This window comes from Danio rerio, chromosome 11, assembly GCF_049306965.1.
Source record: "Danio rerio strain Tuebingen ecotype United States chromosome 11, GRCz12tu, whole genome shotgun sequence".
Classification (NCBI taxonomy): Eukaryota; Metazoa; Chordata; class Actinopteri; order Cypriniformes; family Danionidae; genus Danio; species Danio rerio.
In genome coordinates, this window is record NC_133186.1 from 12,404,310 (window position 1) to 12,686,063 (window position 281,754).

Genomic DNA, 281,754 nt, shown 5'->3' on the forward strand with positions numbered 1-281,754 from the left:
AGATTTAAGGTTTACTGAACTGACTGACTGAAAGGCATGATAAAAAACAAAACAAATGTTTAACATATTAGAAACTATGTCAAATAAACCATGTTCTTGTTTATATACATTTTCATGTTTACTGTATTTAGATAACATCTGCTGAACATTCATTTTGATTGAGCAAAACATGATCAGCATATGTGAAATTGGGCATGACTGTTTTATTAGAACAAGGCAAAAGCTGTATGTTCCTTAACAGTAACACAACACAGTAACTTAACACAACAATGGACAATACAGACGAAGAACTGAAGACCCATCAAGAACTCAATTCAGTCCTGTTGAACTCTTTTTTTGAATTACTGTGTGACGTCACATGTAGTTGGAGTCACGGACGAGCCCAAAGTCATGTTCGGTCCTCAGTGCTGTAATGAGACAGACTGTAGTTTGTTGATGTGTGTGCGTTTTTGAGAATGGAAGTTCATACTACTATTTAGTGTTGGCATAAAGAGTGTACATGTATACTTTTTAATGTATACTGTTTTGTTCTACCTCAATGTTTGGAGATTCCATAGCTAAAAGAGTTTGCTTCATATATCTATATAAATAGACTGTTAAAATCAATGTTTACTGTATATACTTATATTAATAATGCTAATTGAAACTTTACGATGTTTATACCTTTATAATTAGTATTCAAAGATACTGAAAATGGTTTATGTGATGTATAGCAAGTTGTATTGATAGATTATACAATACGTATCAAGAGTTTTACATGGCTTTTTGTTATTACTGGTGCAAGAGCTCCGCCTAGTGGCCATTTGCGGATGTACCTTTGGATTACTATTCGCCATTCAAAAATGTTTATTTGTTGTCATTTAAGGAGATTTGTTTTAGAACTTTGTTTAATCTATTGTTATTGCTTTATTTCAGAAGCCACACACACACACACACACACACACACTACGCAAATCTAAATGCACAGCTAAATGTGTAAACTGCTTGAAGATGAGATTGAATAAATCAATGTGCAGAATATAAAACTGTCGTCAATGTTGCCTGTTCACCTCTGACCGGGTTTAAGGAGTAGATGTTGACCACACAGTACATACGCACATGCATCTAACACAAATCACACATGAAAGGTAAATCGCCTCATAATAAAGTACCTCAAGACATGGCCAATTTATAATTGCAGCAAACTGTTTGGAAGCATTAAAAGTGTCCAAGAAGATGTCCAAAATCTTTACACACATTAACCCAGAGACTGTTTAGATCATATGCATGTCACTGATGAAAAGATGACTGATGTTTACTGTATGATGACCGAAATGGCCTCAAAACCCAGCAGGCACAACAATGTGACATCAGATTGACATTATACCCGAATGTTGTGGGGACGTTGCATTTTGTTTGGAAAAAAAATCTCGTTGATGTCAGAAGTCAGTGTCAGGCTAACATCAATGTCCACCTTTCAACCTAAAATCAACCAAATATTAACGTCTAATTAGGGCTGGGGGATCATTCGATATCGATAATTATTATGATAAATGATTTTTCGATAAAACCATAATGACAGTTGGATAATTTCTCGATAATATTTACGCACTATTTGTAACGCTGCACAGGCATTTTGCAACCTGCCCTTCCGAGTGCCGCACACAGAATACAAGTTTACAGTCATACAGTGTCTGTTGCACTTGGAGTAAGATAAAAATAAGATAAAAAAGGTCAGAGTCACAGACATTGTTGACAGGAAACGTCACTAGACTTAAGTAGTCTTGAGCTACTTAGGGCTCTATTTTGACGATCCATGCGCAGAGCGCAAAACGCAGGGCGCAAATGCTTTCAGGGCGTGTCAGAACGCATTTTTGCTAATTTAAGGACGGGAAATCTGCTTTGCGGCTTGGCGCATGGTCTAAAAGGGTTGAGTTTATTTTCTTAATGAGTTAAAGGTGTGTTTTGAGAATAAACCAATTAGAGTCTCATCTCCCATCACATTTAAGAGCCAGCTGCATCGCGCCAAGCCAAGAGTGCATTCGCTATTTACAGGACGTAAAGTAAGTCTAAGGGCTCTATTTTGACGGTCCATGCGCAGAGCGCAAAACGCAGGGCGCAAACGCTTTCAGGGCGTGTCAGGATGCATTTTTACTAATTTAAGGACGGGAAATCTGCCTTGCGCCGTGGCGCATGGTCTAAAAGGGTTGAGTTTATTTTCTTAATGAGTTATAGGTGTGTTTTGAGAATAAACCAATTAGAGTCTCATCTCCCATTACCTTTAAGAGTCAGGTGCGTCGCGCCAAGAGCGCATTCGCTATTTACAGGACGCAAAGTAAGTCTAAGTGGAAAAAATGAGCATTTCACAAGCAAACAGTTAACAGTTTTTTAACAGAAAACTGTTAAGCAGAGCATCTACTGCGTGAGAATGAGAGATAAAGGATCACTTTCACATTCGCTCTTGGATAGGGAAACCTTTACACACAGACATCAATTAGCCTGTAAATAATTAATTGTGTTTGTTAAGCGCAAATATTCGTTTCAAAACTATTTCTAAATTCAGTTCTAATTTCAAGCAAATGAATTTCAATTCAATTCAGCTTTATTTGTATAGCGCTTTTACAATGTAGATTGTGTCAAAGCAGCTTCACATAAATGGTCATAGTAACTGGAACAGTGTGGTTCAGTAACTGGAACAGTGTGGTTCAGGTTTTAGTGTTTAAGTTCAGTTCAGTTCAGTTTAGCTCAGTTCAGTGTAATTTAATCATTACTGAGAGTTCAAACACTGAAGAGCCAATTCATCGATGCGTAGCTCTACCAATCCTGAACCATGCGAGGCAGTGGCAACAGCGGAGAGGGAAAAAAAACTTCACCTGATGGGAGTGAAGAAAAAAAACCTTGAGAGAACCAGACTCAGTTGGGCACGACCATTTTAATTTCTCCGCTGGCCAAAAGTCTTGTACAGAACTTCATTTGCCGTGGTTTATGCTGGAAGATGGCCTCAATGAAGACTCGTCTGTCCCTGGAGCGTCGCTGGAATCAGACTCATGTTCTCCAGTCCCCACGACCATCAGCGCAGCAGCAGCTCAGGATATGGCCTGGTCCCAGATATGGAATCCTTGGGATCATCACGTCGCTGGTCTTGGATCCAATCAGTGACTCCGCCTAATCTGAGGACCTCGGGATGAGTATCCCCAGGTGAAAATAGAGAATAAAGAGAATAATTAGCGTAGCTGCTGTTCATAGTGTATATAAGCAAGATGCAGAAGCCAGTGTGGAACCCGCTAGGTGATGCATTGAGTGTATGCTTTACTAAACAGATAGGTCTTTAATCTAGTTTTGAACTGGGAGAGTGTGTCTGAGCCTCAGACGTTATCAGGAAGGCTATTCCAGAGTGTAGGAGCCATGAAAGAGAAGGCTCGATCTCCTTTACTTGATTTTGCTATTCTAGGTACTACCAGAAGCCCTGAATTTTGAGATCTTAAAGAGCGAGTTGGTTCGTAGCGAGACAGAAGGTTGGTTAGATAAACAGGAGCTAGATTATTAAGAGCTTTATAGGTGAGAAGTAATATTTTAAATTCAATACGAAACTTAACAGGCAGCCAGTGTAAGGAGGATTAAAATTGATAAAATAAATGAATAATAATAACAAAATGTGCTCAAAAACCTGAGTTATATCCTAAAACACATGCTGTGCCCCATATGGTGTAAAACCTGACAGGTGGGCAAATCTAAGCTTGTTTTTAATAAAACAAATATAAATATGGATATAATAAATAATACTGCTAATAATATTACCATTATACAAAAGCAAATTGTTATGAATGAACTGAAAAAGCCTCCCGAGATGAAGAAGACATAAAAGCAGTGATTTTTCATATTTATGTAGGCTAGAAAATAATATGTTTTGTAATATTTTAATTCTTTATATTTATATCCTATATATATTCTTATTATATCCTATATATATCCTTAAAATTTACATTTTTTCATATGTAAAGATATTTGTCTATTGCTCTCTTTTGTGTATTAAGCAGTGCGTAAGCGAGGCGCAACTCTGCGCCGGAGTTTAGACCGGGTTTGTTTTGGTCTAATGAAAAATCTATTTTAGTTTCTCAAAATAGCAACGCGCCAGCGGTCCGCCTCAGAACGCCTTCCTTTTTAGACCAGAACGCATATGGGCACACAAATGAGCGCTAATGCATTTGCTATTTAAACAGCGTAGCTCAACGCCTCAAAACGACTCTTGCGCCAAGCTAAAACTACCAAAAGACTATTGCGCCGCGTCTTGCGCCACACTGCGCCGGGTGTATGATAGGGCCCTTAGTCTTTTGCAATTCAACACAAAACTGCGCAGACGACTCGTGTCATCAAAAGCAGGCAACACCACAAACCTGTTTCATCATTTAAAACAATGCCACCCTTATGAAGATGCAACGAAATTACAAACCCAAAAAAGTGTTGGTAAACCAGCGCAACTACCCAGCAGAGTCTCGTGTCATCATTTTCGAATGCCGTGCCAGTGCCTTACAAGAAAAAACCCCCAGAAAAGACAGACAAAATATATGACAGACAACACAATCTCAAACACATCTCAATGAACTCTTGATGCTTGCTGTAAACTACAGGCTGCATTAAGGTTGTTTGTTACGACATCAATAGGATTTTTTTGTTGTCAAGCTTATGTTTCCTTTCTAATATCATGATATTTTCTTTAAAATCTGTTTTACCACTGTTGTCTCTCACCGATGGTAAATCAACCAGCCTTTATAAATTTAAAGGACATAATCACCAAGGAGAAATCAGATGCTCAAGACATAATCTTTAAAATAATGACATATTAAAAATGCAGCAAATATATGACAGACGTTTACAACAGCAGTGGATCATTAATTAAATCCTTATTTTCCACGGAGCGAAGCATCATACATATTTGAAACAAATTTCATTTTGTGTAATGTGTAACTTAATTTTGATGTATGGTTTGTTGGTTAGTTATCTACAGCATAAACAAGAACGAATAACATCAATCAATAGATCATCAAGTAATCGTTAGCATCCCTAAATAAAATGTATTAACGGATATTTCACCCTAAATTTACCATACTCACCATTAAAAGAAGAGTTCATCCAAAACAAAAAAATATGTGACCATTAACTCACCTTTTACTTGTTCCAAACTTGTTTTATTATTTTCTGATGTTGAACAATAATATCCAATAACTTGTATTGTCTTATTATTTTATTTATATTGTCAGACAGCTAAGACATTTCACAAAATGTGTTAAATCAGCTGCACAAAGGGATTGGTATGCTGAAAATCCTATAAAATTGATGGATATAAAGATTTTACATTTATTGTGGTAAATATCGATATTGACCGATATAAAAAAAGATTATCATGATAGTTATTTTTTGCCATATCACCCAGCTCTACATCTAATGATGTTACAGCTTGGCGTTGTGTGGACGTTACCACTATGACGTCTGTCAGATGTTGGATTTTGGTTACAACACCTGATAAATAATTGTCAATATTTGTCGTCAATATTCTGTTTGTTTAAGAGGTTGGCTTGACGTTGGATTTTGGTCACTTTCGAACACAAACTAAAATCAACCAAACATCAACATCTTTTGTCGTCATTGTTGGACATCAAAATAACTTTGTCCTTGGATGCTGGCTAGACATTGAATTTTGGTGACCTAACATTACAATCTTAATCTAACCTAATATTATTGTCTTATGACGTGTGCCTGCTGAACAATAACTAAATGCACTACAGAATGTTACGTTTACACACACGTGCACAATTTACATGTAAATGTATCAGCTTTTAACAGCGTAAAACTCACTACTCTTGAGCACTTCTGAAATGTCTACTTTTTACTCATACTTTGAACAATATTCACAACAGATACTTTTACTCTACTCACACTACATTTTTAGGTAAGTAATGGTACTTTTACTTGAGTATGATTTTGGAATATTTGGAATATTTCATATTTGGAACTATCTGTCACTTTAATTGTATGTATGGGTTGGGTTAAAAGATATAGAATCATGCTGTCATTAGCATAACACATTAATATGTGCATTTTAAAAACCAAAAAGGTAAAGCTATAATTTAAGTTGGCCCCTACTAAGATTTCCACTCTGTAAAAATAACATGATTAAAAATAGGAACAAGTGGTCTTGATTATTATTCATGTTTTAGCTAAATTTTTGTTAAACGCTATACAAGCAGTTTTATAATCAGTTCAATGTAATTAAAGTTAAAATGACTCAATTAATTTATAATTCATATAATTTATAGTCAATTTATAGAAATTTTAAAAATAATTTTTCAAGGCAACTATGTTATTTTTATAGTGCATGAACTAGGTATGTGTTTTTTAAAATGACATCTCTTGAAATATTAGTAGCTTAGTCATGGATTACAACATTAAATAAGGCAGACTGCAAAATAATAAATTATTATGCTTATAAAACATCTTTACTTAAGTGGTATGCAATACTTGTTTATTACTCTTGACTCATTAAGTGATAAACCTGTCCAATGAAAGTCTCTAAAATGTTGTCTTAGCATCAAAATAACTTAATTTTGATCTTATTAATGTGCTTAAATGCACAGATCACCAAATGTAACTTTCCTTACCATTTACTCACTCCCTAGTGCTTCTTACCTTTTATGACTTTCTAATGATAACACAAAGGAAGATATTCTGAAGATTGATTTTAAAAAGCAGCCATTGACATCTATAGTAGCATAAAAATACTATAGACCAGTGGTTCCCAAACTGTGGTACATGTACCAGTAGTGGAACGCAGGCTTCCTTCTAGTGGTACGCGGAGGAATCGCGAAAATGAAACACACTTTTAATCATTTGACGCAAAAGATAACATGTGACATACAGCAGTTTTCTTTTTACTTTGTAAGAACAGTGCCATTTTAATTTAAATGTTATATTTTTTTGTTTGTTTTTTGTTTTTATCTGTAAGCACAGGACTGTTAATGTACTGTTTTTTTTAATGGTTTACATGGATGATGACAATAATATTCTAATTAAGAATTAATCTGCCTTTTTTTGGCCTACTATGCTACAGTATTTCAATACTTAAATACTGGTTATTATGGTGGTACATGGAGAGACATTTATTTCTGAGGTGGTACTTGGTGAAAAAACTTTGAGAATCGAAACTTTGAGAAGCTTTTTGAGAACCGAAAACAGTGGTTGTTTTCCCCCAACCTTCTTCAGTATATTCAGCAGAAGAAGAAAAAAATCAGTTTTAGAATGAGTGGAAAATGAATAAATGATAAGTGAGTGAATTATCCCTTTGCTAAAAATGCTCTTGTCCTACAAAAGCTACTATCATGATATTTGATGTTTGTTTGAGCATATTCCAATGCTGTTTGATATTTAAAGCGTCAGTATCACTATAAAATGCATTTGATGTCCCACAAGATTGATTCAGTCCTATATGAACATAATGTGAAACAAGGAAATTCTGGTACATGCGGGTAGAATTATAATTGTTTTGAAATATGTTTGTGTCCATTTTTGCCATATCCTTTCATTGAGTGGATGTGATTTTGCCATGTCCCACACACTGCTCAGCCAACATCAGTGAAAAATAAGTAGGTAAATTAGATACAATTAAAATGATTTTTAAATATTCTCATTGTCTTTATCAAGTTATTTGATAAAATAAGTCATTTTGATCACTTTTATTTTGTTTTAATATTATTAATAATCGTTTTGCACGTGTCTTTGAAATTGCTGTCCACTCTCATGATGTGGTAAATCCCTCTGATGTACTCATGACATCTCCATGCCCATTTTGTCCTTCTTCAGAGTAGCTTAAAACACTAACAGGAACTATCTACACTTATGTTTGCTATTTTTCCTCATATTGTGTTTAAAACTGAATGTTCTCAAGCTTAACATGTCCTGACACAGTGAAATATTAATTAATATAAAAAAAATTCAGAAATTACAAATATAGCTTTTAAACAGTACACAAAGAGCTTAAATAGGGAAACACTTTGCCAGCTGCAGGTACGACCTGTGTTGAATAAATGCTAACTTTAGCCAAAAATGTCCTCCCTGTCATTGTCATTGTATAATGGAGCACATTGACTGTTTGAAATAAAAATACATGGCCACCCTGTCATCTTGTTTTTCACCTTCAGGTTTAACTTTTATGAAAATAAACAAATTGTTTATCACCTCAGCAAAACATTGTGTGTGATTTCCTAATTAATCAATAAGGGCCAGTTAATATTGTTTGGCAGTTTGACAAAAAAATGTAGATAGGTTTTATTTGGGAAAAAATGTGTAACGATTGCATATTTAATGCAAAATAAATGTTTTGTCCATTATTTTATTAATAATAGACTTTTTCTATAATCTAAAAAGTTTGGTTGGTAAACAGACACATCACCTTTCTGAAAATATATATTTTATTATCACACTGCAACAAGCACGTGCACACATAGGGCTCAACCTGTGCAGTGCACATGCCCTTTTTAGTCTTGGATAGAAAGTGCCCTTCCAAAATGGTCAAAAGTGCCCCCGCGACGCGGCACACCTTCGGTCCCGTATGGCAAGCCGAAGGTATCGTAAATACACTATTAATCAATCGCGTTTACAATTAAAACGCCGCATTAAACGGCGCTAATACCATTTCAAACGCCGCTAAAAACGCCGTTCTGATTGCAAACGCCGCAAATAACGCGCGTAAACCTGTAAAAAAACGCCGTTTTTAACGCCGTTTTAGTGTTAGTAAAAAGCGTGGCTTATGACGCGATCCGCTTGCCACAAAACGCCGTTTAAAACGCCGTTTTAACCCCACTGAAACGCGCGTTATAAACGGCGCTTTCCTGAAGTATAATGAGCCACGCCCGCTGATTTCCACAACCAGTAAGCTTGAGCTGCTCTCACCCAATCAACGATGAACACAACCAGACCAGACTAATTCACCACTGATCGTAGCGGAAGAAGGGACTCTGAACTGATAGCAAATGCTTATTTACAAAGTACCTTTTACCATAGATCGATTCCACGTCTTTGTGCTTGTAAATGTTCACTTTAGATAGATGGCATCAGCAGAAATGTATTTTTGGAAGTGCCTTGGCAAAAGTGAGCGGGCATGTTGTTGTAACCCTTATTTCTGGCTGTTTACAGACCAGTCTCTCCAACGTGGGCATCGTAAATAAACGCTGGATACCAGGGTGATAATTCGTTGCTTTTCTTTAATCTGGAGCATCGATATAACATTCACAAACAACATTACAACAGCATTGCATCTGCCGAATTCCTCCACTTCCTTTTTTCCCTTTCTCCTGCTTTCCGGTGCATCTCCCTTAAAGGAGCCAGAGCACAACAATAACTTTCTCAACTAACACATATTAAACCTTTTATCAGACATATTGAACGTAAAAATAATAAATAAAATATAAGGTTACATTGACAACGGACTCAATACTGTAACTCTATTAGGGCTGGATGGGCAACATCCGTTGGAGGGCTAGGGCAGATTTTAGCTCCAGCCCATCAAGCACCTGCCAGCTTTAGTGGTCTTGAATACGTTGAATACAGGCTCTGCGCCAGGGGCATTTTAATAGGGCACACCTTATGACTAATTTTGGACCCTCTTGTTCCTTTCATTTAGGCTATTTATTCAATTATTTGTTATCACTTTGCATTGCTGTCCAAGTTACTGACTTAGGCAGTAATATACTTTAATAGTAATAATAATACGCACAGTTTCATTGACTTTATCAATGAAGGCAGTGCAACGATACCGTTTATATAAATGCGACAGATCTTTCAGCGTCAAACAAGTGCTTTACATTATTTTCATTCATTCATTTTCTTGTCGGCTTAGTCTCTTTATTAATCCGGGGTCGCCACAGCGGAATGAACCGCCAACCTATCTAAGTTTTTACGCAGCGGATGCCCTTGCAGCCGCAACCCATCTCTGGGAAACTTTATTTTACTCTTCTTATTTATTTCCGTTTTATTTCAAATAATAAATGCTTAAAGTTTTATGTAAAGACGTCGAACTATGCCCACACATGCAAGGTACACACGGTTAGACTATTAGTAAAATCAGCAAAATCATCACAGTTCACGTAGCCGTATCCAACCAATATAAATGAGGAAAAGTTTAAAGTTGTAATCTAATGTCATTAAAAATAATAGTAGCTATTTGTGTTAGTTACATTTTAAGGCATTAGTATAGCCAGAAAAAATACCTTAAAAATATAGGCTACCTAAATTCACAGTTATTACCGTGAGAATTGGTTACATTTTGGCATGGATAAAACGCAACTTTTTTTCATAATTTTAAAGGTAAAAATAAAGATTTATGTTAGGCTATAACTAGTGGTTTCTTTTCTTGATATTGTCCGGTTGGTAAAAATGCCATCATAAACCATTCTGTTTTATTTATGATTTTATTTATTAAGCCTAATAGCTTGTTTTCAGGTTACATTTTCTTTATTTAGGGCCATGAGCTATCAAAACCATATCGATATGATAACTGTATTTTAGCTGTTAAAATAGGCCTAAAATATATTTTCGTATGTTTCATTTAAACGCAAAAGGCATTTTTAAGTGCCCTAACTTGACTGTTGCTGCATAATGGGATGTTTCTTTCACAACTGTTAAAATGCGCTTTATGTCAAAATGAAAGCAAACATTTAAAAGGGTTCTGCGTTATGTCAATTTAAGTTTAATTTTAATGTTAATAATAATGAATATAATAAATTAAAATATTAATTATAGTGTAGACTACTGTGAGAATGTGCAGTGTCCCACTAAACATTTTTATTAGGCTACATGAAAAAAACTCATCTACAAATGACTCGCAGTTGCGTCTCTGCTAATATTAATTTAACAGCTAATTTCCTCTGCATTTTTTCCTTTTAGAGCTCAAGAGAGTTGTATTAAAAGAATTATTTTACCAAATCATAACGAATTAGGCTGCTAGTCTTCATGTTAACTAGTACAGTTTTCTCCCGTGTGAGTTGAGTGCGCCTCTGCTGCTGGATGTGCGCACCTGACCTGACGTGGGTACCAGATCTCTCCAAATTCTTTCTGAAGAGGCAAGGGTCTTATAGGTTATTTAGTAAGAAATGTGTCTGTCACATGGGTCTGTATATGTGCAGTGGGGCCTGCAGTACTCACTGTACCTAACATGAGAGAGCAAATTAATGCTGGTATTTATTTATTTATTTATTTATTTATTTATTTATTTATTTATTCATTAATTTATTTATTTATTACATAATTTAAACTGATAACTGATTAAACAGAGTGTGATATATTCAAAGCAAGAAAGAATGACAACAAATAAAGGTGTGCGTTTGTGTGTTTTAAAGCGTTTTTCCGCATAAAAATTACCATTTAGATTACTATTGCTTAAAACAAGGTTAAAAAATGAGTAAATGCTCTTTAAAACAGATAAACTTAATTTAGACATTTGAGTCTAAATCTAATGAGACAAATATGATCCCCTGCACGGAGTGGAGACCGTCTCATTATTAGCACATGAGCCATGGAAATTGTCTCCTTTCATCAGACAGATTAGATCCAGCTGCTGCAAACTCGCATGGAACCGCTACCATTCAAGGTGTTTTAAACAATTTTATTTTACAGACTGGCTTTAATAAGCAGACATCTCCATTCTCACAAGGAGTTTGAGTTTTTTCACCTTTCAACTGAGTTTGGTAATGTGGGCATGTTCAGTGCTGTTGCGAATAGGCCTATACGAACTTGTAAACGCCTGTCCTGCTCATAAATTATTTGATTAAATTAATTAAATTGTAAATGACCGGTACAACATGGAAAACAGTTTAATACAGGCTTCTCTGATACTGAATATTTCACTTTACTGTTATAACATTAATATAATATTAATGTTATTTAGGCTAGAATAATCAATGTTTAATTAATTTTTATTTATTTTATTTATTTTGACAACTGAATTAGTGATTCGGCATTGTTGAAGCATATAGCGGATTTGAAGCATCTCAAATGTTATTCGTTCTTATATTTTCTCTAGAAAATAACTGAACATAAAAATTATTGAAACAAAGAGAAAAACTATACGAAATTTGTTTTAAAAAAATATATTTTTTAAGAAAAATATATTTTTTTGTTTGAGCCTGTCCACTCAGCTGTGCGGGTGGATGATTTTCAGTCAGTGGAAAGTGAGAATTTAATTTGCCTAATCCTTCACCAAATGTATTGTCTCACAATCTTTTGATATATATTTGCAATTTTAAAGATTATGTTTTGAGCGTCTGATTTTTCCTTGGTGTGTGTTTTATTACATTTAGATTTCAACGAAATATTAAAATTAAAAAGGAAACGAATTATGTCATAACGAAAAAATATTGTCTTTGACAGTAAGCATCTGTGTCTTGACATGATTGGGAAAGGAGCGGGCGGTGTTTGGATTTAGCGTACAAAAATAGTGTTATTCCATGCGTTCAAAATAATTACAAACATCAATGTCATCTAAAGTCTTAAAATAATTAAATGTTGTAATAATATATTAAATAATGCCTAACATCTGCGTTTAGGCTGTTTAAACTGTTTCTGTCTTTTAAAACAGCAAGTTCTGCGAAAAAATCGTGCTCTCCCGTTTGCGAAGTGAAAGTGAGGTGCAGCTTATAGCAGGTGGTTCAGTAGATGCTAACTCATACACATATGTATTAACAAAAATATCACAATTTTAGGTAATAACATCATAAAATATGTTGATATATATTCCTAATTGTAATATGCAATAGAAGCTTTGAATATAATTATGATGTTTTAATAGGCCATGAATGCCTGATATGGCCATTAGTTAGAATTCTGGTCAGTAAAAAAGAGTGTCAGTATATATTGACACTCTCTTTATATCACATTTCTAACATAATAGTTTTAATAACTATTTTAATACTAGATATTTTTAATATATCAGCTTAAAGTGCACTTTAAGAACTTAACTATAGGTTAATTATAGGGTAAAGTTATGGTAGGATTAATTAGGCAAGTCATTTTATAGTGATTTGTTACAATAAAAAAAAGCTCAAGGAGGCTATTATTGACCCTAAAATGTTTTTTTAAACATGATTTCGTTGTATTGTCGTTTATTTAAAATATTTTAGCAGTCAGTTATTTTAAAGAGAAATAAAAAAATTACAGTCATTGTAGCAGACTAAGACAACAATCTGATTATGCAGTAAGCAGCCCCGCCTTCACTCTTGAGGGTGAGCTCACGCAGTTTGCACTAAACACCTGTGTCTTTTAAAAAAGGTTTGCTTGCTGTTTCTGCTCTTCAGGATCGTTGCAGTTTTGCTGTTTTTTTGTGTTCCATTTTGATGCTCTTTGATGTAGGACAAAAAGGCAAATTTCTAAAACAAGTGGTTATTGTAGCTTTTTAAATAAAACATTTAGAATTGTTTTGTAATCTTTAATTAATGCATTGGATACAAAACTGCTATTTAAATTTAAACGTTTGACTGGAGCGTCGTTAATCTTAATTTTAAATTATTAAATAAAAATGGCCACTGGTAATTTTGCAAATAAATAAATAAATAGGCGTCACGGTGGCGCAGCACAATTCGGACAGCTAGATGGTCGCTGGTCGACAGATCAGAATTGGGTCAGTTGGCATTTCTATGTGGAGTATGCATGTTTTTTTCGTGTTGGCGTGGGTTTCCGGATGCTCCGTTTTCCCCTACAAGACATCCCACACAGAAAGAACGTTCATTCATTCATTCATTCATTCATGTATTCATTCATATTCTTGTCGGCTTAGTCCCTTTATTAACCCGGGGTCGACAGCGGAATGAACCGCCAACTTATCCAGCACGTTTTTACGCAGCGGATGCCCTTCCAGCCACAAACCATCACTGGGAAACATCCACACACACTCTTTCACACATACATACGGACAATTAAGCTTACCCAATTCACCTATAGCACATATCTTTGGACTGTGGGGGAAACGGGAACACCCGCAAGAAACCAATGTGGAGAACAGGCAAACTCCACACACAAATGCCAACTGACCCAGCCGAGGCTCAAACCAGCGACCTTCTTGCTGCGAGGCGAACGTGCTACCCACTGCGACACCTGAAAACCAACCCCGTGCCTCTCACATGTACATGCTATCACCTTAAATTACATAATAATTTTCAAAGGTTTTAAAAATATTATGTAAATACTAGGATTACCCATCTGTTTGGAAATACATAATTAATAACGACAGTAGGGTAATTTCTACCACAAAAACAAAACAAACAAACAAAAAACTTTGGGAAAATTGCTTTAAAATCCTGTCCACGCTACTGAATTTTTTATCAGGAACTACAAGATCCAATTTAAACTTTATTATTATCCTAGACTATTATTGTTAGACAAGCCTATTCGACACTGCTTAAACTACCTCTACTGTTCAAGTTACAACCACCAATTCCATCATGAATAATTAGTAAATTGTATAGGCTACACGCGCGCACACACACACAACACACACACACACACACACACACACACACACACACACACACACACACACACACAAAGACTTTGTAGTGCACATTGAAAAACTTAATGTCATTTTAAACACAGTCATGGCTCATAACAAAAGCTATAGGTGACCTATTATTTAAATTCAGGCTATGTTACGTCTGCAAAGCTTGTGAAAACAAAGTATAGGTTAATGGTTTTAATTTATAGGTTAATTATTAAGAAATATGTTTGTAGCCTACTGTATATAACATGGGCCTAGTGGTTAGAACATTTCTGCAGTGGTTTGAATGTCACAGTTGTAAAAGCAGACTTAATATATATATACCTAATAATTATAAAATAACAATAATGATAATTTATACTTAATACATAGTCAAGTGTAAATTACAACCATTAACAATTTATATGATTTATGAGATTAGATTGTTAGCCAAGTAGTATTATTTCAGCATAGGATATGGAATATTCTCAATGACACTTGTAAAGGAACATTGGCCCTATGTGCCATTTACATATCAGTTAATATAGAAAACGATTGCATGTTTTTACTAAAACTAATATTGCATTTTTTTGTAAGTGTGTGTGTACAATTTTATGCAGAACATTATGGTCATTTTCTCCAAAGAAGTTGTTAGCCTACTCAGCCCAGTGAGCATCATTATGGAGGTTTTACGTTAACTAACGTGGTTCAAACGATGGATCTGCAACAGAAAAACTAGTTTTAGGAAAATACTGGTCACTACATTATTTATTTCACAAACAATGCATCGTACTATGATAGTTATGTCTTTGTTTGGGAAAATTGCTGTGGCACTGTTTTTTCTGAACATCAAAAAACTCAAAACGTCCAAAATGTACATTTGAAATAATGTTTATGTTCTAAGTATTTTAAAAAAACTGTACATAAGAATGAATTTAAAATAATAAAAATAATATAAAAAAAACATTAGGATTGCAGAAGTGGGTCTCATCCAGCAAAATGTATGTATTTCTGCTTCTGCTGGACATACATTGTAATTGCACATTATGTTTAAAACTGACACCTACAGGTCTTTCTCTACCCAACAGATGGCAGAAATCTGCGTCTTACGCCTGAATTCATAAAAAAAAACTTTTCACATTTTGGGTAATTTTTAATAGTATAAATTTTATATTATTAATTATTTTATATAATTACACTTGTTATCACCCTTAACCCAAACATCTCAAGAACCTGCAGATAGAAAACTGCACAAGGGGTAATTACCAACACAAATCAAAAATGTTCCTTTAAGTGGGCGGGCCTTGATGCTGCATACCGCGCAATTTTGGTACGTCAATCAAGGCACAAGCGATCAAGAAACCGTTTAGGTTATGTAAGTATGGCGGATGGCAGATTCAGAAGAAGAATAAGTGAAATTAGAGACCAAATGAACGCCCAGTTTAATCGACTTCTTAATGAAGAGCCCCCAGAAGAGGAACAGACAAGTCTACTGGATAGGTAAGCCATTATATATAGTGTATATGTATATATGTAGTGTATTTTATTAAAATTCTTTGAATTAATTTACAAATTGATTAAGTTACAACTTTAACAGTAATCACGCATAACATCTTAAATATTAAAGGTGGATAGCCACGATGTAATTACTTTGTAACATTAATCGTAACAGTTAGGCCTAAGTTACCTTTTTAGAAATTTTTTTTTTGAGGTTCTTATGTTACCGGTTCAAATTCTAATTAAAATAAAGCCTGTGGTAATTATAACTTGACAATAAGTTAACGTTTTTGTACAAAATTAATAAATCCATAGCCAAAATACAACTGTAAACTAGAATGGACCAGATGTTCCTGCATATCACTTATTGGTTTTCTCGTTTTTGTTTTCAAAATGGTAAAACGTAATCGTTTATGCCAAATTTGAACCTTCTCAAGAATATAAAAAATTGCTTTTTTAGATATCTATTTTAAATACTCATTTTATTTTTTACAAACAAAAATAAAATGAGATAAGACCAAAATGAAAAACAGCTTTAAAATCTATTCTCTGTGTGGAAGGGAATTATATACGCCCCTTCTGTGCTGATTTGTGATCAAACTTCAAACTATGCCTCAGATTGTGCAGCAGCCATAACTATGCTGAATAACATTAGGCCTATATTTCAGTAATATTGAGCATGGCGATCTTATGTCATTCACACTGCTCAATTCAGTCCATTCAGTAACGACAATTACTAAACAAATTATTGATTCAAACAAATCGGTTGAATAAAGGACTACTTTAGTAATGCGATTTCTTGCTTCCACCTACTAGTATCTTCAGAATCCAACTTTCATTTTGTCAATTACCTTAGTGACCTCCGTGATGTTATGTTTGAATTAAATCCCAATAAATTTTGTCTCTTTAATTGTTATGCAAATGCATTCATTATCTAATTCAGATTCAGATTGCCACTTATGCAACACTATAACGCAATAGAAGTAACTTGTTAAATTAATATCAGCCTCTATTATTCTAAATGACTCAATTTAGCTTTAAAGATAACATTCTTGTTAGATTCAACAGAAAAAAATCTAAACCTAATCAAAATCAAACTCTCTGGAGTCTGGAGAGAACAAGAGCTTGAACAAGGAGTTCAAGGAGTGTATTAATAAATTGCATATTTACACTGCATTAGTCTTCACTGCCTGATTGATATTTGGCATAAAGTGGGTATCAGACAGGACAAAAAAAGCACTGCATTAAATATCTATTGTTCAGTGCTATGTCTTTAAAATGTGGAGATTTATTGAATTTTCAAATCGAGTTTCTGCACTCACCTGCTGCTACTTATGGCACTAGCGTTTAAACTGCTTTTCATTTATTTTACTCTTGACCAACTAAATGAATGCTTAAGTCAATTTAACTGATTATATTAACATTACATGATTACATCATGATTGATTACATTACAACATTGATGTTGTAAAAGGAACTGGTTGAAATTGAGAATAGTAAGTTAAAAATTTTCACAGGATGTTTATCGGTGGGTGAAACACAATAGCTGTGCATAGACCATTGTAACCCTCCTAAACACCGTAAGAAAATCCTGACAGAACCCACAATGAAATGCATTTCCGAAATCTGACATATTTCTTCCACTATTGCTGTAAAACATCTGCAAAGGTTTGAGGTGCTATTGATGTTCCTAACTGACAGAAAGAATAACTGACTTAAATTTAATATTAGTTTGCAGCTTATCAATAATACAGCAACATATACAAGTGGTATGGAATGTGATGACTTATTTCCTCAATAAAGTTTAAAATTACAGGTTTACAAAACAACGAACACAAACAATTTAATTAAAGTACAATAAAAATAAAAAATTACTTCCATGGAAGAATATAATGACAGAATAAGTAAACCATATGAAATATTTATTTGGATGCTCTAGCGTAGGAGGATCATTGATGGACTGTCCATTTATTCACTGTCTTTTTACAGGTGTGTTTTGTAGTAAAAACAATAATTACTTTTTTTAGGTTTGAAATGTTTCGTAATTCGAGAGGTGGTGGGTCGATACGACAAAGAAGGGCCACCAGAGTGAGACCACAAAGGCAACTCACATTTAAAGTCTCTATGCTAAAAAACCCAGCAATTCAACATTATAGATCCCATAGGGGTAAGTTCACATATACAAATACTATTAATTGATTTTTTTATTAATATTATGATGCTTTTGCTTCTCAACATAAAATCTGTGACTTTGTTTCTTAATACTTTCAGATGCCACTCCACCCTGCCGGATTGTTGTGAAACGAAATTTAAGTGAGGAAGAGTTCAAGCAAGCACTAAGGGATCATTTTGCTGATCTTTCAGAAGACTTTGAATTGTGTAAAGTGAATGGCCAAAGACAGATAATCCCTTTACCATTGGGTTGTTTAAGCCCTGATCAAATTTTCACAAACAATGTTTTGGGAAGATCAGCACTCTACATTCGTGTAAAGGTGAGTAAAGTATTCAGTTGAGTTTTAAAAAATTCATAACATTGTTGTGGTGTGTGGCTTTTCTTGTTTGGCATCTTTACAAAGTTCTTTATTTAGGCTAAAATTCTAAGATTTGTAAAAAAAAATTACATTTTCATACAGTAGTTTATTCATTCATTCATTTTCCTTTGGCTTAGTCCCTAATTTATCAGGGGTCACCACAGCGGAATGTACTACCAACTATTCCGGCATATGCTTTGCGCAAACATGGGGAGAACATGCTAACTCCACACAGAAATGCCAACCTTTTTGCTGTGAGGTGACAGTGCTAACCACTGAGCCACCTTGCAGCCCTCATCCAGTAGTTCTTCATTCAAACCAATTTGCTGAGATGTCACCCTTAAAATAATTATCGGTATTTTAATAGTATCAGGATGTCACTGAATTACTGTCATGTAAGTTTAATTTCCTTTAAAAATCCATTTGCAAGGTTGACCACACCACCACAACCATGGCCATGGAGGGCAGCAGCCGACCGGCCCACACCACTACAACCATGACCACGGAGGGCAGTGGCCGACTAGCCCACACAAGTACTACCATGACCACGGAGGACAGCAACCGACCAGCCCACACCGCCACAACCATAGCGACAGAGGGCAGCGGACGACCAGCCCACACACCCACAACCATGGCCACAGAGTTCAGCAGCCGACCAGCCCACACAACCACAACCATGGCCACAGAGTTCAGCAGCCGACCAGCCCACACAACCACAACCATGGCCACAGAGTTCAGCAGCCGACCAGCCCACACCACCACAACCATGGCCACAGAGGGCAGCAGCCGACCAGCCCACACCACCACAACCATGGCCACAGAGGGCAGCAGCCGACCAGCCCACACCACCACAACCATGGCCACAGAGTTCAGCAGCCGACCAGCCCACACCACCACAACCATGGCCACAGAGGGCAGCAGCCGACCAGCCCACACCACCACAACCATGGCAAGGGCAATCCAAGTGTAAGTTCACTTCAGCCATCATGATCTATAGACTAGGTTCACAATCATAAGTTTACATTTTTTTATGTGTTTTACATTTTGCTAAAATTCAGAAGATGCTTTTTATAATTTGTTAAAAATTGTTGTGTAATATATGTATATTTATATGTCAGTAATACATGTTTTTTAAATGTATTACATTTAAAACTTAGGGAGGACTTCTATATGGACTCGTCCGAATCTGACATTGAAGAAGTGGCCATGGTCCTCCCAGTCAGGAGTAATAGTCCAGATGTATGTATTTCATTCATCCACAGTACTTGTTGGCTTTTTTGTTTATTAGCAAATATATGTTTTTTTGAATCACCCAAATTATTATTTGCATACAGTACCTGACTAAAGTTTTGTCGCCTATTCAACAGGAACAACAAATAATAACTTGACTTCTAGTTGATAATTTAGTGTCAGAAGTGTCTCTATGAAAGGTAAAGGCCTCTAGATGACGCTTATTTTAGCACAAATAAAAATATGATCATGCCTTGATTTGATGAGGACAGTGCGGTCTGACTCTGCTCAGACTAAAGTCTCATCACTGAACCGTCAGTAATGTCCAGTATAGAATATAAAGTGCTGCTGCAGTGGAGACAGAATGAATATTGCGTCTGACTCCATCATGAGCTTGGAGGACTGCATCCATACATCTCTGACAAGACTCAAATCACTGATTAATAAAGTCATCTGGAAAGAAGAAAAAAGCATTCAGCAGGACTCCCAAAGTTCATCATTGATCACCAATACCTTCTCCTTTATCTTACACCAGACATGCTCAATGATTTTTATGTCTGGTGACTGGGCTGGCCAATTCTGGAGCAGCTTGACCTTCTTTGCTTTCAGGAGTTTTGATGTGGAGGCTGAAGTATGAGCAGGAGCGCTATCCTGCTGGAGAATTGTCCCTCTCCTGTGGTTTGTAATGTAATGGGCAGCACAGATGTCTTGATACCTCAGGCTGTTGATGTTGATCATTCACTCTGCAGATCTCTCGCACGCCCCCATACTGAATGTAACCCTAAACCATCATTTCTCCTTCACCAAACTTGACGAAATACTGTGAGAATCTTGAATTCAGGCAGGTTACTATAGGTCTTCTGCAGTATTTGTGATGATTGAGATGTAGATCAACAGATGATTCATTAGAAAAATCCACCTTCTGCCAGTTTTCCAAATGATCAGCTAGATGTCAAGTTATTATTTATTGCTTTTACAACTGAGATTGATGACAAGACTTTTGTCAGGTAGTGTTACATTTGCTTATATATTTTTTTCTTTCTACATTCAGCTTTACAGAGAACTACCAGACATTCTAAAGGAGTTCCGTGAAGACAATCTGGACTTACATACAAACATAACGGTGATAGCACGGCGCAAACACATTTTGAGGAGTGCGTGCATGGCCTTGTCAAGAGGCTATTTTGAGTGGCACAAAGTTCCAAATATAGAGTTTGTAGGTGAAATGGCGGAGGATTATGGAGGTCCAAGAAGAGAGTTTTTCAGGTAAAAGTGAAATGTGTGTAATATCTACAGCCCCCATAAGTTTGTAAATGCCATATTTTAGCAAGTCCTTTATGTTGTTACCTATAAATGCATTAAATGACATTGAAATGTTCATTACATGGCAGCAATTTTTTTTTATGACAATGTAAACATGGTATTAGGGATGTCCAATTAGAATTTTTGCACCTAATATTAAGTATAAGGTATAAAATATCTAAATATTACACTATCTGAATATTAACATGTATATATTATCAGCCTGTAACTAATGCAAAAAGTGACAACTGTTTTTTTTTTTTAAATTGTAGACTGAGAAAACTAGGCAATACTTAGTTCTTTAACTAGAGGTATAATCCCATAATGTGATTTACAACGGTAAATAAATGGAAAATATAAAATACGGAAAGTGTTTATTAACAGATATTTTTACAGTGTAGTCCAGAATATGGTGACATGATTAAAAAATATTTAGTAAAATGTCTTAACAGCATGCGAGTCAGAAAAAATTAAGTATTTTTATTCGAAAGGTTCATAATAACATTAACTGTTTACAACTGTTTACTTTTTTTGTTTTTTCTTAGACTCCTCATGATTGAGCTCCAAAGCACCCTTGGGGTTTTTGAGGGCAAACCTGGGGAGCTGCTTTTTAGTTACAATCTGAAGGCTCTTGAAGAAAATAAATTTTATACAGCAGGAAGACTGATGGCCTGGTCAATAATTCACAATGGACCAGGAATCAGATGCATTAACAAGGAGCTCTTCCTGATAATGTGTGGCCAAAAACCTAATCTTGCCATGTTTGATCTTGCAAATATCTTGGACAGTGACAATGCAGAAAAGCTGACAAAGGTAACTAAAGTAGACATAATTCAATCTAATCTATATATGTCCCTGTTTATAAACAATATTTTCTTCATATGTTTATTAATGTAGGTTGTCAGATGCAGCACTTCAGAGGAGCTGAGAGAGCTGAAGAACTCTCTAGGAGACTGGATATGTGACTGTGGGGTACCCAGCATCTTTACAGCCTCACTGGATGATCTGACCAAGATTTATGGACAGTTGGTTACACATCACATCTACCACAGGTAAGAAATTATACATTTACTTTGACTTTTAGCTTCATGTCCAATAGGTGTACTGTTTTCTCTGTTGTTTTATAGTGGTGTCCATATTCAATGAGCTCATGTTGTTAGGAATGCCATAACATCAATTCGTGGACTTAATATGTGATAAATACTTATTTTATCAAAGCTAGTATTTCATAGTATATACTGTCATTAAGTTTATTAAACAATAAGAATTTTTTCATTTTTTCAACAGTTTCAACATCCAGCATTAAATTTGTCATGAATAGTATTGTTTGCTCTTTAACTTCATTTCATCATTGAATAATCAGTCATATTATCAAATTGACTTGAAAAGCACTTAAGTAAAAGAACTGAACTATACTGAACTTAAAAATTATTCCAGCTCAAATTCTTTTCTGCAGCACAGCTTGTTACAGTTGTATTATTTTAGGATCAGGATCAAATTTTTAGTTTCTGTTTTATTGCAGTGTATAAGTTATGACAAACTCCTTTTACATTTCTCTTACAGAGTAGCAAGTATGATTCAGCAATTTACAGCAGGAATGAACTCCTGTGGCCGTTTGTGGGAAGTTGCATATAACAACTGGGAGGCATTCCTGCCCTTGTTCACGAACACCAGGGATAAACTGAGCAGGATGGAATTTAAAAACCTGTTCGAAATTTCATGGTCCACACCGGGGAGCAACAAGAGAGACCTGGAGGAGGAGACAATTTTCCAGTGGGAATGCTGGCTGATGTCAATTCAAGGTGTTTTTTTAATGTACACTGTTTTGTATTTTGATTTATATTTGCTTGTTGGTTTTAAGATTATTTGTTTTGCAAACATTTACAGAAGGAGATGTGGCCATATCGTTTGAGGATGTCTTGGCTTTTGTAACAGCCGCAGATTCTCTTCCTCCAATGGGATTTGACCAAAGCTGCAGAATAGAATTCTATGCTCAAGAACCACAATTGAGAAGAATTCCATATGCTTCCACCTGTGCCCTGACTTTGTACCTGCCAAGAGGGGTGGCAGAAGAAGACGAGTTCAAAGACCTGATGTTAACAGCAATACAGGGATCATTAGGTTTTGGAAAAGTTTGAGCATATAGGATCACTTTATAACTACACACTATGAATCATCTATTAAACATTAGCAAATAGTGAATTCATTATCTGTTAAGCATTAACTCTACATTAATAGACATTAGTTTGCGGCTTATAAATACAGCTACAGAAGCTATATTCTTGCATTAAAAGCAAATTTAAAATTGTTGTATTTTTATACTTTGTTACTTATTAATTGTACATTAATAAATTAAGTATTGCATTGTAAATAACCATTTGTATTTAAAAGTAGTTGGGTTTTTTTTTTTCAGATCATTCAGAATGAGTTAGTAAATGATTCAAATCACACTTTTATATCTTATTATTCAGGCATGTAGTAATGGTTACTATGTTAGTACTCAACTTCATGCAGTTTTGTGACAATCTACTGAAGACTATTTATGCTTTATAGGTCCCTTATAAATGACAATTAATGAACAAAAAATGTTTGCAATCTTTTCTAAAAAATAAAATTACTGTAAACTTTAAACATTGCTGAATAACAGGAGTGTTAAAATTCATTTAGAAATAAATGAAATAAAACAATATAAAATTTAACAATATATTATAATACATTTAAAAGTTATTTAGCAATGTTGAAACTGTAGAGTGATTTTATTGTAGATAGGACTGCAAAGATTATTATTTTATTTTAAACTATTTTATTTGTGTATCTTCAAATGAATAAAAAATAAGTAATGTCATTTATTTTCTTTTTTTCTGTTAAGAATTTAACTGGGCCTTTAATGGTCATTTATAAGGGATTTATAAAGCTTAACTTTAGATTAGGTCACAAAACTTCATGAAGTTGACTTAATAATGCATTTCTTAACATACATAGCAACTATTAACACATGTCTAAATAGTAAGATATATGAATGTTAATTTGAATAGTTTACTAATCATTTACTAACTCATTCTGAATGGTCTTAAAATGGCATCAATTACTCTTACATAACTAGTTTGTAAATGATGCAATAATTTAGGATTGAAAAAGTAAACAAAGTATAGAAATACAATTAAGCATATTATACATGTGTTTCTAAGTCAAGAAAACAGCATTTGTAACTGTATTTATAAACTGCTTACTTATGTTTATTAATGTAGAGTTAATGCTTAAAAGATAATGAATTCACTGTTTGCTAATGCTTAATAAATTATTCAAAAGTGTGTAGTTATTATAAAGAGTCACCAGAATTGGTAACACTTTATAATAACTACACACTATGAATCATTTATTAAGCATTAGCAAGTCATTAGTTCATAATATGTTAAGCATTAACTAATTACTATAACTGTACATTAGTACACGTTTATAAATACAGCTACAAATGCTAGCTATACTTGTTTATTCTATTAATGTAGTTAATGCTTATCAAATGATAAAATACCTATTTGCTAATGCTTAATAAATGATTCATACAATGTAGTTATTCTAAAATGTTACCGATTTGTTCAGTAATAAGAAAAAATCCTTTCAGTTCAAAATCGATATCAATTTGATTTTTGTTTATAATAAATAAAATTTTGAATGTTTTTGAAAACATTTAAATCGGTTGATTTTTTTAACAGTTCTGCTCAACATTCTACAGGCTCGATCTAAGTGAATTTAATTGTAAAAAATAAGTAAATAAGACAACACTTTTGCTGTTGGACCTTGGTCATTTTAATTTAACATCTCAACATTGCTCTTTATTTACATTGACGTTACATTTAATTTAGCCATATTGGCTAAATTGGCTTAAAGAGCATATTGTAGGTTAATAAACTGTTTAAACAAAAAGGTAGAATCGTTTGTGAAAATACTCTATAATACCATAAAATACCAAATTAAAATGTTTTACGAAGTGCAAGAGCACAAATTTTAAAGAAAATGTGTCTGTTTTCCCACTTCCGTTTTTTTTTTTCTAACCACCCCGGTGACGTCAGAAGAGTGAAGTTATCTGACAGACGCACGCTGTTTACAGTGGGGCAGAGGAGCTAATAGCAGAACTGGTTGTTAGTTTTGGCGTAATTTATCATCATCGTGGTATATTATTGCGTTTATGGGAACTGCACAAACTCCAGCCTGTCAACAGATCAAGTCCACAAGTTTCCTCTTGCTGTTTTGCTTCGTGAAATTGGATGAATCCGATAAGAGTGATAGCTGACGCGAACAGCGAGAAACACTCCTGGATCAGTCGGAGATGCAGCTCGATGAGCTGTACATGGTAAGACAACTCGTTTTTCGTTTATGTTTGTCAACTTTTAAGTCCGTAAGCATTATTCTTTGAGTAATTTGAAGCAACGTGATGTGTTTACTTGTATTGCTAGCTTGTATTGTTAAGCATATTAAATATACTTTTTTAAAGCGTGTACAAATGTACACATATGATAAGACGGCTAATAGCATCAGTTTGCTAATATAATAAATGTCTTGTATAGTTACAGCGTTGTGACTTTGTTTGCTTTGTGGTGTGTTTATTAGACTTTGGGAGACAGATGATGAATCAAATTACAACATTTCAAATAATACTCTTCTGAAATTATATTATTAGGGAGAAAGCCAGAATGTGTGAATATAAAACCAATTTTACCTCAGACATTCACCTTGTTCATCGGGTAAAATATTATGACCCCTATCGTGAATTATTTGTGCATGGTATTATTTGATAACAAAAACTAGAAGGGCAAAGAATTACTACAATATTTCTATATAATGCAGGCAGGTAAACTCACACTATCTTTGACTTCCTTTTTTTTTTTTTTTAAATATTGGAAACGTGTAACCATTGACTTCCATATCTGTTTTTCCCACTATAGAAGTCAATGGTTACAGATTTTTAGCTTTCTTCAAAATATCTTGGTTTGTGATCAACAGAAGAAAGTCAATAATGTTTGAAACCACTTGAGGGAGAGTAAAAATATTCTGTCCTGTCAATGAGGAAAGGCACTTTTTATTCACATATGAGGAATATTCATCTTGTAGAAGAAAAACAAATAACATTCAAAAAATTGAAGTTTGTTCTTACATGCTCAACTTATAATGGGTACAGTCTACTATATATGTGAGATGGTTAGCAGTTCACCATCCAGGGTTCTGCAAATGTGGTTGGGTTTTCTTTATTGTGTTATATTAAAAATCATATGGTGAATTTTAAAATATACATTATTAATAAACATGATTTAAACTTTTGCATTATTTCCCTTAGAATATATGCATCAGCCCTCACTGCGTGTCTGACGGTGGACTACTGGAGTTCATCACAGGCTCAACGAGAATGCAGAACTGGCCACTACATTTGCTCTCCTTTCTAGATCCTTCCAGCGGGTTAACAAGGATGAGGCTGTCGGCATCTTTTTACACAGCATTCACAATTTAACACATTAAAGACATGATAGTGTGGCACCCACATAAACGTTGGCCAACTTACTGAAAAATAATTTTAGGTTTACTTTTAAATGGGTGAGATTATATTTTTTCCTTTCAGTATATACACACACACACACACACACACACACACAGTTATACAGAGTAAAAATGCTGGGTATTAACACTGCTTATGATTTTGTGCTATATAAATAAAACTTAAACTTGAGTTGCATTTAGAATTTGAACTTGAATTAGGGTTGAAGTTTATTTAATCAGAAATGCAGATCAGATCTGTTAATCAAATCTTTCTAAATATTTTATACTGTAACAACTATACTTGTCTTTTTATGGATTGTTGCCTAAATGGGATTTGATACAGATAATCTTTTACCCAATGAAAAAATTACAAAAACACATATTAAAAACTTTTAATTGTTTTAATATTTTATGTAAAATAAAAAAAGATTTTACAGTACCTTGTTTACATGTTTCTGCATTATTCCAGACGTTCTGTGTTATTGGTGTTTTGTATTCACTTATCTACTATTAAAAATAGGGTCAATGTGGCATAACTGTGTTAAATGCTCATTCGTTTCTGTTACTGGTAAGTATTAATACTTATAGATGATCAATACTAGCTTTGCTGTTGCCAGATAAGATTTTCTTATCTTACATATCTGTCTGTAAGCCAACACTGGCCTCACCATAAACCTGCTCTGTTCTCCCTCACAAGAGTTAAATTACACTTCTCAGACTGCTGTTCTGTCTGCTGGTCTGTCCACAGGCTTATAATCGTATGGCTGTGGTCTGTCGTTTGTGTGAGTCTCTCAGAATATCTTACCTCGGCAACCTAACGCGCACCACGATCAGTTGTCTTCATAGTGTTTATATGCGCGAACTCCCTGATCCGTTGTCACTTCCGGTCTGGCGATTCAAATGCTGAAGTAAATTTCCATGACTTAAAACGACTCCAAACGGCTTAATAATAAACTTTAACGTATATTTTAAAGAAAATCTAATTCTTACTTTACTCTTACACACATTGTCTTACTGGGGTGTCTAACATACAATATGCTCTTTAAAGCTGCTAAGCATAGCCCCAGCAGATTGCATAGCTTCTTTACAATATGCAACCAAGACAATTTTGTTCTTTCCTATTGACGACGAGTCATCAAAAAAGACAAAACATTACAGAACATGTCCATTCCTAGTTGTCTTTGTTCCCCACCAAGTGGATCAAATTGTGCAGCAAGTTGCTCTAAGGTTTCATTGTCCACAGTGTAATTATTTTGTGGTACAGTAACCCTCTCTGGCCAGTCAACCATTGCTGCCCCTTGCACTTGGGATGTGGACTGTTCTTGTTCAGTGGGTGCATCAGTTCCATCAGCTGGCTGGGCTGCTCTGCTAAAAATGCCCTGCATTGCTGTGCTGCTTTGTCCTTGCCGCTCCAAGCAGCCCCTGACAAAAATCTGCATGGGTGTTTGGTGTCTTTCAGTTCTCAACCCATGGTTGTTCCATCGTCTGATAAAGGCAGTTAAGTCCCTGTTTATCCTTGGCAGGTAGACATAATGAAGAACCCATAGATGCATTTCATTATCTATGTCCACTATACCTTCACTTTCCAGGAAGTGGAAGAGGTTGTGGTAAACATTGGTCAGTCCCCGCCACATATCACCCCAGAGCCTCTCAATGCGCTGGTTGTGAGTACTTCTGCCTCGGATAGCACTGCCTCTATCTAGACCTCTAAAAATGTTCATCATCACACAGACAGCATTGTTTTCACCTCCATGGTCTGTTCTGACCCTTGAAGGTACTCCATACCTGGCCACAGCATTTAAAAAGCAATCCAACACAGTGCTGCTGCGGTTGTTGTTTGAGGCACGGAGGAATACTATGAGACGACTGTACCCATCTATACCACCATGAATGACAATTCTCCATCTAAAACATAAGAGAAAATTTTTTTAAGATCTAAAATATTAAAATCCCCCCAAAAATGTTTCTTTATGGCATACAATCTAAGAAATAGATAAGTGACAGCGGTTCACAAATCAGCACTAAGCTGTCAAATTTTATTTTACAAGGAATTATTAAAAATATGAAAATTACATTCAAACTTTTCTAAAGATAGTATTTTTCTTACAGCCACATTTTCAATGTCATGCACATGTTTTCTCAACAAATTGTAAAACCTTTGGATTTAAGTGGTTATTGTTTATATTATGATGTGACATCACAAATAATTAAATATATTTAAAAATACTATCTTTAAAAAAACACAAAATCTTTAAAAGTTTGCAAGTTCTTACCGTATCAATTTGTGGTTGCCATCAAGATGCCACAAGGAGTTTGGCCCAGCAACCCTGTACAATCGTCTCTGTGGTCTTTGAGACATTGCCCTTAGTGCAGCTGCCGTAGGATTGATTCGAGCCAAACTCCTTCTGATTCTGTGTCTCTGCACCCGAACTCCATCTGCCCTTAAGTGTGCTCTGACAGCCTCAGATCCAAGCTGGTCATTCCCAGCCACAATATCTCGGATCATGTCATCAAGGGCATCATCACTTGCCACAGAATAGGACAAAGAACGATTTAAATTGAACCTCCTAAAAAATAAAAAGAAATATATCAAATATGCAACAGTGAATCTATATCATTTCTAAAGGATTAATGTTGTAGCAGTTTAAAACCACAAACTAAAGGTTTGTAAAAATCAGAAATCAACATGCCTTGCATTGTGTAGTTAATTTAATGCAGTTGTGTATTTACATAATTCCATAAAGTGTAAGTTCTGAGAAATTAAAAATTTACAAAATGGCTCATCCCTTTGATAGTCACACATCAATAACTTTATTAACAATAAATATACACACAAGGCTGCATTAATTGAATAAAAAAAATACAGTACAAACTTTGAAATTATATTGCACTATAAAATAACTATTCAATAATAGTTTATAATTTAATTTTATCCAGTGATATAAAGAGGATTTTTCCGCTTTATTTTTCTAGTCTTTAGAGTCACATGGTCATATAGAAATCACAATAAAAATTATAATTATTATTAATATTATTGGTAAAAGTAATAAAAGCAATAATGACTGGACTAATAATATCTCAAATGATGTTTAGCGGAGCAAGGAAATCTTCACATTATGTCTGATAATATTTTTTCTTCTGGAGAAAGTCTTATTTGGTTTATTTTGGCAAAGCATCCTCTGCGTAAAAACTTGCTGGATAGGTTGGCAGTTCATTCCGCTGTGGCGACCCCGGATTAATAAAGGGACTAAGCCGACAAGATAATGAATGAATGAAAAGCATTTTAAGGTCAAAATTATTAGCCCTTATAAGCTATATTTTTTACAATCTTCAGAACAAACCATCCTTATACAATAACTTGCCTAATTACCCTAACCTGCCTAGTTACCCTATTTACCCTCGTTAAGCCTTTAAATGTCCCTTTAAGCTGTATAGAAGTGTCTTGAAGAATATCTAGTTTAATGTTATTTACTGTCATCATGACAAAGAGAAAATAAATCAGGTATAAAAGATGAATTAATAAAACTATTGTTTAGTTATGTTTGAATTTTCTCTCTGTTTAAAAGAAATTGGGAAAAATAAATAAAGCGAGGGCGAATAATTCAGGGGGGCTAACAATTCAACTGTGTGTTGTTTGTTCAAATGAACCAAAAACATATTACTTTTATTCACTGAAAAATGGATGACAACATTCATTTTTAAAAGAGGGTGTACTCATTTATGCTGCAAACTTGATGAATAAGCAGTTTGGGTCAAATGAAAAACACAACAAGGAAAAAAAAAAACACAATTCCCTGTTTTTGTTCGAAACAAACATTCAGAGACTTGGGCATTGTTTTGAAACAAACAATTGAACAAAATTGAACGTGTTGCCTTTAAAGGGATAGATCAACCAAAGAAAATTTTCATTTACTCATTATGTACTTGTTACAACCTTGTTTGAGTTTTTTTGTTCCGTTAAACATATTTTAAACAATGTTGGAAACCAGTAGCCATTAACTTCTATAGAATTTTTGTCCCTATGGATGTCTATGAAAAATTACCTCATAAAAGTTTGTATTCACTTGACTATATGCTTATTTCACGCGGCCGCCATTTTAAAGAACCAAAGCGAGGCTGCGGTGGAAAGAAACACGGAAGTATAGGACCAGCACTGTAAACATTGCAGTAACATGCTGTGTACTACAAACCTCCAGCTGTTGCCGAGATTTCAAAATGCAGAAATGGTGTAAACATCACTTTAATATCATTCAGTAAGTTTAATTTAAACAATTAAAAGCAATTTAGCATCAAAAAACATCACATTGTCTTTAAGAGTAATACGCTCAAGTGTCCTACTAGGCTTCAGTTCATGGCACCAGTTAAACACTGTGGGGACGCTTTCCTGCTTTAGCCTATGTAACCCGGTGAGCGCTATAACACTGCAGTCCTCTGTAGCACATGCTTGTGTTGTCTGTAATAGTGTTGTCCTGGCACTGAAGTTTTAAAAAAACATCCATTTCCGCAAACATTGAAGCACCGCTGAGCGGGGATGACTCTACTGATCTTCACAGTTGCTTCGCGCTCCAGTGCAAACACGGAGACTGGAGCAGCTGTGAAGATCATTAGAGTCATCATGCTCTAGACGGCAGAGATTTATGCTAAGCTGTTAGCATTGTGGAAGATCACCTACTGCACCTTTAACTTGTGTTTGATAAATGGCATCTAAAACGTGTGTTTGGGAAAGAGAACGTTAGCTAACTAGTGCCATTTGCCTTAACTTTATTTTCACTATTCATTCAGAATAGACCTTCGGGTCATTAGGAAGCCGATGAATTTATAAATTTGTGTCACTTTGTCTTTGCTGATAAGATATACAGCCAGCTACACAACGCTCCTATGTAACTCCCAACGATACTTCTGGGTTTCTTCCCACTTAGCCTCGATTTCGCTTTTAAAAATGGCTTGAAATCAGTCTATAGGCAAATGAACTATCCCTGCAAGTAGGAATTTATGACTCTAGCCATTTAAAGATAATAGATTTGATAAACGGGAACTACATGAATTGAGAGGAAAAAGACATGACTTGAATGCAAAAACATAAAAGTACATTCAGTTCATGTGCATAGTATTTTCGAACAAACGAGCCCTATATCAAGCAACTTACTTCATGCGTCGTTTCACTGTAGCAATGGACACTTGCAGAATCTCTGCCATTGAACGATAAGTAAAACCGCATGATTTCAAAAATGTGAGCTGCTCTCTAGTGATCCTGTAATGGGGAGCTCCTCTTCCTCCACTACAGGTCAGCGGGGCATGATAACTGGATCTTGCTGTAACAATAACAATAAACGTGACTTTATGAGAGAAATTATGGTGTTACAAGTGGTTTGTGCACAAAAATATAGTATTAACAATAACAATTTTTTTGTACTGTACAATATTGGAAAAATCTGACAATGTAAAATGTTGTTTTTTCACAATATATATTGCATTATAAATAAACCAAATAACTTGAATATCTCTAGTTGTAAAGAAAACAAACTGCTGGTTAACTCAACTGTAATAGAGTGGAGGAACTAAGACTTCAATTTGTATGCAAAAACCCGGAAGCGAGTTAGCATTTTAGCAGTTCCGGTTCCCTCGTCCCAAAGTCAATGGGTTTTTTCAATGGGGTTTCAGTAAAATCGCTTAAATAAGGTTTGTGGCTAACACAAACTCAAGATACTTTCACGTTTTGTTCTACGACATAAAACACATCAGTTACAGCACACTCTTGAATTTTTTAATCGGTTATTCTTCTTTTAAAAGACGGTTGCTATAAACTTGCTAAATGGGACACAGGCTGTGTCGGGGACATTATACGTCATCGAGCTGATCTGGTCTGGGCGCAGCTCGCTTGTGTTGGGTGTTTGGATTTGTGTGTTATTTAAGTATTTTCATGAATAGTATTTTATAGTTTGTAGTATCTTTCTAATTGGGAATTCAGATTGTGTGTAGATAATTCCTTCACTTATAAAGCCTGTCGAGACAGATTCAGTTGTTGATCATTTATTTTAATAAACAATATTATGAAGATACTGCTCACCAGTGCAGCCTGTCTCTCTCCTGCCCTCAATAATGCAAACATGTAAATAAATGTGTAAAAATACCTGCATGTTAACTGTCATTTTAACGTGATCAATTGATTATGCGTCTTTTTTTCTTACTTATCTGAACACATTTGACTCTGTCATAACTGGGGTATTTACACTCCTCCATAAAACGTATAGCAGATGTTTTTACTGTACTTTGTGACAAAAAAGGAAAATTGAATGTTGTTCTCGATCCATGATAGAACTAGCAGGCATTTGATAGACTTGTTCCTCCTCACGCCTCATTTCTGTCATCTGTTAAGGTAAGGTGGCTGTGTGCGCGCGATACATTTATTTAAATGTTTTATGATAATACCATGTAGGTTGATTTAGACAGTTTTAAAACTTTTACAACAACCGTAAAGCAAAAAAGAGGTATTTACCACGTAAAAACGATCCAAAAGGCAAATAGGTCTATCTGTTTTTGCATATTTACTTGTTTATAATATATACCGTGGATTATAATACAATAAACAGAGAGATTAACTCTGTCATAGACAATATTTCTAAATAAGCTTAATAAGGTGTCTAGCAGGGTGGTGCTGACGTCACAGACGAGCACCCAGAGGGATCTGTAGTCTGTTTATAGCCTAATGTTAGCTTTTTAGTTCTTGTGTTTGCATTTAAGAACCAAAAGTGTTCAAAGTTGTATCTTCGTGTGAGGATTATCCGGCTGGACAAAACGTGTAAGTGTAATGAACTGTGTTTAAACACAGAGCTTATTATTTGCAATATTCAAAAAGCCTATGGGAAAATCCTATAGGGATTTTCACGAGGGAACCAGTTTTACGTTAGCAGCCGATTAGAATACAAAGTGACGTCATAGTTCCTCCACTCTATCTGCTTGTTAAGTGGTGACGTGTTTGTGACGTATGTAAAACTGATTCCGGGTCCAAGCCACCATTAATTTGAGTTGAGAAATCATTCGTTTATGATCACTTTTTATTCATATCACACAATAAAGTTAGTTTTACATAGTCATAGTGTACACAACAATCGCTGGGCTTGCTGCATATCAAATACCAAAATTTTAACAATTTATAAAACAATGAATCACTTTCTGGCGATTGGATATTAGGCATTTACATATACATTGCGATCGTGACTTTCGAAAGTATTAAATCGCTTTGTAAACGTTTATTATTACCATTTCATGAGTCTCCCCATTCAGTTGAATAGAGCGCTTGGACCCAGAAGCCGCTCCGCGTGACGTCACACTTAACAAGCGGATATCAACATTGCAGATCCAGCGATATGATTGTTGCAGATACCCATATATATTAATGGAACATTTATTTAATGTTTGCTTACGTTGCTGTTCGTGTTGACTGTGTGTGTTAACATCTGCAATGTATTCTGCTAAATCACCGAGCAACTGATCTGCAGAAGTAACGTCGATTAGCCTCCCTCTAGCCCACTGAAGGCTTCTCTGCATTGTTTCCAATCTAAAAAGCAAAATAACACGAAAACGTTGTACAAAGTTATAGAAGTAAAGAAATGTTAAGCATTAGGGGTTTACCATAAAAAAAGCTATATTGATGAGTTATATTTTGGGACGCTAAAAGCTCACATGGACACTACAAGTAAGATATTTACTTGCAAATTAATTCTTAAAAAGGAATGAATAATAAAGCAATCCTTAACTTACCTCACTATGTTTAACTGGAACACATTTGGTCCAGAATCCTCGGTTAAATTTCGTGTGCACTCGTTTAATGTGCGTTTGCAACGCAAGATAAAGGTTCTTCTCGCCATCGTAAAGTTTTCGATGCTTCCGCTTAAACGAACTGTTGTATATAAGCCTATAAAGAGCTTAGATTCACAAAATGGCGAACTGGACCGGAAGTAGGAAAAACTTTGTTCCGGTAAAAACAAGGGGCAGGGGCGGAGACGAATAATCTATCCTGCAGCGTACCTTTTTTGTACTAATTCGTAGATAAAACAGCCGTCTTTGCCGTTTCATGGTTTTCCCAGCGAATAAACTAGTAAGAGGTGTTAGATTTTGGCTATTCAGAGAGATGAGGGGTGGAATTTACAGTGAGGAAAGGCAGCACTTGTGTATGTGCTATGCGCTTCACGGAGGATGAAGTTCGCGTCCATCCCATATTTTACAGTCTATGGTCCATCCACAGTCCGCCGGCCGTAAATTTCTTACACCACAGACTGTGCTCTCCAGGTTCTCATGGAAAAACTGGGGAGAGGTTAAATCACGCCAGACGAGGACGGCAAAAAGTACGGTCTGTTAGAATTCGATTTGATTCTATGCTCTTTGGGTCTGTTATGAGCAGGAGGAACCCGTTCAAATGGAGTGTTGATGTGGTGCTGCCAGGGCATAAACAGCGCCCTCTCCAGGTGAGTGTAGCACGTTAATGCAATTATTAAAAAAAGATCACTGTTAACAATATCACAGTAATTAATTGTTAGTTAAACAGAAAATATATTACATTATATTTTAGCTATATAAAATTACGAGCATTGTGTGTTATATTAGTTATATTAAATAATAGTAATGTGGGGTATAAATGTTACTTATTTTAGTAATCTGCCGCAAAATGCATACCATTAGTACATTTAAACCCACTTTTAACATTCAATTATTGTCGTTGGTTCAGCATTAAACTACCTGAACAACCAATTTCTGGCATTTTCTATAAACACTAACTCATTCTTTTATGATTTAACTAAGTTACCTGCATCATGTATTTTTCATGAAAGGGATAGTTCAGAGTTAAAATTGTCAATATTTACTCTCGCTATTTTTTCACAAAGGCATATTTGAAAGAATGTCAATAATTCATCAATAATAGTAGTAAATTGTGTTCAATGTCTATTTGTTTACTGTCATTCTTCAAAATACCCAACTCTTCTGTAGTGTTCAAACAAATAAATAAATAAATACAGGCTTGGAAAAACCTGAGGTGAGTTAATTATGACAGAATTGCCAAATTTGGGTGAACCGCTCATTCAAGGAGGCAAAATGTGCAATGTTAAGGAATATTCAGGTACACTGATAGGGGACAGCAAAGATAATTAAAGTTAAAAACAAATCTACATTTACATTTAGTCACAGCCATGTTGTATCTTTTATAATTGCACAAAACTGTAATGATAATCTACCAAGCTTGTGACTTAAATGAGAGATGTTTTCCAATACTATATTTTCACGTTTAATATTATATACACTTTTTTTTAAATTAGGTGATGTTGATAAGGCACTGGAGAATATTAAGGACCTGAAGGAACTGGTGGGTGGCAAGCCTTACTATCTCTCAAGCTCTGCTAGATAGATGGTGTGTGTCTGATGAAGACTACAAGTACTTCACGGCCACCAGCACCTCTAACACCTCCTCCTGCTCACCAGCCAGTAACATCGGCCACCAGCACCTCCAACAGCTCCTCGTACTCACCAGCCAGTGACATCGGTCACTAGCACCTCTAACACCTTCTCCTGCTCTTCAGCCAATAACTACCAGAAGCTTTAGGCTTGTGCACCACTAGTTCATCAACTGGTTCTGGAGATTTGGCTTGACAAAACATTTATAAACGTTTTTATAAAAATGGAAATTGATTTACACATTATGTACTTTGTATGTATGTATGTTTGTTTATTGTTTTGAAATTAAAATTTAAAAAGTCAAATTAAAACAGTTTGATGGATCAGTGGTTTACTTAATATTATCTGTTCATGCAAGTGCAGCTGGAACATTCTTGGTGCCGAGAGTACTAAATATGCTGTCTAGTAAAGAATTGCAAATAAATGGTTGCAAAAACCTGTTCCAGCAGTACAGAAGCAAGTGTGATCTAAAGAAATTGATATGCAAACTTACATGCGTACTTGCATGTGTGTGTGTATTTTAATGTATATTTATATATATATATAATTTTTTTATATTATATATACACTTGCTGTTAATATTGCAATAACGTTAGGTGCATTATAAAGAATTATTTGCTGAATTCTGAATGCATTTTCCCCAAGCTGACGTACTTATTAGAGACTTATAGCACCTGCCCCTAATTAAGTTACCACTTTCCCCAAAGCTCTGTTTGAGACTGAAGTGTCCAAACACAGTTATCAACAACCAGTTTTAAATTCGCCCATTATGCCAGCCTATCTTTATATAATTCGTACCTTGATGATCAAAAATGAATTGCTCAAAAAATTATTTATAACCCTTGTCACCTCACGTCTCACTGGAAACAGTCAACATAACAGACAACATCTGCCATTTGTAAAGTAGGTAAGTTTATTAATAACTGAGAAAAACGAGTTCACACTCCATTATCAGAATCAGAAAGAGCTTTGCCAGGTATGTTTTACACATACGAGGAATTTGTCTTTGTGACAGAGCTTCTACAGTGCAACAGAATTACAGAGACAGGTCAATAAACAGATAATAAATATATAAAAAAACAGAAAGTATGACAATGAATGAATGAGTTTTCCCTACTTCCGGTCTCGATCGATGGTTTGTGAAATAGGCCTATTAGTCTGGTCTGGTTGTGTTCATCGTTGATTGGGTGAGAGCAGCTCAAGCTTACTGGTTGTGGAAATCAGCGGGCGTGGCTCATTATACTTCAGGAAAGCGCCGTTTATAACGCGCGTTTCAGTGGGGTTAAAACGGCGTTTTAAACGGCGTTTTGTGGCAAGCGGATCGCGTCATAAGCCACGCTTTTTACTAACACTAAAACGGCGTTAAAAACGGCGTTTTTTTACAGGTTTACGCGCGTTATTTGCGGCGTTTGCAATCAGAACGGCGTTTTTAGCGGCGTTTGAAATGGTATTAGCGCCGTTTAATGCGGCGTTTTAATTGTAAACGCGATTGATTAATAGTGTATTTACGATACCTTCGGCTTGCCATAGTCCCGCCCTTCAATAGGCGCGCGACAACACCGCTCTTGAGTACGCGCGCGACAACACAGCTGATCAGTACGCGCGCGACAACACCGCTCTTCAGTACGCGCGCATCCACTCTGCAGACCCCCCCCCCAACCACTGGAATGGCATCTGCTGTGTAAAAAATATTTTGGTGGTGCATTCCGCTGTGGCGACCACTGATAAATAAAGGGACTAAGGCGAAAATGAATGAATAAATGATATACTGTTGAAGTTAGAATTATTAGCCCCCTGAATTATTAGGAATTTATTTTTTCCGCAATTTCTGTTTAACGGAGAGCAGATTTTTTCAACACATTTCTAAACATAATATTTTTAATAACTCATTTCTAATAACTGATTTATTTTATCTTTGCCATGATAATAGTTAAATTTGTTCTGTAGATCAAGAAAAAAAAATAGCTTAAAGGGGCTAAAATTTTTGTCCCTAAAATGGAGTTTAAAAAATTAATCGGCTGGTTTTGTTTTAGCCGAAAATCAAATAAGACTTCCACCAGAAGAAAAAATATTATCAGAAATACTGTGAAAATTTCCTTGCTCTGTTTAACATCATTTGGAAAATATTTAAAAATGAAAAAAAAAAAATTCATGGGGGACTAATAATTCTGACTTCAACTATATATACCCCAGGGATTTACGGGGTATTTTTTCTTTTTTATTAAGAACAAAACAAATACTGCCGTAGTGCAAAACAACAAAAAAAAAATACAGATAAAGAAAAAAAAAATACACAAAAAGGTATGCAAGTTTTAAGTATATACATGATTCAAGATTTTTCCACTCATATATAAAAAACAGAAGAATTTAAAAAGTAACATTTGTGAATGATTGAATTTCATTAAGAAATAAAAAAGCACATTGATTTGTTTGAAGAAGTATATGAAACAATGTTTTCCTACCATTGTAGTAGAAGGATCTAAATGAAGAAAAAGTTTTTTTTTTTTTTTTTTTTTTTTTGGCAGAATCAGAATTATTAGCCCTCTTTGAATTTGTTTCATTCATTCATTTTCTTGTCAGCTTAGTCCCTTTATTAATCTGGGGACTAGATTAATCCCTATTTTAAATAGATCCCTATTTAATCCAACTTATCCAGCAAGTTTTTACGCAGCGGATGCCCTTCCAGCCGCAACCCATCTCTGGGAAACATCCACACACACTCATACACCACGGACAATTTAGCTTACTCAATTCACCTGTACCGCATGTCTTTGGACTGTGGGGGAAACCGGAGCACCCAGAGTAAACCTACGCGAACGCAGGGAGAACATGCAAACTCCACACAGAAACACCAACTGAGCCAAGGTTCGAATGGGGTTTTAAACACCATTTTAGGGACAAAATTATTAGCCCCTTTAAGCTATATTTTTTCTTGATAATCTACAGAACAAACCACCCTTATACAATAACTTTCCTAATTACCCTAACCTAGTTAACCTATTTAAGCCTTTGAATGTCACTTTAAGCTGTATAGAAGTGTCTTGAACAATATCTAGTCAAATATTATTCACTGTCATCATGACAAAGATTAAATAAATCAGTTATAAGAAATGAGTTACTAAAACTATTATGTTTAGAAATGTCTTGAAGAAATCTCTCCGTTAAACAGAAATTGGGGAAAAAATATAAAAGCAGTCTAATTTATCAGCGGGGCTACTAATTCTGACTTTAACTGTATGTTAACAATACAGAATAAAACTTACAGTCAATGACAAAATATACAAGAGAGAGAAACAAAGAAGAATAAATAAATATAGAACATTATATATAAACTTGAGGGTATAAGACTTTCAAGAATCAACTAAAGTACATACATTAAAGTCATAGTCATGTTGGCTTTCTTAATTTTTTGATAATGAAATGAAATGTAAATAATGACTAAATTCAGAACGAAGTAATTAATTAAAAAACATATGTTGTTAAATAAATGACGGATTTGCAAACTGAGACTGCAAATCTCAGACATGCAATGTCAGACAATGAACTCAAAAAAAAGCTAGTGACGTCAGTGTGAGGGGTAGGGTTCGGTGAAAGCACTTCGTGTATCTCAGTTACTCAGCTAAGTCAGCTTGTGATGGGAATGCGTCGATTTAGAAACTCTTTCAAATTAAATAAATGTCAATTTGCATGAAATGACTGACTAATAAGCAGCTTGGTTTCAGTTTCAATCTCAGTCAGGCGATAAGAAGTTGGAAGCCTCGTTTCCCAAGGAGAGTAGCTGTCTTAAAGCCTTCAGAGCCTGTGTAATCATGAGTGAATGCACAAACTTCACAGAAGGAGAATTCTATCAGGCACATTTTGACCCGCGTGCTTATGTCAGGAATTTCTACTCCAGCCCTCGAGGACACTCCGACGAAAAGGATTTCCTTACTTTTGTTTTAGGGGTCTTCAGTAGATTATTTTCAACTGGTAAGCATTCCCAAACATTCTAACTGCGCATTGTGTAAAAGTTTTGTTTTCGCTAAATAGGTCTGATACAGATTTTGTTTGTTAAGGGAAACATAGAGGGCAAAGGTTGATAGACGTGGGCAGCGGACCATCAATCCACTGCGTCATTAGCGCCTGCACACACTATGACGAGATTCTTCTGTCTGATTTCTCTGACAACAATCGTAGAGAAATTGATAAATGGCTAAAAAACCAAGAAGGGTGTCTAGATTGGAGTCCCATCCTCCAGCACGTTAGTAAAACGGAGGGGAAAAGGTAAGTTTGATTGAGTTTGCAATCATATATATGTTTTATTTGTAACACTAAAAACTTTGCTGCAATTTTTATTTACTATATTACTAGTTATTTACTGCTAAAACGGCCAGGAAAATACCAATTAACTGCATTTTATAAACGTGTACAGTAACATACTGCATAGGAATTTCTGGTATAACTGTAATGAAAGTAATCAAGTACTGCTACTGTAATTGAAGACAAAAATGAGACAATAAAATGATGCATCACAAAATGTATTTAAATCAGATTAATGAATGAAAATGACTTTTGTAAACCATTTAAATGGATATAATAACAATGAATGCTTCAGGGTGCTTTTTTAGTTAATGCAATAGCCCAGGGGTCACCAAACTTGTTCCTGGAGGGCCGGTGTCCTGCAGATTTTAGCCCCAAGCCTAATCAAACACACCTGAACAAGCTAATCAAGGTGTTACCAGGCAGGGTGTTGAGGCAAGTTGGAGCTAAACCCTGCAGGGACACCGGCCCTCCAGGACCGAGATTAATGACCCCTGCATGAGCCTTTAACATGGCTATTCAATAAAACAGGACCTACAATAATTGCCTTTAACAGGGTAACAAAGTTCATATGCGTCTGGAAGTTCATTTCGACACTATGGTCACATCATGACTCAATTGAATAACTAAATAATACAGAAACTGATATATCGAGCACAAAGTCAACTCAACAGTCATTATTAACTCAGTAATGGAAGAGATAACAATCATGACAAGTATTATATTATACAACATATTTCTCAAAAAGTACTACATTAAATGTAAAGAAAAGGAAACCACAAAAATACACACATATAAACAATTACATACAAATACAAACATACATATACATACAAAAATATATACATTTACATGCATTTTCAACAATATGTAAGTAATAATCTGTGGAAAAAAGTATGAGAATAAAAATACTGTTGTACATAGTCACTTGTTTTAATGTATTAAATTCAACAGTTTAAAAAATGCTAAAAATAAAAAGATTTTAAACTGCTAGTGTAAAACATAAATTAATTATAGTAAAAAAAAAGTATAAAAGTTTTCATACTGTAAAATTAGAATGCGGTAAAGGGCATTTTACTCTAAAAAAGATGCAGAAGGGCTATTTTATTGTAAAATAAACTGCATGAAATACTACTGTAAAACACATTTATAGTTAAGTTACTGTAAAGGGACAGTTGCAGTAACTTTGTGGCAACAGTGCTGCCAGTAAGTTATAGCAATAAATATCTAACAGTGTAAGTAAAGCGGAAGAAACACTCACTTATGAATAGCAAGAAGATCTTAAAATACAATGTAAAATACACCCAAAATTGGGTCAAATGTGTCAAGCTCTTTAATTGGTTTAAAAATTTTCACCCAACAGCTTGATTGATTCATGTTTGGGATGAAGCAAACCATCGTTTTTTCAAAGGTCCTCTGTGCTTTGAAATATGCAGTTTTATTCGAAGTGAGACGTAACCTCAATGGAAACTAGATGAGAGGGTGGGACATAGAGTAGCTTAACCCCTTTTTAGGAAACAGCCAATAGTGTTTAGTTTTGTTTTATCACAGCTCTGCCTGTAAGAGTGTTTGAGCTCAAATGCATCAAATGAAAAGCAAATGAGAAGCACCTTGGGGCCTGTCTGAAACTAGAGAGAATTTGATTGGTTATGATGTGATGAGAAAATGTAATATGAGGTGACGTGAATAAAACCGTTGATCCATTTGGGCAGAAGTGACAAACTACAAGCGTTACATGTTTATATACGTTTTATTTTCTAAATGCGAACTTTTGTCACTGTTTTTGAGCTCACTGGCTTGTGGGTATCCTAAAAATACTGATACTACACTGTTGTTGACAAGTGTGCCGCAAGCCTGCGTTTGAGTGAAGGTCTCGGCCGTTAGATCGCCCCCTGGGGGCTGGCTGCAGTACAAGTCATAAAGCCCGCCTCCTCCGTGTTAATGAAGGAGACTTGAGCCCAAATAAAAAAATTATTACACTTGCAATAAAATGTCCCAAAAGATGGTTCTGGTCGATTAAGGCACTGGTTATTGTGCTGAAATAGGTGCAGATCTTCATTTTTGTAAACAGTTTGTTTTTAGCAGTAATTTAATGCTCGGCGTGTCATCGTGATTGACAGCTGTGATTGACAGTTTCTCAAAGCAGACTGTCTGAGCTTCGGCTGGAGACTGGAGTGTTATTATTCGATTTCTGTGTTATTTTACCATGACAAAATGAGTTCAGCTGTAAACTACAGTTTCTGACATACATGATCCTGGTGGAACACTGTTTATTCGCTAAGTTCAGGGCTTTTTTCGGGCTTTATTAGTTTGCTGATACACGCCTAACCACCCAGATAGCAAAACACAGTTCCGGCTAGATTCTCGCCTGCCGGAGACTTATCCCTTAGAGCTCAGACTGACTACCTTTGCTGGACCTACTCCGGATGCCTGGACTCACTGCCCAATTCCAGCCTGAGTCAATCGAGCCAGATGCGGCGGCCGAGCGAGCCGGCGCTGCCGCATGCGAGCCGGAATCAGCCCGCGACGCCGCGAGTAGGTTATGCGCTGCGGCCCGGAGCTGGCGCGATTGAATATATAAAACCCTCATATTTGTTAACGTTATTACATCCATCTGTGTTGATATGACAGCAAACGCATGCTGAGAAGTTTGGGGGGCGTGGTTGATTTTACATAAAGCGTTTGGTTGGAAGCTCGACTCCGCTCATTTTCGCGGCTCCTCCTCTGGCTCCATCAGACAGTCCTTCTGCGCATGTCAAGGCTCCAATTTCAGCAGTCTTTTGCGACAGTTTGTGCCCGTCAAGCAGGCGTTTTGCCCTCAAGGCGTTCAATGGGAAAAAGGGCTGTCGCGTCGTCCATATTTTTTACAGTCATTGGTTGTTGATTTCCTATAGAATCTACAGTAACTTACTGACAACAGTTTGTTAGTAACTGACTGTAAATGTATTACAGCAAAAATACTGTATTTACATTTACAGCACAATTTATCTAGCTCTATGTTTTTACAGTATTGTATATTTTTACTGTAAAATATACGGTAATTTGAACAATGCAACTTTAAAATACAGTAACATACTGCATAGCTGTGCTACAGTACAATACAGCGAGGTCAAAATACCCTTCAGATAAAAATACAGTGATTTTAACAATGTAACTTTAAAATACAGTAACATACTGCATAGCTGTCCTACAGTAAAACACAGTTTATATTACAGTTAAATACTGTGTAATTTACAAAAATCGGTAACAGCGAGGTCAAAATACCCTTCAGATAAAAATACAGTGATTTTAACAATGTAACTTTAAAATACAGTAACATACTGCATAGCTGTCCTACAGTAAAACACAGTTTATATTACAGTTAAATACTGTGTAACTTACAAAAATTGGTAACAGCGAGGTCAAAATACCCTTCAGATAAAAATACAGTGGTTTTAACAATGTAACTTTAAAATACAGTAACATACTGCATAGCTGTCCTAAAGTAAAACACAGTTCAGATTACAGTTGAATACTGTGTAATTTACAAAAATCGGTAACAGCGTGGTCAAAATACCCTTCAGATAAAAATACAGTGATTTTAACAATGGAACTTTAAAATACAGTAACATACTGCATAGCTGCCCTAAAGTAAAACACAGTTTATATTACAGTTAAATACTGTGTAATTTACAAAAATCGGTAACAACGTGGTCAAAATACCCTTCAGATAAAAATACAGTGATTTTAACAATGTAACTTTAAAATACAGTAACATACTGCATAGCTGTCCTACAGTAAAACACAGTTCAGATTACAGTTGAATACTGTGTAATTTACAAAAATCGGTAACAGCGTGGTCAAAATACCCTTCAGATGAAAATACAGTGATTTTAACAATGTAACTTTAAAGTACAGTAACATACTGCATAGCTGCCCTAAAGTAAAACACAGTTTATATTACAGTTAAATACTGTGTAATTTACAAAAATCGGTAACAGCGTGGTCAAAATACCCTTCAGATAAAAATACAGTGATTTTAACAATGTAACTTTAAAATACAGTAACATACTGCATAGCTGTCCTACAGTAAAACACATTTTATATTACAGTTAAATACTGTGTAATTTACAAAAATCGGTAACAGCGAGGTCAAAATACCCTTCAGATAAAAATACAGTGATTTTAACAATGTAACTTTAAAATACAGTAACATACTGCATAGCTGTCCTACAGTAAAACACAGTTTATATTACAGTTAAATACTGTGTAATTTACAAAAATCGGTAACAGCGTGGTCAAAATACCCTTCAGATAAAAATACAGTGATTTTAACAATGTAACTTTAAAATACAGTAACATACTGCATAGCTGTCCTACAGTAAAACACATTTTATATTACAGTTAAATACTGTGTAATTTACAAAAATCGGTAACAGCAAGGTCAAAATACCCTTCAGATAAAAATACAGTGATTTTAACAATGTAACTTTAAAATACAGTAACATACTGCATAGCTGTCCTACAGTAAAACACAGTTTATATTACAGTTAAATACTGTGTAATTTACAAAAATCGGTAACAGCGTGGTCAAAATACCCTTCAGATAAAAATACAGTGATTTTAACAATGTAACTTTAAAATACAGTAACATACTGCATAGCTGTCCTACAGTAAAACACAGTTCAGATTACAGTTAAATACTGTGTAATTTACAAAAATCGGTAACAGCGTGGTCAAAATACCCTTCAGATAAAAATACAGTGATTTTAACAATGTAACTTTAAAATACAGTAACATACTGCATAGCTGTCCTACAGTAAAACACAGTTCAGATTACAGTTGAATACTGTGTAATTTACAAAAATCGGTAACAGCGTGGTCAAAATACCCTTCAGATGAAAATACAGTGATTTTAACAATGTAACTTTAAAGTACAGTAACATACTGCATAGCTGCCCTAAAGTAAAACACAGTTTATATTACAGTTAAATACTGTGTAATTTACAAAAATCGGTAACAGCGTGGTCAAAATACCCTTCAGATAAAAATACAGTGATTTTAACAATGTAACTTTAAAATACAGTAACATACTGCATAGCTGTCCTACAGTAAAACACATTTTATATTACAGTTAAATACTGTGTAATTTACAAAAATCGGTAACAGCGAGGTCAAAATACCCTTCAGATAAAAATACAGTGATTTTAACAATGTAACTTTAAAATACAGTAACATACTGCATAGCTGTCCTACAGTAAAACACAGTTTATATTACAGTTAAATACTGTGTAATTTACAAAAATCGGTAACAGCGTGGTCAAAATACCCTTCAGATAAAAATACAGTGATTTTAACAATGTAACTTTAAAATACAGTAACATACTGCATAGCTGTCCTACAGTAAAACACATTTTATATTACAGTTAAATACTGTGTAATTTACAAAAATCGGTAACAGCAAGGTCAAAATACCTTTCAGATAAAAATACAATGATTTTAACAATGTAACTTTAAAATACAGTAACATACTGCATAGCTGTCCTACAGTAAAACACAGTTTATATTACAGTTAAATACTGTGTAATTTACAAAAATCGGTAACAGCGTGGTCAAAATACCCTTCAGATAAAAATACAGTGATTTTAACAATGTAACTTTAAAATACAGTAACATACTGCATAGCTGTCCTACAGTAAAACACAGTTCAGATTACAGTTAAATACTGTGTAATTTACAAAAATCGGTAACAGCGTGGTCAAAATACCCTTCAGATAAAAATACAGTGATTTTAACAATGTAACTTTAAAATACAGTAACATACTGCATAGCTGTCCTACAGTAAAACACATTTTATATTACAGTTAAATACTGTGTAATTTACAAAAATCGGTAACAGCGAGGTCAAAATACCCTTCAGATAAAAATACAGTGATTTTAACAATGTAACTTTAAAATACAGTAACATACTGCATAGCTGTCCTACAGTAAAACACAGTTTATATTACAGTTAAATACTGTGTAATTTACAAAAATCGGTAACAGCGTGGTCAAAATACCCTTCAGATAAAAATACAGTGATTTTAACAATGTAACTTTAAAATACAGTAACATACTGCATAGCTGTCCTACAGTAAAACACAGTTCAGATTACAGTTGAATACTGTGTAATTTACAAAAATCGGTAACAGTGAGGTCAAAATACCCTTCAGATAAAAATACAGTGATTTTAACAATGTAACTTTAAAATACAGTAACATACTGCATAGCTGCCCTAAAGTAAAACACAGTTTATATTACAGTTAAATACTGTGTAATTTACTAAAATCGGTAACAGTGTGGTCAAAATACCCTTCAGATAAAAATACAGTGATTTTAACAATGTAACTTTAAAATACAGTAACATACTGCATAGCTGTCCTACAGTAAAACACAGTTTATATTACAGTTAAATACTGTGTAATTTACAAAAATCGGTAACAGCGAGGTCAAAATACCCTTCAGATAAAAATACAGTGATTTTAACAATGTAACTTTAAAATACAGTAACATACTGCATAGCTGTCCTACAGTAAAACACAGTTCAGATTACAGTTAAATACTGTGTAATTTACAAAAATTGTTAACTGTGTAACATCTAAAAAGTTTAATTTCACGGGAAATTAAATGCATCATATTGGTATGTGCCTATTTTGTTGTAGTTTATTAATGTTGTTTCAATCTTTGAATTATGACAGACCGTCCGATTTAGAGGCTACGCTGAAGCAAAGAATCAAAAAGGTTTTAAAATGTGACGTCCGCCTGGAGAATCCGTTTGATCCGCTGACACTGGAACCAGCTGACTGTGTCATTACATCTCTGTGCTTGGAAGCAGCCTGTAAAGACATGCAGATATACCGCCAGGCTTTACATGGGTTGACCAAGCTCCTGTGTCCCGGTGGACTATTCGTCATGGTGGGTGTTCTGAGTGAAACCTTCTACAAGGTGGATGAACAGCTCTTTTCTTGTCTTAGCCTCAAACAGAATGATATCGAGGAAGCACTGAAAGGTTTTGGCTTCTCTATCCAAGAGTTTAATGTACTACCTGCAGAAGACCAAAACAATTCTGTGTCTGACTTTGAGGCCGTTTTTGTTCTTGCGGCGACCAAGAACATCTAATTACTTGCAAATAAAGAAATGCATATAATAATGACTTATCCGATGCATTTAAAACTAGTAGGTGCCTAATTTTTTATTCAATTTTAAATGGTATTTGAAAAGATAAATCATAGATAATTTTTTTATGCTAATGTGTTTCTTAAAATTTATTAAAACATTTGTATATATCCAGTGCTACAAGTGTGATAGTGATATTGATTCTGTTAGATTTTGATGTATTTGCTTAAACGTCCTTGGGTGGCTCGCCAATGTATTACTCTTTGTATGGCTCTAATACATAAAATAAATATGCTGACCAAAGTTTTTACTGAGAGAAGACTTTATTGAAGACAATAGCTTTTTTCCATCCTTCTATTTTTATGCACATTTTGGATGTACGCATAAACAACGATTGACGTAAACGCTAAGATGCGCATACATTTTGATAGGGCTGGACATTATGGCAAAAAATCATATCACGAAATATTTCTTAATTTCGGTTGATACGATATAATTCCGATATCGATATGGACAATATTAGCCAGGAAAAAACTGGCAAGACTGCACATAATGGATGTCTGTACCCACAAATGTCTGCAAACGGAATTTGCAAAGTCTATAATAAATCCAGGCTCTTATACATTTTTAAAACTTAAGTAAAAACAGTACAATAAATCATGTTTACTTTTTATTTGTGTAGCCTTTACAAACAAGAAATGTGAAATAAACTATCAAATAAATAAAACTCTAAGACTCAGCTCTCTATATAACACACACACACACACACACACACACACCTTTTCAGATGCAGATACTTGTTTGCATATGAAACAAGCCATACAATCTATCAATTCTGTATAGGGTCATAAAAACTCTTTATGTTTGAGGAACTACTTCCTCTACCGATTTAAATCCCAAGTTGACTGTTGAATGGCTGATCAATTGCAAAAACGATCGCCCTTCCACATGGCAGAATAAGGTCAATACATATTTTAAATCTAAAAAATTCATTACCTATTTTGATTTATATATGAGGTGGCGCAGTAGGTAGTGCTTTCACCTCACGGAAAGAAGGTCGCTGGTTCGAGCCTCGTCTGGGTCAGGTGGCGTTTCGGTGTGGAGTTTGCATGTTCTCTCTGCGTTTGCGTGGGTTTCCTCCGGGTGCTCCGGTTTTCCCCTACAGTCCACAGACATGCAGTACAGGTGAATTGGGTAGGCTCAAGTTATCCTTAGTGTATGAGTGTGAATGAGTGTGTGTGTGTTTCCCATAGATGGGTAGTGGGTGTAAGGGTGTCCGCTGCGTAAAAAACGTGCTGGACAAGTTGGCGGTTCATTCCGCTGGGGCAACCCCGGATTAAAAAAGGGACTAAGCCGAAAAGAAAATCAATTTACATATGAACAAAAACAAAACAAATCTATGTAAAACAGTGTGATCTATGTCATAAAAGGAAATGTTTAACAATAAATAATTAGGACATATTTGTATGTAATTTGATTTCTCTCTTAGTCTTGTTGTCATTTTCACTTCATTGCATGTTTGTGTGAATTTTGTGGTTTGTAATTTTGCAATGTATTCTATAAAATAAAAACAAGTCAGTCTAATAAAAGGTATCTAATTATACTGTTTGCCATTGTTGCTCATCTTTGTGTGGTTTCATCTGAGAAGTGACATGGAGGGGTTTGACACACTCGCACTTACAAACCTCCACATGTTCTAGAAAGTCTGAAAGGAACCTAGAGGGACTATACAAAGCCATTTTTAAATAAAATTCTGTATTCTAGGGATCTAGACATAGAACATTTCCTAGCAAAATTAAATAAATGCAATTGGTCATGTTCTTTGTAACTCAGAAGCAATTTGCTATTTATTTTATTTTAGAATTACAATCCTGAAACATTTCTGGCCGTGTAAGCTGCTTGACATATTTTTAACACTTACCTCAGCCTTTGTGCAAAGCTCTTGGTAATAAAAAATAGAACCAATTGAACAGACTGTGAACCCAAAACCAAACAGGAATTCAGAAAAACTTCATATTTAAGATATTATACTCTGCCTGACAAATGTCCAAGTTTTAGGAACAACAAATAACTTGACTTCTTGTTGACCATTTTGTATCAGAAGTAGCTTATATGAAAGGCAAATGCCTGTAGATTACACTTATTATACCAAAATTAAATATGAACATGCCTTGATTTTTAATGATTTAATTAGGACAGTAAGGTCTGACTTTGCTCAGACAAAAGTCTGGTCACTTAACAGAAATAATGTACAGTATAGGAAATAAAGTCATGCTGCAGTCACAGTGGGAAAAGAATTAATATTGTGTATGACTCAATCATGAGCTTGGAGGACTGCATCCATACTAATCTGCAATGACTTTAATAACTTATTAATAAAGTCATTTGGAATGACAAAGAAAGCGTTCTTGCAGGACTACCAGAGTTCATCAAGATTCTTTGGATACATCTTTAATGCCTCCTCCATCTTACCCTCAATAATGTTCATTTCTGGTGACTGGGTTGGCCAATCCCGGAGCACCAGTTTCAATAGGTCTACTGCAGTATTTGTGATAATTGGGATGTAGTTCAACAGATGATTCATTGGAAAAATCTACCTTCTGCCACTTTTCCAAATGATCAACCAGAAGTCAAGTTATTATTTGTTGCTCCCACAACTGGGATCGATGACAAGACTTTTGTCAGGTAGTGTAGTTGAACACAAACTATATAAACACAAACTAAATAGTATACAAGTATTGTTTAGAAAGATGCTTTAATTTATAAACATGTTTTGACTGATGTGTTTAGCTATAAAAGCGTCACCTACAGGCATTTCCTAAATTCCATAAAATGAATGCTTTGTAATTTTAAAGATGATAAATAATAATAAAAAATACAATTTGTACTAAATAACTTAGTTTCATCTAGTTTTTCATTGTGAATTTCTCATTTTATTTCAGCCAATGAAAAAAAAAAAGTTCTACTCTTCTACGTCTTCTGTTGCACGAGTATATTTTTGGCAAAGTCAAAATGAGTGATTTTTCTTTTACACCAAAACAATTACAAAATTAAGTAATTAATGAAATTCCTACAGTAAATAAATCAAACTTTTTATTAGAAATATGCAGAGCTAAGATCTTAACTTTAAACACTATTTAGATTTTTTACCCCTTAAATTTTTGAATTTCAAATAGTAATTTCTAGCCACATACACTCACTAGCCACTTTATTAGATACACCTTACTAGTAGCAGGTTGGACCCCTTTTTCCATCAGAACTGCCATAATCATTCATGGCATAGATTCAACAAGGTACTGAATGTAATCCTCAGAGATTTAGGTCCATATAGATATTATATTATCATGCAGTTGCTGCAGATTTGTCAGCTGCACATCCATGATGGGAATCTCCCCTTTCACCACATCCCAAATGTTCTCTATTGGATTGAGATGTGGTGACTGTGGAGGCCATTTGAGTACAGTGAACTCATTGTCATGTTCAAGAAACCAGTCTGAGATGATTCGCGCTATGACATGGCGCGTTATCCTGCTGGAAGTAGCCATCAGAAGATTGGTACACTGTGGTCATAAAGGGATGGACATCGTCAGCAACAATACTCAGGTAGAGTATGGTGCTGACACTATGCTCAATTGGTACTTCTGGACCCAAAGTGTGCCAAGAAAATATGCCGCACACCTTTACACCACCAGCCTGAACCGTTAATACTAGGAAAGATGGATCCATGCTTTCATGTTGTTGATGCCAAATTCTGACCCTACCATTCGAATGTTGCAGAAGAAATCGAGACTCATCAGACCAGGCAACGTTTTTCCAATCTATTTTGGTGAGCCTCTGGAAATTGTAGCCTCAATTACCTGTTCTTATCTGACAGGAGTGGCACCCGGTGTGGTCTTCTGCTGCTGTAGCCCATCTGCCTCAAGGTTTGACGTGTTGCGCATTCATAGCTGCTCTTCTGCAGACCTCAGTTGTAACAAGTGGTTATTTGAGTTACTGTTGGATTTCTATCAAGTTGAACCAGTCTGGCCATTCTCCTCTGACCTCTGGCATCAACAAGGCATTTGCACCCACAGAACTGCCGCTCACTGGATATTCTCTCTTTTTTTCAGATCATTCTCTGTAAACCCCAGAGATGGTTGTGTGTGAAAACCCCAGTAGATCAGCAGTTTCTGAAATACTCAGTCCAGCTCGTCTGGCACCAACAACCATGCCACATTCAAAGTCACTAAAATCACTTTCCGTCCCCATTCTGATGCTCGGTTTGAACTGCAGCAGAGTTGCAAGAGATTAGAAATTTGCGTAAATGAGCAGTTAGGCAAGTGTACCTAATAAAGTGGCCAGTAAGTGCTTTATCCAATGTTAATGAACCTCACAGCAGCTTCAGATTATGTATGAATTGCAAAAATGTACACTTATGATAAGGATCACATATAACTTTGTAGAGTAAATTTGAATAGCTAATTTTAACTAAGGCACACGTGTCATACTCAGTTCCTGGAAACCCACAGCTCTGCACAGTTGAGTTCCAACCCTAATTAAACGAACCTGATCATAATAATTGAGTGAGGCTTGTTTGAGTGTTAAAGCAGGGTTGGAACTAAACGGCCCTCTAGGATTGGAGTCTAAAATGAACCACAGATACTACTTCTCATGTCAGTCACAATATCAAAGTATGTGACGAACAGGTTGAAATATTTGAAACAAAGAAACAGTGCGTTTTGTGTTATGCTTTATTAGGCGAGTGGGAGAAGTGGTCTGACTGTAGAAAAAGATAGCAAGTTCTCTGGTCTAAGCTCCTCAACACAACTTATACAAACACAGGGTTTTTACCTATATATCGATTCTCAAAGCCAGGGCTCTTTAAATAGGGCTTTTATCAATGATAGATTTTTATTCTGTCAAATCAAACGCAGACACATAAACCAAATAATTTAATTATCCACTCAGCAAAAACCCTGAATTTGGTCAGTGCACATAAATTGGCATTTCTTAACACTTCATAAGTTAGACAAATAAAATAAAGCAGGTCTACAAACGCAGTTCCCTGGAAAAAAAAAAAGTCAATTCTCTTTAAATATGGGGTGCTGCAGACTAAGGCAACTTTTAGTCAATAAAAAGGGTCATCTATTAGTCTTACATACATATTATAGGAATGAAACTATACAAATGTTGTTGTTTTCTTCCTTCTCATTTACACTGTACACAGTCTGCATCTTTCATGTCTGGCAACAACAGCCAATACACATTTGTGTAACAATTATCCTACATTTTACATCCAAATACAACAAAATCAATATACAAACATACATAAGCACCCTTTCCTTTTTCCTCTTAAGGCCTCTTTAAGAGAGCTTGGACAAAAACTTGGATGAGAACTCAAGCGGAATGACTGACTGCAAAGAAGCATTAAATTCCTCATTTCCTTTACACGTACCTTGAATAAATCGAAAAAAACATGGTAAAACATCGCCAACAATCACATCGCATCCTTCTTTGTGAGATTTTCGTCCTTCTTTACATCAAAAAATAAACATGAGTACTTTTTTTGGGGATTTTGATGGACATAAGCAATCTTCATCAGACATACACACACACGCGCTCACACACACACACACACACACACCGCATACGTTACAACATCTTTTTTTAAATAAATTATTCCTTTAAACGTGTAGCAAGTCTGAAGATATTCACCCTCCTCTATATACAACATGATTGTCAAACCATCGACAAGCATGTCAAATCCAAAACCTCTAATATTATTAAAACCAAATTCAAGCGTCCATTTAAAATTCTAAATAAAATAAAAAGCAACAGAAAATAATAATTTAACTGGGTCAAAGAGTTTGTCCAAAGCATCGCTTTTGTATTCAAATTGTCCATAGTATGTACAAATGTATGTTTGTATGTATGAAAACAAACATTTACACAATAAAAGCTAAGAAACACTGCCCATAACTGCTACACTTCATGTGAGGGGGGATGGTAAAGCTAAAACAATGAGAAAAACTGTAAATAAAAGGGGGAAGTAACTTCTTTTCTTGCTTTTTTTTGGCTGGAGTGTCTGTTGGTGCTTTGTTCTGCTCTGTATATCAGAGGAAACCACCAAGACACAACCGGCATCCATGTTCTTCATGAGTTTTAAGTGCGGGTCACACTTTCCGGCCTGCCAGCCTTTCTCTGAAGATGAGGGCGAGGCCTTGGTATTAACAGGTGAATTTCCAGGGCTACGTCGTACACGCGAATGGGGATTTACTTCCATATCCACCCATCCCTCAAGCCCGGGGAACACTTGTTTTTCTTTTTTCATCCCCCCATGAAGTTCTTGAAATCTCACGAAAGACATTGTTCACAGGCTCTTTGTGTTGATGTGTGTTTTGTAATGCTTTGTGAGGTGGTCGCTCCGCATGAAACGTTTCTGACATTTGTTGCACTCAAAACGTTTGTCACCTAAAAGCAGAAGAAAAAGTGTGTTTAATGGCAATTCATTGCATTTGTGTTTTGCGCATGTGCATATTTCAGGGTTCCCTCTTTAAACCATAAAGCGAATTCTCCGACTTCCACCAACAACAAGCTTAATTTCCACAATCTACACTACATCTTGCTGCCTTCATTTTTTTAGTTATATCAAATTACCATCTTGAGTTGAGTCATCTCAACTTCAGTATCAATCAAACTGACAAAAAAAATTAAAAAACATAAAAAAGAAAAAATTAAGTTAAAAGTTGCATAATAGGGGGTCAAAATTAATCGTTTCTTCGGTGCACTGCGATGTAGACGCGGACAATTCGGTATCGGTTCAGTAATAATCATAACCGGTTATTACTGACGTCATTTACCTCATATGCACTTCGTCGCGAAGGAGGCGATCGCGAGTATTTACAGCGCTTTAACTACTTAAAACTCATAAACTGTGCACAATTTCACTGTGTGTGTTTGTTGGATCAGTCTTTCACTGACATATACAACAATAGCCCCTATTTCACTGAGATCGAGAGAATGAAAGTAGCCTACTCCATTTCTCTCTCTCTCTCTGTCTCTCTCTCTCTCTTCCTCACACACACACAGTGGCCCATTTGACCTGCTGGCGTGGCTTTTCTTCTCTTCTCGGCTGTTTTACAGCGTTACTTTTACATACAGAAACGAGCGCGTGTCTGCAGTTTTATCCACCATGTCTATCATACATCAGCTGTGTGATCGCCGCCTGCCGCTTATCAGTTTCATTCATCTGTGAAGAGCGCAGCGCGCAAGAGCCAATCGCAACCGTTTTTTTTTTTTTTTTGAGGGTGTGACCAATCAAAGGGGTGTAAGAGAACTAGACAAGGATCAGAAATTGAGCTGAATATTTATATTGGTTTATATTATTTGCTAAATGCTCGTTTTGTTTAAAGTTAGTTTATATTTCTGACTGTTTATATTAAATGACAAAATTGTATTACAAATAGTATATAAATATAAATATATTCATACATTTTAATACAAGAAATGCTGCTGTGAAGAAAATATAAAACTGTGTATGGAAAGCACCGTCAATGCACCGTGATGCACCGAAATATCGAATTGAACCGAATCGATGGCATGATAATCGTAACCGAACCGAACCGTGAGACTAGTGTAGGTTCACAGCTCTATTGCATAACCTAAAAATTGAAGCTGAAACCTAATAAACAGTAGCATAAAAACATCAGCAATAGTAGTTAATCAGGCTTCAACTAAAGTTTTTAAGTTATGCAAAGATTAACTGAACATTTTTAGTCAGTTTGATTGATGGTGAAGTTGAGATGACTAGAAAAGTCAATTTTATTAAACTAACAAGAATTTCTTAGTGTAATTTCCCCAATAGGGTATATGCCAAAGCATGCTAACAGGACTTTTAATTTGCCAGTAACCTGGCTTAAACGCTTCCGGTGAACTCTGTGTCAAAGCAAAATCGGTGCGTTTAAGGTCTGTTTTCTTTAAAAATCAGCGATCTCCACTGGTTGAGTGATATCCGATATAAAGTGGGTCTCAGATTGTACAAGAGGCACTGCATTAAATTACATTTCCCCCACCATGTCTTTATAATATGAGCATTTATTTTACCCCAGTATATTCAATAGAGCTTCTGCACTAGCCTGCCGATTCTGATGGGTGTGTGCGAGCAAACTTTTTATCTCTTTTACGCTTGAGCAACTAAATTAATGCCAAAGTCTGTTTAACTGTTTTTTTTTATTTTTTATTACAATACAACATCGATGCTGTAAAAGGAACCGTATAAGATGAAAAAAAAATGACAATAACAGGTCACCGGAAGTTTATCAGCATGGGAAGAACACTAGCTCGGCCTATACCCTATTTAAGGCCCGTGCACACTGGGATGCTTTTTGCTCGCATTTTCGGTCGGCGTTAAACGCCTCGTGACTAAATAAAGTAAACACTAGACGTAAAAGCTTCATTTTTTAAGAAATGCCTCGTGCTCATTTTTTCTCCACCAATCAGACTGGCACTTTTGTTCATGTGCACAGAGCTGCTGAAGTTACAGTAAACAGCACTTGGAGGCACTCAAGTGTCAATGCGAGCGCACATTGAAGATGCTCAAGGCGACATGAACGTAGAACTGCTCATTGCACTGATGAACAATAATCCTTTCTTTAACGCTAAAGCTGGAACTGCTACTTGAACCATCCATGCCTGTTCGAATCGCCAGTAACAACAAACGTGCCAACTTTCTCTTTTCTTCTTCTTCTGTGTTACAAGCGGGTGTCGGAAGCTTAAAGTTGTGTAGGAGTGATTTTGCATACTCTTCTGCTCAACGCCAGTAAATATTAATTGGGTTTGAATCCAGAAAAACATCGTGTTATGTGCCTTTATACTGTAAAAAAGTTATTGCTGCCTTAATTTTTTAAAGGGCACCTAGGTTACCCCTTTTTTTCAGATTTAATATAAGTCTTTTGCGTCTCTAGAATGTGTATATAAAGTTTCAGATCAAAATACCCATCAGATTTTTCATTATACCTTTTACAAGATGCTGTTTTATACTGATTTCCAGCAGGGGGTGGTTTTGTCGTACTGCGCCTTTAAGCCGAATTCTGCCCGCCTACTGTTTCTACATGCCTTCCCACGTGCTTTAATCTCCTCCCTCAGCTGCATCAGACAACAGACAGACTTAAAGGAAGAAGGTCTCACGTAGCGTTTGTGAGATACTACAGTAAGAACTAACCTTTACTAATCAGTATTGTGAAGTTGCATTGATGAGTCACACACAATATCGATTTAACTTCCACAAACCAGGATTGAAACGTCTTCTTTTATAATTGTTCTGACACGCGGCTGTGCTGATGAAGTAAAGCTAAAGTAAAACGCTGTAATTAATTACACACATACTCCGTTTTAAAACACTTTAAACATGTGAAACTTACTCTTAATCACATTTGATGATGATTGCTGATCCTAGCGAACAGAACAGACCTTTTATTCCCGGTTGCTTTGCGTATGTCTGTCTGGTCTTGTTGACATATACGCGTGACTACCGGAACATGTTAATGCGCGCAGCTGTAAATCAATTCGGTGGGCGGGGGGAATCGCACACCTACGTAATGGTGCGATTGATTTGAAAACAGCTCCAATTGGCCGACCCTTTTTTTTGTAGTTAAATTGAAAAAAAAGGACTGGGTGTGTTCATATCACCCCAGTATGACGGTCTATACACTATACCAACACACAGATCTGTCCAAACAGCTTGAAAAGTAGATTTACCATAGGTGCCCTTTAAGTTTTTTTAGTCATCTGAATGTACTTCAAGCAGACTAAAAATATTAAGTTAAACTTTGTATAACTTAAATTTAGTTGAAACCTGATGAACTTATTAAAATAAGTTAAAGTGACAAAAAAAGCAATAAAAGTCAACAACTATTTTATATGTAATGTACAATAAAATGTTTTTAGCTTGAAAATCATCATATTAGCCACTATACGGACAGCAATTGATAATTTACCTCAGTTTTTTGTCAAAATCTGAGGTACTTCATGTTTGCAAGGCTGTAAAGTATTCGAATCGGTCATTTTGAATTGAAAACTCCTAAAATAAACATGATCCTGACATGTTAGCCTTAATTAACACAGTCTGGTGACTACCAGTGAGTAAGCGTGACAGAAATTAAAATAGATCAACCATAACAGTGAAACATTCCGATAAAGATACATTTTGATAAATGAAAGCTAAAATCAAAGCGAAAAACAAATCCCCTGCCTTTCAATATCTGAAATACATTAATAATGTGTTTTTGCTGTTCATTCAAACTACTTATTTAAAACCTGTGGGAACCCTGATATTTGGAGATTTCTTACCCGTGTGTGTCCTGGCGTGTCGCTGGAGCTCGTCACTGCGCGTGAATCGTTTTCCACAGAACACCCAGTTGCAGACAAAAGGTCTCTCTCCTGTGTGCAGTCGGACATGCGCTCGCAGCAGGGAAGTCTTTCGAAAGGTCTTTTCACAGCCTGCTATGTGGCAGATGTGTTTTCTTTTCCCCACTTCTCCCGGCCTGTAGCATAGAAAACACAAACATGAGATATGTCTGGACTGCCAAAATGTTTTTTTTTATTAAAGTCCCTGTGAACTAGAAATTGCTTAGACTTAATTCAGTATGTTGACATACTTCTAAATGAAACTAAATATTGAATAGGGGGTGGGGCTTTGTTTTGCACATTGTTCCCCTATAGCAAACTAACGATAAAGGGGGTGTGGTTAAAAAAATATTGTGAACATTAAAAAATATTGTGGCTGAAGCCATCAAACTGACTTCGAGAGATGGACCACCACTCATAACGCGAAGCAAATGGTCCGATTTTGATCAAAGATTCATACCCGTCAACATTGGGATGTGAAAATAAAGGATATGCCCACCTTAATAAGGGATTCCCCAGACCCCCACTTGAAAAAAATCCCCAAATTACTAAATATGCTTATTTGAGGCGTTTTTTTTGTTGTTGTTTTGTTTGATTACATTAAATAAGAGGTGTCACTTTAAAAATGCCAACATCTAAGGTTATAATGAAAGCATTTGACTGCTTTCCTAACTGTTTATGCTCATTTAGGACGAAATTACTTGTGTTTGAAAAAAAAAAAAAAAAAAAAAAAAAAAACACCAAGATCGACATCTTTAGATATTATTATTAGTTATGTGTATATCTGTTTAAACATGCACTCAAAACCCAGACTTTTGCTCCGCTTTAAATTGCTAGTACAGAATTAGTTTGGGAAACAGCGCCTATTTATCATTATGGAGTGCGTCAGCTGACAGTCATGCAGCGCTATGACTGTATTTAGGATTGCATTAAGGGGCGACTTATTATTTTATTATTAAAAATAATAATAATAATCGTGCCATTTTTAAATTTATTTCAAAGTGTTTTCCTGTCTAAACAATGGGAAAGCACAGAACAGACTCGCATTTAAGAGCAAGAGGCGGCCCCTGGAGCTTCGGCGGTATGGGTTGCGTATAGGGAGGCTCAACTGTTTAAATATTTATTTGCCACCCTTCAGAAAAAGACTGAAAATACAGGAGAAATACATTTACGGGATGATAGCGGGATAGAACTGTAAAATACAGGAGAATCCTGGGAAAAATGGGAGGGTTGACAGGTATGAAGATTACCTAAACTACAATAACTACAATAACTTTGCGCTAACAAAATAAAGATTCTAAATATTGATTTCATGTGGACTTTTAACAGCAATTCATTACAAAATATCAATAAAAAAATAGTGAGAATTATTGTGAAATCTGCTAAATGATGGTACCGCTATGATGGTGCGCGCTAGAAACCTCCTTGAAATCCTGCTCAAAAGTGGCCTTTTTCATGGTTACTGGCTCATCTTGGTTATCAGACATCTCCTCGCACATTTTCACTGGGGATCATATTTACATACGCTGTGAAGTTTGTCATGATTTCTGCGCACTTCCTGGTTAATTCATAAAATATGTGGGACTACAATCAGGGTTTCTGCAGAAATCTTAAGTTTAAGACTTTAAGACATTAAGAACATTATGAATGAAATGTTTGACTTTTACAAGGCTAAATGCCAAGGATTTTTAAAAATATTCTAGTTAGAAAAGATTTTCACTTGCCCTTTCAAATTTTTTTTTATAAAAATTAATAAAATAATTTTTTATTTAATTTTAATTTTAATTAATTTAATACTACAATAATAATAATTGAGTTCTTTAATAATAATTTTTTTATTTGATTTTTATTCATTTTCAAATATATTCATTCACAAACCCTAAAACTGTTACCAAGAATAAAGCATAACATAGCTGTCAATTACCTCAGTCTACAAATAATAATAAAATTAAGAAAAAAAATAAAAAAAATAAAAAAAAACGGGAAAACTAAGACCTGTTAAAAAAAAAAAAGATTTAAGACCTAAGACACAACATTTCAGTAGATTTACGACTTTTTAAGGCCTAAAATTTAGCTTTAGAGATTTAAGACTTTAAGACCTCGTGGAAACCCAGTACAAAAGATCAATTTTGTGGAATGTAAACAAAAACAATGGTTCCAACGTATTTCCTGTTTTACATTTTTAATTTCTATAGCTTCCGACAATCCCAAAAGAGCCACATATTGATGAATATTCTTATAATGGCAGTTTTAGCATTAAGTTATAATTGACTCGCCTCTTGTTACAGTTTTAAAATAGTTTGATAACAAACAGGAAATGTTCATGGGCCAATGACAGGACTACATTGAAATGGCCTATATAGGAGTTATTATAATAGATTATAGATAGCGAAATTTAGCGTTTTTTTATTGATTTAAAAAAAACATTTTCATAAAACACGAATGCCGTTCTGAACATATTAAAACATAAGCTTGATGGTTGTAAAAATTCGGAATATTTACAAAAAAATACTAATTTGTGCATCTACCAACTTCCGTGTGCAGCCATGCTGCCGTTGTAGCTGGTGTTTTCTAGAACATTTTCGTTCCTTATGGTTTTGATTGCTGCCCTGAAAAATCTCATTTTTAAAAGCTATCTAGCCCTTCCCCATCAGCCCTACGCTTTCAAGCTAAAGAGAATTGGGACACCCTTTCCCTTTCATGTGAATGCACAAAACAAGGGCTAGAGGTAAGGGGAAGGGCTAAGGGGCAGAATTGGGATTTGGCCTCAGTGTTAAAAAGGGAATTTTATTTCTTTTCAATGCATACTGCATCAACCCGGACACTGTGACCACAGAACTGTGATACAAACCAAAAAATGATGGACATGTTATATAGTTTGCCCATATTCCCCAGGCCTATTTGACACAGATTTGGATCAGTTTATGTCTATATAAATAAAAGCTTTCCTACTTCTTTTCTGCGTCCTTGCAGTTAGGGCATGTGCAGGCCATGCGCCGTTTCTTCTCTCCTGGCTGAGTCTGCAGCTCCAGAGCGAGTGTCTGCGTCTGCTCTATCTGCATGGTCTGTGTCTGCGTCTGCACACTGCCCAGCTGCAGACCTGCGCTGGGAACAGTCTGCACTGTCAGATGCTGCTGGCCTAAAACACACCAAACAAACAAAAAAATACATTAATGCACGTCTTTAAACACCATGTAAGATCCACTAGCTAATAGGCCAACTTTATTAACTCTCTCATTGTCATCTGATTTAATCACAGTTGTTTCAGATGATTGCGACTGCTGAAATTACTTTAGAAGGGAGTAGGTATGGAGCCAGATCAGTCTCAAAAATAATGCATTTACAAAATAAAAGATCATATATGAACACATACAGACCCTTACAGTCTCCGATATGTTACTAACTACAGAAGAACTACTCAAAGCAGACATTACGTCGTTAATTAGGTTCAAAACAACACAAAGTATAGCCTACAGTCAGTGAAAACCTCTCATCTGTGTCTGTAATCTTCAGCAGCACATGAAGCCACTGTTAGAGAGTCATTCCATCATTCCCAGTTCATATTAGTCCAAAAAGTGATAATAAAGATTAAAACAAGGCAGTTTGTTCACGTTTGCTGAAGAAATAATGTGTTCCTTGGCTTAGCCTTTTTCCCCGCGCTCCACTCTCGAGTTTGTCCTTTTCTTTCAGAATGTGTCACTCGCGTTTGTCAGCTTCTCACAGGATCGGGTTTCCAAAGCTTGTCAATAATCAAGTGCATGTTATTATTATCAGATCAAGAAGTATGTTATCTCAGATAGAGACGCGCGGCGAGCGCAAGAAAGAAAGCGAAACCACTCGGGCTTCAGACTGGCTCGTTAAAAACTACGCTGCACAGGGTGAATCTGCTCTTCTCCATGGCTTTGTGGCTGTTTATCATGACGACGACAGGGTTTGTTTGCAGGATCGACCATGGCTGCATATGTATTTATAATTCCGCTGTAATCTCTCGCTGTGTATTTCAAATATGGCGGGTCCTTTGTTTACATTCTGGCTTGTTGAGTCTACGAATGACGTATCTTTGTAAACCAATAGCGTTCAGCTGCTGTGTGTAGCTCCACCTTTTGGGACCCTTTCTGCAGTTTGGGACCCTTTCGAAAGGGTCCCAAAAAAGTGGTACGGTACGGTTTTGACAGTGGAAACGGCCATAAAAGCGTACCAAACCAAACCGTACCGTACTGTACCACTCAGTGGAAACGGGCCATAACTGGATTTGTGTATTTTTAAATGGTGATTTGAATTCATGAATTGGATTAGTGTATTTTAAATCGTGCTTTGAGTTTACGAATTAATTTACGTTTTTTTGAATAGTGTTGAATTAGTGTATTTTTTAATTGTGTTTTGAATTCACAAATTGGATTTGTGAATTTTTGAATCGTGTTGTGTACATTTGAATTATGTTTTTAATTAACAAATTGGACTTGTTGGTATTTTTAAATCATGTTTTAGGTTTACGAATTGGATTTGTGTATTTTTGAATTTTGTTTTGAATTTATTAACTGAATGTGTGTATTTTTGAATCATGATTTGAATTTATGAATTGTATTTATGAATGCTGTTTTGAGTTTTTAAATTGATTTATATATTTTTGTTTTGAACTCATGAATTGGATTTGTGTATTTTTTAATTGTGTTTTGAATCTATGAACTGGATTTTCGAATCATTTAAAATTTCTGAATTGGATTTGTGTATTTTTAAATCATGTTTTGAGTTTACGAATTAGATTTATGTATTTTAGAATCCTGTTTTGAAATGACAAATTGCATTTTTGGATTTTAGAATGGCGTTTTGAATTTACGAACTGGATTTTTGTATTTTTGAACAATGTTATGTATTTATGAATTGGATTTGTGTATTTTTGAATGGTGTTTTGAATTTATGAACTGGATTTTTGTATTCTTGAATCATGTTAGGAATTTCCAAATTGGATTTTATGTATTTTTGAATTGTGTTTTAAATTTACAAACTAGATTTTTGTATTTTTGAATTGTGATTTAAATTTACGAATTGGACTTGTGTATTTTTAAATCATGTTTTGAATTCATAAATGTATTTTTAAATCGCGTTTTGAAATTGTATTTGTGTATTTTTGAATCGTGTTTTGCTTGTACGAATTGGATTTGTGTATTTTTGAATCGTGATTTTTGGATTTTTTAATCATTTTTTTGAATTTACAAAGTGGATATGTATTTTTGAATCATGTTTTAAATTTACAAACTGAAAGTGTATTTTTTTAATCGTGTTTTGAATTTATGAATTGGATTTGTGCATTTTTGGTTTGTGATTTGAATTTATGAATTGGATTTGTGTATTTATGAATCAAGTTTTGAATTTATGATTTGGAATTGAGTAGTTATGAATCGTGTTTTAAATTTATGAATTGGATTTTGTGAATTGAGTTGTGAATGTATGAATTATACTTTGTAAATGTATTATTTTTGAGACTGATCTGGCTCCATATACTAATCTAATATAAATAACATATTCCTTCATTTATTTGAATTAATTATATTTTGCTAAATATTTGATGGGTGTCTGAGATTAGTCTTTGATAATTTTGTCACACTTATTACAATAAGGTTTCATAAGTTACATTAGTTAATGTATTAACTAACATGAACTAATTATGAACAATACTTGTACAGCATTTATTAATCATAGTTTAACATTTAATAATGCCTTATTAAGATCCAAATACCTGCTTGTTAACATTAGTTAATCCACCAGGAGTTAACAAACCAATGAACAACTGTATACTCATGGTCGCTCGATATAAGGCGCTTTACCTTCCACAGCCTCGCAGATTTGCTGCTTTGAGCAATTTCAGATGCTTTTTTTCTCACAGCGCATTATGTTCTGCATTTGAACTTTGAGAGTGTTTAAAAAAAAGAGAGAAGTGTGTAGTTAGGGGTTTTACAGCCTTAAAACATCTATAATAATAGTAAAAAATAAAGCTGTCTACTTTACAGATTTTGCCTATTGCGGGTTATTTTTATAACTTAACTCCCACGAATAACCTCTGTACTAACTAATGTTAACTAACATGAACAAATACTGTAATCAATGAATTGTTCATTGTTTGTTCATGTTGGTAAATGCATTAACTAATACAACCTTATTGTAAAGTGTTACTGATTATTCATACTTCATGATTTCCACTCATCTGAACACCCTCGCACCGATTTGCCTCTGATTTTGAGTATTTGCCAGCAATTCACAGAACACTTCAACGAATGAAAATCAGGGATAAAGTCAGTGTCTACTCTGCATTAGATAAAACATACAACCCAACAAGTGTGTCACTCACCCCCAGCATTGGTGATGGTCACAGGAACCCCCTGTACCTGGACTCCGTTGATGTTGATGGTCTGCACAGCCTGAGCAGCAGATGCTAACTGAGCTGCGTTCAGTGTTATCAAACCCCCTCCAGCCGGGGCGATTTTAGGTAGAGTCCTTTCTTTCCGCGTTCCTGTTTGAACTTTTTTTGTGACCACCGCAGGTGTTGGTGTGCTGGTGGGTGTTGTTGGAGTCGTAACAGTAGTTTCCTGTATCTGTACAGCCTGCCATTCCCCCGAGGCTGTTTTAATCAGCACCTGGAAAAGCAGAGCACATGCATTAGATACTTAAAGATCTCTCTGGACTTTTTACCAATGGAAACATCGGTATATATATATATGTATATTAGGCTTGGGCGGTATCCAAATTTTGATACCCTCAGACCGCCTCTATATTTTACCCCGGTATTCGGTATTACCGGCGTAATAAAAAAAATTATGACGCAAGGCTCAGACAGCGTCACCAAACTGTTGGCTTAAGCCTAAACCATTCAGAAAATGAATACCTTCTATGCGACCTTAGGCTCGCGGTCAGAGAGAGAGAGGCTACGCAAAGCCTCTCTCTCTCTCTCTCACACACGCACGCACGCACGCACGCACGCACGCACGCACGCACGCACGCACGCACGCACGCACGCACGCACGCACGCACGCACGCACGCACGCACGCACGCACGCACGCACGCACGCACGCACGCACGCACGCACGCACGCACGCACGCACGCACGCACACACACACACACACACACACACACACACACACACACACACACACACACACACCTCCCGCAATTTATTCAGAAATTTATTAACACACCGTAAGAAATCTGGCCGGCTCCCGCGGTACTGCAGCGGGAATGCAGAGAGCTGTAATCGGGTCATAAAAATTATACCCGATAGGTCCCGAGTCCGACACGTACATTTTGATTGACAGCTTTATAAAGCCCGAACTCGTTTACAGCCCGACATTATTCAAATGTGCTTATGCACAGCTCTAATGCATTTTTTCAAGAATGAGTCATTTATATGTTTTAACATCATTTATTCGTAACAAACGTTAACTATATGCCACTTGAAAGAATAAACAAAGAAATAAAATAAGTCCTCTGTAACATTGTAACATCTCAGCACTCTATATAGGCCTGGGTACATACACTTAGCTTTTAAATTGGCCAACACACCAAAAGAAATCTTGCTTAACAAATCAAATTAAAATAAACTCTAAATGATGACGGGTATTTTGGCAATAACGAAATTAAGATAAAGGCTCTGCAAGGTTTGTTTCTTCTCTTCACAATCTGGCATTAGGGCGGCAGTGAAGCTGAATATTAAAAGAATAATGCCACCATTAGCCTGTCTACTCGGTCTACATTATGATTATATGGTTTGATTAATATTTATTTATAATTGAAAAACCCTTTACTCACCAAGATTAGGCTACGTGTGTTTGTGGAGGAACATTAGTAAATTCACTGGCTTTAGTGCAGTCCTGCGCTTACGGGGTCCAGCAGCTGAACACCCTTTCCTGCTGCTACAGGTCGAGATGCAGAGTTCTGATCTGGCTGATTTTGCAAGTTTTGGGTAGGATTGTTCATCTTCTACCAGTCAGGAACATCCATTTAATTTTCCATGACTGTAGTTTCATTGTAGCGAGAGGCCTCGTCTTTTTACCTGTCAGCTTGCGCTTTAAGGCTCTACCGTAATACGCAGTGTATGAGCGACCGCGAAATACCTGCGGCTGGAATAACCGCTCCCTCTGAACTAGTGACTGACTTGACCGCCAACAAAATTCGCTTTTTTTACTACTTCGTCATCATTTGCTTCACCTTTGCAGGGATGGATTTTAATACAGGAATTTGGATTTTTTCGGGTCTCGTCGGGTTCGGGCAAAGATCTTCAGCTCTAATGCAGACCTCTCGTTCATATTAACCACGTCTCCCTTCTGTTCAGTAGAAACCGTAAATACTGCCAAACTGCAGGACACTTTGAAGCGCGACTCGTCACGTCACCTCTCCCTCTCCCCCTCTCCCTCTCTCCTCCACACTGTCCCGTGATGACAACCACACATACGTTTTTGTAGGCATTAAATAAAGGATATTTAATATTTTATGACGGTATAACGGTATTGAAACTCACACCGTTGCTATTTTTAGATCCCGCGGTATACCATAATACCGTAATACCACCCAAGCCTAATATATATATATATATATATATATATATATATATATATATATATATATATATATATATATATATATATATATATATAATAAAGGGATAGTTCATCCCAAAATGAACATGAACAATACTCTACATTACAAGAAACTTTACATTCACAGCTTAACTTCAAAAGAAAAGATAAAGTAAATAGTACCTGTGTGGGTTCTGGAGGAGACACCTGGACACTGGGCGTGACTGTCTGTCTCTGTGGGACAGGGGGAAGTGTAGCAGATGCAGCCTGTACCACTTTTAGAGCCTGTGGGGGGATCTGAACGACCTGCTGGTCTGATTTCTGCTGAAGCAACTGCACTTGCTGCACCACAGCAGGCTGACTCCCCCCTGGATTCTGCACGATCAGGAGATTATTTCCTGCCTGGGACAGGAAGACATTATTAAAAACAGATGCAAACAGGAAAGAAAAACAGCTGCTTGGACTATTGGGCAAATTTTATATATAAAAAAAGGTTATTTACTTCCTTGCCACTTTCATTGTGATAAATATTACATCCCAAAGTGTGTGTGTGAAATATATGTACTGTATGTGTATATAACATGGTTTTCGCTACATTCATTCTTCCGTGGCGGGGCGCCACACCAAAATTCATCCCGCCACAGCTACATTACAGCATCTCATTCAAAACATTCTGTCGTTTTTTTAAATAGCGGGTTATAATCGCACCAAAAATGTATTAAACGGTAAGTGAATTATAACAGCGCAAACCCTTCTGTAATCGTAGTAGTGCTGTGCGTTCAGTTTAACCCTTTAAGGTGATGTGCTGACTGACTGACTGACATGTGCGTGATGCGAGAGGCCAGCAAACACAGCATAGCTTTCAGTTATGATGAACCCAGTTTCCATAATTATACTTTATTTATAGATAAATGTCTGTGTGGCTCTGCATCCAATGATTTTGTCTTGCTGGAGTTTATAGCCATTTCACTTTACTTCAGGACCCATTAATGCAGCTCTGTAAGTCTATTGGAGACATTCATTAATATTCCTAGTAAATCTAATAAATGTTGGAGACAAACTTGTTACAGAAACATACAAAATCGCATTTCAGCAGTGTTTTTTTGAGGGCGCACAAGAAAATCTGCACTTGAGCAGCGTATATGTGAGGGTGTGCAAGACGTTATGTGCATGAACAGAGGAAATTGGCGCTCGAGCAGAGATTGACATGCTCGTAGGCTATTATATGAACGTCATCTCGACTTAATTCTTATTTCATGACATTTGTCAATTAAATAATGGTATATGTAGTAGTAGATCTACGTAAAATGTCCAACAGAGTCTGCCGCCACAGCTGGAAAAAATCCAAGAGGAAACAGTGCATAGATATGTGTATGTGTGTTTGTGTGCGTGCGTGCGTGCGTGTATATATATATATATATATATATATATATATATATATATACACACACACAAACGTATATATATATACACATACATACATACATACATACAGTACACATACATTTATTTCACACACACACTTTGGGATGTAATATTCATCATAATGGAAGGGGCAAGGAAGTAAATAACCTTTCTTTGACACACGAGCCAAAACACCATTTACATAGACCATCCAAAACTGTGACAAATAAACAACTAAAATCTCAAGTAAACAATTATTCAATCTAAACATTTATCATAATTGCAATAAACTAAAATGTATTAACATAGTTGGAGTACGCTGATTTTAATCGGAGTGTACAGCCGACATGGTACATTCACACAGCTGGATGCTGATGTCTTTATCATCACAGCAGCATCATCCAATAAAATTAGCTACTATTGGCTGCCGTCTGAGCTGGGGTATTTGCATGAAGTAATCTGATTGGCTGACACTTTGGTTGGCGCTTGAAAAGTTGAGAAATTCACAACTTCTGCAGCAAGCCACAGTGCAGATGTGGAGCTGATGGATCCCCAACTTGCCAATAGTTCGGCAAACCTTGACGTCACCCATTTAAAGTGAATGGGAAGCACAGATGACGACATACCATGTCATGTTTGTGCCATTCCAAAGCGCACATGAGGGTGGCAGTACAGTGTGCCATCTGTGAAATACACTTTCAAAGGAGTTCATTGCTCAAGTAGTCACGTGCACAAATACTAATTTTCTGAGGACTCATTCAAAGACAAAGTAGTTCACACTGTACGAATGATATGTCACATTCTGACACTTTCACTCCACTCAATACTGTTGAACACAACTGACTGACACCTCTGCTCCCTCATCTACAAACAGCGCACAGAATGTGACTGAAGTGCAGACAAACCCAGCTGAACTGGATTAAAAAACACATTTCTATAGCACCAGAAATAGCACGGAATAGTAACAGATACTCAAAGTACATCATTTGTGCTGTGAAGTGAGACGTGAATAATGGCGGTGGTAAGAAGAACAACCACAATTCATAAGAAATAAAATAAATAATGAATATTGCATGTAAACAGGATTAAGAGCTTTGCTCCTGATGTGTAAACATTCTTTTGTAATTAAGCCCTTACTCTGATTGTTGGAAATAATTGCATCATTCGTGCGCATGTAAACATAGTCAGTTTCAACAATGTTTTTTTTAAACCTGCAATAAAAGAAAAGTTTTCTGAAATCTCAGTTGATGACGTACACTTTTGCACTGTATGTGGGACTGGCCGAAGAGGTGGCTATGCTTATTTTCCAGATAGTCTCTATAAACCTACCAGGTTAAACCCCCTTGTTTCCAAATATTTATTTAAATAAAACCCAGTTAGATAATAATCTGATGTATGCCTTTTACGAATATACATTTTCAACTATTTCTTCCTAATGTAGTATTATCTGGAATAAGCTGTTACTAATTAAAAACAACCTGCACAGAAACAACCCGTTACAGAATTACTGCATTAATTATTGTACAATTATGTCGAAGGTGTTGCAGGTTAATATAGACAAATGTCCTTGCTGTAGCCATTTATGGGGTACTGAATATTTGGTCCCAGTTTAATTCTAAACAGCTTAATATTTTAGCCTTTACCTCATTATTAACTAGGTGCCGTATTATACTTTACTGGAAATCAAAGAAGCCTTCAACAACATTACAATGGCTTGTAGATGCCATGGTTTTTTCAAAAGTTGTAAAAGGTAAAATCCTCTAGGAAAACGACTTTTTTTGAAAAAGTGGCAATGTTTTATAATTTACTTTAAGTCTCAACATCTTCCCTTATATTTAATAAATGCACTATCCTTCCTTTAAATGTATTTATTTCTTATCATTTCATTTGTATTTGTTTTAACTGTTATTGTTTAATACTGTTTAATTGTACATATTTACTTTTAACACTGACAATGTAAAATTAAATGTATCTGAACATGTGATTGTAGTTGTTGAATAACTGCATTCAGTTGGTTGTAAGTAATTTTCTGTACACTTTTATTACTCTTGTTTCCATTGTTCTCTTTCCCTAATTTTTTTTTTTAGTTTTCCTTTTAAAAAAACAACAACAAAGATACAGGCTGGTTTATACTTCTGCGTCGAGTGATCAGTGTGTCTAGGCATGTGCTGGTATAAGATTCTGTTGGAATGATATCCTTGGGTAAAATTATCATTGTATATGTTTCACGGTATTACGATTGCTGCTCTAAAATATATTCTTTTTAAATGTCTGGGTAAAAAAACTAAACTTTTTTTTTCATTTCATTCCTATTTTCTCTTGAGAAACATTTAAAATATTTTGGAGCAGTAAAGATGTGAGGCTGACTAATGAAAACAAATCATTGACCTCTGCTGTCTTCGTTAGTTTCAAAACAACAGATTTCTTCACAATTTAAAACAGCATTTTTTGATATATTTTCTGCTTGAGATACTACTGTCCAAAAAAAAAAAAAAGGAAAGAAAAAAATCTTTCAGTTTTAAAATCTTGACTTTTCTAAACCGCAATATACCTAGAAAACAGTTATTGTGTCATGGCATGACAAGGGCCAGACAGAATCTGCGGACATTTTTAAATATTTCTGCGCAGAATTTTGTTAAAAATCTGCGGATTTATGCAGAATCATTTTGGGAGTATCATAACTAAAACCTTAATATTTGAACTAGGGGTGTCACGATCCTCCAAATCCTCGATTCGATTACATTTTCGATTCTAAAGTCACAATTCGATTTTCGATTATGAATAATTAATTAATTAATAACGAATTAATTATTTGTAGCCTACCGTTTAAACTACCTGACTTGCATGGTCTTTGTTTTACCATTAAACAAATCATACAGTTAATGAATAAAGGTAAGTTACACACATAATTACCACCTGTCAATCACTTTTTTCTGCGGGACTTGTGAATAGGCAGTGATCTGTGTCGTTATAATGGCGTCGGTAAAAAAGGTGCACAACCAACAGGAACCAGCCAACAGTATCTGAGGTGTTCGCTAAAATGACTAAGTACTTGTGTAAAAGTAAAAGATGGAAGCAGTCTACTGACCCGCTGACTGCCTTGACTCACTGTCTCGAGCGCATGACAATGTGTGTGTGTCTGTGTCTGTGTGTGAATGAGTGCGTGTGGTCACGTGATGTGCGTTTTCAGCGGTAGTGAGGAAGGAGGGCTGCTCAGAAACGCTACACGCCAGTGTGGATGTGGATCGTTGTCGTTCTAAAATGCCATTTAAAAACAAAGACATATTAGTGTAAACAGGGCCTGGGTGTGTATTTTTCCCGAGCGGATTTGCAACGGGTGCGGGGCGGAGGATCGCGATGCGCCCATCGTCTATCATCCCAACCGTAATACGTACATAGCGGAGCTTGCAAACTGTGTTTTTTTTGTCGACAACACGAACGTTGTCAACATAACTAACTGGAAATCCAAAATACTTCCACACCGTTAGTCGCCTTCATTGAAAGAGGAGAGGATTTAAGCTCTGTCGACGGGTCTCCTGCGTTTGCAGTTTAACAAGCATGTTTTTTTCCCGCTTGGCAAGCCAAGCTAACGTGACATGGGGGCGTGGCAGCATCGACGATTCTATTTTTTGATTCGATAATCAAAGTTAAGCATAAACTTCGATCGATTTCGATTAAAAATCTAAATCGTGACACCCTTAATATGAACTTAAAAGTAATAGGTCAGACCATATGCATGCGATTGACGCAGAAGTATAAATCAGTCGTAAAGGTGCAGTAGGTAGTCTTCCAAAATGCTTTCCGCTTAGCGCATTATCTTTGAATGGCGGGGAGGGACTGTGTTTCGAAGCCACGTCTCCTAAAATCGCGAACGCGTGCACCGCAATATGACAGAAAACAGCCCACTAGTTCATGCCATTCGCCAGTTAGAAATGTAGTTAGTGTTTGGCCGGCGGCGTGCAGGAATTTCACTTATCACTAAGCCAAACTTACATGCTATTTCAGAGCGAATATTCAGAGTAGCATGGTAAACAATATAGGAAGGCTGTCATTGTTCAAAAATAATCCAAAGTTAATATAAAAGCAACTTCAGCTCAGTAAAGCAGCCCAGGCGGAATAGTGCTCTTAATTGACGTTCTGTTGTTAAACTAAATATAAATCTACATTATCGATGCTGTTAAAGGTCCCTTATAAAGCTGAAAATAGTCACATCAATCTATCGCCAGGAGATTTCAGTGGCTGAACAACAACACTTCTGTGCATATAACCCATTCATAACACAACCCAATCTACATCAGCTTTGGGGGACTAAAACAGTAAACAGAACATTACCCGTCTAACAGAAATACTTCAGACATGGTGTCGTCCTTCCTCCAGCATGCAAAAGTAACTTCAATATTGATTCAGGATTTCAAAAAGTTTTAATTCAGCATTTGATTTTACCGCGACTGTCTCGTGTGCATGTGTCATGAACGTTCAGCGCTCATGCAGGAGGGAATGCGCTAATAGCGAATATGCGTGAACAGAGATGTGCAAAAGCCCAAATCTACATTTGTTGACAGACAGTTGGAACAACTTATTGGAATTATGAGAGATGTCAGCCCAACAATATTTAATTGGATGAACAATTTTTTGTTTTATGCCTCAACCAGAACATAAAAATATATATAAAACCATTTAGATAATTTACTATAATCATTACTACTGGAATGTGAAAAGACTTTCAATCAGCACAACCAAAAATGTTTCTGATGACAATCACCTACTGCACTTTTAACGATATGTAACAATGTGTATTGTAATAGTGTTTGTTTGGGGTGCTTTTTCGCGATAATAATTTGAACATAAAAACAACCTGCACCTTTTTTTCCTCATCTCTTTTTTGTTTTGCATTGTTTTTCTTTTTAAACTAAAAACAAAGATGTAAATATGATTGTGTTTATAGTCGCATTTTTGTTTCAAACTGAATAAACACACTAGTGACAAAATGTTTCGCTTACTTACTGTATAAAAAACAAACAAAAACAAGCTTTTCAGACATCCAAAGCACAGAAAGGCTCATACCTGAATAATGTTGTCAGCTGTGGTCTCTATCAGCAAGGCCTCGACCTGCTCAGCTACAGGTGGAGGTGAAGCTGGTTGCGGGGCAGGTGCTGGCGCAGCCATAGCCACCTGTCTTTTCCTTCCCCTTTTGGGCTTCACTGGAGCTGCTGCAGTCTCCGTTAGAACCTGCGCTCCTCCGACATCACCAGTGGTCACATTGAGAGGAAGCGTGAGTCCGCTGGGGAGTCGCACAATGTTAGCATTCACGCTAGCATTATTCTGCCGCCGTTTTTGGGTGGACGGCTTGATCGCCACCGTTTTATGCTGGGGGGCCGGGGCCAGAGGTGGAGCGGTTGGTGTGGCAGCCTGAACTGTGACTGGTGAGGTGATTATGGCCTGGTTGGTTCCTGGGATGATTTGGATCTGTCCTCCCTGAGGCATCATCTGAATGGTCTGAGAGCCCTGGAACTGAGGAATCACTTGGTACTGGAAGTTAGCAGTGGATGTGCCTGCTGGACGTGAAGGGCTCTGAAAAGTGAAGACAATGGGACTGGCCCCTGATGAGCCAAGTCCTGCGGGCAGCTGGATTATATTCCCTTTGGCTGAGAGGAAGCCCAGGTTTTTGGGTGGAGCTGGAGCAATGGGGGCGGGTTTAATCGGGTGCAGACGGCGTGTGGTTGGCTGAGATGGTGGTGTGCTGACTGGAGCCTGGGCAGCAGGTGGCCCGATCTTACTGCAAGTAGCTGCCAAGAGCGCCAACGGGGAGGGCTGTGAGTCCTATATGAAAGTGTGTTGATACAGGATTACTTCTTTTAAATGACATGATACAGAATCAACATTCAAAATGCAAACATGGCATCAATGTTTTAAGGAAATTGCATGTTTTAAAGAACTTACACTGTGAAAACTGGTTTGCATTCTCAGTCCCCTAAACTGACGCTGTAGTGAAATCAAATCACCAAAACCAAAAGAAATTTTTCACTTTTGATAAACTTTCCTCCAAGATAACGCTCAAATATTATAATGCAAGTATGAAGAAAATACAGCAATATTTCATAAAGCACGAAAATAGAAATATCCTGAAGTACACATTACACTGGTACAGCTATGCAAGAGAAATTTGAGAGAGTTGTCAAATATACTGTTTATTAAGTTTCCTTCAGCTTAAGTCCTTTATTCATCGGGGGCCACAACCGTGTAATGAACCACCAACTATTCCAGCATATATTTTAGGCAGCGGAAGACCTTCCAGCTACAACTAGGAAACATCCATTCACATATACACACACACTATGGCCAATTTTGTTTACCTGATTCACTTATAGCACATGTCTTTAGATTGTGGTGCAAACCAGAGTTAAATATGCTGTTTGATTATACCAGGATATTAATACAACAGCAAATAACCAATTAGATTTTATTAATTTGTATAGTATTATTCTTCAGGAAAATGACAATTTTTGCTGTGCCCAAACAATCACTTCACTCTGTGACATTACAAACAGACATCTGTACATTGCAAACAGTTGTGATGATTACCATATTTAAAAACTGCTGAAACATTTTTTAGATCACAGAAAAGTAATTTTAGAAAACTATAACAATTTCCAACAAACACGGCATTGTTTCTGATAAATAACACACTGATTTCTGAGGTCATGAGATTCCAAATGTTGACAGGCACATTTTGTAACAATAGCTGGACATCTGTGTCTTTTTGATCAATAAAATACATTATTATTATTATTTATTTATTGTTCAAATAGCTTTTTATAGGTTTTGATTATAACCACTTTAAGGCTACCCTTCCCCATACATTTTTATTAAAAAAAAGAGAGTTAAAGTCAAAATTATCCTTTTTTTTTCCAAATATTTCCCAAATTATGTTTTACAGAGCTAGGGCTTTATCGCGGTATTTCCTATAATATTTCATCTTCTGGGAAAAAAGTCTTATTTATTTTATTTCGGCTAGAATAAAAGCTGTTTTAATTTTTTTAAACCATTTTAAGGTCAGCATTAGCCCCTTAAACAATATTTTTCTCATAGTCTACAGAACAAAGCATCATTTTGATTTGCCTAATTATCCTTGCCTTGTAACCTGATTAACCTTAATTAAGCCTTAAAATTACACTTGAAGCTGAATACTAATAATTAAAAAAATTAAATCAAAGAAATATTAGGCACTGTCATCATGGCAAAGACAAAAGAAATTAGTTATTAGAAATTATTAAATTAAAATTATTATTTTTAGAAATGTGTTCTTCTTACCGATAAACAAATTGGGGAAAAAAATAATTTATATATATATATATATATATATATATATATATATATATATATATATATCAGAATTTACCAGGAGAATATATTCTGTATATTTAAAATCATAATTTTGGCAGAAATATGAAATTTACTATTGTCCTCAAAAATAATTTAATATCAGTTCATCCTTAAAGCAAAATATAGAATCGTGGGATCTTACTTGAGAAGTGGTGGTGGAGGGCTGAAGATATTCACTGGGACTGACTGCGACAGTGGTGGCCATACTGTCCTTTTGATCTGTGAGAAGACAAAGGTAAATCTATTCATGCAATGAAAAGATCAAAACTCTCCAACTGTGAGAACAAAATAATCCAAGACATTTGAGATCATATTAATCTGTAGCTTGCACAATTTTTAAAGCACCACAACATTTCAATCAAAAGTGCGTGAACAGAACTGAAAAAAAAACAAATGCTCTGACTTTTTTGTTCAAAATAAAATAACCACTAACAGCATGCACTTTTTTTAGTTAGGACAAGTGTAGCTAAGGAGGCGTTACCTGAGATAATCTAAACCCCCGAGAGCAGTGATTCAGCGAGGCAGGGTTTAAAACTCAGTCCACTAATAGCACACAGTGGCACTTCACAGTGTAAAATATATTCAATCCTGGTCCTCAAGTGCTGGGCTATTCCAGAATTAGCACTGAGATGCACAGCTTTAGTATATACACATCTATGGTAAACATCCTGAACTGACCCCATATGTGGACAAATATCTCCGGTCACAACCAAAACAAACGCTTGCTGTTATGATGCTTTCTGACGGCTGTCAAAGCGAACAAAACAAACTCGACATGTTTATGTACTGGAAAGCGAACAAAAACTCAATGCGTGCATGTATTTCAATTACATCAATTTTATAGACAGTTTATAGGAAATATTTTGCAAGTTCGATACATTTAAAACTTGTTCTCATAACGTTTCATTCATTTCTGATTTATTTTCCTCAGTATGAAAATCCCGACGGTATCATTAACAGCCAACGTGTGTGTTTTTACACTACAATTTCAACAGCACTGAAGAAAAAAATGTTTTAATGACTATGTGGCTTGATAAAAGATGCAAGCTGCTAACGCTAACAAGCTAAAACGTCAGAAGCCTGCAAGTGGTTGAGCTATGCTAATTGAATGCTTTAAAATATCTCATCAGTTTGATTTTATATTTAGTTTTTAATCAGTCGATCACGTGTTTACGACTTTTTTACGAGCATGCAGACCGCTTTATAAGGGTTATCCTGACTGCGTGCAGACAGACTCAAGAGTGCGCTGATGGAGGAGGAAACTGCTGGCTTAGCATGCTAAAGTGCTAACTAGCCAGATAAACTCTTCGCTGCGGAAAAGAACAGTGATTCCGGAAGTGTGCATTTATTTGAATCGCAGTGCTACGTTTGATTAAAAAAACTCATGCGTGCGAGCTACGATATTTAACATATATCGGTCCGTTCGCTCGTGAAAATGTTTAAGAAAGTAACATTGTAATATAAACATCAACGTTATAATTCCTACCCACCGCTCATGACGACATTCACTCTCCGTGAAGCCTTGAAGAGCCCACAAAAGATACCGCCCCACCGGGGTCTACTGGCCAATCAGGTTACTTGTCAATCATCTAGAGCTAAAAGTGATAACCAATCAGAAAACAGCTTTTGCCTGATTGACATTTGTTCTGACTAATGAAAAGACGTCGTTTTTCTATGACAGTTGAAGGATATATGTTTGACCAATGGGTTGTCGAGTTTTTAGTAGAGAGGCGGGGGTTGTGAGGCTATCAAAATAATGAGGCGAACCAATGATACGCAGGTATGAATTTAACTGACTTTTCGTTTAGCCAGTCAGAAACGTAGAAAGGATATCAATCAAAAGTAATTGACAACAATCGCTATTAATCAACCTTCGCAAATTGTGTCGGTTTTGCCTTGCATTATGAACGCAGGTGGCCGGGCTACTGTGTCTTCTGAAAAGAGTTACAGAACCTAAAGGTGATGGACAAACACCAACATGTTTTAATTCTCCAAAATGAAATTGTTCTGTCTGTAAATGGAGACTTTTGTTTGTAATTGCAATATTAACTTTAGCCGGTACTAGTGTTTAGGCGTTCTTAACTCGTTTACTGTCTGTAACGTTAATGAGAATACAGTTGTGTGTGCTGCTGTCCCATGAAAATGTTTAGGATAACGTTAACCCCTCGGTAAATGTGTGATATTACCAATATATAGTGATTTGAGCAACAAGTTATAGTCATACGAAAAATTAATAAATAAACAAAAGACAATTCAAAAAGTCATGGAAACTATATTTACCTTCGATCGACCCACTAGCCTCAATCAAGTTTGGGTTTTGGCCGTTTGTAAGAAAAAGTTAGGGCACCGCTTGTTTTGGATAGCCCTTAGGTAAAGTAAAATGTGTGACATTACCGATATATAGTGATGCTAGCAACAAGAAATGCAGTTATATAAATTATTGGTGTTATTACAAAAGTATTACTAAAGAAACGCGTTATTTCAGATTCCTGGAATGATTGGATGTGTCCAACAAATAAAAGTATCCAAGTGACTAAAGAATGGGAAAAAAAAAAAAAACCAGCAATTCAAAAAGCAAGAAGTACTTTCTCTATTCATTTGCCAATAGAGATTTACAGAAACTGCTGTTATTTGGTTTGTTTGTAATCTATATCTCTTTTTGGCATAACATAACATTGGTGCCATCTTTTCAGACACTGTAATATTAATTTTTAGATACGAAAATGTATTTAATCCAGATGTTTTAAGAAATCGATATTTGGCAGAATGACCTCAATATTCAATCACAACAAACATTGAAAACATTTGTTATTCTTACTAATTGTATTTTCGGGAAAAGTAAAAATTCTATAAATGGCCATTTTTATACAAAAATTTAAAGAAATGTTATCTTGATGTTTACATAATGAATAGATTAGATATACTCAAAGTGGGGCTCGTGGCCAATTGTAACCTTTGATTTGGCAATCATCCTAACTTACTGGATAGTGAGAATGATGGAGAGGGTTGGGGTGAATGCCTTAAACAGACTGTCATTTCTAATTTGACGTAACATTTTTTGTTAGAGCAAAGTCCCATTCATCGCTGCTTGCAGCTTTACTTTGTTAGTTTTATTGCTGAGCTACAAATAAAGCAAACTAAAATTAAATGACTAAATCTTGTAAAAGAATCTTTGAATTTTTAAAAATGTAAATACTGTCATTTAACAGATAGAGGGCTATGCAGAAGATATTGGCGAGCAAGTTAAGCCAAAAACAAGTGTAATTCTGTTAGAAATGGGATTTTGCTTTTACTGTAATAAGTTCATTATAAAATGTAAAAAATGTATATATATATATATATATATATATATATATATATATATATATATATATATATATATATATATATATAAAATCACCATGATTGGATGTGTTAAAAAAAATAAAAGTGTCCAAGTAACTGGATGAATAAACTATTCAAAATGCAAATTGAGAGGTGTTCACTTTTTTCAGGCTGATTCCAGAAGTATTTTTTCCATTCATTTGTAAATCCAATAGAGATTTACAGAAACTATTGTTGTAATTTGGGTTGTTTTTAATTTAAATATCTTTTTTCGGCATAAAATAACAATGCTGACATCTTTTCAGACATGTTAATATCAATTATCAGGTACAAAAATTAATTTAATCCCTATGTTTTAAGACATTGATATTTGGCAAAATAAGCTTGATTTTTCAAACTACAACAAACTTTCTTACCTCTGTTATTCTTACCAAATGTCCTTTTGAGAAAAATGAAAATGCTATAAAATGGCCATATTTGTATACAAAATTTAGAAGAAATGTGACACTTTACAATATGTATTTACTAACATGAGTTAATTATGAACAATACTTGTCCCGGATTTATTATTCATAGTTCAACGTTTACTAATGAATTTTTAAAATCCATATTTATGCTTGTTACCATTAGTTAATGCACTGTGAGTTAACGTGACCTAACAATGAACAACTGAATATTCATCAACAAATACTGTAATAAATGTATTGTTAATGTTTTTTTCATGTTATTCAATGCATTAACTAATACAACCTTATTGTGAAGGGTTACCAGTGAGTATAAAAATTGTGCTCAAACCCATGACATGACCTTTTTTTTTTGTTAAACCCCTTGTGAGCTGTATAGACCATTTCAATGTGGTCATGTCATTGGCCCATAAACATTTTCTGCTTATCAAACTATTTCATAACTTCAACTAGAGATGATTCAATCATAACTTAATGTTAAAACGACTAGCATAACATTATTTATCTATATGTTTTGGATTCTCGGAAGCTACAGAAATAATAATTCGTTGGGGAATTTGAAATATGTGGGAGCCATTGGTTTTGTTCACATCCCTCAACATGGTCTATGCTGCATAATCTTGTCCAGGACAAGAGATCTTTTAACCTTAATGTGCTTTTTTCGTGGTAAAACAAGGTTATAATAATTATTATAATTAAGATTGCCTGTAAAATCATCAAGCAATCACTTTATTAAAAACATGTTTGACAGACTTTGCTGCAACTGTGCTTAATATATTTTTCTCTTCTGTAATATAGTTTTTCTTATATTTTTCTCAAAGTTCATGTAGCAGACAGGTTAAACAAAGTCATATTCAATCAAACCTTACAACAGGCCTGTCTTTAAATGTTTATCGGGTAGTGTTAAAAATCACTTTCCTCTATGGATCAAATGAATGGAGTTTTTTTTTCATCTCTAAAACCTTTTCTTTTAGAAAAACTGGATCCATCCAATGTAGATATCAGCGCGAATAATGACCAAAATTATATATAGCGTGGAATAAGTAATCAAATATACCAGCACTTATTTTCAAGTTTACTTTGTCTTTTACTCAAAATACAGTTCATGTGGCCTGATCAGACTGAAGTTACAATCAGGGAAAGAACAAATAAAGGGGTCACACACTCCACCCAGGGCAAGGGGGCCTGATGAGGAAAGAAAGAAGAACCAAACAGAGACGGATTCACAAACTGGCCAGTTTTTAAAAACTCCAGCGTAATATAACCTACAGATGAAGGCGTTTGCTAGTACCCCAAGTCAAATGTCCTCAGTCCGTATCTTATTTAATTTAATATTTGAAGTCCACTTTTAGCAGTCTTTCGAGTCCTTTGTCGATCAAGTCAAAGTCTCTGAATTTGATTTGCCTGCTCAACATAGACAGTATTCCAGCACTCCTCTGATCTCCCTCTGTCCGATATTGGTCAAAGAGGAGATGCCAGTCGGCTGATGTTCATTGGCGTCTGCTGGAAGACTGGCAGGGAGCTGTGCACCAGGAAGTGTCCATGCGCTGTTCCATCCAATATCCACACATAGAAATTCTGCAAAACAATCCATTTGTGTTTTGTTAATCGTTTTTTTTTTTGTCTGCAGGACATTGAGTAACGTGGAACTTCATAGCTGAAGGCGCTTACAGTGAAACGGACCGATCCGGCTGGCTATGTTTCAGACTCTGCTTCCTGTTCCACTCCTGCTGCCTGGCGCATGCCTTTGATTGACAGGTACATCTCTTCCTCTGGATCATAGTAATAGAACTTCCTCAAGTAGACAATGAGCGGTCTGAAACAAAATAATATGAGTTATTCTTTATTGACACTTTAGCTATATTTCCATACACCTATTTTTTGCACACTTTGAATATGCACATTAAAAACGGTTGATGGAATCACTACTGTAGATGTGCATCAGTTTTTAAAATACGCATAAAAAACGAATGTGCATAACTGAGTAGTTTGCTTTTTGTAATGATAGAACAGCATATACTGACAGGAAGTGAAATTGGAAATAGCTGGGGATGGGATTTGGAAAAAGTCAGGACTTGAACCCACAACATACCTGCGTTATATGCCAACTTGCATACATTTTTTGGTCCAGGTCTCAAATGAGCACCTGGAGATCTTGCTTGGCACAGCCACGCCATATAAACTCCCATTTAAATGAAATGTTGGAATATGCTATATATTGCACTTTTATATCTATTTTGTATATAAACATGAACTTGTATTTTATATATGTGATATGCATATACTGTCACATTTTAGTTATCTATATGCAGGATCAGTTGGTGCTTTCACATTTGGCTTGATTGCCTGGTTCGCACCAGAGTTCGATTGACGCCCACCAACCACTAACACACTCAAGTTTGAACTGTAGACTTTAAAAATGTACGTTTTACATAGTCTGTTTATCATGAATGTAAAAGTTCAAATGAACAAGATGACTTGTTTTTTAGCTGATGTTGTGCAAAATAGATAAACTTTCTCTCAGTTTAAAACACGTCAGTGATGCGTGCCAGACAAATTAGTGATTAAACGCCTAAATTCACTGTTTGTACTTTGTTTCTTTTTTCTCTGAATACAAAAGAATATATTTTGAAGAATGCTATGTGGCCCATCAAAAAAAAGTACTATGAAAGTCAATGAGTGCCAGCTACCAGCATTTTTTAAAATATCTTATATTTGTGTTCAACAGAAGAATGAAACTTAAATAGGTTTTGAACGAGTGAAGGGTAAATAAATGAAGACAGATTTTTTGGGTGAACAATCGCCTAATAGCAGCTCACTTCCATGATTTGGTGCGATATGAACCGTCCCAGAATTTGCATGATCTGCACACCAGGGGTCTCATGTATTAATGCAAATACAAACAAAAAATTAGTGTACGCCAGATTTCAGGCTCACTTTGGATTTACTAACGATGAAATGAACGTCAGAATGTGGGTTGGTCCACGCCAACTTCATGTCTGGCGTATGTACACACATTTCTTGTGTGTGTTTGTTATATTTCCATTGGCGACTCCTAGAGGCACTTGTGTTAAATTGCACACTACAAAGTGTCTTTGAACCGTGTAATGGCAGCTGTATGGGACAGGTTCATCCGCATGTCTAGCAGGTATATAAGGTTTCCATACTGTTGTAAACTTCTAAGGGCCCAAAAAACCAGGGAGAATCTTTCGGTTGTCTTCAAAGCAGAATCCTTTTTAATAAGAAGAACTCAGCGTGGCTGTGGCGTCATCGAAAGCAAACTCTAAACTGCACAGCAAAACACTATACATTTATACATTTTACAGCATGTAGGTGGGGTCAGATGCAAATGAAGTGTTGTGGTCAGCGGGGTAAACTGCTTTTTCAGGCCTGGTCTCATCATGTTATAGTGACAGAAACCGCCTAACCAGTTGACCGAAAAGAGAAAAACAGGTGTGCTGTGAAACTAACACTTTGCATTACTGTCGATAATAAATTTATCCTTCTACAGTTCCCCCTTTGAGAGTTATCAAAAAACTCTCACAATATATAAATTTATACACAAAAAAAAGTTCATTCTTGTAACATATTATGGTTACAGGCTCATAGTACTTGCTCTGTTTTTACTGTCTATATTTACAAACGACATGTTGACACAGAAACAAACATGCCGCTAAAGTCCATGGATTTCTTATAGATAATATTCTGTTCTGGTTGGAACTTTCATTTCTTCGTCATGGGCGTGGGTCAAATGTTGAGTAAAACATTTCATACTGTGGATGCATAGATAGTACAACAGTAGGAAAAGCAATTGAAGAATAGCTATTTCCTTGATCCACAGCCAGAGTTTACCTAACAGGTTTTCAAATCAAGCAGTTGACCAGCCAAATATTAAAGCGCAATTTGCAGAGGTCGCCGTTTTTCCCAATGTAATCAGAGTGATCTACTGCACGCACATTGCTAAAAAGGCACTATCTGAAGACGAATTTGTATAGGTGAATCAGAAACATTTCCGTTTAATAAATGTGCAAATAATATATGCTGCACAGACTTTTTGATAATTCCTACTTGTCTTCCTTGTGATGAAGAGTAGCCAAAATCTGATATGTAGCAGGGGGAAAAAAGAAGAACGTCTTCATCAGACGCTGAAATCAAACCGAGTTCATGTTTGAACGTGTCAACAGATGTTGCCATGCGTTTTACAAGCTACGCCACTCATGCTGTTAAAGATACTACAAAATTTTAAAATTTTACTTTTTGATAATTCCTACTTGTCTTCCTTGTGATGAAGAGTAGCCAAAATCTGATATGTAGCAGGGGGAAAAAAGAAGAACGTCTTCATCAGACGCTGAATTCAAACCGAGTTCATGTTTGAACGTGTCAACAGATGTTGCCATGCGTTTTACAAGCTACGCCACTCATGCTGTTAAAGATACTACAAAATTTTACACCTTTACATCGCAATGTTTCTTTTTTTAAATCCACTCAGTGCGATGTTTAATCCCAACTGTGTTAACCGCATCAGCTAAACTCTCCCACTCTATTTTTTTTCTTTTGTTATTAATTCCGGAGGACAAACTTGCAAATAACACAGTTTTTCTCCGGTCTACCTCTGAAAGCAGCACCTCCAAATCACATTCTGTTCAAAGTTTCTCTTTTTGCTTGCTTTTGGCATTGCTTTTTCGTTGGGTTTTGCCTAAGTATAGTAATTAGCATATTCATACGGGGGAGGAGGCAGGGTGGGGTTTTGTGCACGTGCGCTCAGTTTTATGTGCACTGCACATGCAGTGTTTCATACATCTGAATTTTTTACTGCGTACGCACATTTACAGCTTTGTGCGTACGCAATGTTTTAGTAAGATTTCAACGAAAGTCTTCGAACATGAGGCCCCAGAACACCCCTTTCAGACGGATTCAGTTACAGTTCGTGGGTGTGACCTCAACTCTGTCTATACACACAAAGACCAGCTTTATTTTGCAGTCTTCCTCCAAACTACAAGAATGGTAAAGTTGCATGAGCTATGTCCTGTGCCGTTCATTTGAATCGCATCTAAATGAATTAAATCTGGTACAAAAAAGCACTTCTAATACCCTATCTGGTCTGCATTCTTTATTTTAATCGTGCATGAGCACCTGCACAATAGTTATGTACATCCCTGTATATAAAACGTATCTTTTCTATATTCTGGATTATTATATACATATATAATTATATAAGTTCTTTGGTCTTGTAACACTAGCAATCCCTTTTATATTTTCTACTTTTAAAATGTCTCCATTTTAAGTTTAGCAATGAGTTGGAAGCTTTTTGAAGTATTTCAATTTGAGCTATTATTTGAGTAGCATTACTATATATATATATATATATATATATATATATATATATATATATATATATATATATATATATATATATATATATATATATATATATATATATATATATATATACACAAATTTACACATACAATCTCTCTCTCTCTCTCTCTCTCTCTCTGTGAATTCACGTATATTTTACATACAGTACTGTCACAAAAATGAACATGGTTTTTAAAAAAATTGTAACAGCTATGTACATATTACACATACATATATGGAGATTATAAAAATAAATATTCTGATTCGACAATTTTGACATTAAAGACTTGAATTAAACATGTGGATTTGATAAATTTTAGTTGCATAAAACTTGATGTTAAGATGGTTACTAGCAGGATCTCTCAAATCTTTTTACAAGACCATATAAAAGGCTTACCTTGTTCTGCTGATATCAGCTCTAATATTTTTTTAAATTAGTCAGCTCTAATTAGTTTAGTTAACTAATGTTGAATATTGACTCCCTGGCAAGATTTTTAATCTATTTAAACCAGGAGTGTCCAAACTCAGACCTGGAGGGCTGGTGTTCTGCTGAGTGTAGTTCCAACGTGCCTCAACACACCTGCCAGGAAGTTTCTAGTATATCCAGTAAGAGCTTGGTTAGCTGGTTTAGGTATGTTTGATTAGGGTTGGAGGCTTGGAGCTAAACTCTCAAGGACACCGGCCCTCCAGGACCAAGTTTGGACACCCCTGATTTAAAAAGGTGACAGTGGGAAAGTAAGAAAACCAAGACTGTCAGGAATTTTTGTTATTTTGTATTATTTACTACCATGTATTGTCTTGTGAAATACCAATAAATAAAAAATAATGTTAAAAAAAATTAAAGAGATGCTGATCTTTTAACCAATTTCTCCATTAAACAAATATTACAGTTTTCAACCATAACAAGAAATGTATTATGAACAGCAAATCATCATATTAGAAGGATTTCTTAAGGTTTAAATTCAGCTTTAGCAAGGATAAATTGTATTTTAAAATATATTACAAATGAAAACTGTTAATTTAAATCGAACTGATATTTCACTATATTGCAGTTTTAATACATTTTTGCTAAATTGTATCTTCAGTGAGAATTAAAAATGACTGAAAATAATATACACACACCAAACTTTTGAATGCTAGTGTATGATGAATCTAAATCAGCCAATTAATGTGAAGTGTGAGTGAGTCATACTTGGGCAGAGGCAGCTCCTGGATGTGGTCTATGCGGACGAGCTGTCGGATGCAGAAACGGCACAGATGCTGGAGGGATTTTACATTGCTGAAGCGTGAGACTGGATAAAGCAGCTGTACAGGGGTGGGGGGCAACCCTGAAACAGACACACATACACCATTTCAGTTCTGACCTTTCATTTCTTATATTTGGTCTTTACAAATAAAATAAACTCTACCACTTCTGTGCATAGTCCAGCCACAAGCACTTAAGTATAACCAACAGTTGTTATTATACTGTGTACTAAAATTGTTAAGGCATTTTCACATCAGATATTTACCTAAAAAATAAAATAAAGCAATGAAGAGAAAAACTCTGAAGTGATTCGGTTTGAGAAATCAATCCAAGCCAACGGACCAACAATCAAAGGGTATCATTATTCATTACAGAAAATGTCACATAAAGTGCAGCAGTGTCTTATACGTGCATGAGCACATTACAGATGATAACCAAAAGGCTTCCTCATTAAATGTTGTGTAAATGCTCTTTTATATCCATTGTAGTAATGATAGCTTAAAAATGCCTTGATTCCTGGCTTATATATACAGTATATAGCTATGAAAAAAATTATGAGAACTTTTGATTAATAGGTTTGTGTTTTAATTAAAATGTTAATTTTGGTTTTATTTTATAAAATACTGGCAACATATATTCCTTACAATATTACGTAGAGCATTTATTTGCAGAAAATTTCAAAAGGTCAGCATAAAACATTTAATGTTTTCTGACATTAAATAAGACATCATGATTAAGACATTTAACATATACTGTAAATATATTGTAAATGTACACTTCATGTATGTATATATTATATATATTGTCATTTTCTTTTTTCATTTTGTCATTTGTGTTTTATTAGATTTTTTTTTATTTAAAAACTTAGAAGAATATCACTTAGAACATTTATTTAACAGAAAATCTCAATTGCCAGTACAAAACACAATTTTCTGACATCAAATAATGAGAATACAGCCCTAGTTATAGACAGCTAAGTTATACTGTAAATGTTCATCTATTTTTGCAACAAGTCAGGTCTGATAAAGAGCATAATGTACATATTGTTATTTTCTTCAAGTAAATTCAAGATATTTTTTGACACAAAATCAGTTGTATAATAATAAAACCTAAACTAACAGTCTACTCAGAAGAACGCATGCTTATTAAAGGTAAAATCCAAAAAATGAATAGTAACTTTGGCTTTTAATTTTTTCCAAAGCTGTACATGTAAATGCTAAAATGTATCAGCCCCAGCAGGAATGATGGCTAAATACATGCACAACGGCTACAGATAAAGAACCTGCCAGTCCATCTTGTAGGATGACACAGAGAGAGGAACATAAACAGGTGCATAATGGCCAATAAGAGGGCAGTGTACTCACATGTTGCTTGAATAAAAACATGTTGTTGCACTTTGAAAAGTTGCGATGTGAAAGCAAATTCAATCAAGAAGAAAATGCTAAAATGTAGCAATTTAAGTCCTAATTTTTAGAAACGGGTCTGAAAATGCCCTGAATGAAGATACTATTAATTGAAATGAAACATCGCTTGAAACATTGCCTTGGCTGTACTTAATAAAAAATAAATTTAAGCAAAAACTTATTACATGACAAAAAGTGCACATCAAAATACAACAAATGAAAACTAAATATAAAAGAGAATTCAAAATGTTATATGCTAGTTCATAAATCAACCTAAAACAACAGTGGACTAAACACAAAAATTGCCCCCTGCTCCTTTCAGCAAACACTCAAATTACTGTTTGTTCAAACTACTTTTTAAAATTGAGTTGAAACTACACGATTCTTGAGTTTTACATTTTTGAGTAACTAGGTTACTTGATATCCTATTTTTGCATTCCATGCACTTTTCCTTTTCCTTTTGATTCAACAATAGTAGTTGAGAAACTTGTCTGCCAGTGTCCTATCAGATAAGCAGTATGTCTGTATTCATACCAGGTACACGTGAACGTAGGAAGTAGAGGAATTTCCCATTTTTTGAGTGCATAATGGCTCGCTCGATGAACTCCACCACAGAATGACAGCGATCCTCAAACTTAGGGTGGCACCATAAACTGAAGGTTCCTGAAAGGTTAAAGACCGGGAAAAGAAATGTAGTGAATAAATGGATCACTTGGAGACTTTTATATCGATTTTTTAATTATTACTTTTTTCTACATTGTTCAAATAGTTTTTTTTGCAAATGATATTGTTATAATATAAATTATATAATTACATATAATTTATTTAATTAATATATCATATATGCATTAATATTTCCACACCAACCCGGGGAGAACATGCAAACTTCATATATATATAATAATATAATATATATATATATACCGTATCAAAATATTTTAATGGATAAACTTAAATAATAGATAAAAATGACAGTAAGAAAAATTTGTTTTCTTACTCAAGACAACAACTAAGAAAAAAACCATTTGGTCAATCTTTACAGCCATTTATTTGCTTAAAATGGTAAAAGGCTGTAATTTTTTAATGTTTTTTATGTAAAAAATAATTTATTGACAAAAAAGAAACCAAAAATATGAATAAGACCACCAATAATATCTGCAGTTAGTCAGCCTAAAATGTATTCGACATGTTAACACTTGCTGTTTAATTATTTTTTCTTCTATTAATTGATTTTATTCTTTTATTTTTTTATCCTTTTTAAACAGGTTTTGCTTTTTTCAGAAATAGTTAAAAATAGGAGTATGAAAAGTTTTAATGACTCATTTTGATTCTCCAATCTGACTTTTAAGAATGTCTTTGCACATTGAAGTCAGAAATTTCCATATCCGCTTTTCGTATTTGTTAGAAACCTTGCACATTGAGTTTGGTGCGTATTTATGAGTCCGTTGCAAATACTTTTATTAAAGCGCAATCAAAACGAAATTTTCATGCAGAGATGCTTAAGAAAGAGGAAATATTGTGTCCATTGAATTAAACTGACCCTGAACAGAGACTAGCAGTATGTCAAATCTATGGACACACATACTGTACACATTGTGGGAAAGTTATGAGGCATGTGGAAGGCTACAGTAGTCTTTATATTACACACTTTGTTAGTCATAAAGTGCAATGTGCTTCGAGACGAAGTGGATTCATTTTTGTCAGGTGCCATTCTAGCTTTTGCCTGTTGTTTCTATGGCAGCTCTGAATGAAGAAAAAATGTAACCCAATCTGAATTTAGTCATGGCTGAATGTTTTGGAGCCATTGTGTATATATGATTGACAATCTGAGGTTGTGTGCAAAAATTCAGAATAAAGTTTGGATTATTGTGCAATGAACTTAAAGGAACGCTCTTTTTGGAAACAGGCTCATTTTACGAGTAAATAATTGAGTTTTAAAATTTTTTTGATTCCACTCAGCCAATCTCCAGATTTGGCAGGAGCACTTTTACCTTAGCTTAGCACAAATCATTGAATTAGATTAGACCATTAGCATTCATTCATTCATTTTCCCTTGGCCTAGTCTCTATTTCAGAAATCGTGGAATGAACAGTAGAATGAACCGCCAACTATTTCAGCATATGTTTTTCATAGCTTCCAGCCACAACTCGGTACTGAAAACCATTAGCATCTTGCTTTAAAAATTTAATAATTTCAATAATTCAGTAATTTTGAGAGAGTATAGTTCCTAGCAACTTTTAGTTTTGTGTTGCACTTAGAACACACAATGTTACTACAGAGGAGTCCAAACTACAAATAGGAAAATTGTTGATATTTAATTTTATTGTGTGCTAATGTACTAATCCGATTTAATGATTTATGCTAAGCTAAGCTAGAAATGCTCCCACCACCCAGAACACAGCTGAATGGATAAAAAAATGGTGAAACTCAGCTATTTAAATCTAAATGACTTGTAAAATAAGCCTATTTCCCCCAAAACTAAAGTGTTTCCTTAACTGTCACTCAAGTGATGAAGCAATATGCTTGTTAGGCAGTGTAGTCAACGCTGACCAATCAAACTCCAAACCACATGAGGATGTGGTTTGTAAACAGGATTTTGTGTGCTTTTGACTGCACATTAAAGTCTGATAAGCCAAAAGAAAAAAAAAAACAGTATGCACTTTTTATGGCTACGTATATGCATGTTTACCTCTGTAGTGCTCCATACGCGTGTGGTGTGTGACTCCCTGTGAGCGAAAGCTGAGGCTGAGGATGTATCGTGGGTCTGAACTGTCCCGCACCAAAAACGAGCCATCAGGCTTCCCTCTCAGCTTCATTTCAGCATCCTCCCAGTTCATCGGCCCCCAATACCAGCCACACTGCAAACACACACAATGACCGATAAACCAACAGTGCTGAAAAAAACTGCTTCTAGAGAAAAGATGCAAAACCCACAACCACAGGAAGCCACAGTTATGTTGCACAATCAAAGGGCTAGTTCACCCGAAAATGAAAAATCATTTACTCCCCTTCACTTGTACAAAATCTGTTTGGGTTTCTACAGTTGAACACAAAATAAGATATTTTGAAAAATGTTGAAAACCGGTAACTCTTAATTTCCATTTTTTCCTACTTAGAAAGTTAGTGGCTACCAGATTTCAACATTTTTTTTTCAACATGAAAAGAAACGCAAAGAGTTGAAACCACTTAGTAAATAGTGAGTTCATTTTCATTTTTGGGTGAACTGTCCCTTTAAAAGGGTCTATAGATATACATTCCCAGTGATGTTACACCATTTACAGTCATTTGTCTCTCACCCGCTCCAGCTCTCTCAGGCTGGCAGTGAAGCTACTGGAATCGGCCCCTCTTAGCGGGCACATGACTTGCGGCGGAGCTAGTCTGGCAGGGGCTGGATTCTCCATTGGTGATGCAGCTGAATGAGGAAGTGCCCGGAAGAAAGCATCTGAGACACAAAAAAATGACCATTTTTAGTTGAATGCACCAATAAATACTGAAACTAGGGCTGTAAGGGACAACTACAGTCCTGCTAGGGCTGATAGTCCATATAAAATTCTACCTAAAAGATTACTTAAAGCTACTTGAAGCTTTAAAACTTGGCAAAATACAAATTTAAAATTTTTTTATTTAAATTTTGATATAAACATTTAATCAGATATGCTGCAATGTTGCTCAAATGTTGTTGACATTTATATAAACCACCTTATTTAGCTATATATATGGAAATGGAACAACAGTGAGTGATATTATATATACAGTCATGTGAAAAAATTAGGACACCCTATGAAAGCCTGGGTATTTTGTAAGGTTAAGTAAATCGTTGCTCAGCATTTCAAATGAGGCTTGTCTTTTCTAAACCTCTAAATATTTATTTGCTGTTCTCCTGTTGATGTGAGAGTGAGCACCAAGGTGAGAGCAAAAGAGCTGTCTGAGCTGGGTAAGTGATTAAAAAAGATCTTAAAAGATTTTGAAATTAGCCATTCTACTGTCTGTAAAATAATCTACAAGCTAAGGGCTTTCAAAACAACTGTCCCTTTATTAATCAGGGATCGCCACAGCGGCATGAACCGACAACTTATCCAGCATTTGTTTTACACAGCGGATGCCCTTCCAGCCACAAACCCAACACTGGGAAACACCCATATGCTCTTGCATTCCCACACATACACTACGGTCAATTTAGCTTGTTCAATTCACCTATAGCGCATGTCTTTGGGCTGTGGGGTACACCGGAGCACCCGGAGGAAACCCATGTCAACACAGGGAGAACATGCAAATTCCACACAGAAATGCCAATTGATCGATGTGCTACCCACTGTGCCACCCTTTGTGCTAACTTTTTCCTTAGTTAGAATATGCATTTTTGTAGAATTTACATTTACAGAAGATCTTGAAGTTGTTGTTTTTTTCAGTTTAATTGTTACCGTAATCTTTCTGCATTGTTAAAATTGAGATTAAACAACCATATATTAAAAAACCTTACAAAATACCCAGGCTTTCATAGGGTGTCATAATTTTTTCACATGACTATTATTTTCATTTTACACCTTCATTTTGATAAGTCATATAGAGGAAAGAACAGAGGATCTGGGACACCACAATCAGTTAAGCCATATCTGTCAGTGCACTAATCACAAGCGACCACAAACAGTTAATTTTACTTGAACTAAACATGCTAAGTGTGAACATGCCCTTGACCATATATTTCTAATGAAATACCAAATAAACTGCCGATGTGTCACAGTTGATGCATACAAGTTACCCTATCTTTATGTTGCCATCATAACCCTTTATATCTTATACATACTGCAAAGGTGCCATAGAATAGAAAACCGTTTATACATGGAAGAGCTGAATATTTAGCCTCAAACAGTTTTTCCTCCTCATAGTAATCTTGTTTGAGCAAATGACAAATAAAATCAGAACACTATTTGTGATGTCAAAGTTTGTTATCATTAAAATATAGGCTAAGGGAATTCTTTAAGTTATATTGTCATTACAACCCACTACCGCAAGCAAAAAGTAGTTTTGTTTCAGCCATTTCTGTTTAAATGAAATGTTGAGATAATTTTATTGATCATTTTCCATGTGTTGTCGAGATTTGATTTGATTTATTTATTTCAAACAGAAAAATCATACATAGAATTGAGATTGATCACAATCTACTACTGTAGTAATGTTAACCTTAACTGGAAAACCTCTACTATCTAGTACAGATAATTAGATATTAGGATGACCTATTTTACGAGGAGTGTAAGTTTTTAAAAATGTTCTTCCATGTAGTGTGTAACAGAACTAAAAGTAAATGAAAACATCCAGCTGAGGTTTAAATATAAAAGTGCACAGTGTTTATAAGTATTGATTAAACGAAAGAGCCGAATAAATTATTTGTTTTCTGTTCAGATCATTTGTCTGCTCATCGACGTCGGTACGAGACATCACCAAATAATAAGTACCTGATCCGGTAAAACGCGAACGCGCCTGTCCCTTAGCCAAGTTTCGGGGGATCATGGGATTGATCATGACGCAAAGATTACTATCACTAAAAGATGGAGATTGGGCTGTAGGGAATAAAGGGTTAAAGTTCATTTTCACAACAATAGCATTGTGAAACAAACCGTGTGCTGTGTTTGTTCCTGTCATTTTTTTAATGATTAATACAATACCCTACCAAGCGAGACTCACCAGCCGTTTATTATTAAAGGATCAGCAAAGACTATTAATGTATGGAACTTTGTCAGTAACTGTTACGCTGTTTATATGAACCAGTTTCTTCTTCCTCCAGATCCTGTGTTTCTCCTTCCTACACTACCTGTATGTGTGATTAAAATAGTTGCCTTGTTTTTTGAAGTTTGTTTGAAATATGTACTTGTGTGTTGTAACTTGTAATTGCTCCACACGGCTTGTAATCACTTATCTAATATAGATCAGTGCTTGTAATGTATCCAATCACCGCAGACTGGGACATTGGACCAATCACAGCAGATTAGTGTCACACAAAGGAGGGGTTTGGAACAAATCACTGAACAAATCATGAGAGTCATTGGGATAATTTGGTAAAAATTTATAAATATTGTAAGGCAATGAACGTGTTTTTTGACCTTGCATGCATATCAGCCTGTTGTTGGCGATCCCAATAACTAAAATATGTCCTTTTATAATGCATAATGAGGGCTCTTTAATATTGGCTGTTTACAAATTGCAGGAACACATACAATTGAAACCAGAAGCTTACATACACTCTAAAAAAAGGAACATAACAATTTTTTTTTTTAAATGTCTGATGGTAAATCATACTAAACATTTACTATTTTAGGTCCAATAGGATTACCTAAATAATTTACATTTGCTAAATGCCAGAATAATGAGAGATTTTTTCTTTGACATTTTTTTTTTATTAATTTCTTGACAGTCAAAAGTTTACCTACATTTCCTTGGAATTTCTTTGCTTTGCTTTTATACTATAACTTTGGTCAAATGTTTTGGGTATCGTTCCACAAGCTTTTCGCAATAGTTTGAAGGAATTTTGGCCCATTCCTCCTGACAGAATTGGTGTAACTGAGTCAGATTTGTAGGCTTGCTCGCACAAGCTTTTTCAACACTGCCCACAAATTTTCTATAGGATTGAGTTCAGGGCTTTGTGATGGCCACTCCAAAACATACATTTTGTTTAGTATATTCAGCACACTAAGCACATTTTAACTAATTTGGCAGTATGCATAGGGTCATGGTCTGTTTGGAAGACCCATTTGTGGCCAAGTTTTAATTTTCTGGCTGATGTCAGCCAGACATAATGTCCTTTCTACATGATGCCATCTATGCTTTGAAGTGGACCAGTCCCTCCGGCAGCAAAACAGCTCCACAACATGATGATGCCGCCCCAATACTTTACAGTTGGGATGGTGTTCCTAGGCTTGTAACCTTTTCCATTTGTCCTCCAAATGTAACTCTGGTCATTATGGCCAAACAGTTCAATCTTAGTTCCATAAGACCACAGGACATGTCAAAAAATCCCAGTGTAATTCAGCAAATTGCAATATATCTTTTTTGTTGATTCTGGCTTGTAAGGAAGCAGTGTGTTTGAGGTTTTCCTTAAATACTATTCTACAGTTGTGCCTCCAGTTAACTCAAATGGTGTCAGTTAGCCAATCAGAAACTTCCAAGACCTTGACACCATCACCTGAGCTTTTCTAGGGGCATAATAATCTCATTGTATCTAAACTTGACTTTCAAGAAAAGTTACAATTTCTCAAAAAATATCTCTCATTATTCTGCTATTAAGTATAACAGAAACAAATTTGATAATCCTAACTTACCTAAAAGAGAAAAAGTTTAGTCACATTAACATTTGACTTTTTAAAAATGTTTATGTGCATTTTTATACTGTGTATGTAAACTTCTGGTTTCAACTGTAGATTGGACTTGTCCTCATTGAGACCGTTTTTGCAAACCAGGTCACCTTGGAAGAAAGGTCAAGAAAGATTGCTGTGATTTTAATATAATATGTGCAAAAGATTTACAAAGATACTTTGCAAAATACAATTAAAACTCATTTGAAAGATTTTCAGCCTAATAAAACTGAAGTTTTAAGGCTTCATTCCAACTTTCATGTGGATGTTTACTTTTACCATCCTTATTTTCACATACTTGCAGTGAGAAACCCCTAAACGAGTTCAATCTCTGACCTGTAATAGTCAATGGAAAAATGTTGTGCTTCCCTCATTATTAATTTAGCTGCAGTGACCTCTGGGACTTCAAACGAATAATGCACTCAAGTCTGCTTTCAATGCATCTTTGATATCAACTATTTACATTCTTTCTGTTCTTTTACGCATGCTCTGTGCGTGTTGGCATAACACAGATCGTGTCACCATAGATACAGTTTCACTTTCCACTGTGGGGCTTAGAATGGAGCTCTTTAGAATGTCGTTTTTTAAACACTTGTGTAATGTGAACAGCTATATGGATCACAAACAGAGTTCTGTTATCAGGGCCTACTTATTTATCTGACATTTACTTTCAATTACAGATAAAAAGAAATGGCCAGTTTTCGCTTAGCCTGTTGTTGTGAATCCTGTCACACATATGCACTCTACCAGTGTGGCACAGTGAACTCTGCCTAAAAGTCTGACCCGGGGTTGGTTTGTTGTTATGTCATGCTGTATAATACTTCCAAATACAACTGCAACTCCTCCACTCAAGTTGAAACTATTGTCATTTGACAAGGCATCTACGTAATCTGTTAAAGGAAACCTATTATGTCCCTTTTTAAAAGAGTGTCCCTTTTACAAAGAGTCTCATTTGCTCAGTTAGCGCAGTTCGTTTGGTATATGAATCCAGCAATGCTTGGATCACATCAAATCAATCAGTCCGAGATCACCTGAATTAAGTGGTCTCGGCTTGATTGAAACTAACTCTGGAGCGGATCAATTGTAGTGAGAAATCAAAACGATCCAACGAATTAACGAACCAGACTATATTACAGTGTATTTTGGCTATTTAATAGCCATATATACGGCTATAAAAAGAGAATTATGAGAAAGGTGGAATGCCATCATTACTACCTGTAAATGTGCATTTCATGTTGATTACAAAAGTGAAAGCATGCTGGAATATTACAGCTGTTTATTCGTTAGGAAAATTGATAACTGATAACTTTTTCATATTTTAATCTTGTATTAGGCCTATTGTTTCGTTCATTTCTGCACTGACACCTCGAAAGTAAGGTCAACGTAGATCTGACTGCAGTTTCGGTTCATCTGTTTTCTCTATAATTTAAGCCTACAATGCATAATTCTAGCCAGTTACGTTTTTTTATAGATCGATTCCATAGATAGATTGTTACAAAACTTGACAACTGAAATGAGGCTGTATAAGACAGTCTTACCTATTGGATTTATGTTTGGTGATGATGTCTGTATGTGTCAAAATTAAAGTGCACCTTTCCATTTATAATCTTTTATCATCATATATTAAAATAACAATGTTACAGCTGAGCAGAATCCGTGGGACTCTGAAGAATAAAACCTGAAACTCTGACCAATGTGAAGAAAGTTTACTTGCAAGTGACTTGTTTTAACTGTTTTGGTCCATTTAGAAACTTTGCCATTTAAAAACAATCTGCACCGAGAAAAAAATTAACATTGTAACAATGTTAATCCCTGTACATTGTAAGAATGTTAATCCCTGTTTCAGTACAAAACAATCAATCTAGTTGTGTTAAAGGCAGCCTAGGGCGTTTAATGTAGCAATTGCACTCGAGTGCCACAAAAAGCGGACCAAAAAAAGCATACCATAATGTCCTTGAAGAGGTGGTCTTGGTACGCTTTCAAACGAACCCTAGAGTGGTTCGTTTGTGGTGAGAACAGGATTCGAACTGAACAAACCCAATCGCAAGAGTACTCCGCCTTTTTGGACTAATCCAGCTGCTGTAGTCCGATGCTCTGTGCATTATGTGGAGGAAAATATTTGTTGACAGCGCTTTGCCAACAATTTTAAACTGAGAGAGAGGGAAAACATTATCTAATGGATCGTTGGTAGTATTTCTGGAAAGTAATCATGTCGCAGTTTGGCAAAATTAACTCACACCTCATCCAGAAGTGACTTGCGATACGCCTTTGCAACTTGCATTGCATCAACACATTGTTTTCCAGCCACAGCCGTGCTTCATTCTCGAAATATTTACTAGTAGTGTGAATCGGTTCTTGAATCTGATTGGCTGACAGCCATGCAATATTTCGCCAGTAACATTACACAAAGGCCTCTTTACCTTTCACCTCTGTGTATTACTACGCCCACACACAGAACTATGCAGTTTATTTGTAAGAATAGTGCCTATTTTAAAATATTCAATTTCTGAGAGAGCTTGTGGGCGGTGGTTGACGTTTTCTATCCACAAGATGGTGACAAAACCGCATAATAAGCCCTTATGCTTAGAAGATATAACAGTCAAATTTCTAACTATAGCAGATCATATCAAGATTAAACCGGTAGGCACACCTGCCAACACTTCCGTTTTTCATGGAAGTGTCCTGTATTTCAGACCTGTCTCCCGCAACCATCCCGTTTTTATTTCTTTCAAAAAACCTCCCATAATTTCACTCACCCCCCTCTTTGGTACAGTCTGTAAATTAAAACACCCCCGGGTTGCCAACTTTGGCACAGTACCCGATCGAAGCGGTCGCCCAAAACCCGCTGCAAACCTCCAAACACCCTCTCCCTCCCGGTCTCCCGGATTTTCAGAGACTTGTTGGCAGGTATATTTGTAGGTGATATTATAAGTCATTTTCTCTCTTTTGTATGTTGTAGTGCTGTATTTATACCAATTCGCTCGCATATCAGGAATGTGTGTTGTGTTGGCAGAAGGAAAGAAGCAAAGTCTGCATGTGTTTAGCGTTTTTCCTTATCGCAAACACAACAGCATGCTGGTAGTGAATTTGTTGTTATTTTCGGGGTTATTTATTGTGAAATCCTGATTGCAATAGAGAAATACTGTAGACTGTAACACTAAGAAGATATCTCTGTAGATGGATGGCATTTCATGTCATGTTCAGCCTTATAATCTTAAAGAGATCACTTTAGACATAGTCAAACACTAGCTCTAAAGTACTGGCTTCTGCTGTTCTGACATCAGCTGCAGATGTGAATGAATGGCGGAAGAAAGTAGTTCCTAATAAAAAAGGGTTTGTAGACTCTCTTTGTTTGATTTTATTATTTATATGCACAATTGTGCCATTGAACTGTTGTATAAACGTAATATCACACAAGATATGGCTGTATATCAGCACTGCACTGCTACTTGTGTGACATTGCTCATATATATATAGTTTGTCTAAAATGATGTACACAAACTATATAGTATACTATACTAGCGCAGTCGTCCCTCCATATTAAAAAGCAACATTTTGTGTCTGCCGATTTGTTTACTTCCCGCACGTTAATTCCTACCAATTGAAAAGTAGTTCAGGAAATATGTTTAATAACATCTGGCCAATGAGTGATGTGCATTTTGGTTCTTTTCAACTGGTTTGGTCCAAAGCAATTAGTGTGGTGTTAAAAGGACCCAAAAGCGACAGAAAAATGCTACAATGTATAATTTGTTGCACTTGGTCTGGACTAAATGGACCAAACCACAGATGTGAGATCAGTCTTTGATTTCTCTAGAGTGTGTGAAGTTTCAGCTCCAAATACCAAATAAATAATGTTTTATACCTCTTTGCCATTTTTTAGGATTTGATGCTAAGTGTGCCATTTTGGTGACTGTTGCTTTAAATTTAAATTAGATTGTGCTTTTTCAAAAGAGGACGGAGCTACAAATGCCTATGTGTCAGCATAGTGGCAGATTCAAAAATAAGACTAATGTCCTATGCTAATTAGGGAGAGATTGTCACTAATGGGCGGGGGTTTCCCCCTGTAATGACACATACAAATGGAGTGTTTCCGCAGAATGTTTTTATCATGTGCGATTATAAAAAATGTAATTAATACATTTTTATCTTTAGAAGCTTATATTTAGGCTGTTGCCAGAAAATGGTGTTTAAACCCTTTATAGAAGTGATTTTTGCACAATAGGTTCCCTTTCAAATATATTTTGAAGTATTACAGTGCATCACAGCTCCTGCATTCACACCAGACAGTAGATATCTGTTTGCGGTATAAACCGCCATGAAACAGACAATCAGAGCAGAGCTCATCGACATTCTTGATCCATCCAAATGGTAAAAACAGACCATTTAATTTTAGTGACAACTCCTAGGGTTTTAAATGGACATGTAAATGAATTTCTGCACTTACTAAAGCCACATACCTTCTATTTAGTTATCAGTGATTTTATCAATGCATTCTATGGTACCTTTAAGCAATAGAACTAAAACACAGCTTAAGGCACCCTCTCAGTCACACTTCCTCTTTTTACAGACACGCAGCCTCCTTCCTCCACACTCTGAAAATAACTGAGAAACGAAACCATGCGGTCAAACCAAAGCCTTTGTTAAGCAAAGTGATACATGCTCTAGGTGCCATGTATTGTCTTTGCCTTTTGCTTTCTCAAGAATATAACAATTACATGAGCACTTTATTCCATTTCCCTTTGCGTTTCACGGAATAAAGAAGCTTCTGAGGGCAGAAAGAGAGACGGTTCACAGAAAGGGAAGGGGAGGTTGGAGTTCTGCTCTCAGAACCGGAAAAGATGCCCAAAAACACCCCGAGCCCCTCCACGGCACCCAAGTCTTACCATTGAGGCTGAGACTATGCTGGATGGTGGCGTGGAGAGGGGGAGGAGGAGGAAGAGGCAGAGGGAGAGACTGCAGGGATGCCCCCATTACGCTCACTAGGAAAGGCCCAGGCTGCGGCCCACCTATATCGTCTGGAAAGAGAGCAGGAGGGAGGGTTCAGAGCCAGGATGAGAAGGAGGAGATGGTACAAAATAAAAGCAATGGAAGTGTAGACAGAAGAGAAGGTTAAGGTCAGGTGCCACGAATGATGAAGAGGAATCTGAATATGACCGAATGCAACCCTAGTGTGACAACAAATAGGACGACAACAACATTTATTACTGCATACGAGCAATTCCAGGCAAATATCAACAGTTTCCACCAAAATAATGAAGGTTGTCAATGTTTTCAAATTATTTAAATTGATTTACCAAAGTAATATTTGCTGTTTGTTCAAACTCCTTATTTAAATTGAGCCAAAACAATACTATTCTTGAGGTTTATTTGGATGGGCAACTTAATTGTTTGGTGCTCAATCCACCTATATTAAAAAAAAAAAAAAAAAAAAACGATTAAGGTAACTTAATTCCTTCATATTGCCCTAACATAAATACATTGTGTGAAACCCAGCATTTTTTACAGTGTATTAGGGTTGCGCCTTATTGGAAAAAAAAATTGACATTGTTATATTTTGTTTCTCAACACTATGCATTGCAATATGTAATATATTTCACCAGATGGATTGAAGAACTCTTTTTGAGAAGAATTCCCTATTTCAGAATATTTTGGGTGATTTGTATAGGGGATTGCTGCTGCATACATTTTTAAAATGATCTTTAAACTAGCTTTCTAAGAGGGAGGGGGTGCTTTATATTTGTCTGGTAAGTCCTAATGCCAGCACAAATATTTACAAATCTAATGTAAAATGAGACTTGGCAGTCCTTCACTATAAAAATGTAATTATTGATCTTTTGTATGACAATACAAATAAAATATTGAGAGGTAAACAGTAATGTAACGTCCATTGTTAATCCCATTCCCCAACCTCTCATTCATTAACTCAATTAACAAAACAACAATAAATAAATATATAAATACCAAATTAAGTACATTAAAATACATAAGAACATGAAATCAGAGAATAACTGGATACAGATGGGAAAAAATAATAATAATTAAAATAATAATATTAATAATAATAAATAAAAACTAAAATAAAAATGGTAAATGGTTGCCAGCACCAGGTGTAATAGGCCGGCCTTTGATGTAGTCAAGAAAGGAATCCCTAGTCTTATAGACCATTTCCATGTGTCATGTCATTGACCCATGATCATTTCCTGCTTGTTATCTAACTATTTCATAACTGTAACTGTTACGATTGACCGGGTGGATGGAGGTAAAGAAGTGTCATAGAAGCCGCTGGTGAAAGTGAAGAGTGATTTATTTATACAAAGTGAAAACAAAAATCCAGCAAAAAAAAGGTGAAAGTGGCAAAATAACAATAAAGAAAAATAAACTATTCAATATTTACAATGTTTGTACAGGCTTGTTCAGCTAAATCAAGTAAATGACCTGAACAAAATCTGCTACCAATACTGACACAAACACAACCTTCTCCTACAACTAATCACACCAAGTAAATGTTTGGGGCCATTTTATTGTATTGGCCCCGCCCATGGGTTAAACCATTTTACTGGTAGTGGGTTACCATGTAGACAAAAAAATACATAAAAAGACATTCAACAGAAATATAAATTAATGCAAGTAAATGAATATGCATACAAAACTCAAAATACAACACAACAAATAACCAATACAAATTTAAACAACAAAACTTTGATTTTTATTTACTGACCAGGGGTTGTGACCCTGATGATGTTATGGAAAATGGCTGCTCCAAAGTGAAGGCGGGAAAAATCTGTATAAATGGCTTTGTTATAAAGTTAAAGAGGTTTGTAGCTGAGAAAAGGAAACTGGTAAGTATATGTAAACTCTCTATGTTTGGTTAATAAATGAAGTTTGAAAGAAAATGTGTCTGTGGTTATTTCAGTGTTGATATGGGCTATTGTTCGACATAAGTGAAATTTTTACATAAACACAATGCTAATCTTGACAGAAAAACAACATATACATATTACACAAACACACATGCACAATACAAATAAAACAAAGGCCCATGTTTAAAAGTGTGTATTTTATGTATGAGTGCAATGTGATGTGTGTTTGTTTGTCACAGTGTCTTAGTTTTACACTGTGACAGTAACAATAGGCAATTCAATCATAACTTAATGTTAAAACGGCTATCATAGCATTATTTATCAATTTGTGGCTCTTTTTGGATTCTCGAAAGCTAAAGAAATAAAAAAATGTAAAACAGGAAATACGTTGGGGCCATTGTTTTTGTTTACATCCTTCAAAATGGTCTATAAAAGAAATCTAGTGAGCCAGAGGGTGAGCATCTCAACTTTTCAAGTCTGATACAGTAAAAAATGTTCTGCATCCACTTGTCATGTGTAGGGGGGAAGTGTGTTTCTACTTTAGAAATAGGGTACGCCTGGCTAAAATTGTGGTAAAGGCAACAACCTTGCTGTCACGGACTGTCAAATCAGGTCCAAGGGATACTCCAAAGAGGGCTAGCAAATGATCAGATTCTATATTGATTTTGATGGCTTTATTGAATGTATTTTAAAAATGTAATTTAAGTAGACTTTGTTATACAAGTGCTATGGTTTCTTGTACCTGCATGGTTTAAACTCACTTAAAATGTTTTAACAGAGAGAAAAAAAAAAAAAAAAAACTAAACACAAATGCAATTAATAAACTTTGATAATAATCTCCAATGCTCCTGGTCAACAATAAGCCATGCTTGACATTGCCGATCCAGCGATGTGACTAGGACCAGACAGAATCTGTGGACATTTTTTGCTACTTCTGTGGAGAATTTTATAAAAAATCTGCAGATTTATGTGGAATCTTTTTTTAAAGTATCATGAGTAAAAACTTAACAAATGATATAAAAACTATACCTTTTTAACTCTTTATGTTTACAATGTATATCCAATTAGATCCACTTAATTGGTAAACAATAAGCAAGTTTCTCATATAATATATCCACTAAAAGACAATATTACTTTACAAACTGCATAAATCTGGATAAATAAATCATTTTAAATCTGATAATTACTATTATTATATTACAGTAATATTAGTGAAATTAATTTAAAAATGGATAAATTTACACAAGTAACTACATAGACTCAATGATAGGCTAAAAATTGACAGAAATTTGTGGATTTCTGCATGTGCAGATTCTGTGTAGGCCTAGATGTAACTATTGTCGATGCGCACATTGCGATATCAATACTGAAATTATATATTGTGCAGCCCAACGGTGTATATACAAAAAAGTAAATGTCAAATTTAATAAAAAGTTAATAAAATAAAATATTATTCTTCTATAGAGAGCTAACTCTTATGCTTTTTAGGGTGCCTGCGGGGTCTTAAATAGTCTTAAATTTCCAAAACAGAATTTTAAGCCTTAAAAAGTCTTAAATTCACTGAAATGTTTAATTGTAGGTCTTGAATCATTTTAAAAGGGTCTTAATTTTGCTTTTTTATGTAAAGCTACCCAATCGATCCAACACACACCCAATCATTAACAGTACATCTCAATTAAACTTTTAGCAAAGCTCTATTTATACGGAATATTATAACATTGTGTTGTGCATACAATAGTTTATTAAAGTTTTTAACCGTTTTTTTAAGCTATGTTGAAAAAATTGCATGTATAAAACAAGGGTCTGCTGTATTTGACAAATGATTTAAAATATGTGGCTAAAATAGTTAATTAGATATCGTTTCTTGATGGGGCAAGATTTGTTATTTATTTTTTTCAGCTGGGCCATTAAGAAAATATCTAGCGTTTAGACCTATATATTTCTGAAATTTCATTCTTGATGGTCTTAAAAGGTTTTTAAAGTCTTAAATTTGACTTGGTGAAACCTGTAGAAACCCTGCTTTTGATTCGTATTATTTCTTTCGACTTGTACAAATAAATTTACAGAATTGCTACATTTTGGGTCACATCTGTGTTTATTTCCCTCATTTAAAATATAAAACATGTTTGCAGATCATATTTTCACATAATCATATAATTCTGATCTCATAACTATGTGGTTAGTTTTTTTTGGTCAGTTATAAATGGACGTTTCGATGTTCTGTTAACGTATACATTATCTGCAATTTAGTTTCAAGTTTTTACTGCAGATGTCACATCTATAATGCTGGGATTGCAACTATATTACTAAAATAGACTTTTGGCAGATTTTCAATCTAATAAGTAAACTGGAATACTGGAACTAACATGAGTATACGAGTTGTTTTGCATGTCTGAGCCATAAAGCAGTAGGACAAATCCTCCAATTATGTGACAATATCTGATCCTCTTACAGCACTTGAAGACTAAGACAGTGTGACAGGAAGACTAAGACAGTGTGGCACGAGGAACTGAACATGGGGAAACAACATGGACACTGGTAAGAGTAAACGCATCACATTCACATCACTGGAAAGTTAATTTCTTCCCAGCTGAGAAGAAATAAATACGTTGAGTCATCTTTATTGTAAATGAATATTCCAGATTCAGTAAAATACAAGCATTCAGTTTCATTTATAAACTGCTGATTTTCTGCCAAAATTAAAAATGACCTCGTCTGTCACGCATGTGGTTTTAAACCTTTGAGTTTCTTTCTTCTATTGAACACAAAAGAGGATAAATTATTTAATCTAAATTATTTAAAACAAAATGCAAACAATTTATATGGGCTGATTTTAAACACATACAATTTAGTGAAGTTCAAGTTTAAATTCAGGCTATATAAATTGTTGCAACCACCTAACTTAAACATTTTTTGTAAATTCAATTAACCATTATTTTCAACACAAAAAAAAGCGCTGGGTTGCACACAATTCTTTCATGTTGTCCAAACACAAATTATTTAAGTAAACCTATTTGTTTAAAAAAAAATTAAGTTGATTGAACATAAGTCAATTATAGTGTCCCAAAAAACCTTAAAAATTGTGTTGATTTAATTAAATTGTAAATAAGTTCTCTTTTTTCAGTGTATCAGCTTTTTTTCAAAATGTCATATTTTGTGAATTGTATATAAGAAAGAAACTCAAACAGGTATTGAACAAGTGAAGGACGGTGACAGAAATAATTTTGCATTTTTGGTTGAACCATGCCTTCAAGCTAATATGAAACATTTAGAAAACACTGAGTGTGGAAAAACCACTTACCAATCTTTTCAGTTTAAAGTTGTGTCTCATTTTAGTTTCAACACAACAGTGTAAACTGTAAGGGCTCTATTTTGACTATCTTGCAAAGTCCAAAGCGTAGGGCGCGAAAGCATTAAGGGTGTGTCAGAGGCCACTTTTGCCATTTTAAGGATGGAAAAACCCACTTTGTGCCATCGTTTAGGGTTGAGCTTATTCTCTTAAGTTATAGGTGTGTTTTGAGAATAAACCAATTAAAGTCTCCTCTCCCATTCCCTTTAAGAGCCAGTTGCGTCGCACCATAACCCATTTGCTACATGGCCGACTTTGTAAGTGAAAAAACTGAACAATTTACTAGAGAGAATACAGTTAAACAGAGCATCTACAGCGTCAGAATGAGAGAATGAGCCACCTCATTCTTTACTTTCACTTTCACTCTCTTTCCTGGATAAGAAAACATGTTATACGCACAGATATCCATTAGCCTACATAATTATTTATTTATACTTATAATTAATAAGTTATATCCTATACAGATTCTATGCCCCATATGGTCCAAAACTTGACAGGTGGGAAAATCTAAGTTTGTTTTAATAAAACAAATATAAATGTGCATATAATAAATAAAACTGCTAATAATGATAACAATATATACAAAAGCACATTGTCATGAATAAACTGAAAAAGCCCCCCCGAGTTGAAAAAGCCACGCAGGTACTGGATTTTATGTTTATGTCGAAAATAATAATTTTTGTAATATTTCAGCCCTTTAATAAATTTTCATTTGTAAAGATATTTCTGTATTGCTGTACATCCTGTGTGTATTAAGCCAGTGGTTCCCAACCTTTTTCTTTGGGGCCCCCCCACATGAACATATACAAACATTGGAGCCCCCCCACCATATAAATACACACGCACGCACACACATATGTACTGTGTATATATGTATATACTATGTATGTATATGTATATCTTTTTCTTCGCCTCTGAAGAATCACTGCATTTACGTTTCTCTGCCATTTTTGTTTTGGTTTTGCCTTTACAACACGTTGACAAGCACATTGTGTGAGTGAGCAAAATTTAAATAATTATTTAAAGTTATTTATTTTAATTATTTTTACTATTATGTTGGAATTTTAAGCATGTGTTTAGATTTTTTTGTACTTAAAAATACATATACTGTATAACAGTAGGGCTGCTCGATTTTGGGAAAAATCATAATCATGATTATTTTGGTCATAATTGTAATCACGATTATTCAGAACGATTATCAGTTGAAGTCAAAATTATTAGCGCTCCTGAGATTTTTTTTTTTTATAAATATTTCCCAAATTATGTTTAACAGAGCAAGGAATTTTAACAATATTTCCTAAAAAATTTTTTTTTCTATTTGTTTTATTTTCGCTAGAATAAAGACAGCTTTAAATATTTTGAAACCAATTTAAGGTCAATATTATTAGCCCCCTTAAGCAATATATATTTTTGATTGTCTGCAGAAGAAACTACGGTTATACAATGACTTGCCTAATTACACTAAGCCTTTGAATTGCACTTTAATCTGAATGCTTGTATTTTGAGAAATATCTAGTAAAATATTATGTGCTGTTATCATAGCAAATATAAAAGAAATCAGTAATTAGAAACGAGATATCAAAACTATTATGTTCAGAAATAAGTTAAAAAAAATATTTCCATGAAACAGAAATTGGGGAGGAAAAGGGTTGCTAATATTCAGGAGGGCTAATAATTCTGACTTCAACTGTATACATAGTTATTTTCCACCCTGCAAAGGAAAGAGAAATAAATACAATAGAATAAAAATATGAAACAAACTGCTTTAAGCATCTTCACTGTAAGAAAAACACTTTAGCTACAGCAGTCCTTCAGTCAAGAGCAGCGAGGGCTTTCTCGTTGTTTGATTAATAATAATAAAAACAGGCGGCAGAAGGATTATAGCGCCGTCTCTTTAATAGTTTCTCTTTCATGTCTTTTGATCCTCAACTCGTTTGTTTATTACACAAATGAGGGTTAATATGAATAATCAATAAACACTGCGTTTTGACACCTATTTGACCATTAAAGCGCTCACGTTAAGATGACTTTAGATGTCTGCGCTCCTCTGCTCCTCTCAGTGTGTGAATGAGAGTGAATGCTGACCGGCCGCATGCTTCTGGCTGCGTGTGCTGGCACACACACATAAGTACGCGCTCTTTCGCGCTTTTAAGAGCAACACGTCGTGTACAACTAGAAAGTGGCGGTATATGATGCAATAATCATTTATCTCGATTAATGCTTTTTTATAATCGTTTGAAGCCGAAATCGAAATCGGATTTTTGATTAATTGCAAAGCCCTATATAATAGTGGAGCATTTTTATGCCTTTTTCTACCTCAACACTTATCCTCTCCCGCGCCCCCCTTGCGAACTCTGGCGCCCCCCTTGGGGGGGCGCGGACCCCAGGTTGGGAACCACTGTATTAAGCAATGTGTAAGGGATGCGCACAACTGACGCGCTCTGTGCTGGACTTTAGACCTGCTTTGAGCTGGTCTTGCGCAGTCTATTTTAGTTCCTCAAAATAGCAACACGCCAGCAATGCGCCTTAACACACCTTTTTTTAGACCAGAACGTCTATGGGTGCACATAAGATCGCAAATGCATTTGCTATTTAAACAGCGTGCTGCAAAACGTCAAATTGACACTTGCATCCAGCTGATACTGGCAAACAACAATTGTGTTGCGCCCTGCGCAGCATTGCGCCGGGTGTATGATAGGGCCCTAAATATCTGTGGATAATATTTAACCTGCTTGCTTTACACCTCAATGAATACACAAGTAAAAAATATTCATGTAAATTATTTTAATACGATTGGTGGTACACTACGATATAACTTTATAAAGTTTTGTTGATGTCTAATGTAGCTGTGTGAACATAAACAACATCTCTGAATGTAATTTGGTCAAAGTTCAATGCAAAGGGAGACATTGGTATTTAGGTATTTACAGAATTAGCTTAGCAAAGCCTAGAGCAAACAACGTTTGGGGACTATAAAAATTACATTCGGGTTAATGATGTCATAAACCCTTCAGGTTACACAAACACCCTGTGCAGTTAAGGGGTGTGGTCAGAGGCGCTGTAATATTGTAACAGATACGCTTCTTGGTGACGTGGAGCTGATCTGCGAATCACAGAACATTATGTTAGCTGATCAATCAGAGCCTCTTGAAGGTGGTTCTGTAGTAGCTTTATATATCAAAGTAGGATTTATGAAAAGCTAACATGATTTTCTACAAATAAAGCATGCATTGCTTTGCACCCTATAAGCACAACCAAGCCTAAAAATCCACTCTTGACCACCCCTTTAAAACAAAACCTCCAAAAATGAGCCCCATTTACTTACATTTCAAGAAAAAAAAAACAGTTAATCGTAACAAACTTGACACAAACTGTGAACTAAGTTTAACTTGTACTTAAACCTAGTATTATCCTTAAGTCTATGGGAACTGAAAGACTTTTATTACAGTATGTTGATGTACTTCCAATGGGCTATATGCACACAAACTTTTAATTTTCAGCCAGGCAGCCTAACGGCTCTCGGTGAACTGTCCATTACAAAATTGTCTCATTTAAGATCTGATTTCTTTCAAAATTAGCAGTCTTTACTGCTTGTCAGAGATGCGATATGAAGGGGGTCTCAGACCGGACAAAAAGCACTGCATTAAGTTCCTTTTCCCCCTGCCATGTCTTTAAAATATGACCCCATTTTTTTATTTTCTTTTTACCTCAGTATTTTCAATGGAATTTCTGCACTAGCCTGTTGCTACTGACGGCGCTAGTGGTTACAATGGTCTTTCATCTGGTTTTACGCTCAAGTAAATGAATGCTTAAATCTATTTATAGTCACATAAAGCTTTGACTGGAAGTTTATCGTTGGCTATAAAACTCTAGCTGTGCATAAAGCCTATTGAAACATAATATTGAGTAGGAGGCGGAGCTTTCTTTTTGCGAATCATTCCCTCATAGCAAACTAACATAGATATTTACATTAGATGTCACCTATGCTATTGCTGTCTATCGGAAGGAATGTGTCAATAGAGCCACCATTTTAGTACAGGGTAGCGCTCCTTTAAAATGAATGTGGGATCAGGGTGCAGTGGAGGACTGTCCATCCAGAGCCCAACATATATCTCGGGAGTTTTCTCGGTGGACAGTATACAAATATTTTTTTAAATAAGAAAATTATAATTTTACATCACTTTTCTACATCGATGGATAAGTGACCGCATGGGCATTGCTGACAATATGTGTTTGACACTTTTGACTTGTATTAAATGGCATATTTAGAGGTTTTTGCATTTAAACTCTTTAAATATGAAAATATACTTATTTATAAAAAACATTATTTTTTATCATTATTTTCTTTGGGAAATCTGTTAAAACTTGATTTAAATTAAAAACTGAAGGCTATAGGCAAATAGCAAACTGGCCAGTGCATTCAATCTTCCTCAGTGGGAATTTGGCCATTTGAATAATAAGTTAAATTCAAACATAATATTAATCCAACTTTTGGTCTTTCAAACCACCTGAACCCCCTTGGCTACGCGCCTGACTGTTTAATTTAACTTAATAAATTGTATGTAGAGAGGATTCATTACTAATGTATTTTAATAGCAGTTAAGTAACTATTAGCAATATATAACATATATAATATACATAAAAAAACAATATTCATTCTTGGCGGTGGTGTGGGGGGTTTGTATTCACTCGTCCCCAGTCCCCACCAATGTCAAGTGCAAACCTACCCCCTTGAAATTAGGGCTGCACAATATATTGTTTTAGCATCGATATTGCATTGTGAGCATTTACAATTAGTTACATAATGAGTATATGCAATGTTGAGTCTGAATTAGTTTATAATTTTGTGTTTTTTTATTTATTTTTTTATTTAAAAAAAAATTTGGAAGCCTGTGAATGTGTGAGGGTTTTAAAAGCATTCAAGCACAAGAAATTGTACCGTTTGACGAATAACGATTAATTTTATTGAATTGTTTTATAAAATGAAGACTATGCAGTATTTTTTTTACATTTGATTATTTACTTGTTGTGTAGCAGAATACAGTTTGACTCATTTGAAAACAATAAAATGCTGTTTATTTCATTTGTATCTTTTACTATAATAAAATGAAGACTGTGCAGCATTTGATTATTCTTTTATTGTAAAGCTGAGTTTGACTCCTCTCAAAGCAATAAAATGCTGTTTATTTCATTTGTATTTTTTACTTTAATGAATTTATCCATGCCTGTAGATTTTCTTTTTCTTTTTGCATACACATTTTATGCGTATGCATTCCCCTATTGATTCCTCTATTGATCCCAATCAATATAAAACTATTAATTCTCTCCAAATAGTTATTCAACAACTCCAGTGCGATTGTATTCCTATCGATATATATCATAGGATAAAAAAAAATGTCAGTGTTAGATTTTTCCAATATCTTTCAGCCTTGGCTTAATTGTTCACTTTAAGAATAACAACGGTCCCCAGTAACATAAGCATTGTAAATTTTGACGTGAAAAGGACTTTAAAACCTCTTCCCTGGATTGGAAATGTGCATCGCATACCATTTTACTAAACATGATCAAATAATCATAATCAACAAAACAAAATCAGCTTCAAACGCACAACAATAATAATCCCACATACCTAATTCTCTTCATTCACTCACGGGCACTTCGTCATATATAAAAACACAAAGCTAACACCTATAATCTCCAATATTGAGATTATTTCAGTCTTCACTCTGTTCGACCACACTACAACACTGAGCTGATGACCTGGAAAACCACTGCGAAGAGGCTTTTCTTTATTGTAAACGGAACTGTGTGCCTAAAACTGGTGAAGTCTAACCACAGCTAAACTAACACAATAACTCCACGTTAAGTGGCGCTTCTGAGAATTTAATGCTTGCAGGATACAATCACAAACTTCAGTAACCATGAAATGAAAAGAATGAAGTCCAAACATAAAAAAGGGGAAGTGAAAGGAGAAGGTGAAAGAAAATGTCTTTCGGCTGAAGTCTAACATCATCGGCCTGTGGTTGGATTTCAAACTGTTTTGAATACTTTTGATCAGGACTAAAATATCGCATGAAAATACATGTCAATGTCCAATCAAGATTCTATATTTGAGATGAGTTTTCTATTATCATTATTAATGTTCAGAATTCAGAAATGATGATTTTAGTGAATTATTTGGTTGACAGATGAAAAGTTCCTTTGTAGTCTGGGACAGATTTGCATTCACACTACAAATGATCGTGGAGTATATTTTCTCAAGTACATATAATGCTGACCAGATTCTTATGTATTTACTGTTAAATGAAGAAATGATGAACTACTGTTCAAAAGTTTAACATTAAAAAAAAAAAGAATAATCAATATAAGGAAAATATAAAAAAGGATGCATAGATTGCTAAATAAAATTGATTTATAATTTCTATTTATCAAATAATTTTCTATTCATCAAAAAATTCTAAACAGATGGATCGGTTTTTACAATGGTCTTTTACAATGGTCTTGGTTTATATAATATGAATAAATATATTTATATCTTATAAATATATTAAAAAGGTTGTTTTTAAATATAATAATATTAAATAATGTATAATAATTATCTATCAATTGAATTCCCATTCACACCAAGGATGATGATTATAAAAATAACGACAACTATAGAATTTTAATCTGTCAAAGTTTAAACTATTTGTTGTATTTTTGTCTTTTATTCCTTTTTTAAATGTCTATTTAGTTTTTCTTCAGTAAATGACTGTTTTAATAAACATTTTTATAGTTTTATTTTATTAAATAGAATATACCTGGTCCATCCTGCTTTAAAGAGAATTTCAACAGTTCACACATGGATATTGCTTGACGCTATAGACCCTTTTAACATTTCTGGGTTTCTCTGCAGCGGAAGTCATCATAGTTGGCAAAACCTAGCGCTGTGAATAGGAGAGTACATCAAATATTTTTTTTACAATCTTATTTGCTCAATTTATAAAAGAAAAACTCCACGACGGTGTTTTGAAGACTTTCAGAAAAAGGAAAATAATGTGAGAGTGATGACGACAGCCAAAGGAGAGAATAACGTCAAATTTACTGTCCGGTCCCGTTGACACTGCATTACTTGCACAAGCAGCCATTTGTTTTTTGTAATTTGAAGCAAAGACGATGTTATACAAACATAAAGGCATATAAATGCTCATACATTTTTAAAATATCTAAATATTAAAAACGTTCAAGGATTTAAGATGTTTTGGCATGCTGTCCCAGGAGAGAACCCTGAGAGCAGAGATAATTGAGCCCAGGGCTTCCGATTGGTCAACAAACTGCCTATAAAGGGGGTCCGAGATTAGGTAGGTCTTGAGACCTCCCCCTTGTTAAGGGAGGAAAAGGAGGAGATGGGGTGGAAGAGGGAATTCTTCCAAAATGAAAATAAGGTAGTAGGGGGAAATTGTTTTTTAAATTTTTTTTATGGCAAGCTTGAATCTGCTTAGATCTGATTTGATTATTGCTGATCACGTATGAGAGGCCTGCCGCCATCAGTCATATCACGTATTCCTTTCTAAATTTGTTTTAAACCTTCTCTTGAAATCATTTTTAAAAATGGACAACAAAACTGCAGAACAAAATAAGCAATGTTATTGTGCACTTTCATAGTGATTCAATTATAGCTGTTGTTTTTGGTGTGAATGGGCAGTAACTTTTAATGGTGTTCGATAAAGCAGTGTTTCTCCACCACGTTCCTGGAGGACCACCAACACTGCATGTTTTGGATGTCTTTGACACACCCATTACAGGTCTGTCAGTCAGTGTCTTTCGTTAAGGAAACATGTAAATGTGCAGAGCTGGTGGTCTGAACGTGGTTGAGAAACACTGTTTTAACTAACACCATTAAAAAAAAATCTTATCCATAAAAACACTTGAAACACTAATGTATAAAATCTTACTCGTAGAAAGACTGGCGTACAACAGGTAGAAGTGACAGCACAAAACATAAAGGCAATATACAAGGATCAGGTGACTGGAGATGTTTTTTAAAAAGAGGTAAACGGATGGACATGTTAAAAAGAGAAGAAATGGAGGCGATGAACAAGTGTATAAACATTAGTAGAGAGCCTCACCCAGCAGACTGAGACTCCGTCGAGGGGGAGGTGGAGGAGTGGGAGGATGAGGAGAGTTTCTTCCTCGCTGTGAGATGTCCACATCAACTAACGACACCGTCTCTCCTGCAACCAAAGCCAAAAAGCCACTTTAGGACAAGAGTCGTATCAATGACATCAGCAAACATTTGTTGCAATATTGCCTAAAATGCAACTAATTCTACTAACGTTTGCCCTCCATAATTTTAGCACTCTTGGTATACACGAACTAAAAGAAAAAGGCATTATTGTTTAACATTTTAATCATTTAGTTAAAAGATTTTTAAAAAATAAAATAAAAAAACATGCTCCCACTGGCTATGTTTACATGCACCCATACAATCCATTTGTAATCAGATTAATGGTTCAATCTAAAACATTCATTTAAACACTTTAATCGATCTGATTGAGCTCGATCTGAATGTATATTCAATTTGATTGGAAAGGTTGGTTCATTCCTTTTCTAATCTTATCCAATGGCAAAAAATTACCTTGTAAATGATCGAATCCAACTATTTTTTCGATTGCATTCAAACATCTCTAGAGCACATGTGCAGATACATTGGCCAGCGCATATTTTAAAAAATGCAGGATAAAGGATGTAAAACCACGAGCTGTTTATTTTCATTAGGTTGCTTAAAGCACTTTGTTTTAGAAATGTAACTTGAATATAGTTGTGTTAGCCCATAAATAATGTAATTAAATTCAAAAAAATAAAGTAGAAGAGACATATTAGTAATAAGAGATGAAACTACAAAAATCTGGAAAGAAATATTAAAATATCAAAATTATAAAAAAAGAGACAATGAAGATTATGAAAAAAAAATATGAATTTATGTATGTATGCATGTATGTATGTATGTTCTAGGAATGGGACAATGACTGGTTTCAAGGTTTACTGCGGTATGGAAAAGTCAAGGTTTTAAAACCGCAAGAAAATTCTGTTATACCATTCCTAAGGTATTTGAAAGGTTTTTTAATGTGTTTTATTTTAAATGTGTTCAAAAGAAATCCGTGTTTTTGAAACTAATGAAGATAGCGGAAGTCGATGACTTATTTTAAGTATTTAGCCTGACATGTTTGCAGTTCCAAATTATTATAAATATTTCCTAAAATTAAATGTATATTGTTCAACAAGAAAAAAGTTTATTTTATTTTTATTCAGACATTTAAAAAACATATTTTAGAGCAGTGATAATTAAGGTTATCATGCCGTCAGAAAAATTTACTGGCCCCTACCTAGTATGTACAGTAGTCAACATTTAAATTGGATCATAAAAGTATTTCAAGACTGTCCTAAAACAAGAATGGGTGTTGTTCAATTGATTTAGGAAAACATTGACGGAAGGTTTTGATCCACTTCAAATGTTGACTACTGTATATTGCAAATATAAATACAGTGCTCAGCCTATATAAGTACACCCCCCACAAATCTCTCATTTAAATTAACATTTTCTGTAGGATGCTTTACAATATTATATGTTTGCATAAACATAGATAAGTCAGCACTGAAGCCAAATATGGAGGCTGAATGTATATGTTAAGAAGAAATCTTAAATAACATTTCAGAAAATAACAAAAATCAATAAAAACAAAAAAACATACAATTTTGTTGCAATGTAGATTGTCATTTTATTGCAATATTTTGCATGAATTTTCCATTTCTAAAGATGTTCTGTGACTAAAATATTGTTTTAATAAATATATCTGTTTAATAAATCTGTTTTGTTCAAATGCACCAATTTATATTACCCATTTTCACTGAGAAATAGATACAAATATTCATTTTCAAAATGGGGTGAGCTCATTTATGCTGAGCACTGTATGTATGTATGTTTGTAAGTATGTATATATGTATGTATGTATGCATGTATGTATGTATTTATGAAGTATAAAGTAAGAGTTGCATGTATCAGTCTTGCATTCACTTAACTTAATTTGGGAAAAGGCCATTCATGACTATTACATTGTTTTATTATCAATGTGCATAATGAAAACACACATGCGGAATGGGCTTTTGGAATTCAACTTTTTGTATACATTGAAACAAATCTTTCTTAAATACAAAAGTTTTCGGTATCGAAATGTAAATATTGGCATCGGAATGTATACAAAACGCATTTAAGCAGATATTTAGATCAGATTACAATATTTATAATACATGTAAACAGATTCAACAAAATTGGTGCATGTAAACAGCCACACTGAGAACAAACCCAGCTAAAAAAAAAAAAAAAAAAAACTCCTCTATGAACTGGTATGAGTAGAGTATATTATCATCTTATTAATATTTTATCTATTTTAGTAAACCTGGGTGATAAGCAACATGAAATTGTTACGCCATGACTCCTTTTTACACTGGAGATACATATGAGGAAACACAGGTCAGACTTTCTCAGCTATTCGTCATAACGGGGAAATCCAAAGAATAGGGCTGTGACTTTAAGGTAAAAGGTTGTTGAGCATCACATAATGAGAAACAGCTATAAGAAAATGGTAAAAACACTGAAAATGTCCACTTCCACCATCAGGTTTTAAAAAATGAAGACATTTCAGCCAACTGGAGGTGTTATGAATTGTCCTGGAAGAGGATGAGTGTCTATTAGGGCTCTGCAATATGAAAATCGTATGAACAAAATAAAAAGCCTATCATTTCATATTATGCTCTATTTTTTATATTGTGGTGTCACAAAATACATTGTTTACAGTAATACTTTTTCATAATTTATATGAAACCAAGTTTACAGAATCTAGACAGAAACATTAATAACAGCATCATGAGAAAGTTGCAAACTTGAAAGATCAATGTTTACATTTCCATTTTATTCAGCAATATGTTATGTTGGACCTGCAGTCGTTTATTTTTTTTTTAAAGTGTTTTATATGTAATCCATATTTATTTAACTTTTTTTAATTCTTTATTAAACATTTGCCCTGAAGTTCTTAATAAAATGAGAAATATGATCATATGAATAAGTGTATATGTTTTTTTGGAGTATATACTTCAAAATGTAAAAAAGAAAGAATGAATGATTTACATCACAGGTGTCAAACTCAGTTCCAAAAGGGCCGCAGCTCTGCACAGTTTAGTTCCAACCCTAATTAAACATAACTGATCAAACTAATTGAGTCCTTCAGGCTTGTTTGAAACCTACAGGTAAGTGTGTTGGATTAGGGTTGGAACTAAACTGTGCAGGGCTTCGGCCCTCCAGAAATTGAGTTTGACACCCCTGATTTACATGGTCAATAACCTATTAATAAACTATAATAATCTATAATATAATATACAATAATCTATTAATTGATTGAATTTACAGTGACTGTAAACTGTAAATTATATGTTGTGATATGAGATTTTTGTTATATTGCCCAGCCCTAATGTCAGTCTTTGCCAAACTGTTAGGAGGATGGTTCAAGTGGCCAAACAAAATTTCTAAGAGTCAAAGCTGTGTCTTAGGGTCAGAAAGTTACATAAACTACAATCCAATGTCACCTACATCACCACTAATAGTTTAAAAAAGTTTCAATACAAAAGTCTAGACTCTCATTCAAAAACAAGCATCTTCAGTTTATATATACACAGTGCCTATAGAAAATCATCATACCCCTTTGAAATACTTTATTTACATCCTGAAATCAAATCATATTCCAAACAACTTTTCAAGACTTTGACATTTTACCATTTTCCTAACCTGTGCCTTTCTACAACTTTATCCTGAAAGCCTTTTGAAAGCAGGGTGTAATGTGAGTAATGGTATAGATTTTCACAGGGTGTCATGATTTTCGATAGGCCTAGTAAATATTTTATAAGCAAAAAAGTTACACAATTAGGACATCTTTCCCAGCCTTCTTCGTTCATATTTACCAAGGATGCCAATATTAGTAGAGGGCACTATATTTCATTGTGTGAGCTCTTAATGTGTCGGCATTTAATGTATTTCAAGGAATATTTCAGCTTCCACCCGTATTGTGTTTTCTTAAATTTTTATTTACCTGTGAAAACTGGAGTAAAAGAGGCTGCAGAGAAAGCACTTTGTGCCCTTGTTAGTCCAGGTTGGCTGCAGAAAAAGAATAATCATTTTTGATATTATACTTGGAGAAAGACAACACACTCATTACATTAGTTCTGTATCATTAGTTTATCATACTATTAGTTTCATACATTCAAAGTACATACATGATCCTAATTTAAATGTCTTACTGCTCATTCAGAGGGTGCACTCACCTGTGATCCTTGGGACAAATTGAAAACTATTCCAAAGCATTATTTTTAAAGCATAAAAGGTATAAGAGGGGTATAAGAGGACCATTTTAACATTCAATCACAAGAAAAATGTGGAAAACCGATGTAAATTAATGCATCTTAGGACAACAGACATGATGTTTTTATTTCAAGGATTACCTGTCAGCATTGAAAATGCAAATCAGCAGGTTTATCCATCACACAGTTGCTTAAATATATCTGTGGCTGTTGTGTGTGTGGCTGAGCATTAGACACTCAGTCATTCTTCCACATTGTAGATGTTGTCAAAACTCGAGCTTTTTGTTTTCTAGTTGTACATATTGAAGGGTAGTTTAAATTGCTACGAAAATGCTACAAATAATAGGCATAATAATAATAATAATAATTATTATTATTATTATTATTATTCTGTTCTAACCAATAGTTGGTTAACCAAAAGCTTAAAAGGTATTTGTTCTCTTTAATATCTTTTTTTTTTTTTTGTAAAACTACAACAAACAGGGGAAAAGTATGTACTGTACATATTCACATTTACTAACATTTTCCATTTAACCAGCGGTACAAATTTGCTAATGTACATAGTTTTTGTTCAAATCTTAATAAGCATATGAAGAAAATCTATTAAATGAGTCAATTTGAATCGAATATTAGCAAAATTATCATATTTGTTACACCACCAGCATAATGTCTAAGCCATTACAGAATTACACCTGTATTTTGTTGTTGAAATTTCTTTATGGCTTATAGAACTAATAATCCAATGAACCTTAAATATTTTTTAAATATATATAGAACTTTAGAAAAAATAGAGCACTTACTGAGATATTTCAATGTGTATATCAACCACCAGATATAGTCTGCATGTCCGTTACTCTCTACTACACATTGAGGGAAACCGAAAGTTAAACTAATCCTAAAACTAAAAGTAAAATAAATGCCCAGTAGGTGGTGAGTCAAAACCACAAGTGGCTATATGCGACTGCACAACATTGATTGTGCATGGTTCAAAAATATACGTTTTGTTGGGCTGGATCCTTTTCATGCCAGTTGAGGAGGAGGGGGCTGTAAATGCCCCTGTGGGTCAGCAATTTGAGATCCCTGGTTTAAAGAGTCCCATGGCATGAATTGTGTTTTACACTAGTAGAAATAAAGGTGCACAAGGTGTCACCTGGGTGATACCTTTTCAAAGGGTACACTTTAGCAGTTATAGGCTGTGATATGTACACTTTAGTTACTAATATGCATCTTTAAAGGAATAGTTCAATGAAAATTGGTATTTGCCCAATATTTATTCACCCTCAAGTGGTTCCAAACCTTTGTGTTTCTTTATTCGGTTTTGCATAAAGTTTTTGAAGTCAGTTATTATTCAAAATGTCTTCTTTTGTTTTTAGTTGAATAAAGCAAGTCAAACAGGTTTGAAACAAGTGAAACACGAGTAAACAATGACAGAACTTTCAGTTTTGGTTGAACTATCTCTTTAAAGTACCACTGTTGTGCCCTTTAGGTACAAATGTGCACCTTTTAAAAAGGTACAACCACAGTGACACAATTCATGTTGAAAAGACAAACTTGCATTAAAAAGGTGTTCATATTATGGGAAATGTTAAATATGTCAAATTTAAAACTGCACAAAAACAGTGGTCAAAGGACATAAAATGTTCTATAATAATATCTTTTTACTATGCCAATCCGCTTGTTAAGTGTGACATCACACGAAGCGGCTTCCGGGTCCAAGCGCTCTATTCATCTGAATGGGGAGACACATGAAATGGTAATAATAAACGTTTACAAAGCGATTTAAGGCTTACGAAAATCACGATCGCGGTATATATGTCCATGCCTAATATCCGATGGCCAGAAAGTGGTTAATTTTTTTATAAATTGTTAAATTTTTGGTATTTGTTATGCAGCAAGCCCAGAGATTGTTGTGTACACTATAATGTTATATAAAATTAACTTTAATGTGTGATAGGAATAAAACGTGATCATAAACGAATGATTTCTCCACTCAAATGAATGGCGGCTTGGACCTGGAAACAGTATTACATACGTCACAAACACGTCACCACTTAACAAGCAGATAATGTAAAATATGTCCTTAAGCACTTTACGATGGATATTTCGAAAGCGGTTATTTTGTTATAGCAAATTAAGATGTCTATTGTTTACTTTTTGAAAGAAAAACAGTGCTTTGGGGGAAAATGCTGTCATAGCAATGGCCTTTAAGGGAAATAATTGTACTTTATCCTTATTAATATGCACCTGTTAGGGGTGGATTTGGTACACAGTTGTTTCTTTGAATGTACTGCTCCAGTGGCAAGCTGTACTAGACTGTAAAACATGATTTTTCAAAGCTGTAAACAACACCAAAGTTCACAGTTTATTCCTCATATTTTTACTAAATGTACATTTTAATACAATGTATTTCAAAACTACAATTATTGATAGTATTTTGCTTAGTTTATATGACAGTGTATAAGACTTTGTAACAAATGACACACAAATTAGAAACAATCTGTGCTTTAGGTTACCAGTCACGAAGTTTATCACATTCACGATTCAAAACAGTACTTTTTAAAAGAAGTTTTTAAATAATCACTTTGCTTTGAAATTCACATTTGAGATGAGTGTGTGTGGTTTAATTTGGTATGGAAGAAAACATATACAAATGTTACCCTTGAATATTTTAACTAAAATTATTGGAAATCATAAGCTTCTCTAAAAACCCAAATAAATATGTTATTGAAAAGATCAAATATAAAGCTGCAAAGAAATTAAGATATTAGATTTACTGTTTATGTGTGTGTGTAATTGTTTTATTTTACAACATTTTGTTTGTTTGCAGAAAATGTGTCAAAATAACCAATGTTTTCATTTATTGTGATTTAGTATAAGGGTCATTTCTATACATATTGATTTCTTAACATAAAACTGAAGTTTTTACTTTAGATAAGTTGTATAGAAACAAACAGCATCTTTTTGTTATTTTGACAGATTGTCATTTTATGCTCTAAATGACAACATTTAGTTATTTTAATATAAATGTAGAATAAATGTCATAAGTAGTTTGCAGCACAAAACAAAACCTGTTTAACTCAAACACATAACAATAAATCATTAGATTTTAAAAAGTAATATATGATCTCTTAGATTTTATTCCCCCCAAAGCTATATTATTATATTATTTATGTCTTATATGATCTATTTATGAGAAAAATTACTTTTAAAATGCAGTTTCAACCATGCTTGTTTTGGCAGAAGACTCACCTGCTCGTGTCTTGTTCTCCACCGATAGCTCCAGACATGTCAACTAAACTTCCCGCAGAGGATATGGAGAACGTGACTGAAGGTCTCTTGTCCAAAAGGTTGTTAGAGCCACTACAGCTTTTAGTTCTGAAAAGTTTACTGAGTCGGATTTTAAGCGAGCCCTTCCTGGATTTCCCTGGTACTTTTAGAGTCTTCTCTCCCCCGCTCGCTGCGGAAAGATGCGCCCGGCTCGAACTCCGGGCCTTCGGCGTGGACGCCTGGCTGGAGCATGGCGTCTCCTGGCTGGGTTCGGCTTGGGAAATCACCTCGGGAGTCAGTTTGTCAGCGGCGGGAGCCTGAGGCCTGTTGTTTACAGAGTCTCGCAACAAGCAACACGTCGGCGAGCAAAGTCCCCCGGACACCCCCATAGCTTGCCCGGACAGAACCGAGGGGAAACACTTTAGCGCAAACGCGCCGGGCTCCGTGGTCTGGGACTCGGGCTTCTGACAGGCGTTGATGCCCAGGCCGTTCACCTCCTCTGACCCGAGGCCCTCCAGCACCAGCAAAGCATCGCTGGTCTCGGTCGGGTCCTCTCCCTGCCGCATCCCCGCCGAGCCCAGCACGCTTTGACAGGAGCAGTGCTGCAGCTCGCCATCCTTGAGCAGAAATTCGGGTACGGGAGCAACTCCCAGCTCGCCGAATTTCCTCGCGAGCTCCAGAACTGGACCTTCGGGGAGCTGGAGCTGCCGCTGCACTGTCATCGAGCTCGTTTTGTGCTCCACAACCGGCGGCCAGTCCTGTTGGTCTGTGATCAAGCGATGCCGGTGGCAGAGCTCGCCTCCATCCGTATCCGTAGCAACCGCTGGCAGTTTGAGCTGTGGATGCAGCGTCCATGTAGGCGGATGCTGAGCGTCCACAGCGCCGGACTCGGAAGCGAGTAGCGCTTGGTCCTCAAAAGCCCTGCGCTGATCCTCCGACTTGTTCTCGGAAAATCCTTCAGAGTCTCTCGATATGTTTCTGAATACCAACAGCTGAGGCCCCATTCCACCTCGGTGGGTGAGATCGTACCCGTGGGCCTCGGCTGAATGGAGAGGAGGCGGCGGCACAGACAGCGCAGGTCTGGTCGCCATCACTCCCGCGTCAGGTGCCTCCGTTCCGCTGGCCTGCGGAGCTTTGTTCACGGCCGAGATAATGCCGTGATTCTGCGTGCATTCAAAGTTCCCCTTGATAGCCACTGTCAGTCCAGTGCCCGACGACAGATTCCCATTCTCCTCGTCCAAGCGGTCATCCTCGGCCGCGGAGACCAGGCGCATCAAGACAAAATCGGGAGACATATCTTGCGCGTTGTTCATTATTATTCCTCAATATACTGAAGGAATGAGCGATATCGGCGTTTCACATTGCTCCAGTCATGAGATCTCGGTTGTGTGATGATGGTGATGATGGTAATCCTCTTGGTGTTAGTTAGCCCCCTCACACAGCGCCAGACAATTAGTGCATATAAACTCTATTTCAGTCGCTCCTTCAACATTGCGCACGTCCTCGTCTCATTTCGCGTCCGGCCTTAAAAATCTCAACGGGTCTTTGTAGGGTCATACATAACGCTTCGTTTCACGCAATCCTAACGGCGTCTGTGGTCACATTACTGTCGAGGCCCCACCCGCCCGCTCACTTCCGCAAATTCGATGCGTTTCGTGTTTGGTCTTATCGGTGCCATTGCTGTCCACTTGGCTGCAGGCTATGTGCTGTCCCCCTTAGTGACGTGCACCGTGCTGTAATGTTGCTTTCATGTCATTTAGCGCGCTGTTGTCTGGAAGATGGCCTGGCCAACTGATGTTTTATGGTGCATCAATTGCAATTGCATCGCCTTTCAGACGAACGAAACTATTCTTGCATTACGAGTGAAAGACGATTTGCTTTTGCACGATATCATTATTTCTCTGACGACTCTCATTTTGACATGCTGAAATTAAAGCATCATGCCTAACGCAATGTTCATAAATGCACCCAGAATTATGCGTAAAATGTGTATTTTATTATAGACATGTAAACAAAATAACTTAATGATTTATTATCATTAAACATGACACGGGCTGTTTTAGACAATATATCTATGCAAATAGAAAATTTTCAGCATTTAAACGAAAGATTATTTTTAAAAAACTTCTTTCTTCATTTATATGTTAATCTGTAATGAATCAGCAGCAATAATTATTTTACCACTTTGCTAAAACACATTACATAATATGGAAATATACATATTTTAAAATAACTGCACATGATAATGCTCATAGATGCCTATAGAGAGAGAATACAGTTATTGTTTACATTCACCCATTGTTCTGTGGTCAAGACTTTTCATTTGCTATGTATTAGTGAAATGCAATTTCATTGATGGACCGAACGGTGTCGCTATACACAAACATTTGCACATGTTCACAGAGCCCTTTAAAACCTGCCATCTCATAACACAAAGAGTTTATGAATTTTATTACAGTCATGGGTTACGCAAATATCCAGCAGAAAATGTGTCTTCACAGTAGGCTATGTTATCTGAGAGTTATCACATGCATTCAAAACATCATCTCTAATTAAACACACACAAAGCGGTTGGACACTGCTTAGCACTCAAACAAATACACATATATTCATCCATGAAAACCACTGACACAGTTTTGTTTTGATAACTGTCCATGTCTGTGTGTGGATGCACATATGTACAGGGGCACACAAGCAGCCACAGCCTCTGCAGTCCTGAATGGGGGTGGGGCCCCACAGGAATGAGTGTTGAATCTCAGAGCCCTGTTGCCATGGCACCAAAACAAGGATTCGCCTGCATTACCCAGTATGACTGGATTTGTCTGAATCATCTTTCTCTCTCTTGCACACACATATCATTGACAGACGTTAATTCATGTAGTACACATGTGCAACATGTTTTTTTCTTCTTCTTTATTTGTCTAACTCCCCTCCTCTACAAAATGCTATCAGAGTTCTATCAGAGATTAACATTGCACTTCATCTGCCAAGCAGATGCAGACTTGCATGCACATGTTCACAGATGCACAAAGTAGCACATACATACACAGTCCATAAAAGACCACTCATGACTGACCCAGCCGGTGAGTGTTGGGTTAATCCACAAAGCGGTGAGATTCTGATGCATACCCCAACAGAGAGGATTACCCTCCCATCCTCTCATCCATCAGCCCATCCTCATGCACATGCACTCATCATAACAATCCAACATTAACAGATGTGCCTCTCTCAGCACTCACCACTACCGGGAGATTGGGAGAGGGAGCGAGAGAGATGGGAGAGAGGGAGAGATTTAGACTGCAGAGTGTGTGAAGAGGTGAGCGGAGTGAGAACCAGGGGTATTCCACATGTTGTCGGTTTCTAGTTGATCTCTGTTTCTCTCTTCAGTTTCTTGATGAATAATTAACTCCACACAGGCTGGAGATCCAAGTCTTCATGGTCCCGGACAGTATCACATGCAGGGTGGACACGATCAGCTTATTTCAGGACGCATAGAACTCTGAGTGTTACCTCTCTACCCTCTTGAGCTTCATCTTCAGCTTTGAAAACCAGTGTTCGTGTATGAGTGCACACTTATTTTGCGAGTGAGGCACTTTTGGGAAAGCAAGGAAAAAGGAAAAAATGGAGGCCTGCGTTTTGAAAGCGTCTTTCAGGACGTGACAAAGCGCCAAGCTGATCCTTTCCGTTGTAAAAAGCTTTGGAGAAGCAGTTGCTAAAAGTATGGGCCCATCTGCTGGTGTGCTACCACTACTTCTGCTGCTGCCTAGACTACTTTGTGCTCAGCTCAGCACCGTGTCTGAACTCAAGGACACATCCAGCTTGGAGTTCACCCCAACACCTTTTCTGACTGACCCAAATATCACCGCAGGAAAAGGTTTGTCTCCTAGCCCCCAAGCCACCAGTCTACCTCCTGTAACAGTGGAGGACCGATCCGCTGCAGAAAGCTACCTCTACAATGGCGATTCGTCCTCCTTGGCTGCCTCTACCTGCACACGAACTTTCCAGCTGCCCGTTCGGCGAGGACCTCCACCTCGAGACCTTCTCCCTCTTTTGCACCAAGCCATAGCATCTCTGACAAATGCTGCCAACTTTCTCAACCTCATATTCCAAGCTAGTGAGCTGAGAGAAACCAGTGTACGAGAGGATATAGAGTGGTACCATGCACTAGTCCGGACTATGCTTGAAGGGGATCGGCCAGGCTTGGTCAGACGAGCTTTTCTAACATTCGACGCCGACCCAACAATCCAACAGCCCCAGTTGGTGCTCCGTGCCTCCAAAGGCACAACCCAAGACATTCTCCTGCAGGACCTCACATCTGCCTGGACCAGCTTCCGTCCTCCTGCCCCTGACCAAAGCTGGTTTGATATATTCAAGTCTAGCTCTCCGCCCCTCCATGCCTTGTCTAAACGGGTTCTTCTAAATGACCTAAGCACCCTAGACACTCCCAAGTGGGCACGTGGGGACAGTTATGTGATCAATAGCAGTGGGGTTCAGTGGGGTGAAGGTCCTTTCCTTGAGTGTGTTGATGGCCGTTTTTTGCCAGGGTGGTTACTTAGCCTTTCAATGCCATTTTATGGGTTGAAGCCAGACCTCAGCCCAGAGTTCAGGTCAGTACAATTTCTTTAACTTCTTGTCTAAATGGTTGCTCATTTGTGTACTCAAAATGCCTTTTAAAACTGTATGTGTCCTCCTATAGGGATAGTTCATTGAAGAATGGACATTCTGTCATCACTTTTTTTTTACTACCTTAATTTAGTCTGTGGAGTACAAAATAACACATTTCAAAGAGTGTTTCAATGTTTTTGCCCATACAAGGAGAGTTAATGAGGTCTAAATTTACCCCATTGGACTCCAATGACTTCCACTCTAGACAAAAAAAAGAAAGTAAGTAATTAGGTTTGCAAAGACATGAGAGTAAGTAAAATAAAATTAAAATAATGTCCATTTTGGGTAGGCTATCCCATTAATTTAATTACTTATTTTAAGTTTACTACAAGTATTGTTACTTTTTTGCTTCTCTTTGTGTTCTGGTGATAGGGGTGTGATTCGTGTCGACGTCAACATCCAGGGATTTAGCGTGGATCAATGTGCCACTGGAGATTTCTGGTTCGCAAACACACACCAGTGTAATCGGACCAGCATGGAGGTAAGAGTCTACTGACCTCAGGCTGACTTCCTGTTGGTCTACAAATGGTCATGATGTCAGCGTTATTAAGTTTTATTAAAATTCTGGCAAAATTAATTTCTAAATATTACTTAACAGGAATGAAAAATGAAGTCAGTTCTCATCATCATGTAGTTCCAATCTCCTTTTGTGGAATACTAGTTTATATAGAAACTAGTTTATATAGAAACCATATTGTAGTTAATACAGTTTATTTGTTTAATTATAGCTAATGCAGCAAATAATATCAATCATTTACAATTATTTAAGAATAAAAAACATAATCTGGGTATTTAATATGTTATTAAAAGATGCTAAACATAATTTCATTGTCATTCAAGAAATGACTAGATGTAATGCTCTTATTCATATTGTCAGGATGAAAAGTTAGCACCATCTGGAAGAAGAAACAGACAGAGTTTTAATCTACAATTATTACAATAGTACTTTATAGGCCATATGTTCAGAGGATGAATTTCATTAACCAAAGGACAAGCAGTGGCAAAGCACATTTAGAGATCATTTAAAACGCTTGACTAAATTGGTGGTGAATTGATTTTTTTTTTTTCTCTTTGAGCATGCTTGATTCTCCACTGTATTGTAGCCGTTAGGTTAGCTTTAGAATTTAGTTATCGACTTTGATCTCTTTTATTCTGTAAATTACACAACAATTTGCTTTGGATTCAAATTATTTATAAACTGCCACTGTACACTGTAAAAAATCTGTAATTTTACGGTTATTTCTGGCAGCTGGGGTGCAGAAAAAAAAGTAAAATAAAGGTCGTTAAATTACATAAATTTACGGTAAAATAGCAGACATTAAATTACAGAAATGTACTATAATTTAAATTTCTGGTAAATTTCTATAATTCAACCTCTGTTATTTTACAGTCAATTTCTGTAATATGACGGCCTTTATTTAATTTTTTTTCCAGCACCCCAGCTGCCGAACATAAACCGTAAAATTACTTATTTTGTTTTACAGTGTATACAAAGTCATGTTGAGTGATAGTTCACCCAAAATTCCTCAATTCTGCATATCCAAAGGACAGACATACAAGATATCTGTGTTCCACTAAAAAAAGAAAAATGACAATTTATTTGTTATTGTTTTAGTGGGAAGTCCTTTTCAATATTTTTCAGTTCATGTTTATTTACAGTTGCACTTTTACAATGTAGATTGTCAAAGCAGCTTAACATAGACGTTCTAGTACATTGAAACTGTGTCAGTCCAGTTTTCAGTTCAGTTTAGTTCATTTCAGTGTGATTTAAATTTTACTGCTGAAAGTCCAAACACTGAAAAGCAAATCCATTGATGCACAGCCAAGCAATCCAGTGGTGACAGTTGCGACTTTTAACTTTAATACTACATGTTTCATGTCTCTCTCACTCTCTCACTCTTTACATTATTAAGCTTAATACATCACCTGCTTCACTCTTTAAATTGCTGGCCTGTTATATACATTTTCCATTTCCTGTTCCCACTGTTTTCCATCATCATCCTCCCACTTTCATCCAGACCTTCTATTTAAAGATGTGAGCACTGGGTGCAGGATGATCTGAAGGATTAGACTGATAATCCTGTGATGCTCACATACACAACCCCCCACCACCAACCCACCCAACTCTGACCCCCAAACATAGAGCAGAAGCTCTACACCACCCACCCCCAAGACTCAGACAACCCCCTCCCCACCCCCCTCATCCTGACCTACCAGAGCACAAACTCACAGGTGTTGACAGGTTAAACAACGGCAGGATTTGGCACACTGAACGAATTTAATGAGAATTGACTTGATCCGCCTATAAATGAAAGGAGCAGAGTATTAATAGAACCCTTTTTGTGGCATGATGATGCATCATTGTATGAAATATTAATTTGACATGATGTATGATATATTTACATGGGTATTTAAAGAAAAAGTTGACTCAAAAATGAAAATTTTGGTGTCATATATTCACCATGAAGTGGTTTTAAACTTTTATGAACTTCTTTTTTTCCTGATGAACACAAAATACAGCATGTTGAAGGATGTTAGAAACCAGTAGACAAATGACTGTGCAAGTCATTGGCAATAAGTTACCAACACTTTTTAATTTATTCTACTCAATAGCTTTTCATGTATTTCAGTAAAGTACAGATACAAAAATGAGTGTTAGTTTAACTAAAGAGTTACTGTAATACTAGTTTACAGTTTACACATATTCTATGTAATTACTACAGTAATAACAACGAATCATGCACAATTACATGCAACCAATCATACACAACTTTCTTATTGTAAACCTAACCATAAAATAAGTACATATAGTTAACTAATTATATGTAGTAACAATACAGAATAACTGGGACTTCACAAAAAAAATATGTAAAATTTACATTAAAAAAGGCAGCTGTGGTTGCCAGAACGTTACCGCATAAAATATGGTAGAAACCATTAAAGAATTTTCCATAATTTTTAATTAAATTGCCGTATTTCATTTTTTTTACAGTATTATACACCAGTGTTTTGAAGTACAAACATCGACATGTCATATCTTTGTTACACAGACAAAAACAACACATGATGAATCAATTCTTATATCAAACAACTTTTCCCACAATCAGAGACAAACTGATATAGAGGAGACACCAAGGACTCTATTTTAACGATCTAAGATCAAAGTCTAAAGCACATGGTGCAAAAGCATTAATGGCATGTCCGAATCGACCTTTGCTATTTTAAGGATGGAAAAAGACCTGGTGCATGGTCTAACAGGGTTATGTTTATTCTATTAATGAGTTATGGATGTGTTTTGAGCACAATGTGCATTAAACCAATCAGAGTCTCATTTCCTATTCCCCTTAAGAGTCCTTGCGTCGTGCCATGGTTCATTTGCTATTTACAAAGTGGACTTTGTAAGTGGAAAAACTGAACGCTTTACAGACCATCAGTGCAAGGATAAAGAATAAGCTTCTTCCATTCTGCCTCTTTACTTTCTCTTTACTTTACTTTTAATCTTTACTCCTGTACTTTTGTGGATAAGGAAACGGTGCTGTACGCACTCCACCGAAGACATCCATTAGCCTACATATTTAATTTGGTTTGTGAAGCTCAAAGATTTGCTTCAAAACGATTTCTAAATTCAGCTCTAATTTCCAGCAAACGAATGAATAAACAATAACAATGAAGTTTGGTAAAAAAGTTGTCCAAACACACATCCTATTCTTATACCCCATATGGTGATGCATTCATCTCCAAAACCCAACAGGTAGACAAATCTTAACTTGTTTTAATTAAAACAAATATAAATATGCATAAAGGCGTCATGGTGGCGCAGTGGGTAGCACGATCGCCTCACAACAAGAAGGTCGCTGATTCAAGCCCCGGCTGGGTCAGTTGGCATTTCTGTGCAGAGTTTGCATGTTCTCCCCGTGTTTGCATGGACTTCCACCGGGTGCTTTGGTTCCCCCACAGTCCAAAGGCATGCGCTATAAGTGAATTGAATAAGCTAAACTGGCCGTAGAGTATGTGTGTGAATACAAGAGTGTATGTATTCCAGTGTTGGGTTGTGACTGGAAGGGCATCCGCTGCCTATAACATATGCTGGTGATTGGTGGTTCATTCCATTGTGGCGACCCCTGAGTAATAAAGAAACTGAGCCGAAAAGAAAACATAAATAAATATACATATAATGAATAATACTGCTAATAGTATACAAACTGAACTTTAGACCAGCTTTTGTCGATGGTGCAATCTATTTCAGTTTCTCAAAATAGCAACTTGTCAACAATACTTAACGCACCTCCTTCATAGACCGGCACACCCGAGTCCACAAAGTGGCACAAATGGATTCGCTATTTAAACAACGTAGTGCAAAACATGAAAAATACATTCGCTCTGGTGTGAATATAGCAACAAATTGCACCATATACATCTTGCGACTTGCGCCAGCTGTATGATAGGGCCCTTAGTGTCTTTAACACAACTAAACATCATGGCAACACACATAGAATTAAAATTATCCCATAAAACATTATTTTTCAACATTCAAAATTTTAATGTGCATCACTGATAAGAGAAACAAAAAAGAAGCACAGTGATTTCAACATAAACGCATAAAAAGTGAAGTGTCATGCAGGGAATCCTGCAGTCATTTTACTGTTAACCAGATTACAGATTTTCACTGTAGCATTTTTACAGTTCTTTTTTAACCATTGAAATTACGGTTATTTTTTACATTAATTTCGCAACTGCACTTGTTTAAACAAACTAATAACAAATATTCCTCAAACATGTATTAATATTATTAGAAATGTCAACATTTATAAGATAAATAAATCTAAACTTGTGTCCGTTAATATAAACTAACATTTAATAAAGATTTAATGATGATAGTTGTACTTTAATATATTTTTACTATATATAAAAAAACAGTAACAAATATATCACAAATATCTAGTTAATGTTATCCACTGCATTAACTAATGTAAACTGATGGGACCTTATTGCAATGTTTACAATTTAGTAGATATAATCTATATTATTAAAAACTTTGTGAAGTATTTTATATTAATAAACATTAAAAAGGTAATATTTAATGTAACTAATGAATTGATTCTTGCTTGTTGTGACTTCACTAACATTAACCAATCTTATTGTAAGATAAAGTGTTACACATCATGAAACAAATATATATAGTCATACAAAGTTTAATGTACATATTCCGCACCTTTTAGGAATTAGTATTGTCTATTGAATATAAAAGTAGATATTTTGAAGAATGTTTTAGAAACCTGTAACAATTCACTTCTGTAGTAGGAAAAAAATATATATGGTAGTACGTAGGCACCGCTTTGCAACATTCTTCGAAATATCATCTTTTGTGTTCAACAGGAGAAAAAAAAGGCCGGTTTAGGGATGAGTAATATTTGTTGACAATAATGTAATTTTTTGGCTGAACTATCCATTTTTGTGTCTCGTCCTGATTGAATAATGATAAAACCTGAAAACAACATAAAAATGTATGTGGACAGTGATGGATTTCCTTGAATAAAAAGATCAAGCTCTGCCAATAGAGGTATTACCCTTCCATTTAGGATTTAGCTTAGATTAACTCAGAGTGAGTCTGATGTGTGGGTCAGCCGACTCTCAGATAAACCGCTGATGAGAGACTGCACATGCAATTAATGGCAGAAAGCTGAGAGCACACCATCATCATCACAGAGCCGCTGGCAGCTCATTCCCCCTTTCTAGGAGCAACACTTTTCTTTACTGATGAAGGTAAAGCAGATGACAGACAAAAGTGCATGACTTTTCTTTTCTCTTTTTCTCCCAGTGTGAGCCCATTCCACAACAGGGCTTCCGGATGGGTCAGTACTGCTGCCGATGTAAAAAGGGCTACTACAGTCCAATCTCAGACATACAGAACAAAAGTAAGGAATCAATTGCATCCAAGAAATCACTCCACGTTTCTGCAAGAATAATTGAAAGACTCAAGACTTTTAATATGCTTTTTAAAATGTTTTTTTTTTACATAAAACTTACTGTAAGAAATGTTGGGTTCCACACAAACGATTTGTTAGGTTAACTTATTCGCTGAACATAAAACAATCAAGTTTATTACCTTACATTATCAATAAAATAAATACCTCGGTTTTGATTGTTTTAGTGTATTTCAAACTTTCATTGTTTTGACCATTTTGGCCCTTAATGATAAATCATTGGTTTACAGTCGGTTAAGACTTGTTTTATTATATAGTTAACATGATGCTTTTTAATCAAGGGCAAATTTAGTTATTTGGAGCCCTATAAGTAATTCCAGCCATTAGGCCCAACAGTCCTACTATGCATTACTAATAAGTATTTTTATTTATTTTATTTGTATTTTTGTGTCGTCTTCCTATATCACTCACTCGTCTTTTTTACATTTATTTTTCTTAAAATTAAATCTATTTTTTAATAATACACTTTCGTTGTGGAAGACCAATTTGCACAAACATACAATTATAGAAAAATTTCACGTTTTGTAAGACTCTGGCTACATTATTTTTACACACACACACACACACACACACACACACACACACACACACACACACATAGTTGAAGTCAGATTTTTTAGCCCCCCTTTGATTGATTAATTTATTATTATTATTATTTATTTAAATTTTTTTTTTCATTTTTAAATGTTTCCTAAATGCTGTTTAACAAGGACATTTTCACAGTATGTCTGGTAATTTTTTTTTTCTGGAGAAAGTCTTATTTGCTTTATTACGGCTAGATTAAAAGCAGTTTTTAATTTTTATAAACCATTTTAAGGTCAAAATTATTAGGCCCTTTTAAGCTATTTTTTTTTTTCGATAGTCACAATAACTTGCCTAATTACCATAACCTGCCTAGTTAACCTAATTAACCTAGTTAAGCCTTTAAATGTCACTTTAAGCTGTAAAGAAGTGTCTTGAAAAATATTTAGTCAAATATTATTTACTGTCATCAGGGCAAAAATAAAATAAATCAGTTATTAGAGATGAGTTATTAAAACTATTATTTTTAGATATGTGTTGAAAAGTCTTCTTTCTGTTAAAGAGAAATTGGGGAAAAAAATAAACAAAGGGTCTAATAATTCAGGGGGGCTAATAATTCTGACTTTAACTGTATAATATACAGATATAATTTATACTTCTAGGTATTTATTGGGCCCCCTCAAATTTCCAGGGGGCTTAAGTGGCTGCTTACCTACTTATGGGTTAAATCTGCCCCTGCTGTTAATAGTATATAGTAATATCTAATATACAATGTAGTAATATAGTATATGATAATAAGAAAGGCAACAAACATGCTTTAACATGTTTGTTTTTGTAAATTTTTGTGTTTTTTTTCTGTTTGGTATTTCCAATAACAGTTCTTTTCAATAAGAACGAATACTTTTCTAGTTATAATTTACTGGATTAAAAAGTAATAAAAGTACTTTTTACAATAAGATTACCTGATGTATATAATAAATCAGAATGTAAATATTTAAAAAAATATTCCTTAAAAAATAATTTATGACATTTTAAAACTTTCATGACCTACCAGGTCTAGAAATTACACTTTTATATTCCCTCATATATTTATGATTTCTTGGTTTGGTTTGGACAGTCTTGGACTGTCTTGGTTTTTCAGTGCAAAAAAAATTGGTGAAAAGAGTCAATAAAATATGGTAAATGATGATTTGTCATTTGTGCAATATATATCATTCAATAATGAGAACCACTAGCTTTATTATATTATATTATATTATATTATATTATATTATATTATATTATATTATATTATATTATATTATATTATATTATATTAGGGTGATGCAGTGGCGCAGTAGGTAGTGCTGTCGCCTTACAGCAAGAAGGTTGCTGGTTCAAACCTCGGCTCAGTTGGCGTTTCTGTGGAGTTTGCATGTTCTCCCTGATTTTGTGTGGGTTTCCCACGGGTGCTCCGGTTTCCCCCACAGTCCAAAGACATGCGGCACAGGTGAATTTTGTAGGCTAAATTGTCCGTAGTGTATGAGTGTGTGTGTAGATGTTTCACAGAGATGGGTTGCGGCTGGAAGGGCATCCGCTGTGTAAAAACGTGCTGGATAAGTTGGTGGTTCATTCCCCTGCGGCGAACATGGATTAATAATGAGACTAAGCTGACAAGAAAATGAATGAATTAATAAACATATTATATTATATTATATTATATTATATTATATTATATTATATTATATTATATTATATTATATTATATTATATGTATATAAAACAATTGAATATAAACAGGCTGTAAACAAACTTTGAAGCATTTATATACTAATCTATAATGCATCATTAATTACACTGTAGGATTGTTGTAGGTGAAAGTAATGTGTATAACATTTAAATCCAAAACAGCAAAGAACAGCAAATGATGATATATCTTGTTCCAGGGAACAACCGTGAGAATAACACCCAAGCTTGTTACCCAGAAGTCCCTGTGTGTGTGCCGTGCTGGCCCGGCTGTGCTGAATGTGAGGATGGAGCCCCGTGTTGGGTGCAGGAGGACTGGCTCCTGAGGACGGCTGTTCTGGCTGTGCAGGGCCTCTTCATGATCCTTGTGCTAATCAGCATGCTGGTGGCATATCAGTGCAGAAAAACCAAGGTCAGTTTTCAGAACATAATTAATTAATATAGAGAAAATATGGCATCGTTTAAAGGGGCTATACTGTATGTAGAATTCAGAAATTGTTGGTATTAGTCACACTGTTGCCCATTAGGTGAACCACAGACAGAAATTTGTTGCTTAAAGCTACAAAAAGTTTTCAGGTTTAAAATGACTTGATATTAATTTTGGGCAAGTACATAACCAGCCAGTGTTCAAAGCCGTAACCCCATTCAAAAACATTGAGCTTGGAACAATTCTATTTGAGTGGCACCTGTTTCCACAGGAAATATGGGCTTGTTGCCATTCGTCTTTGCAACAATACACAATGTACACTCAACAGCTTACAAGTACCAGGTTAGACCCTTATTACATTCACAACTGCTTTAATCCTTTGTGGCATAGATTCAACAAGGCACTGTAAATATTCCTCGGAGATTTTGGTCTATATTGATATGATAGCCTCACGCAGTTGCTGCAGATTTGCCAGCTGCACATCAATGATGTGAATCTCCCGTTCCACCACATGCCAAAGGTGCTCTATTGGATTGAGTTCTGGTGAATGTGGAGGCCATTTGAGAACAGTGAACTCATTGTCATGTTCAAGAAACCAGTCTGAGATGATTCCCCCTTTATGACATGGTGCATTTTCCTGGAAGTAGCCATCAGAAGATATAGGGATATCATAAAGGGATGGACATGGTCAGCAACAATACTCAGGTAGGCTGTGGCATTGGCACAATGTTTAATTGGTACTAATGGACCCAAAGTGTGCCAAGAAATGTGCCCCACACCATTACACCGCCACCAACAGCCTGAACCATTGATAGAAAGCAGGATGGATTCATGTTTTCATTTTGTGAACGCCAAATTCTGACTCTACCATTGAATGTCGCATCAGCAATCGAGACTCTTTAGGCAACGTTTTTCCTATCTTCTATTGTCCAGTTTTGGTTAGCCTGTAGGAATTGTAGCGTCAGTTTTCTGTTCTTAGCTGACAGGAGTGACAACCGGTGTGGTCTTCTGCTGCTGTAGCCCATCCACCTCAAGGTTGGACGTGTTGTGCATTCAGAGATCCTCTCGGTTATATCCAGTGGTTATTTGAGTTTCTGTTGTCTTTCTATTAGCTCGAACCAGTCTGGCCATTCTCCTCTGACCTCTAGCATCAACAAGGTATTTGCCTTGATCTGTCACTCACTGGATATTTTCTTATTTTCGGACCATTCTCTGTAAACCCCTAGAGATGGTTGTGTGTGGAAAAACCCAGTAGATCAGCAGTTTCTGAAATACTCAGTCCAGACCGTCTGGCACCAACAACCATGCCACATTCAAAGTCACTTAAATCACCTTCCTTCCCCATTCTGATGCTTTTCCAACAAGCAGTTGGAAAGGTGTAATTAATAAAGTGTGTATGTATGTTTATATACAGAAGTTCTGGCTTTCATTGCCAAGTTCATTGCCTTTTATCACAGCGGCTGGAATTAAATTGTAAATTGTTAAAGAGATCAAGCTATAATCAACTTTAATTTGATTTTTGGGTTCAAAGAACAACTTCCTTACATGAAGTTAAAGATTAAACTGTAGACATATTGAAATCAACATGTAATGCTAATATGTTTTTAATTCATCCTGATGTCAACAGTTTTAAAACAAAGCATTTTCTCAGTTTGAAAAAAAGAAAAATCAATCAATCGGAACAAAACACTGTGACGATCCACATGGGATCATTAATATTTGATTCGAAACAACATTTCTTTGTGAGATTACAACAATGATAATTTTTTCCCATATTTTTACGTTTATCTAAGATTGTATTAAACATTGCACATTGTAATATGTAAACAGTGCCTATAGGAAATCATCATACCTTGTGAAAATCTATACCATTACTCACATTATACCCTGCTTTCAAAAGACCTTTAGGATAAAGTTGTAGAAAGGCACAGTTTTAAACACAGATGCCCAAAGTAAGGCCTATGAGCCAAAGTTGGCCCATTGTAACATTTGATTTGTCCCACCATCCCAACTTAGAGGATTGTGAGAATGATGGGGAGGTTTGGGGCGAATGCCATTAACACAGAGAACGTCATTATGAAACGGAAATTAAATAATTAAATCTTGTAAATGAATCAGATTGTTTAAAATAGAAATACTGTCAATTCAACAGAGCTATGCAGAAGACATTGGCAAGCAAGTCACGGCAAAAACTACTGTAATTCTGTTATAAATGAGATTGTTTTGTTTTTACTGTCATAAGTTCATTATAAAATGTAAAAAAAATACTGGATTAGTTAATATAAAGCCATGTTTTCTTGTCATTTTTAAATATTATCAAATAAATTTGGAATTTACCCATGGCAACTATATTTACCTTCGGCCCACTAGCCTTATTCAAGTTTAGATTTTGGCCCTTCATAAGAAAAAGTTTGGACACCCCTGGTTTAGAAGAAGGCTGCAAAATCATTTCAAGACTGGGACAGTTATTATAGTTTGATTTGATTGCAGGCTGCATGACAAATAAAGTCATTAATTCAAATGGGTATGATGATTTTCTATAAACACTATGGGCTCTATTTTGACGATCCATGCGCAAAACGCAGGGCGCAAATGCTTTCAGGGCGTGTCAGGACGCGTTTTTGCTAATTTAAGGACGGGAAATTTGCCTTGCGCTTCGGCGCATGGTTTAAAAGGGTTGAGTTTATTTTCTTAATGAGTTATAGGTGTGTTTTAAGAATAAACCAATAAGAGTCTCATCTCCCATTACCTTTAAGAGTCAGCTGCGTCGCGCCAAGAGCGCATTCGCTATTTACAGGACGTAAAGTAAGTCTAAGTGGAAAAAAAAATGAGCATTTCACAAGCAAACAGTTAACAGTTTTTTAACAGAAAACTGTTAAACAGAGCATCTACTGCGTGAGAATGAGAGATAATGGATCACTTTCACATTCGCTCTTGGATAGGGAAACCTTTACGCACAGACAACAATTAGTCTATAAATAAATAATTTTGTTTGTTAAGCGCAAATATTCGTTTCAAAACTATTTCTAAATTCAGTTCTAATTTCCAGCAAATGAATAAATGAATAATAATAGCAAAATGTGCTCAAAAACCTGAGTTATATCCTAAAACACATGCTTTGCCCCATATGGTCTAAAACCTGACAGGTGGGCAAATCTAAGCTTGTTTTTAATAAAACAAATATAAATATGGATATAATAAATAATACTGCTAATAATAACATTATACAAAAGCAAATTGTTATGAATGAACTAAATAAACCTCTCGAGATGAAGAAAACATAAAAGCAGTGGTTTTTCATATTTATGTAGGCTAGAAAATAATATGTTTTGTAATATTTTAATCCTTTATATTTATATACTATATCTATTCTTATTATATCCTATATATATCCTTAATATTTAATTTTTTTCATATGTAAAGATATTTGCCTGTTGCTCTCTTGTGTGAATTAAGCAGTGCTTAAGCGAGGCGCAACTCTGCGCCGGAGTTTAGACCGGGTTAGTTTTGGTCTAATGAAAAATCTATTATAGATTCTCAAAATAGCAACGCGCCAGCAGTCCGTATGGAACAAAATCAATGCCGAAAGTCTTGAATTAAAAAGCTTGTTGAATATCACAAACTGAAAAAAATAATACACCGTATTAACAAGTTCTTGCATTTTAATGACTTGAATTCCAGGGTTTGTATTTTTAGGTCCTGAAATTTAACATAGCTGTTTATTTAAGATGTGAATATTTCAACTAAAAATATTTCAAACACGTTTTCATACTTAAAAATTCAATAATTCATATTCAATTTTCAGATTTCACTTACAAAATATTCAATACCCTTTAAAAATACGATGTATAATATTCAAAAGGTCATTTTCAGTTCATTTTATTTCAGTTCAAATATTCGCTTCCATAAATTCAGTGGATCAAATTCGACTGTTAAAATTCGGCATGCACTAAATTCCAGGGGTTTCATTACCACGACGTAAAATGGGCGTGGCTCGGTCGACGTTTGGGAAACGCCCCCTTAAAAAAAAAAACAATACTGAGAGGTCACCGAGCATGCGCAGTACAGGTTCTTTTTTAGCGCGGTCATTTCAAACAGGATGATTATGGATAAAGAACTTACCGCGGTGGATAACGAGGGAAAAAAACAATCATACAGGTTATTTTTTTGTTTTTATAATGTTATATTTTAAAGATTTCATTAGCAAAAATGGCTGACCTCGTTTTACTCCGTTTTACTGTCTCTGGGCTTTTGTACTTCCATTTTAAACCAAATAATAATGGTTGTGGTAAGATTAACCGTGTTTTTGTAGTTTAAAATATGGTATTCAGTCATGTTTAAACAAATAAATACCACATTTTCTGTAATAAATCGTGGTTAATTTTTCTTTCTCGATCTTAGTTAATTAACATAACTCATATTTATTTTCTATTTTTATTTAAAGTCATCATACACAAAACAACTGGGATCAGGACAGGTATCTGATGTTAACTAATATAAAAGTGATCATACATGAAACCCCTGGGATCAGGACAGGTATTTGATGTTAACTAATATAAAAGTGATCATACATGAAACCCCTGGGATCAGGACAGGTATCTGATGTTACTGTATATAAAAGTGATCATACATGAAACACCTGAGATCAGGACAGGTATCTGATGTTACTGTATATAAAATTGACCATACATGAAACCCCTGGGATCAGGACAGGTATCTGATGTTACTATATATAAAAGTGATCATACATGAAACCCCTGGGATCAGGACAGGTATCTGATGTTAATGTATATAAAAGTGATCATAAATGAAACCCCTGGGATCAGGACAGGTATCTGATGTTACTGTATATAATATAAAATTGATCATACATGAAACACCTGAGATCAGGACAGGTATCTGATGTTAACTAATATAAAAGTGATCATACATGAAACCCCTGGGATCAGGACAGGTATCTGATGTTACTGTATATAATATAAAAGTGATCATACATGAAACCCCTGAGATCAGGACAGGTATCTGATGTTAATGTATATAATATAAAAGTGATCATACATGAAACCCCTGGGATCAGGACAGGTATCTGATGTTACTGTATATAATATAAAATTGATCATACATGAAACACCTGGGATCAGGACAGGTATCTGATGTTAACTAATATAAAAGTGATCATACATGAAACCCCTGGGATCAGGACAGGTATCTGATGTTACTGTATATAAAATTGATCATACATGAAACCCCTGAGATCAGGACAGGTATCTGATGTTACTGTATATAAAAGTGATCATACATGAAACCCCTGGGATCAGGACAGGTATCTGATGTTACTGTATATAAAATTGATCATACATGAAACACCTGAGATCAGGACAGGTATCTGATGTTACTGTATATAAAATTGATCATACATGAAACACCTGAGATCAGGACAGGTATCTGATGTTAATATATATAAAAGTGATCATACATGAAACCCCTGGGATCAGGACAGGTATCTGATGTTAATGTATATAAAAGTGATCATACATGAAACCCCTGGGATCAGGACAGGTATCTGATGTTACTGTATATAATATAAAATTGATCATACATGAAACACCTGAGATCAGGACAGGTATCTGATGTTAACTAATATAAAAGTGATCATACATGAAACCCCTGGGATCAGGACAGGTATCTGATGTTACTGTATATAATATAAAAGTGATCATACATGAAACCCCTGAGATCAGGACAGGTATCTGATGTTACTGTATATAATATAAAAGTGATCATACATGAAACCCCTGAGATCAGGACAGGTATCTGATGTTAACTAATATAAAAGTGATCATACATGAAACCCCTGGGATCAGGACAGGTATCTGATGTTAATGTATATAATATAAAAGTGATCATACATGAAACCCCTGGGATCAGGACAGGTATCTGATGTTACTGTATATAATATAAAAGTGATCATACAGGAAACCCCTGGGATCAGGACAGGTATCTGATGTTACTGTATATAAAATTGATCATACATGAAACCCCTGAGATCAGGACAGGTATCTGATGTTACTGTATATAAAATTGATCATACATGAAACCCCTGAGATCAGGACAGGTATCTGATGTTACTGTATATGAAAGTGATCATACATGAAACCCCTGGGATCAGGACAGGTATCTGATGTTAATGTATATAAAAGTGATCATACATGAAACCCCTGGGATCAGGACAGGTATCTGATGTTACTGTATATAAAAGTGATCATACATGAAACCCCTGGGATCAGGACAGGTATCTGATGTTAATGTATATAAAAGTGATCATACATGAAACCCCTGGGATCAGGACAGGTATCTGATGTTACTGTATATAAAAGTGATCATACATGAAACCCCTGGGATCAGGACAGGTATCTGATGTTAATGTATATAAAAGTGATCATACATGAAACCCCTGGGATCAGGACAGGTATCTGATGTTACTGTATATAAAAGTGATCATACATGAAACACCTGGGATCAGGACAGGTATCTGATGTTAATGTATATAAAAGTGATCATACATGAAACCCCTGGGATCAGGACAGGTATCTGATGTTAATGTATATAATATAAAAGTGATCATACATGAAACCCCTGAGATCAGGACAGGTATCTGATGTTACTATATATAAAAGTGATCATACATGAAACCCCTGGGATCAGGACAGGTATCTGATGTTAATGTATATAAAAGTGATCATACATGAAACCCCTGGGATCAGGACAGGTATCTGATGTTACTGTATATAAAATTGATCATACATGAAACACCTGAGATCAGGACAGGTATCTGATGTTACTGTATATAAAATTGATCATACATGAAACACCTGAGATCAGGACAGGTATCTGATGTTACTGTATATAATATAAAAGTGATCATACATGAAACACCTGAGATCAGGACAGGTATCTGATGTTACTATATATAAAAGTGATCATACATGAAACCCCTGAGATCAGGACAGGTATCTGATGTTAACTAATATAAAAGTGATCATACATGAAACACCTGAGATCAGGACAGGTATCTGATGTTAACTAATATAAAAGTGATCATACATGAAACACCTGGGACCAGGACAGGTATCTGATGTTACTGTATATGATATATAAAGTATTTGGCATAAAAGCCGTGGGATCGGGACAGGTATCTTAAGTTATAACAGTATTAATGTAATCTGAGAGGTATCCTAAGTTAATTGTTTAATATAACATACACTGACTTCACAAGAAACACCTGCGATCAGGACAGCTATTTAGTACTGCATATAAAAGGCATTGGACACGAAACCCCTGCGAATACGTACAGGTATCTGAATCAAACGGCTGTTTTCACAATCTGCGCATGATCCGTGACCTATGCAAATTCACAGATAGGCCACGCCCACCCGATGACGCAGTAGCGGTTACGCTGTACTGAAACCCCTGGAAAAAAGTGCCTGCCGTTAAAATTCAACATTACATCCGGGAACTGCAGGAAAAGCAATAGATTGCAGATTGAAGATCGCCAGCTGCTCTAGCTTTCACCAGCAGGTGGAGATGGAATAATGTAAGATTTTTAACCCAGTAAACAGGCGAGAAAAAGGCTATTAAAGGCACAAAAGTAGCATTTAATATTAATATCAATGCTTTGGACATTATAAATGATAAAAAGTATGAGTAAAATGAGTAAATGAGGTTTTAGTCATCTATATTTGCCCTTATGTAACGGAAGCCAGCTGGTGATCGCGTAAATATCAGTCCGCGGATCCAGCGAAAGACGTTGTTCTGCAATCTTTAGCATCCTCGTAGCTTGTCTCCCATGCCGGCTCGCTCCCTGCACGGACCGGTGCGGTTACTTGCACATAAACCGTCTTTTGATGAATATGATGTTACACATTGTCTATCTTTATTGACTCTTTCTTCCATAGACGCGAAGTATTATATTGACAGCTAAAGAATATAAACGTAAGAGAAAAAGGAGAGGAAATAGCCTATTATAATAATAATACAACATAGATAAACATTGACAGGGCTAAGAACAATTACGAACAAAGATATTCAAAAGCAGAGAGATTTTATGACAATGTCACACAAAACAGTTTACTTGGAACTGTTAAACAGAGTTCAGGTATGATTTAAGGTTGGGTATGGATGGGGCGTGTAATTTAAAATAATTTAACATAACGTGCGAATGCATTAAAGGAGCGTCAGTTATTATTTAAGCGCAGCTATGTCAGGATTGGGATAGGTTATATAATTTCATTATTTAAACTATGATTATTAATATTAATATTTTATGACATGTATTTGGGCTATTGCGCTTAAATAAGTCATCCGTGATTCTAAATTAATATTTCTATTTATCCTTTTTAGCTATCACTTTGGTATCGTCTTTCTCTTCTTTTTTTTCTAATTATTGGGGTTCTGCCACAGTTAAACGTTTGCAAAATGTCCAGATTATTGCTTTTCCTCTAAAATAGAGACGAAGCAGAAGGAAAATGAATGAATTGATGAATGAATGAAATGATTGACGTTTTTATGCCTGTGATGTGTGGCTTGCACACGACAAAGTCGAACGAGTGGCCGCGAGCTCCGGTGGCCGGTCAGAGCCAGCGCCGCATATCAAACTGATTAAGAGATGCTGGATGGCTGCCAATATATGATAGGAATTCTTCCAAAGTTTCAGACGATATCTGGGCTTGTGCATAATAATGTAAAATTAAAGTGAAAGTCATGACACTTGGCCAAGCATAAGAATAGCCTACAACAGTGTTTCGATTATTAAATTAATCATTCATGACATGTCATGCTTGGGCTTATAAGAATAACACCTCGCTGTTTACCATTTCCGAAAGTGGAGCTGACGTCGGAGCGAAATTGCTTGTATAATTGTAAAAAGAGTGATGAATATTAATGGATTTCTTATATCTGTCATTTCTGATAATATAATTGATTTAACTAGTGTGAGCTTATGAGTATCCAACAATCATTTAGCAAAAATGCATCCAGAATCCTAAACCAATAACTTTGTCAAGCAAAAATTATGATTTTATAGGCTACTGATTTTTTTTTAAACAAGAAAAAAGAAACTATTAGCTACCCTAGCAATTGTTTATTTAAATATGATAATCTCAAAATATAAAATAAAAACATAATGGTTTGACTTTGTGAAATCATAAAACACACTTGCAGAAGAGAGTTAATAGAATAAATGAGCAAATACATGCTAATCATACAATACAAACGGTCGCTGAAAAGTTATAAATAACGTTTTTCTCATAATACTGAAAACAAATTAAAGTCAGTTATAACTGCCTATTATCAAACCACAGGCGACTCATTTTATTACTTATAATTGGCTGCGACATTGCCACTTTTGCGTTAATACCTTTTTCTCGCCTATAGGCTACATAACAATAAAACAATAATCTGGACGAACTAAGACATTTTGCAAATGTTTAACCGTGGCAGAACCCCAATAATTAGAAAAAAGAAGAGAAAGACAGAGTGATAAAAAGGATAAATAGAAATATTAATTTAGAATCACGGATGACTTATTTAAGCGCAATAGCCCAAATACATGTCATAAAATATTAATATTAATAATCATAGTTTAAATAATGAAATTATATAACCTATCCCAATCCTGACATAGCTGCGCTTAAATAATAACTGACGCTCCTTTAATGCATTCGCACGTTATGTTAAATTATTTTAAATTACACGCCCCATCCATACCCAACCTTAAATCATACCTGAACTCTGTTTAACAGTTCCAAGTAAACTGTTTTGTGTGACATTGTCATAAAATCTCTCTGCTTTTGAATATCTTTGTTCGTAATTGTTCTTAGCCCTGTCAATGTTTATCTATGTTGTATTATTATTATAATAGGCTATTTCCTCTCCTTTTTCTCTTACGTTTATATTCTTTAGCTGTCAATATAATACTTCGCGTCTATGGAAGAAAGAGTCAATAAAGATAGACAATGTGTAACATCATATTCATCAAAAGACGGTTTATGTGCAAGTAACCGCACCGGTCCGTGCAGGGAGCGAGCCGGCATGGGAGACAAGCTACGAGGATGCTAAAGATTGCAGAACAACGTCTTTCGCTGGATCCGCGGACTGATATTTACGCGATCACCAGCTGGCTTCCGTTACATAAGGGCAAATATAGATGACTAAAACCTCATTTACTCATTTTACTCATACTTTTTATCATTTATAATGTCCAAAGCATTGATATTAATATTAAATGCTACTTTTGTGCCTTTAATAGCCTTTTTCTCGCCTGTTTACTGGGTTAAAAATCTTACATTATTCCATCTCCACCTGCTGGTGAAAGCTAGAGCAGCTGGCGATCTTCAATCTGCAATCTATTGCTTTTCCTGCAGTTCCCGGATGTAATGTTGAATTTTAACAGTCGAATTTGATCCACTGAATTTATGGAAGCGAATATTTGAACTGAAATAAAATGAACTGAAAATGACCTTTTGAATATTATACATCGTATTTTTAAAGGGTATTGAATATTTTGTAAGTGAAATCTGAAAATTGAATATGAATTATTGAATTTTTAAGTATGAAAACGTGTTTGAAATATTTTTAGTTGAAATATTCACATCTTAAATAAACAGCTATGTTAAATTTCAGGACCTAAAAATACAAACCCTGGAATTCAAGTCATTAAAATGCAAGAACTTGTTAATACGGTGTATTATTTTTTTCAGTTTGTGATATTCAACAAGCTTTTTAATTCAAGACTTTCGGCATTGATTTTGTTCCATAAGTCCGCCTCAGAACGCCTTCCTTTTTAGACCAGCACGCCTATGGGCGCACAAATGAGCGCTAATGCATTTGCTATTTAAACAGCCTAGCGCAACGCCTCAAAACGACTCTTGCGCCAAACTTAAACTACCAAAAGACTACTGCGTAACGCCTTGCGCCACACTGCGCTGGGTGTATGATAGGGCCCTATATGTGGGACTATTATTTTGAAAAGGATTAGGCAAGGAGAGTAAAGGAGCAGTTCTGTAAAACATCTGTTCACAGCTAGTCAGAACACAGAATAAATGGATTCTAAATTTATCCAGTGCCACCGCAAAGATGTATAAAGCATTTTAAATGCATCTTTTGTTATATTATTGTATATATTGAGAAATTTGTCTTATAGGTTTGTAATGAGGCAACAAACACATGTAACTGCTGAGTATAAGTGTTTAATGCACGTTTATGCATTGTGTAATATCACCTAACTCTTACTGTAATTTTACTTGAGTTAAAGAACAGCAATGAACATGATCTTTTTATGCAGAGGTTGATAATAATACCTGTCGGTGCTTTCATATATGTTAAATACACAAACACTCCAAATCTGTCAGCCCTTTTTTCGCATATAATTATAAATTAAACCACCTTTTTTCACAACATATAACTCAATATCAATAGAGTGTCACTGCAGAGCTCATTAGTATTCACAACTTTTCCAAATATGGTCAAACCCTAACTTTTTTATTTAGGCCATAGGTCTCAAAATCAATTCCTGGAGGGCCGCAGCTATGTACAGTTTTGCTCCAACCCTTAATCAAACAATTTATGCAACTAATCAAGGTGTTTGAGACTCTTTTGATATTTACCTACTATGTAAATATCAGAGAACAATTTTAATTTATTAAATGCACTCTATGGCACCTAAAATCATGTATAAAGCACAATTTTTATTTTATATTCTAATAAAAAATCTTATGTTTGTCAAATTGTCAAGACGTAGAATCTATCACTCGAAACTACAGTATTCACATTGCATTAGGTTAGATTCAATAGATTCAACTCCACTAAACATACGCACTGACCCTCAACCCACGTAAAGAATATGCTTCTAAAAACAACTAGAATTGCACATTCAAAACAGAGATGGCAACAAAAGAGGCACAACTTAGAGACTGCATGTTTAAAGGGACAGTTCACTCCAAACAATTTAATAAACTCAGCATTTACTCACCATCAAGTGGTTTCAACACTTTAAGAGTTTCTTTTTTTTCTGTTGAATACAGTGGAAGATATTTTATAAAATGTTAGAAACCTGTAACCATTGACTTTCATGGTAGGATAAACGAATAATGTAGAAGTTTAATAGTTACAGGTTTCACAAGTTTTATGCAATTTCCATTTTTTTTTAAATTCCTTTTGTGTAAAACAGAAAAAAGAAACTCAAACAGGTTTGTGATATCTGAAGGGTAAGTAAAAGATGACAGAATCTTCAGTTTTGGGTGAACTATCCCTTTAATGTACTGAAGATTAAACGTGATTAAAGCTATTTATTTAAAGTTATTTGAAGTGGATATGCCGTTTGAGCTGCTGAGATGAAATACATTTTTCATGCTTTTATTTTAAGTTTTTTAAGTACAACAGAAAAAACAAGCAACATTGTCTCAATATACACACTTTGCAGGTAAATATAATATGAATCACCATACATGTAGGTTCAGCTGTTGGAGATACAAAATAGTGTTACAGAGTATGTAGTCATTAAAAAGTCGGTCACACTTTACAATAAGGTTCATTAGTTAATGTTAATCAATGCATTTACTAACATGAACAAATAATGAACAATACATCTACTACTGCAGTGGTTCTCAAACTGTGGTACGTGTACCACTAGTGGTACACAGGCTTCCTTCTAGTGGTACACGGAGGAATGAAATAGGCCTAGTACATGCTATACACATTTCAAAATTTATCAAAAATGATGTATATAATCTGCCATATATGACATATAGCCTATATATCCGAGGTAATCTGCAATGTTTTTTAACTTTGCAGAGTTGTAGCTGCTTTACTGGGCCTACTACCCTACTGTATTTCAATACTGCTAATTTTGGTGGTACTTGGAGAGACAGTTTTTTTTCTGAGGTGGTACTTGATGAAAAAAATTTGAGAACCACTGTACTACTGTATTTGTTCATGTTAGTTAACGTTAGTTAATGAAAATACAGTTGTTCATTGTTAGTTCATGTTAACTCATGGTGCATTAACTAATGTTAACAAACATGGACTTGGATGTCAATAATGCATTAGTAAATGTTCAATTATGATTAATAAATGCTGTACATGTGTTGTTCATGATTAGTTCATGTTAGTAAATGCATTAACTAATGAACCTTATTGTAAAGTGTTACCAAAAAGTCCTATAAGGTAGTGCACCAGTCAGTTTTCATGAGGGATGCTGGATTTGGATTGAGCACGTTTCAGGTCTAAGTGTGCGAGAAAGAATTTTTCGTTAGAATCGGACCTCACAAGTCGGAGCTTTTCCAAGTGGATAATGGAGGCCATATCCACTAACCAGATTTAAAAGGAGGGAAGATGAAATGAATTTAGATGAATTTGTAAATATGTGCTTAAGTGTTTTTCTTTCAATAATAAAATAAAAACATAGAAATGACAACAGAAATGACAGCAGTGAGAAAACAGCAGTAATATACACTTTAAAACACCAGTTCATAAAAAGTTATTAGAATGTGTGATTTACAGGTGTTTTCGTTTATTTACAGTAATGAATTGCATCATGGGACCTTCTCTGTTGACTTTTAAAAATGAAAATTCAACTGTGCAGTTAAATTTTAGTGACTTTAATTGACATTTTTGTATAGTGTCAAGATGTATTGTTTAAGGAATGCATATAAGTGACTATATTACTGTCAGTTTATTATCTGTTATTTTAACTGTAATGTACAACACCAATACAGACAATATTTCACTTCAAGCTATAAAATTTCCATAAAATTTACTATTTACAGCTTTTCAACATCACAAGCTGTTGGGGGAAAGATCAAGGTTCCATAATGCAGTTCAAAAGCATAAATATAAAAAAAAAACATGATTTACAAAATAATAATACTGCTAATTTATAGTTATTTTTAACCTATATTTATGTCAAGCTTTGGAACTCACCTGCATTCTCTCAACAGATGTGGTCATTGAAAGTTGAATGTTATGATTTAATTATATGGATCTGGCTGTGTAAAACTATAGACTAGAGATATTATCAATCTCTTTGCATGTCAGAAAGACATTACAGTACAGAATGTTTTTTTTCAGCTTTATCCTTAACGTTATAAGTATGAAATGGAAATCAATGAATGAAAGGCTCTCATGGGCATGCGTAAAGGACGCACGTTGGCTGAATGGTTAGCACTCTCACAGCAAGAAGGTTGCTTGTTCGAGCCCCGGCGGGGCCAGTTGGCATTTCTGTGTGGAGTTTGCATGTTCTCCCTGTGTTGGCGTGGGTTTCCTCTGGGTGTTACGATAGTGTATGTGTGTGCATGACTGTGTATGGATGTTTCCTAGTACTGGGTTGCAGCTGAAAGGGCATCCACTGTGTTAAACATAAGTTGGATAAGTTGGCGGTTCAATCTACTGTGGCGATACCTGATGAATAAAGTGACTAAGCCGAAGGAAATTGAATGAATGAATGAAATGTCTCCAGTCTTTTGCATACAAATCTGTCTGCATAGACAAGTGGTCACCAAACTTGTTCCTCGAGGGCCAGTGTTCTGCAGATTTTAGCTCCAACGCTAATCAAACACACCTGAACAAGCTAATCAAGTACTTGCTAGGTATACTTGAAACATCCAGGCAGGTGTGTTTAGGCAAGTTGGAGCTAAACCCTGCAGGGACACTGGCCCTCCAGGACCAGGGGCCTCATGTATCAACGCTGCGTACGCACAAAAACTTTGCGTACGCCAGGTTTCACGCTCAGAATCGCTCACGTTTGGATTTACTAACAATGAACTGAACGTGGGAATGAACTGAACGTGCGCAGCTTCACGGCAGCTTTCTTTTGTGCGTGTCTGTTTTATTTCCATTGGCGACTCCTAGAGGCAGTTGTGTTAAATACCTCTCTACAAAGTGTCTGAGCCTTGCAATGGCAGCTGTATGAGACGGGTTCATCTAGCAGGTATATAAGGTTTCCATACCATACAGTTGACCAGCTAAACATTAAAGCACAATTTGCAGCAGTCGCCTGTTTTCCCAATGTAATCTGAGCTATCTACTGTGCGCACATTGCTATAAAGACACTATCTGAAGATGAATTTGCATGCGTGAATCAGAAACATTTCCATTCAATAAATGTGCAAATAAACTGCAACATTTTACAAGTATAAACCACACTATTTCTTTTTTTAATGCACTCAGTGCGATGTTCAGACCCAACTGTGTTGACCGCATCAGCTAAACTCTCTCACTCTATTTTTTTTCTTTTGTTGTTAATTCCAGAGAACAAACTTGCAAATAACACCGCTTTTCTCCGGTTTACCTCCGAAAGCAGCACCTCCAATTCACATTCTGTTCAAAGTTTCTCTTTTTGCTTGATTTTGCCATTGCTTTTTCGTTGGGTTTTTCCATTAGCATAGTCATTAGCATATTCATACGGGGGAGGAGGCAGGGAGGGGTTTTGTGCTCGTGCATCTTGCGCTCAGTTTCACGTTCATTCGGATGTACAATAGAATATGCGTGAGATTCGCAATGTTTTAGTAAGATTTCCACGCAAGTATTCGTACATGAGGCCCCAGGATTGGTGAACCCTGGCATAGACTATCATAGACAACTTAGGAAGCTGGTGAAGGTCTCATTTAAATAATGCCAGTATTGGAATTTAGAATTGATTAAATTAAATGTTCTCTTGAATATAAATCATATAGTGTAATAGTGTAAAAAATAGCAGGTGTCAGCGTCATTTTTTTAAAATATTAAACACATTCCTATAAGCTTTACTGTATGCTAAATATCCAAATAAAAATAATCTGATAATTTGCATCTACTTTACTAAGATAGTTCACCCTAAATTGTTAATAACATTTATTCCTCCTTTACTTGTTTCAGACCTTTTTTCTTCCATTAAACCCAAACAGTTTTTGTTGATTTACAAAAAAATCTAACAAACAATCCTGTTGTACTACAACACTTTTTTGTTTTTGGTTTTATTGTAAAAAAAAAAACAAGATATGTTAAATGAGAGTCTGAAATATTTTATGGCATATTTTAAAAAATAATTTAAGTGATTTAGTAATCAAAAATGTTTTATTTTGATAATTGTTGTAATTGTAAAATAAACTGGTCATCACTTCATATTTTCAGATTTTTCATAGTATATGTATTAATTCCGGTACTTTTACCATAAACCAACATATCAGCCATTTGGTAGAAGCTGATATTTAAAAGATTCTAGGAATTGTTAAAAAATGCATTGTGTTAACTAGCAACATTAAGAGTTAATAAATGCAATCCAAAATAGTTTTCTTGGTGGGGCAGTTAAATGGTTAAATCATTTAGTTCAGAAAGATCAAAAGTAAAATAAATGCAATTTGTATGTATAAGGAAACTCTAAAGATACAAATATGTGTGAAATTAAATCAAACTAATTCTTTCTGTTATTCTTTAAATCCTAAAATGCTTAATCTCGTAACTGACCAGTTCATGAACAAACGTTTTCCTTTATTGTGTTGCCTTAAAATAGAACATTCCAGAATGCCATATGGTACTATAATACAATAAAACGCACTGGTCCTCTAAGACTAATCTATTTTTACTCTATTTATATATATATTCCTTTTAGAAAATCTAGCTTAATCTGTTGTTCTACCAATAAAACTCTTTAATATAAATAAATATATAATCTCTCTATACTGTATATGAGTTGTGTAGTGCATTAGACTTTGCAGTAGGAATTGTGCGGTGGGAATTGTCATACTATTTACATACTGTTGTCCTTTTTTTTTTTTTTTTTTTTGCTTTGTTGCTTTGTTTCTTTTGGTAAATGTAAAAATATAAAAACAAACAAATATCAATAGGGGGCACGGTGGTGCAGTGGTTAGCGTTGCTGCCTCACAGCAAGAAGGTTTCTGGTTTGAGTCCTGGCTCTCCATGTTGGTATGGGTGTCCTCCGGGTGCTACAGTTTCCCCCACAGTCCAAACACATGCACTGTAGGTGAATTGGATGAGCTAAATTGGCCGTAGTGTATGAGTGTGTGAATGTGAGTGTGTATGGGTTACTGGGTTGCAACCAGAAGGGCATCCGTTGTGTAAAACATATGTCGGAATAGCCACCCCTGATAAATAAGGGACTAAGCAAAATGCCTGAACATCAATACATTATTTCAAACACACTTCAGGTCTCATATGTGTACAAATGTCAGTAATTTTACCTCTGCTTCGCCTTTCCACTTCTCACCTCTCCTTCTCTCTTTTTTATGCCTCTCAGCGGATCCGATCATCAGGGCTTTTGCTGCTGGAGATGATCCTGTGTGGCTCTCTGTTGCTTTACTTCCCAGTGAGTGTGTGATTCAAATCTTCTTTTCAGATTACGTTCACTGAAGCTCAAACCATAATAGCTGAGTGGCACTTTAGAGGCAGAAAATGATCAAGAAAATGACACAATTTATGGCTGCTGGCACGCTAAGCAACTGCAATGACAAAATGATATCAAGTTAAATATGCTAGCTATGATATACAGTTGAAGACAAAATTATTAGCCCTCCTGTGAAATGTTGATTATATTTGAATTATTTCCCAAATGATGTTTAACAGAGCAAAGTGTTTTTTCCACTATTTATTTCCAATTGAATGTTTTTTTTATTTTTTTTGGAGTAAGTCCTATTTCTTTTAGTCTGGCTGGAATAAATATTTTGTCTTCATTTGTAAATATGGTAGCTTGCTAATGTTGCACACCACACACACATACACTACCTGACAAAAGTCTTGTCGTCAATCCCAGTTGTTAGATCAACAAATAACTTGACTTCTAGTGGATCATTTAGAGAAGTGGCAGAAGGCAGATTTTTCTGATTTAATCATCTGTTTAACTACATCTCAATCATGCCAAATTCAGCAGAAGGTCTATTGGAACCCTCATGGACCCAAGATTCTTATAGAAATCAGTCAAGTTTGGTGATGATAAAATCAGGGTTTGGTTTTACATTCAGTATGGGGGGCGCCTAAGAGATCCACAGCCTGGGGTTTCAAGACATTTGTGCTGCCCATTACATTACAAACTACAGGAGAGGGCAAATTCTTCAGGAGGATAGCATTCCTTCTAATAGTTCAGCCTCCACATCAAAGTTCCTGAAAGCAAAGAAGGTCAAGGTGCTCCAGGATTGGCCAGCCCAGTCACCAAATATGAACATTATTGAGCATATCTGGGGTAAGATATAGGAGACGTTAAAGATAAAATCCAAACCATACGTCTGGCAAGAACGCTTTATTTGTCATTTCAGGTGACTTTATTAATAAGTTATTTGAGTCTTATATTTATATTTAAACTTTTTATCTATTATACGTATTATTTATATATTATTTACAGTGCACTCGGAAAGTATTTATAGCACTTCACTTTTTCCACACATCTTTATCTTTCCACATATCTTTAGCCTTATTCCAAAACTGATTAAATCAATTAACAATGTGAAAAGATTTTTTGAAGTTGTTGCAAATTTATTTAAAATAAAATAACTGAAAAAAATTACATGTACATGAGTATTCACAGCCTTTGCTCAATACTTTGTTGATGCAACTTTGGCAGCAATTACAGCCTCACGTCTTTTTGAATAAGATGTCACAAGCTTGGCACACCTGTATTTGGGAATTTATGCCCATTCCTCTTTGCAGTACCTCTCAAGCTATATCAGGTTGGATGGGAAGTGACGGTGTACAGCTATTTTCAGATCTCTCCAGAGATGTTCAATAGGATTTAGGTCTTGGCTCTAGCTAGGCCACTCAAGGACATTCACCGTGCTGTTGTGAAGCCACCTTATTTTGGCTGTGTGCTTTGGGTCATTATCCTGCTGGAAGATGAACCGTTGCCCCAGTCTGAGGTCAAGAGCACTCTGATGCAGGTTTTTATTCAGGATGTCTCTGTACTTTGCTGCATTCATCTTTCCCTCTAGCCTTGTGATTCTTCCAGTTCATGCTGCTAAAAAACATCCCCACAGCATAATGCTGCCACCATGCTTCACTGTAGGGATGGTATTAGCCTGGTGATAAGCGGTGCCTGGTTTTCTCCAAACATAACGCCTGGCATTCACTCCAAAGAGTTAAATTTTTGTCTCATCAGACCAGAGAATTTTGTTTCTTATGATCCTCCAGATGCCTTCTGTCTGGCCACTCCACCACAAAGGCCTGATTGGTGGATTACTGCACAGATGGTTGTCCTTCTGTAATGTTCTCCTCTCTCTACAGAAGAGTGCTGGAGCTTAAACAGAGTGACCATCGGGTTATTGATCACCTCCCTGACTCCTTTTCCCCTGATCACTGACCTTAGATCATCGGCCAGCTCTAGAAAGAGTCCTGGTGGTGATGAAGGTCACTGGGCTCATTGGAACTTTCAGTGCAGCAGAAATTTTTCTCTAACCTTCCCCAGCCTTATGCCTCGAGACAATCCTGTCTTTGAGGTCTACAGATTATTTCTTTGTCTTCATGCTTGGTTTGTGCTTTGACATGCACTGTCATCCTGGTCCCTGGGAAAGGTGTATGCCAATGACTGTAAAAAATATGGACGACGCGACAGCCCCTTTTGCCAATGAACGCCTTGAGGGCAAAACGCCTGCTTGACGGGCACAAACTGTCGCAAAAGACTGCTGAAATTGGAGCCAGACATGCGCAGAAGGACTGTCTGATGGAGCCAGAGGAGGAGCCGCGATAATGAGCGGAGTCGAGCTTCCAACCAAACGCTTTATGTAAAATCAACCACGCCCCCCGAACTTCTCACTCGACTGCCGGTGTCTGCACTATAACAAACGCTCACTGATGTAAATAGAAGCACTTACATTAAAAAAACACAATAATATACGGTTTAAAAACGGTGTGATGTAAGCTGTTAAACTTTAATAAAAGCAATACATGGTGGACTGCAGAAATAAACGATCTTTTATACACTCTAGCCTGAATATGAGCACAAATAATATATTCTCTTATTGTTATATTTGTTGTTGGTATTTGTTATCTTCATAGGGGTAGAAATAACACTTGTAAAATATAAACAATAACATATAAACAACACATACATTTTTAGAAAGGTTTTTATTTTTAATTAGCCATCAACAGAACCCAAAATATAGCCTACACACCATAACGATTTACCATGCGAGAACAATCGTGCGTTTAGAAAATAAATACAGCAAGATAAATATCAACAGGATATTTACACATCCCAACCCTGCAATTTGTCAATTTGTGCAAAAAAACTTTGCACTATTAATACAACGTCTATCTGCTGTAACATCACTAGTATATTGTTTATTCATTTTCGCTTGAATTGTTTATTTATTTAATTTTTTTGCCTCCGTTTTCATTTGGTTTATTCGATGCCTTCATTATATCTGGCAACGAGGAATTTACATTCTTTTTAATGTTAGCTGGAGTGTTCAAATAAAACGCCAACAGTAAATGATGTAAATAAATAATATCTAACATTTACAGCTCTATTAGGTTATATAAGATTCGATTTCAAGAACCTTATAATGATTTATAACAGCACATTCAGTAGATTACTTAATAACATGCCAAAACTTAAAATGCAGAGACGTCCTATAAAGCAAGTTCAAATAACCTTACAGGAGATCAACGTGGAGATTATTATTTAAACACAAAGAGAATTACTGCTAACGATCTCCTGTATACCCCGTACTTAAATGGGTTTATTTTATTGTGCAGTTTTATTGTCATTTTCGTATTTATTATTATTATTATTTAATACTTGTGCAATCGATACAGGTTTATTGTTATTTATTTTGTCCTTTATTTAAATAATTGCTTTGCTGTTTGCATCTTTATTCAAAGGTTAAACTCAGTGATACACTTTGCGTTCACATAGTAGCATGCGTTTGTTGTTATATCAACAAAAATGGGTGTAATAACGTTAACAAATGTGAGGGTTTTATATAATGAAGATTCAATCGCGCCAGCTCCGGGCATCAGCGCATAACCTAGTCGCGGCGTCGCGGGCTGATTCCGGCTCGCATGCGGCAGAGCCTGCTCGCTCGGCCGCCGCATCTGGCTCAATTGACTCAGGCTGGAATCGGGCAGTGAGTCCAGGCATCCGGAGTAGGTCCAGCAGAGGTAGTCAGTCTGAGGGGTAAGTCTCCGGCAGGCAAGAACTGGCCCCAGTGTATTTTGCTATCTGGGTGGCTAGGCGTGTATTAGCAAACTAATAAAGCCCGAAAAAAGCTCTGACCTTAGCGAATAAACAGTGTTCCACCAGATCATGTATGTCAGAAACTGTAGTTTACTGCTGAACTCATTTTGTCATAGTAAAATATCACAGAAATCGAGTAATAACACTTCAGTCTCCTGCCGAAGCTCAGACGCCGCGCTTTGAGAAACTGTCAATCACAGCTGTCAATCACGATGACACGCCCAGCATTAAATTACTGCTAAAAACAAACTGTTTACAAAAATGAGGATCTGCACCTATTTCAGCACAATAACCAGTGCCTTAATCGACCAGAACCATCTTTCAGGACATTTTATTGCAAGTGTAATTAATTTTTTTATTTGGGCTCAAGTCTCCTTCATTAACACGGAGGAGGCGGGCTTTATGACTTGTACTGCAGCCAGCCCCCAGGGGGCGATCTAACGGCCGAGACCTTCACTCAAACGCAGGCTTGCGGCACACTTGGTGTATGCCTTTTCAAATCATGTCCAATCAACTGAATTTACCACAGGTGAGCTCTAATTAAGCTGCTGAAACATCTCAAGAATGATTAATGGAAACAGAATGTACCCAAACTCAATTTAGAGCTTCACAGCAAAGGGTGTGAATACTGATGTACATGTGATTTTTCAGGTTTTCTATTTTTTAAAAATGTGCAACAATTTGAAAAAAAAAAAACTTTTTCTTTTTCTTTTTAATCCATTTTGGAATAAGACTGTAAGAATAAAATGTATAAAAAGTGAAGTGAAATTAATACTTTTCGGATGCACTGTGTTTGTATATATATATATATATAAACAAAAACATTTTCCAGTTACTAAATTAGGATCGCAATGATTTCTGAAGGATATTGTCAATCTAAAGACTAGAGTAAATTCTGGAAAATTCAATTACATTAAACAATGTACTAAACAATTGCTTTTTATTAAATGTATGAACATGCAATTTGTTTTGTAATAAGCAATAATTTGCGTCTAGGCAGTTGTTCTCATAGAACAAAGCTTGATGGCCTTCAGCAGCCAAACATGAAGCAGTACTCTGCTTTTTACATGGCTACTTGCCACAAAACAAGACGATACAAAACTGTCAAGAACTGCAGTATGACATACAAGCATAGAAATATGCATATGAATGTCTTCACTGACGGGCAGGAGGATTTGAAGTTCCTGGATGAGCCTGTGTTATTAGATACAGCTGTTTGTGAATATTATACCATGGAATGTTGTGATCGACCGACCAATCAGAATTAAGCATGCTTGTGAGCAGTTTAAAAATATTAAATAATATTAGAATACTTCAGGGGGAAAAAATCAAGCAAATTCACTCTTGTTTTTTTTTTTTTTTTTTTTTTTTGAACATTTCAATTTTGAACAAAACCCGAGATCTAACCAACAAAAAGTGTAAAATAAAATAAAAACAGTAATATTGTACTAAGTACAAAATCAGGATTGAAACATAAATGATACAGTCTCTCTCATATTTAATCAAAATTGTAAAAAAAAAAAATTTAATGGCACCATTTATTTTGGCTGTGGTGTATTCCAAACCAACAATGTCCGGTAGATAGAGCCTCCAGGATAGATCAGTTAGTGCAGATGGATCCAGCCATAGTTTCAGGGTTTTTTTGTTTTTTCAACTGACAGAATCTTTTTTTGGTTGATGGATAAGGAGAGTGATGAATCATCCTAGCAAATTCTCTCTTGAAGAAACACCCCACTTTTTTGCACTTCATTTTACAAGCCCCATACAGTTAAACAGTTGAGTTATACCAATTCTGAATCCATTAGGCCAGGGGTGTCAAACTCAGTTCCTGGAGGGCCGAAGCCCTGCACAGTTTAGTACCAACCCTGCTCCAACATACTTACCTGTAGGTTTCAAACAAGCCTGAAGGACTCAATTAGTTTGATCATGTGTGTTTAATTAGTGTTGGAACTAAACTGTGCAGAGCTGCGGCCCTTTTGGAACTGAGTTTGACACCTGTGTATTTGGTCAATCTCCCAGTCTGGCAGGAGCATTTTTAGCTTGTAATAAATCATTGAATCTGATTAGACTATTAGCATCTTGTGAAAACACATCATTATAATCAAGGATTTTTGCATAATAAGCAACTTTGCTGTCGTACCGTGCCTGCAGCAGGTGCAATGTTATTATGCAACACCTGAAAATAGGTAGCTAGATAACTAGGTAACCTGCTGCAGCCATGGTATGGCAGCAAAGTACATTGATTATTACACTGGAATGAGGGTATACTTCCTAGCCATATCAGCCTATTAAATGGAAATTTTCCATTTTCTTCGTACATGATGTAAGAGTCAAGCTTTAAATAAATACTTAAAACTCTTTTTTTTTTTTTGAGTGAGAAGCTAATAGTCTAATCTGATTAAATTATGTATGCTACGCTAAGCTAAAAGTGCTCACACCAGACATTAAAACAGCTAATAAAAAAAAGGTTAAATTCAACTGTTTAACTCGATGGAGCTGTACAATTAGTCTATTAAAAGTGAAGTGTTTCTGTAATGACCCAAACTTTGTGCATTTACATCTAATAATTTTGTTTGCAGGTTTTCATTCTGTACTTCAAGCCCAGCACTTTCCGGTGTATTCTCCTCCGTTGGGTTCGTCTGCTTGGTTTTGCCATTGTTTATGGAACTGTGGCACTCAAGATGTACCGGTGTGTGTAACACTTCAGTCCTCTCATCTCAGATTCATCAAACTCAGCCCTCCTTTCTAACTGTGTCACCTGTGCATCTGTCAGATTCAGGGTTGTGGAATAAGAAACTATTCTCAAAACATTCAAAGATGCTCTCACAAGTAACATTTTAGTGGTATTTATGCCATTTTAAACCGTTTGATGATATATAATCCAAAATGTGACCAAAATTGTTAGAAACTTCAAACATTTGAATGCTAGTATAGTTTACCAAAGCATTCTGTGCACTTAGATACATGTAATCAGTCAATTTACAATTAAAAAGGCATGGCTACCAGGATATCTACATACAGAGTAAAAGGTGTTTATTTATTTTATTTTTAAAAAGGGAATAATTTAGTTGCTTTACAAGTGACAAATTGACTTAACTTAAAGTGTGTAAACCGATGGGGTATATGCACACAGACTTTTAATTTCAGCCAGCCAGTCCCAGGGCTTCTGGTTAATTGTCATCCTATGCTAAATCAAAGTGTTTAAGATCTGATTTCTTTTAAAACAACATCGATCTTATACGATATAAAGTGATTATCAGACCAGACAAGAAGCACTGCATTCAATTATATTTTTCCATGCCATGTCTTTAAAAAAATACTGGGGTAAATTTAATTTCCGTATTTTAATGAAATTTCTGCGCTGGCCTGCAGCTAATGACGGTGCCTATATTTAAACAGTCTTTCGTCTCCTTTTATAATTTAACAACCAAATGGATGCTTAAGTCTATTTAACTGATCATATTTCAATTACATTACAACATCAATGCTGTAAAAGGAACCTGATGAAATTGTAAACAGTCTCATAAAGCTTTCACCGGATGTTCATTATTGGCTAAAAAAAACATTAGCTGTGCATATAGCCCATTGTAACTTGACACTGTTTAGTTTACTTAAATTTAATAATTAAGCACATAGTTCATTTACGTAATCACCTTTTAAAGTAATGTAAACTAATCATTTTAAAAGCTAAGCATTTACTCATTTTTTCTGAGTAAAATCAACTAATTGCTTTTAACAGTGTGTTGGCCCCATGATTTGACCTCCTACAAGAACAATAAAAGAGCAAAAACTTCCTCCTGGTCAAAGACAAACCAAAGGGTCTTTCAAGTGTCAGCACAATAAAAGTTTAAAACAGATTAATTTTATTATCATACATTAGAGTAAGTTTGGTTTAAATACACATTAAAAATCACTGTATTTTGTATTTTATATGCGTTGTACTTACAAAAAAGTTATAAAGTACTTTTTCAAAATGTACACTTTTGTATTTTTATGTACTAATATGTACACCTTAGGTACTAAAATATAGATTCTTTAAAATAGTAAATTTTAATTCTGTAATTAATATTAATTATTAACCCTCCCAACTCCTGAGACTTTTATTCATTTTTGGAAAACAAATTAAATTAAATATTTTAGATGAGCTCTTTGACCCTCTATAGACAGCAATGATCATGGGATGTTCAAAGTCCAGAAAAGGAACCAAAAACATTGTCAAAACATTGCATGTGACTTCAGCGATTTAGCTGTACATCATACGATTCTCAGAGAGAACGTTTTACACTTGAAAAAGTACCTATATCTTCTCTCCTATACGTCAGGGGATCGTTTACTAAATGCTCTGGTATATTTCAAACATAATCAAAGAATGAACTGATCCTGCCAAATCGTTTCGGCAGTTTGAAACTGCTCACCAAAGCAAACCTTTGGGAAGTTCGTTTTGGCTCCTAAATTCCTTCTAGCTACCATTGGTCTGTGACAATTATGCAGTCTGTGGGTGTGTTCTGGAACTTTACCTTCTTTGACGTGCAATTTGTCTTCCCTCGATTTGTTTCTCATTCCACTAGGGTTGAACAGCATTCAAAACAACAACACTAGCCAGATGAATACACTGGAGAGTCAAGTAGCAGAGCTGGTACAGATATATCCGCACCTGTAATATTGCTTATAGAAAGACTTTATTTGTTTAATTTAAGGATATGGCACACAGTGGTAGCACTTCCCGTTATGTACTAGATGTTTACAAAACTCTTTTAGCTGCCATTTTGTGTTTAGGGGTATACCTAAGCAGCTCAAATAACGAAAGAATAAACATGTACTCTGAAATGCAGGGCCTTAATGCCAATTTTGCTATATTGCCATTCGACTCAACAGTGCTACGTGCAAGTGTCCTATTTCCCGTAGTAAACACACATCCTGACCTGACACAGGTGCTTTGTCAAGTGCTTTGAGCTAGTCAAATGGAATGTTTCTTTTGTGGATGGAGGGTTCTTATGTTGTCTATGGAGGGTCAGAGAGCTCTCAGAATTCATCGAAAATATTTTAATTTGTGTTCCATTGATGAACAAAGGCCTCAATGGATTGGAAAACCATGAGGGTGAATATTTAATAACATAAGATTTTTGTACAAACAGACCTTTTGAAAAGGTACTGAAACGGTGACAACTTTTCTACACTGAAAAAAATGCTGAGTTCAACACAATTGATTTGAATTGGGACAACATGAAGAAATTAAGCTAGCTCATTAATTTTTATACATTTAAGTGAACTGAACTTCAAACAATTAAGTTGTTCCCAAAAAAACTTAAAGAACTGTGTTGTTTCAGCTCGTTTTAAATAAGTTATATGAACAAACAGCAAATGTCATTTTTTGAGTGTACATAATGTTGTGTATTCAATTAAACGCAGACAGCAGAATAGGCCATCTCATCTTTGACACTTGAATTGCTTATCTATTGACTTTAAAATATTTCAGAGGGCACATTTGACTCTGGAAGTCATAAGAACGATTTAGAAACGTAATTTAGCTCTAATTAAAGCAGTCGACCACAATATAAAATCTGACATGTGCTGTTTGTTTAAAATACTTCATTAAAATAAGCTGAAACAACACAATTCTTGAGTTTTTTGGGGACAACTTAAAGGATTTATTTTCAATTCACTTAAATTTGTAAAAAAAAACTGTTAAGCTAACTTAATTCGATAATGTTTGTCCCAATACAGATCTTGTGTGGAACCCAGCATTTTTTTTTTATAGTTCACGCTATCATTTGTTTCAGGGTTCTAAAGGTGTTCCTGTCACGAACTGCCCAGCGAGTACCCTACATCACCACCACTGGAGTGCTGAGGATGCTGGGAGTGATGGTGCTCACTGTCAGCTGGTTTCTGTGCGCATGGACAGTGGGTGTCCTACAAAACAGAGACCGAAACGTCCCACTTCTCATCATATCCACTACCTCAGAAGGACAAGGCTTCAATGTGTGCGATCTGGACCGATGGGACTACATGATGGCAGTCGGTATGTAATGTTAAATAAAGTTATGTTTAAGTAACACAGGGTTGAATTAAACCTCACAATTATTCACCCTCTTGGAATTAACCCTCCTTTTTCAAATATTGCCCAAATGATGTTTAACAAAGTAAGGAATTTTTCACAGTATTTCCTATAATATTTTTTCTTCCAGGAGAAAGTCTTATTTGTTTTAATTTGTCTAGAATAAAGGCAGTTTTTAATTTTTTAAAAAACATTTTATTGTAATATTATTAGCTCCTTTAAGCAATATATTTTTTCGATTGTCTACAGAACAAACCATCTTTATACAATGACTTGCCTAATTACCCTAACCTGTCTAATTGACGTATTTAAGTCTTTAAATGTCACTTTAAGCTGAATACTAGAATGTTTAAAATATCTAATAAAATATTGATGTACTGTCATCATGAAAATGATAAAAGAAATCCGTTATTAGAAATTAATCATTAAAACTATTATGTTTAGCAATGTGTTGAAAAAAATCTTCTTTCCATCGAACAGAATTTGGGGAAAATATATACAGTGGCTAATAATTCAGGAGGGCTAATAATTCTTACTTCAACTGTATTTTTTGTTTTGTTCTGTAAATTACTGATGGCATTTCTTATTTCAAAGGCTTTGTTCTTGTATATAAAATAAAAACAATAAAAGCTCAATGTCATCAATGTGAAACATATTCAAAATATCACAAAAAAGACTGGTGCCAGTGTAGTTGCTTTTCTTGGGTGTCTGGCAAAGAGATTAATTGAAATTGGGGCACATTAGTAGATCAGACAAATGAAAGGATGAATGGTGCTGGATAATTTAATGTTCTTTGAAGCATTTAGTTGATGATCTGAACACAGTTAACCACTGTCATTGGATATGATTCTGCATTATAACCACTACCTACCATACTAATAATGCAGCACAACAAATAACAATAATGTTACCGCTTCATTGTCATAAGTACATGAAACATTGACCTGAAACGACACAGTAAGAGATGAAATAGATTTGCACAATCATTCTGGCACTTTCAGAATGACTTTTAATGTTCAAAGACAGTTTATACAACAAGCCTTCTATTATTTATTCTGCCACATGTCTTTTAATACTTAATATTGTCAGTTTATATGTATATGAACAATATCACATAAGTAGCTGTGTAATATGGCTGTATATCGGCACTGGTGGGAGGCATGTGGCCGAGTCACGATATACAGCCATTTTGCACTGCTACGAGTGTGATATTGTGTTTATACAACAGTTCAATGGCATAATTGTGTATATAAAAAAGAAAAATCAACCACAAGAATCTAAAAACACTTTTGTATGAGGAACTACTTTCTTCAGCCATTCCTTCACATCTGCAGCTGACGTCAGAACAGCAAAAACTGTTGCTAATTCACCAACGTCACTTTAGAGCTAGTGTTTGAATAGTTCTCTATCGTAATGTCTAAAGTGATGACAAAACAGGCGATTTTGCTCACATTTTAAGATTATAAGGCTGAACGGCATAAAGATTTCCCAGTATTTCTCTGTTGCAATCGGGATATCAGAATATTAACCCCAAAAAAGCCAACGCTTAACACATGCAGGCATTTCTTTTTTCTTTTTACTGAACTAGTCTGCAGTAACAAAAACAGGAGAAACAAACAGAGGGCCAACAAAAAAGTAACTCTGGGTTATACAAAGAGTGGCCAACAAAAAATACACACATTCCTCAATACTCAATACAATACAATTACTATGGTATAAATACAGCACTGCAACAAAGAGAAAGAGAGACATCGACTTAGTCACTTACCTGTTTAATAATTATTTGATCAGCTTAAGTTAGAAATTATGATGTTTTTCTTTTCTAAGGGCTTATTTTGCTGCATCTTGTGGATGGACATCAACCGTCTTTGCTCTGCTCAATGACATGCTAATTGTCATCTCTCAAAAATTATAAATATTTAAAATAGGCTCTATCCTTATAAATAAACTGCAAAGTTGCAATCTAAACACTTACATTCTCAACTAAAAATGCCTCAAAAGCACACTTTAAAAAGTGCCCAACAACAGCAATATTTGTCAAACTGCAGACGAAAGTGTAGAGCGGACAAAATTAAATAGAGTGCTGGGGAGTCGTGGAAGAAAGTGAAAGTGAACAGCAGATGGGGAGGAGGGCAGTTAAAGAGGGGCATCAGTAAAATAAGGTGCAGGATCAGATTTATTATTTAAGCCCTGTATGTATGTATGTATGTATATACATGTGGTAAAAGCATAGCTTATCTTTTTCTAGATTGCTTTTGAAAACACTGGAAGGGGGTGATCGGGTCAATCAGTGCTTTTGAAAACACTATCGGTTGGGTTAGGAAAGGGGGTGGGTGGGGGGCATCGGTCAGCTGGACAGTCAGTCAATTGACAGCAGCCTCTGGTGGATTTATGTGAGAACAGCAGTCGCAAATGGCACTCACCAGAGAAATCTGAGAACTGAAAAAGCGTACACAGCAGCCTGTAGTGGATTTGCGAAAAACAAAAACTGCAAAAAAAAAAAAAAAAGTTCCTCCTGGGATGTATTTCACGACCTCCAGAAATGTATATAGCGGTACTTAATAATGAGCCTGGCTTGCAACAAAAAACATATTATGTTTACATATAATTGTCCTTCTCTCTCAGCGGAGCTGTTGTTCCTGTGCTGGGGGAGTTTTCTATGCAGCGCAGTGAAGACTGTACCTTCTGCATTTCATGAACCACGTTACATGAGCATCGCCATCCACAATGAGCTACTGCTGTCCTCCATGTTTCATTTGCTCAGGTAAAAAGAAATGGAAAAATAAAATCCAGCCAAAACAAAGTTCATTTCAGGTTCGTTTAGGCAGCTCATCAAAGCAAACTTTTGGAGGAGTTTGTTTTGGCTCCTAAACACCTTTGAGCTACTATTGGTTCATGATGTTCTGGAATTCCAGAAGGTTTGAAAACAGTATAGTCACATTCAAACTTGTTTTTGGCCTCAAACGAAAAATGAAAAAGAACTTTGTTTGAAGAACATCAAGGTTTTAAATCAGGGATCACCAAACTTGTTCCTGGACGGCCGGTGTCCTGCAGATTTTACCTCCAACCCTAATCAAACACACCTGAACAAGCTAATCAAGGTCTTACTAGGTATACTTGAAACATCCAGGCAGGCGTGTTGAGGCAAGTTGGAGCTAAACCCTGCAGGGACACCGGTCCTCCAGGACTGAGGTTAGTGACCCCTGCCTTAAATGATGGCAAATAGTTTTTTGTTTTTTTTGGGGTGAAATATCCCTTTTCAGCTAATTCTAAGAGTTTATTCTATTGATGACTTTGTCATTTCAGATTTGCCAGACCGTCAATTCATCCTGACTGGATGCTCTTGCTGTTCTTCACTCACACGCATGTCACTATTACTGTTACACTCGGCCTGCTGTTTGTACCCAAGGTATTGATAATCCTTTTTAATATTATTCGATTGTAGTTAGTTAAAGGTGTCCTCCAGGCTTTATCAAAAACTGCATGGTTTAAGTCTTGGGTAAAGGTTGGAATTAAACTCTGCAGGGATCCAGGAACTGAGTTTGAATTCCCTGCAGTAGATTAAATGATTTTTTTATAAAATTAGCTAAAGATAAGTTTCTCACAATATTATTGGCATTAAAAGGAATGGTTCGGTTTTAATAGGTTACACGTGTCAAAGTGTCAATTTTTGAAAACAATACACTGAAAGAAATGACTTTTTGGTGTAGTAAAATCTAATAAATTTATTGTCATAATAAATTTGTATATTTAATATTTACACATTTAATGATGCGATAAATGAGTAGAAAGAGTTAATATTATCATATTAATTTACTTGTAATATTTAAATAGCTTTGATCATTGCAAACTTAGTAATATTAAGTAAAGTTTAAAATAGATATGTCATAATGGATGTGTGGTTGAGAAAGAAAAGTGTTGAGTAAGTTTGTTAGTTTTAACGTTACCACCTTGCAGAAGAGTAGCACTTGTGCTTAGGGTCTTGGCAGTTTTGTTTGACACTTCACCCAGTAAGCATTTTTAAACAAAATTTGCTCTTGGGTTAATTTAGCTTAAAATAATGTGAAATTACACATTTGAGGTCAGTGGAAATACATTCTTAATTAAACTTTGTTACACCAAATGTGCTAATTTGTAACTATAAGATTAATTTGATTAACGCAACGTTCCTTCTAAAACAAGAACTGTACATTACTTGATTAATTTAAATAAATTAACTTTACCTTAGTTTAGTTAGGTTAAACATTAAGTAAACTTTACATAATATCAACAAGTAAATTGTACCAAATATAAGATTTATGCTACACGATCTGTAACATTTAAATTGTTACAAGGATTTTTAAAGTAAATCTTCAGTTATTTTCTTTAGTATACGATTATCATCTTGTGCTTGTGTGAAATCAAGAAGTACAAAAATTAATTGCTGACACACATTGTTATTCTTTAGGTGAACGATTAATCCGTTCAAGTTAATCCACTGAAAAAAAGTTTGTTTTGGTAATCTTCAAAGTCTGAGCATCTGCTTATGCATTTGGAAGAATGCGATCCTTCTCTGTGGATGTCAGTTTGACGGCTTCAGCCACAATATTCTTAACCATCCCCCTCTTACTGTTTGTTTGCTATGAAAGAACACACATAAAAAGCCCCATCCCCTACTTAATTCTCCATTTCAGTTGGAAGTATATTAACATATGGAAATGAAAGTCTCAGTAACTGCTGGTTTATGAGGTTTTTAACACGAAAAAAAAAAAAAAAAAGATTTTTGTGAAATTGCACATTACCTAAAAGTGCTTGACAACTATGGCCCTTTTACAATGTAGATTGTGTCAAAGCAGCTTAACATAGAAGTTCTAGTAAATTGAAACTGCGTCAGGTCAGTTTTCAGAGATTAAATTCAGTTCAGGACAGTTCAGTGTGGTTTAATTTTACTGCTAAGAGTCCAAACACTGAAGAGAAAATCCATCGATGTGCAGATCCACAAATCCCAAACCAAGCATGTGGTAACAAGGGCGAGGAACAAGCTTCACTAATTGACGAAAAAAAAAAAACTTGAGAGTAACCTGGCTCAGTTGGACATGACATATTCTCCTTAAAACAACAAACGAGCTATTCTAAAACAACAGTAGCATGTTTGCACAGAAGCACAATGCTTCTTTACAATGTGACATCAACTTCTGGTCTGGCATGCCTAAGCTGATGTCAATGTGTTTCTGCCACTGAATAAAAAATAAAAAAGTTTATTGAGATCCTTTTTTTTCTCAGAACTGTGTGATACACCACCTGACAAAATTCTTGTCGCCTATCCAAGTTTTAGGAACAATAAATTGACTTCTAGTTGATAATTTGGTTCATAAATGGCTAATATGAAAGGCAAATGCCTGTAGATTACGCTTATTTTAACAAATTAAAATATGATCATGGCTTGATTTTAAATGATTTAATTAAAACAGTAAGGTCTGACTTAGCTTTGACAAAAATCTTGCCACTTAACATAAATAATGTACAGTATGAAAGATAAAGTCATGGTGCAGTGGAAAAATAATTAATATTGGGTTTGACTCCCTTGAGCTTGGAGGACTGCATCCATACATCTCTGCAATGACTCAAATAACTTATTAATAAAGTCATCTGGAATGACAAAGAAAGCATTCTTGAAGGACTCCCAGAGTTCTTCAGTGTTCTTTGGATTCATCTTCAATGCCTCCTCCTTATTCCAGACATGCTCAAAATTGTTCATGTCTGGTGAGTAGGCCAGCCAATCTTGGAGCACCTTGACCATCTTTGCTTTCAGGAACTTTGATGTGGAGGCTAAAGTATGAGAAGGAGCGCTATCCTGCTGAAGAACTTGCCCTCTCATGTGGTTTGTAATGTATTGCGCAGCACAAATTTCCTGATATCTTAGGGTGTTGATGTTGCCATCCACTCTGCAAATCTCTTGCATGCCCCCATACTGAATGTAACCCCAAAACAAGATTTTTCCTTCAGCAAACCTAACTGATTTCTGTGAGGATCTTGGGTCCATGCTGGTTCCAATAGGTCGTCTGCAGTATTTGTGATAAGTGGGATGCAGTTTAACAGATGATTCATCGGAAAAAATCAACCTTCTGACACTTTTCCAAATGATCTACTAGAAGTCAAGTTATTATTTGTTGCTTTTACAACTTGGATCAATGACAAGACTTTAGGTACGTCTTGGTTGTCAGGTAGTGTATAGTGGCTGACACGCAGGAATGCAAAAAAATGACTTCCTGAAAAAACAAGCATAGTGTTATTCCTACAACAAAATCAAAATTTCTTGCTTACTGAAACCATGGCAAAAATATGTGTTGTATTTTATTCTGAAATTCTAGTTTATTCAAATTAGTAAGCAAAAAGTTGTTTGGATGTGCATTTTGCTGGTTATTTTTAAAACTTTGCATTGAAGCATTCTCTAGGGCTAATATTGCTCAATACCATTTGTGTACTAGAAGAAAAGGGTTTTACTCTTAAAAAGTAAAATAGCAAGTATGCAAAGTAGAAGCTTTTAACATGCAGTAGGATGTTTTGTGTCCCATGTACAAATCAGGATTGTTATTTGTTGCAGTTTCTCCATATGTCACAACCAGGCAGAGAAGAAATAGCGGCAGAGGTATATGAGGATGAGGTGGACTTGCGACGTTCGTGTTCTTACCTCAACAGTAGCTTCACCTCGAACTGCTGGAGTGACCAAAGTTTGGACCCTGATGACATTCGGGTAAAACATCTTGGCCTGAAACTGCCCTTTTAGCACACGCGTGCTCACACTTCCTTATTGAAAAGCACACTTCTGTTAATAACAGAGATATCACCTTTTATTGAGGTGAATAATAAAAATAAACAGTCTAAACTACGAGCAACAAATGGGAAATAGTGTAGCAAGGAAGTGAGGGGAAAGAGAGGGGTAACAGGATTGGGACATGAACTTGGTCAGACTTCCCCAAGAGCCAACATGAGCTCCTGAGAGCCTTTGACAACTCTATTATTGAAAACAGTAGAACCAAATGACCTTGTGTTAGCCTTCTCCTCCTCCTCTGCCTTAATTTGCCCTGTTTTGAAGTATGACCCTAAAACTCGTTGTCTTTTGAACATCTTGTTTGTATAGTACATGCCATCACAAAAGCTGTCCTACTATATTGCTCCCTATAACTTTCCTCAACTGAAACCCTTTTTCTCCTCTGCACCAGGATGAGCTGAAGAAACTGTATTCTCAGCTGGAAGTCCACAAGACCAAGAGGATGGCAAACAGCAATCCCCACCTTCCAAAGAAGCGTAGCTCTCGTCTCAGTATTGGACGATCTATTATAAAACGTATCTCTGAGATCCCAGAAAGTTTGAGCAGACAATGTAGCCGTGAAGACAAGGATATCAGTGCTGCAATAGGAACTATAACACGATCGGGATCTTATTACAAATGTCATCAAACCACAAGTATTAACACTATAAATGAAACTTTAATGCAGCCTTCTCCAAAGCTGCGGAAGTCCCATAGTGCCTATGATTGTACCCCAGAAAAGGAAGCCTCTTTATTAAACTCCTCCATGAAAAGATCAACAGAAAAGAGGCACTCACAGCATTCTGATGCAGGATCTATCAATACAACACTGCTGATCTGCAAGTCTGCCAGTGCCCACAATCTATCGCTAGATACTAACCTTTTACTTCCCGAGCCCACCAGGTTTCAAAAGTCACTTAGTGTAATAGAACGCAATGACCATCGCTCTGTGACACCGTGTAGAAGCATTGAAAATGTGTCAATTTCTATCAAACCTACCCCAGCAGAAAGGCCACCCAAGCTGACTGTGGATGTTGACATAAAGAGGCAGACTTCTAGTGCCTTGCTGTCAGAGTCCTTTGACAAGGCAGAGGTCTGCCCATGGGAGGTTCCAGAGGAGCTCCCTGCAACCAAAAATCTAAAACATGTCACATATTCCATCTCAACACAGGAAGAACCAAAATCGCCTGGTGCTCTGTCATCACCAACATTGTTATACGTTTGTCCGTGGGAATACCTGCCACCTCCTTCTCCCCCTGCAATTGAAACTGGGAATGGTATTCAGTCAGAAGTTGATTCCACAAAACCCAAACCTCCAATATCTTGTAGTGCTCCTGGGTCACCACATACAGTTTCTGGCAAGCCAAAAGAATTTCGGGTTTTCTCTTTCCGCTCCACTACACAAAATCTCCTTGCAGCAAAGGGTGTTGGGGAACTTGCAAGAAGCATGAGCAGAGAGAAAAGCCTACAAGAAAGTAACGTTAGGGAGGGAACACTACAAAAATCTCAGTCTACATCCATGAGATTATCTCCAGGCAGTGCAGCTTCAGACAAACGTACCCCACAGACACAAAGACGGGCTATGACTACTATAGGAACAAAACCTTCCCTTGTGAAACAAACAGCTGTACGGCTGCCATCAAATGATTCTCCCGAAAGGAGCCCCAAGCATACTGCTCCAGTTCACGTCTGCCCATGGGAGTCAGAGGAGGTGATCTTGGAGGTCAAAAAGCAGAATGATATAGCATTACAAAGACAACTGAGTGACAAGAAAGAATTGACTGTGACAGCAAGTAACGATGGTTTAAAGCCATCTGAGCTACAACTTAAGTCATTATTAGTTGTTCCTAATACAGAAGTGTGTCCATGGGATGTCCCAAAACCTTTTCATCAAAGTAGCATGTCTGAAGTCTGTCCTTGGGAGGTTGTGGAAGTCGAGCAATTGCAAACCAAAAACATGCAAACTGATGTCTGTCCTTGGGAAACAGACTCATCAAGGGTTACTGAAGACACAATATGCAATACCACTGTTGAAGTACCCATGCCTGGAGACATCCAGAAGCAGGTAAAAGTGAAGCCTGAAACATCCCCTTCTGATGTATCAGATACAAATATACCCAAGGTCAAACAAGGATCCATAAAAATGTCCAATGAGACAAAGCCTGGTGAAAGGGTTATTTATGTTAATACCAGAGAGTGTCGGTTGGAACAAGAATCGGCTCAGAAAAGAGGATTTATGGAAACAAGTAAAACACTGAAGCAAGAAGAAAGTGATTTTCCTGAACCACCCCCACCTGTAACTGATGTATGTCCTTGGGATTTAGAGCCAAATACAAAAGACAATTCAAAACCCTCAATGACTAAAAAAGCAACTGTTTGTCCGTGGGAGGCAGGGGATTCTGAAAAGTCAGAAGAGAGGGAAAGTGCTACAATCAAGGGGTCAGCAAAAGTACATCAAAAACAAGAAAGTGTATATGCAAATGTCTGTCCATGGGAAACAAGCGAGTCTGTTAAGACCATGCAGAAACAAGATAGTATCAGTAGAAATGTCTGTCCATGGGAGACACAAGAGTCAGTGAAGACTTTGCAGAAACAAGATAGTGTCCGTACAAATGTTTGTCCATGGGAGACAGAAGACGGGGTAAAAACCTTACAGAAACAAGATAGTGTCCGTACAGATGTTTGTCCATGGGAAACAGAAGAATCTGTCAAGACCTTGCAGAAACAAGATAGTGTCCGTACAAATGTTTGTCCATGGGAAACAGAAGAATCTGTCAAGACCTTGCCGAAACAAGATAGTGTCCGTACAAATGTTTGTCCATGGGAGACAGAAGACCAGGTAAAAACCTTACAGAAACAAGATAGTGTCCGTACAGATGTTTGTCCATGGGAGACAGAAGAGCCAGTCAAGACCTTGCAGAAACAGGATAGTGTCCGTACAAATGTTTGTCCATGGGAGACAGAAGAGACGGTAAAGTCCTTGCAGAAGCAAGACAGTGTCTGTACAAATGTTTGTCCTTGGGAGACAAGCAAGTCTGTTAAGACCATACAGAAACAAGACAGTGTCCGTACAAATGTATGTCCATGGGAGACAGAAGAGCCAGTCAAGACCTTGCAGAAACAAGAAAGTGTCCATGCAGAAGTTTGTCCATGGGAGACAGAAGAGCCTGAAAAGGCCTTGCAGAAACAAGACAGTGTTCTTTCAGATGTTTGTCCATGGGAGAAAAATGAGCCAGTGAAGACCTTACAGAAGCAAGATCGTGTCTGTTCAGATGTCTGTCCATGGGAATCAAACACATCAGCGATTCAATCAGTGCCACAAGACTCCCCTCGTACGGTCCCAACAAAAAGTCAAGAAAGTGCTCAAGAATCTGTCTGTCCCTGGGAAACTAACATGGGAACAACAGCAACAACAGAAGCCAGCACAAGTCAAACTGTCCTAGACACAATCAGAACACACCCTTCAGACACACAGACTGCAGAAGAGTTACGGGTTAACCCTCCTCTAGCTAGACGTGATGCATTATGTCCCTGGGAAATGGAAGGGGGGCGACAAGAATCTATAACCATGCATGATAATTTAGATGTCTTCACTTGGGAGGAGACAATCCCAGAGGAAGATGATGGTGATGCAGAAACTGCTGCAGAGGCCTTCATCTTCCCTCCAGACCTGTAACCCACAAGGGAAGTATCATTGTGCTTTATATACCTTGGAAGACATTGTAACAAGGACCACTGGTTACATTCGGGCTTTATGCAGAATGTTCCTCCACAGCAGTAGGCATGCTTTACTGACTGTTATTTAAGGAAGGATTCCTGCTATTGCAATTTTCTCCCTAGTCAGCTTAATAAACTGTATCTGGAGACTGACTGAAATCAGGACAGAACTGCTCTCCGGTGCGCATTCCCTTCTGGCCTTACATTACTACAAACCCCATTTTATTTGGTATTGTTATGTGTGTATTTGTGTTTATATGGCTGTGTAGATAATATTGTCTGTAAAACCTACATCACCAACATTTCCTTGGTGGAACATTAAGAAGGTTTATTTCCATGTATTTTCAGTAAAAAACAAACAAACATCACATCAATACTACCAATTAACTAAGTGAAGAGAAAAATTGGCCTGGGGTGCGTTTCCCAAACAACAACATAACTCGCGACTGTTGTGACGAGTGTTTCCCAAAACCATAGTTTCTCTGTCGTAGATACATTGTTTGAACCACGTAAGTTATATCGTTAAACGCCCATAATGATGAAAGAAAAAAACATCCAATATTAGTTGTAGTAAAAACATGCACTCGTTTTGATGGTCTCAGATATACATCATCATGTTAATTTTAATTTTTAGCTCTCTGCAACTCATGGTCCCCCACTGAAGCGAAGCAGGGCTGCACCCGGTCAGTACCTGGATGTGAGCCCTCATGGGAAAGCTAGATTGCTCTCGGAAGTTGTTAGTGAGACCAGCAGGAAGTGCCCAACCTGCTGTCTGAATGGGTCCTAACGCCCCAGTATATTGATGGGGGGACTCTATACTTCTCAGTGAGAGCCGTCTTTCAGATGAGCGTTAAACCGAGGTCATTTAAATCCCAGGATGTCCTTCGAAAAAAGTAGGGGTTTAACTAGAGATGGGGACTCCAAAAGAGTTGATTCCTTGACTCAATGGACCTACGTGAACACTTATTCATTTTGAATTTCGCAACCACAAGTACTCATAAATAATTAGTTTCATTTTTAAATTCCTATAACCTTTTGCGATTTGGTTTTAAAGATGATCTGCCTGTGATGTTAAGTTTGCTGTGTTATAAATGAAATATAGCACATTTGTTTAAATTTAAAGGGGAATGACATCTTACATAAGCACTGCAGGTAAAATTACGATGTTATTAGTTGCTATCTCTGCCTGTTTCACAATAAATTTATTAATTGATTAAATATTTTAAAAACACTAATCATAATGACAAAAGTAGCCTAGATTTATTTATTGACAAAACATGTCGTCCTGTTTTGTTTTTTTGCCCTAGACGCACTTGTTTTCACCTCTAATATTTAGGCTATTCTTCTTGTTTATTTTGCAGATGAATACAAATTGCATGCATTAAAATTAAGATACAATTCAAAACAAACTAAATAAGTTTCAAAAAGAGGATTTTTAAATTAAAAATATAGCCACGGCTAAGTGTTCAAAAACAGGTCTAACTCGCTCCTTTTCTTCAGGCTTATGCTGTCCCACTAACACACTCTAATTTAATTACAATAAACAAATAGCACAAAACAAACAGCGATATTTCAAAGTAAAGGAACAGGCTATTTAACAGTAGACTTTAAAAAAACACATTTAAGAGTGAGAGAATAATATGATAGGCTGCTTTGAGGCAGTCTATCACACTGCTTTTGTTATTTTAGGTTTGTTATGGAATATTTAAGTTAAAAAAATCTGTGGGTTTAATATTTAATTAGTCATTGAATCAAATTAAAAAGCTATTTTGTTTATTGATCGTTTGAAACGTCTGTACAAATACAGCAACAACCACAGACCGTCTGCTACTCCAGATTATTTTGTTTACTCAGTACTCTGTATTCAACTATCAAACATCATATTCAGAAGATATTTAGGCTATTTAATGATTTTTATTTAATCGTTTTTGGGCTCAATTTGGGTGTTTTTTTTAATTTGTTAATTAACTGTTACACATCTTTTTATTAAATATGTTGATAATAAAAAGATGTTTTAACTTTGACAAGTTTAGATCATTTATTAAATTACATTGCAATCTTGGAGACAATTCAAATATGTTGTAAATAATATAGACTTATAACTATTTGACTGCAGATAATTTAAACTGCAGATTTTTTGCTGTCGCTATTTCAAGTGAATCCAAAATTAGGAGTCGAGAATCAGTCAACTCAAAAAACCTGAAACCGAACACCCCTAGGTTTAACCCCTGCATCTTGGCCAAATTTGCTCACTGCCCTCTGTTCATCATGGCCTCCTAACCATCCCCATATCATAATTGTCTTCATCCCTCAGTCTCCTCTCCACCAATCAGCTGGTGTGTGTTGTACGGTCTGGCGTAATATGGCTGCCGTTGCGTCGACCAGTTGGATGCTGCACACTGGTGGTGGATGAGGAGATCACTCAAACTGAACTGTGAAAAATCCCCTGTAAGTAAACTACACGTGAGAGATGGATTCAGTGTTATCTTTTTTTTTTTTTTTAAATCATTCATACTTTCAATGTTGGAACGTTCTGAGGGAATAGAGTTAGAGGATAACTGGGAATAGAACACAGACATTAACTATTATTTATACCACAGCTCTAGAGGTGTAGTTGCAAACGTACCAATATCTATGCAAACATACACGTTTGCGAATGTTCGTTGGAACGATGAATTTGGGAAACGCCAAATCAAGGACTATGTTTGTAAACACACAACTTGGCATCTTAGTTGGCTAATGATGGTTCTCGGAAACGCACCCCTGGATAATGTTCATGACAATGTTGTAAACAGCTTTTTAGTGTCTACCGTACTTTTAGACCAACAATTCCACTTTTAAATACAACTATATAAATGCTATACGTTTGACCTGTATTCAGATCAAGGCAGGCATAAGAATCATACTGGAAATCAAGAGTGTTTAAGAGCAGAAAAAAACTAATATTATGGAAGTCCATGGGTACCAGTTGCCAACATTTTTCAAAATATCTTCTTTTGTGTTCGACAGTAGGAAAAGAAATCAGTCAGGTTTGGAACAAGAGATGGGTGAGTAAATGACGATTTTTAAAAATAATTTTTAGGTGAAATTCCCCCTATAAAGTGACATTCAGTTCAGTTCTTGTTTATTTCTTTAGCGCTTTTACAATGTAGATTATGTCAAAGCCGCTTAAGCTATAAGTTCTAATTAAGTCCAGATTTCAGAGTGGTACAGGCAAACTACATTTTGGACCTTCATTTCAGGGATCACAAAAGCTGACAGCCTGAAGTCCCGGGGCTATTGCAGTGGCCAGCCAGATAGATACCTACATAGCCTGCTGGGCAATTAGATAGATTAGATTATATAGATTTTGGTAGTCCAACTGAAAAATGATAGCCCCAGTACTTTGGGCGACCACAATTTGTGAGCCCTGGGTTTGTAATGAACCAGTTGTGATTTAATAATTGTTTACAGCACTTTTCAGTACAAATTAGTTCACAAATCAAGTAAGGTCATGAGGTTTAAGACTAGAACTCAGTTTACTTGTTCACTGCATAACATTTACACCATAACATGTACAATAACAAAGCGGGACCAGGATAATCTCTTGGATGGCCATTAATAAGCTGTAAATATGAGTTTTTTTTTATTATTTCATTCTTTTTTGTAGAGTTTTAAGGCCCCTTGTGTGAGCATGTGAAACGAAATGTTAAGGGTTTCCAAAACAAATCATTGTGTACATGTTTAATTGGTCACACTTTATCTTGATGATCAGTTTGTTGAATTTAAGTTACATTGCATCTACATGCCAACTAATTCTCATTAGATTATATGTAGACGGTTAGGTTAGGTTTAGTGTAAGTTGACATGTACCTGCAAAGTTTCCTATAGTCAGTAAAATGTCTGTTGGAGCAGTATCAGCAGATATTAAGCAGACAGTCTACTGTTACTCAAATGGACCATCAAATTTAAGTGTTACTGTTTAATTCAGCCTATTTATTTGCTTCTTCTAACAAATAATTACAGACTTTAGCAAAGGCGATCGTTAGACTGCACTAATAAATCCCACCAGAGTTAGATGTTTGAGTTTCAGTTATTGTCATTTTGAATGTACTTGTAATGTTAGCTTTTCAAAGCAGGAAGTAACCATGAACACTATGCTTTTGTATTGCAATTTTTTTTTTGTAAGAACCAACAGTCAATTTTTAACAATAACCAAAAGGAAGTTTCCATTAACTTCTTTCAGTGTAAAAACCGACACTTTATTTTTATATTCTGTGAGTTGAGCATTCTGAAATAAACATTTCAACTCCGCGCTGTTGATTTTCATGCATGATGGAAATGTTGAACACGATGTAAAAACATATTCAATGTGTCCAAGTGCAGATGGAAAACAAACTGAAGAGGTGTTATAAATACAGCATTATTTATTTTGATAACTGGGAATTGATCTGTACAGGCATTATTTATGCCACTGAACTGCATTTGGCTTCGGTATCTGATAATTCAGATCTTCAAACTGTTCACCGGACTTCAGCTTGGGTCCAGGGATCATAACGGTCTGTTGAAATCAGAAATTAATTCAAGTAATGATAAAAATGATATGAAACATGTAGTCCTTAACATCACAAATTCAATAATAAAAAATACAAAGACGGAAAACTCCACCTTAATAATGGGATCTTTTGGTGGAGCCCATGCTGGAACAATCTTGCCATGAAGCCTCCAGCGCCCGTAAGGATTCACCAGATGTCTCTCCATCACCAGATACTCCAGGACATCTCTGGGCTCTTCCTCATCTCCGAGCATCAGCCGGCCAAAACGGTCATAGATGGCCAGCGTCTGAAAGATGGCGTGATGAAATTAGCATCACGAGGAGAGAACTCAGAAAAATTGCATTTCTAAGACTCAAACTCATGGCGAAGCTCTCTGTCCTTCTTTAAAAATTAACACTTTTAAAATGAAGTATGTGTTTGTTTGAAGTGTTTAGTGTTAGCAAACAGTATAATGCCAGCAAATCTGGTGAAAGTGAGGTTTAGAAGTACGCAGGGGTGAAAACTGTAAGTTAAGCTCAAAATCCTTCTAATAACTTTTCAATCCATGCAAATGCACTGAAAATGCTAAACATTCCAAAACAAGAAGGAAAAATGGTTAAATGTATTATTATTTTACAGAAAGTGAAGAAAAAATGTAAAATAATTTAGAGCCTAAATCCGTTTCCCAACCCTGTTCCTGGATGCACACCAACACTACATATTTTGGATGTCTCCCTCATCTGAACCATTCATTTGAGGTTTCAGAGTCTCTTCTAATGTTCTGATGAGTTGATTCAGGGGTGTTTGATTAGGAAGTGGTTGAAAATGAGTACTGTTGGTGTGCCTTTAGGAACAGGGTTGGGGAATACGGACCAAAAACTAGAGGTCTGGACCCGACCAGAATTCTTGCGGTGCGGGAATACATTTCCAAATAAAACATGTAGCGGTCAGTAAAGGTCTGGTGTAATTTGAACAGTGGGCAGTCTAACAATATAGCATTCCCAAGTCCCAATGTTATTTTGGAGCAGAATATCTGTCATTATCTTCATTCTCCTTGATCACCATGAATAAATGAATAATGAAGGGCAGAGGGCTGCTGAAGACATTTAGAGAGATATCAGCTGCTGTCTGGGCTTTCCCTGCCTTTCTACAGCTCAGATTTCTACACCTTACATTTGTTTTCTTTGCATATATGGATTTCTTTGGTGGTAAACAACATCTGGCAAAAATTTAAAGTAAACAGCATCTTTACAAATGTTTTTTGAGAAAAATGCCTGCATTCCACATGTTGAATACTCATTTCCCCTACTGTATTAATGAGAATTAAACCAAATTGTTTTTTAGTTCATAACCCTTTAAAGAAAGCATCCAAATAACTATGATCAGACATATTTGCACAAACTATGCAATTCAGCACTACAATATATAATAGACTGCTTAAAAAGCAAGCAGCATTAATGCTAAGAGACCCAATGTTGCTTTATAACAGAACTCACACAGCTTCAATATATCTTAATTCAATGTTTCCCAACCCTGTTCCAGAAGGCACACCAACAATACACATTTTCAACCTCTTCCTAATCAAACACCCCTGAATCAACTCAGCAGGACATTAGAAGAGACTCCAAAACCTGAAATGAATGGGTCAGATAAGAGAGGCATCCAAAACATGTACTGTTGGTGTTCCTTCAGGAACATGGTTGGGAAACACTGTCCTACTTAGCAGCTCTCCAGTGTGATTAAGCTTACTCTTTGATTTAGCTTGAAGTATAACATGGCCTGTACATGAAAGCGTCTCACTCACCTGTCTAGAATGCATGCGGACAGTGACCTGACCATAGAGATTGCCTTTGCTGATCATGTCAGGACATCGAGCTTGAACAAGTCGAGGAGGCTCTAGAGACTCAATAAAGCGCCAACGCAGAGTCTTATAACGATTCCCCCGAACCATCTCCTGAAAAACACACACACAGACAGAGACCATGTCAAATGCTGAACAAGGACACATTGGCCTCTGAAGAAAATACTGATATGCTTTTACATATAGGCGGGGGTCCATAAAAGTGAGAATGAGTATTTATAAAGTATAATTCACCTAAAAATGTCATTTTTGCCTTAATATAATGATGTATTCGCGGCCGCGAAATCACACGTGACGTGAGGTGCTGACCTTGAGCTGTTACCACAGAGAGGGCGGGCCCTACTTAATGATAGACGTGCCATTGAACCACTATACATTTTACATTCGTCCTTGGCCCAATATGTACTTGCTATGTGTGTATAAAGAATGCTGATATGAGATATGAAATAATCAGTAGTTGGCAAATATATTAGCTGAATAGGTTTGTAAATTTAAGGGTGCTTTCACACCTAGACTTTTGTTTCGGACCCTGTCTCGTTTGCCCACTTAGCACGGTTCGTTAGGCATTTGTGAATCCACTAATCAAGCTCGGATCTGCATCCAATAAGGTGGTCTCTGAGTTTTATGGATATGTAATAGGCATACGGCTATATGAAGAGAGAAATATGAGTAGGGCGGGAGGTCATTCCAGACATCCCAAGTCTCCCAGAAGTTTCCAGGGTCTCCTGCAAATAAACACAGAGACTCCCAGATGCCTGCAAACGAGTGATAATCTTCTGGAAATTGCGCATCTCCCTCTCAGTCCTCAAATACATTGCGCACCCTTCTCACTCCTCCCCACAGCATCTCTCCTGTCTCTTCAGACACGTCGCGTGCACCTTGTCAAACACCACCAAACCAAACAAATATTTCCCAGTTTTTCCTCTGGAGAAAGGCTTATTTGTTTTATTTTAGCTAGAATAAGGCCGTACTCCCCCGACGGCCCGCAATCACAACACAAACGGGCTTCGGCACGCTTACGTCATCGCTGCTGCGCTGTTCAGTGAGAAGCGCTCTCTCACTCAGCAGTAGGGTTGTAACAATATACCGGTATGACGGTTTACCACGATTTGAACGTGCACGATTATCATACCATGAACAATTGCATATCAACGGTTTTAACCCTTTAAGACCGAGACAGCCGCCCGCGGCTAAAAATAAGTATTGCTCTTAAATGTTTAATAACAAAACATTTATTTTGATCCGCTGATCCGATTCATACAATTCAAAGATTGACATAAAGAAGAGAATCTCAGCTTTCCAGTGCTGTATCACATAACATTCGGACTTTCAGAGGCTCCAGAATCAGTGCGGTTACGTCATCAAAATTTGACAACGCTGATTTGACAAAGAAACGCTCGTCACTGTGTCTCCGGACAAATCAGACATGATACATTGATGCATTGTCCCTCCTCCATGCCCAGATTGGTTCAAACTCGCTATATCACAACCAATAAGCATAGGTTTCGCTTTTGTTTGTGGACCAAGCTTTTTGAACAACACGGAATGAGAGATAGGCATACATTTATGCGCGGCTAAATAAAACGCAAAAAAAAGTTTTTCATGAAATAATTCTCATACTAAGTACTTTTGCATGCACAGCAGCACAGAAACATGACAAAACAGTGACACAGCAAAGACGAACTGCTGCTCTTGCTGTTTTCAAAAGACGCAAATGAAGATGCAGCTGTTTGTCTGCATTGCAGACAACCATATAAAAATCCATATCGATAGACAACCATATCCATGCTGGCACATAAAACCTAAGGATGATCCATATTGAATCTAGTTTTGTTATGTAACTATTTATAGTATAGTAAATATTTATATCTATTTTTTACTGAGGATTTGCACCATGTTTATTTGGACTTTATTTGGACTTTGACACATTATTTATTATTTTCTTATTTTTATTTGTTAATTGTAAGTGGTGTTGTTTATAGTAACTAAAAATATATTATTTGGAAAAAGTCAAATTTGCTTCACTGTTCTATTATTTTGTAACATTTGTAACATACCGTATACCGCGAAACCGTCAAACCGTGGTATTGTTTTAGACGATTATCATACCGTGAAAAATTCATACCGTTACAACCCTACTCAGCAGCACAGTGGAGATTTCTCTAGTTATATCGTTTCAGTCGTTTGTTATGCAGTGACATGCAGTCAAATATTTCCCCAAACAGTCCTTAGGGATGCAGTGACACGCAGTCAGATATTTCGCCGAACAGATCCGCCAATTTTGACGCTTATAAACAATCATATAGCTCTTGTGCTGCAGGAATGAGGAGGTCTGCTGAAGGCGCGCAGCTGTCGTGCTGTGAGGAGTTCTCGTCTTTAATACACTACGGCAGTTTGCGTTCACTGAACAGTAAGAATGATTAATAAATCCATATGAAACAGCCCCTTAAAAGTCACGTCTCGCTTTCAGTTTCGGGCTTTGGCGCGTTTTGCACTCACACACAAGCGTACCGCACCAAAGCCCAAGTGAACCGGGTTCAGGCACACCTCTTCCAACCGGGCCAGGGTCGGCCAAGTGAACTGTGCTTGAGCCCGATTCAGCGCACTCACACTTCTCAAACGATCCGGGAAACGGGCCGGGGCACGGTACGGATGGCATAGTGTGAGTAGGCCATAAAAGCAGGTTTAAATATTCTGAAACCCATTTTAAGGTCAATATTATCAGCCCCCTTAAGCAATATATTTTTGATTGTCTGCAGAAGAATCTACTGGGATACAATGAACTGCCTAATTTCCCTAATTAAGCCTTTGAATCGCACTTTGAATCTGAATGCTCGTATTTTGAAAAATATTTTTTAAAAATCATCACAGCAAAGATAAAACAAATCAGTTATTAGAAATGAGTGATCAAAACTATTATGTTCAGAAATAAGTTGAAAAAAAATCTTATTTCCATGAAACAGAAATAGGGGGAAAGGGTTGCTAATATTCAGGAGGGCTAATAATTCTGACTTCAACTGCATATATACAGTTTTACACCCAGCAAAGGAAAGAGAAATAAATACAATAGAATAAAAATATGAAACAAACTGCGCTTTAAGCATCTTCACTGTAAGAAAAACACTTTAGCTACAAAAGTCCTTCAGTCAAGAGCAGTAAGGGATTTTGTCCTTGTTGTTTGATTAATAATGATAAAAACAGGCGGCAGCAGGAATATCGCTTGCTGTCACTTTAATGATTTCTCTTTCACGTGTCTTTTGATTCTCAACTTGTTTGTTTATTCCACAAATGAGGGTTGATATTAATAATCACTAAACATCACGTTTCGACAGCTATTTGACCATTAAAGCGCTCACATTAAGATGACTTTAGATGTGTGTGCTCTGCTCTACTTGTCACAATGTCAAATGAGATCGAATGCTGACCACATGCTTCTGACTGTGTGTGCGCGCCGCACACACACACACATAAGCATGCGGTTTTTCGCGCTGCAAAGTTACAATACAGCACATGCTTTTAGTCATTTTCACATGGAACTGAGCTTTGCATAGCAACAAATGTTTACCGCTGGAGAGGGGGCGGTATATGATGCAATAATTGTTTATCTCGATTAATGGTTTTTCATAATCCCCCTAATCTCCACCAAGTTGTATCCTGCACTTTGTGTGTATATGCCAACATGCGTCTACAATTTTTTTTTTTTAGAGTACGTCTTGGTCTCTACTTACAGGGTAACATCTCTCCGTCACCAGTGAATGAAGTTTTTCTTTGTTAAATCTGTGGAGGAGGAAAAGAAGGATGACACAGAGGTTTTCATTTAAAAAATAATAATCTAATCCAGTGATTACTCTTGATGAAATAGGATTTCCTTCCTACTCTGTGAGTGCTGCATGAGCATCTATGAAGATCTGCTGGCCTATTCCTGGAAATTCTTTAGAGGTGAATGTGGAGTCATAATCCTTTATTTTACGAATCCTGTAAATATGGAAAACACGCCAAACATAAACATAATTCCAGTTGAATTGGAGTCTAATGTTAATATAGAAACAGTGAGGAGAGGGGTTGCTTACGCCAGCTGTGACGCTGCGGTCTGCCGGAGCTGCTCTGTACGCTGCTTCAGACCTTCTTTAGTGAGAGTGGAGAGACGAGCATCTCCTTCAGGAGGAACATATGGATCATAGATGCCCGCTAAAAAAAACAAAAGGATCATGTGGGGAAAATAAAAATAAATAAAAAAAATCATCCAGAAAAAGAAACAAGAATCATTCATTTAACAACTGTCCAGTGAACATCTAAGGGTGCTTTCACACCTGCCTTATTTAGTTCGATTGAATCGCACTAGAGTTTGTTTCCCCTTTTGGTGCGGTTCGTTTGGGCAGGTGAGAATGCAGCAATCGTACTCGAGTGCGCACCAAAAGCGGACCAAATAAGTGTACCGAGACCTGCTTGAAGAGGTGGTCTCGGTACGCTTTCAAACGAACCCTGGAGCGGTTTGTTTGTGGTGAGAATATGATCCGTACTAAAACAGGTCCAACCGCAAAAAGTACTGCAAGTTTTGGACTAATTCAGCTGCCGTAGGCTGATGCGCTGTGCATTATGGGATATGGAGGAAAAATATTTGTTGACAGCGCTTTACCAACAGAGAGAGGGGGAAACATTACCTGATGGATCGTTGGTAATATTTCCGCAAGATGACCATGTTGCAGTTTAGCTAAATTAATTCACGCCTCCTCCTGAAGTGACGAGCGATGCATTAAACACTGTTTTCCAGCCGCGCTTCATTCTCGTAATGTATAGTTTGTCTAAAGCAGGGATACAATCAGCCAGCGCAGTCGTCCCTCCAGAGTAAAAGGTTTTGTTTACCTTCGGGAGTTCACTGGCATTTTCCCACACGTGAATTCTGACCAATCAATAAGCAGTTTAGGAAATATGTTCAACAACATCTGGCCAATGCGAGATGTGGATTTTGTCAGATGACTGCATTTTGGTTCGTTTTAACTGGTTCGGACCAAAGCCAGCAGTGTGGTGTGAAAACGACCCAAAGACGGCAGAAGATGCAACAATGTATCATTTATTACCCTTGGTCCGGACCAAATGAAGCGAACTACAGATGTGAAAGCACCCTAAAGAGCTTTACTTGACAGGTTTTGCAGATGATCAAAATTAGTCTCTTCTGGATTTATTTGATCAAAAACACACACAATATCAACAGTACGATTTTGTTATATTTGACTGGTACTACTTGCAGTACACTAAAAAACTTTTTTTGCTGCTTGTTAAAACTTTTAATTTAAAATGAGGTGAAACAGCACAATTCCTGATGGGTTTTTTTGTGGGAAAACCTAATAATTTTATGTTCCATCCACTTCAATTTTTAAAACAATAAAGTTAACTTAATCCATTTGTGTTGGGACATTCATTCATTTTCTTGTCGGCTTAGTCCCTTTATTAATCCGGGGTCGCCACAGCGGAATGAACCGCCAACTTATTCAGCAAGTTTTTACGCAGCGGATGCCCTTCCAGCCGCAACCCATCTCTGGGAAATTGCGTAGGGACGACATGACAAAATTGTGTGGAACTTATGCTCACAACCAGCTCTGTGAAAAGACACTTTCTGGCAGGCTGGATTTTAGCGTCTGATCCATGGTGACTCGTGGGTGTTGTCACAGTGTTGCCAGATTGGGCGTTTATTTATTTGTATGCTGGTACAAAAAGGCTTTGGCAGGATGACAAAACTTGGGTGAGTCTGAGATTAGTTTGGAGGTTATGGAAACAGCATACCTTGAGTAAGCAGGTTTACGGTTTAAAGAGATGGACCACTCAAAAATGAACATTTACTCACCTTCTAGTGTTTCAAAACCTTAAGGAGTTTAATTTTTCAGTTGAACACAAAAGAAAATATTTAGAATAATGTTAGAAACCTACATTGACATACAGTAGGATAAACAAACACCATAGAAGTCAAGGGACACGGGTTTCCAACATTTTTCAAAATAACTTCTTTTATGCTCGACAGCTGACAAGTAAAGGATGAGTATGTGGTGACATAATCTTCAGGTTTGGGTGAACTACTAACTCTTTAATCAAGCCAAAGCTCAGGGTTTTGCAGATATTAAGTTAACCCAGTTTTCTGGTATCGCCCCTGCGGTCGCTGGTTGGTCCTCATGTGTACCTGTGCATGAGATGTTGATGGGTCTCTCCATGTACTCTTGTCGGACCACCACACCGGCAGCTCGGGCTTTTTTCTCCTGCTCGTCCTGGGTCTTCGATTTAATGTTTGCTGACGGAGGAATGAACAAGCGTCTTTTTGTCCGGACGGGAACCCGAAGCACTGCCTGCCACAGCCGGACATCCAGCAGAGACGAGCCGTACTGGACCATACATAATAAACGAGGAACACGATAATATGTGAATAGTGTATATGTGAAATAGTTAAATATTATGAATTTAATGTATAGTTAGCTTAAAAACAAGTTAATAAAATCACTGAAGCATTTAAAATATGTACTGAAGTATCCAATTGACAAGTTTAGCGTGCAGGCTCACATTCACTTAAGCTTTATGTGGAGCTTTGCAAATTCATTCTGTTTGCTAAAAATGCAACGTTAAAGTCGCTTTATAATATTTCATACCTTTATATTTTGACATGATGTTGGTTGAAGGCATTTCAACGTCCTACATATGGAGGCCGCCATCTTCCTTCAGGACTCCTTCGTGCACGAAAAATTAGTGTGATCCGTTCAGTAGTGCCCTCCAGTGGAGAGGAGAGGCACTGCAACGGAGTTTCACCCAAAATCAAAACTGTCATTGTTACTCGAAAAGAATATATTTTAAACAATGTCATAAAAAATACAGCCACTGCCATATTATTTGTCTACTATGGAAGTCAATGGCTGCTGGTTTCCAGCATTCTCAACAATATCTGGTTTTGTGTTCAACAAAAGAAAGAAATTCATAAATATTTAGAAACACTTGTGTGTGAGTGTGTGAGTAGGCTTAATGGCGAGTAAATTTACAAATTTGTAAATTACAGTCGGTCAGCAGATTCAAAGCTATTCTTTTTTTAATGCGTAACAGAATTTTAGTTCACTCTATACACCAGTCATATTCAGAAATGAATCGCTGTGTTGATCTGATACGTCCTTTTGTTGCATAGCCTAATATTTTCAATCACAAAACCAGACAATATCATGTCAAAAATATAACACAATATTAACTTGTTACTTGAACTGTATCACAGCAGTTTAGAAATTTTGAAAGACAAACAGGAATCAGTGTTGTTGGGTTTTTTTTTGCATGTTGATGTATGTTTAAGAATCTCTGCTGTATGCTTTATGGCAGAATTTAATCAATTTCACAAACTGTCGACACGGTGGCTCATTGGTTAGCACTGTCACCTTACAGCAAGAAGAACGCTGGTTCGAGTCCCAGCTGGGTCTGTAAGTATTTCTTTGGGAAGTTTGCATTTTCTCCCAGTGTTTGCACGGGTTTCCTCCGGAGGCTCCGTTTTCCCCCACAGTGCAAACACATGCAGAGTACAGGTAAACTGGGTAAACAAAATTGGCTGTAGTGTATAAGTGTGTGAATGGGTGTTTCCCAGTACTGGGTTGCAGCTGGAAGGGCATCCGCTTCATAAAGCATGCTGGAATAGTTGGCGGTTCATTCTGCTGTGGCGACCTCTGATTAATAAGGGACTAAGCCAAAAGAAAACAAATGAATATCCTAAATTCTCCACACTATTTTTAGTCAACGGCTCGTATATTAGTGGCTTTATCTGTTTAACACATTGTGTACTTTATTTGTCAACTGTAAATCACAAAATTGCCCTAATTCTGCTTATATTTTCAGACTTTCCATTGACTTCCTTTTTAATCTTCATCCCCAACAGTTAAATTGGTTAATTAAACACATATAAACAACCTTGTGTTCTTTTTTTAATAACAGATTGTCTCTTGCAAGTGTATATGCATCTGATGGTTCAGCACTAACAGGTCTGAGATCCGATCCGAATAGTCTAGGGTCGGCCTGACCCCAAAGAAACATGCCACCTTCCATACCTGGACTAGATACAATCCCTTATTGATGTACACATTTAAAATGGTCTATCTTTGCTTTGGAAACTGAATCACACCCTTTCTGGTCTTGTGTAAAGAGTGTAATCGCTGTATTAATGTACTGAAAGGCAGAGCGGCCTATAGGAACTCATGTGTTGAAGCTGGCTTCTGCTGATAAAACTGCAAACTATCTTCAGTAAACGTTATCTATTTATTTGAATCTCTGACTCTGGCTCTTCTTCATCTGATAGGCTGCTCATTCTTTGGGTTTAAACTGTAAATTATACCAACATCTTATAGAGATCATTTCTGACTGGGAAAAACAGACACTTAGGGCGTACTCACATTATGTACAGTTGCCTTGAACCAGGCCAAAGCACGCTTGTCCCCCCTCCCGTCTCCCCAGTCAGCCTGCACTCATATTACATTCAGGCCTGGGCACGCTTACGTCATCAGTGATTCACTGTTCAGTAAGCACTTCCGCTCAGCAGTGATTTCTTTAGTTCTATCTATATTTAAGTTGTTTGATATGCAGTGACCAGTCAAATGTTTCGTTGAAAATATCCGCCACTTTTGAAGCTCATAAACAATCATAAAGTCCTCGTGCTGCAGGTATGAGGAGGTTTGAGTATGCCCTTACTGGCCACTGTATTAGGTTCATCTTACCAGTACAGGATCTTCAGAACTGCCTTCATGGCATAGATTCAACAAAGAACTGGAAATATTCCTCAGTATCATATTTGAGTACAGTGAACTCATTGTCATGTTCAAGAAACCAGTCTGAGATGATTCACACTTTGACATGGCGCGATATCCTGCTGGAAGCAGCCATCAGAGGATGTAAACTTCTGGTACACTGTGGTCATAAAGGGATGGACATTGTCAGCAACAATACTCAGCAATGATGCTCAAGTGGTACTAATGGGTCCAAAGTGTGCCAAGAAAACATCCCCCACACCATTACACCACCACCACCACCCTGAACTGTTGATACAAAGCAGGATGGCTCCATGCTTTTATGTTGTTGTCAAATTCTGACCCTACCATCCAGTTGTCAAAATTGTCCAGTTTTGGTGAGCCCGTGTGAATTTTAGCCTCAAGTTTCCTGTTCTTAGCTGACAGGAGTGGCACCCGGTGTGGTCTTCTGCTGCTGTAGCCCATCTGCATCAAGGTTGGACGTGTTGAGCGTTGAGACATGCTCTTGGTTACCTCAGTAGTACCGAGTGGTTATGTGAGTTACTGTTGCCTTTCTATCAGCTGGAACCTCTGACCTCTGGCAACAAGTCATTTGCGCCCACAGAACTGCCGCTCACTAGATATTTTCTCTTTTTCGGACCATTCTTTATAAACACTAGAGATCGTTGTGCATGAAAATCTTAGTAGATCAGCAGTTTCTGAAATACTCAGACCAGCCCGTCTGGCACCAACAACCATGCCACATTCAAAGTCACTTAAATCACCTTTGTTCTCCATTCTGATGTTCGGTTTGAACTGCAGCAGATCATCTAGAGCAGGGGTGGCCAATCCTGTTCCTGGAGAGCTACCTTCCTGCAGATTTCAGTTGCTACCCATATCAAACACACCTGCCTGTAATTATCACGTGGTGTTCAGGTCCAAATTAATTGGTTCAGGTGTGTTAAATATGGGTTGCAACTGAAATCTGCAGGAAGGTAGCTCTCAAGGAACAGGATTGGCCACCCCTGCTCTAGACCATGTCTTCATGCCTGAATGCATTAAGGTTTCTGCCACGTGATTGGCTGATTAGAAATTTGCGTTAATTAGTAGTTGATCACCTAATAAAGTGGCCGGTGAGTGTAAGTTTAAATGAAATCCACAAAAGTCAGTCTCATGCTGTATTAATTTTCACAACTTTGTGTTTAAAATGACTGAATAACACCAGGAGTTTACTCCCTGAACATATTCAAAACACACATTACATACTATAGAAATAAACAATTTCTGAAGATTTATTTCCCATGACAATAATTAACTTCCAGTTTCTTGCGTTCCATGACTGCATTTGATAATCTACCAGTAATTGTGCAAAAGCTGGAATAGTTTAAAAGCTTTAATATGTTTATAAACGGAAGCAGCCGGTTGCACAAAGTCTCTCTCTTGCATCAGTGACTTTCTTTATTCCCTAGTTACCACGTAGTCTTGAGCAATAATGCAAAGAAAATCTTGTGAAATCGGTGACACTATTATCTGCTATTAAAATTCATTCAGTGAACACAAGCTCCCAAAATTAACCCTGTGCATCATCATCATCATACACTTCAGTGTCCCAAAACCAAGCATCTGTAATGCGGATAAGTCTCCATCTTTCCTCCGACTGTACCTACTGCACATTATTGGAAATCATTATTTACATTTGTACTCATAAATTGATATGTTGTTGTTTTTTAAACATCGTATGAACGTCTAGGGCGCGATCTACATTTAAGGGATGCATGTTTATCCGTGTATAGTACAAAAACTGCACACAGACATAAGAGCATGAAGAGTCACAACGTACAAATCCACCACAGCATTCCCACAATACAGCTGTGCCCGTCTCATTTCTCATCTTCTTTAATGAACATCAATTGTATTTTAAAACAAAAGCACATTTCAGGGAAAGTTCAGAGACAGAATCTGATGATCACGAATCCCGCGTTTGACGCCAAATCAGAAAGTCGGATGTGTTTAATGTGAGCCCGCTGTTATCTCAGTTTGTCACAAACACCATTGATCATTTATCAAATCATCTTAAATCTAATGCCTCATTTGAAACCCGGTTTAATCATGATTACTTTTTTAAGTCTTAAATGCCATTATTGATTTCAAAAATGATAATAATCAAACAGATATTATATAAAAAGTTCATCTAAGAGCTTTGTGTATTACCATGTCAGATGCGAATGATGTTTATCCTCCATGTTGTCGGAGGTGTTAAAACAGATGACTGTGACGTACAGGAGACAAGGGCGAAGAACAGAGAGAAGTTGTATGTATATATACTCACATTTCAGATTAATTGAAGGTCTGAGAACTAATGCTCGCGGTTTACAATATACACACAGTACCATGCTTATGCGTCTTCAGTCCTAACCGTTACTAAACGATGGGATTCAGAGCCGTTACCATTGAGTCCGTTCGGTTACCAGTGCAGCTCAACCTTTGACCCCCATTCTGCCGCCCATCTGCGCCGCCGGAAGATTCTGGGTAAAATGCGTTATACAGCCATTACTAATAAAACAGGTGGAGGAGGAGGTTGTCATTTGTACAGAGCAAAAGAAAACACAAACAAACAAACAAACAAACTTAAAAACAGAGCATATCAACATCATGCTTTTTTGTTTCAAATGTAAGGAAAAGAGAAACGTTTGCGTTATAATACCACTGCGTGAAAGGAGCGTTATACTGACGTGAGAACGCACACGTGTGTGTGTGTGTGTGTGTGTGTGTACATGCATCAACAGCTCATAAAAATAACATGGAGAATCGCTTCAGTCACAGATCTGGCGCCTCCTGCTGGCAGAATGGGGAACTACGTCACACTCGGGAGTGAATAGCAGTCTGGTTTCCTAGGCTTCTCTTGATAGACTCTTGGGTATTTGTTAAGATGAAACTGCAGTTTTGTAATCATTTCTGTTTTTTTTATATATATATTTTTTTGCTGAAAGTAGCCGGATGATGCTCATTTTGGAGTGAGTGAGCAGGTCAGGGAGGTCATGAGGTCAGAGTTCAGGTCAGACGGGTGGTGTTTTCCGCTGAAGCAGATACTGGTGGATGTCGTCTGCGTCTCTTTTCAGCCAGGCGGCGTTCAGGAGGATGTTCTCGCAGCACTGCTGTACCGTGCGCTCGGCCGCTGGCGCATGATGACTTTCAAAGAAACTCTGAAAATAGAAAAAAAAAAAAAACATTTATTTGTGTGCAGAACAGCAACTTTTGGTAAATAGGTTTATTCTTTATGCTATATTATTTTAAAACAATTCACTTCTGAAAGTAAAAACTCTTTGGCCCCTCCCTCAAACATCCACACTCTCCTCATAGTTACACTCCCCATAAACACTGTTATTTATTATTTAATATTTGCACATATTCATCGCACTACATTGCACTACATTACACGTCGTCTTGAATTGTACATACCCACTGTACATATACAATGGATTAAATTAATTTAATTCCTCAATATTCTTCACACAATACCCTATAATGACAATGTGAAAATTTTTTTTAAATTGTTGGAAATGTATAAAAAAATTAGGAAATCTGAAAAATCACATGTACATAAGTATTTACAGCCTTTGCCGTGAAGCTCTAAATTGAGCTCAGGTACATTCTGTTTCCACTGATCATTCTTGAGATGTTTCAGCAGCTTAATTAGAGTTCACCTGTGCTAAATTCAGTCGATTGGACATGATTTGAAAAGGCATACACCTGTCTATATAAGGTCCCAGGGTTGAGAGTGCATGTCAAAGCACAAACCACAATCCAAACATGAAGACAAAGGAATTGTCTGTAGATCTCCAAGACAGAATTGCCTCGTGGCACAAGGCTGGGGAAGGTTACAGAAAAAATTCTGCTGCTCTCAAAGTTCCATTGAGCACAATGGCTTCCATCATCCATAAGTGGAAGATGTTTGGAACCACCAGGGGCCTCGTGTACGAAGACTTGCGTTGAAATCATACTAAAACATTGCGTACGGAAGAAGCTGTAAATGTGCGTACTCAGTTAAAAATCCCAGAATCACACGCATATTCTCTTTGTACGTCCGAATTAATGTGAAACTGAGCGCACATAAACGAGCACAAAACCCCTCTCTGCCTCCTCTCCCGTATGAATATGCTAATGTCTCTACTTTGGCAAAACCAAATGAAAAAGCAATGGCAAAAGCAAGCAAAAAGAGAAACTTTAAACAGAATGTGAATTGGAGGTGCTGCTATCGGAGGTACCCAGAGTAAAACGGTGTTATTTGCAAGTTTGTCATTGGAATGAGCTAGCTGAGAGATTTCCGGCCGTTTGATCGACAGAGACAACAAAGCTAAAGAGAGCGGTCATTAACAGTGCGAGTGATGTAGCTCGTAAAGCGCATGGCAACATGTTTTGACACTGTCATTCATGAACCCGGTTCGAATCCAGCTTTTGATAAACTAACTTTTCTTTTTTTCCCCCACTTCATATCAGATTTTGCCTACTCTTCATCACGAGGACCACAAGTAGGAATCATTAATAAGTGTGTGTATTATGTTATGCGCCTTTGAGCAGCACATATTATTTACAGATTTATTGAATGGAAATTTTTCTGATTCACGTATGCAAATTCATCTTCAGGCACCTTTATAGCAATGTGCGTGCAGTCGTTCGTTCCGATTACATTGGGAAAACCGGCGATCGCTGCAAGTTGCGCTTTAATGTTTGGCTGGTCAACTGCATGGTATGGAAACCTTATAAACCTGCTAGACATGCAGATGATCTCTTCCCATACAGCTGCCATTGCACGGCTCAAAGATACTTTTTAGTGTGCAATTTAACACAACTGCCTCTAGGAGTCGCCAATGGAATAAAACAAACACACAGAAGAAATGCACGTAGGCCAGACATGAAGTTGGCATGGACCAACACACATTCTCACGTCCATTTCATCATTAGTAAATCCAAACGTGAGTGTAAAACCTGGCATACGCAAAGTTTTTCTGCGTACGCAGCGTTGACACATGAGGCTCCAGGACTCTTCCTAGAGCTGGCCAGCCAACTAAGCTGAGTGATCGGGGAAGAAGAGCCTAATGCAGGGAGGTGATCAATAACCCATTGGTCAATCTGTCTTAGCTCCAGTGTTCTTTTGTGGTGAGAGAAGTACCTTACAGAAGGACAACCTTCTGTGCAGCAATCTACCAATCAGGCCAATATGGTAGAGTGGCCAGACGGAAGCCACTCCCCACCTGGAATTTGCCAAAAGGTATCTGAAAGACTCTCAGACCATAAGAAACTAAATTCTCTGGTCTGATGAGACTAAAATTATACTCTTTGGAGTAAATGCCAGGCGTGACATTTGGAGAAAACCAGGCACTGCTAATCACCAAGCTAATACCATTCCTACAATGAAGCAGTGGTGGTAGCATCATGCTGTGGGAATGTTTTCCACCAGCATGAACTGGAAGACTAGCCAGGATAGAGGAAAAGATGAATGCAGCAATGTACAGAGACATCCTGAATGAAAACCTGCTTCAGAGTGCTCTTGACCTCTTGGATGGGGCAAGGGTTCATCTTTCAGCAGGACAATGACCCAAAGCACACCGCCAAAATATCAATGGAGTGGCTTTACAACAACACGGTAAATGTCCTTGAGTGGCCCAGTCAGAGTCCAGACCTAAATCCTATTGAACATCTCTTGAGAGATCTGAAAAAGGCTGTACACCATCGCTTCCCATCCAACCTGATAGAGTTTGAGAGGTACTGCAAAGAAGAATGGGAAAAAAATCCCAAAGACAGGTGTACAAAGCTTGTGGCATCATATTCAAAAAGACTTGAGGCTATAATTGCTGCCAAAGGTGCATCAACAAAGTATTCAGCAAAGGCTGTGAATACTCATGTACATGTGATTTTTCAGGTTTTTTATTTTTAATAAATTTGCAACAATTTCAAAAACTCTTTTTTCCACAGTTATTATGGGGTATTGTGTGTATTTGAGGAAATAAATTAATCTAATCCATTTTGGAATAAGACTAACGAAAAAAATGTGACGCGCTATGAAAACTTTCCGGATGCACTGTACATTTGTATTTATGCTCATATCAATCTGCATACTTTTAATTATAAATAGCAACCTGTCCATATATTCATCTATTGTAAATATTCGTTCATAATACAATCTGCATATAATGTTCACAGAACATAAAACTGTAAATATCACCACAGTTTTTCTATAATTCACCTATATCCTGCACTTGCTGCTATTGCACTCCTGGTTAGATCTAAAATTTCATTGCCTTGTACTTGTACATGTGTAATGACAATAAAGTGGAATCTAATCTAATTTATGTTGAAAAATATAGTAATATTGTGTATATTACAGTTTGAAGGAAATGCTTGTGCATACTGAGATGATAATCTCTAGCAATTATTGCTGATGTTTAACATCTCTAGACCAAACAATAATGGATGCTAATGTGAGTGTGCCCACCGATGTGCAAAACACCAGGAATACGAGTCAGAAATAAAACTATTTGTCTGGCTTTCAAAATCTCATGATTTTCCATGTTTACTTGACTCTTCGCAAGGGAATATTTCTTGGGCATGAATGTCAAAAAACATCTTTATAAAATGCTTGTGATAAATGTGAGCTATAACGTGTATAATATGAAAGGTGTGCACAAGGCTTAACCATTTTCATTTCAATAAAATAAAAAAAATGGCCAAAGTTGAATCTTAGCCCTGATTCAGTGTCACACAATCCTTACGAAATCATTTATAATTACTTTTGTCCATTGTTTGATGCCAAATTAAGTTTGAAAAGAGTTAGTTTTTGTAACATTATTAATATCTTTGTCACATTTAATCAAGTTTATGTGTCCATGTCTTTAAAAAAATGCAAATATATCACTGTATTACTAACCCCAAACATTTTAATGTAATTTTATTTTCAATTAAATGTACATTTTGATAACTTAATCCATTGATTAATATAAAGTGTAACCATTTCTTAACAGAAAAATTCTGATAACCTATATAAAAATCTCTATAAAGTGTTTTAAACATCGAATTATGACCATTCTAAGTGACTCACTAATGAATCTTTCAGATTAATAAACTGGTTACACTGATTCACAATCAATTTTAAATAAAAAAAGTTGCATTCTACCAAAGTAAATAATGTAGTCTGTGAAATATATTTAAGCAGTTAAGTAAATACACTGTAAAACATAGAAACTTTAGTAAAAACCACCAGAATTTACACAATAAAGACAATAAATACATATAAAACAAAAATCAAATCTATTTTAAAGTAATTCAAACAAACAAATATATATTTTAAGGTAAAATATTTTTTTTTTACAGGTGTGGCATGATTCACTCACTGAATGTTTGCGTATGTTTCCTTGGTCTAAATAAAATTAAATGTTCGCCATTTCATTATATACAGTAAATGAATTAAATTCCTAACTAAGTGAATGTATATTAATTTTTGATCTTCTCTTAGACATAACACTAATAGTTACATGTCCCAAGAGCAACATTGAATCGATTTAATATTTAAGCGCAAAACATAACTACTAAGCTCTTTATTACAGAGCAACCCATTTACTTTAGGAAAACTGAAGCGATCGACTAAAGCAAATGCTCAAAAGCTTAGTAAGACAACAAAAAGCACGTTGCTTACCTTAACTTCAGCAGCCATTTTATCTATTGCAAACCCATCCACCGTCAGCTGCAGTGAAGAAACAAAATAAAGCGTCAACACAGAAGGAATACACTGACTATGCATTCAACAAACTAGCAAAAATATTTCCAATACTCAAAGACGTAGTGTTGCTTATTTTGTGTCTCTATAGAGGAGATTAAAATTAGAGAACAATTGTAAACACTTAAAGGGGTGTTCATAAAATCTACAACTGTCATGAATTTTATAATAGCTTCATTAATATTTTCTCTTGATCTCAACTAGTACAGTGGAACAAATTGAAATTGTCATTAAATATTAATGGTATTGCTCCACTTGATAAAATTGATCAGAAAAAATATTTATTATGATAATCTTGTTTATGACAGACTTATGACAATTTTGTTGAGGTTTTTGTAATGACACTGCTTAAAAGGTTTTGTAGGCCCTGTAGTCAGGGGGTTTGGGTGGTGCAAAAGACAAAGTCATCTACCTGACAAAGGTCTAGAATTTGTCCCATGCATGAGCTTGTTTGTCCTATTTTGACTGCTATGTCATCATAAATTGTAAAAATGTAATAATAATAAAAAAATTTAAAAAATCAATAAAAGTTGGCTTTAAACCCAAGCAGAATACTCTGTTGGCTGTTGCTTCGGCGTGACTTCCGCTAATCAGTTTTGACCAATGCAAACAATTATTTTTCATTACTTGCTGTGCAAAAAACTAAGAAAACTTATAATCTGCATTAAGTGAAGTCATCTATAACTATTATATAACTACTTTACAAGTAACTTTTTATTCTAAATCTTGGACCTTTTACTTGAAAGAAAAAATAACCAATAAAAAGGCGAGACATGCGAGGATTAGCTGAAATGAAACCCGAATCCGCGGCTTTATACTAATCATCCACTCGCGCTTTATACTAATCATCCACTCGCCCACAAATATAGTTTTATCTGATATATGTATCCGCACCCGATCATCCCTTTAATAATTTACACCCTTTTTTTAGGCATGAATGATGGTCACCGGGGATATTAACAGCAGATTCAATGAGCTATAATCTGCACATCTCTGATAGTCAGGGCCGGCCCGTGGCAAAGGCAGTATAGGCAAATGCTAAGGGCGCTGTACATTCAGGGGGACGCCAGAAATGAGCGCGGTTAAGTTGGTTTTGTTTTCGATATTCCTGACACATTCAGTGATAGATGGCAATGACTCAAAAACCTATTACTCTAAAAACATCTAAAGTGTTATTGCTATAAATAGACAAAGCTGGTTATGTTTCACAGCTGTCTTTTTCCTTTTTTATTATTATATATTTTTTCCCCCTCGCTCGACATTGAGCACTGCACTCGCAACATGCCTTTAGCCGGGAGAGCTCGCGCTGAGAGAAGCTCTAAGTAAGGGACCGTCGGAAAAGTGCTTTTTTTTTCTTCTTGGTCCGTCCTGCGTGTTTTATTTTAAACACAACTCATTTTCTATTAAATGAGCACAAACAGTTACTAAAGTAGTCGGATGCTTTCATTATAGATCTGTGCATTCTTACATTAACACCTCGGTTATCAGACAAAACACAATGAGAAATTCATTTGCTGCTCTTCACTAAATAACTAAAGTAACTTTAATCCATATGCAAATACAATTAAAAGTGAAATAGATTTTATAGCTTTATTTAATTTCTGTATAGGCCATTGATTTTAATAGGCTAAACCTTTTATTTTATTGTCAATATTTTCTAATGTTTGCTATGTATCCTATCATATGAAGCTATTTGTTGTCCATTATTTTTTACATCCCAACGTTGACAGATTGCTAATCAATAAATAGCTAAAGTGCTATCTGTTAATTTTAACGTCTGCCAATGTTAAGGAAGGGCATAGATGTTATGGAAAATAATAATAGTAATGTAACTACCCCCATCCTTCCTTCGTCAAGCAAATGTGTAAATATTAGATCTATTCAGCAATGACGTTAATTGCAGTGGCATATTTATCTGACGTTTTCCCAGCTTGTAGTAGTCGGTCAAAAAGCTATTTCTGACTATACACTAGCAGTGGAATTTACTGCGATGTGACCGGCGCCACCTGAAATCTTGCCTAGGGTGCCAAATTGGTTAGGGCCGGGCCTGCTGATAGTAAAATAATACATTAATCGTAAATGTTTTTAAATGAACAATTATTTATAAAACAAAAGTTTGTCTATAGACAACATTTTCTTCATTTTCAAATAGATACAGAAAGTTAATATAAGACATTTTAGATTTTGCAGATACAGGAACAGGATAACAAAAAGGTTCCACTTCGGCCTAAACGGCAGCTGTTATGTTTACTTAGCCTTTTTCTTCGCAATGTGCAAAAACAGAATAGCATCTACTGTGCCTGGATTCCGGCCATTCCGCCTGCCTCCAAAACTCAGCCAGCTGCACTGAATGAGCGTTTGCTTGACCACTGGTTGTAGGAATGAACAAGACTCTCCTAGCAAGGCGCTGCAGTCATGTAAATAAGCAATCTTGTTTCTCCCAGAAAGATAGAAGATTTTCCTCTGATGACTCCTCTAACTGAAACTTTGAACAGTAGGCTACTCTTGCACTTTATCCATTATTTTAGTCGTCTCATCATCCTATTCTGCAAACGCCACTCTCTGGTTTTTCGCTGGTCCACTTCCATGTCCTGCTACATCCACCCGCAACCGACCCGCAATTAATCATCCTCCGCCCGCAGATTATCCACAGCGCCCACGGAAATAACCGACATCCGCGCATTACTAGTGTGAAACACCAAAGGTGGCCCATATTAAAGTAAATTTTAACACTAATTAGGCTATTGTTGTTATCCATAAATCTTAAATTTTTTAGAGACTAGAAAAAACGTGAAGCTACGCATTATTATTATCATTATTATGTTTTTTTTTTGGTTTGTTTAATAGACAAATTCTGGCTGAGGAAAGTTGATTGTGCAGGCCAGTTTGTTATTTCCCTAATACATAACAATAGGCTACAGTTTTTTTTAAATACTTGTATAGATTTATGGTGTAACACGTGTATTTTAAATAAAAGTCTTTTTTTCATATTTTTTTATTCTAAATATTTAAAACTTATTTTAGACACATCAAAAACTGTGGTAATGACGACCATCGGACAAACGAATCCAGCAAAAAAAAAAGTGGAAAAAAAAATCAAACTTAAGAGAACAGCAGTGATTGTATCAAAAAGAAAGTTCTACATATTAAGTTTTTAATACCATGCTCCATAATAAATGCTTAAAACTGCTCTTTTACTTCTATTAGGTTTCAAAAGACCTCAAAATGTAATAAATTGCAGGCTCTAATTTTGTTCTCCTCTGAAGTTGTGTATTGTGCAGGCTTCACCTTGATGAGTCTTGATATGAGGAAGCCACCCTGATAACGGTTGTGAAGTTCTTCCCAGTTGTCCTTTACAAATTTCCACGCGGCTTTGCGGCCCTGTTTGCTGCTCCCAGCAACACCCCCGATTACAGAAACAGTGTCCTGAGGACGAACCTCCTCCTAAAAATACCACAGTCACAGTCAGTGTCACAGTTCACACGTCTGCAGAGGTTTAATTCCTGCAGACTGCCATTAAAGATGAGAGAAAGAGTGTGTCTGATTGGATTTAGTATGAAAGATGAGAGAAATGAAATTGCTGCTTTATTGATCTCTTAGGGAAAAGCTGAGGCCCCGCAGCTTTGAACATTAATCACAGGGACAGAAATAACACAGGTGCTTTAATGCATTAAACATATGAATATAACAACATACACAGCTGTGGAAAAACTTAAGATACCACTTAAAAAATTAGTTATTATAGACTAATTATAGACCCAGTTTACACTTATACATTTTAGATTTAAAACGCATACATTCTGCTACGGTTACGCCTTCCGTCCACACTATCCAGAAGTTTTCGAGCACCGAAAACAAAGTGTTTTGGAAACACTTGAGAGGCTGTTTTCATTTTTAAAACGCTGCTGCTCCATGCTAGTGTGGATGGGGGAAAATGGAGACATCAGAAAACGGAGGTGGGCTGCAGACATTCGCCTGATCTAGTTGGGGCTTTTTCTCAGTATTAATTGCACAAAGATCAGTCTTGCAGCCTTTCCTTGTAAGTTCAGACTCCGCAAGTTTGATTTGGAAAACAAGCTCCAGAGGACACGTTGGGTAAATCTTCAAAGAGAACAGTGTACTTTATAAAATAGGAAATAAAGGCAAACAATCAGTCAAATGTGCTGAATCTGTGTACGTGATTACATAAATTATTATATTAACTTATCTTTGCACTCAGCCAAAACACGTTACCTAAGGACAAGTAATAAATTTCAAAGACCAAAGAGTAAATAGATAGAGGCAAGATGAATAGTGTAGGCTTGCCACGATAGACGGTGTTGACAGTGATACCGGTTTTAAAATGCAACACCGGTGACATCACTTTACCACCGTGACACCGTCCCCACATTTGTTTTTTTATTAAATATTTATTGGAATTAAATGGAAAATTTAATTCTAAATAATTTACTTAAGATGAGTGCATGCACTATAATTAAAATCTGTATATTGCTAAAATTCGTCATATTTCATTTATCACGTGAGGAGAACAAGAGGGGTCGAATTTACAGAAAGAGTATGGCGGACGATTTAGTGTAAAAACGCAATAAAAATGCGGCTGTTTGGCAATATTTTGGATTCAAACTAAATGCAAAGAGAACCAGAAAATGTTAATGGGCAATCTGCACACGTTGCTTGACAAAGGTGGCAGCATCTGGAGGAAACACAACTAAACACACACCTTCAACGCACTTAATTAATGTTTAACTATGGGTGGGTCGTGGGTAGATAAGATCAATAGCTATAAATATGCAACGAATGCTCCCATTTTAAAAATCAAGCGACCATCATCCTAAAACGTTTAGTAATAAATCACCTTACTTTTTATTAAAATGAGTGATTTAGCAATGCTGCGCCATTAATAACTAACTGTAGAGAAACAAAGCAACCATCGCGGCAATCGCAGTAATCACTTTTTCCCAAGTTCAGCTGTTCTTTTGTGCACTTGATTATTCTGCATTTAATGTTAAAAATCAATAATGAATAGGCCGACAAGAGTGTATCCTGTGTGTGTGTGTGCGCGTATTTTATCACTGAAGCCGCTCTCTTCAAAGCCCGAAAATTGCTTGTCTATCTGGCAATATTTCGGTTTTTAATCAAATGAAAAGTTAATTTAGATGAGCCAATATTTAAAAATTGCAGTAAAGTAACTGTGACATGCAGCCACACATCGAATCTGAGGTCTGATCTCATCTCTCTCTCTCTCTATGTCATCCAGACATTGATACAGACGCCACACAAGCCAAGTCGCAAAACTGAGGCTGATACCAGCTGACAGGTAGAATAGCTGAAGCCTTAGCGAAATCTGTCAAAATAGCCTACAGCACTGAAATTAACAGACAAAAATGTCTCTGAGATAAAAAGTCTATCTGTAGGATATCTGTTTAACCGCAATCAGAGCCAATATGTTGAAGTTGTGTCGCCTAATAATTTTATCAATTCTAATAAAATCAAAATAAACAATTCACTGCATTTTTCGTTTGGTAAAAATATACGGCAAAAAAAAAAAAAAATCAAGGAGTGGCTAGTTTGTATTAATGTGTTTTAATATTAATAAAAATATGCTTGGCCTATTTAAGCTTAACATTATATGTGCCACCAATAGGCGTAAAATATTAAATATTAATTATTAATTTAATAAATATTGTTTTACTGTGTACTGGGTTATAATGTATATTTTACAATAAAAACTAAATGTAGCATGTCTCGGTGTCAATTGAAACATGCAATTCATAACACCAGAGTTGTAGTCTATGCAGTGTGTAAACTTAAAGGGAAGTGTTGGTCAATAGTCTTACTGCGCACCACGTTATTGAACTCCAATATCTCTGAAAGAGATTATGTTACCAGATAGCCTATATTAACTTGAGAGATTTTACAAATAAAATGTATTTTCAAAAGGAACAACACGTAAATAACAAAACAAATAAAACTGGTCGCACTTAATCTTGCCAGTGTATGATGTGTAGTATAGCGCCCTTATGCAGCGCGTGTTGGCAATTCCCGCAAATTGAAGGTTAAAGTATTATACGCATGCATTTATAAGCTATTTAAAAGCAAAAAAAAAAAGAGGAAAAGAAGAAATCGCCAACCCCACGATGATACAAGTATTACCGGTGTTGTCACGTGTCGATTAACCGGTGGGGAAATTTCCTCATCGTCACAACCTACTATAGTGAGATGAAATGCAGCCGTAGCTCCTTGATGAACTGCCCGATATGCACTACTCTCACCTGGGGAGGTGTGCTCAAAGCACCCTCTGACTGCCTGGCGCTCAGGTGTCCGCATATGCTGCAGCTCTTGTGTGTGTGGTCACGTGATGTGCATTTTCAGCGGTGTAGTGTGGACAGAGATCTTTTCAAAAACACTAGGTGAAACGCCAGTGTGGATGTTGATCATTTTTGTTCTAAAACGCCATTTTAAAACAAAAATAATTAGTGTAAATGGGGGCTTAAAACAGTCCGAGTAAAATGTTAATAAGGGTCTAACACCGTGTACTAACTACACACAATACGACAATTCCACAGATAAGTAATTTGGCTGTCTGCACCAAATTTGATGCTACAACAAATATTTAAATAACAGCCATTTGATTAAATATCAGCCTCTGCACTCCCGACAAAATGGTAGGAGTTATAATCAAATTAATACATATATAACCTATTTAACATTATTAAAAGTACATACTGTTGGACACTGATGTTGTCACTGAATTTTAACTGTTTGCTTACCTTTTGGTCATTTCATTTTGAAGATATCTGAGGTATCTGCTGCTGCTTTCAGTTGTATGGCAGTGAAGGTCATAAAATGGTATTCAAACTCCTATTGGTAGCATTTAACACTGAATAACGCACATAATCTGCACCTGAGATGATAATTGTCAATGCAGTTTATGGTGTTGTTTTGCTGCGACATTGCGAAAATAGAAATATATCACATCGCTGTCACAGACGGTTAAAACAAAAACACATTTTAACATAAAAAAGTTACCTTTTATTCCGTGTCGCATGTAGTTAAGACACAGTTTAAAGTGTCATCTTAGTTTCAAATAAATGTTTCTTTTTTTAATAAAATGACAATTGTCATAATTAAAAACAATTATTCAATCATTTATTGTTCTATAAACATCTGAAGTGACAACATTGACATTAGCTACGTTTCCATCGACTCATTTTATGCACATTTTTTATATGTGCATAAAAATCGGTTGATGGAAATACCAAGAAGTGCATATATTTTGAAAATCCGCATCAAAAAACATATGATTTATTATTATTAATATTAATTATCTCCAGATTCAAAAGCGTCTGTGCTCCGCATCCACCGCACACTCACTGCGTGTCAGGATTGCCTTCTGAGGTGCAAGTCATTTATTGAATAAAGAAAAGATTGATGCAGCTATTCCTACCACAGCAAATTCCATTTTTACACTTGATATTTGCCGCCAGTTAATCAGGAAGCGATTATTTTGTTCTATTTGATTCGTTGGGTGAAAACACTGTTTTATTTGCACGTCTTTTACACGATATTCCAGTTTTGCGCATAAAGTAAATTTACAGTTTTTGAATGGAAGCAGCTATTGTGATGTCTAAAACTGAAACTACATTATAAAAACATGACACCTTTTTTATTTTATGCAAAAAAATGCTCTAAATGACATTTGCATTTTAAATTACTAAGAAATATCATCAATTATTCATAGAATAAAGCTAAAAATATGGAAGAATGTAGTTATAAAATGTGTTCTATGCTTTTGATTAAAAATATATATTTTTTTTTAATTAGAATTTTTATGATTATTCATAACTATTGATATATTAAATAGTTTTACAATTATAATGTTTTCTTTCTTACGTTTTTAACTTACTAGCACATAACGCTGACAGATTTTTCACGATTCACCAAAAAAGACTTGACTAATGTTTCCTGTTGACTCTTTATCAGTTCACACATTTCACACTCTTGCAAAGTGTGTTTCTGGTGCTTTAAAAATGTTCCAGTCTGACCTATTTTACAATCTGTGTGTTTGTGTGTTAGTGTGTTCTCATACCGACAGGGCAAAGTTAAGAACCCTCTGGATGAGGTCAGGGGCAGGAATGGCTCCCAGCACTCTCTCGATGCGGTTCTTCTCCTCCTGCATGTCTGCCTGTTTATGAAGCTGAAGACAGAGCACGAGAGGAAGATTTTACTGGTTTGCGCCTCTGATGTTGTCACTGTGTGATATTCAGACATGTGGTAATTGTCACCTTCAGCATGGTGTCAAGTGTAGTGCTGTCTCCGTGCTTCAAAACTGTTAGATACACCTAAAAATATGAAGAAAAAACAACAACAACCGTCAACACTTACAGGACTGTGTTGATCCAGTTAAATAAATGAATAAACTTCAGGATGAACACTCTCAATCAGCTAATAAAAATATTCCTGAAACATGCAGGTGCACTTAGGGGTGTGTGATATGACAATTAATGACACGGCTGTCTGGGATATTTGGTTCTGATTGGTCAGTCACAACATTCCAAAGTATGTTTTTCCCAGATAACAACCTGCTGACTAACACAGGCTCATCCCAGCACTTTAAATCATCTTGAATGTCATTAAATAGAATCACATTTATGATGGTCTTTTTCCACTGCAGTATGGATAGCCGTTATGTTAATGTACAAAATAAACTTGATTTAATGTCCACAAACCATGATTGAAGATTCTTCTTTTATAATTGTACATTATATGGCTGTGGTGGTGATGAATTACAGGGATTTTACCATCTTTACTGTACAAACATACAGTGTTTTAAAAATGTGTTATACTTGTAAAACTCATTCTTGATCACATTTGATGATGATTGATGATAACAGAGAGCTGAACAAATCTTTTAATGCCAGTTGCTGTGCACGTCCTGTCTTGTTGATATGATTATACACGTTACTATGAAGACATGTTAATACGTGTCTGTCAACCAATTTGGTGGACGGGGAAACCGCACTCCTTTGTCACGTTGCGGTCAAAATGTGAGGAATTTGGATCCTATTTCAACATCAGGAAATTAAAAAAAGAGACTTATTGTGTTTATCACCTGAATATTACTGTGGACACACTATACCTACACAAAGTTCTGTCCTAACAGCTTACAAAAGATGATTTTCCCTTTAAATAAACCATTAAGGCTCAGAACAATGTTTTGTGTTAAATGTTTAGGTTTTGCGGCAAGTAGCTATGTAATAACGGCATAAAGTACAACTAGTTCGTTGTTTTTGCATAATTAAAGGCCTTACGTATGATTGTAAATAGTTAAAACGTCTCCAAGACATGTGCAACTGTGACCCTCTTTATGCATTTAACATTGGCAGTCATTATGATTTATTAAAATTACAAGAGTGCTTCTACCCTTTCTGACTGTTGCTACCTTGAATGGCCATAACGGTCAAACTAACATTTCAACAGTTTTTTTTTTCCTGTGCCTTTAAATATTTGTGTTTCTGTTAACAAAAACATGTTTTTGTGAGAGGAAAAACATAAATTTACTCCAGACATGTCTATCAAAAAAATTTTTTTTTTAATTTTTACTTTGCTCTCCTGCTTGTTAGACAAAGTGTGATCTAAAAATTTGGGGGCAGAAAAAAAAAGATATATTTTTGGGGGGTAACTACTTCATAAAATATGATGACAGACATTTAAAGCTTAATTCTAAAATCTCAATAGAATCTTTGTATGTAAATGTGATGTGACAAAAATTCATTTCAGAACAAAATTTATCTTATATGAGTGGTCAGAATAACTGCGATGGCTAGTAGTTCTAGAGTTCTAGTATTTCCAGCGTTGGTTCCACTGTTAGTGACTGACTGAAGAGCACCTGTCCACTTTCTGTTATGATTCTCTCCATGAAAAAGCCAGTGTATTATAAATAGACCAATTTTGAAATTAAATTAGACTTTTTTTTTAATAAGATATTTGCATTTACCTGTTTTTGCTGCATCTGTTTATTCTGTAAGTTTCATGGAAGATGCTACATCAAAAACTAGAAAGGGAAGAGAAAACACTGGCATGGGTTTTGCTGAGAATTTGTTTCTAATACGCTTTTACAGCTTTTGCCAATAATTTTTTCTCAATCAACTGAATGCAAGTGTTTTGAATGTTGTAATAATGCAGAAATGCACTTAAATAAACAACTAAAAAATCCTTGAAAATGTACGTTGGCCTAAATGTTTTGTTTTTCCCTTTTTTTCCCTATGTAAATTATTTTTTTTAATGTGGACATTAGTTTGGCTTTATTGTGACCCTGTATTTTGCAAAACAGTCCAAAAAACCAAAAAGAATCATGATAAAATTGTGATTTTATCCTGAAAAAAAAAATCATGACATAATACATTTTTTCCATTTTGCCCACCCCTAGGTAGACTGATGCCAGTGTGTCGCTGTTATAATCAGTATTGCTAGAGCACTCACTGGACTCCTGAGGTCTGCAGACAGGATCTGTTTACCCTCCACATGCTCTCTGAATCTCCGCCGGGCCTCCTCCAGAGTGGCCTTGTGCCCCGCTTTACCCAGCTTCCCCAGCACCAGACCCCGCAACAGGGCATCCAGGTGACCTAAAAAAGAGAAACACACAAAAGAGCACTTGATTAATTAATCACAACTAATCCAACATAAACCACAAAGCTAAAATTGAGGAATTTTGCAAGAAAAGTGGATTTAAAAGAATTAAAAATAAATAAAAGAACATATTAATGCTTCAAGTAATTTATATATATATATATATATATATATATATATATATATATATATATATATATATATATATATATATATATATATATATACATACACATACATACATACATACATATATATATATATATATATATATATATATATATATATATATATATTGATTGATTGATTGATTGATATATTGATATATATTGAGATTTTACATAACAGACAGTAACTTGCATTTTTTTATTCATATACACTTTTTATAGTCACATTTGACTATAAATTGTGCTGTGTTCATAATGTTTACACAGTTATTTTTGTGGATGTTTTTACAGCAATGCTTAAGTACAAATAAACAAATCTAAGCAAATGAAACGTCAATGGCATCTAAGATTTTATTCAAATTTAATGTTTTGGGTACAACACAGCAAAGAATCAATACCATGTTTAGATTTACTTACTTTCACACAACACATCCCATAATGATAGCTTGCCAGTAGGTGAACAGGTGGTCTATTGTGTTTGTTCAGATGCATTCAATCACATTACAAAAGCATTCTGATCCAACTGTGGTCAAAATTAGACAATTTATTTTGTTTACAATTGTTTTGTTACATTACCTCATAGGAAAGCGGAACAGGTCTGGAATGCCACTAGGGAAACTATATAATATGGTTGTTCGATGCCAGTACTAGTATTGGAAATACTTGCCGATACTGCAAAGATTAGGGCATCGCGATCAGCGAATTTTTGAAACCATAAACCGATCCAATACCATCTTATTAAATGACACATATACCCCACAGCTTTGCTTAACACTGCAAACCATTGTTAGAACAGTGAAGAAGATAAGGGTAATTCACCAATTTTTGCACTGATTTTTATACAGTTATACAGTAAAACTTAAATAGAATTATTTCATTTGACAGTTTTTGATTTGTAGGTGAACTTGTTTCAGTAAAGTACAGTAAAGCTTGTGCTTCATCCCCACTCCATTTTCGACTATGTTGAAATGTATTTTTTATTAAAGATATTTTATGATATTTCTGTTCTAAATTTAATAAATCATATCAAATATTATTACTCTTAAATGCCTGTTATAAATGACAGAAAATACAAATATTCTTGTTCACTGTATGTATTTGTTCATGTTTTATTAATGGATAAGTCTGAAGCACACAGTAAATTAATTCTCTCAGTTTATACAGGGCTAGTAGTATAAACAACTTATTGTATAGATACACACTCAGGTATTGGTTTAGTACTCTGTATCAGCCGAAAACCCTGAGCTCAGATATCGAAATCGGTATCGGGAAGAAAAAAAGTGTATCCAAACATCGGTACTAAACGGAATTTTTTTAATTTATGACTCTCACCCTCTCCGGTTCTGCTGTCCCATCCTAGCTTCATGCCGATGGGGGTGAAGAGATCTCGGATGAACTCCTGGATGTCCTCGTGGAAGTCAGTGTGTGAGAGCAGAGAGGACAGAACACCCAGATTACAGCTCAGGTCACTCCACACCGTGTAGTTTGGCTCATTCACAAATGCTTCCATCACCTTCAACACCTCCACAGTACTGATCATACCTGCTCGAGCCTGATAGTTTGACAGAGAACAAAACACCATTAAACACAGGTGGAGAAACAGAGACTGGCTAACTAAATATCTGTAATTTCTTTCCTCAAGACAAATTTGAGCATTACTGACAGAGTTTTGTGAAACACTAAAACAAGAACTTATTCATTGTATTATTAGACAATTAATGTCTTTGTACATACAAATTATTTTAGTTCTGAATAAAAGTTGATACTGCACTTAGAGCTGGGTGATAAAATAACTCACAATATAATTTTCCCTCAATAAAACCATAAGAGGTATCCAGTAAATGTTGTTACGCAATACAATGTTTATGCTTCTAAACAGAAATAAAGGTTGCTGCTTGTTTGCAGCACATTGGCTGTTTATTCAGCAACAGCCCAGAGGAAGTTCAAGTTTTTTAACATGAGGGCAGGTTTAAAATTGATCATGTGACCAGCTCCAAAGAGAAGCACTGGAATTTAGAGAAGAACACAAATGTCCATGGTTTTTAGGTCAGATGAAACAGAGCTGATGTTTCAGCCTGATCTCACGAGAAAACATAAGTACGTTTACGTTTTGGCAGTTTAGTGGCTATTCGTACGAAGAGTAATTAATGTTCATCTAATTGAAATGTCAAGACAATTAAATTACAAATAAACAATATTTTTAGTAACAGAAATCTGCCTTTAATCTTAAAAGAAACACAGATTTGATATTTATAGTAATAACAATAAAGACCATTTTCATTTAATTTAGTCTAGCCTTAATTGCATTAACAAAACATTTAACAGAAATGAAACAACAGATAAAAAAAAAACTTAACTAACTTAAAAGTTTTCACTAATACTTTTTTTGAGCTGATGCTGCATGACTGATTCTAAATGTATAATGTATTAGTCAGAGCAGGAGACTTTAGGATGTGTAACTTGACACTTCACTTAAGTCTAATTCATGTAAAAGGTGCAGAGCTGAACCTGTACTCTGTCCAGCAACACAATGATTTACGCTCATGTGTGGCGTCTCACCAAGGAGAAGAGGTCGTTCTGCAGACCCAGACGGTCCACAGGCAGCAGTGTGAGGTCCCTGATACCCGGCAGCAAACTCTCCAGCATGGCGGAGCTGTACTGAATCCTGTAGAATCCCACAGTTCCTGGATTAATCTGCACATAGACGATAATAAACATGGTTCAGACACATGTATACAACATAGACCAGTGGTCCCCAGCCTTTTTATCAAAGCAGACCAGTAAATGCCTGACAATTTTACCGTGGACATGAGTGGGAGGGGATGTGGGTGGTGGGTTGTAGGTTGAAAAACCATCAATCGTTTTCTTAGAGGATGACAAGCTGACAAAACATTGTTGACACTCTGATACAAGTTTTATTTATAGAGAAAATTACAACGCACTGAAGTGTTTGGGTGTCCTGTGTTTGTCTGAGATATTTAGTCTACTGAAATTTGTATATATTTTTTACACAAGCTGAAGCTGATCAGTCAGTTCTTTTCATGTGACTCACGGTATTCATTGAACTCGGTGCATCTGGAAGGTGCGAGCACATTAGAAACAACAAACTTGGGCATACTCTAGAGAAGGTGCATTATAAGAAAGGCCCCTAAAAGCCCGCCATCATTTGCGATCTCCAGCAGTTTATCTTTTTGCACAGACATAGTGGCTGAACCTTATTTGTTTTCAAATTGGTTGCGATCTATTGCTTGGCAGTTGGGTTTTTTCCCCTTAGTTAAAAAAAAAAAAAAAAAAAAAAAAACAAACATTCCAAAGGCTTGTTTCTTACTCTTTTCGTTGCTTGTAGGTTAAATTTAAGCGCTCAAGTGACTAAGATGTAACCGAGAGAGTGTGGTCATTTTTCAAACTAAAATATTTTTCAAAATAAAAGATCGTTCAGACTCAGAAAATGAATAAAGTAATTAATGAGTTCTTGTGCTGCCTGGTACCAATCGATCCACAGACCGCTACCGGTCCACGACCCGGTGGTTGAGGACCACAGACATAGACCACTACTCTTCGGTCTGTTGAAATTCTTGATTTCTGATTGGCTGATTTAATTCATGTGATTTAACGATTTAATTGCACATTATTGAAATCGAAGATAATCCTACTTTGAAAAAGTAGTGTGATGCTCCTGTTGTTTTGGAGTTCCTCTTATCAAAGTGCCCTCTGGCCTTCAGATGAGATTTACTGCTGATGACAGAACCATGCTTTTCTGACGAGATGCACATGACAAATCGCGACTTTACATTAATCGTAATTACGATTTTATTCCGATCTATTGCCCAGCATATATTTTACAATCTCTTTGATAGCTTTAAGTTTTGGGTAAAAAGTAATTCAACGGTGCACATAAATTTCCTTAATTTTTTATTAAAAGTATATATTTGATTTTTCCTAGTTTCAGTTTCTCTTTACAAAACAACTGCCACCGTAAGCGTAGTTAAGTGCAATATTGTTTCAGCTGGCTGTCGTGTGTTTGACATGTTCAAGTGCAGCTTTTTGGTTAGGAGGGGAGCAGATATAATTGTTGTGAGGTGATACCACATTGGTTTTTGTTGCCAATTGTTCTTTGACATCAGCTTGGTATCCATGGCTTAAAAGATGAAGGTTGTATACCTTTAAATATTCCCAAATTTTTTAATAAACACTTATTCAGGGTTTTTGCAGGTTTCACAAAGTTGAGACTTTAAGACATTTTTAGGAGCAACACTAAGGATGTTTTCTTCGAATATTGGAAAAGATTTGCTTTTTCAAAAAACTTATTATAATAGAATACATTTAATTATACAATGTTATTAATAATTTAATAATAAAAATATGTGTCAGACAAATAATTAAATCATTATGGCAAATAAAGTTAACAATTAATTTTTTAAATAAAACATTGATGGATTGTTGGTGATTGCATGGGTGTTGGCTAGATTGGGCAGCTATACATGAACAAAGGAAAACCAAGACTTGTTAAAAAAAGATTTAAGACATACAACACAATATTTCAGTAGATTTAAGACTTTTTAAGGCCTAAATTTTAGTAATTGAGAATTAAGGCAATTTAAGACCCTAAAAATACCCTGTACATTTGAATTAAAGACAGCCTTTTCCATACGACACATTAGGGCTGCTCGATTTTGGAAAAAATCATAATCACGATTATTTCGGTCATAATTGTAATCACGATTATTCAAAACAATTCTGACTTTAACTGTATATATATATATATATATATATATATATATATATATATATATATATATATATATATATATATATATATATATATATATATATATACAGTTATTTTCCACATATGATGCAATAATCGTTCATCTCGATTAATGTTTTTTCATAATCGTTAGAAGCCATAATCGATATCGAAATCGGATTTTCGATTAATTGCACAGCCCTATGAAACATCAATCTGACCTTGATCCAATGGTCAGGTGCAACATTGGTAATGTTAACTGTGGTTTCAGGCTGGTCCAGCAGAATCTTTGTCTTAGTGCAGCTCGGGTCCTCACTGGTGCAGATGCTAATGGGAACCATCCAGTTGGGGCAGTCCTCATCTAGCACACAGAAACAAATTTTAGAATATAACAAAAAAAAATTCACTAAAATAAAATAAAATAATGTTTTTATGTTTTTCTTCTGAATTTACCATTACGTGGTCCGCTAGCACAGAACTTCTTCTGAGAGATTTTCAGCACACGGTCACTGCCATGCTAGAGGGGAGGAAAAAAAAATCAAAACCAATTATTTCAGCTCTGATTAAATCTTGTATTGCCAGGACAACAGTTGTTATTACCAGACGCTCCCTGAGAAGCTAATAGTCCATCTCAGCATGACTTCTCAATACCCAGAGGGCTATTAAATTATATTTGAAACTTTAGGGGGAAACATCTAACAAAATTCCAACAAAACCAAATCAAAAAGAGAACCAAAACAAAACCTCCAAAATAACAATAATGTTCACGAAAACAGTCTATAAACATTACCTGCTCTTGATCCACTACAATAATAGGGAAGCCCATTTGTTTGGTCCAGGAATTCATTACTGCAGCAATAGGCTTCCCACTTGCTTGCTCCAAACATTCCCATAGGTCCTCTGGGATAGAGAAAAAGAGAAGGGCACGCCTTTTATTTCTGACTACATAACAATTAACAAAGCAGAAAAACAACACTTGAGCCAGATCACACACACGCCCACAACGGTGCTGCCAAATACTATGTTGTGTCAGAATTACAATGCAGTACGCTGTAATTACTACAGCTGTAAACCATGTTGTTTGGATCAGATTGTGGGACTCAAGGCAGTGCTGAATTATTTTATTATGGAGACATTTTCCTACATTAAAGGAGCAACAGTAATTTATATTGTAAAACATATTTGTAAAAAGTTTCAAATACTATTTTATAATTATTGATGAATGCAAAAACAAAACGCAAAAAAAATTATTTATTGAGTGAAACTGGAGTATGATTAGGGATGGGTACTGAAACTCAGTACTTTATCGGTACAAAATTATAAAAGAGTGAAGTATCGATAAGCTCTGACGATAACGGTTCTGCTATCGGTACAGAATAATTATTGCTGAATAAACCTTACTTACAGTAATATAATTTAACTGACCAACCATTTCTAATTTGTGATGTTTAATATTTGTCTGCACAGTTGGCTATCACACATGAGAAATGCTTGTGTTTTCGCCCAATACCAAAATCGTGTCAAGTATAAAAGCCTTCACAGTTCTCGGCTGCGCGTGTGCTCTCAGTGGAGGCTTGCACTACGTACACACACATAGCTCGCAATACAGACTTGCGCATACTCAGGTCGTAAGCTTGAAAACAAAAGAGGTGGAGAGAACCAAACAAGTTGTATTTCTTGAGTTGACACCGACAATGCTAATTGCAACAAAAGCAACAAGTTGTTTACTTGTATAAGCGGAAACACAAGCAATCTGGCTAAGCATCTTTCAAAAGTGTATTAACTGCAGAAAGACAAATGAAAAGTTTTCGACTGCCTAGCTAAAGGTACATCATATCCATATCGTTATGCTACCAATCAGTCGCATAAGGTCTTTCTAAATTAGTATATTAATACTTTAATAAACACACACATTCTGTTACAATGAAAACAGTATTTTTTTCTGCAGTAACCTAAATAAATCCTTAAAAATGCTTCTACATCAGCTGTATTTACAAATATAGCCTATGAATAGCCAAATATTAAAGTATGCTTATTAAGAAATTATATATATATAAAAAATAACTGCTTATTTTTACATTGTTAACTCCCAAAACACCTGTAACACTATTTATGGGAATGTGTTAATGAAAAATCTTAAACATAATCTGATTATTTAACTGCATCTTGCTACTCAAAGAAGGTATTTTCAACTGCAGGGAGCATAATAAACCAAGAAAGATCTCGACTTCTGCCAGAAAAAGCAAACATGTTGCTTTTTCTCCAGACGAATGGCTAAAAACTGAGGGTCATTTACCTTCAAACCATTGAACATTCTTTTACAGGAAAATTTGTATATATTTGTTTTACAATTATTAGTTTTGCTTTATTTTAGATAAAAACGTAATATTAAAATAGTGTTGTTAATTCTGTTCAATTCGTTTTTTGTCTTTTTTTTTATGAAAAAAAAACTACAAAAAGTACAAACTGTTAAAGTACCAAACCGATAAGTAGTATCGATAAAAGTAATTATACCATTAAAACCTTAGCGATACCCATCCCTAAACATGACTCCTTTCTTGTAACACTCAGCAAGCTTTTCACAGTTCAAGACAACCAGATAGAACCATCATGATTAATAATTTAATTCGATGAGTTATTGTCTTAAAAACAATAGTGTTTTTTTTTTTTAAATACAGTGTAAACCTAGATGTAGCAAGCTGTTTCCATAGCAAAACCCCAACTTGATTAACTAAATTTTAAAATATGCACTACGCAGCAATTTATTTTCATAAAAAGTATAATTTGGATTTTAAAATATTGTATATTTAAATAATTGTTGACATGCAAATAAGCATCAGGCCTAAAAACTACTACAAGAAGTTCTAATTTGTGCTGCCATGGTCATTAGTCTGTTTAGTCATTTATTATTAGAGGGTCAAAGTTTAATCTATGCAAAGATAGTGACGTCAACTTACCAGTAGATGCATTTTTGTGCTGAAACTTCAAAAGGTAAGCATTCATTCCCTTTCTAAAATCCTAGAAAAAGAAAAGATTACTCAATCAGAAAAAACAATCAGAACCAAAACTCAAAAGACGACCTTAGACGTAAATTAATCTTTAAGTAGATCAGTATTAAAGGGAACCTACTGTGGAAAATTTACTTTTGGATGGTGTTCAAACACTGATGTGAGCCCACAGTGTGTGCGCAAACAACCAGCCTATAAAAAATTCAACCACTCCCTTTTTGATTAATGCCTATGAATCACAACATCTCTGGAAATATGCTGCTTCAGATTTCCTGTTACTAAGACATCACGAGCCTTGATTGACTTATTCTCTAGTTTGATTCATATTAGCATAACAGACGGCAGTAGGCAATGTATATTATGCCACTGCCAATACACAGATCTAAAATCAAAATTATGTTTTCAATTGTTTATGCTCACAAACATAACGAACAGTTATGTACAGCAGGGAAAATAAGTATTGAACATGTATGTATATTTCTCAGAAAGAGAAAATTGCTGATTGGTAGGGCTGCACGATAAATTGAAAAAAGTTCACGATCTTGATTCGACCCTACACACGATCCTAATTCAGCTTTTTTACGATTCAGCCAATAATATTTTCAAGGTCAGGTGAGAAGAAAAGGTAGCCGCACATGTCTTCACAGCAACATTGACACATTCAAATGGCATTTAAAGTGTCACATACTGTTTTTAAAAGGTATAATTCACCCTATATGTAATTTCTGTCTTCATGTAATGATGTATCCAAGGTAAAAAAATTAATAAATAAATAAATATTAATAATAAAAAATAAAAAAAAAAACGCATGTTTGTTTACTTCACGCAAATGACACTTAATTTAGTGAACAGAGCCTGCATAGGTTGAAACATATTAATTAAATTTTATAATTATGAATAGTTGTATTCTGATGTCATTATTTTACTGTGAACTAACAAACAGGACATATTGAAAGTCTGTTCAAGTCCACCATAATGACTATACGGCAACAGTAGACCTACACATAGGCCTAATATTATTATTGTTGTAGTTTTACCATATGTTTGAGAATTAAAAATTATAATAGGCTAATCATATTAACCTTTATTTTACATTTACAGAATCGTGAGAAAGATTCATGATCTTGATTTTAAAGGCCATCTAGGTTACCCCTTTTTCAGATTTAATATAAGTGTTTTGCGTCTCCAGAATGTGTCTGTAAAGTTTCAGCTCAAAACACACATCAGAATTTTCATGATACCTTTTACAAGATTCTGTTTTATACATATTTCCACCAGGGGGTGGTTTTGTCGTACTGCGCCTTTAAGGCTAGTCCTCCCCGCCTACCATTTCTACGTGCTTTAATCTCCTCCCTTGGCTGCGTCAGACAACAGACAGACTTAAAGGAAGAAGATCTCAAGTAGCGTTTGTGGGAAATTCTACAGTAAGAACTTTACGAATGAGTATTTGTTGTGCAGTTGCATCGATGAGTCACACACAATTTCGGTACAAAGATCACGCACGCACACACAGACACATGGCACAGCAGAGACACAGACACATGGCACAGCAGAGACACAGACACAGACACACACAGACACAGAGACACACAGACACAGAGACACAGAGACACACAGACACAGAGACACACAGACACACAGACACACACAGACACACAGACACACAGACAAAAACAAAGACAAAGACAGACAGACAGAGCGAACTGAACAGACCTTTTATTCCCGGTTGCTTTGCACACGTCTGGTCTTGTTGACATCATTATACACGTGACATGTTAATTCGCGCAGCTGTCAATCAATTTGGTGGGCGGGAGACCGCACTCCTACTTCAAGTTGTGGTCGGTGTGAAAACTGCTCGAATTGGTCCACCGTTTTTATGTTGTTAAATTGAAAAAAAAAAGGACTGGGTGTGTTTATATCATCCCAATATGGCGGTCTATACACTATCTACACATATGTCTGTCCAAACAGCTTGAAAGTAGATTTTTCACCATAGGTGCCCTTTAAGCAAAAAAAAAAAAAAAAAAAAAAAAAAAAAAACGTGCAGCCCTACTGATTGGTATGAATAAGGTCTCTCAAAAATTAATGCTGCACACTCAAATGCATCACGTTGTACTCGCCGTTACAGACAGCCAGTCTACTTGCTGAAATACACGCAAGCTGGAATACAAAGAATCTAATCGCCGTGACGCAGCTTTAAAATTTTGTTTTAAACTTAAAGAATGAATTTGTTTGAAATAACGCAAAAACAAAAAATTTTCACTGTTTTCCTGTGTGTTTTTAGAAGCGTAGGACAGCATAAGACACATATACGACTGTCAACAGCTCAAAAAAATGTGCTTTGGTGTTTCGTGACCCTTTATACAAGAGAGAAAAGAGTGAAAATGTTAATGCCTGCATGAGAAAAGTGTGTAGCGGGGGGTTTTACAGCTTTAAAACATCTATATTAATTGTACAAAATAAAGTGGACTACTTTCAAATTTACTAAAAGTAAGAATGACATAATAGGTCTGCTTTAATGAAAGCTTGAACGGTGATTGCAGCAGATAACTAAAGTCATCCTTGAGATTATAAACGCTCCAGCTAACAGACAAATGAACAACATGTCCTTCCACAGATCCGCCTGGGGGACTCAAATTGACCACCTGTCTGACAGATTTACACTGCGGGGCGGCTAAAAGTGTGACCTCTCACCTCATCGCCAATGTAGTTATGCAGCATGCGAATCACAGAGGCCCCTTTGCTGTATGATATGGCATCGAATATTTCATCCACTTCAGAAGGGTGTCCGACATCAACCTACAATTTAAAATGCCCACACAGACACACACACACACATTGAAACAGGACTCAGAGATCAATATTTCATCAGGCTAAATCTGGGTCTGGAATTTAAATGCTGTAAGTGATATGGCTAAGTGGACAAAGAGACTTAGAAACAAAGCGCAAACGAAAAAATGCCCCGCTATCCGGACAAACATTTAAAAGCAACAAACAGCAGAGACACACACTGGGGGAGATATACTCATCTCTTGCGGACCTCAATAGGGTGGCTGTTATCTAGCGCATCCAGGTCCAGAGCCCTGGTGTAATCAGCAGATACAAACTGGGTCCAGATGTCGTATTCGGGAAAACAGTGGTCCACACAGAGGTACTCGATCCAAGATGCAAAGCCTTCATTAAGCCATAAATGGGTCCACCATTCCTGCAGAGAGAGGAAAAAAAGAGATTTTCTAAGCACACAAAATATATGCAACTGTAACTAGAGCTGCATGAAGAAGAAAACAAATCAAATAAAATAAAAATCTAGGTATGCTGTGCTTGCTTACACAGCTGCCCCTACATTTGTGATCATGTATGAATGTATGCAAATATTGTGTAGACCATTGCAATGTGGCCCATGAACATTCCTGCTTGTTGTCAACGTGTTTCATAACTGTAAGAAGAGAAGATTCAATTATAAAGTGAAGTTTAACCTGGACTTTTCGGGATTCTTGGAAGCTACAAACTTCATAATTGTGAAATAGGAAAGACGTTAGGACCATTGTTATTGTTGACATCCCCAAAATGGTCTATATACAGTTGAAAGCAAAATTATATGCCCTAATTTGAATTTTTTTATACTTTTCTTTTAGCTATGTCTAATAGAGCAAGGAAAGTTTCATAGAACTTCCAATAATACTTTGTTCTTCAGGAGAAAGCCTGATTTCTTTAAGTTTGACTAGAATAAATCGTTTTTATGTCAATGCTATCAGCCCCCTTAAAGGGCCATAAAACCCCCCACTTTCGGTTCAGGTCTAATCAGAATTTAAAAAAAGCATCATTATGGGCATGGAGCTCCTCGATCAGAGGTAGGAGTGGGCATGGCCAGCAGAGCAGGGGAGATGAAGAAGGAGGGGAGTGAACAACTGTTTTCCGTTGGTTCACAAAATAAGACACAAACCGGGAGACACATGATTTTATAGTTTACAAAGTTAAAATGCAATGAAATAAACAGTAATTTAATGCCCTACTACATTTGTTTTTATTATACAACCACAATTTATATCATTATAAAGATAATCGTGTTCATATAAACACTATAAATGAGGACTTCTCACTTCTCCTTCAATCCCTGGGTCTGAATACAGACTCAGTGCAGCAGGTCTCTTGCACTGCCTATTTCAACCATTAGCCCTGCCAGTAATCTGGAGGATTTAGGCCAGGGGTCGGCAACCCAAAATGTTGAAAGAGCCATATTGGACCAAAAAAACCAAAAAACAAATATGTTTGGAGCCGCAAAAAATGTAAAGCCTTATATAAGCCTTATAATGAAGGAAACACATGCTGTATGTATCTATAGTAGCTATATTAGCCTACTATAAAAATGACTAAGTTGGCTACAAATACATAATGAGCCTTCATGATTAAATAGCCACTGAAATCAGGTGGTTGGTGTTTATTTCGTTGTCATTTAAACACTTCAGCACAGCCTCTGGTCTTTCAGTGATATTAATTTGATCATTTCTTCTTGCGGCCCATCAGAGTTCACATACCTGCATAAAAGCGCATTGAATATCGGTCACATCACAGGCAATTGAGTATGCTGGCACTGAATTAATGTCCTTGGTTTGCTGATCGGTGATGTTACCTGCCATTTTAATAGCCCTTTCCTTCACTGTCTTAGCAGAGAGGGGTATATCTTTAATTTTTTGTATTATCTTGGTTTTGTTTTTGAAGTCTGCAATTACTGTAGGTGTTCTAATATGTTGATGAATGACTCCTTCATGTAGTCACCATCTGTGAACGGTTTTCCATGCTTTATTATCTCCCGGTTTGTTTACAAAGGCCACCTGCCCGGCATCCCGCCCTGCTGTCGCAGGCTATGACGCAAATCTTCGTTGACAGAAATGTTGAAATTAAATATTAATTCTACACACTTTTACAGCATTTGAAAACGTTAAAAATGTTTGTCCTCCTATAGAAATCATATTAAAACAAAAAAATATACTAACCCTCCCCATCTTTTTGAACATTTTTGAAAAAACTTCAGGGAGCCACAAGGGCAGCGCTAAAGAGCCGCATGCGGCTCTAGAGCCGCGGGTTGCTGACCCCTGATTTAGGCGAACACAGCAGCATGTCGATGTGTCTAAATGTGAACGAACTCCGTTAATAAAGGACAAAGTCCGACATTATCTGCCATACTTGTACAGCTCTCCCAACAAAAATGCTTGCTGCAAACAAACAGTATTGCTGTGCCAGCCCTGACAGGATCGTAGGGAAAAACATGCAACAAACCCTGTGGATCATGGAAACAAACACATACGACCCTTTATGAACGACTAAATACTGTGTGCCATGGGTCCGTGGACGCGGTCTCACCCAGTCATCAACATAGGGTCTCACAGCTTGGCACTTGTATGTCTTGCCTTCGGAAAGCATGCACAGTCATGAATAATAGAGCAGCCGGCTTGTATCATAGGATAAGAAAACTCCGCTATGAATAATAATGAGAACCTGACGCGTCATACACTTGCAGTTTTGCGCTACGTCACCAATTTCCCGCCCCAAAAATCATTTTAAACCCAGAAGATGAAACTAGATGACAAAAGCTCAAAATTATCCAGTTTTCCTCACAATTAAAGCTGACAGGTGCTAACATTGTCTTAACTGATGCTCAACACACATAAATCTGTTAACATCTCAAAAAAAGTACTCGAGGGTTTCTTTAACCTTTAAGAAATTTCTTGTTTTCAATTCTGTTGTCCAATGACCTGCTTAAATAAACTAACTTGATTAATCAACCGATAAACCTTGTTAAGCCTAGTAAAAGCTCCTTAAATAGCGCTTTAAGTGGAATACTAGTATCTTTCAAAATATCTAGTACAATATTATGTACAATCATTATGGCAAAGACAAAATAAATTAGTTATTAGAAATAATTAAATAAAACTATAATTTTTAAATATGTGTTACTGTATAAAATGTGTAAAAAAAATCTCTGTTAAAAAGCACTTGGGAAATATATGAAAAATAATTTTAAAAATTCATAGAATAAGAGGGTTGCATGATATTGGAAAATTCTGACATTGCAATATTTTCTGCAATATAAATTGTGATATCAGTTTACAGATATCAATGGGGTATATGCTTAAGCATGCTAATAGGACTTTTAATTTGCTTAACCTGGGTTAAGCGCTTCCGGCGAATTGAATGCCAATGCAAAATCCGGTGCATTTAAGGTCTGTATTCTTTAAAAAACAGCGATCTCCACTAGCTGAGTGATATCCGATTTAAAGTGGATCTCAGATTGTACAAGAGGCACTGCATTAAATTACATTTCCCCCGCCATAACTTTATAATATGAGCATTTATTTTACCCCAGTATATTCAATGGAGCTTCTTAAAATGGAAAAAAGTTCACAATAACAGGTCAACGAAAGTGTATCAGCATGGGAACAGTACTAGCTCGGCATATACCCTATTTAAGATGGCTTAGATAGCTCTATTTGGTAGGAATTTATTAAAACTGAATGATTAGAATGATTCTGTAGGAGATTAAATCATACATAAAATTTAATAAACAAATTACAATTATAGATAAATACAACAGAGCAAAAAAAAAAAAAAAAAAAAGAAATGAAATACCCTGCAGGTTTCTGGAGAGAAATATTCAGTATTCAGGTACAGAAATTGAGCTATCAACTGGAAAATAACACTGTTTTCTTTGTATAAATCATTTAAATAACACAAATCTTTATTAAAGTTACAAATAGTCAAATTTATTCTGATCAAATGCTTTAAACCTTCCTGAAATGCGCAAACATACGCATAGAACGTTCACTCCATAGTTTTGAATATACACTCAACATTGCACATCCTGCCATGTGACTATTGCGCATATTGCGATTCGCACATTGCGGTGAGCAACTTAATTTACATGGATTTATTTATTGATCTCCCAAGTTTTGACATGCTTGCCAGATGTTTGGGTGAATAGACATGTAATGGATGAAGAAAGAACTCTAATTATGTTAAAAATACCTTAATTTGTTTCAAAAATTAATCATTTTCTAATGGCTTTAAAATGACTAATGTGGGAAAAATTATGACAATTTTTATTTTGGGGTCGACAAAAAAACTAAAGCTTATCTTTGATTGCGAATCGTTTCTCATTAGTATGAAAGTATGGATCAATGATCACTCTTTGTAATGTTCCCCAATCATGGCTTTGATGCTTTTTTTTTCAAGTTCATTACAAAAAAAGGTTTGTTTAATGAAGACCGACTTCTAGAAGCAAAGTCATATAAGTTAATAAACACACATTTCTGCTTTAAACTGTAATTTTAATTATTCATAAACTTAATATAATCTGCACTCTACATGTACTACAATTTACCCTAATTTATCAAAAGTAGTGAAAACTGTGCAATAACAAACTTGTAAATTACACAGCATTCTTTGACTGTAAAGATCTTTAATACCACACGTTATAACACATAAAAAAAAAAAATTCTTTTGAGCACCAGTGGGGTCTTTTTAAGCAGACGTTTTCACACACACACATCTATTGTTAGCTGCAAATGTGAGAGAAACACCAGCTCTGCAAGTGCAGGATGTAAGTAAATTTAGCCAAGAAAATGGACAAATAAGTTTACACAGCAGCATTTAGAGTGAACAGTGCTGACCTAAAACATTGAAACCAGCACTCTTAAAGGGACATTACACAAAAACAAATTCTCAGCATTTACTCACACTCAAGAGGATTTAAACCTTTTTGCACTTCGTTCTTCTGTTTGTTCCAAACCGATTTGAGTTTTTCTTTTTTCTGTTGAACACAAAATATGATATTTTGAAGAATGTTCAGAAAAACAGCCACTGACATCCATAGTAGAAACAAAAAATACTATGGAAGTCAGGGGCATTTTTTTCCAACACTCCTCAGTATATTGTGTTCAACAGAAAAAATGAACTGGAATCAGTTTGAAGTCCAAATAGAGCATGAGTAAATGACGGAATTTTCAATTTTGGGTGAACTACCCCTTTAAACACACAAGTCATACTTTTTAGTTATTTGCACTAAGCCATATCATGACTTTAGCATTTATTTTGATTAATCATGCAGCTACAAAACTATATATGGCACACCAACCACACTGAACATCTGAAGGCACTTACCATGGTAACTAGATTCCCGAACCACTGATGTGCCAGTTCATGACCGACTACAAGAGCGACCCATTGGCGGGACGATGCACACGAATTCTTTGGGTCAATCAGCAGCGCTGTCTCTCTATGAGAGAACAAATGCAAAATGATAAAAGCAGCGAATAAAAAATGCATGACTACAGAACAGGGAGCATAATGTGGCTCATACTGTTAAGGTATGCTGGGGATTAACATGCTACCAAGAAGGATGAAAAATTAATGAAGCTCTCCTGAACAGCATGCTTGCAAAAATAAAAAAACACAACCCAGCAAGCATATGTTGTGTTTAAAATAAGTCTAATAGACATCTAATAGACATCTAAACACAAATGGCTTGGGTTAAACAAGGCTAAATCAGTGAAAATCTAAAAGATGTCTAAAAACTACACCATTAATCAGGAATGAATGACTACAGGTTAAGTCTGTCTACACTGCTTATGTGGTTACTAGTCTAGTTTTGGACAATTCTTAGATGTCTTTTGGGTGTTTTTCGGACAGCCCAAATTTAGCCTTGTTTTCAGATTGCTTGGTGAGAAGGTTCTGTATTTCCATGATTACTAATAAAGTCACGGGTTTGCCATTTAATTGTTTCGTTTAAAACTTACCTGTAAGTAACAAGGCCCCAGTTTTCCATGGCACCTACAGGACACAAGAGCAGCAAAAGTTAAAGCAGCCAAGCATAATAGACAATGTTTTAAATTCTGAGAGATGTTTAAAAAAAATGACACCAACCAGCAGCAAAATCAGCAATAGCAATTAGATCAATTTTAGGCAACGGATAAGGAACACTGAAATAATCTTTGTAGAACGGAAGGGTCTTTGTGGCAACCTGAAAGAAAATAAAAGTTGTTTTAAAGGTTAATGAATGTCAAAACCAAGGTGTTATTGTATCATTATTATCTACTCCTTGCTGTATTTATTATAATGATGTGACCAACCATTTAAAACTATTTCATATAAAGGGCTTTAAATTGCATTTATTTAGACCAAGTAAAGAAGCACCAACTACATGTTTTCAATATTAGACAACAGGGCTGGGCGATTTGGCCTAAAACCTAAATCTTGATTAATTAAACAGTTTAACTCGATTACAATTTAGAAAATAATTGTTTTCTTTTTTTTGCCCTCATAGTTCACTGACAGGTTTTGTACAGTACATATGCTTCCATATTATAAGTGAGAGATTTTTGAATGAACTGTAGGATGCATTACTTGATTTTAAAATAATTGAAGGAAACACACACCATCTACTATCTACGATTATTCAATAAACATCAACGTTGAACAACTGAGATTAAAACACACATTGCCTAAAACAAACTTTTCTTTAAAAAAAAAATAACAAAAACTTTCAGAAACAAAATCCATTATATTCAATGTTTTTTATGATAAAAGCAGAAAACAAGCAGAATCTCCTCTAAATAAAATAACTATAGTATATGTTGTAAATAATACTTTAAACAGTGCATTTCTAGCACCTTCTGTAAACAAATATTTTAAATGTAAATAATAATTTTAATGTAATGGAAAATATGGTGTCTCATGCCTCATTCACACTAGCAGTGACTATGTAGCTGCCTGTCGCTCTGGGTGGCAATCTGCTGCAAATGCAGGTCTGTGTAGGTCTAGAGCATGGGGAATACAACCAGCACAGATCACAGAGCTTGCATTATGCGTTGTCGTGATGTGTACTTGAGCAGGTATGTGCCTATGTGAAGCCTGCACTAGACTACACGCGTGCGCTTAACACAGAAGTGTAAAATAAATCAGAGCGGGGTCACATGACTCCACACATGGTAGGAAAAGTACGAGAAAAAAAGTTGACCTGAAAAAATTTGATCGATTATAGGTACTGAATGTTGATTTTGATTACTTTTCGATTAATCGCCCAGCCCTATTAGAAATAATCAATTATGGATCAAATCCAGAATGGTCAGTTAATTAATAATTAATATATTTATAAAATCATTTTCTTACTATTAAAAAGTTTGTAACAGGTTTCCCAAAACTGCATTTATTTATTCAAAATGTCAAAACAGTAACACGTTGAAATATTACAATCATTTAAATTAATTTGATGAATTTAAAACTACTAATTCCTGCTAAGGAAATGATAAATTTTTAGTACTAATTTTCAGAAATCACTAATTTAATCCTCAATAAACTTTTTTTCTGACGTGAGAGATGAACAATTCCTTCATGGTCACATGGGTGAGTGGGTGAAGGACTGCTATAAAAAGAGTATAGTCATGGAGAATCAATGACTATTGTTAGCTTTGGTGGTTTGCTAGCTAAAACATTTGCTGTCCAGTTCTGAAAACGCAATTATTAAAACACAATTTAAATAGACATTTGAATTATGAAATAAAGCCAGTACATTTTCTAATTTATCTCGATATTTATCAACGAACCATAACTTTAGTTTGACACCACATTTATATTTTGAGTGGTGAAGATGGCCTCCTACAAAAATGAGACATTATATTGACCTTATTCTAAAATGCGGAAGTGCGCCTGTTTTCGTGATTGTCTTAGAACTTCCGATTCAGTCGCCTATGGGAGAAATGACTAGGAATAATAAACGGCAGAAAACGGTCAAACTACTTGCTCTACAAACAAATGTTTGCATGACTACACAGACCAAGTAGAATAATATAATAAGAAAATATCAAATTGCAACATCAAGCAGCGTAATGAGCAGTTTTTAACGTCAAAAAATTAATGGAAGTGAATGAGACCGGAAGTCTCAAGCCAAAAAGATTGAAATGGCAGCGCCCACTCGTCGGCGGAGAATAAGGTGAATTAAAAGTGTGGTAATTGTTTTTGTTTATCCTATTAAACACAGTAAAAAAACTAGGTATTGTCTTTGAGTATGCCCTCCTATTTGATAAGCAGGTTAATGCAGGGGTCAAATTATGCTTTTTGTAAGCTGAGATTACTGGCCAAAGTCAAAACCTTTTAAACCCCTGCTGAATTGGAGAGAGTAATACATAAATGTTTTATCTTCACGTCTGGACTACTGCAACTCAATATATATAGGTATTGGTCAATCCTATATAAATCGCTTACAAGTGGTCCAAAACGCAGCTGCTAGACATCTTACTGGCACTCAGAAATTTGAGTATATTACCACCCTCTTACTCTCTCCACTGGTTGCTGGTATGTTTTAAAAAACTTTTTGTATTTAAGGTTTTAAATGGTCTGGCACCTTTTTATTTATCTGAACATGAGATTGCTAACATATCTGCTAGACGTTTAAGGTCTACAGGCCAAAAATTGTTAACAGTTCCCAGATCAAAGAGACCGGGCTTTTTCCATTGTGGGACCCAAATTGTGGAACAATCTACCTCTGTCAATTAGAATAATCTCTAAAGAGTCTGTGTTTAAGAGGAAACTGCAACTTCACCTTTTAGAAAAGGCTTTTAATAGCGGAGTTATTTGAGTTGGCTGTTTTCTTTTATACGTTTAATGTATTGTATGTTACTGTATGTCAACAACTGCTTTATAAATAAATCAAGTATTGATTACCATTTGCATAATCACAGTATTCTTTCAAATTCAATGGTTAAACCATGGTTAGTGTAGCAATGTTTTTAGGATTTATCTCTAGTAAAGCCACTGTTAAAGTTGGACTGAGTGATTAATTCAATGTCATTTACTACAGATTTACTACTGATCACAGAACCATGTTTGCCTGACAAGATGTGCATGAGAACCGTAGCTTTTGCTGAATCATCATCATCTTAATTTTATTTAATTTATCATGCAGCTCTAGGCTCAGATGTTTGTAAATATAAACAGATTTTAAAATATCCTGGGTCTCACAGACTGTAGTTGTCATACCTCTAGTGCAAATTTCCCTTGCTCTGCCTTTCCAACAGGAGTATACACACGGACTGTCACACCATCTGACGACTGGCTCTCCACAAAGTCATACTCGCCAATGACAAATGCCACTAGATAGGTGGACATGATGGGTGTTGTGGCAAACTTCACCTCCACCAGACTCTGATCCTCTGCATATGGCTTTCGGTCAACAACATTCTTCAAAGAAAAGGAAACAATAACACATATTAGGATTCAAATTTACTTCTTAGATAGTTCACCCAAAAATGAAAATTGTATCATCGTTTACTCACCCGCAAACTTTTCTAAAACAGTTTGAGTTTCTTTCCTCTGTTGAACAGAAAAGCAGACATTTTGAAGAATGTTGTATAATGGTTGCCATTGTTTTCCATAACATTCATAGTCATATTTAAAAATGCTAATGGCTACCAGTTTCAACACTCTTCAAAACACCTTCTTTTGAGTTTGACAGAACAGAGAATCTCCTAAAGGTTTGGAACCACTTGAAGGTGAGGAAATGATGAGAAAATTCACATTTTTTAGTGAACTATGCCTTTTATGTCAAACTAAAAACAGTGGTTAGTTCAAATTAAATGTTATTCTGGCCACACTGTGGAAAGAACATTTTTTGACTGACATGCAAAATGACCAAACAACCACTTTATAATTAGATTTGATCTCTTAACTTATAAATTAACAGGCCAGTGCTAGAGCACATTAGATAAATAGAACAAATTCAGAGCAGACAGATGCAACTGGCACACATCACAGGGTGAAAAAGTGTCATGATTCAGAGAATGGACATCAGCTAGAGGCGATACAGCACCTCTGGGTCTTTGTTAGATAATGCACACATCTGACAGTAATGCGAATCAAGCCATTTTGGGACATTTGCTTCCTGAGGGAAGGACTGTTAAAAATAAATAAATAAAAACTGACACATACCATATTCGACAAGGCTACTCTGTCCTTTGGGACGATGAGGGTGATGTCAAAAGTGGCTTTGATAGCTGGTTCATCCCAGCAAGGGAAAGCTCGACGTGCATCGGTGGCCTGGAGCAGGTGTGAGACAATGAGAGAGAGAGAGAGAGAGAGAGAGAGAGAGAGAGAGAGAGAGAGAGAGAGAGAGAGAGAGAGAGAGAGAGAGAGAGAGAGAGAGAGAGAGAGAGAGAGAGAGAGAGAGAGAGAGAGAGAGAGAGAGAGAGAGAGAGAGAGAGGGGAAGAGGAAGAGGAGACTCAGGGTAAGTGTGGCTGCAATGATTCAGACACATGCAGACATGCATCAAATTCTGATTATTTTTATTTTTCCCCCAAAAAAGACAAACTGTCAAGAAGACAGCTGTTATCTATCTATCTATCTATCTATCTATCTATCTATCTATCTATCTATCTATCTATCTATCTGTCTGTCTGTCTGTCTGTCTGTCTGTCTGTCTGTCTGTCTGTCTGTCTGTCTGTCTGTCTGTCTGTCTGTCTATCTATCCATCTAATTAAATACAATTTGTAGCATACTAGATTTCATTCATTCATTTTCTTTTCAGCTTAGTCCCTTTGATAATCTGGAGTCTCCACAGCAGAATGGACGGCCAACTTATCCAGCATATGTTTTGCGCAGTGGACGCCCTTCCAGCTGCAACCCATCACTGAGAAACATCCATACACACACATACACTACGGATGATTTAGCTTACCCAATTCACCTATTCCACGTTTTTGGACTTGTGGGGGAAATCGGAACACCCGTAGGAATCCCACGCAAACGGGGAGAAGAACATGGAAACTCCACACAGAAATACCAACTGACCCAGCAGGGGCTCGAACCAGCGACAGTCTTGCTGTGAGGCGATTGTGCTACCCACTACATCACCGTGCTGCCCATACTAGATATTATTTAGACATAATATAAATTCATAAATAGCACAAGTTTGTTTGAAAAATGATAGCATGCAGTGCAAAACAATACTGATAACTTGTCCTGTAAAAATAGTCAAGTAACAGAAATTTTATTTGTATTATTTAAGAATTTAAAGAAATTAAAGAGTCGTATAATTAAAAAAATCCAAATAAGCTTAATGAAAATTGCTGCAAAATATAAAATTATAAAACAATTAAAAACATAAGTGCTCACTTGCAAAACCAGAAACTTTAATTCATTACTTCAGGCAAAATAATGTTTAATTTAATTTATTTTTAGCTAATTAATTTTAGGAAAAAAATAACTTTTTAAATAAAAATTAACGTAATTTGCTAAACATTTTTGCTACATTTTGTTCTGTATTTCAAACAAACCGTCATTCATTCGTTCATTTTCCTTCTGCTTCGTGCCTTATTTATCAGGGGTCGCCACAAGGGAATGAACCGGCAACTGTTCCAGCATATTTTTTTCACACAGCAGATGCGCTTACAGCTATAACCCAGTATTAGGAAACAACTATACATACTCATTCACACACACCCTTACATTACGGCTAATTTATTTAATCCAATTCAACTAAAAGCGCGTGTCTTTACACTGTGGAGGTAACCAGAACACCCGTATGAAACCCATGTGAACATGCGAAGAACATGCACACTCCACACAGAAATGCCTACTGGCCCAGTTGGGACTCGAACCAGTGACCTTCTTGCCGTGAGGTGACAGTGCTAACTACTGAGCCAACATGGCACCCAATTATTAGCAGTTAAATCCAAAACCATGGCATAGAATTAGGACTGTATGATTAATCGAAATCGAATTGCAATCGCGATTTGAAACGTTGCGATTAGCTAAATTGCAAGAGGCTACGATATTAAATATATATGTATTATATAATTATAGAGCAAATGCAAGACAACTGTCTTTACTAGGCAGTCTTATTAGCGAATTAAGTGAGCACACTTTCGTTCTGCCCAATCAGAATTTCACAAACGAACTGTGCGGAAAGCCCACAATAAAAAAAATTAAAAATAAATAAATAAATAAAAAACAGGAAAGTGCAGACAAGTGGGATTTCCGCATCTGCCGCTTCAGAAGCATTCATAGATGAATTTTTATCAAAGAAAAACAGCATGTCGGTAATATGCGAATATTTTGGTTTCAAGGTCACAGACACCGAACAAAAAAGGTAAGAGCTAAGGTAAAGGTAAGAGGTAATGTGTAAGAGCTGTCACATAATCGTTGCCACAGCATGAGGAAATACAACAACCAGCACCAATCCTAAAAATCCTTATATTTTTAGTATTATGTCTATTGTTGGTTTTATGTGACATTACATTTAGTATATTTTATCTTGCATCTTATAATTTAGTATTATGTCTATTGTTTGTTTTCTCTCTTTTTATATTGCTGCTGGTCTCTGTGAGTTACCAAACAAATTTCGTTGTACAACTACAATGACAATAAAAAGTTCTTTACTTAATTTACAAAAAAAGCACCACAGGCAGCTTTATGAGGAGTGTCTTGCTAAAAAGTCTAATAAATTAATTATATATATATATATATATATATATATATATATATATATATATATATATATATATATATATATATATATATACATATATATATATATATAAATAATATATATATTTATAATAAATTGCTAGTGACACTCAATCTAGTAGCTAGCAACAGCAAAGTTCAATTTCAGAGTTGTTTGTGCCTGTTTGCACCATAACTCACTACTGTTTGCTCTAGAGAAAATTGTTTAATTTCTGAATGTTTACAGTATAAAAAATTTTGAATAAAAGTTGGAGTTAGTTATCTTTTCAGTTCTTTTGTAATTAATACTCACTGCATTTTAGCAGTAAGAAGGTATGATACAGAATATTTAGCTGAAGCTTGACTACAACATTAAAATCGCAAATCAAATCGAAATATCTGTCCGGAAAAAAAAAAAAAAAAAAAAAAGGAATCGCTATTAGATATTTTCCCCAGGAAAACATTTTTATTTAAATAGTGACAAAAAAGTGCTACAACTTTACTACACAAATTTTTCTAAATATTAGTTATCTATTTGTAGTTTAACACACTTGCAGAGCAAGACTATAACACTAGTTATTTACTTGAACTTTTGAAAATCCCTCATCTATGTTGGTCAACTAAGATTATCAGCTAAATGCACAACAGCATGTCGATTACATCAGCGAAAACCAAACATTTAAGCTTGGCAAGGCATAAAAATGGATGTGCGAGATCAATGCATTTAAATTTTTTAGTGGCAATGCAGCACTTAACCGAAAGGGCAAATTACATTTTCAATCAACTCCCTCATTCTGGCTCTGGGCCAGGAGCGCTTCCTTATCATTAAGCCCTGATTAACTTAACTTCAACCTAAAGCTCAAGTTAAGAGGCTAAACTTTCAGTTAAATGTCCCTTTCTTCATTCCAATCTATGTAATAAGCATAAATACCTAAATAATGACCTTTTTAGTGGATTTATATTATAGCACATACATTATTATAGTCATGATAGCACTTTATTAGACACGGTCTTAAAAAGGTTCTCTCTCTTTTTTATTAACGAATGTACTTCTGCTTGACTCCAATATAAGTTCCGTTTAATAAATGACCTGTTTTTCGTTATATGTAAATAGGTATTAATAACTTGTATAGGTCAGCAAAGCTTTTTTTTTTTTTTTTAAATCAATACTTTTTTTCAGTAAAGACACATTAAATTGATTAAAATCTTTTGTAAAAAACTTATTACTGTTCCCCTTGATTGCAAACAGAGCCATAATTTAAATAGACAGTTCACCCAAAAAATGAATATTTCCTCACCATTTACTCACACTCATGTGGTTCTAGACTTGTATGAATTTCTTTCTTCTTTTGAAGTTAGAAAAAATAAATAATATTCGGAAGAATGTTGGAAAAAAGCAGCCACTGATTTCCACAGTAAAGACAGTGTTGGATAAAGTTACTTTTGAAAGTAGTGCATTACAATACTGGGTTACTCTCCCAAAAAGTAACTAGTTGCGCTACTTAGTTACTTTTTATTGAAAGAAAAAGAGTTACGTTACTTAATTGAGTTATCTAATTCAGAACTTGCAGGTATTTTTTTTAAACAGAGAAGCTCTGCATTTAACGACACACAATATATCCTACACCTACATTTACCTTTAAAAAATTTTTTAAACAACTTTACCTTCTGAGAACTTCCTACATACCCTATATACAGATTAATGAAAGTTTAAAGCGATGGGTTGGCTACTTTTGTCTTTTTGTGTTTTAAGTTCAGTAAAATCACTGTCCATTGAGACTATTTACTTGTTTATCATGTGCTCAAAATAACGAGAATACTTCCATCACAGAAATGTAAGACTCTGCCATCTAAGTTTATGTCTGTTCCCGAGGAGAGCTTGATTTCTCATTCAGTGCGTTTCAACGCTATAACACAAATTTTTAATTCAGCAAACAAATTTTTAATAGTAGCTCAAGTTACATTTTTTTTAAAGTAATGCGTTACTTTACTCGCTAATTAAAAAAGTAATATTATTACATAAATTTTGTTACGTGTAATGCATTACCCACAACACTGGTAGGGACGAAAAATATTATTGATGTCAATGGCTGTTTTTTTCAACATCCTTCTGTGTATTTTCCTTTGTATTCAACAGAAGAAAGAAACTTAAACTAGTTTGAAACAAGAGGATGAGTAAATGATTCATTGTCGGGTGAACTGTCTCTTTAATACCACACTAAATGCTGAAATAATGGCTGTAAAAAAAAATCAATGACTAAAAAAAAAAAAATTCACAGAATTACACCATTTTTAAATGGTCTTAAACCAACAACAAACCAACCTATATTGTAATATTTTCAATTATATTTTTTCTAAAAGCTAAATGCAGTCTTGATAAAGTAACTTTAACCAAAGATCAAGTTAAAAGTCGAAATGTCCCTTCTAGGCTAAGGCCGGTAAAAGATTCTGACGGTATGATAACCTTCGATAAAAATATCATGGTTTCAAGGTATTGTGATTACTGCTCTACAATATATTCTATCTAAAAGTCTGGGTAGAACAATAAAACTTTTTTCCCTCTGAACAGAATATATTTTATTTTGAGAAACATTTAAAATATTTCGAAACAGTAAACATTGTCAGGTTAAACAATTAAAATTATTCATTGACTTCTGCTGTCTTCATCTTCATCACAACAGCTTTACACACTGTTGTCCTAATTTTTTTTAAATATAAAAAAAACAGAAATCAAAAATCTTACATATACCATAGGAATGGTATAGCAGAAAATGTAGGCTGTTTAAAACCTTGACTTTTCCAAAAGCGTGGTATACCTTGAACACAGTTATCCTCCCATGCCTTGTCCCTTCCATATTCACATCTATCATCCAAGCATTCATACTTAAATAAGGCATTTTTAGTAGGATCTATTATATCATACACAAATTATTATATTCCAGATAGCACATTATGTAACAGGGTCAAAAAATAAGGTTTTCTCTACTATTCACAAATTCACTTCCACATGTCTCCATTATCAGCTCCAGTGTAATAAATTGCTTGTTTTCCCTCATCTGTAAGTTGCTTTAGATAAAAGCATATGTTTAATGACTTTGTAAACTCCTTTTTTTAATCAAGATCTCAGAGGAGAGTAAGTGACTGAGTACAAAAAGCGAGACTAATGACAGAGCTAAAATAAACAGTGGCAGGGAAAGTGAGCGAGCAAACATGAAAAAAAAAAAACGCGTTCACTGATATGAGTTTACCTCAAACTGTGTGACGGCAGCATAGCGGACTTCACCCGAAGAAGAGTATTTACTCCTATAGAAGCCTTTCATTTTGTCATTCAGCTCTCCAACAAAGTCTATTTTCAATGATCCCGAACCTGAAAAACAAGAAGTTCTTTTTTTAAAAGGCACATAACATAGAATGCCATTCATCTATCGTCAGGAAGCTGTTGAAGCCAAGTTCATGCGACAATAAACTGACTATAGCAACTAATTACACTGAGATTGTTGACATGAGTCTCGCAGGTTACACTTAAGTACCTTTTTGCAGAGTGCTGGGAAAACATAGGGTCACCTTCTCATCCTCGTTCTGATAGTTAAATCCCGTAGCGTTAATTTCTAAATGGACGGAGAGAAAATGAGCACAGTTAATCCTAAAAATAAAACAGACTATAAAGCATTTAATGCAGGTCGAACCTGCAATCAGGCAAAAGTCGAGCAAATACATTACTAATGTGGATTACAGTTGGTTTTTCAGAGTTTGGCACTCACCTTCCCCCCCGTCAGGCACAAAAGATGCAGTAATTATGTCTATATCAGCACAGTTCATCACAATCTGGTTTGTCCCTTGTGTAACCTGTCAAAAACAATGACAGAGAGTTCAGATTTAATGTTTATATGATCCCATTTGTTTCACGATCATGATTTCATGACTTTTGGTGTGCGATTTCCTTTCTAGTAACACTTCACTGGCTTTTGCAAGCTTGGTAAACCTTCCTTTGTTTCACACTGTATCAGATAACGGCCATAAAAATGGAACAATCTCACATCACCTACATACAATAGAGCTGCAGGAAAAAAGTTTACAATCAGTGCAGAAATATTTTTTTTCCTGGTTCAGTTAAAGCTTTTTCTCTGAAGTAGAAAAGAAAGATGGTATGCATTGCTTTTTTATGTTTAGGGTCAGTGAGTTTTTTGTTGTTAAATAAATGAATATTTTCATTCAGTAAAAACACATTTCAATTGATCAAGAGTGACAATAAAACTTCTAAATCATACATAATTTTCCATTTCAAACAAATGATGTTAGGCAGTTATTAAAGAGAATGTTCACCCAAAAATTAACTTTAATTCTCCCTCAAGTTCTTCTGTTGAACACAAAAGAAGATATTTGGAAAAATGCTGGTTCACCAACTTCCACAGTAGAAAAAAAAAGTCTGTGGGTGCCAGCTACATTCATTTTTTAAAATATATATTTTAAAAAAAGCTCTGAACACAATGTAGCTGTTTTTATGCCTGTGCCTTTTATGCTAGTTCTCCCCACCCAGCATGCCCACATGTCTTAAGAGTTTGCCTCAATATGCCTCCATCATATAAATAGCACAGTGACAGACATGAAGGAAGCAGATCTCATGTTACATTTGTGAGAAATACTATAGTAGGAACGTTCCCAATGATTATTTGATGTATTTGTTGTGAAGTTAAATCAAGCCTTTCTGCAGTGATGAGTCACACACAATGTTGTTACAAAGTTCATGCACACACACACACAAATACACACACAGTGCATGTGTTTAACATTGAACTGTTTTTGCATGGCAAATGTGACAGGCTACACGTTAATGTTCAAAGCTGTAAGGATATTTATTATGCTAGGGTGCTAAATAAACCTGATGTAACTTCCACAAACTGGGATTGAAGTGTCTTCTTTTTTAATTGTACTGACAGCTGACTGTGGTGATAAAGACAGTAAAATCGCTGTAATTCAATACAAACATGCACTGTTTTAAACTTGTAAAACTCATTCTTGATGACATTTGATGATGATTGATGATCACAGAAAGCTGAACAGATCTTTTTATCCCATTTGCTTTGTGCACGACCCTTCTTGTTGATATGATTATACGTTTTACTGCGGAAACATGTTAATATGTGCCTGTCAATCAATTCGGTGGGCAGGGAAACCACACTCCTACACCACATTACGGTGGGCCTCAGAATTGGATTTAAGATTTGGATCCTTTTTTAAGGTCAGAAATTTTTTTAAAAAAGAGACACTGTTTTTATATCGCTCCAAATATATCTATGGACACACTATACCTACACACGGTTCTGTGCAAACAGCTTCCAAAAGTCATCATAAGTGCCCTTTAAGCAGAACAGTCAAATTAATATTACTCTGAAGGCTGAAATAATAGCTGCTGAAAATACAGGACTAAATAAATAACATTAGCTTAACACATCATATTTCTTATAATAATATTTCTAAGATCGTAACAATGTAACAACCACAAATTTTTAAGTCAAACCCTGTGTGACTCAAGTGACCTTGTGTTGGGATCATCCACTTCAGTGGTTTCATCTTTGCTAATATCGCAGTGCATAAAATTTCCCTCTTCCTGTTTTGTTGTATGAAATCTCCACAAGTACGAGCAAATACTACATGCACGGAAAAAAGCACCGCCTGAATATCCTTACGGCTTTGCTAAGGCTCAAGAGCCATCTCCTGCTGCTATGAAATTCTGACGTATGCAGATGTAATCAGATTATAAATAAAAAGAACAACAGTTTGCATGGCCTCTTATGGGGCAATAGGCTGTTTAAGACTGCATATGTTGCATAATGCTGAAGTGAAACTTTCCCGGGACGATCAATAGCTTTCAGGATCTCACCTCCCCTCATAAGGCTGGTTTTCACAGGCGAAAAGAAACAATACAACCCAGAGTCAGTAAACATAGCATTTTAATTATTCCTCAAGCAGACTATCAGCACACTTCATTTACGGTGAGCTGGATCCTACATAATGAACCCATTGTGTTTAGAGGCTTGAATCTGCCAAGGTGAAGATTTAGAGAGCACATGTGGCTTGTTGAAGCTGGATGTGACTTGGATGCGATTAACACACTGGGTAAGAGCAGTACACTATTTTAAAGCCATCTTTCCAGGAACGATGGTCATAATGGGCATGGCATTGTGGGAAATGTAGTTTATCTCTAATAAGTCTTGGCATCTAGACAACATCAACTGCAAGGCGACTTTCACAACAGTGCTGCATTACAGAATGGTACAACAAGACCAAACGTGTGAAGCCGCTGGTCTATAAAAAGGCACTGCAAAATATCTTGCGCAAAGGGCAACGCTAGGGGCCGGACCACAATTTCATCACATCTGGCCCATATTTACTTCGACCATCTTTTATTTCTGTTTACAGGATCAACCACAGCAATTCACCCAGTAGTAACTGCTGTGATTGTGCTGATAAGATGCACTCATAAAGATGTGTAAAACAAAATACATATATGTGGGTGTGTGTGTGTGAGAAAGATAAGAGAAAGCGAGAAATATATAAGAGAGAATATAGAGAAATAGCATTTTTAGAAATATCTTTTTGCATTTGTCAAAAGAAAGAAACTCAAACAGGTTTGGAACAAGTGAAGAGCACATAAATTATTTTTTATTTTTTGGGTGAACTAACCCTTTAAGCATAACCATAAGCCATAAATTAATAAGACACTGAAGGCTGAAATTTTGAGAGAAATACATTTATTTCTCTCTCGAGACAAACAAACAAACAAACAAACAAACACAAAGGAAAATTAAGAGACATTTTCAGTTTCTCTGGACTTAATAGGCAGGGTTTGAGTAAAATGTTAGTACTTGTTTGATTCTAAAACATCTAATAACATTTCTTCCAAATTCCAAATAAAAGCTTTGCTATTTGGAGGATTTTTTTTACATCAGAAAACCACTGAAATTGTCAGTTGAATGTTATATGTTATATTTATATTAAATATTTTCATTTGTTGAGATTGTGTTAAAAATCTGGGTTTTTCCAACTTCTGTAGTTTGATTTTAAGTTGCCTTAAAATGAAAAGAAAAGTGTGAAAATATGACAATTTTTTGGCATTTTATGCATAAAAAGTTCTAAATAAGAATTTTTTTAATAAATTTCATCAGTATCCTTAAAATTTTTTTTTTTTAATGTTTTATATATATGAGCAATTCCAAGCAAATGTCAACCTTACCTTTAAGTTTTCACCAAAATAGCGAAACCCTTTTTAGTTTTTTTGTGTATAGGCTTTTATTTTGCAGCACTGCAAAAATACTCAAAAATGTCTCTGTAAACAATTTCAAACAATTATAATTGATTTACCAAAGTTACACAAGTGCCAATAACACATCAATAAATGGAAAAATGTGAAATAAAATGAAATAAATCCCTTATGTTGTTCATGGAGCCAACTCTTATTTGTTTGATTATCTTTGTGTCTTTTGGGCAGTGCAGTTTAATTCACAGAATTTCTACAAAGTATGATGTATCCTATAAACTCGCACACTTTTTTAGTCACATCAATAACACATATTTATTTTCCTTATCTAAAACATAAAATATGTTTATAAACTGATATTTTTCTGATCCCATAACTCTGTGGTTAGTGGTTTTAGGCAATATAAACATGTTCTAATATAATGTTTACATATACTTTTTCTGTGACTACTGCAAATGTCACATCCATAATGCTGGAATTGCTCATACATACTGTAGATACATACAAACATATTTATATATATATATATATATATATATATATATATATATATATATATATATATATATATATATATATATATATATATAAGCAATTCCATTCAAATGTCAACCTTGCCATAAAAAAATAATAAAAAAATAATATCTTAAATAATAATATATTAAAAATAATATAATCACCAAAATAATAAAACAGTTTCTTGGTTTTTTGTGTGAGCACTGAGCAAGTATTTTACAGTACTTTGAAAATTCTTAAAAATGCATCTGTCAATGTATTCAAACTACTACTCTATTTGATTTACCAAAGTCAAACAATTGGCAATTTCACATCTGTAACATCCATAACGGAGAGATGTCACATCCATAAAAACACTTTTTCACCATAAATGTGAAAATATTAAACTAAATAAAACCAATAATTTTTGTTTTATAGAGAGCCAACTTATATCTTATTGATTATCATTGATTATCATATTAATTTTTTTTGGGTTGTGCAGTGTAATTCACAGAATTTCTACAAAGTATGTTGTATACTGTAAACCCGCAGACTTTTTTGTCACATCCATAACGCATGTGTATTTACCACATTTAAAGTACAAAACATGTGTACAGATTAATACTTTGCTGCTCTCATAACTCTGTGGTCAATTGTTCCAGAAAAAAATATAATCAAATTTCAATATAATGTTAACATATACTTTCTATGTGAATTTATGTTTTGAGTTTTTACTGCAAATGTTACATCCATAACGCTGGAATTGCTCATATATATATATATATATATATATATATATATATATACATATATCTCATCTGTAGCAAAGTATTAAAGACGAGTGTCTACTAACTATGTTTCCAATTAAATTGCATTTTAGGTGGATGAAATGTATATAAATTAGACTTATGCATGCAAGACACAGGAACAAAATTAAAGTTTTAATAAACCTCGTATTCAGACGCGTGGTAACGTGGAAGTGTTTTAATTTAGCCCCAAATTAGTGTTTCCTCAGGCAATACACTGTGATTATAGTAAGCTACAAAGTATCATGCAAACTGTCAAGACAGGCTGAGAGTGACTCAGGAGCTCGTAGACACAGCTGATTCACTGTCTCGGCCAGAGTACGTGAAAACTATCACCTGGAAGGAGGATAAATTACGAAATTTGTATGTGTATTTACGTGCTTTATGACAGCAGCTCTGCAAGCTAACGTGGTTAGCAGTGTGGCGCCAGTTAGCGCTTTAGCTTGCGGGGCAACAACAAACTAACTGCTTAATTCCCTTTATAGTGAGAGTCAGACTTTCGAGAACAGCAGGTTGAAGTATTTAACCCTAAATAAGCATTTTGAACATGCCGGAGGAGGGAAATGCGAGAGGCGTAGAGTGTAAAGTCGCTCTCTGGGTAACTAGCAGGTAGCTCGTTAGATTAGCAGCACAACACAGTATCAGCAGTTATAAAAACGCAAAGTGCAGAAAAACAGGCTTAACATGAGCATGGCATGACATCGGGGCCCAGAGCAAAGAGGGCAGATGGGCTGCAGGGCATCGGGTTCAACATTACCTCCACGGCTGCCTCCAGTTTGCCCTCGAAGGTGAAGTCGACGAGGTCGGGCTTGAGGCGCAGCCCGTAGTTGACGGGGTAAACGTCAGTGGGCAACCGCACGAAGGGCCTCCGCTCGGGCATGCTGAATAATGTCGATACGCTGGAGACCGAATTAAAACGGACTAGGAGTCTGCTCGCTCGGAGAGTCAGAGACACGGGCTTCGCTATTGGAGTCGGATTGCGGGGTAGGGCTAGCCGTATGACTGACAGAGACACCCGACAACTCATGAAAAACAACATACAAAACGCTGGAGATGGTCCTCGTTGTGCCCCGCCCCCTCTTCGGTTAACCGCGTCCGAATCGTTATTTGGGTTCGGAGCTTTTTAGTGAATCGGTTCAAGTGGCTCGCAAAACCGGTCTAAATGATTCGTAGACCAATCCGGATCGAATGAGTCGTTTAGTAATCGGACTGATTTATTTAGTTTTCCGACAAAAATGTACTTTTAGTCATCTATATTATTAAAGTTTTAGTTGACTAAGTATAAGATTTTAGTCGACTAAATCTACTAAATTCCAACAGTTTTGTATACATTAATTAAATATGTCTCTTAATTGTCCAATTACTCCTGAAAAAATCAGTAAAGCTCTTAATATCAATCAAATTAGGTTTGAACATGCATTACAGACATTTTCTTTTTTTCCTTTGTCTTAACAACTAACCACACAAAAAGCTGCAGGTCAACATGCTCACTGTAAACAGCTGACACACATCCCCCTTATTCTGTTCTTGTTTATGTTGAAGACATAACCAACTGTTGACATAAATACTGTCCAATACAGAATTTTTAAAGGGACCGTTCTCCACAAAATTAAAATGTAGGCTACTGTTACTCACTCTTGGGTAACAAAACAATAAAAGTCTACATAACCCCAGTGTCCAGGCCAAATACCCCACATCACTCCTTAACCATCATGGCCCCCCAATCATCCCCATCCACTGAATTGGCTGTATCACTGTCTCTCCACTCCACCTATAGATGTTGTGTGTCCTGTGGCTGCCCATCGCATCATCCAAGTGGATGCCACACACTGTTGTGTGGAGAGACCCTCCTCTCAGGATTGTGAAGCGCTTCGGGTGTGTGGCCATGCACAATAAATGCTATGAATACATATCACATTACATAAAAAATATTTTAAAGAATGTTAATAAAACAGTAGATGGCACGCACTCAGTTACATTAAAAGCAATACTTTTCTGGTAACACAATTTGTGTATTTATTTGTAGATTCAAGTGTAATAAACCATGAATGAGAAACATTGCCCCTGCTTTTTCGTGTAGTTTTTATTTATTTAATATAAAATTTTGCTATTGCTCTGTAAAAATAAACCATAAAAACTATGACAAATATATTCTTCAATAAAATGAACACTGATTTATAATACTGAAGATTCCCGATCTGCCAAGAACCCATAAGTAAGTGAGCTAAAATGTTTTGGAGTAAAGGTATTGGTCAAATCTGTGAATTTTTCCAAATCCCGTGTCCGCCAGTTTTTTTCACAACTTGAAGTCACATTTCTGCTGATCAGTGTGGCACGAAATGCAAAATAATTTGTTTTCTATCAATAAAATATTAAATAGGTGTTTTGATAAATACATCGTTTTTTTACACTTTTAAAAACATTTTCAGCGACAGGATTTTAATATTCTATATTTTTTAATATTCTATAATATTTAAGTGCACATTTAAGATCTAAATACCTCTGATATGTTTTTATGAGCAGAATCATGCAAGAAAATGAACTGGAATACTGGTAAATTTAACAGCAATGTGTGGCTGAAACGTAATTTGCCAAGTCATGACGCAAATTTAGCTTAATCCGCTGTGAACGGATTGTTTTAAATGAGCTGTTCAAAAGAACCGATTCTTGGTAATGATTCGGACGTCTTGTCACCGCTCTCGCGTAGTGACTGAGCGAGAGAACAGAAATAAAACATCTGGATGGGAACAATGCTTTCATTTGGGTGTGTAATATTACTGTAAATCTATAGGGGGTGTATTACAGCCCATGATTAGATTTTCATTGATATTTAAGCTGTTTTTATTTACGTGTAGGCGGCAGGCCTATTCTGTGGACAAGAAGAGTCTTGATGAAGAATCATCAGCAGTTAGAAGTGAACATTCAATGTAAATAAAAAATATATTTATATAAAAAATGTATCGAAATTTGAAACAACAAAATTTACATCAGATATTATTATGAAGATGTCTTCGTTTCTGCAGATTTTATTCCAAGAATCAGCTGTTATAAATTATACTAGTGGTAACGTTTCCTCATTGTTTCATAAGAGCTCAATCATCAGGAACCACTGTGTTAATTTTGTTTAGTTTCCTGTATATGTCTTAATTCTAACATTTAATTAAACATATTATTTTTCACCAAATTGTTAAGTTTCATTTGCCAGCAAATGAAATGAAAGTCTGAGGCAGACTGACAAATCCAGTCTGAGAAACAATATAAAACACAATGCAATGAGATTGGAAACTGGATAAATCAAACGAAGTAGGCTTATCAGTGTCATCAAAAACATCATTTAAAGATGACATCTTCATGTTTGCTCTTTTTACTCACAATCAGGCCATATTCGCCATACAATACTATCCGATTGTTAAGTGGTGACGTGTTGGTGATGTATGTAATACTGTTTCCGGGTCCAAGCCGCCACTCATTTGAGTTGAGAAATTATTCGTTTTATGATCCCTTTTTATTCATATCACACATTAAAGTTAATTTTATTTAAAGTCATATAGTGTACATAATCTCTGAGCTTGCTGCATAACAAATACCAAAATTTTAACAATTAGTAAAAAAATGAATCACTTTCTGGCCATCAAATATTAGGCATGGACATATATATTGCGATCGTGATTTTCGAAAGTATTAAATTGCTTTGTAAACCTTTATTATTACCATTTCATGAGTCTCCCCATACAGTTGAATAGAGCGCTTGGACCCGCAAGCCGCTTCACGTGACGTCACACTTAACAGGCGGATACACAAAAAATTGCTGGGTTAATCAACTCAATTTTGGAATTCAAACCAACTGCTGGTTAAAAATTTGGTCCTATGAATTGAATTCAAAAAGTTATTCTTCTATGATTAAATTTATAGGAGCAAATTTTTAAATGTCCACATATGACCCAATCTTGGTTTAAATAACACAGCATTTTAGGGAAGTTTAGCTACTCCCGACAAGATCTCAATGTGTTGTTATATATATATATATATATATATATATATATATATATATATATATATATATATATATATATATATATATATATATATATATATATATATACTGTTTATTACTGAAAAGTCAGACTGGACTCTTTTTATCTAAGAGTTTAACGGTAATTGTTTAACCTTCATTACTTAGTATGGCCTAGTTTCATAAAAGTTAATATAACTTGAAATCTGAATCGATTTATGGAGTTTACAAATAAAATATCTTAATTCTAGAGTAAATCACATTTTAACAAGATTATTTATTTTTAAAGATATAAAACAAAACAAAAAAAATGTAATAGTCTGCGTCTCTCAGGCTGCACTACAGTGTCTATTCTCAGGTGCGATCCCACTACTGATCGGCACGGGGGATTTGACCTGCTCCGTCTCCGGCCTGGGCCGGTTCACCCCTCCTTAAACTACCTGGTGGTCCCGAGCTCCCCCAGGAGCACCATATCGATACCGAACTTACTGCGGACACCCGATCAACATAGTCCACTGCAGCCCAGAAGCCCAGAGCTCAAGCGATTCGCAGCTTCAGCCTCCCAGTAGCTTGGATTACAGGCGCGCGCCACGGACCCCGCCGGGAGTTGAGAGAATCAGAGCTGTGGAGAATCTGATCATCACAGCGACCTCTAGTGGAGGAAAACACAATGCTGTAGTAAAGTTGACTTTATTGGCCTTATATGGCGTTGAATAAAAAATCATGTGGAGTAGACTGTATAATTGAAACACATTTGTTGTTTTACATTGCCAAACAATATCACAGTCATTACTGATGTGTGCAATTTTTTTAGGCCCAACTGTACTTTCGGTCTCCCCCACATGAAACTATTTGTTTATGGTAATTCTATAATTTCTGCTTTAATTCAACAACTAATGTGAACAAATCACCTATTTCGTAATAGGTTTTCTACAGCTACATATATTATGGTACAATTCATTTAATGTAGTAAAACTAAAGTATACTACAGCATTTATTACATTTTATCATTTAATAATACTCCAGTGTGCTGCAGCATTTATTAACAAAGATTTGTACTAACATATGCATTATGATAAACTTTTCTATGGTTCTAAAACACTTTACAATTTACTATAGTGTTTTTTTACCATTTGGATCCATGCTGCTTTTTATTTTTATCCAATGTCATAATAAGGCATCAGTCAACTTTACTTCATCATTCAGTTTTCCTCCACTAGAAGTCGCTATCCATTTCCATGCAATAGGCTATATGATAGTTAAGCTAAATCGACAGTTGTCTTCTGTTTACATTATACGAAATTATCATTTCAAAACTTTTCTTCATTATTAAGTTTTCCTCCACTAGAGGTCGCTGTGATGATCAGATTATCCACAGCTCTGATTCTCTCAGCTCTTGCCGGGTTCAGTGGCGCGCGCCTGTAATCCAAGCTACTGGGAGGCTGAGGCTGCGGATCGCTTGAGCTCAGGGTGTCTGGGCGGCAGTGGACTATGTCGATTGGGTGTCTGCACTAAGTTCGGTATTGATATGGTGCTTCTGGGGGAGCTCGGGACCACCAGGTTGAGTAAGGAGGGGTGAACCGGCCCAGGACGGAGACGGAGCAGGTCAAAGCCCCCGTGCTGATCAGTAGTGGGATCGCGCCTAAGAATAGACACTGCAGTGCAGCCTGAGCAACACAGAGAGACGCAGACTTTTAGTTTGTACATTTATTTTTTTTAATTTAAAACCAACTATAAAAATGAACATAAAATAAACCATCTCTGAATTAAAGTGATTCAATCTATGATCAGTTGTATTCAGTTTACTTCTGGTCTAGAAATAATAAAAAAAAACACACACACACAAAATAAGGTGCTGCTTTTTGCCCTTTGTTTGTGGTGAAAGTTTTAATAAAGGCTAATATACAGTTAAAATGAAATAGTGTACCTGATTTCAGTTTGTGCCAGGGGAGGTTCCAAGTGCTGGCCAGGGATGGCCACGGCCCCGTTCTTCATTGACAGCACACACACAACTTCAATAGACAGCAATGACAATTTAATATTTACCTTAAGGTACATCAATAGAAGAAGCAAATAATATTGTGGCTTAAAAAGAAATATGGATAAATTATATTATTAGAGTCTGTTTAGTGAGTGTGTGTGTATAATAATGTCTTTTGTTCTTTTGCTTGTTTAATCTTCATTCAAATTAATTTTCATTCATTTTAGATATGGCATTTATTGTATGCTGTACAATAAATGTATGTGAAAAATAACAGAAAATTTATTTATACATATGAAAAGTTTGTTAACTAAATATTGATTTTTTTTTGTTTTATTGAATTGGAATTTATTGACTTTTTAGGAATTAATTGCAATATTTCAAGAGTAATTCATTAAATGAATTAAAATCATATTATTTTATTTACCGGAAATAAAAATTTACATTACACTGAATTAAAAAATTTTTGTGAGTTTGCCACCCAAAGATTTTTCGCGGCCTCCTCTGGCCACCCCTAAGAAAATCTGACCAATTAAATGAATGATATTTCAGGTAAAAACCCTTTTTTAATGTTCTGCTGAAAAAGAAAGTCACTTACATCTTAGATGGCCTGACAGTGAGTAAATTGATAGAAAATATATAAAAAAAATTGTGATTTAAAACTGTAAAGTGAAACCTTAATATTGCTGTCCATGTAGTACATAAGCTAATAAATGAGTCTGTGTGCCAAAATGTTATGCTGGTAAATCAAGAGAAAATATCTGAAGTGAAGAACTTTATTATCCATCTTAGTATAAGAGTGTTTTTATACTTTAGACCACGGATTTTAAGAAAAGTCAGATTTTAGCCTCATTTTAAGTAAGGACATCATTATAATTTAAAATAGCTCCACCATGCGGTCATCGAGTCATCGTATAAGAGAAAAACTCTGTATTTTTCGGTAACTCAGATGCACTCGGTAGGTCAACTTAGAAATCATTTTGATTAAGGTCTGTCTTTAAACACTGAAAAAATACTGCTGACGATACGAACTATAACTTTGCCATCTGAATGAACAAAGAAAGGGCATGGATCGCACACACTTACCAAATTTGTAGAGACAAGACTATCAACACCAACTGGAGACGCGTCTTTTTTAAAAGGAGACGAGCAGCAAATCCGGATTTCACAATTTCCAGATGCAAAAAGCTCTCAAGTAAAAAATCTTCCGTACAAACGTATTTCTGCCCCGTGTCACGTGCACTGAGCCACACGTGAGTCCAGCAGCGCTCTCATAGAGGGAAAATGAAAACAAAACCTTCTCTGCAGCAAATTATAAAAGCAATACTGACGACCTGTATCTCCAAACAATTCTTATTCTTTTCCCACTTCTTTTGGCAACACAATGTGTTGTCTCTCTTTTGTCTGAACACTGTTTCAGGTACAAAGCTTCAGGTTCAGTCTTCGAAGTTAGCATGCATATTAATGAAGTTGCACCGCATACACAATAGAGTGCGCTGATTGGTTTGAACCAAGTCTTACTCATGAATGAATGCAGCACACTCAGTGAAGTAATAAGGTACTCCCAGGTACAGAAGTCCAGTCTACACACTGGAATACATGATAAGATCACCTGAAAGTGATGCAGCTTTAAAAATTTGTTTTAAACCGGAAGTATGAATTTGCTCAAAATAACGCAAAAAACAACCAATTTTCACTTTTTAGAGGAATTTATGTGTCCTAATAGTGATTTTAGCAGTGTGGGACACATATATGACTGTCAACAGCTCAAAAAAATGTGTTTTGGTGTTTCGTCACCCTTTAAATACTTACATGTCATATAATATCAGAAATGAGAGGTGCTACTTTAATCCATTGACATACTGTACATTACTTTGTGCCAGGGCCGGAGCAAGCTGAACTGCCGCTCTAGGCAGAGGACTATCACGCCGCCCTCAATCCCAATGTGAAAATGAAAGTGACCGGTTATGAAAATTAAGTGGTGTTGCGGACCTCTATTCTGCCACCCTATGCGCGGATATAACTGAGGACGCACGGGTGCTGATGGAGGTGTCGCCGATCTCTCTATTTTGTCGCCCTATGCGCGAATATAACTGAGGATGCGTGTGGTGTGGGAGGTGTCGCGGACATAACTGAGGCATGGGTGGTAAGGGAGGCGTCGCGGACGCCGCCCCCTCTCTATACTGCCGCCCTAGGTGGCCGCCCAGGTTGCCTCTTTGGACGCGCCGGCTCTGCTAAGTGCATTTATTTAACAGAGGTTACACATGAGATTGAGATTATTTCTCAAGTAACCTTTTAATTAATTCAAAATATTATTACATGGTTAGATTATTAATCTCTAAATCTTTATTTTTTACTTATTTATTTTTAGAAAGATATTATACTATAAAACAACAAATCCAGAAATCTGCATCTCAGGCTGCACTGCAGTGTCTATTTACATCTGCAATCCCACTACTGATCGGCACAGAGGATTTGACCTGCTCCGTCTCAAACCTGGGCTGGTTCACCCCTCCCTAGACAACCTGATGGTCCTAAGCTCCCCCAGGAGCATCCAATGTGAGGACACCTGATCAACATAGTCCACTTCAGCCCAGAAGCCCTGAGCTCAAGCAATCCATAGTCTCAGCCTCCCAGTAGCTTGGATTACAGGCGCGCGCCACTGAACCCGGCAAGAGCTGAGAGAATCAGAGCTGTGGAGAATCTGATCATCACAGCGACCTCTAGTGGAGGAAAACTGAATGTTGGAGAAAAGTTGTCTTTAAAAGTAAACAAGTTTGACTTTTTTGTTCTTTGTAGCGTGATGACTTCAAGGAATAGACAAATGTACTAATCTACAATGTTAAATTGCTTTTTTATGTGTGTGTGTGCTTGTGCATGTATGTAGAGCAGACACATGCAGAGACATTTTGACGGGTAATGGCTCAAGTGGGAAAAACTACTAAGTAAAATATATACTAGGTGATATTTCACCCAAAGCTCACCCTTTACTGGCCTTTAAAATGACAGTCAATCCAAAACTGAAATTTCTGTCACCATGCACACCTTTTGCTTGTTTCTGTTTGACTATTTTCTTCTGTTGAACATACAAAAAGATGTGTTGAAGGAAGCAGGAAAACTATAACTATTATAGTACAGACTTTGTTTTCCTACTCTGGACTCAATGATTTCAGGGTATTAACTTTCTTTAAAATTATTCAATTCAAAAACGCTAAATTATTTACCACACATCACTATACTGCAGTGGACTATGTTGAGCAGGGGTCTGCACTAAGTTTGGTATCAATATGGTGCTCCTGGGGGAGATTGGGACCACCAGGTCATAAGGAGGGGCGATCTGACCCAGGTTGGAGAAGGAGCAGGTCAAACCCCCTGTGCTGATCAGTAGTGGGATCATGGCTGTGAATAGACACTGCAGTGCAGCCTGAGCAACACGGAGAGACGCAGACTTTTTATTTACTTGGTTTTTGTGTATTTAAAACAGTTATACAAATATAAAAAGTTAAAATGTCACTGAATAAATTATTAAAAGGAACACTGCACCATATTTAAAAAAAAAGGCTCATTTTACAAGTCTAGAGTTAAACACTTTGCTAAAAAAGATGCTTGCGATTTTGGCCAGTGTCATGAACAACACTGGACTATTCATTAATTCATTTTCTTTTCGGCTTAGTTCCTTTATTAATCTGAGATCGCCACAGCAGAATGAACCACCAACTTATCTAGCACTTGTTTTACGCAGCGGATGCTTTTCCAGCTGCAACCCATCTCTGTGAAACACTCATTCACACTTATACACTACAAACAATTTAGCCTGCACAATTCACCTGTACCACATGTCTTTGGACTGTGGGGGAACCTGGAGCACCCGGAGGAAACCCACATGAATGCAGGGAGAACATGCAAACATGCAAACTCCATGCCAACTGACCCAGCAATCTTCTTGCTGTGAGGCAACAGCACTACCTACAGCGCCACTGCGTCGCCAACACTGGACTAGCATGATGTTACAAACTCAAACGCTATTAACCACAGCCAGTTTTTCTGCTGAAAATTTATTATAAAATGCCGGTAAAACCAACTTGAAACTGAGCATTAAATTAAAATGCTAAGTGAAACCTCAATATAACTGTCTGTACACAATAAATTATTCTGTGTGCCAATATATTATGCTTGCTAGTCAAAAGAAAAAAAAACATGTATTATCCATCTCAGCATAAGAGTTTTTTTTCATACTTTTGACCACAGATGTGAGAAAAGTCAGATATTGGCCCCATTTTAAGGTAGAATATTATTAAATTCAAAACAGCGCCGCCATGTGGTCATGAAATGAAGTCACTCAATTCTTACATGTAATATCACATATCTTCCAGAGGGAGGTGGTACTGTAATCAATTAACATTCATCACTGTCCTTTGCGTTAACAAACACGTGCAAAGCTGCATTCACCATTATTGAAAAGATCAAGTTTAAACATTTTACACATGAAATTGAGATAACTTCTGTAGTTTACAAATCAAATTTCTGAAGTCTTCAAGTAAACTTTTAATATATTCAATTATTAATAATTTATTATTATTTCAAATATTATAATTCAACTCTATGTCTTTATTTCTTAATATTTTACCGTTGGAAAGATATATTGCCGTAAAAAAAATACAAATGCAAAAGTCTGCGTCTCTCTGTGTTGCTCAGGCTGCACTGCAGTGTCTATTCGTAGGTGCAATCCCACTACTAATCAGCACAGGGGATTTGACCTGCTCCGTCTCCGACCTGGGCCGGTTCACCCCTTCTTAAACAACCTGGTGGTCCTGAGCTCCCCCAGGAGCACCATATCGATACCAAACTTAGCGCAGACACCTGATCGGCATAGTCCACTGCAGTCCAGAAGCCCTGAGCTCAAGCGATCCGCAGCCTCAGCCTCCCAGTAGCTTGGATTACAGGCGCGCGCCACTGAACCCGGCGAGAGCTGACGGAATCAGAGCTGTGGAGAATCTGATCATCACAGCGACCTCTAGTGGAGGAAAACTGAATGAAGAAGTACAGTTTAATTTTATTGGTCTTTTGGCATTGGAGAAACAAGAAAACAAGGCCAACATGCAGATCATCAGGCAGAGCAAGACTTTCTTTTTATTATAGCTTACTGTCAAAGGAAATTTGGACTGATTGTGGAAACTGATTTAAAACAAGACACAAAATAACTGTTTATAGCTACAACTCCTAAATTTCCAGCAGCAATTAGGTTTCATCATCCAAAATACGTTTGCCTCTAGTATAATATTTATACCTAAATACTCATTGGTCTCAGGGCTGGGCCAGTGCTTCATTTGTAAATGACTAATTTCCAAGACAAAACTAGCAAATAAAAGCAGCAAACAGACACTTCATGTTTAATGATATGTAATTAATTTGGTGTGTTTCTGCTTGATTAGATGTGTTTGGAGCTCTTGTGTATTAGCATGAAAACAATTATGTTTCACTTTTGGGCTGTATACTTTAACATAGACATTTTATTTTAATCTAAAATTAAATCATATAAAGTTAATTTATTTAAGATACCATTTAATTTGGCTGTGGAAAATGAATTAGCTAAGGATTTTTTTAAATCATTTTATATTTAAAGCCTTCTTCTTCAGCAAAACATTAAAAACGATTTTTACCTGAAATATTTTTTTTATGCTAATTCATTTTATTCTGTCAGGTTCAGGTTGCTCAAAAACATTTACATGTATATTTGCCTATTTGAATATTTTAAAACTTTACCATACACATGGAACAAACCATAAGCACCTCATTTTGTTCTGCTTTTTAATTTTTTTTCTTGTGCCAGTAGTATACTGCATATTTATATATATATATATATATATATATATATATATATATATATATATATATATATATATATATATATATATATATATATATATATATATATATATATATAGCTAATCATGAATTAAATAATTTATTCAGAGATGGTTTCATTTAGGATAATTTAATAGCTTGTTTTAAATACTCAAATAACAAAAGTCTGCGTCTCTCTGTGTCGCTCAGGCTGCACTGCAGTGTCTATTCACTGGCGCGATCTCACTACTGAACGGCACGGGGGCTTTGACCTGCTCCGTCTCCAGCCTGGGCCGGTTCACCTCTCCTTATATGGCCTGGTGGTCCCGAGCTCCCCCAAGAGCACCATATCGATACCAAACTTAGTGCAGACACCCGATCGACATAGTCCACTGCAGCCCAGAAGCCCTGAGCTCAAGCGATCCGCAGTCTCAGCCTCCCAGTAGCTTGGATTACAGAGCTGAGAGAATCAGAGCTGTGGATAATCTGATCATCACAGCGACCTCTAGTGGAGGAAAACTGAATAATGAAGAAAAGTTTTAAAATGATAATTTCGTATAATGTAAACAGAAGGCAACTGTCAATTTACCTTAACTATCATATAGCCTATTGCATGGAAATGGATAAAAAGAAACAACAGTAATATCTAGTGGACACGACTTAAGCAGTACAGTCCACTGAGAAAAGTAAAACAAATTGTTGTTTTACACATTTTTACAAGTCATACAATCATACATTTTAACACAAAAATTAATTGATATAAATATATAATAAGTAATACATATAAAATCAACACTTTCATAACTCAATTATTTATAATTCGCCATTTAACAGCAAACATCTCATCAAATAGGCCACAGTTCATCAGGAAAAGAAAAGATTTTAAACTCAAACAGAAAAGCAGTTCAGCAATAACATTCACTCATTCTGTAAGTACTTAAACTTCTCTGTTAAACCATAGGTCAAGTAATAATTAAATTACCTCAATTCTAGAGGGTTTAATACCGGTACACATATTGTGTTTGAAATTTATAAAAGTTTAATGAATACATTTTACATGGTTAAAAACTTTTCTATAGTAACTCATTAATGTGGTATTGCTGATCAGCTATGGTTTTAATCTAATAACATAAAATTATGACTCCTTTTATGAAATAATAATTCTCCAAGTTCAAACGGAATACAAAACTAGATATTTTGAGTCCATTATGGGGTTGATATACTGTAAAAAGTGATTAGTTAATTGTGAGTAAACTAGTTAAAAGTTAGTAAAAGTTACTGTAAGCACTATTATTCATGCTCTAATTAAATCAATACTTGTCAGTTACTAAATGTGGTGTCAGATGCAGATGTGACTATCAGTGTAATCCACATCTCATATATATTGCACAAAAATGCTCAAGGGCACCATATTGTAAAATAATGCAAGTTATTGAATGTTAATTAATAATCACAAACATTGTCATAATCATTTTATTTACAGCTAAAAACCTATTCAATGACAGAGAAGACAAACAGTTTGTTAGTTTTTATACCAGATTAAAGAACTTTTTCATCTGAACTGTTGCTGCTGCACATTGTGTGAGATTCTGTCGACTTTAAGGATGTTAAAAGCTCTAATGGTCACAACTGCATCTGAGACCACAGTTAGTAGATGAGTAAGAGTAAAATGACTGATGAATATGTAACTCAGTATATTTATGATTCTTCCAGTTATTCACTGCATGAAGGAATGTTATAAGAAACTTTTTTAAATTGGACGATTAAAGATTGATGACTTGATGATAAATTAACATTTTTGAGTAAACTATCACTTTAAGTGTTCTGATTTGCTGAAGTTTTATAGATATTATTTTTTACCTTTATTAGCAGACAAAAAAAAACACTACACAATACAGTAAGGACTGAGATGTTGTGTAAATGTAAAAAAAACAACAACAAAAAAACATCTACAACAAATGTTTTTCAGCTGTATGCTCAGTCTACCCCACTTGAAACTATTTGTATAAGTGGCCATAAACCCAATAAGGTCATCTTTACGTCATTATTCAGTTTTCCTCCACTAGAGGTCGCTGTGATGATCAGATTATCCACAGCTCTGATTCTCTCACCTCTCGCCGGGTTCAGTGGCGCGCGCCTGTAATCCAAGCTACTGGGAGGCTGAGGCTGCGGATCGCTTGAGCTCAGGGCTTCTGGGCTGCAGTGGACTATGTCGATCGGGTGTCCGCACTAAGTTCGGTATCGATATGGTGCTCCTTGGGGAGCTCGGGACCACCAGGTCGTGTAAAGAGGGGTGAACCGGCCCAGGTCGGAGACGAAGCAGGTCAAAGCCCCCGTGCCGATCAGTAGTGGGATCGCGCCTGTGAATAGACACTGCAGTGCAGCCTGAGCTACACAGAGAGATGCAGACTTTTGATTTGCACATTTGTTCTTTGAGTATTTAAAACAAGCTATAACAATGATCCTAAATAAAACCATCAACTGCAGTATACTATAAAACAACATAAAATAAGGTGCTAATGCTTTTTTCCCATGTTATCGGGTAAATTTGTAATATAATGTTATGAAATAAAATAGAAATAAAAAAAATAAATAAAATTAGTATGTGCAACCAGAACCAATTTAAAAACAATCAATTCAGAAAAAAATAAAATGAAATAAATTATAAAATATAGGCCTAGTAGTGTGAATGTGTGTGTGTATATACACAAAGTCAGAATGAATTAGTAGTTCCCCTGTTTTTTCCCACCCAATTTCTGTTTAACAGAGAGCAGATTTTTTAAACACATTTCTTAACATAATAGTTTTAATAACTCATCTCTAAAAACGGGTTTATTTTATCTTTGCCATGATGACAATAAATAATATTTTACTAGATGTTTTTCAAGACATTCCTTTACAGCTTAAAATGATATTTAAAGGCCTGTCTAGGTTAATTAGGTTTGCTAGGCAGGTTAGGGTGATTAGGCAAGTTATCGTATAACGATGGTTTGTTCTGTAGACTATCAAATATAGCTTAAATAATAATTTTGACCTTAAAATCTGCTTTTATTGTAGCCAAAATTAAACAAACAAGACTTTATCCAAAAGAAAAAAAATATTATGAGATATACTGTGAAAATGTCCTTGCTCTATTATTATATTATTATCACTAATATTACAATCACTTTGTATTTGTCTATGCATATTGCCTAAAAATAGTGTGTTTACCACACCCAGAGTTCATTTTATCAGTTGCTATTCATTACCAAAGCATCTAAAATGCCAAGAGTTCATTAGAGTTTATCATATAAACCTCTGAAATGAGGGAAAACAGGTTTAAACTGCCAATTAAAAGCAGCTCACTGTAGCTGAATATTCACTCATTCATTGGTAACTCCCTAATTCACACTCTTTAATCTTCATACTCTTACTCAGCTTCTGGTGTCACATGCAGTTGTTTATTGGTTAATTTCTCATCTAAGAAACTCCACAGCATTTCACGAAATGTACCGAGGGTAAAAGCTGATAAGTTGTTTTCAGCTTTAACAAGCACATCATTCTATTCCTCAGATGCATCTCTGAGCTCTTTGCAGAACTGGTTTAAATTATCTTTCATTAGTAACAGAAAGATTCACCTGCACAATTCACAAATTCAGGACACGTTTGCAAAATCAATAAATAAAAATAAGAGAATATACATAGAAAACATGCCTGATACATTTTGACAACTATTCAATATTTTACATCCATCTTCAGCAGTGAATCTTCTTGAATGAAGTAAAACCAGTAAAATCTACTGTGATCAAAATGGCACAAACAGTTCATAAAGCGGCACTAGCAATTTGTTTTAAAAGAATGAGAAATTGCTTTTGTTATTTACACAAGTGACTGATGTGGATGCTGAAGAAAAATATTTGAGACTTTTGATTGTGGGAGAAATGTGACAAAGCGAGAAAGAAAACTAAGATAAATTGTCAGATCACACGTCTCAGCTTAATATAATTTTGCCCAAACAATCCACCTGTATAAAGTAGCCTGTTTGCATTTCATTTTCAAACATTTCATTTGCATCTGCTCTCATTTAATTTGATACGTGAATATTATTTTATTTATAATTTAAAATGAATTAAACATTTTGTGTTTTTTGTTGTTGTTGTTCATGATGTTGTAGTTTCTCCATTATTGCAAAGCTATAGTCCTAACAGTATAAATACAGTACAGTACAGTACAGTACAGTACAAACACACAAAATTGTGAGTCTTACTAGATTTTATCCATATATTAATGGTTATTTGTTTGTTTCATGGATTTTTTATGTTTTTTAGGAGCATATAATGGAAGGTCTAAAATCATTCTTGTATTTTGACGCAGTAAAGCCCAATCAACACGGAGATTGTCAAAAGAAAAACAAAACACATTTATTAAACAGTTCAATTGTGTTAACTTTATTATTCATTCATTTATTCATTCATCCATTTTTTCAGCGTAGTCCCTTTATTCACTAGGTATTGAAACAGCAGAATGAACCGCCAAATTATGCAGCATATTTTTACCACACAGCGGATGCCCTTTCAGCTGCAACCCAATGAAGCACTCGTACTCACACACACAGCTAATTCACCGGGTGGACCATTTATATGGATACACCTTAAGAAAATGAGAATGGTTTTTGATATTAACGTCCTTGTTATGGCACATGTGAGGGGGCAAACTTTTCAATTTTCCATTTTGAAATCGGCCTGCTTGGGTCCAACTTTTGTTTTTTCAATAGGAAGAGGGGCCATTTGACACATAAAACTTATCGAGAATTTCACAAGAAAAACAATGGAGTGCTTGGTTTTAATGTAACTTTATTCTTTCATGAGTTATTTACAAGTTTCTGACCACTTATAAAATGTGTTCAATGTGCTGCCCATTGTGTTGCACTGTCAATGCAACCCTCCTCTCCCACTCTTCACACACTGATAGCAACACTGCAGGAGAAATGCCAGTACAGTCTTCCAGTATCTGTAGTTTCAGGGGCTAGACATCTTGTCTCTTCACACCATACACAATTGCCTTCAGATGACCCCAAAGATAAAAGTCTTAGGGGTCAGATCAGGGACACTTTGGGGGCAATTCAACTGGCTCACGACGATCAATCCACTTTTTAGGAAACTGTTCATCTAGGAATGCTCTGACCTGACACAATAATGTGGCAGTGCACCATCTTGCTGGAAAAACTCAGGGAATGTGCCAGCTTCAGTGTGTGAAGAGGGAAACACATCATCATGTAGCAATGTCAAATATTCAGTGGCACTGAGGTTTCCATTGATGGCGAATGGCCCCACTATCTTTGTTGTTGATGGTGTGAATATGTTACAATTAAAATATATGGACAAATTATGATTATTTCTCAAATATGTCAGTAATCTGGTTATTGCTTGATCAAAGATTTTCATGAGTGAATGAACTGATTTAAGTGTTAAAATCAGACAAACTATCCCATCCAAACTGCAAAAAATATCTGTGAAAAAAAACTCATATACTGAAATGAACTCTCTTGAAATGCATTCTGAATGAAATTAAAAACTTAAGCCTCATTTTCTTAAAATGATTTTAATAGGCTTCTGTGACCTTACCTTAAAAACTACGCTTTGTTGTGTTTAAATGTCTTTTTTTGAAGACATTAGTCCGTCCAGTGACCTTTGAGTCATGTGTATAAATGGAACTCCACCCAAACTTACTCTCTGCTTTTTGTGATGCTTTCATAGATTTTGAATTATAAAACTTACTCATAATTATGTCCTTTGTCCAGTTGCACATTCCTTCAGATATAATACACACAAAAACACACTCACACATACATAAAATATCTTATGCATTTACCTCATTTGGGTGGAATCTCCTGTCCTTTAGCACTAAAACTAGTGGTGACACACACACATACACACACACACAAAAATGTAAAACCCGCCCTCAAGCTCTAACTATAAAAGAGAGCACAGCAGGCTTCAAAGGCAGCACTTCTACTGTTTTTTTGTAGTGTTTTCTTTGCGTTCATCTCATCTCTGCATCGATCCACCATGGCATGCTCCAAAACCTACCCTGAGACTTGTTGGAAGACCTGCTCTGAATCCAGCCCTGAGACTTACTCCACAAGCTGCTCAGAGACCTCTGAGATCTGCCCCAAGCCTTGCTCCTTCACCTTCCCCGAGACTTGCAGGAAGACTTGCTCTGAGACCAGCTCTGACTCCTGCCTGAAGACCTGCCCTGAAACCTGTTCTACCCAAAGCTACCCAGAGACCTGCTATGAGAGCTGCCCCAAGCACTGCTACTCCACCTGCCCTGAAATCTGCCCTAAGCCTTCCTCGTTCACCTGCCCCAAGACCTGTCTGAAGACTTTCTCTGAGAGTAGCTCCATAACTTGCCCTGAGACCTGCTCCAACACCTGCACCGCACCCTGTTCTTTCACCTGCCCTGAGACCTGTCTGAAAACTTGCTCTGAGACCTGTCCCAAGCCCTGTTCCTTTACCTGCCCCGAGACCTGTCTGAAAACTTGCTCTGAGACCTGTTCCAAGCCCAGTTCCTTCACCTGCCCTGAGACGTGTATTAAAACCTCATCTGACATCTGCTCCAAGCCCTGTTCCTTCACCTGCCCTGAGACCTGTCCCAAGTCTTTTTCAATCACCTGCCCCCAAACCTGCTCCGAGACCTGTCTGAAAACTTGCTCCGATACATGTCCCAAGCCCTGTTCCTTTACCTGCCCTGACACCTATCTTAAAACTTGCTCTGAGACATGCTCTGAGACCTGTCCCAAGCCCTGTTCCTTTACCTGCCCTGAGTCCTGTCTTAAAACGTACTCTGAGACCTGCTCTGATACACTCTCCAAGTCCTGCTCCTTCAACAACCCCAAACCCTGCCCTGACAACTGTCTGAAGACCTGCTCTGAGACCTGCTCTACAACTTGTTCTGAGACCTGCTCCAAGCCCTGTTCATTCACCTTCCCTGATACTTGTCCGAAGACTTGCCCGGAACCCTGCACCTCAAGCTGCCCAGAAACCTCATCTGAAACCTGCCCCAAGCCTTGCCCCATCTCCAACCCCAAGTCCTGCTTTAGCACCTTCTCCAATAGCTGTTCCGTGTCTTCAGTGACCGTTCCTCGTCATTGTAGAACAGTTACAACAAAAGCCCACAGTGTATATGGTTGCGGTGTTGGAGGAAGGACCCGCATCTCTTCTTGCTCCTATCGTCCAAATACTTGCTCCCCATGTCCATTATACAAACTTGATGGATTCGGTGAAAGATTTGGTGCTAGAATCATGGCTGGAGGGTGTTATGGCAGGGATTATGACTATCACCAGTTGAATGAGAAGGCCACCATGCAAAACCTGAACGATCGTCTGGCGTCCTACCTGGATAAGGTGCACTTTTTAGAGGCTGCCAATGCCACTCTGGAGAAGCAGATCTGTGATTACTTTGAGAAGAAAGACCCAATCTGTCAGAAAGACTACAGCTGCTACCTGAAAACCATTGACTGCCTTCAGAAAAAGGTAAAACTTGAAAGATTAAAGACAATTAAGGGTGGATATGTTTTTTTATTATTATTATATTGCAAAAACCAAGTATGAGGTCTAAATTATGTAACACATTTCAGCACTTTGTGTTGTAATACCCTTGAATTAAAAGTTTGCAGGCACCCCAAGCAACACAATGCAATCTTTTTAATATAAAACTATTTTGAGTGTGAAAAACAACTGTATAAAATAATTGTTTAATAGCCTGATTTATCTTTGCGTTTTTCTATGCCCATGCTCTTTCTCATAGATTAAAGATGCTACAATCACCAATGGCAAAATCCTACTCCGAATCGACAACTCTAAACTGGCTGCTGATGACTTCAGGATAAAGTGAGTTCTCTAAAGTCATTTTCACATTTACTTCATTTAGAGCAATGGACTCAAACTCAAATCCCCAAGAGCCGCAGCTCTGCATAGTTTAGCTTCAACCACCTCCAGCTCACACCTGCTAAATAGTCTGTAGTAGTCTTGAGCACCTTGACTACTTAGATCAGCTATGTTTGATTATGGTTGAAGCAAAACTGTGCAGAGCTGTGGCCCTTTGGGTTTAAGACCTGTGATTTAGAGGACTTGATTCAAAACATTTGTTCATTTTACAAATGTTATCATTAAAAGGATAGTTCACGGCACAATGAAAATGTTATGTGTTTCTGTTGTTGAACAAAAAAGAAGATATTTTTGAGAAAGCTGAAAACCTGCAACCATTGTGATAGCGGGAAAAACAAATACTATTGAAGTTAGGGGTTACAGGTTTCCAACTTTTTCAAAATATCTTCTTTTGTGTTTATTAAAAAGAAAATCATAAAGGTTAAACACAACTACATGATGAGTAAATGATAAACTAACCCTTTAAGTTAACTAATCCAAATAGTTTTGTGACATTTGTTTATTTTTAAACATATGTACAAGTCCCTCTACTTATCTCCCTCTAAGACAGTGTTCTCAACCACATTCCTGGAGAACCACCAGCTCTGCACATTTTACATGTCTCCTTAAGTAAACACACCAGATTCAGATCATCAGCTCATTAGCAAAGACTGAAAGACCTGTAATGGGTGACAGAAAAAGGAGACATCCAAAACAGGCAGTGTTGGTGGGCCTCCAGGGATATGGTTGAGAAACACACTGCTCTAAGATTTTGTGCAATGACTGGTTTTGTGTATTTTTCCCAAAACTAAGGACATTATTTGCTTCAATACTTGTGTTTTGCTGTGAAAATACACAAAAATAATAAAAATCTTTTTCTTTTTGATTTAAAGAATACCGTTTGACTAGACTATTAGACAAAATCCAATGACCAATAAAAAATAACTCAGACCCTAATTCTTTAGATTTACTATTTGTTAAATGCACTGCTTTCCCATGGATGGGTTGCAGCTGGAAGGGCATGCGATGCGTAAAAACTTGCTGGAAAAGTTGGGGGTTCATTCTGCTGTGGCGACCCCGGATTAATAAAAGGACTAAGCTGAAAAGAAGATGAATGAATGAATGAATAAATGCACAGATAGCTACTTTGTTCGTGTAAGTCATAGATATGTTTCATCCTCTTTGGTCAGGTATGAGAATGAGCTGTCAATACATCAGTGTGTGAAGGCTGATATTGATAACCTGCGATGCATACTTGATAAGACATGCCTGGCAAAGGCCGACCTGGAGTTGCAGATCTGCACTTTGGAGGAGGAACTTGTGTATTTGAGAAAAACTCACCAAGAGGTTGGTAGCTGTTTCTCTATAGCAGAATAGCTATAACAACCTAAACGCTATGCTTCAAAAGCCTTAATGCTTCAGTTATGTGTGTTTACAGGATGTGGCGGCACTAATGTGTCAGTTGACAAACTCAAAGGTGTGTGTTGAAGTGGACGCCGCTCCTCAGCAAGACCTCAAAAAGGTTTTGGATGACATCCGTTGTTATTATGACACCATCATAGACAAACACTGCACAGAACAGGAGTGCTGGTTCAAAGAGAAGGTGAGACTTTGATATCTTCAACTCCTCTAACTATACCATATAACATATAGTGAAACACAAGCTTTGTTTCTCATGAGTTAAACAGCATGATGTGTGTTTGTGATCTTCTTTAAGATGGCAGGTCTATGTAAAGATACTGCAATCAACACAGAGTGCCTGGAAACCTCCATGTCACGTATTTCTGATTTACGACGCACATTGCAGAGTCTGGAGATCGAGCTACAGTCTCAAATCAGCCTGGTGAGTAAGAGACATAATACCGAATGTTATAAACATCCTGGTAAAAATATTATTTTGTCTTCTGCAGCAAAGTTCCTTGATTTTTATGCCAGAATGATGATATAGTTTTTAACCATTTTGACAGAAAATATCAACTTAAAAATGTTTGTCAGTCTTACCATATAACTACAGAAGAGTCAAGCTTTAAATGGTAAAATTAGTCTATTTGACGTATTTGAGCGAGATGCTAATGGTCTAATCTGAACTCTGCAGACCCGTTACCGGGTTCGTGACGTCATCGACTTTCGCTTTCAGATTTAAAGGGCTAGCATTGCACCAGACCCTTGTAAGTAGTGCCGTTTGAAAGTGTAGAATCTATATTTTATGCACATATGCATCACTTTGGTTGTTATTCTACTGTAAAAAAGTTATTTACACTTAAATACACAGTATTTTGGATACCCGAGCTCGGTATTTTACATTGGTTCATTTTCATATTTTTTTATATGACACATGTACAAGTTATAGCTCAAATTAAAGCTCTTGCCGGTGCTCATACAGTTCTAGCATTCTTTTTACTGAATTATATTCATACAATTTGTTTCAAACAGTTGTTGAATGAATTGTGGTGTTTCCATGGCGCAGAAATCTAATTCATGATCAATAAGCAGCCCCAGATAGCACAGACAGCTGTCATCTCTTACCTTATGCTGTGCCCTTCAGGGCCATTCTCCTCTGTTTTTGAGGTGATGTGCATAAGTAATCATTTTATATGTCGGATGTGGTCCAAACACAGTGATTTATGTTTGATCAAACAAAAGAATAGTGAAATATGTGAACAAGGATCGGTCTCTGTGGCTTGTACAGCACCTCTCATCAGTTGGACTGCAATAACTTTTGCATAGATTATGGTAGAGACATTTTTCTTTTTTCCTATGATTACAGACATGTGTAGGAACCACAAAAATTAATTACAGCATGCTAGACCACACATAACCTTTCAAATTTGAGTTTATAAAAAAAATACAAAAAGCGCCTCTTTTTTCGGTGTTTATTATAACACAGATGACATATACAGTTATTTTAAATACTTTCAATAATGTTTTATTAAAATTCAAAGGGTTTTCTTTAAAATGATACCAAATTTTTTGCATTTACACCTCTGCATGTGGATTTGGGAAGCTTTTAAATTTGGGTAGGCAAAATCCAGGCGGAAATCCCCAAATAGCAGCAGAGTTTAAGTGGTTAATGATTTATGCTAAGCTAAGCTAAAAGTGATCATGTCAGACCTGGAGATCAGCCAGTAAAAAATAGTAAAACTCAACATTTTAACTCTAACAGACTCTAAAATGTGCCCGTTTACAAAAGCTGAGTGAGCCAAAAATAAGCTATTGGAAATTAGTAAGAGAATGTTACACCAAAGTCCAATGACAAGTCAAAATCTTAAAACAGTGAGTCAGTCCTAACAAACATTTATTTCAAAGAGCAATTTGAAGACTATTTGCTATTCAAGGTAAATGCATAAACATTTTTTTAACCATCATCATGACAATCATTTTTCATTAAAGATGACCTTTGCACAATCACTTTTATAAGGGGTTTAAACACAGTTGTCTGGCAACAGTGTGTGAATATAGCCAACCTCTAATAAAAAAACAAGAATTCAATTCATTTTATAATCACACTGGATAAAAAAAGTCTGCAGAAACAGTATGTGTCATCAGAGTAGGAAAGTCCTGTCCGTTATCAACAATCTCTTTCTTATTATCTTGAATAGTGAGAAGCTGCCATCCACAATTACAGTGTTTGCTCCATTCCTGCTGAAGATAATGTAAAGGAATTATAAACGTGCAGTTTGAAGCTGCGGTCACACTGCACTTTTCTCCCTATAGACTTTTATTCATACGCACGCGAATGCGTCAGAAACGCAAGATCGTGCGGCAAGTTTCGCAGTTTGTTGCATTGGAAAGTTCAAGCTCGGTGAACATCTGACCTGCGAAATTGCATCACATGATTGCGTGAGACCAATCGAAGATCAAAACATGACCTCTCTGGACAGGAATTTAAAACATGGACCAATCGCTTGCTTTTTTTTTTTAAATGTCTAATCATCTAGTTTAATCCCGCCCCTTTTTGCATCGCCTTACAACAGAATTTCGCACGCACAAACTCTAGTGTGACTGCAGCAATAGGATGCACAAATGAACATTCTATTGTCCATAGGCTGCCTTTTTCTGAGCCATTTCTTTAGAAATTTTAAGTTTTTCACAGAGTTAACATTAGTCCTTTTGTGAATCTGTCACTATGCTAATGCAAAGGTATTTGTAGCTTCGCTCCCTTTTAAAAAAAAAGATAACTGGATCACAATATTATTCAAATTTAAAGCGACAGTCATCAAAAAGACACAATTTCGATCAAATACTCAGAGTTATAAAAATATTTGTGGGGTATTTTGAGGCGTCTTATTCACACTCAATGGACATCTGAGATTTATTTAACATCTTGTAAGGGGCATAAGAGGTCCCTGTTAAAGGAATAGTTCACCAGTACAATTCCTTATGTTTTTACTCTCTTTTATCTTAAATTCAAAAGCGTTTGTTAGATATTTTAAACACATCCCAATTTACCTTTATATTAAACACAATTAGTTGAACTTAACAGTAATTTTACTGACTCACTTAAGTGGAATTTACAGTAGATTCATCTTTACATGTAAATTCTTAACTACTTCTAAGTTTTAATAGAACCAGTTCACTATTACAGTGGCCCCTTATTATTCGCGGAGTTACGCTCTAAAAATAACCTGCAATTGGCGAAATCCTCAAAGTAGTCTGCTTAATTTTTTACAGTTATTGTAGATGTTTTAAGGCTGTAAAACCCCTCACTACACACTTTATACTCTTTTATCAGCTAGGCCTTGACAATTTCACACTTTTCTCTCGTTTAAACACTCTCAAAATTCAAACTCTTGAGTCCAGTATTCTAAAATGAAACCAAAGATCAAAATCTGTTGTCAGGCACAAACATTTATCACTGTCAGCAAAAGGTTCAGATAATGCAGATAATGTTGGCATCCAGCGTAATCTTTTTTTTCTTGCAGCAACTGATCCACAAAGCCAAACCAGACTCCATCCCTAAGGTTGCACACCAGGGGCCTCATGTATCAACACTCCGTACGCACAAAAACTTTGCGTACACCAGATTTCACGCTCAAGTTTGGATTTACTAACGATGAAATGAACGTGAGAATGTGCGTTGGTCCATGGCAACTTCATGTTTGGCGTACGTGCATTTCCTGTGTGTTTGTTTTTTTCCATTGGCGACTCCTAGAAGCAATTATGTTAAATTGCACACTACAAAGTATCTTTGAGCCGTGTAATGGCAGCTGTATGAGATGGCATCATCTGCATGTCTAGCAGGTATTCAAGGTTTCCATACCATGCTGTTGACCAGCCAAACAATAAAGCACAATTTGCAGCGATCGCCGGTTTTCCCAATGTAATCAGAGCAATCGACTGCACACACATTGCTATAAAGGCACCATCTGAAGATGAATTTGATACGTGAATCAGAAACATTTCCATTCAATAATGTGCAAATAATATGTGATGCTTAAATGCGCTTAACATAATACACACACTTAATAATGATTCCAACTTGTCTTCCTCGTGATGAAGAGTAGGCAAAATCTGATATGTAATGGGGAAAAAGGAAGAATAAGTTCATCAGACGCTGGATTTGAACTAGGTTCAGGAATGATAGTGTCATAGTCATGTTGTTATGCGCTTTGTGAGCAACGCCAATCGCACCGCTAATGCCTGGTCAACGATCACTCTATTAGCTCATTCCAATGAGGTGTCCAACGAGACCCCACTGTGTTTCTCGCGTGGGGCCAACGATTTACGACACTGGTGTGCGTACCCTGATATAAACTTATGTTTACAATTCTTAAATGCATGGTGCTGGTTTTACCACTTAAAAATGTATTTTTATTTATCAAAGAAAGTTTTAAACATGCTAATGTATTTTATTATATCTGATTAAATTAAATGTTTATAAAAACTTTAACATTTATTAATTACATTACTATATAAACGTGGTAATTGGGGTATAATTTATTACAATCAAATAACAAACATTCTAATTCTAATTCAGTGAACAATGTTAGTACCCATTAAAAACATTTCATTCAACAATTACAGTTTAAACATTTGTTTTTCTGTAATTTTGTTAAATGCATTTGTTTATGTATTAATGTTAGTTATTACTTTATCATTTTGATTTTTATTTTTTTATTTTTTTACAAATGTGAAGTAATACACAGCTGTAGGTTAGGTACTTAAAGCAGTTTTCAAGAGTTCACACTTAGCTGATAATCAATAAAGCGTGTTTGGCATGCTGTCCCGGAAGAGAGCCCTGAGCTCGTAATATCCTCGAGCCCGGGGCTCCCTCCCGTTAGAAGGGCGAGAGGGGAATTCGAGGTCAGGTAGGTCTCGAGAACTCCCCTGCTTGTCACCGTGAGAAGTGTAAACTCAGGTTGTATTGGGTGATAATTTGTTTTAGTCGATTGCTATGGTTTATGTTTTTGGACGGTGGGAGGAAACCGGGGAACCCGGGGAAAACCCACGCGAACACGGGGAGAACATGCAAACTCCACACAGAAACACCAACCAGCCCGATGGGTTGGACTAGCGGTGTTCTTGCTGTGAGGCAACAGTGCTAGCCACTGGGCCACCGTGTCGCCCGATCAGAAAAAGTGGGAGGATGTAGGGGTGGAAGGGGGGGAGCTTCAAGACGAAGATAACTGGAGGGGAAAACTCAGGTTATTTATAATGCTTCTGTAATCATCTAATAGGGCTGATTACGGAGCTAACAAGGAGCCAGCCGTGTTGATTATAAGCATGTGATCCTCTCGAAATTAGTTTATGAATAAACCACACTTAACTGTTTGGTATGAAAAAGTAGAAAATATTTATATATTTATATTTACCAGCTAAAATATTTGCTATCAAATCTAAAGAGTTACAGGAACCGATACCAATAAACATATCGGTATCTGTATCAGTCAAGAATTCCATATTAGTTCATCCCTAGTAAATTTGTCTCTATTTTCTTTCTAACTCTTTCAACGCCAAAACAGAAAGGAGCTCTGGAGTGTTCACTGCTGGAAACAGAGGCGCGTTACAGCACTATGCTAGCAGGCTATCAGAAACACATCAACGCATATGAGGCAGAGCTCTGTCAGGTTCGCGCTGGCATTGAGCAGCAGGGCAGAGATTATGATGCCCTGCTGGACATCAAGAGCCGCCTGGAGCAGGAGATCGCCACCTACAGGTGCCTCCTGGAAAACCAGGCCTCTCAGTGAGTTCTTTTTCTCATTCAGATGAGTGTCGCAGTTGAAGGGTTTTACGTAATGTGATTATTCCCTGGTTTGACATGCGTCTTTTTGTCTTTCTTTTCTAGGTGCTGAAATTAGGTCATCACAATCTGTCTCTCCCTCAGTCTAGATCACATAAAACATTTTAACACATTTACCCTCTATTTATATGGTCGAACTGCAGTTTTAAGTTCCAGCACTTCATTATCATTCTGATAGAGTTGTGATGTGTGTTTCATATTAAAAATCAGCTCCAGTATTCTGGTGTCCGTTTCTTTTTTGTGTTTTGTTTGTTACATGCATGCAAACATACACATTTGTGACACATTTAAAATATTTTAGTTTTTGTTTCTTCATAGATCATGTGTAAATACTTTCATTTTTGAATGCAAGGAAACTTACAGTAATTTATGAGTACTGAAAGCCCAGCTATAATTCCGAAGGCCTGTTGCAGAAAAATGGTTTGGGTTTTTACCTAAGTAAGTTTAGGTTATGTTTGAGCAAACACAAAGAGTTTTCAAGCTCAACAAGGTGAGTTGGTTTTGTTGCCATGATAACTAAATGGCTAGTCTGTTCCAGAGCAAACTTTATTTCAAGTTAGATTTCAAACTCAAACTGGACCAATCAGCTGTGATTAAAGTGACATATATCTGATTCAATGACTGACTTCCAGTTCCAGTGTGTTTTTGTTGCTCCAACATTTTTACACTAAAAGCATTATTGTTATTATTTTCTAATTGGTCTAATTTAATATATTTTTTTATCAATATGTTTGCTTTATATCATATATTAAAATAGTTTTGAATTTTACTTAATATTATTAACAGAATTAAATTAGTTTTACATATAAATATTTACATATAAATTTGCTTAAATACATAAAGCTTTTAAAATCATTGACTGAGATTTTTGTGAACCTACATTATTAAAGTCAGTTCACTGATTTGACATATTATTTGACATATAGCATCAGCAGTGTTTATACATTGCAAAATAATTATCCATAAGCTATCCTGTTTTGGGATTGGTTTCCCCCTTTATATGATTTAATTACATTATGACATCGATCTTTTAACCTGTGACTTTTATTAACATTTTTATTAGTATAAAGTGGTATATTGTCTGGGTTGGTCTTGTATCACTTTACAAAACCTAGTTATTATAGATCTAAAAACAACCAGTTAATTTTATGTATTTTACAGACTTATAGGCTATATATTAGGCTATCTCTTACACATTTTATGATTTCAAACATCTAAAAGTCACTTTGTTAAACTGAGTGGAATTTTCAACATCAGGTTGACACCTTAAAAAAGCAGAAATCAAAATAACCATAATGCAATTCTAAACTAAACTGTAAATAAACGGAAAACACTAGTGAATCATAAAGTACAGAAACTGTTAATTCTTCATTTAATATTAGCGAACACTTTGTATAGATTTATTAATTTACAAAAAATAAAGTCTAGAATAAGTCACAATTAACCAATTTATAGTTATTATTGTAATTAAACATATTCATCTCTACAACTTAATTTTTACTGTTAGAAAGACACAACAGTAATGAAAAACAAAAGTCTGCGTCTCTCAGGCTGCACTGCAGTGTCTATTCACAGGTGCGATCCCACTACTGATCGGCACGGGGACTTTGACCTGCTTCGTCTCCGACCTGGACCGATTCACCCCTCTTTAGACGACCTGGTGGTCCCGAGCTCCCCCAGGAGCACCATATCGATACCGAACTTAGCGCGGACACCCGATCAACATAGTCCACTGCAGTCCAGAAGCCCTGAGCTCAAGCGATCCGCAGCCACTGCCTCCCAGTAGCTTGGATTACAGGCGCGCGCCACTGAACCCGGCGAGGGCTGAGAGAATCAGAGCTGTCAATAATCTGATCATCACGGAAAATTAAAGTTGAAGCAAACTTGACTTTGTGACATTGAATACAAACAGACTGTACCGTTGGAAAACATTTTTTTATGTCACCAAACAATATCACAGTCATTACTGTTATTGTATGTGCATATTTTTCTGCCTGGTAAAAATTAGTAAATAACAAATATTTTTAAAGTTTAAACACATCAGAACAATTGAAGAATGAACTACATGTGTGAACTACATGTTAATTCATAATTGTCATAGTCATAATTTTGTGGTGAATTATCCAATTAAGATTAAGAGTTCAAACATTAAAACATTATTGTTTTAATCCTTTAATTAGCCTAAATTAATTAATTAATTAATTAATTAATTATGTAATCCTTTAATTAGCTCCATAACAGTCATTCATGCAGTGAATGACTAACATACCGAGTTACAGATCTATTTATTAACTTTTACTGAGATACTAGCTGTGGTGTCAGATGCAGTTGGGTACATTATGCTAAAAAACACATTAACCCTGGGGCGAACAGTATGAAATACAGCAACAACAACTCAGATTAAAAACCACAAGTTCTTTAATCTGGTGTATACCTAAAAAACTGTTTGTCTCACTTGATACTTGATACTCATTGTATTAAGTAAAGGTTAGTCAGTGGTTTTCAGTTGCCATTAAAACCTTTACTTTTTCTGATGAACTGTGGCGTATTTGACAATATATTTTGCTGCTAAATGGCAAATCATAAACAATTTAGTTATTAAAATATTGATGTTATGCCTTATTCATTTTATATTTTATATAAATTCCATTTTTGCATAAAAATGTGACTGAGTTCCTTTATACTTGTCGTCTAGATGTGTTACTGTTGTTTTTTAAGCTATAACAGTAAAGCTGACAGTTTTCATTAAATATAGAAATACAGTATATTTATGCTATATACAGTATAATAAGCTTTCCCGTGTAGTTGAAAAATATAGTATTTACTACGAAGCACTACACCATTTTCAATGAGGACCATGTGTATTTTTTTTATCCATTGCCATAAAGCAAATGTCAACTTTACTTCATCATTCAGTTTTCCTCCAATAGAGGTCGCTGTGATGATCAGATTCTTGACAGCTCTAATTCTCTCAGCTCTTGCCGGGTGCAGTGGCGCGCGCCTGTAATCCAAGCTACTGGGAGGCTGAGGCTGCGAATCGCTTGAGTTCAGGGCTTCTGGGCTGCAGTGGACTATGTTGAGCGGGTGTCCACGCTAAGTTCGGTATCGATATGGTGCTCCTAGGGGAGCTTGGGACCACCAGGTTGTTTAAGGAGGGGTGAACCGGCCCAGGTCGGAGACGGAGCAGGTCAAATCCCCCGTGCCAATCAGTAGTGGGATCGCGCCTGTGAATAGACACTGCAGTGCAGCCTGAGCAACACAGAGAGACGCAGACTTTTTATTTATTTGTTCTTTGTTAAAAACAGCTATAAATAATTACCACAAGCCAAAACAATACTGAATAAATTATTTTAGGGAACACTGCACCCTTTTCTCATTTTACGAGTTAAACTGTTTACAAAATAAGGTGCTTATGCTTTTTGCTCAGTGTTTAATGTGAAGTTTTAATATAATGTAGCCTACAGGTTTACTGAACCTGGCCATTTTAGGTGATCTAAAAGACAAAATAAAACCTCAATATGACTGTCTGTATATGATAAATAAATCTGAGTGCCAAAAAGTATATGCTTATTAGTTAAAAAATATTTTTTATACATCTTAGTATTTATATTTAATAATTAAAGTTAACAAAAAGTTACATACATTGTGTTAAACTCTAATCTGTGCTTTATTTAAATACCTTAAATATACTTTATTTAATAAGAATATATGCCACCTAAAAAAATAAGAGTGTGATGTACTCATAAACAGGCAAATTTCAGTTTAAAAGATGACCAAGGTTGCTGTTTAAATAAGAAATGAATAAAAGAGGATTTAAAACATTGCTTCTTAATCAATCTTTAATGGTGAATTGTAAGGCAGTCAGCACAGTGCACTTAATACAGTTGTACTCTGTTACATTCTTTGCTTGCATCTGATGTTGTTTATATGAATTGTTTACATGCTACTGTTTCCACTGGTGTTGAACAGACAAAAACGCCCCCTGAAAAAGCGAGAAAGACATATTAATAAATGACTTATAGGCTGAACTTAAAACACTGTAGAATGTGTATATAAAGAGATTTTAGATACCCTCTTGAGTCCTGTAAAAGGAAACAAAACATTTTGCATTAGCAGAGTTTTTTGCTGGGAAAATAATGTGGCATATTTTCACAGAAACAAACCATTATCAAACATACTTAATGGCCGATTTTCCAGGAGGCACCTGTAGGTGGCGATCTCCTATATATATATATATGTTTAGAAATGTATAAAAAGTTATTGTTGCATTATTATTCATTGTTTTTTTTTTTTACATAATTTAAATGTATTATTAAAGAGGTATACACTACGATCTCTTGACAGCAAGAAAGAGTGAAAATAAAAAAAAAATTAAAGTGTGTATGTTCTTGCATGGTGGGAGATGGGTAAAGAAATCTATTGGCTTTAGTTTTGCAGGCAGTGTTGCAGATAGCTATTGCTTAAAACAAGGTTCAAAATGAGTTTACACTCTTTAAAACAGCTCAAATTAATTGAGTCATTTGCCAAAAGGCCTAAAACTAATAAAACAAATATTGATTGCCCACACGAGGAGACAGGCAATCTCATCAGCACCTGAGCCGGGGGAACTCCAGGCCCAGCCTATGTCTCTTTCTTCGGACAATTCAGATCCAGCTGTCAGCTGCGCAGCCTCCTCGCATGGAACCGCTACCATTCAAGGCATTTTAAACAATTTATCTGTCAGTCTGGCACACATAAACAGACATCTCCATTCTCACCACGAGTTTCTGAGTTCTCTCAGCCTTCCAATCGAGTTTGTTCCGCTGAGATAATCTGGGAACACGTTCAGTGTTGCTGCAAATACTTTGTAAATGTCTGTCCTGCTCATTCAAATTATTTATTTAATTAAATTAATTAAATAGTAATTGACCGGTGTAATGGACGATTTTGTCATTAACGTTAAAAACAGGTTAATATAGGCTTCTCTGATACTGTAAATATTTCATTTTTATTTTATTTAGACTAGATTATAATTTTATTTAACAAACCAGTTCGTGTTTTGGTGCTGAAGCATATAGCGGACTTGTTTTAAAGCACTTCACCTCAAATGTTATTCGTTCTTTAATTTTATCTAGTAGAAAACTGACCAACAAACAATACATTAAAATTAAGATATTATAAAATGAAATTTTACCAAATGAAAGTCATTTCAAAAAGATACATAAGAAAAAAATACTAATGACATTTTTGTTTGAGCCCGTCCCTAACTTAACTGTGCTTCACTGTAATTGTTGTATCACAAACCTCTGTCATATATTAGCAAATGTTTCAATATGTTATCATTTTAAAGATTATGTTTGAGGATCTTTCCTCAGTGCTAATGTGCTTTATTTTCTCTTTCTCACTCGTGGCAAGTTCAGGTGAGGGAGAACGCAAAAAACTTTAAAATATGTTTTCCTATCACTCAGTTTTTTTTCTCCCACACAGTTTTTTTTCTTCTGGGCTACAGTGGACTATGTTGAGCGGGTGTCCACGCTAAGTTCGGTATCGATATGGTGCTCCTAGTGGAGCTTGGGACTACCAGGTTGTCTAAGGAGGGGTGAACCGGCCCAGGTCGGAGACGGAGCAGGTCAAATCCCATGTGCCGATCAGTAGTGGGATCGCGCCTGTGAATAGACACTGCAGTGCAGCCTGAGCGACACAGAGAGATGCAGACTTATTATTTATTTGTTCTTTGTTAAAAACAGCTATAAATAATTACCACAAGCCAAAACAATACTGAATAAATTATTTTAAGGAACACTGCACCTTTTTCTCATTTTACGAGTTAAACTGTTTACAAAATAAGGTGCTTATGCTTTTTGCTCAGTGTTTAATGTGAAGTTTTAATATAATGTAGCCTAAAGGTTTACTGAACCTGGCCATTTTAGCTGACATAAAAGACAAAATAAAACCTCAACATGACTGTCTGTATATGATAAATAATTCTGAGTGCCAAAAAGTATATGCTTGTTAGTTAAAAAATATTTTTATACATCTTAGTATGTATATTTAATAATTAAAGTTAACAAAAAGTTACATACATTGTGTTAAACTCTAATCTGTGCTTTATTTAAATACCTTAAATATACTTTATTTAATAAGAATATATGCCACCTAAAAAAATAAGAGTGTGATGTACTCATAAACAGGCAAATTTCAGTTTAAAAGATGACCAAGGTTGCTGTTTAAATAAGAAATGAATAAAAGAGGAATTAAAACATTGCTTCTTAATCAATCTTTAATGGTGAATTGTAAGGCAGTCAGCACAGTGCACTTGATACAGTTGTATTCTGTTACATTTTTTGCTTGCATCTGATGTTGTTTATATGAATTGTTTACATGCTACTGTTTCCACTGGTGTTGAACAGACAAAAACGCCCCCTGAAAAAGCCAGAAAGACATATTAATAAATGACTTATAGGCTGAACTTAAAACACTGTAGAATGTGTATATAAAGAGATTTTAGATACCCTCTTGAGTCCTGTAAAAGGAAACAAAACATTTTGCATTAGCAGAGTTTTTTGTTGGGAAAATAATGCGGCATTTTTCCCCAGAAACAAACCATCGTCAAACTTACTTAATGGGCTGATTTTCCAGGAGGCACCTGTAGGTGGCGATCTCCTGCTCCAGGCGGCTCTTGATGTCCAGCAGGGCATCATAATCTCTGCCCTGCTGCTCAATGCCAGCGCGAACCTGAGAGAGCTCTGCCTCATATGTGTTGATGTGTTTCTGATAGCCTGCTAGCATAGTGCTGTAACGCGCCTCTGTTTCCCGCAGTGAAGCCTCAAGTGCGCATTTCTGTAAGGGTAAAGAGAATAAGAAGAAAGTATAAAAGACTTGCTTTTTTTTCATACCTGTGTGTCAAATTTAGTTCAAAACAAATATTCAGGAATGAAAAGGCATTACAAATTCTGCTTTTTAGGGCAAATTGACATCACATTGAAGGACACCAATGAGTGTGGACAATCAGATACCCAAACAGATATCTGATATATTTGGATTTCACATAAACAAAATACGTCATATGCAACATTTACTTAAGAATATTGCAAAATTGTTTCAATCATGTTTCAACCTACTTGGAATTACAAACATGTACATATATGTTAAAATATATTACCTATAATTGTATATATATATATATTTATAAAAATTATTCTCGCATTTTATTTATTGTTTTTTTTACATAATTTAAATTTATTATTAAACAGTAAACACTTCAATCTCTTGACAGAAAGAAAGAGTGACAATAAATAAATAAAAAAATGTGTTTCAAAATGAGTAAACACTCTTTAAAACAGCTAAAATTAATTGAGCCATTTGCCAAAAGGCCTAAAACTAATGGGACAAATATTGATTTCCCACACAAGGAGGAGACAGGCAATCTCATCAGCACCTGAGCCGGGGGAACTCCAGGCCCAGCCCATGCCTCTTTCTTCGGACAATTCAGATTCAGCTGTCAGCTGCGCAGCTGTTGTAAATGAGGGCGATGCCAACCCTCTTGTGCACCACCAGAGGGAACCATCGCCAGAATTCTGATTCGACTCACGGACTCAAAATCCCATAAGCCCTGCTACCTGGCACTGATTACGGTCCAGGTGCAACTCATCAGCTCTCGTGTATATATACCACACTCACGCTCCGGTTCGTTGCGAAGTCTTGATTTGCCTGGCTGTCATTTCTGAGCGTTCCATACTCCCTGCTTCGGACTGATCTGTGTTTCTGACCCTGTGCTTGTTCTACGATTACGAAAGACATCTGCCTGCCCCTGATCTCCAGCCTGTTATTCTGACCAGTAAGATATCTGCCTGCCTTTGAACTTTTGCCTGTCCCACGTTCTGTCTCCTGGATTGCCCCTTTGTGTTTGTTTGTATGTGTGCTCTTAATAAAGCTTGCAAATGGATTCAATGCCTTCTGACTCATCACAACAGCAGCCTCCTTGCATGGAACCGCCACCATTCAAGGCATTTTAAACAATTTATCTGTCAGTCTGGCACACATAAACAGACATCTCCATTCTCACCACGAGTTTCTGAGTTCTCTCAGCCTTCAAATTGAGTTTGTTCCTCCAAGGTAATCTGGGAATCTTGCAATGTTGCTGCAAATACGTTGCAAACGCCTGTCCTGCTCATTTAAATTATTTATTTAATTAAATTAATTAAATAGTAATTGACCGGCGCAATGGATGACTTTGTCGTTAACGTTAAAAACAGGTTAATATAGGCTTCTCTGATACTGTAAATATTTTGTTTTAATTTTATTAAGACTAGATTATTATTTTATTTAACAAACCAGTTCGTGTTTTGGTGCTGAAGCATATAGCGGACTTGTTTTAAAGCACTTCACCTCAAATGTTATTTGTTCTTTATTTTTATCTAGTAGAAAACTGACCAACAAACAATACATTAAAATTAAGATATTATAAAATGAAATTTTACCAAATGAAAGTCATTTGAAAAGGATATATAAGAAAAAAATATGAATGACATTTTTGTTTGAGCCTGTTCCGAACACAACTGTGCTTCAGTGTATTTGTTGTATCACAAACCTCTGTCAAATGTTTGCAAATTTTTTAATATGTCATAATTTTAAAGATTATGTCTTAAGGATCTTTCCTCAGTGCTCATGTGCTTTCATTTTCTCTATCTCACTCATGGCAAGTTCAGGTGCTGAAGGGCTTAAGCAACTCTGGCAGGAAAATATACATTTAGATTTCAAAGAAAATATTTTAATATTAAAAAGGAAAGATAAGTTTGATCCTATCAATGCCATAACGAATGCCCTTAAATAATGCAGCTTTTGACAGCAAGCATCTGTATGTCTTGAGATTGAAATGAGAATAAAGGATGATAGGACGGGGCGGTGCTGGATATGTGCATACCTTGGAATAAAATTGGAATAAGCATTTTTCTCAGCTTCTTATATGTAGGTTCAGCAATTTCATTTTATGGTAATGAATGGGTTCTTTTCATTGCCTCTAAAGTGAAATAACTGAACAAATCATAGGAGGCAGAGAAAAATGCTAATTTTGGATTACAATATTAGACAGCTCTAAGAGATTTTTGCATCTGACCACTGAATATATACAATACACACTAATATGTCGTGGAATTGGATGGCTACTGTTTTCCAACGGTCTTCAAAATATCTTTTTTGGGTTTAAGAAAAGAAAGAAACTCAAACTGGTTTGGAAGAAGTGAGGTGAGTAAATAGTGAGATCATTTTCCTTCTTTTTTTGGTGAACTATACTTTTAAAACTCAAATTACAGTTATATTGAGTTATATTCGAGTTACATTTTCAAGCTAGCCCAGCTAATGCTTATGTGCATTTCCTCACCATGCTGAGTTGAGACTGTAGCTCGATCTCAAGGCACTGCAAGGTCCTCCGCAGATCTGATATCTGTGACCTCGAGGTTTCAAGGCACTCTGTGTCACCAGCCACATCTTTGCACAGTTGTGCCGTCTTAAAGAGAGTCAGAACCAGACAACATGAGAACTTTGTATAACAACACCTGACATTTTACTCTGTTTTATTATTAAAAGTCTAATCAGAAAGATATAGATTGAAACCTAACCTTCTCTTTAAACCAGCACTCCTGTTCTCTGCGGTGTTTGTCTATGATGTTCTCATAATGACAACGAATGTCATCCAAAATCTTATTCAGGTCTTGCTGAGGAGCGGCGTCCACTTCCACGCACACTTTTGAGTTTGTCAACTGACACATTAGAGCCGCCACATCCTGTAAAGACACATAGTTTAAAAAAAATCTGCTTTACATCACATGAATTTTATTTTAAAGGCACAGAATGTAGTTTTCACCCCTAGAAGAAGTGTATTCACAACAAACAAAGACGTAGTTTGATGACACAGTAACAGAGTGTAGAATCGAGAGAGTTGTTGTCTTCATTAAATACACTACTGCATCCAGAAATCATGGATGAGCTGATGTATTCAGTATTATCATGTTATAATGAAGCAGAGTAAGGCTGAAAGCTGTCAAAGCAAAACCGGAGTGCTGAAGGATGTTTTGCGTTTAATGCGATATAAAATGAAAGCAGCAAAGCTTTTATTACGCCACAGTATACTAAATACAATTTAAGGTTCTGTTATAATGTTGTTCTTTGCAGTCTAATAAAACACACTACATATATATACGTGGGGCCCTATCATACACTCGGGGCCATGTGGCGCAAGGCACGACTCAATTGTTGTTTGCTAGTTTCAGCTTGGCGCAAGAGTCGTTTTGACATTTTAATAGCTGTTTAAATAGCAAATGCATTTGCGCTCATATGTGCGCCCATAGGCGTTCTGGTCTAAAAAGGGAGGCAGGTTGAGGTGTATTGCTGGCGCTCTGCTATTTTGAGAAACTATTATAGATTTTTCAATAGACCAGAACAAAGTCGGTCTATTGTCCATCGCAGAGCGTGTTAGTTGTGCGCCTCGCTTACACACTGCTTAATACACACAAGATGTAGAGCAATACGCAAATAACTTCATATATGAAAAAGAATTTAAATATTAAGGATATATATAGGCTATAAATATAAAGGATTAAAATATTACAAAACAAATTATTTTCTAGCCTACATAAATATAAAACCCACTGATTTTATGCCTTCTTCATCTAGGGAGGCTTTTTCAGTTCATTCATAACAATTTAAATTTGAGTTGTATAATTGTATAATGTTATTATTATTAGCAGTACTATTTATTATATCCATATTTTTATTTGTTTTATTAAAAACAAGCTTAAATTTGTCCACCTGTCAGGTATTAGACCATGTGGGGCATAGCATGTGTATTAGGATATAACTCAGCTTTTTGAACACACTTCGTTATTATTGTTCATTTATTCGTTTGCTGGAAATTAGAACTGAATTTAGAAATAGTTTTAATCTTTGCTCTTAACAAACTAAATAAATTTTTTATTGGCTTATTGATGTCTGTGCGTACAAGGTTTCCCTATCCACGAGAGCGAAAGTGAAAGTTAATTTATCTCTCATTCTCGCGCTACTGATGCTCTGTTTAACTGTTTTCTTGCTAGTGAAATGCTCAGTTTTTCGACTTACACTTACTTTACGTCATTTAAATAGCAAATGCGCTTTGGTGCGACACAACTGGCTCTTAAAGGGAATGGGAGATGAGACTTTGATTGGTTTATTCTCAAAACACACCCATAACTCATTAAGAAAATAAGCTCAACCCTTTTAGACCATGCACCACAGCGCAAAGCTTATTTTTCCATCTTTATATTAGCAAAAGTGGATTCTGACATGCCCTGAATGCATTTGCGCCCTGTGCTTTGCACTTTGCGCATGGACTGTCAAAATAGAGCCCATGTGTTTTCCTGTTTTTTATAAAACCTAGCCAGAAATTGAGGGTGTATGATATCATTATCTTGGCAACATATGACAAGGTCCATGCCAAATTCCTTATTTCTCTAGATTTCAACATCCATCAAAACACTTAGGATAATAAGTAAGTCAGCTAAATATATAATGTTCAAGTGATCTTTTGGATATTCTAATGAAAAAAAGTCAGAAACTTTTTCAAACCTCCTGGTGGTTCTTCTTCAAACACTCTAGATCTCCAATCAGAGTCTCGATCTGGTTCTCTAGTTCAGCCTTGCTCAAGGTTGCTTGATCCAGCAGTCGGCGCAGGTTGGCGATGTCAGACTCAACACACTGCCGCACTGCTATCTCATGCTCATATCTGATTGGAGGAGAGGCAGAATGGGGGGTGGGGGGGTGGGGGGAATTGGGTTAATCATAGTTGTGTAATTTACGAAAGTGATTACAAAGTCTGTTTCTTTCATCTGGATTTTCATCAAATTTTTGGTTTGACAAATTTTGTTTATTCAATTCACTCATCAAATGCCATTAAAAACATGAGATTTTACATGCAATTTTATTTCTTTAAAATGCAACTATTTGACTTTCTGCAGAAAATGTTTTTTGTTTGACATAAAGAAATTCAGGTTTGAGACAACTTGAGGGTTAGTAAATGATTTGAATATAAAATTTTATTTAATAAATTATTACTATTACTTTAACAAAGACCATATCATATATTTTTCCACAATGTTTCATAGATCTGGAATCTTCAGCTAAGCTAGGGAGAATTAAAAAGTGATTACGAATACATTTTACATGAAATAAATGATATGTATAACTTAGCAGCACTCTCTCTCTCACACTGTTCATAATGAAAATTAATATTCATGAAAATGATATTTGTGTTTATCATAGTTGCTTCATCCTACATAAAAAGTTATGTCATATCTGAGTGAATCTCAATGGGAAGGATTGACTTTTCATATTTCATTATCAGGGCCAGACGGAATCTGCAGACGCTTTTTGCTGTTTCTGCTGAGAATTTTTTAAATTTTTAAAAAGATTTTAAAAATCTGTGGATTATATAAGATTAAGTATTATAACTCAAACCTTAATATGTGAAATAAAAAACAATATCTTTTTAACTTTTATTTAATGTTTATAATGCAAATCCAATTAGATTAACTTTATTTGGTAAACAAAGCAAGTCTCTCATATAATACATCTACTAAAAGACATAAAATATTAGTGTACAAACTGCATTGCACATACATCAGATAAACATTTTTATATTAGTCAATAATATTACTGTAATTAATTTAAAAACTAAATAAAGTTATACATTATACAGCAGAAAGCAAAGCTCAAGATTTTTGGCCTAGTCTGTGGATTAACAGTAACATTTACATTTACATTTACATTTAATCATTTAGCAGACACTTTTATCCAAAGCGACTTACAAATGAGGACAAGGAAGCAATTTACACAACTAAGAGCAACAATGAATAAGTGCTATAGGCAAGTTTCAGGTCTGTAAAGTCTAAGAAGGAAAGTATTAGTAGTATTAGTACTTTTTTGGGGGGGGGGGGGGGGGGGGGTACAGTTAGTAACAATGCTTCAAACAAATATTTAGTTTCTTTCACATACCAATCACTTTCGCTTTCGCTTTTTTTTTTTTTGGCTTTAACCTTAGGAACTATGAATATTATTGTGTTTTGTTTATACTGTATATGTTTTGACTCAACATGCAGGTAGTCATTGCCTTGCATATTTCTGCTAAAGAAAAGAAAAGTAAGTTGGCCTGAGGGTGAATAAACTAACAACAAACTTTTTTTATTTTTGGATGATTTCTTCCTTTAAAGCTAGAACAAATCACCACATGGGTTTTGCAAAGATTCTCTATATATTGTAAAACTGAGCAGCTCTCTCTCACACACTATACACAATGCAGCTGTGCAATAAACCCTCAGCCATCTAGTGTATGAACTTTTACACTTGTTCAGAGTGCATGAAGTGTTAAACGTTCTGAATTTATTTTATTGTTTACTTTTTGGTGATATAAATGCAATTTACTCGAATTGAAAGTACACATTTTTTGTTTTGATACACTACCCGGACTATGTATACTGTGTATACTTGGATGAATTTTCTTTTTGAAATAAAAGGAAAGCATTTTACACTGTCTAAAACCTGCACCTAAACTTTTCACACATTATTATAATTAGCAATTATAATTCCTTGCATTTATATAGCGTTTTCTAGGCACTTAAAGTGCTTTACAGATGTTTCTGGTCTTCTCAACCATCATACACATGCTTCTGGTGATGTGATAATAAAAGTGGTTTGATTTGATTGGAATAGAATAGTGCATAAGTATGCAAACTGGAATGCATTTATGTTTTAAACATGACCACTAACAGCTAATAAGCTGTTTGGAGGTGATGTTATTTAATAAACAACTCACTTTATCCTGAAGTCATCAGCAGCCAGTTTAGAGTTGTCGATCTGCAGAAGGATGTTGGCGTTGTTGACATTTGCAGCTGCAATCTGCAATGAAAAACATTCATTTAAAAATATTGTTATAAAACATGGTTAAATATGCATTGCTTCTAAAAATCCCCATCATTACCTGTTCCTTCAAGCAGTTGATGGTGTTCCAGTAGCAGCTGTAGTCCCTCTGGCAGATCGGCCCCTTCTTCTCATAATAATCCCTGATCTGCTGCTCCAGAGTGGCATTGGCAGCCTCTAAGCAGCGCACCTTCTCTATGTAGGACGCCAGACGATCATTCAGGTTCTGCATGGTGGTCTTCTCATTCAGCTGGGTGTAGTCACAGCTCTTAGCTGTGAGTACACTGTTCAGCCTGCCATATCCTCCACTAATTTTGCAAAGCAAATCTGGGTAACAACCAACCCGGCGGTAACATGAGGAAGAGATGCGGGAGCCTCCTCCAAAACCACAGCCAGTTATACTATAGGCCTTGGGTGCACAAGCAGTTACTGTACCACAGCGAATCGGGGTGACTATGGATTTTGAGGTCATGGTCTTGGGACCTTGGCAAGATGACGTACGGAGAGAGCACGACATGGTAGATGGATGCAGAGCTGAGATGAACCAACAGACTGGCAGAAATGTCCTGAAGAGAATCACACCTTAGAGCCCAGCGCTGATCTCTTATAGAGATCGGGACTCAGGGCGGCTCCTGCATTTTGTGGACGGGAGATGAAGGTAGGGTGTGTGGAAGGATTTGAGCCAGCTTAACGCCCTTTATCAGTTAAGGTCAGGAAAATTACACTGTGCAATTACAGGTTGTGCAAGACCGATTGTGAAAATGGCCCAAATCTGGGAAATTCTGTCACACCTGATTCTGCTAGCTTTGACAAAGTAATGTTTGTAGCAGTTTAGCATGTTTATTGTCTTATAATGAACTTAATTGTTCTGCAAGTGCTGTCTACCTTTTTCCTATTTGCCTTATATGACTCATGAAGTTTAAGTTTAATAATTAATTTGTTAATGCAACAATAAGCTTTTTCTATAACTAGGTTTAATGATTTGACATTATTCTTCTCACGCTAAAACCAGTGAACAGAAAGAAGAAAGTGACACAAAAAAATTACATACCATAAATGACTTGAAAGTTTTAGCAACACTAATGTATGATTTGTTAGGATAGGGTAATATTTAGCCAATAAAATATTTTGTGCCAGTAAGAGCATCTGTTGGTAAAACATGTGCCAGGGTAATGAGTGTTTTATTTGGTTGTGGCAATCCCCTAATACAGCAGGGAATAACTCAGGCAATGTGAGTGAGTTGTTGAAATGAATTTCTTTACTATGCATACGACCAATCAAAAATGTTTTAATATGCTGTATTTATAGTCCGAAACTTATATACAGTTGGGTCCATAAATATTTGCACATCAACACAATTCTAACATTTTTGGCTCTATACACAAACACAACAGATTTGAAATGAAATTACCAATGTGTGCTTTAACTGCAGACTGTCATCTTTAATTTGAGAGTTCTTACATACAAATCAGATGAACGCTGTAGGAATTACAACAGCTTGCACATGTGCCTCCCGCTTGTTAAGGGATCTAATGTAATTGGACAGAATAATAATCATAAACCAAACTTTCCCTTTTTTATACTTGGTTGCAAATCATTTGCAGTCATTTACAGCCTGAAGTCTGGAATGCATAGGCATCGCCAGATGCTTGGTTTCATTCCTGGTGGTGCTCTGCCCGCGGCCTCAACTGCAACTGTCTTCAGTTCCAGCTTGTTCTTGGGGCATTTTCTCTTCAGTTTTGTCTTCAGCAAGTGAAATTCATGCTCAATCGTATTCAGGACAGGTGATTGACTTGGCCATTGCATAAGATTCCACTTCTTTCCTTTCAAAATCTCTTTGGTTGCTTTTGCAGTGTGCTTTGGGTCTTTCTCTATCTGCACTGTAAAGGGCCGTCCAACAAGTTCTGAAGCTTTTAGCAGAATATGAGCAGAAAATATTGCCTGAAACACTTCATAATTCATCCTGCTGCTTTTGTCAGCAGTCACATCATCAATAAATACAAGAGAACCAGTTCCATTGGCAGCCATACAGGCCCACACCACGTCACTACTACCCCCATGCTTCATTGTCTGGGATCATGAGCAGTTGCTTTCCTTCTTCCTACTCTTCTCTTCCCATCCCTCTGGTAAAAGTTGATCTTGGTCTCATCTGTCCACAGGATGTTGTTTCAGCACTGTGAAGGTTTTTTCAGAGCTCTAATCTGACCTTTCTGTTTTTGAGGCTCACCAATGGTTTATGTCTCGTGGTAAACCCTCTGTATTCACTCTGGTGAAGTCTTCTCTGATTATTGACTTTGACACACATACACCTACCTCCTGGAGAGTGTTCTTAATCTGGGCAACTGTTGTGAAGATTGTTTTCCTTATTAGGGAAAGAAATCTTCAATCATCCACCACAGTTGTTTTCGAGGTCTTTCGGGTCTTTTGGTGTTGCTGAGCTCACTGTTGCTGTCTTTCTTTTTAAGAATGTTCTAAACAGTTGTTTTGGCCATGCCAAATTATTATTATTATTATTTTATTTTTTTGCCTAATGATGGCTTGCTTGACTGATAGTGACAGCGCTTTGGATCTCATCTTGAAAGTTGACAGTAACAGATGCCAAATGCAAATAGCACACTTGAAATGAACTCGGGACCTTTTATCTGCTCATTGTAATTGGGGTAATAAGGGAATAACACACACCTGGTCATGGAACAGCAGCATTGTAAAGGAGCAAATTTCAAATGTATGGGGAAAAAGTAAGCATGAAGGTCAAAAACATTCATTCATTTTCTTTTTGGTTTAGTAGCCACAATAGAATAAATCACCAACTTATCCAGCATATGTTTTCCGCAGCGGATGCTCATCACTGGCAAACACCCATACACTTTCATTCAGACACATACAATTTAGCCTAACCAATTCACCTATAGCGCATGTCTTTGGACTTGTGTGGCAAATCAGATCACCCGGAGGAAACCCACTAGGTTCAAACAAGCGACCTTCTTGCTGTGAGGCAACAGTGCTACCTATATAACTAAATAATTTAATAACATATAATAGAGTATATGCCGAGCTAGTGCTGCTCCCATGCTGATACACTTCCGGTGACCTGTTATTGTGAACTTTTTCTCGTTTTATACGGTTCCTTATACAGCATCGATGTTGTAATGTCATTTAAATACATTCAGTTAAACAAACTTTAGCATTCATTTAGTTGTTCAAGCGTAAAACAAGACAAAAAGCTGTTTACTCGCACGCGCCCGTCAGAATCGGCAGGCTAACGCAGAGGCTCCATTGAATATACTGGGGTAAAATAAATGCTCATTTAATAAAGATATGGCGGGGGAAATGTAATTTAATGCAGTGCTTCTTGTACAATCTGAGACCCACTTTAAATCGGATATCACTCAGCTAGTGGAGATCACTGATTTTTAAAGAAAACCGACCTTAAACGCATCGGATTTTGCATTGGCATTCAATTCGCCGGAAGCGCTTAACCCAGGTTAATGGCAAAATAAAAGTCCTATTAGCATGCTTCGGCATATACCCCATATAGCTACAAACTGTCATGGGATTTTGTTGTAGTTTCAACTGAATCCTCTTATGACACAATTCAGCTGTTCAGTCACAGAATTTTTTTGAGATATGATGAGGAATCTCTGCATTAGAGAATATCTAGTGGAAAACCACAAGGGGAATTTTTGACAGGAAATACTACTGTAAAAACTAACATCAATATTATATTTTATCATCATCATCATTGGTTTTCTGTTTGATTTGTTATTGTTGATTTGTTATTGGAGATTTTTATATATTTATTTATTTTCATTTTTCACAGATTTTTCACATTAAGAAAAACATATTCCATTAAAGAAGTCATTGGTGAACAATTATTTGGAAACCAAAATTGTTCTTCTATTGCAAAATACATAGAATCTTTCATTTTTAAGACTATATTTTATCAAAACTGTAAGCCATTGCAATAACAATTGTTTTTATATTAGGTCTTAGTGCTTTATGGAGGTAACAAGGGTATATCATGTGCAAAGAAAGTCCTATAAGTTTACGTAATTTATTCCTAA

The 281,754-nt window shown here is 35.9% G+C and overlaps 9 protein-coding genes and 3 long non-coding RNA genes across 23 annotated transcripts; 6 read left to right on the forward strand and 6 right to left on the reverse strand.

Annotated features, from left to right (window-relative positions):
* Window positions 1-21,951: 21,951 nt before the first annotated feature.
* LOC141376559 (uncharacterized) lies at window positions 21,952-24,744 on the forward strand. Its single transcript, XR_012387066.1, has 3 exons — window positions 21,952-22,106; window positions 22,618-22,856; window positions 22,942-24,744. It is a non-coding gene; the product is annotated as an uncharacterized lncRNA (long non-coding RNA).
* Window positions 24,745-25,638: 894 nt separating this feature from the next.
* On the reverse strand, window positions 25,639-34,494 carry LOC141376548 (uncharacterized). The gene is made up of 5 exons (XM_073916487.1): window positions 34,345-34,494; window positions 34,008-34,141; window positions 31,730-31,895; window positions 28,857-29,150; window positions 25,639-28,488 (listed from the first exon to the last, which is right to left on the reverse strand). The coding sequence occupies exons 1-5, from the start codon at window positions 34,449-34,451 to the stop codon at window positions 27,702-27,704; spliced, it is 1,488 nt and encodes a 495-aa protein (XP_073772588.1). The 5' UTR covers window positions 34,452-34,494; the 3' UTR covers window positions 25,639-27,701.
* On the forward strand, window positions 33,530-36,344 carry LOC141376558 (uncharacterized). The gene is made up of 2 exons (XR_012387065.1): window positions 33,530-35,048; window positions 35,895-36,344. It is a non-coding gene; the product is annotated as an uncharacterized lncRNA (long non-coding RNA).
* A 3,309-nt stretch (window positions 36,345-39,653) lies between these two features.
* Window positions 39,654-49,064, forward strand: zgc:64002. Its single transcript, NM_001111246.2, is given in 3 exon segments — window positions 39,654-39,999; window positions 40,086-40,293; window positions 47,046-49,064. Coding segments are annotated over 3 exon segments (789 nt in total). The 5' UTR covers window positions 39,654-39,839; the 3' UTR covers window positions 47,467-49,064.
* A 3,115-nt stretch (window positions 49,065-52,179) lies between these two features.
* Window positions 52,180-76,737, reverse strand: sp2 (sp2 transcription factor). Of its 3 annotated transcripts, none has more exons than XM_009305862.3 (8): window positions 75,684-76,737; window positions 75,345-75,421; window positions 72,884-73,639; window positions 66,599-66,817; window positions 64,193-64,478; window positions 60,799-60,985; window positions 57,790-57,983; window positions 52,180-53,913 (listed from the first exon to the last, which is right to left on the reverse strand). In XM_009305862.3, the coding sequence occupies exons 2-8, from the start codon at window positions 75,405-75,407 to the stop codon at window positions 53,813-53,815; spliced, it is 1,806 nt and encodes a 601-aa protein (XP_009304137.2). In that variant the 5' UTR covers window positions 75,408-75,421; window positions 75,684-76,737; the 3' UTR covers window positions 52,180-53,812.
* A 358-nt stretch (window positions 76,738-77,095) lies between these two features.
* On the forward strand, window positions 77,096-175,598 carry gpr179 (G protein-coupled receptor 179). Of its 4 annotated transcripts, none has more exons than XM_073916479.1 (15): window positions 77,096-77,161; window positions 80,621-80,748; window positions 103,658-103,741; window positions 123,439-123,522; window positions 123,594-124,813; window positions 125,244-125,352; window positions 130,690-130,786; window positions 133,303-133,514; window positions 150,817-150,885; window positions 157,323-157,432; window positions 160,524-160,762; window positions 163,424-163,562; window positions 164,105-164,207; window positions 167,382-167,531; window positions 168,001-175,598. In XM_073916479.1, exons 5-15 carry the CDS (start codon window positions 123,927-123,929, stop codon window positions 171,262-171,264), a joined length of 5,379 nt encoding a protein of 1,792 aa, XP_073772580.1. In that variant the 5' UTR covers window positions 77,096-77,161; window positions 80,621-80,748; window positions 103,658-103,741; window positions 123,439-123,522; window positions 123,594-123,926; the 3' UTR covers window positions 171,265-175,598. The 4 variants fall into 4 exon arrangements, with proteins under 4 accessions (XP_073772580.1, XP_073772579.1, XP_073772581.1 ...); XM_073916478.1 differs by having other exon boundaries at window positions 123,623-124,813; XM_073916480.1 differs by lacking the exon at window positions 123,439-123,522 and having other exon boundaries at window positions 123,623-124,813.
* Window positions 80,037-122,041, reverse strand: socs7 (suppressor of cytokine signaling 7). Of its 2 annotated transcripts, XM_009305863.5 has the most exons (10): window positions 120,189-121,845; window positions 116,672-116,736; window positions 112,661-112,765; window positions 99,227-99,358; window positions 90,294-90,439; window positions 89,687-89,855; window positions 87,532-87,660; window positions 85,541-85,676; window positions 80,662-80,806; window positions 80,047-80,568 (listed from the first exon to the last, which is right to left on the reverse strand). In XM_009305863.5, the coding sequence occupies exons 1-9, from the start codon at window positions 121,517-121,519 to the stop codon at window positions 80,686-80,688; spliced, it is 2,334 nt and encodes a 777-aa protein (XP_009304138.2). In that variant the 5' UTR covers window positions 121,520-121,845; the 3' UTR covers window positions 80,047-80,568; window positions 80,662-80,685.
* Window positions 175,530-184,424, reverse strand: mrpl45 (mitochondrial ribosomal protein L45). Of its 3 annotated transcripts, none has more exons than NM_200307.2 (8): window positions 184,313-184,424; window positions 183,853-184,051; window positions 181,751-181,755; window positions 181,557-181,655; window positions 181,409-181,457; window positions 177,624-177,773; window positions 175,953-176,126; window positions 175,530-175,845 (listed from the first exon to the last, which is right to left on the reverse strand). In NM_200307.2, the coding sequence occupies exons 2-8, from the start codon at window positions 184,030-184,032 to the stop codon at window positions 175,747-175,749; spliced, it is 756 nt and encodes a 251-aa protein (NP_956601.2). In that variant the 5' UTR covers window positions 184,033-184,051; window positions 184,313-184,424; the 3' UTR covers window positions 175,530-175,746. The 3 variants fall into 3 exon arrangements, with proteins under 3 accessions (NP_956601.2, NP_001315514.1, XP_073771662.1); NM_001328585.1 differs by having other exon boundaries at window positions 181,751-181,868; XM_073915561.1 differs by lacking the exon at window positions 175,530-175,845 and having other exon boundaries at window positions 175,953-176,600; window positions 177,451-177,773; window positions 181,751-181,868; window positions 184,313-184,383.
* A 3,166-nt stretch (window positions 184,425-187,590) lies between these two features.
* On the reverse strand, window positions 187,591-237,811 carry npepps (aminopeptidase puromycin sensitive). 2 transcript variants are annotated; one of them, NM_001164027.1, is given in 23 exon segments: window positions 187,591-189,612; window positions 194,100-194,147; window positions 197,469-197,624; window positions 202,270-202,377; window positions 202,466-202,522; window positions 204,663-204,805; window positions 206,309-206,528; window positions 207,536-207,670; window positions 209,945-210,084; window positions 210,177-210,240; window positions 210,514-210,623; window positions 212,681-212,741; window positions 215,426-215,530; window positions 215,772-215,936; window positions 220,889-221,003; window positions 221,524-221,557; window positions 221,651-221,747; window positions 224,762-224,962; window positions 225,710-225,817; window positions 231,473-231,591; window positions 231,755-231,832; window positions 231,986-232,070; window positions 237,541-237,811. In NM_001164027.1, coding segments are annotated over 23 exon segments (2,619 nt in total). In that variant the 5' UTR covers window positions 237,664-237,811; the 3' UTR covers window positions 187,591-189,465.
* Window positions 212,394-217,899, forward strand: LOC141376561 (uncharacterized). The gene is made up of 3 exons (XR_012387069.1): window positions 212,394-213,575; window positions 213,633-216,931; window positions 217,834-217,899. It is a non-coding gene; the product is annotated as an uncharacterized lncRNA (long non-coding RNA).
* A 16,792-nt stretch (window positions 237,812-254,603) lies between the features above and the next one.
* si:ch211-156l18.7 lies at window positions 254,604-263,985 on the forward strand. Its single transcript, XM_021472425.3, has 7 exons — window positions 254,604-256,134; window positions 256,409-256,491; window positions 257,718-257,874; window positions 257,966-258,130; window positions 258,245-258,370; window positions 263,490-263,710; window positions 263,813-263,985. Exons 1-7 carry the CDS (start codon window positions 254,668-254,670, stop codon window positions 263,817-263,819), a joined length of 2,226 nt encoding a protein of 741 aa, XP_021328100.3. The 5' UTR covers window positions 254,604-254,667; the 3' UTR covers window positions 263,820-263,985.
* A 6,025-nt stretch (window positions 263,986-270,010) lies between these two features.
* Window positions 270,011-278,356, reverse strand: krt95 (keratin 95). Of its 3 annotated transcripts, NM_001002392.1 has the most exons (8): window positions 277,752-278,356; window positions 277,587-277,669; window positions 275,345-275,501; window positions 273,364-273,528; window positions 273,126-273,251; window positions 270,366-270,586; window positions 270,259-270,269; window positions 270,013-270,169 (listed from the first exon to the last, which is right to left on the reverse strand). In NM_001002392.1, the coding sequence occupies exons 1-8, from the start codon at window positions 278,205-278,207 to the stop codon at window positions 270,111-270,113; spliced, it is 1,278 nt and encodes a 425-aa protein (NP_001002392.1). In that variant the 5' UTR covers window positions 278,208-278,356; the 3' UTR covers window positions 270,013-270,110. The 3 variants fall into 3 exon arrangements, with proteins under 3 accessions (XP_068080243.1, XP_073771860.1, NP_001002392.1); XM_068224142.2 differs by having other exon boundaries at window positions 270,011-270,269; window positions 277,752-278,270; XM_073915759.1 differs by lacking the exon at window positions 270,259-270,269 and having other exon boundaries at window positions 270,011-270,169; window positions 270,351-270,586; window positions 277,752-278,270.
* Between the last annotated feature and the right edge of the window lie 3,398 nt (window positions 278,357-281,754).

Excerpts from the sequence above, each read along its gene's own strand:
- LOC141376548 (XM_073916487.1), bottom strand. The coding sequence starts at position 34,451 with ATGGCGAGAAGAACCTTTATCTTGCGTTGCAAACGCACATTAAACGAG. Across the intron at positions 34,142-34,344 it reads TTCCAGTTAAACATAGTGAG|ATTGGAAACAATGCAGAGAA; the intron begins GTAAGTTAAGGA and ends TTTGCTTTTTAG. Across the intron at positions 31,896-34,007 it reads CAGTCAACACGAACAGCAAC|CAAGATCCAGTTATCATGCC; the intron begins GTAAGCAAACAT and ends TTATTGTTACAG.
- sp2 (XM_009305862.3), bottom strand. The coding sequence starts at position 75,407 with ATGGCCACCACTGTCGCAGTCAGTCCCAGTGAATATCTTCAGCCCTCC. Across the intron at positions 73,640-75,344 it reads CCTCCACCACCACTTCTCAA|GACTCACAGCCCTCCCCGTT; the intron begins GTAAGATCCCAC and ends ACTTTCATATAG. Across the intron at positions 53,914-57,789 it reads ACACGCCAGGACACACACGG|GTGACAAACGTTTTGAGTGC; the intron begins GTAAGAAATCTC and ends TTCTGCTTTTAG.
- gpr179 (XM_073916479.1), top strand. The coding sequence starts at position 123,927 with ATGGGCCCATCTGCTGGTGTGCTACCACTACTTCTGCTGCTGCCTAGA. Across the intron at positions 124,814-125,243 it reads GACCTCAGCCCAGAGTTCAG|GGGTGTGATTCGTGTCGACG; the intron begins GTCAGTACAATT and ends TTCTGGTGATAG. Across the intron at positions 160,763-163,423 it reads GGACTACATGATGGCAGTCG|CGGAGCTGTTGTTCCTGTGC; the intron begins GTATGTAATGTT and ends CTTCTCTCTCAG.
- socs7 (XM_009305863.5), bottom strand. The coding sequence starts at position 121,519 with ATGAACAACGCGCAAGATATGTCTCCCGATTTTGTCTTGATGCGCCTG. Across the intron at positions 112,766-116,671 it reads TTTTACTCCAGTTTTCACAG|GAGAGACGGTGTCGTTAGTT; the intron begins GTAAATAAAAAT and ends CTTTGGTTGCAG. Across the intron at positions 87,661-89,686 it reads GCGTATGGAGCACTACAGAG|GAACCTTCAGTTTATGGTGC; the intron begins GTAAACATGCAT and ends TTAACCTTTCAG.
- krt95 (NM_001002392.1), bottom strand. The coding sequence starts at position 278,207 with ATGTCGTGCTCTCTCCGTACGTCATCTTGCCAAGGTCCCAAGACCATG. Across the intron at positions 277,670-277,751 it reads TCAACTGCTTGAAGGAACAG|ATTGCAGCTGCAAATGTCAA; the intron begins GTAATGATGGGG and ends TTTTCATTGCAG. Across the intron at positions 270,587-273,125 it reads TACAGTCTCAACTCAGCATG|AAATGCGCACTTGAGGCTTC; the intron begins GTGAGGAAATGC and ends TTACCCTTACAG.
- mrpl45 (NM_001328585.1), bottom strand. The coding sequence starts at position 184,375 with ATGGCGGCCTCCATATGTAGGACGTTGAAATGCCTTCAACCAACATCA. Across the intron at positions 181,656-181,750 it reads ACCGCAGCGTCACAGCTGGC|GATTCGTAAAATAAAGGATT; the intron begins GTAAGCAACCCC and ends CCATATTTACAG. Across the intron at positions 177,774-181,408 it reads TGACGGAGAGATGTTACCCT|GAGATGGTTCGGGGGAATCG; the intron begins GTAAGTAGAGAC and ends TGTGTTTTTCAG.
- npepps (XM_073915706.1), bottom strand. The coding sequence starts at position 237,810 with ATGAGTTGTCGGGTGTCTCTGTCAGTCATACGGCTAGCCCTACCCCGC. Across the intron at positions 221,558-221,650 it reads TATTGCTGATTTTGCTGCTG|GTGCCATGGAAAACTGGGGC; the intron begins GTTGGTGTCATT and ends TGTGTCCTGTAG. Across the intron at positions 215,531-215,771 it reads ATAACAGCCACCCTATTGAG|GTTGATGTCGGACACCCTTC; the intron begins GTCCGCAAGAGA and ends TTTAAATTGTAG.
- si:ch211-156l18.7 (XM_021472425.3), top strand. The coding sequence starts at position 254,668 with ATGGCATGCTCCAAAACCTACCCTGAGACTTGTTGGAAGACCTGCTCT. Across the intron at positions 256,492-257,717 it reads GCTGATGACTTCAGGATAAA|GTATGAGAATGAGCTGTCAA; the intron begins GTGAGTTCTCTA and ends CTCTTTGGTCAG. Across the intron at positions 258,371-263,489 it reads TACAGTCTCAAATCAGCCTG|AAAGGAGCTCTGGAGTGTTC; the intron begins GTGAGTAAGAGA and ends ACGCCAAAACAG.